The sequence below is a fragment of the Balaenoptera ricei genome, chromosome 11 (assembly GCF_028023285.1).
Source record: "Balaenoptera ricei isolate mBalRic1 chromosome 11, mBalRic1.hap2, whole genome shotgun sequence".
Taxonomy (NCBI): Eukaryota; Metazoa; Chordata; class Mammalia; order Artiodactyla; family Balaenopteridae; genus Balaenoptera; species Balaenoptera ricei.
In genome coordinates this window covers 40895726-41175304 of record NC_082649.1, presented here as the reverse complement: position 1 = coordinate 41175304, position 279579 = coordinate 40895726, and the positions used below count along the sequence as shown (strand labels likewise).

The 279579-nt window shown below is 53.1% G+C and overlaps 8 protein-coding genes, 1 long non-coding RNA gene and 2 other non-coding genes across 18 annotated transcripts; 3 read left to right on the top strand and 8 right to left on the bottom strand.

Moving 5' to 3' along the window:
• Positions 1-7596: 7596 nt before the first annotated feature.
• Positions 7597-7669, bottom strand: TRNAW-CCA (transfer RNA tryptophan (anticodon CCA)). Its single transcript has one exon. It is a non-coding gene; the product is annotated as a tRNA-Trp (tRNA).
• Positions 7670-37275: 29606 nt separating this feature from the next.
• BAK1 (BCL2 antagonist/killer 1) lies at positions 37276-43800 on the bottom strand. Of its 2 annotated transcripts, XM_059938915.1 has the most exons (6): positions 43551-43800; positions 41535-41637; positions 40545-40680; positions 40079-40222; positions 38768-38948; positions 37276-38643 (listed from the first exon to the last, which is right to left on the bottom strand). In XM_059938915.1, exons 2-6 carry the CDS (start codon positions 41602-41604, stop codon positions 38539-38541), a joined length of 636 nt encoding a protein of 211 aa, XP_059794898.1. In that variant the 5' UTR covers positions 41605-41637; positions 43551-43800; the 3' UTR covers positions 37276-38538. The 2 variants fall into 2 exon arrangements, with proteins under 2 accessions (XP_059794898.1, XP_059794899.1); XM_059938916.1 differs by lacking the exon at positions 43551-43800 and having other exon boundaries at positions 40545-40618; positions 41535-41604.
• Positions 43801-44712: 912 nt separating this feature from the next.
• Positions 44713-49864, top strand: LOC132374031 (gametogenetin-binding protein 1-like). The gene is made up of 6 exons (XM_059937512.1): positions 44713-45204; positions 45872-45990; positions 46392-46513; positions 46681-46816; positions 47823-47962; positions 49637-49864. Exons 1-6 carry the CDS (start codon positions 44750-44752, stop codon positions 49685-49687), a joined length of 1023 nt encoding a protein of 340 aa, XP_059793495.1. The 5' UTR covers positions 44713-44749; the 3' UTR covers positions 49688-49864.
• Positions 49865-69643: 19779 nt separating this feature from the next.
• On the top strand, positions 69644-136851 carry ITPR3 (inositol 1,4,5-trisphosphate receptor type 3). Of its 2 annotated transcripts, none has more exons than XM_059938911.1 (59): positions 69644-69726; positions 69934-70079; positions 84648-84718; positions 93965-94086; positions 95670-95756; positions 96276-96434; positions 96622-96720; positions 97518-97601; positions 98222-98368; positions 98622-98717; positions 99278-99328; positions 99528-99670; positions 100688-100787; positions 100880-101040; positions 101654-101795; positions 103303-103464; positions 106125-106297; positions 106840-106959; positions 107360-107542; positions 108467-108718; positions 108807-108951; positions 109462-109603; positions 110264-110463; positions 112383-112512; positions 113036-113093; positions 114334-114499; positions 115482-115646; positions 115723-115797; positions 116184-116309; positions 117089-117211; positions 117294-117494; positions 118545-118796; positions 119051-119176; positions 119287-119412; positions 121020-121140; positions 121682-121872; positions 122415-122563; positions 122716-122824; positions 122956-123046; positions 123154-123323; positions 124535-124709; positions 124875-125059; positions 125308-125508; positions 125654-125764; positions 126236-126331; positions 126454-126555; positions 126645-126731; positions 127272-127382; positions 127474-127666; positions 127910-128035; positions 128429-128601; positions 129285-129449; positions 130121-130313; positions 130779-130883; positions 130971-131098; positions 131876-132041; positions 132654-132814; positions 133940-134101; positions 134650-136851. In XM_059938911.1, exons 1-59 carry the CDS (start codon positions 69682-69684, stop codon positions 134716-134718), a joined length of 8118 nt encoding a protein of 2705 aa, XP_059794894.1. In that variant the 5' UTR covers positions 69644-69681; the 3' UTR covers positions 134719-136851. The 2 variants fall into 2 exon arrangements, with proteins under 2 accessions (XP_059794894.1, XP_059794893.1); XM_059938910.1 differs by having other exon boundaries at positions 122935-123046.
• On the bottom strand, positions 91118-92411 carry LOC132374030 (ubiquitin carboxyl-terminal hydrolase MINDY-1-like; the record flags this gene model as incomplete). Its single annotated transcript, XM_059937510.1, is given in 3 exon segments — positions 91118-92050; positions 92053-92231; positions 92234-92411. Coding segments are annotated over 3 exon segments (945 nt in total), but the record flags the coding sequence as incomplete, so codon positions are not given.
• LOC132374770 (ubiquinol-cytochrome-c reductase complex assembly factor 2) lies at positions 136481-157440 on the bottom strand. The gene is made up of 4 exons (XM_059938913.1): positions 157266-157440; positions 140379-140453; positions 139470-139539; positions 136481-136662 (listed from the first exon to the last, which is right to left on the bottom strand). The coding sequence occupies exons 1-4, from the start codon at positions 157401-157403 to the stop codon at positions 136535-136537; spliced, it is 411 nt and encodes a 136-aa protein (XP_059794896.1). The 5' UTR covers positions 157404-157440; the 3' UTR covers positions 136481-136534.
• An 8970-nt stretch (positions 157441-166410) lies between these two features.
• Positions 166411-189638, bottom strand: IP6K3 (inositol hexakisphosphate kinase 3). The gene is made up of 6 exons (XM_059938912.1): positions 189448-189638; positions 179520-179885; positions 172973-173183; positions 171683-171858; positions 170491-170666; positions 166411-167835 (listed from the first exon to the last, which is right to left on the bottom strand). The coding sequence occupies exons 2-6, from the start codon at positions 179704-179706 to the stop codon at positions 167416-167418; spliced, it is 1170 nt and encodes a 389-aa protein (XP_059794895.1). The 5' UTR covers positions 179707-179885; positions 189448-189638; the 3' UTR covers positions 166411-167415.
• Positions 188928-195881, top strand: LOC132374771 (uncharacterized). The gene is made up of 2 exons (XR_009505751.1): positions 188928-189148; positions 195496-195881. It is a non-coding gene; the product is annotated as an uncharacterized LOC132374771 (long non-coding RNA).
• A 3348-nt stretch (positions 195882-199229) lies between these two features.
• Positions 199230-199301, bottom strand: TRNAE-UUC (transfer RNA glutamic acid (anticodon UUC)). Its single transcript has one exon. It is a non-coding gene; the product is annotated as a tRNA-Glu (tRNA).
• A 10602-nt stretch (positions 199302-209903) lies between these two features.
• On the bottom strand, positions 209904-227703 carry LEMD2 (LEM domain nuclear envelope protein 2). Of its 5 annotated transcripts, none has more exons than XM_059938905.1 (9): positions 226894-227703; positions 225143-225183; positions 221842-221917; positions 218649-218725; positions 217670-217749; positions 215836-215981; positions 214752-214853; positions 214572-214674; positions 209904-210102 (listed from the first exon to the last, which is right to left on the bottom strand). In XM_059938905.1, exons 1-9 carry the CDS (start codon positions 227663-227665, stop codon positions 210057-210059), a joined length of 1443 nt encoding a protein of 480 aa, XP_059794888.1. In that variant the 5' UTR covers positions 227666-227703; the 3' UTR covers positions 209904-210056. The 5 variants fall into 5 exon arrangements, with proteins under 5 accessions (XP_059794888.1, XP_059794887.1, XP_059794891.1 ...); XM_059938904.1 differs by having other exon boundaries at positions 210088-211427; XM_059938908.1 differs by having other exon boundaries at positions 210088-211427; positions 227543-227703.
• Positions 227704-233886: 6183 nt separating this feature from the next.
• On the bottom strand, positions 233887-240445 carry MLN (motilin). 2 transcript variants are annotated; one of them, XM_059937508.1, is made up of 5 exons: positions 240406-240445; positions 240153-240276; positions 238055-238171; positions 234863-234971; positions 233887-234061 (listed from the first exon to the last, which is right to left on the bottom strand). In XM_059937508.1, the coding sequence occupies exons 2-5, from the start codon at positions 240267-240269 to the stop codon at positions 234051-234053; spliced, it is 354 nt and encodes a 117-aa protein (XP_059793491.1). In that variant the 5' UTR covers positions 240270-240276; positions 240406-240445; the 3' UTR covers positions 233887-234050. The 2 variants fall into 2 exon arrangements, with proteins under 2 accessions (XP_059793491.1, XP_059793492.1); XM_059937509.1 differs by having other exon boundaries at positions 233887-234058.
• Positions 240446-279579: the final 39134 nt, after the last annotated feature.

Genomic DNA, 279579 nt, shown 5'->3' with positions numbered 1-279579 from the left:
TCGTTGCAGTGCGGGCTTCTCATTGCGGTGACTTCTCTTGCTGCGGAGCACGGGCTCTAGGCGTGCGGGCTTCAGTAGTTGTGGCAAGTGGGCTCAGTAGTTGTGGCTCGTGGGCTCTAGAGCACAGGCTCAGTAGTTGTGGCGCATGGGCTTAGTTGCTCCGCAGCATGTGGGATCTTCCCAGACCAGGGCTCGAACCCGTGTTCCCTGCATTGGCAGGCGGATTCTTAACCACTGTGCCACCAGGGAAGTCCCTTTAATTTTTAAGAATGACTATTTGATTAGATAGAAACTATTTTTCTACAAACCTCCTTTAGCCAAAAATAGGTTATAAATTTTTTTAAACCTGTGCTTTACAAACCATGTGGACTTTGTGTGTCAAATTCAATTCCAAAAGAAATTGATGTTAAAAAAAAAAAAAAGAAATTGGTGTTATGGGAAGATCAGTTGAGCAGAGCCCTAATCCTGAAAACATTACAGTTGAGTGTCCGGCCCATCTTATCCGCAGTGAGAAGTGTATGCAAAACAAGCAGAAATGTTTGCTTCCATCATATGGTTTGAAGTACATCTGACAATGGGAGGATGGGAGGAGATATGGGGCTCCTGCTGGTGTTGGGGGTGACACTGCCAGCCCCCGCAGCATTTCTTCAGCTAGGGTTGGCTGAAAGAGACAGAAGGGAAAACGGGGTGGGGGGTGAGGTGACTCAACACTTCGAAACACTTCGATTTGGCATTCCTCAGTCTGGGAATGAGGACAGAGAAGGGGAAGAGCTGGGAGGTGGTGAGCAATTGCTGGGGTGACGATAGAGGCCAGCGAGGCAAACCTATGGAGGGAGGGTTGCATGCAGTCCAGCCTCAGTGAGTCCAGGAGAAGGCCAGGCACCCTCCCTCTGCACCCCTCCCCCACCCAGTGCTGTGCAGGGGGCAGAGCTCAGGGAACAGCTCCTGCAGGTAGCAGGCAGCAGTGGTCCTCCTAGACATCACCTAGCAACTGCTCAGAACGAAGATGCAGGAGAAAGCTGATTATTTCTCCCTCCCCTTCTCCTCCAGTTCATTTCATCAGCTGCATTAGACAGGATGCTAGCTAGTCCCTGCCATTGTGGAGCTACCTTCGTAAGCTGATGACCCTGAACGAGTGAGTTGAAAGAATAGGGCACCCAACTTCTTTAGGGTGCCTTGGAAAACCTTTTTGAAAAAGTTATGTTTCAACTAACCTGAAATACATCCTGCCCCCCAAGTCATCTTCCTCCAGGTGCTATCCCTTTCCAGTGAGTCATTTCATCCTGGCATCACCATCTTTTGTCTGCACATCAAAATCTGGCCTACTCTGGCCAAGGCCCCTTCTCTTTTGTTCAAGACTGAGATTGCCTCACCCTACCATTCCCCAGAGCACACCACTATTTGTGTCCCTGTCTAAGCAATCCTATTGGAAAGAGCTGGGGCGGACTTTTGCCATTCATTGGAGATCTGGGCACTGGCCTTAATGCCAAGCGTAATGTAGGTGTCCTGCATGTAAGACCGCTTCTTTCTCCTGGAAGCTGGGGGATTGGATTTAGTCTGTGAGGACAAGTCTCTCATGGCTTCAGGAGGACATGCAATTTATTTTATGGATGGCTGCCTCAGTACCAAAGGTAGCCCTGTCTCTGAAAGCCTTCAGCATAGCCTTCAGGGCTTCCAGAGGTGCCCACAGGAACTCGGGCCATTATAAATTTGTTCTCTTCTAGCTCCTGCCCACCTGCCTTGGCAATGCTGTCCCCCCAACCCCCAGTCAAGCTTGTGTTGCTTCCAGGCATCTAGAGACCTGACGCCCACTGCAGTGGCTGATTCCAGAAAGGCCATGGCTGTGTAACAGGAATGCTGTGATACAACTCCTTCCCCGCCTCCTCCATCTCCTCCTCCTGAGAACGTGTGTGTGGGGGCGCAGCATCCGACACGGAGAGTTGGGTATAACAGGATCCTTGCTTTCATCAGGCAAGTGTGACTCAGTCTTACCCTCTAGCTCTACACATGCTTGCCGTCTGCACTCCCTCTGCCCCCGTTCTCTCCAGAACCGGCTCACATGCTTCCTTACCGTCCCTCCACCGACTAAACCTGTAGTGAGTGGGTTGAATGGTGCCCCACAAAAGATATGTCCACATCCCAACCCCAGGAACCTATGAACGTTAACTGATTTAGAAAAAAAGGTGTTTGCAGATGTAATTAAGAATCTTGAGATCGTCCTGGATTATCGGGCGATCCCTAAATCCAATGGCAAGTGTCCTGAGAGACACATAAGGAGAGATACAGACAGAATAGAGGGCCTTGTGACGAAGGAGGCAGAGAATGGAGCGCTACAGCCACAAACCAAGGAACATCTGGAGCCTCCAGGTGCTGGAGGAGGCAAAGGGTGATCCCCTAGAGCCCTTGGAAGGAGCCCAGCCCTGCTGGTACCTTGGTTTTAGACATCTGGCCTCCAGAATTGTGAGGATAAATTCCTGTTGTTTTAAGCCACCAGCTGGTTGTCATTTGTCATGGTGGCCCCAGGGGACTAATACACCACCCTTGGACAAACCCAGTGTCCCATTCCGAGTCCCGCTCTTGAAACGGAACAGGACCCTATGGTCTATGCCCCCCATGTCCTCAGCCTGCCTTTTGTTCGTGGAAAAACTTCTGCCAAAGAATAAGTTTAATCAGAGAAGTGAGACAATGCAGAAACAAAGGAAAACAGTCAAAGGAGACCAAATAATAATAGTTTAGTCATTAAGCATAGTGACGGACTTTTAGTTCCTTCTTAAGGGCTACAGATAATATTCTGAGCCATATCCTGTGAGCTGTCTTACAGATACTGAAACCCCCACCAGGCTGAAGAAGTTTGGCTGCGTTGGGTCTTCGTTGCTGCGCACGGGCTTTCTCTAGTTGCGGCTTGCGGGGGCTACTCTTCATTGCGGTGCGCGGGCTTCTCATTGCGGTGGCTTCTCTTGTTGCGGAGCATGGGCTCTAGGGTGCATGGCCTTCAGTATTTGCAGCGCATGGGCTCAATAGTTGTGGCACATGGGCTTAGTTGCTCTGCGGCATGTGGGATCTTCCCGGACCAGGGATCGAACCCGTGTCCCCTGCATTGGCAGGAGGATTCTTAACCACTGTGCCACCAGGGAAGTCCATGGGTGGACTCCCTGATGGACCCTGAGAGTCCACTTTTGGCTGAAGGCTTTCCCACACAGTTCTTAAGCCTTCTTCACAGTATAAATACGCTGATGGACAGTGACATGGGGCCGATCCCTGAAGGCTTTTCCGCACTTGCCACACATGCAAGGCTTTCCCCAGAGTGCCTACTCAGAAGAACCAAGTGTTGGGAGCTTTTGTACCCATGGGGCTTCTCTCCGGTGTGAACTCTGCAGTGAACAGAGGTTAGTGTGATATACATGACAGCTCTTCCACACTTGTCGTGTGCACATGGCCTACTTGGGATGTGAACTCTGGTGTGTAATAAGGTGTGACCCGTCTCTGAAATCTCTCCTGTATTCTTTACGTTCTATACAGCTTCTCTCCAGTGTGGACTGTTTGACCAACAATAACAGTGGCCTCCTGGGGACTTCCCTGGCCGTCCAGTGGTTAAGACTTCGCCTTCCAATGCAGGCGGTGCAGGTTTGATCCCTGATCGGGGAGCTAAGATTCCACATGCCTCACTGCCAAAAAACACAACATAAAACAGAAGCAATATTGTAACACATTCGATAAGGACTTTAAAAATGGTCCACATCAAAAAAATCTTTGAAAAAACAAACAGACAGTAACAGTGGCCTCTTGAGAAAAGGCCTCTCTGCACTCCTTACAGATGTATTCCTTCCCATTCTGTATGCTCATCGATGGGAAGAAAGGGCCTCACATCTCAGAAAGTTCTTCCATGCTTGTGACACCCATGGAGCTTTCTCTATTATGAAGCACTAATGAGCTTGAGTGGTGATTCTGATCCTTTCTTCACACCCTTGGCACTCAGACTTCTCCCCACGTGGTGTAAGCTGGGGACTAGGGCTATGATTCTGCCACATTGCTCACACTCTTGGGCCTTCTCTCCGCAGGGGACGGTCACAGCACTAGACTCGAAGAATTCCCCATACTCGCTGCGAGTGTGGGGTTTCCCTCTGGCGTGAGCGCCCTGATGTATGAGAACATGTGTCTGTTTCTCAGCGCTTTCTCACACACCTTACATCTACGAGATTCTTTGCCAGTGGAAGTCCTCCAGGCCGCAGGAACAGGTGAGAGCAAACCTTTCTCCAGCGAGGATTCTCTGCCAGGCAGCAAGTTGTGACTTCCTGGTGGATCCCTTACTGCACGCACTATACTTGCAGGATCCTTTCTTCTAAGATCTTTTGTGGTTTCTTGGGATCCACGAGATTCTACAAAATTAGATCTCTGGAGCCTAGCCTTTGGGAGTCCTCACAATGCCTTCTCTCCATACTTCATATCCTCAGAAAGGCCCTGCCTTATAGAGTTGATTCCTGGTTCTGCTCTCACCATCTGACAAATAACACATGACTTGATCCGCATCTTGAGCAAAAATTAACCTGAGAAGAACAGAATAATCAAGTGCAACAAAGAGAGAATGACAGCATCCAGCACTTATCTCCACAACCCTGAACAGTAAGGACTGGGAAGGGGACCAAAACAGAAACCTCCAAGAGCCAGCAGACAAAGAGTGTACTGGTGCTACGTGGAGAATAAAAGGGAGGGAACAAAAGACAGGACAAAACACTGGGGAAGAAACAGGGACGTAGGGCCCCAGCCGGAAAGGGGTGAGAAAACAAAGCAGCAGGTAAAGGGGAATGGCTGAGGGCCGAAGGTCCTTGGCATCTTCACCACACGCAGACTGACCAGGCGTTGGGCCACTGTCCCCTCTGTGCAGGCGGCTCACCCAGACGAGGGGAATGCACGGCGAGGTGTTAATGTGGAGGTGTCCATCAGATTCTCACCTAGTGGCTTAGAGACCAAGCGAAGACGAGGACTCATCTGAGTCAGCGCTCCTCCTTGGGTTCTTCAACATTGTAAATGGCGCAAGGGAAGGAGCTGTAACAAGGCGGGGGGTGGGGGGCTAGCGGACTCACCCCCTCACCTGTGAGTGAGTCTTCTGTCCTCATCTGCCTGCAGGTGTAGTACCCAGGATGCTTCCCTTGTTCCAGGAGGATGATCAGATTAGGTTGGAAGAGTGAAATTCTGTTCATAGCACCGAAAACAGGAAAGGGGAGATAATAGATCAAAACCAGCCTTAGCCCTTCTGTCAGTGGGAACCAGATATGGCTGGAGACACAACTGGAGAGCTTGCTGGGAAGTGCAGACAGGCAGGACGACCATCTCAGGACAGAAGTAAAACTCCCACAGGCAGGGCCTTCAATGCAAAGGCAGATGACCCAGGTGCCAGGGAGGTGAGGGTAGACTCAGAGCACAGGAAAGCTGCCCATTTCCAGTGAGGAAAACATCAGAACTGATTATTAAGGAGAAGCAGAAATAGCCCATTTTTCATCAAAAGGGACCATACAGCTTGCAAGGAGTCAGAAACTAAAACCAACTAAATGGAAACCTTCAGACCACATCACTAACACATGGGTGGCAGCAATGACTTGGTTAGCAAGGAATGAACTGAGTCAGATCACGTTCCCCAAATTCCCCATCACATCCTAATGGAGATTCCTCTCGGAAGGGTCAACGCCTGTCCCCATGGGTGAAGGGTATGGTCACAGCGTCACTCATCCTCAAAGGTGATCCTGAAGCACGTGATTTCTACCTCATCAGGAGAATAATCCCTGAGGGGCACAGACAGATTCAGCAGGGTAAGGGGGAGGCTTTGAGTCTTGTGTTTATGTCTGATGAGCAAGAAGAGCTCTCCAACAAGAGGCCGGGGGTCAAGTCTAGGGAAACTCTTCAGCAGGGAAGGGCGTGGTCATGTCTGTGTGGTCAGCAAATGTCTGAGCAAAGGAAGTGCAAGAGGAAAATTCCACTTTCCTCCTTTACTCTCAATACTTCTGGTCACCAAGTGCGTTTAGGGGAGGGGGCGTGGTGGGGGGAGGATTGGGTGGAGTAGGGTGTTCCTACACCAAGCAATTCTCACCCCACAATTTACTTCATTTCAGACACTCTCTACCTGGAGTGTTGGACCCCACAGGTCAAGGGTTCGGTCCCAGAAGACCGCCCCCACAATCTCAAGTCCAGGTTGTCTGTCATCTGGTTGTCTGACTGACCAGCTTTAAACCAGAGGTTTCCACGACCCCCTCTCAGGTTGGGTTAATTTGCTAGAGTGGTTCTCAGAACTCAGGAAAACAGTGTACTCACTCCGGCCAGTTTATGACAAAGGATATTAAAGGATACGAGTAAACAGCCAGATGAAGAGCGCTTCTGCCCTGTGTGGACCTAGGCTGTGCCACCCTCCTGGCATGTGGACGCATTCTTTTTATTTATTTATTTATTTATTTATTTTTTGGCTGCCTTGGGTCTTCATTCCTTGGGCTTTCTCTAGTTGCGGCGAGCTCCCAAGAGCGGGGGCTACTCTTTGACGGGTTTCTCATTGCAGTGGCTTCTCTTGTTGCAGAGCATGGGCTCTAGGTGCATGGGCTTCAGTAGTTGTGGTTCGCGGGCTCTAGAGTGAAGGCTCAGTAGCTGTGGCACACAGGCTTAGCTGCTCCACGGCTGGTGGGTTCTTCCCGGACCAGGGCTTGAACCTGTGTCCCCTGCATTGGCAGGCGGATTCTTAACCACTGTGCCACCAGGGAAGCCCTGGGTGCATTCCTGTTCACCAGCCCCGAAGAGCTCATCAAATCTCATTGTCCAAGAGTTTTTTAATAGAGCCTAAAATCCAGCACCACCCCCTTCCCAGAGGTCGGAAGGTGGGACTGAAAGTTCCAGTCCTCCAATCACTTGGTCTTTCTGGTGTCCAGCCCCATCCTGAGGCCATCTAGGGCCCCACCCTAAGTCACCTCATTAGCATAAACTCCAGTGTGCTCAAAAGGGGCTCCTTACGGCTAACAAAAGACACTGCTATCATTCAGGGAATTCCAGGGGTTTTGGGAACTATGTGCCAGGAACTGGGGACAAAGACCAAATATATTTATTATACCACAGGAAGGAATGCAAACCTTGTTTGAGTGGCAAGGCAAGGTCTTGGGAAAGAAGCAAACGGAAGCAGGCTTACCAGACCCAAGTGCTAGGGCTGGAGTGGCCATGACCAGAGGGTGGATACTTTGGGGTCACAACTGGCAGAAGCTAGAGCAAAAGTTTGAATTTGGACCAAAAAAAAAAAGAGGGCAGTCCCCCAGCTTTGTGCCCTGACCAACTCCCATGACCAGGGAGGGGCCACACACACAAGGCAGGAATATTTACAAAGGGAGGAGTGTGCACAGCCCTGCAGTTCTGAACCTGCACCCAAATCCACTTCAGAAACCAGACTCTAAGGGTAATAATGCATCCCACCTCTCTCAAGTGGGAGAGTAAGCCAGGTAGGCTTCACTTTTAAGAATTTTAAAATCTACCCATACGTACCCTAACCATTTTTTTTTTTTTTTTTTTTTTTCTGGACCGGGTCTTAGTTGCGGCACACGGGATCTTTAGTTGAGGCATGTGGGAATCTAGTTCCCTGACCAGGGATTGAACCTGGACCCCCTGCATTGGGAGCGTGGCGTCTTAACCACTGGACCACCAGGGAAGTCCACCCTAACCATCTTAACTTGGGCTGCTAAACAAGTAAACAATTAAAAGTATCATAAATGATAAATATCCATTGGCCAAAAAGATACGGCATATCTATTGTACATAGTGAAATACCACGCACTGTAAAGTAGATCTATATAGAAAGACTTGGAGATGTCTTCATGATGCAGGAAGTTGCTGTAAGTGGAACAAGGTTCAGCTTGATCCTTTTTAAAACATATATTCATACATAAAATCTGGACAAATTTATTCTAAACTCTTGAAAGAAAGGATTGAGAGAGGTATTCGCTTTCCACATTTTTTTTAACATAAAGAACCTGTATTACTTTCATAATCAAAAAAAGTTTTCTTTTCTTTCAAAAATTTTTATTATGGTAAAATATAAACATAAAGTGTATTCATTTTTTAAACAATAGCAGAGATTGATTTGTCACTCATGCTACATGAGGGCTGTAATTGGCTATGGCTTTGCTCCAATGCATCCAGGCCAAAAGAACAATCCCGAACAAGACTTTCTCATGGATGAACCCAACCAGCAATCACTCTTTTTAAAAAAGTTGTGGCAAAATGTGTGTAACATAAAATATACCACTTTAATAATTTTTAAGTGTACAGTTCAGTGGCATTAGGTAAATGCACCCTGCTAGGGAACCATCACCACCATCCACCTCTTGTAGAACTTGCTTCATCTTCCCAAACTGAAACTCCATACTCATTAAACTTAACTCCTCATCCCTCTTTCCTCATAGGCCCTGGCAACCACCATTCTACTTTCTGTCTCTAAAAACTTGATTCCTCTAGGTACCTCATATAAGTGGAATCAAGCAGAATTTGTCCTTTTGTGATTGTCTTATTTCATGAGCATAATGTCCTCAAAGTTCATCCATGTTGTAGCATGTGGCAGAATTTCCTTCATTTTAAGCCCAAGTAACTTTCCATTGTGTGTGTATATATATATATGTACAGTATATATATGTATATGTATACACACACAATGTGATATCTATATATCTATATATATATCACAATATACATATATCGATATATACCACATTGTTTATCCAGTCATCCACTGAATACCTGGGTTGCTTCCACCTTTTCGCCATTGTGAATAATGCTGCTATGAATATGGGTGTGTAAATATCTACTGAAGTTTTCAGTTCTTTTGGGTATATACCAAGAAGTGGAATTGCTGGATCATATGGTAGTTCTATCTTTAATTTTTCAGAGGAACTGCCATAACATTTTCCATAGCAGCTGCACCAGCAATGCACAAGGTTCCAATTTCTCCATAGCCTCACCAACACTTGTTATTTTCTGTTTTTTTCATAATTAGGCATCCTAATGGATGTTAAGCGGTATCTCATTGTGGTTTTTTTTTTTTTTTTTTAAAGTACTCGAACTGTGATTTTTCTTTTAATTTATTTTTATTAATTTATTTTTGGCTGTGTTGGGTCTTCATTTCTGTGCGAGGGCTTTCTCTAGTTGCGGCAAGTGGGGGCCACTCTTCATCGCGGTGCGCGAGCCTCTCACTATCGCGGCCTCTCTTGTTGCGGAGCACAGGCTCCAGACGCACAGCCTCAGTAGTTGTGGCTCACGGGCCTAGTCGCTCCGCGGCATGTGGGATCTTCCCAGACCAGGGCTCGAACCCGTGTCCCCTGCATTAGCAGGCAGATTCTCAACCACTGCACCGCCAGGGAAGCCCCTCATTGTGGTTTTGATTTGCATTCCCCTAATGATTAGTGATGTTGAGCTTCTTTTCATGTGCTTATTAGTTATTTGCGTAACTTCTTTTAGAGAAATGTCTATTCAAGTCCTTTGCCCATTTTTTAATGGAGTTTTTTGCTGTTGTTGAATTGTAGGAGTACTTTATATGTTCTGGATATCTTTCAATTTTTAAAAACTTTCTTAAAAAGCTTTTTGCATGGAAAATTTTTAAGATTCACGAAAGTAGAAAGAGTAAACTGCAGCCATAAACATTCTGCCATTCTTGTTTCACTTGCTAGATCTGATGACCCAGAATATCTCAAAAATATTTCATACAGTTGGATCAGGATCTTGGGGATTTTTTAGCTCTTTATTTTGACATAGTGATAGATCTACAGGATATTAGATCTTTGTATTTGGAGTTAAAACAGCACACAGGCTGAATGCAAAAGGTGAGTACTTTATAAGCAAAGGCATGCAGGAGAGCTGGTGTCTCTGAGCTCATCTCAGCCCTTCCCAAAAACCACTTATTTCACAAATCAGAATGGGACACTATAGGAGAGAGAATTTGTAGCCAGGAAGAATGACAAGGTCCATCACTTCATAATATTACAGTTATTTTGGTTTCACAGAAAACATCCTTGGGAAAACATTTCTATACAGGGTAGGCTGTGGAAATCACACTTCTACCAAAAATGAACTGTAACTATTAATGGGACAGATTTTTTAAAAAGTTTCCAGTGTGATCAGAGTCACCTACTAACACCATTCTCTTCTTTCCTACTAACAGAGACACATTGTATTCAGGGTGACAAAGTGCTCAGCTAAAAAGACCATGTCTCCCAGCCTTTCCTGCACCAGGGCTGGTTCCAGGATACAGTTCTGGCCAATGAAAGGGAAACAGAAGTCACTGGACAGAGCTTGCAGAAAGCTCTGTAAAGTCTTTGAAGTGTGATACTTTGTTAGAAATGCAGAATCCTTGGGTAAATGCCAGCTTTTCACCTGAAAACTATCTACTTATGTGGCAGGAAGAAAAACCCATGTACTGGTCAATATAGGTGTGGATAAGGAGACCCTGACATGCATGGTCTTTGATGTAACTCGGAAGACTGCAGTGCAGACATTCTTATCCAAACAGGTTTTAACAGGCTACCACCTAGCTTGCAGACCCCACTTATTAAGATCAAAGCCCCTTTTTTGAATTCTGTGATATAGTTTGATTTTCCACATACTTTCTTAGAGGGAAAAGATGTGTGACCAACTTGCAGAAATAGTCTTGTTGGCTTGCCAGATATATTTCTTGTTGTAAATCTGCATGCTGGTTAACTATAACAGCTTGGAAGTTACATAAATGTCCAACAATAGGGAATCAGTTAAGAACAAAATTCATTATAGAACATATGTAGAAGACGATGCAGGCATTAAAAAACATGACGTAAAAGAGCAGATACTGCCATGGGAAAATGTTCACAATTGAGGACATTTTAAAAATCAGGTTATAAAACAGATGTACTAAATGATTCCAGCTATGTTTAAAAATATATATACTCAGGGGAAAAAAAAAAACCTGGCAGAACCTTACTAAACATGGGATTATGTCTCAGGGTGCAATTGGAGATGATTTATGTTATTTTGTAATTTTGTAAATTTATGTCTTTATTTTTCTGTATTTTCCACATTTTCTGTCATGAACAATAATTACTACTATAATTGGAAAATGAGAAGCAATGAGTTTTTAAAAAATTATCACTCAGATTACCTTAGGCAAGTTAATCAACCTCTCTGTACCAGTTTCTTCACCTATAAAATAGGGATAAAAGCACCTCCCCCTTAAGGTTACCAAGACAGGTAAACCCTCAGAACAGGCCCAGGCAGGTGGGAGTTGCTCAGTGAAGGTCAGCTATTAGCACGGAAATGAAAATAGCATAGTTTTGCAAACACGGGGGTGTGAGCCTAAGGGGCCAGGTTTATCTCACCTGTGGTGACCCCACTTGCCAAGCCAGCCTGAGAGGTCAGCATGCTTTTCCCTCCTGTTCCAACGTGAACAACAGGTAACAAAGACAGAAAAGGAAACTTAGAGTTGAGTTCACAAACTCACGAGTCTTGTGAGTTTTGAACTGGCAAAACTGGCACCAGGTAGGAAAGGTAAACATGAGAGAAGCAGCTGGAATCTGAGAAAGGGTGGGGGGCTATGGCTCCCTGGAGAGGGGGGACTCCCCAGAAGTACTTCAATTCAACTTATTTTATTTATTTAATTTTTAAATTCAGATATAATTGATTTACAATATTGTGTTATAATTCAACTTATTTTAAAACCCTGCACTGGCCTAACAGCCCACACCTACCCTGGAGCTGCCCTAATTTGTGCATTATTCACAAAAAAGAACAATTTAAAGTGGTCTGAACTTTACAGGTTTTTGCACAGGACACACCAGTCAATGCTCCAGTTTCTTCAGGGTGTTTACAACTGGGTTTCAAATATTTTTCAGCCTTTGAGTGAGCTGTTGTGAAAGCAGACAGCAAATGAACACTTTTCATCCTCACATAACATCAGTGGCCACAGCAACAACAGAAACCAATTGCATGACCAACCTGTGGGGAAAAAGGATTCCTGGGTTGCACAGTTTAGGGGACCAGGAGGCAAGATAGTCTGACTGGTTCCAGTCAGAAAGAATGACTGGGGAGGAAATTTAGAGTAGGAACTGATACTGGAGAAATGTGATCTGTCCTAGAATTCCAGGGACTATATGATTTATTGTTGCAATGGGAATACCTCTTACTTCAGACAGTGAAAGGGAATGCTATTAATAATCGCACCAGGCCATTGGGTCTTAACTGGAATTGCCTCAAGCAAATTGGGACATACGGCCACCTACTAAAATGGAAGTTGTCCCTAAGGTCTAGGGTAAATTCCAGCTCTTCACCTGAAAATTATCTATTTATGTGGCAGGAAGAAATCTCTTCAAACTGAGGCAGGAGGTAAATGGGCCCCAGGCTGAACAGCTGGAGTCTGACCCTATGGACAGATACTCCAAGATGAAGAGGAGGAGGGGCTGAGCCCTGCCCAGGGCTGGGCACATATTTCTCATTCTCAAGGTCAAGGAGACCTTCCTGACTACACATGCACAGAAAGGCTCCTTGAAGGTCAAAAAGGGAGGGGGCGCCACCCCATAGTAGGTGATGTCAAGCTACCCATAGGCCTCTTCGCTGGAATCCACCTTGGCTAAGAGATGTGTGCGCACACATGGGAGGACCCTTAGATAAATCAAATACGGATTCAGAACCAGGCAAAGCAAGATGAATGGCCAAAGGAAACCCGGAAGAAATGCCCCATATAAGTGATTCAAACTACTACGAGGGTGTGACTCTCTGACCCCGCCTGTGTGTCTATCCACATGTACTCTTTTTCCTCCTAATAAACACTTTACTTGTTTCACTACTTTCCGTCTTCATGGGAATTCATTTCTGCAAAGCCAAAGGGCCAGAGCCTTGTCACTGGTCACTGGTCTAGTGGCTAGGATTCAGCGCTCTCACTGCCGTGGCCTGACTTCAGTCTCTGGCTGGGAACTGAAATCCTGCTTCAAGCTGCTGCAGGCTGAGGCCACCTGAGATCAAAACGACTGTGTCCTAAGTAAATAATTCAGAAGACCTATTTCAAGTGCTTACTACACAAGAGTTTGGGGTCTTCCTCTCTGGACATCCTGGACGAAACAAAAGGCAGCAGAGATGAGCTGATCTCTGTCTCTCAGCCCCCTGGTCCCTCCTGAGATTCCTGATACCATACCAGCCTGGGAAGGCGATGGGGATCTGAGCAGAAGCTCTACATGGACTCAGCAGGGTCAGGGGCCATCCCACCAGCCAGCCTCTGCTCCCCTTTCCTCACTAGACCCCAGGGGTTACGGGTCGGCCACTGGCTCAAAAGCCACTGGTGCATCAGTGACAGAAGAGGTTATGATTACAGGCCTAAAGACCACGTGAATGGCTGGGATCAGCTGAGACTTAAATGTGATGTGTGTTCTACTTAACAAGAATCCTCCAGATGTGACAGATGGAAAATGGGATTCCATTACATCCCCATGTTCTGTTTGATAATTATCTTATTCAGCCCTTTTCCTTTTTTAAAAAAAAAAATAAATTTATTTATTTATTTATTATTTTTGGCTGCGTTGGGTCTTCGTTGCTGCACGCGGGCTTTCTCTAGCGAAGACCAGAGGCTACTCTTCCTTGTGGTGCGTGGGCTTCTCATTGCGGTGGCTTCTCTTGTTGCGGAGCATGGGCTCCAGGCGCATGGGCTTCAGTAGTTGTGGTGCACCGGCTTAGCTGCTCCACGGCATGTGGGATCTTCCCCAACCAGGGCTCGAACCCGTGTCCCCTGCATTGGCAGGCGGATTCTTAACTACTGCACCACCAGGGAAGTCCTAAGGCTATTGTTAAGGAGTCTTTCAAGACTCCTGGACTTCAGAGATTGTTACTACATCTTGGGAAAGTGACCTTTAACTTTTAAAGTCTCTAATTCTGATTGGTTACTTAATAATTTGTAGTCCTGGTAGCACTATCTAAATATATTAGCAACCTCTTCTACTCATAAGACCATGGAGGCAAAAATGAATAAAAACAATGACTTTACTGGATTTAGTTTTTAAACAGAAGTCTAATCAGTTTAAGTTTAATGTTTAGGTTAACCTTATCAGCAATAAAGCTCCAACTGTTTAAATGTCTGGTGGTTGAAGTTATCCTTTCGCCTTTAGGAAACCTGTGGAGAGGCAGGACCAAGCTGTCTCGATCGTCGGGAGCTCATCAATGCTGCACTAGGGCCAGGGCCCGATTCCTCAGCAACCAGGAGGACCTAGAACAGGTGTGGGCTCTTGGTCCTCCAAGCAGCCAGGGAAGGTCTTCATCTTCAAAGGACAAAACAGCCAATCCTGTTGAGAGAACTTTCCAGTCCTCTTCCCATTACCCTGGATGAGAATTCCCTATGGCTTCACCAAGAGGACACAGGTGAGGAGGAGGGTTGGAGGTCCCATCACCATCACCCAGACACCTTTTCTCAGTCCAATGTCAGAATAGGGGCCACTGGATTCAGAGTGGTGCTTATTTGAACACGAAGGTTCTGAGAATTTGGGGGTTCTAGATCCGAGTCCTGTTCTCTACTCTGCTTCCATTTCCAAAGGAAGATGAAGATGCAAATTCTAAGTAGAGCACATGGGACTTCCCTGGTGGTGCAGTGGTTAAGAATCCGCCTGCCAATGCAGGGGACACGGGTTCAAGCCCTGGTCCGGGAAGATACCATATGCCGCGGAGCAGCTAAGCCCGTGGGCCACAACTACTGAGCCTGCGCTCTAGAGCCCACGAGCCACAACTACTGAGCCCGCATGCCACAACTACTGCAGCCCACGCGCCTGGAGCCTGTGCTCCGCAACAAAGAGAAGCCACCGCAATGAGAAGCCTGCACACCACAACAAAGAGTAGCCCCCAATCGTTGCAACTAGAGAAAGCTCGTGCACAGCAACGAAGACCCAACGCAGCCAAAAAATAAATAAATTTATTTAAAAAAAAAATAGAGCACATAAAAACTGTAAATGCTACACTCTGCTCATTTAGAAATCCTAAGTCCATTGGGCCCTGATGAAGGTGGAAAGATAACCATCTTGAGCCTTCCTTCACAGGAACTGTGAACCAGAAGAGACCAGAGAGAAAAAGGCTGGATAATCACTGGCAATAGTAAAATCAACCAGGAGGAGCCTATATTCTTAACAATGGAACTCACAAGCCTTTGGAATTACTTACGAGTAATTATCAGTACAAGTTGAAGGCAGGGCAGGTCGGTGGTCCCAAGGCTTTCCTGCACTCACCCATCTGGCTCTGGTTCTTTGTCCAGCCCAGATACACAGGTCTCCCCTTTTTCCAAATGGCTTAGCACCTCAGGTTTATAAACTGCAAATCCTATTTATGGGCAAGGAAAAGGGTCAGCATTTCAAGAAATCAGGGTATCAGGACAACTCTGCTGGGGGCCCCAGTTAAGCTGTCCTCCTCTTTGTCCCCGCCCCTTGGCTCCTTCCCTCAGGCTCTAGATACTCATTTCCTTCCTTCTTTCCTTTCTCCCCAGGACTAGCTGAAGACTTCTCAGGTTTCTGCTTTCTTGCAGTCCACTCTCACCTAAAAAAGCTTCTAAGATAAAGGTTTTCTGCTGGTCACTACGGAAATAAAGACAATGGGCAGGTAAATCCTCGTCTATACGGTTGACCCTTGAACACAGGGTTAGGGGTGCCAATCCTCTGAGTTGTCAAAAATCCACCTATAACTTTACAGTGGGGCTGCCATACCCACGGTTCCGCATCTGTGTATTCAACCAACTAAGGATAGAGTAGTACTGCAGGACATATTTAGGGAAAGAATCAGTTTGTAAGTGGACCTGTTCAAACCCATGTTGTTCAAGGGTCCACTGTATTTCCGGTTTTCCTTTTTAGATGCTTATCCTGGGAATCTCTTTTCACCCCACTTTCATATCAAGGACAGAGTTCAACTCTATCCATTCTTTACTTTTTCCAACACTTGGGGTAGGGGACCCCTTTTCGTTTTTTTTTTTCATTTTTTAAAATTATTGGCTGTGTTGGGTCTTTGTTGCTGTGCGCAGGCTTTCTCTAGTTGCGGTGAGCGGGGACTACTCTTCGTTGCGGTGCGCAGGCTTCTCATTGCAGTGGCTTCTCTTGTTGCCGAGCACGGGCTCTAGGCACGCGGGCTTCAGTAGTTGTGGCTCACGGGCTCTAGAGCGCAGGCTCAGTAGTTGTGGCACACAGGCTTAGTTGCTCCGTGGCATGTGGGATCTTCCTGGACCAGGGCTCGAACCTGTGTCCCCTGTGTAGGCAGGCAGATTCTTAACCACTGCGCCACCAGGGAAGCCCGGGGACTCCTTTTCTAACTACAAAGTATGAGGGGCTGGCAAAGGAGTCCTCCACCTTAATGTCCCCCCAGTTTAATCTAATTAAATCATTCTGTTACATGATTACAGTGACAAAAGGAACTAAGGACTCATTTCTTTTTTCTTTTTTTTTGGCTGCACCACGTGGCATGCAGGTATCTTAGCTTCTTAGTTCCCGGACCAGGGATCCCTTGCCTCCTGCAGTGGAAGCACTGAGTCCTAAACAGTGGACCGCCAGGGAATTCCCAGGACTCATTTCTTTTTTTTTTTTTTTTTTTTTTTGGACTCATTTCTTATATTTGGGGAAGTCAGAGAAATACGCTGCCTCTGGGGTCAGAATATTCTGAGGCCTGGAAAGCAGTGTGGTCCTGGTGAGCACGTCTTTTTTGTGTGTCTGGGATGACATGAAAGACAATAGCAGTGGGCAGCCACCCTAGAAACCTACCAGTTGGTCCCAGGCCTGGGATCCTGCTTATAGAGAACTCCAGGTATGAGAAAGGCAGTAACTGAGAATGCTGAAAAACTGCACACTTTTAACAGATAAGAATCGGGCGACATGAGTCTACGAGTAGAAATATCTTTCCTCAGGGCCCAGGAGCACCTCTGGGCTCTCTCTCTGTCCATGGTGGGGGGGGGGGGGGGCGGGTGGTGGGGATCAGGAACTGCACGGCTCCACCCAGCAGCACTCTCACCAGAAGAGTGCCATACCAATAAGGGACACAGGCAAATTCCAAGCCTTTTGCCTGACCTAAAAATAAGTAATGCAGGGACTTCCCTGGTGGTCCAGTGGTTAAGACTTCGCCTTCCAATGCAGGGGGTGAGGGTTCGATCCCTGGTTGGGGAGCTAAGATCCCACATGCCTCGTGGCCAGAAAGCCAAAACATAAAAAAAGAAGCAATATTGTAACAAATTCAATAAAGATGTTAAAAATGGTCCACATCAAAAATAAATAATGCAAAGAAAAAATAAATACTGACTAAAAAAACAAATACTAAAAAAACCATAAACAAAACCAAAAACAAATACAAACAAAAAAATTAGAAACTTGAGCTCAGGGGACTTCCCTGGCGATCCTGCGGTTAGGACTCTGCACTTTCAGAGGTTAGGCACAGGTTCGATCCCTGGTCGGGAAACTAAGATCCTGCAAGCTACATACACACGTGGCCAAAAAAAAAAAAAGAAAGAAACTTGAACTCACAGGTCTACTTGGACAAATTCTGGAAGCTCTCCAGTCCCTGAAACGTTTCACAACACACGAGAGGGGGAGTGCAGAGGAAGACCCAGTTAGAAACAAAGTGCAGTTAAGCCTTCCAGTCAGACCGACTCTGGGTCGCAGGAAAGTCCTTACTCGGGGCGATAGCAATTGCATAATTCTTTAGCATTCCGTCCGCGTAGAGAGCCTTCCGAGGAGGGTCCAGGCGCTTCCACTCTTCATATCTGAAGCCCACGTCCACATCCTCCAAGGTCACCGGCTCTTGGAACTGAAGGTTTGTCCACTATGGCCGGGGGTCATCCTATCACCTGCTTCGCCAAGAGAAGTGGGGGATGGACGGGCCAGAGAAAAGGCGGTCGGGGGGCAGAGCCCCGACGACCCCAAGCACGGGGCGATGCACAGCCGGCGTCGACCCCCGCCAGGGGCTTGGGACCCGCACCCACTGTCACCTCGGGCGCTGGAGGCATGGCAAGTTGAGGTCAAGGGGAGCACAGGTGGATAGAGTGCAGCCAGTCCGCCCTCCACAGCGCGATTTCGACCAATTCCCTTCTAGCGGCAAAACGACGAGCCAGCGGACCTCGAGTCTGAAGGAGCCTCAGACCCCGCCCCCAGCCGACTTCCGGTCCTCTCTAGGCTGTGCGGAGGACCCTGCGTCTCTGTGGGCGGCTCCCTGGGAAGCCTGGGTACCCCGGGTCAGGGCTTTTACCGTAAACCTGCGGCCCGGGGTTAGGATACGTGGGGACGCTGCTTCGAGGCTTAGCCTAATCACTGTTCAGATTTTATGTGAGTCATCTTTCAAGATACTTTTACCCACTGTATTTCCTATTGGACATCTAAAAATTAATAATAAATAGGAAAAAAAAAGCAATGGTACTCCTAATATACGGAAATAACGAGTTAACATTTTAGTGAATTTTACTCTGATGATTTTCTACACATAGTTTGATATTTTTGTGTTTTTGTCATCTCCAGTTTTTCCACTTAATTCTTTCACGGAAGCACTCCTCTCCCCACCCCCGTACTGTGGTGCGCATTGTAATAGTCCATTAACTGGATTATCATCCTTTATTTACTCGTTCGATGTCAAATCACCTGGATTGTGCCTGGGAATACCGGCCTTCCTTAGAATGGAAGTTGTGTCTTTGCCTATCCTCTGGGAAGTGCTGAAGCTCGTCCTTGTGTTTTCTCTCCAAACAGCTCTTGAGGATGGTGCTGGTTCATTACACAGCCCCCCTCTAATCAAAGGAGGACCTTCTTATGATCTCGCTTTCCAGAGGAGTTTAACTTTTTAGAGCAGTTTGTTAGTTTTTGGCCTATGGACCCTTCGAGTTTTGAATTTGAGTGGTGTTGGCTGCTAGAAAGCTTAAAGCAAATCTTTCCGGTCAAGGATATATGACTTTAGCACGTGTATTTTTTGTATTGCTAACCCTACTCTTGGCACCCTCCCACTTTGCTATCTTTGTTTTCCATCCCTTTGCCTTATATTTCTTGTTTGTTTTAAACGTATTTTATCTTGTTCTTTGGTTTAGGCCTCTGTAAGCCATCTTAAATTCTTTTTTGAAACAAGGTGGTGTATAAAATCATAAATAAAATTGCTCAACAACTTCCCTACTGTTGAAATAAACTTTCCTAATATTTAGCTCTTTGAAATTTTGTCACAGATGAGCATTTTTGACCATAAAGTTCTTTTTCTATTTAGATTTTTTTTTAAGCCAAAGTCCTAGAAAATACTGGATCAAGTGAAAGGATATTCAATGAGTATTCCTTGAGGCTTTTGGATGCCGTGGAATATAGAGATGACGGGGGTGGGAGGGCCAGCTAACATTTATTGAGGGTTTACTCCATGCCAGGTACTTGCTAAACCCTTCACGTGAGTCCTACTCTCAAAATTCTTTTTTTTTTTTTTTTTTTAATTTTTAAAAATTTATTGTTGGCTGCGTTGGGTCTTTGTTGATGCACACACGCTTTTTTCTTTCTAGTTGCGGCGAGCAGGGGCTACTCTTCGTTGCGGTGCGGGGGCTTCTCATTGCGGTGGCTTCTCTTGTTGCAGAGCACAAGCACTAGGCCGCGGGCTTCAGTAGTGGCACGCGGGCTCAGTAGTTGTGGCGCGCAGGCTTAGTTGCTCCGCGGCACATGGGATCTTCCTGGACCAGAGATCGAACCCATGTCCCCTGCATTAGCCGGCGGATTCCTAACCACTGCGCCACCAGGGAAGTCCCCGTGAATTCTTTTTTTTTTTTTTTTTTTTTTTTTAAACCAAGGAGGAGAGAAAGACAAGAGCTTCTTCTTCTTTTTTTTTTTTTTAAACCCCATATTTGTTTATTTATTTATTTATTTTTGGCTGTGTTGGGTCTTTGTTTCTGTGCGCAGGCTTTCTCCAGTTGTGGCAAGCGGGGGCCACTCTTCATCGCGGTGCGCGGGCCTCTCACTATCGCGGCCTCTCTTGTTGCGGAGCACAGGCTCCAGACGCACAGGCTCAGTAATTGTGGCTCACGGGCCCAGTTGCTCCGCGGCATGTGGGATCCTCCCAGACCAGAGCTCGAACCCGTGTCCCCTGCATTAGCAGGCAGATTCTCAACCACTGCGCCACCAGGAAAGCCCCCCGTGCATTCTTATAAAAGTTAAATAACCATAAAAAACAGGGCCCAGTGAAAGAGTTCCCAGTAACGAGGGCTATCACAGATCGGGGAAGGACAACACTGTGAGATGAAGGTAGTCGGCTGCCAAGGAGGCATATAACCTAGGGACACATCTGAGAGGAGAAAAGACTATTTGCAGTTGTTTATATTTAATTTTCAATTAATTAAAGTTGTAAATTTACAAACAAATTTTCTTAAGTTTAACTTACTTTAATGTTCTGTTTAGAAATCTTGTATTTTTTATATAAAAATAAGAGCAATAACTTGTTCCTTGATTAATGTTCAGTTAGCCCATGGGTTTGCCATATTAGATGTGCTTGAACATTACTCATGCCATTTACAAAGTTAGTTAATTAAATTCTCTTAAATATTTAAACTACATTTACAAATTTAATATACTTGCTTTTTTTCAAGCACTTCAGATGCCTCATAGACAGATTTACAAGTCAAACAAGAAAAAAATCTTCTTAAGCATGTAAATAACTCTCATAAACCTAATAATTCAAGCTTCTAAATGTGGCAAATCAAGTTGTCTTCAAGATATCCATACCATTTACAAGTGTAATCAAATTATCTTATACTTTTCAAGCTTCAAATCACAAGTCTATAATAAATTACACAATTCAATTTGAAATCACAAGATTAGGGTGGGGGGGAGGGATAGACTGGGAGTTTGGAATTGACATGTACACACTGCTATATTTAAAATAGATAACTAATAAGGACCTACTGTATAGCACAGGGAACTCTGCTCAATATTCTGTAATAACTTAAATGGAAAAAGAATTTGAAAAAGAATAGATACATGTATATGTATAATTGAATCACTTTGTTGTACACCTGAAACTAACATAATATTGTTAATCAACTATATTCCAATATAAAATAAAATTAAAAAAAGAAAAGATGGGGCTTCTCTGGTGGCGCAGTGGTTAAGCATCTGGCTGTCAATGCAGGGGACACGGGTTCGAGCCCTGGTCTGGGAAGATCCCACATGCCGCGGAGCAGCTAAGCCCGTGAGTCACAACTACTGAGCCCGCACACCACAGCTACTGAGCCCGTGCACCACAACTACTGAAGACCGTGCACCTAGAACTGGTGCTCCACAACAAGAGAAGCCACTGCAGTGAGAAGCCCGTGCACCGCGGCAAAGAGTAGCCCCTGCTCGCTGCAAATAGAGAAAGCCCATGCGCAACAACGAATACCCAACGCAGCCAAAAAAAAAAAAAAAAAAAGATAGCCAGGACATGGAAGCAACCTAAGTGTCCATCAACAGATGAATGGATAAAGAAGATGTGGCATGTATATACAATGGAATATTACTCAGCCATAAAAAGAAACGAAATTGAACTATTTATAGTGAGGTAGATGGACCTAGAGTCTGTCATACAGAGTGAAATAAGTCAGAGGAAAATACTGTATGCTGACACATATATATGGAATCTAAAAAAAAAAAAAATGGTTCTGATGAACCTAGGGGCAGGACAGGAATAAAGCCGCAGATGTAACGAATGGACTTGAGGACACGGGGAGGGGGAAGGGTAAGCTGTGACGAAGTGAGAGAGTGGCATGGACATATATACACTACCAAATGTAAAATAGATAGCTAGTGGGAAGCAGCCACATAACACAGGGAGATCAGCTCGGTGCTTTGTGACCACCTACAGGGGTAGGATAGAGAGGGTGGGAGGGAGACGCAAGAGGGAGGGGATATGGGGATATATGTATACATATAGCTGATTCACTTTGTTATACAGCAGAAACTAACACACCATTGTAAAGCAATTATACTCCAATAAAGATGTTAAAAAAAAAAAGTCAGCGACTTCCCTGGTGGTCCAGTGGTTAAGACTCTGCACTCCCAATGCAGGGGGTGCAGGTTTGATCCCTGGTCAGGGAACTAGATTCCACATGCCTCAACTAAAAGATCCTGCATGCTGCAACTAAGACCCGGCACAGCCAAATAAATAAATAAATATTAAAAAAAAAAAAAAAGTCAGGAGTTTGACAAGCAAAAAACAACAAAAAAAGAAATCACAAGATTAATTTGTCAGATTCTCTAATATGTCAAATTCTCTTAAAACTTATAGACACATTAGAAAACAAACACACAGGGCTTCCCTGGTGGCGCAGTGGTTGAGAATCTGCCTGCCAATGCAGGGGACATGGGTTCGAGCCCTGGTCTGGGAGGATCCCACATGCCGCAGAGCAGCTAGGCCCGTGAGCCACAATTACTGAGCCTGCGTGTCTGGAGCCTGTGCTCCGCAACAGAAGAGGCCGCGATAGTGAGAGGCCCGCGCACCACGATGAAGAGTGGCCCCCACTTGCCGCAACTAGAGAAAGCCCTCGCACAGAAACGAAGACCCAACACAGCCATAAATAAATAAATTAAAAAAAAAAAAATGTCCTCACTTCAGTGGACAGTATAATTAGGAATTTTAAAAAAACAAACAAACACACAGAGACTATCTCAACCTTCCAAAATCTTTTCCCTAACCATTGCATAAATGAAGTAACATTATGGGTTGTTTTTATTTAGTCATTTCTATTTTTCTTCCCAAGGTGATAGAATAAAATACTTTCTGTTCATATTTTTCTTGCCATAATTCTACAACCATCTTCTTGATTTACCCCTACAACTAGAGAAAGGTCAGATAATTACCTTCTAACTGTAAACTTAGATTTAAAGAAAACTAACACAGTATATTTACTACTTTATATTATTTATCTATGCAAGGAAAAAATGAATACTTAAGATAGAGTGAATGATGCAACTATTACTTGATACTATCATGTTCTCCTTCTTTAGTATACTTTTTTCTTTTACCTATACTTTTTTGCTTCGTCCATAAAATGGGCATAATAATTTCTATCTTAGAGAGCTGTACAGCCAAATTGAGATGTCTGTCATAAGCATAATACCTCAACACATATTCATTTCTTCCTTTCTCCTTTCCTTGTGTCACAACCTTTCCCCAAAACTCAGATAAATGTTGAGAAATTCCAGGGTCTCTTCTTTCTCCAAATGGAAGGCAGGGGTGCGTGTGCATATTTGGGAAGCAGTTTTGTAAAAGGGAAGAAAAATGTCTTTCACCAGGGAGGCACACCTCTCCTTACTGTGATCTCTCCACTGTCCACAGTTGGGTTTTTTTTTTTTTTATTAATTAATTAATTAATTTTTTGGCTGTGTTGGGTCTTCATCGCTGTGCGCGGGCTTTCTCTAGTTGCGGTGAGCAGGGGCTACTCTTCATTGCGGTGCGCGGGCTTCTCATTGTTGTGGCTTCTCTTGTTGCAGAACACGGGCTCTAGGCGTGCAGGCTTCAGTAGTTGTGGCACGTGGGCTCAGTAGTTGTGGCGTGCAGGCTCTAGAGCTCAGGCTCAGTAGTTATGGCGCACGGGTTTAGTTGCTCTGCAGCATGTGGGATCGTCCCGTGTCCCTTGCATTGGCAGGCAGATTCCTAACCACTGCACCACCAGGGAAGCCCCACAGTTGGGTTTTGAGATGATTGACTGCTTTTTTTTTTTTTAATTTTTAAAACAGATTTATTTATTTATTTATTTATTTTGGCTCTGCACGTCTTCACTGTGGCACGTGTAGCACATGGATCTTCATTGCGGCATGCCTATGGGATCTACTTCCCTGACTAGGGATCGAACCCAGGCCCTCTGCATTGGGAGCGCCGAGTCTTACGCAGTTGACCACCAGTGAAGTCCCTTGGCTGCTTTTTCTTTTTTTAGCCAAATTTTTTTTAATATATATATATTTTAATTTTTCATTTATTTTTTGGCTGCATTGGGTCTTCATTGCTGCGTGCAGGCTTTCTCTAGTTGCTGCAAGCGGGGTGTTCTCTTCCTTGTAGTGTGTGGCTTCTCGTTGCAGTGGCTTCTCTTGTTGTGGCATATGGTTTCAGTAGGTGCGGCATGTGGGCTCAGTAGTTGCGGTACTTGGGCTCTAGGGCATGTGGGCTTCAGTAGTTGTGGCGCATGGGCTTAGTTGCTCCTCGACATGTGGGATCTTCCTGGACCAGGGATCAAACACGTGTCCCCTGCATTGGCAGGCAGATTCTTAACCACTGTGCCACCAGGGAAGTCTGACTGCTTTTAAAAATAGAAATAGTGTGTATACTTGTGTTTTTGGATTAAAAGATTGTTAAGATCCTAAGAAAAACGTTTTAAGAAGAAAATATACTTATTTGATTGATATTTAAATCAAATTGGTTTAGAGCAATCTAGTTTCTCAAAGAAAAGAAAAATTAGCCAATAAATCAGTCAATAATTTGTGATAAGATTGATTGCATTCGTGATCCCAATTTTTGACCTCTATCTGTATCCACATTCTTTGCCCTGTGACTTTATAATACCTCTCAAAAAAGACGTAGAGGGGACTTCCCTGGCGGTCCAGTGGTTAAGACTCCGTGCTGCCACTGCAGGAGGCACGGATTCCATCCCTGATTGGGTAACTAAGATCCCGCATGCCACGCAGCGCAGTCCAAAAAAAAAAAAAAGGATGTAGAGCCCATTTCCCTACCCCTTACATCTGACTTGGCCAGGTACTTGGTGTCAGCAAATAGGATGTTAGCAGGCTGGAGGCCTGCAGAAGATTAAACAAGTGCTTTCGTGTTTGCATTTCCTCTCTTACTTTTCCGCAGTTGCTTCAAGAACATGCTCAGTCTTGCTTGAGGACACGTCTTGGTTGCTGGGGGGATTTGAGAAAGACACATGGAAGAGAGTCCAGTTGTCTAGAAGTCATACTACCAGCCAGCCACCAGCTAGACCCGTTGACTAACTGAAGATTCATTAGTGAGCTCAATCTAAATCAACAAAACTGCTCAGTTGACCATTTGTTGTGAGAAATTATCTACATTTATCGTTTTATTTATTTATTTTTTTAGACTTTTTTTTTTTGGTTGCATCGGGTCTTTAGTTGCGGCACGTGGGCTCCTCAGTTGTGGCATGTGAACTCTTAGTTGCAGCATGCAGGTGGGATCTAGTTCCTTGACAAGGGATCAAACCCGGGCCCCCTGCATTGGGAGCGCAGGGTCTTAACCACTGCGCCACCAGGGAAGCCCCTACAATTATTGTTTTAAATCACTAAGGTCTGGAGTTGTTACGCAGTAATGAAACCACACAACTCATCTCAGGACTTAACAGAGCTCAGGTTCTTTATGTCTTGGCACTGAAAGAATTCGGTGAGGGACAAAGTGATAGGTAAGAAGTGGATTTATTAGTATAGGACACTTGAGAAGGATATAAGCAGGTGGGCAAGAGGGGTCTGCCCTGAAAACTAAGTGGACTACATTTTTGCAATCAAAGGAAAAGTGGGGAGAGAGAGAAGGCCACCTTACTTCTCTTTCTTTGTAAAGATGTTGCAGGAAAATGGGGAGCGAGAGGATGGTAACGTCCCAGGTCTCAGGCGAGTCCCTGGGACGGGCCGCCAAGTGAGGATCCTTGACTTCACGCAGAAAAGGATTCAAGAGCGAGCCGTAGTAAAGTGAAAGCAGGTTTATTGAGAGAGATACACACTCAGCAGAGTGTGGGCCATCTCAGAAGGTGAGAGGACCCAAAACATGGGGTGGTTAATTTTTATGGGCTGGGTAATTTCATAGGCTAATGAGTGGGAGGATTATTCCAACTATTTTGGAGAAGGGGCAGGGATTTCCAGGAATTGGACTATCGCCCACTTCTTGGCCTTTTATGGTCGGCATCAGAACTGTCATGGCACCTGAGGTGTGTCATTTAGCTAATGTATTACAATGAGTGTTTAATGAGGCTCGAGGTCCACTGGAAGTTGACTCACCTGCCAACTTGGGCCTAATCGGTTCTAACCAGCTTTTGTAGTATCGTTTTTCTCAACAGCTGTGTCATTCTTTAAGGGTTGTGCCTTGCCCTCTTCCCTCCTCTCCTGTCTCAGTAATAGCTAACAGATACAGAAATTGGTACCAGAAGTACCAATTTTTTGTTAAGCTTTTAACAAAAGCTTAAAATATGTGACTTCTGCTCTGGGACAGGGTGGCAGGGGGGCTGAAAAATAGTTAAGAAAGTGTTAAAGAAGGAGAAATGGTGACCTGTATATGTAGTGGCAAACAATTAGTAAAACTGTCACCTGTGATAGAAAATATACCTAGTGAACTTGTAGACTTAAGCCAAGAAATTTCCAGGCAGAATGCAGAAAATGTCAGTTGGATCTTACTATTGATAACTGAAAACTGGGTCGCCTCTTGGTGGGTCGCAACCAAAAGACACTACCAAGCCAAAGATCTAGAGAAGGCAAGATTCATTACTTGCAGCACGTAAGGAGAACACTGGGGATCCTTTCCAAAGCAGTGTCTCACCAAATAGCAAAATCAGGTAAGTTTTAAGCTAAGGGTGCATGCATAGTCATGAAGGGGTTTGGGCAGAGAATTCAGCATAGAAATGGGGCGAAGGTTGACAGAGTCCAGGCTCTAGTTGATTGAAGTTACCAAGGTCAGAAAAGGTCTACATCATCATTCCTTAGGTTTTAGTTGATCTGGTGGTTGAGTGCTCCAGGGGGTTTGAATTCTGCAAAACAGCTCAAGAATGTGCTTGAGGCTAATCTTTACTGTTGAAACAGAACTGGGAGTCTTTACAAATGATTTATTATCTTTGCTATTGTTAAGTTATCTCCCTGGCCTGGTAGTAGCTGTTTGTTTTTACCTTCTTTTGTTACCTTAAAATCATTAACTACCAGACCTATTCAGCAAGGGCAAGCATTGTGGCCAGGCTTGGATTACAAAATGGAATGGCTTAAGTTTCTCTTATGTTAAGAAGGTTATGTCTGGTTCTCTTCCTCTGGGGGACCCCCTACCCTACCTTCTTACACTGTGTTTGATAAAATTTTATAAGAAAGAGATGAGCTAAAGGAAGAACTGGTCAACTTATAAGCAGAATTTGGAGGAAATGTGAAGGAGGGCAGAATTTTCTGGGTTGGAAAATAAAATTATTTCTCATTCCCAGCCTCTTAGGTCAGTTAAAAATGATCAAAGTTAAGAAATGGCCTCAAAGGTGTGGCTGAATACTGTTAAGTCCTCTGAAAAAATCAAGGCAATGCCTAGTCCACCCTCTCAACTGGACAAAAGGGCTTCTAGGAATTTTAAGGCATTACTCCCACAGCACCCTGATACAGCCCAGAGACTTTAGTCAATGGAGACTTAGTCAACAGAGAAGCATGTCCCAAGAGAATTTTGGGTGTGGCTCTTGGTGCATGAAGTAAAGTCAATCAGATACATAGAAAAACTCCAAAGTTTTTAAGGGTCTTATACCCCCCAAATCACTGCTAGCCTAGGCTCAGTGCAAAGGACTGACTATTCAACTTGTACCAAGGCCTCTAGGCTGCCTACTTTCCGTTGGGAGAAAGCAAGCTGAGAAAATTTCTCAGCTACCATCAGTGGTTGTTTCTTCCGTTGAAGCCAAGGTGAAACCGTGCACCTCAGATTGGTCTCAGTTCGGGACTCGAACCCGGCCAAAACCCTGCTTAGGATTTGAACCCACGGTCTTTTAATTAGAATCACTCACCTGGTGTCTGGACTTACTGAGGGTCAGGTTCTTTGTGTCTCAGCACAGAAGGAATTCAGCAAGAGGCAAAGTGGTAGGCAAGAAGTAGATTTATTAATATAGGACGCTTGTAAGAGATGCAAGCGGGCAGGTGAGGGAGCTCTGCCCTGAGGATTAAGTGGGCTACAATTTTATAGTCAAAGGAAAGGTGGAGGGGAAAAGACCACCTCCTTCGAGTAGACGTGAGGCTTATATCACTAGTTCCTCCTTAGTATCAGGCAGGAGAGTGGCGAGGTCAAACTAGGATTATCATAGTGTTTATTCAAATCAGTGGAAGGGTGACGACATTTTTCTTCCACCTAATGTCCTGGGGCATATCTCGTGCTTTTATTTATGGCTTTATAGTTAAGCCAGCCTGCTTTGTTCCACAACGTTCCAATAGCTTTCTTGAGCAATCATTAACGTACAGTGGTCTCCCAAAGTTTCCTACGTTTCCCTCTCTATCTGTAGCCCCCTACTGGGACTTCTACAACTACCTGTATAACTATCCTATTCTATCTCTATCAAAGGAACATGATGGGAAAGGAAAGATTCCCTCAGAGTTGGGTGAGCCAAAAGCCATGGAGAGTAGTGGATTGGGGAGCCATTCTGAAGGAAGAGAACGAGGTCTCATCAAAGAATATTCCCCATCCCCAGAGTAGGGGGGACCTGGCTGGATTTGCCCAGCTGATTTCAGAAGTGTTCTGGACCAGTGACTTCCATTTGCCAACTATTCTTCCTTATTCTTTTTCAGGGGAGTGTCTATTGTTATTCTGTCCCTGACTCACCATTGTATTTTGGGTGTGTGGGGGATAAATAACTTGTCTTTTTAGATCATAGGTATTGCATTCAAGAGCCACATTCAGACCTGATGTAGATCACAAGATCCTGGACTTTGAGCCTAATGTCATGAATGGATGCGTCTTTTGGGGGTCCTGAAGTGGTGATGAGCACATTTTGCATGGAGGGAGAACAGAAATAATTGTGGCCAGAGGACAGATTGGTAGGTTGATTGAATTGATGGCTCCAATTCTTCACCCTTCCCTATATTCACACCCTTTGTCCTGTGAATTTTCAATTTCCTCCATAACAGAAGCAGAGTCTAATTTCTCACCCTCTTAAAGAATCTGAATTTAGCCATCTGACTTGCTTTGGCCATTGTAGTAATGTTAGCTGATTTGACATAAGTAGAGGTTAGAAAAACTATGTTTCTGCTACTTCTCTCTTTTTATTTATTTATGTATTTATTTATTTATTTATTTATGGCTGCATCAGGTCTTAGTTGTGGCACGAGGGATCTTCCATTGCGGCGTGCAGGCTCTTCTTTGTGGCGCATGGGCTTCTTTCTAGCTGCGGCACACGGGCTCGCCTCTAGTTGTGGCGCATGGGTTTTCTCTCTCTAGTTGTGGTGCGTGGGCTCCAGGGCGCGTGGACTCTGTAGTTTGTGGCATGCAGGCTCTCTAGTTGAGGCGTGCGAGCTCAGTAGTTGTGGCACGTGGGCTCAGTAGTTGTGGCATGCGGGCTTGGTTGCCCTGAAGCATGTAGGATCTTAGTTCCCTGACCAGGGATCGAACCTTCATCCCCTGCATTGTAAGGTGGATTCTTTACTGCTGGACCACCAGGGAAGTCCCCTCTGCTACTTCTCTTGCTCCTCTGTGATCACCATGAAAACATGTCCAAAACATTCCCAGCTTAAGCTGCCAGAGGGACATGAATGACACATGGAGGAAACTGAGTTGCCCAGCTGAGGTTATCCTAGACAAGCCAGCCCTCAGCTGACCTGCCAATTGATGACAAACACATGAATGTGCCCAACTAAGAGCAGCCAAGCCTGGCCCAGATCAGCAGAATTGTCCACTTGAACCACTGACTGTGGGGAATAATCGATGGTTATTGTTTTAAGTTGCTAAGCTTTGGGATAGTTTTGTTACACAGCAATAACTAACTGATACATGGTTATTGACTATGTATGTACATTTTAAAAAGATTGGAAAAGGACTACACAAACGTTAAGAAAAATGAATTATGGGGCTTCCCTGGTGGCGCAGTGGTTAAGAATCCACCTGCCAATGCAGGGGACACGGGTTCGAGCCCTGGTCCGAGAAGATCCCACATGCCGCAGAGCAACTAAGCCCATGCACCACAACTACTGAGCCTGTGCTCTAGAGCCTGCGAGCCACAACTGCTGGGCCCACATGCCACAACTACTGAAGCCCATGCGCCTAGAGCCTGTGCTCCACAACAAGAGAAGCCACTGCAATGAGAAGCCCGTGCATCGCAACGAAGAGTAGCCCCGCTTGCTGCAACTAGAGAAAGCCCACGCACAGCAACGAAGACCCAAGGCAGCCTAAATAAATAAATAAATTAAAAAAAAAAAAAGAATTATGGTGATTTTTAGTTTTTTCTTCTATTATCCCTATAACTATGTTTCCCAGTTATAATAAAAAGAAAACAGAGTCACATAATGGTAAAGATCATAGACTTCAGAAAAATCTTAGGTTCCTAGTATAAAACAGATTTGGATTTTACTTACACTTTCACTTTTCACTTAGACTCTGGGAGAGTTACTTAGCCTCTCTAAACCTCAATTTCTTTATCTGCTAAATGGGCATACTTCATTAAGTTGTGAAAATTAATCAAGATAAAATATATAAAAGGTATAGTATGTATCCGACAGAATAAAAACTCAGATTTTATTATTATTTTTTAATTTTTATTGGAGTATAGTTGATTTACAATGTTGTGTTAGTTTCAGGTGTACAGTGTACATTGTGGTTTTATTTTTACAAATTTATTTATTTATTTTTGGCTGAGTTGGGTCTTTGTTGCTGCGCGCAGGCTTTCTCTATTTGCGGCGAGTGGGGTCTACTCTTCATTGCAGTGCACAGGCTTCTCATTGTGGTGGCTTCTCTTGTTGTGGAGCACAGGCTCTAGACACACGGGCTTCAGTAGTTGTGGCACACAGGCTCAGTAACTGTGGCTCGTGGGCTCTAGAGTGCAGGCTCAGTAGTTGTGACGTACGGGCTTAGTTGCTCCGCGGCGGCATGTGGGATCTTCCCGGACGAGGGCTCAAACCCATGTCCCCTGCATTGGCAGGCAGATTCTTAACCACTGCGCCACCAGGGAAGCCCCAGATTTTATTATTAATAATAAAATATTTTTAAGATTACAGTGAGGTCCTATTATTTGATTAGCAGTAATTGACAAACAAATTCAATAGATACAACTCAGTTCCTACCTGTAAATCATATACATGACAAGACAAATACAAATACTATAGCAAAGTTCTAAGACATTCCATTCCATTTGGGTTTATAGAGCCTTCATGGTATCCAATAAATGTTTGTTGAGTGAATGAAAGAAAGCATGCATTCTTATTTATTTTCATATTTAGAGGGACTGGCCCAAAAGCTATGTAAGAGGCAGACCTAAGACTTATACCCAGGTCCCAAAACTTAAAGTGAAATGGTCTTCCTAACTGGACAAGACCATTAAGCATCAGATCCCAAGAAGCACTGGAGATGAGAGAAGGGCGAAACTGACCCAGAGTTGGAGGGTGGTCACAGAAGGCTTCCTGACAGAGATGGAATTAACATTGGATATGTAGGGGAGGGAAGGTAATTTTTCCTCTACCCCTCTGAATTCTTAGCTGAGACCCCTGCAATAAAAGACAGATTAACAAGAGGAAAACAAATAGAAGTGCATTGACTTGTATACCTCATGTATACCTGGGAGATACCCAGGGAAAAATGAGTAACTTCCTGATGTAGCTTAGAATTCAGGATTAAATACCATCTTAATAGGGAAGGGGGAGAGGTTATGTAGGCCTCTTAGGGGAGAGTAAATGATTTTTAAGGAAGCAAACGGGCCCTTAGGAGAATAGATGGGAGATATGACAGTTTGTGACAAAGTTTGGTGCCATGTGGACTTCTAGTCTCCTCTTTGAGGATAAACAGTCTTCTCTGGTTGATGAAACTCCTGGGGAGGGGAATCTATGACAATCCATCCTGAGGAGGATCTGTCTTTAGGCAGGTAAGGGGGATTCCGAGAAAGCCTCTCCCTGCATTTGCTGATTTTCAAGTGCCTACAGCTTAAAATATACCAAAGTGTCATATTTTGAGGTGGCATATTCTGCTGCCCTTCGGATGTTAAAGGATGAAGAAGCAAGTTGAAACAAAGAAAGGAGGTGGGTGGGGAGCAGATCCTGTTAAATGTGGATTGGGGGACAGGGAAGAAGTGGGAGGAGCTCTGAAGACAACAGCGTGATACTTGGACCATCTGGTAGGAGTCAGAGAAAAGCTGGAAAGGTCTCAAATGCCTGTTTGTTCCCTCCTCTGAGAAGCCTCCCTGGATCACCCCCAGACCTGGCTTGGTGCATCTCCTCTGGGACCCCATGGCCCCTGCGCGGCCCTGACACTTCTCACCTGAGTCATCATCACTGCTTGGCGCTTCCTCCTTTGAAGTGGAAGCTCCCTAAGGATAGAGAGACATTGGCTTCCCAGTGCCTCCACCAGGGACCCGCAAAGAGGAGGTGAATGTAATGAATAGAACGGATCTAGTGGATCTGAAGTGGGGATGTGACATGATAAAGACAATGTTTCGTGAAGTGGGTTTGGTGGTGGTGGGGTTCTGGGAGGATTTGAGCTGGGCAGGACCCAAGGAAGGGCCATTACCAAAACCTAGAACATTGAGGATACACCCCAGGGCCTTGGCAGTGGGAATGGGAAGGCAGAGATGGGGAGATGAGGAGCGGAGAGGCTTCAGAAGCGGTGCTGACTCAGGGCAGCCGTGGGCAGAGGGAGGCACTGTGGCACGAAGCGTGCACCGGGGAGGGGGGGCCCTGGGTGCAAGGAAGGGGTGTTTCCCATTAGACAAAACCCGTCTGGGTCTCTCCCTGTCAGGCACACATTCGAGACAAATCCCACAGGATCGTGTAGCATGGAAATAGACTTTGTAATATTGTGATTTATAATAAGAAACACATATTTGGTTTTTGTCCCTGTTCCCCACACAGAGCTCCTAAAATCCTTGGAATTTCCTAAGAGATAAGAGCAATATATAAAGGTGCATTTTTTTTAAAGGTGCTTTTGTTATTCATAACAAGGCCCTTTCAGCCACACCTGAGTTTATGTTAATGAGGTGACTTTTGGAAAGCCCCTAAGGATGGGAGCTGGTTGCCAGGGGAACCAACCTTGATTAGAGAGTTGGAACTTTTGGCCCCATTCTCCCACCTCTGGAGAAGGGGAGAGGGGCTGGAGGTTGAATCAGTCACCAGTGGTCAATGATTTAATCAACCATGCCTGTGTAATGAAGCTTCCATAAGAATCTCTGAACCATGGGGTTTGGGAGAGCGTCCTGGTTGGTGAACACCTGCCAGGTATGCCTCCACCTGCCAGGAGAGTGGCACACCCAAAACTCCATGGGGATAGAAGCTCTTGTGTTCTGGACTCTTCCAGACTTGGCCCTATCTCTTCATCTGGTTGTTCATTTGTATCTTTTTCTTTTTAAATATTTATTTATTTATTTGGCTGCGCCGGGTCTTAGCTGCAGCATGCAGGATCTTTGTTGCTACCTTAGTGGTGGCATGCGGGCTCCTACTTGTGGCATGCATGATCTAGTTTCCTGACCAGGGATCGAACCTGGGCCCCCTGCATTGGGAGCGCTGAGTCTTAACCACTGGACCACCAGGGAAGTCCCCATTTGTATCTTTTAATATCCTTTGTAATAAACTGGCAATCTAGTAAGTAAACTGTTTTCTGAGCCGCTCTAGCAAATTGATCGAACAAGAGGAAGGGGTTGTTGGAACTTCTGATCTATAGCCGGTTTGTCAGAAGCATCTGGACTTGCGATTGGCGTTTGAGGTGGGGGCGGGGGTAGTCTTCAGGGACTGAGCCCTTAACTCGGGGGATCTGATGCTATCTCCAGGTAGACAAGTGCCAGATTTGAGTTAAATTGTAGGACACTCAGCTTTGCTGGGGAAAGAGAAAACAAGGAGGTCAATAAGAGAAGCAGCCGCAGCCCTGTGACCTTTATCTCGTTCTGTGGAGGTGAGCCAGGCCAGGGGTAGCTGGGCCTGCTTTACAGTGTGCATTCCAGCGAAGGGCCTTCTTGCCATCACTCTGCCTTTGTATGGAGCTGGCATGGGAAAGCAGCCTTGTCAATGAAGGAACACCAGGCTGCTTGGCACCATTCAGTCTGGATTCGGGGGGCCAGCCCATTACAGGAGTTGTCTGAGGATGCCAGTAACTGGACAGCTCTGGCCTATGGATGTTACTGTGTCCCCAACTGGCCAAGGAGGGGGGACAGAATATTTGGAAGAGCCCCCAGTCCAGCGGTCAGCTGAGCTTGGGTGTGGCTCCTCTCACTGGGAGAAGGAAGGAGGGCTACTCCTATCCAGCCCATTGTTCAGGCCAGCCAAAGTCATGTAAAAACAATCTCATCCATTACACTACACATCACAACTGAGTGCAGGGACTCCCCCACCTCCTCACCAGGATAGCATTTGGCTTTTAGCCTGCACTCAGCCCTTCTCACACTCAGCCTGCTAGTAGGCTGGCAATCAGGTTCCTGGAAATCTCATTCTTTTTTTAGCAGACATGGGAACCCACATCCCTAAGCCCAGCCCAGTGCCTCCTATGCACTCTGATTCACAGCATCCACAGTTCAGATGCTGGACATGCCAAATTCACCCTGGTGTGGTCCTCCTGAGAATTAAGCAAGAAACTGTTCTCACTCTCAAGGAAGCCTAACCATCTGCTGGAAATGAATTGGAGAAATTGCTCTTAGTAGGGTCAAAGGTCAGCTAAGAGAGGGTTCAAGTCAAAACATGAGAAGGCTGGTGAGCCCAGCTTCCATGCAGCCAATCATCACAAAAGTCTGTGCCGTGAACTTTGCAAAGCAGGTTCACTGCAAGATGTGATGGAACAGAAAACTCTGAAGAACTGTGTTCTTAGCTAAACCTTGAAAAACTTGAGGCATTGGGCACCAGGAATGATTCCCAGATTGCAAAGGAAGAGTTGGTTAAGTGGAGCTGAGAGGTATACTCATATCCATGTTTAATTCAACAATGGATGCATGCTCACAGGTATCCATTTGGTGCCTGCCTGCATCCATTGCCAAATCCCATACTCCAGGTGGAGGGAGATTCTGTGGCTTTCATCTCTTAAGCTATTATTGACTTTTCTCAGAAAGTCCAGTTTCTGCCCATGTTATTCCATCACTTGATTTTGGTCTTGTGAGGTTGCCCCTCTTTTGATTCATTCATACAATTTGCCAGGGATCTGCTTCCAGTCATGTGCTCGATAGGGCAGACCACTGCTTTTTGTTCTTGTTAACTGGTGGGCTGAATCCCTCCTCTCCCCCCATCTTTTATATCCCAGTAGTCTGGTGTTCACCTTTTTACGGTATTTGGCAATTGGCAACCATGTCCCATAAACTGGGTTTTGCTGATTTTCTGGTCCTTGACATTTAGATACCTCTGGCAATCTCGTGTAACTCCCTTCTCTGTCTCTGTCTCGCTCACACACACACACACACACACACACACACACACACACACACCTGTTCTGCTTAGATTGAACTAAATCGGATTTTACAAGTGTCTTTGATCTGGGCCTTTACATCCTTGGTGTGTACAACTGGAGCAGGAAATGGTTGTTTTATTTTAATTAACTAACAAATTAATTTTAATGCTATTCAGATGGTTAGGTCCTAAAAACTTGTTCAGACAATCTACTGAGTGGTTTGGGCAAAGGAAGGATTTTCTCATTTGGATGGATACCCAGTGGCCTAAAATAAACTTTCTTCAGAGGCTGTAAAACAGCAAATATATGAAGGTACGCTGCGGGGTGGGGGCGGGGAGGCACCGGGATCGAGGCAGGGCAGGTGCCAGTTTATACTGATGCTGCACAACTGAGTTTGACACCTGAACACGCTCCTTCCCCTGGCTGCATTGCCCCAGTTCCGTGGCACTACGGACTGAGGAACCTAGACCTCTTTGCAGGAGACGAAAGTACAATTTCAGAAGAACTACAAATCTTGAGAAGAATTTGATTTAACTTCCTTAATACCTGCAGAGCCCATCTGCTCCCTGCCTTTTCTGTCCCTCCTAACTTCTCACGCCTCACAGCTCCGGGATGTATTTAGATTTCTGTTTTGGCAACTTCATCCTGGCAGAATAGAGGGTGGAGTGGAAGGCTAGACACAGGCCAAAACCTTTTGGGGCTCCCCACGCCTTTCAGGATAGCGTTCTAACGCCTTTCTTACAGGGGCAGAGGACACACAGCTGTCACCAGGGCCCACCTTTCTTCCAGCCTCCCGCGGGGAGGGGTGGGAGGTGCGCACCGAGGCCCTGCCCACGAGAGGGCACGCTTGCGTGCTCGATGAAGCAGCGGCCATCTTTGACCCGGGCAGCCGGCTCACCTCCCGGCGTTCTCAGAGGGGTCGCGCGGTTCCCGCCTGTAGGGCGCGTAGGCTACCCCAACCACCTCACCCCTTGGCAGACCTGTGCTCAAGACCAACGGCCCCAGCCCCCACCCTTCCGGCCTCCATGTAAAACCTCGAGCCAGTATCCTGGTGGCAAGTGCCAGCTCCCTGCCCTTTCTACCTGGTAACTCTGGACAGGTACCTCAGTTTCCTTATCTGTAAAGTGGGAGTTTAGGGCCCCCTTATTCCCGGTCACCAGCTATAATACCTACTGATTGGGCATGTATGATAAATTCTCAGCATAAAGCCCGGCACAGAGCGTGTTCCATAAATGTCGTCTCCGAGCTTTTCCTGCAGGAAATTGCAGGGGGCCTTGTATCCACCACCCTTTCAGCCACCACTGCTGCAGGGGCCCCCTCCCTATGACTGCAGTCAGTACGTGGGCTCTTTGAAGACCAAGTCGGAGGGCCCAGGGGATTGGCAAGATGCCCTCGGGGGAGTGAAAGAGAAGCCTGAATCCTTTAGGACTTGCATGTGACCACTTTGGAAGGGTGTCAGAAAACAGACCAGGGTGCCCAGGACTGGAAAGACTTTGTAGATTTTGGAACATTTAAACGCCCCCGTGCTTGTTATTTTTATCACCCCTGGCTGCGTCCCCATAGGGACTCCCATGCAGCACAAACACTCCTAGAATGAAAAGCCCTGTGTGTGTGCTAGCTGTGGGGGACATCGGGAAGAGGGAGCCGGGACACTGTGTCCCAGGTGGAGCCAAGCGTGGGTGGTGGACCCCGGAACGGAGAGGGATTCAGGCCAGGCCTGTGGGGGTCCCCAGGCAGGTGCAGCTGCCCCACCAGCTCTGCAGCCAGAGCCTAGCACTTTGGAGACCCCTGACTCTCTGTGGGGATGGGAAACTTGCCTGGAACCCAAAGAAATGAGGGTAGTTCCTGAAGAAGGGGCTGGAGAAGAGTGGGGAGGGGCCAAGGCCTTCTAGGAGGCTGGAGAAACACACCCAGCCCTCCACAGGATTCAGGAGGCCCCGAGATGAGACCTGTCAGTAAAAACCAGGTGAAAGCCAGGCGTGCCCAGGTTCCCCGTCCAGCCTGATGGAGAGAGGGGTAGCGGAGGAGACAAAAATGATCAAGTGGGAGTGGAGGGATTGCAGTTTATTTTCAGACACACTCAGAGGGTGGGAGGTGGCCAGCTGGCTCCATCTGCACCCCCTCCCTGCATTTGGCTTCATCAAGAACTCCTCTCCCCTGACCTCCAAACCCCTAAGCTGTACAAGATAGACGAGGCACTCCTACCCCACCCATCAGGAGAGGCTTGGGCAGGTGTGGGGTGAGGAGCGTAGAGACTGGGGGTAGAGTTCAAGTATTCACAGTTCCCCTATCTGTAACCCCAGACTACACTGTGCCCAGGCCACGAGGGCGGCACCCAACCCTGGGATTCCTAGTGGTGTTAATAGCCCTTCTCTCACTCGGAAACTTCAAGTTGAGCTCCCTACCCCCTTTCCCTGACCATAACAAAACTGCAGTCCTAAACCCTGTAGTCTGGGTGAGGAGGGGGCCTCAGCACTGCACTCACCCAAGCCCCTGCCTGCCTTCTCTGGAGTGATGGGGGTGGGGCGAGCTTCACTTGTAGTGAGCAGGGGTGGGGGGTGGGCGTGGGAGCAAGTGGTAATAGGTGAGGGGAAGGGAGAGAATGAGGGCCTCAGGAGGCAGGCTTGGAAGGTGCTGATGGTCTGCACCCCTACTCCACCCCCACTGCACCCCCCAGAATCCCTGAGAGTCCAACTGCAAAGGCAATATGGGGCAATGGGAGCGGGGCGGGGAAGAGAGCTGAGCCGTACCTCGTCCCCACCCCCCACCAGTCCTGTTCCTGGGGGACATGATGTTTAGGAAGGACCAGGACTGAGCTCCAGGCCCAGCATTTAAGCTCTGACCTTCCAGAACAGCTGAATCCTGGGAAAGGGTAGGGCTATTAACCCCCACACCCCAGACGTCCTGGCTTTGGGTAGAGTGGTGGGAATCGGAGGGGGGAGTGTCCCCCCAAGGATATTATAAAAAGCTAAAACCGTTAACAACTCCTTGGGGAGAAGCGGCTCCTAGCCCCTTGCTTCCCCAACTTATCATCTCCCCAACACCAAGCAGACAGGGCCAAGGGGGTCCCAGAGAGCTAAGGGAGGGGGCCACAGCCCCTCTCTGAGAGGGGGCCCTTTAGCACCATGCAATGTTGGGGCACCCGTGCAGTCTGATGGACCCCTGGGCAGGGGCCCTCCAAACCTGGAGTGCCCACTTGCTAAAGCTTCTGTGCTCTTAAGGAGGGGACCCCTGCAGGGGAGGAGGTGAAGGGAGAAGACTGGGCCAAAGTCCACGCAGGGGTCTCAGGACCCCAAAGGACCCCTCCAGGAGTCATGACTTGAAAAATCTTCGTACCACAAACTGGCCCAACAAAACCACAGCCAGAACTATCAGCACATTCCAGATGGGGCCGTTTCCCAAGTCCAGGGCTGCCACCTGCCAGGAGAGAGAGTGGTCATAGGGGGGCTAGCGGCATATTCAGCTCCTGGGGACTGGGGTGGGGCTGGGAGAGGGGCGGCCCTAGCAGCAGGGAGGAGGTGGTCAATGCTTGGGGACTCACCCAGCCACCCCTCTGTGCGATCCACCGGGCAATGCAGTGATGCAACATGAAGTCGGCCACGAAGCGGGTCACCTGGCCCAGGAAGCCAGTCAGGCCGCGCTGGTAGACGTGGAGGGCCAGGCGGTAGCCAAAGCCCAGCAGAGCCACCACTCGGCCCCAGTTGATGCCGCTCTCAAACAGGCTGCGGGCCGAGAAGATACAGTCAGTGGAGACCTCTAGAGGGCCCTTCGTCTGTTTTCCTCTCCCACCCCCTTGGAGACCGCTACCCCTCTCCCACCCCCTTGGAGACCCCTACCCCTCTCCCAGCTGGAAAGCAAAATGGCTTAGCTGTGAATGGAGGTGGTAGAGGCTGCCCCAGCCTGGCCTCGATTTGGTAAGAGCCCGTGTCTCTGTGAAAGGAGAAAGCTCAGAGGGCAGATGAATGGGATGCTGCTGCTGGGGCTGTAGCCCCAGGGCTGGGGGAGCAAAGGGGCACAGAGAGCGTGGAGGGCAGAGCGAGCAGACGGAGGCAGCAGGGAGATTACCTGTGGGCATTGCTGCTGGCCTGGCAGCCCGAGGGACAGCAGAGAGAAAAGGACAGAAGAGGAGGTTAGGACAGTCCAGTCCTGGAATCACAGCTGAGTGGGCGGTGGCCTCTCAGGACACAGGCAGGATGTTTCAGCTCCGAGCACTAACTCTGAATCTATCGGCTACTCCTGCCTTCACCCTCAGCCTCGAACCTACCCTGAGACTGACCTCTTTAACCGAGATGGTGACAGCAGCTAACACCTTTAAGTGCAGACACTGTTCTAAGCATATTTCCCCTATTTTACGGACCAGGAAACTGAAGGCTAGGAAGTTTCACAAAGCCGGTAAATGGCAAAGCTGAGATTTGCCCAGGCTGCTGGTTTCTTTAACCACTGCCTGTCTAACGCCAGATTATAGCATCTGGAAGCCATTTCCAGGACCTGGTGGGCTGAAGCCAGGGCCAGCAACCATCTTTGGTGTGAAATGTGGTTCCAAATCAGGACAGCCGTGTCCCAGCTGGGCTGGGGAGCTCTGGGGACACCCCCACCGCGAGCCCCTCTATAGCCCTGATCTAACGGGTCAAGTCCTCGGGGCCAGAGTTCACAAGGGCTCTGCACTTATGCAATGATGAAGAGTCTGGGCCCAGAAAGAGAAAGACGGGCCCAAGGCCCCGCCTGAGTTAACAGCAGACACGGGGACGGCAAACACGTCTTCTGACGCCGACAGAGAAGTGTGTCTCCCATCCCATGGGCAGGGCCCGACATGGTGGTGACAGCACAGCGGAGAGGCAGTGGCCGGAGCTACCTTGAGGCAATCTTGGTGAAATACTCGTAGGCGTTCTCTGCTGTTGGCTGCAGGTGCTGCAACATGGCCTGGAACTCGGAGTCGTAGCGCCGGTTGATGTCATCCCCGATGATGGCCAGCTGGCGACCCACCTGCCCCATGGTGCTCGAGGAACGGTAGGCAGCAGGTGAGCTGGGGCCTGGGCTCACGGCGAAGGACTCCTGCCCGAGATGCCCCGGCCTTGGGCCCCCCTCCTTGGCGGTCCCGACTGTGTTCTCAGACACGAGGGCTGGGCCCAGGGACAAGGGGCAGGCATGTGCTGAAAAGGGTGCCAGGTCCCGGATGGGGGTGGGAGCCCGCATGAAAAAGGAGCAGCAGTGGGAAAACCCCCCCAGGCCTGTCCAGCTCCCAGGACCTGCATGGTGACCCCATGTGAGCCTCCATCTCCCTGAACATGTCCCCGTGGGCCCATGGGGCTGCTGCTCACCTGCTAGGTTCTAGGGACAAGGTGACCATTTCTGGGTCTGTGGGCGCGGCCGCCCCCTCGGCCTCCTGCTCCTGCTGATGGCGGTAAAAGACGTAGCTGCGGAAAACCTCCTCCGTGTCCCGGGCTACCTGCTCCTCTGAGGATCAGAGCCAGGAGTCAGGGAGGAAGTGCTCTGGGGATGGTTCACTCTGCCTGTGGACAGAGGTGTCCCTCCTCTAGCCCTTAGTTACCACCTAGGGCTGACTCTGAGCAGAGGATTCTTGTCACAGCTGCCTTGTGGAGTAGGTGACCCCCAGTTTACGGATGGGGAAACTGAGGTGCGGTGTTTACGTAACTTGCACAAGGGCGTACAGCTGGAGAGAGCGGTGCAGCCAGGATAGAATCCCAGGCATTTGGGTCCCTGACTTTATTTTCGTTTGTCCAAGGCACCGAGCCCTCATGGCTTAGGGAACGTGGGTGACAGAATTTGAAATTGTAGCCCAGAAAATCACATCGGGAAATAGTGACAGGCCTGGGACTGAACCCAAAGTCCAGGGAACAGCCTGTGCTGGGCCGCGAGCTGCAGGCGTCCCTGACGTTCCCCTTGGAAGAGGGAAGAGGGACAGCCATTTTACTTCCTCCCCAAAGTCGTAACAATCCCTCTCCCTGTTGAGCGGACCTGACTCGGTGATAGGTGGATTTACTTCCTTATTTCTCCCACGGCAGGGATAGGACAGCCACGCCCCACTCTTCTTTCCTCCTCCTCGCAGATGGCAGGGTGCCCACCTCATGCTCACTGCCCCGCCTCTCCCAGCCTTTGCACCCCCCACTGCTGCCCCCCTGCCTGCATTGGGTAGGGAGATGCTTTTCTTCTTTACCCAAGGTGAGGAAACTGAGGCAGGAGAGCCTGCCTTCAAATCTCGCCCGGCTTGTCCACATCTGCTCTCTCCATCCTCACAGATGATGGCCCTGGTGGTTATGGGAGGGGTGAGGGGGCAGAAAGACAGTTACCCGAAGTGGAGGAGGGGTCAGGTTCTTCGCACCCCTGCCTGGGAGGACCTGGGCCTTGTCCGGATGCCATTTCTCAGGTCCTGGCAGGAAGGGCAGTGTTAGCCTGTGGGGGTGGGTAGGAAAGCAGAGATGGGGACCAGAGGTTCCAACAGCACACGGAGGGAGGGGACCCCCACTCCTGAAAGACCGCACCGTCCTAAGAACTTACTGAGTATTTCACTTGCAGTTCTTCAAGGAGACTGGGGGTGAGAAAGGTCGCGCAGCCAAGATTCCCACCCAGGGATCAGCCAGGGCCCGGGGAGGGGTGGCCGCAGCAGTGCCCGAGTGGATCTCTAGTCGCACCGGGAAGCGAGTTTCAGAAGCTGGGGTTTCTTCCGCTGCTCTCGGGGCCTCCTGCACCCTACCCAGCACACGCTTACTGCAGACTCGCCACCTTCCAGCCAATGACCCACAAAGCCCGTCCCCGAAGGTCCCACTTCCCCTTGGCTAGTCAGAACACACCTGTTTTCCAACTCAGGCCTGTTAGCCGCAAGCATTTCCTGAGTGCCTATGGTATACTTCTACCATGTATCTGTAAGTACTCCCCAGGGAGTGTGGGACACGGAAAGAACACATTAACCTAGCAGGGTAAGCACTGTCATACCCATTTTTACAGGTGGGAAAAGTGAGGCACAAAGAAGTTAGTGCCCAAGGTCACAGAGCTAGTCAAGGAGTCAGGTTGGTTATTTGAATTTCCACGAGTCAGTCCTCCACTCAGCACTCATTTCAGATTTATTTTTCAGTTTGTGGACCTTAGAGGGTGTCTTTCCGGGGAAACTTCCCTTGTTTGCATCCCGCCTGTGATCTTCACATTTCTGCCTAGCAGGTGGTTGAGGAAATCACATGTACCCCTTGCTCTCCTGTCTCCAGCCCCTATTTTCCTCCTTTGCCCAGTCCTGGCCACAACCCCAGTGTGCTCTGTAAACCCTCCACAGAGGGAGTATTTCCTGGACATAAGCTATTTCACTTTCAATTTGCACCCCCTTCACTTCCCCCCACCCCAAAGCTGCCTCCATCACCCAGGCGGGAAGCTCCCCTCCTCCTCTCCCTAGGGAGGGCCCAGCCCTGCTCTGGGCCAAACACTGCTGCCCCCTCTTCCCTGGGAGGGCCTGTGTACCCTCCCCCCACCTTCCCTCTCAGGCCTGGGGCCATTTTCGAAAGTGCCTGAGGAGAAGGGTGGGGTAAGTCCGGACCACCTGTGCTCTCCACCCCTTCACTGTCTCAGGGCAGGGACAGGGAGAAGACCAACTCTCCCCTCCTCCACCCCTGGGTGCCCAGACTCCTTAAGACAGACCTTTGCCTGGCACACCCCCATCCCAGAAGCTTCTTCCTGAACAAGGTACCTTCCTCTCTCCCTTGGTCTCCGAAACCCAGTGCCCCCAGGACAGCAGGGCTGGAGGATGCCGATTGCATCTCGACTGCCTCTACTGCTACCCCTGGGGCTCAATGCTGGGGAAAAAGTGGAGCCTCAGAATCGGCCCCAGGGCCAGAGGCCTATGCCGGCCTCGGTCTACCTCTGCCCCCATCCAAGTGGCCTGACTTCCTGGTAGGGAGAGTCCACTGTGCCCCACCTGCGGGGTTTGCTGGGCCCAGAATGTTTCCCGGGGGGGAGATGCAGACCTAGCCCTGCTGCAGACCTAGACTTAGGGCTCCTGGGACAGCAGGAAGTGCTGTGAAAGTTCTCCCCCTGCCCTTGACCTTGGCTCTGACCTCCACTCCCATCCCCCAGACTGCTAAAGAACCTGGTTCTTTAGCACCCGATTCTCTGGCACCAGGGCCGGGCCAAGAGGGAAAGCTGTCTGAGGAGCAGCCAGAGGGAGCCCCGGCCGGATCAGGCCCCGAGCAGGAGTTGGTGGAGCGGCCCAGACAAGCCTCGAGGCCTCCCCCTCCCCACCGGGCTCCCTGCGGGCTTCCTGCCTCACCCTGGGCCTGGGGCTGCCGAGAGTGGGGAGCATGGGCAGGACCCTCCCGGCTTACCTGCCCGGACCCTGGCCCAGGCCCGGGACGGCTCAGTAGGGCAGAGGCTGGAGATCCTGAGGGGCCAGTGGCTGCTCCCAGGGTCAGGTACCCAGGCCTGGCTCCCAGGAAGGGGCGTCAGTGAATTCCTGGTGTCTGGATGCAGCCTCTGCTGCTCCCAGCACGGCCCTAGGGACCCGCGAGGCTGCGGCGATCATAGAGGTGCCGGCGGTTCCCGGCTCCAATCAGCTCCCTCTAGAGGAAGTTGCTCTGTGGCCGCCGGATGCAGATGCCCCAGCCTACAGGGCTGCCAGGCGGAGAGAGCGGCTCCCACCCAGGCAGAGTGGCTCCCTCTCCCCCGCTGCTTTCCCCACCCTTGATTCCCAGTCCTCATCCTTGATCTTTCTCCTGCTTCCATCAATGTCAATAAAAAAGCCAGGATGGCGAGGTTTCTTAAGCGCCACTGTGTACCAGGCACTTTAAAACCTCTTTGGAACAACCCTTGGAAGTAAGTGCAGTGGACCACACCCATCTTAGAGCTGAACAAACTGAGGCTCAGCTGGTTTAAGGAACCTTGCCCAAGGTCACTGAGCTGGGTTTATAATCAGGTCTGTAGGTGCCGTGAGGAATAATAATACTAAATTGAGATTCAACGTGCAATTAAGACCTGTGCACCAAGCCTCGGTGGTCTCCAGAGAGAAAAATCCCGAATGTGATAGGCAGGTAAACAGATGAAAACACAGTGGATCTGTGCTACCACCTGGGCATGTGCCAGCTGGATACTGAGAGGAGAGAGAAGAGGGAGGACAGAGACTCTCTGGTCTTAGGGAATGAATGGTTCTCAAGCACAGAAGCGGCCGCAGCCAGGGAAGGACAGGCCTGGAGAGAGCTGTGTGCCTCCACCCCGTTCTCAGAGTTGGGGTTCCTCCAGCCACCTCTGCCTGCCCCCCACCCTGGTGTCTCCTGGAGCCTCGCCAACCCCCTCCCCCTTCAGGCTGGCTCCCCGGGCCTCCTTCCCCTGCCTCATGAACCCCTTGTACTCTCTGCCCCCAACTAATCCCCCCTACTTTCTCCCCCTCACCCCTCCCCCACCTTTGCCTTCTAGAACTCCTGGAAGTTTCCAACTGGAGGTTTTAATTTGAAAACTCCTTCTGTTCTTAAGCAGTTGGTCCTGAGGTGGCTGCTGTGGCCCCTCCCTCTGAGTCAGGGTCCTTGTCAGGATGGAGGCCCCAGCTTCAAGCCCTCGATCCCGAGTTTTGGGCCACTCCTCCATGTTCCGCTTCTTCCGTAGCCTGGTGGGGAGCAAGGGCAGCCCAAAGGGCTCAGACAAGCCCCTGCTGGGGGGCCAGTCTTGTCCCTTTCGAGAGCAGGACGCCACTCCTTTGATGACTGATCGCCAGGGAGGAGCAGGGCGGAAGGAGTCCAGGCCTCCTGCCACGCTGCCCTACACCCTCTCTGTGGCCCTGCCACAGCCCGATCCCTCGGGGCTGGGGCTGGGAGACACAGGGGCCCAGACCCCCACCGCCGTGGAGATCCTGAGGGTTCTGGCTCAAGGTGTAGAGGTGAAGCCAGTCCTGCCCAGAGGAAGCCAAGAGGTGCTGGGCAACCTGTCTGAGTTGGAGGAGAGGGAAGAGGAGGAGGAGGAGGCAGCAGGGGATACAGGGACCTCAGACAGGTGAGGGGCTGGGCCGTGGATGGTGGGAAGGAGCCTGGGATGGAGGAACTGGGGGGAGGCCTGGATGTAAGAAGGGGGAAGGATGTGGGCCTGAGATGGGAGGACCCAAATTGGGGAGGGGCCAGGAACGGACTCCTTGGGTGGACAGAGGACTGGGTGGGCATGGTTGGACAGACATGTCAGGGGTGGAGAGGAGGCTGGAGATGTGGGGAGGGGGTGAGGCAGAGATGGGGGTCCTCCCGCAAGTGAGTGGTTGTGGATGGAGGCACCAAAAGGAAAGGGGGATGCTCTGGGGTGAGCCGGGCTCCCGTTACTTCCCAGCTCCTTCCTGGGCCCCACTCCCCCCACCTTCCCTCCCCACTCTCTCCCTCCTGGCCCACACCTCTCCCTCCTGGTTCCCACTCCCATTTGGACCTGGCACCCACCCCTGGTGAGGAAGGGGGCCCACTTCTCTCTCTGCTCCCCATGCCCCTCCTCACCCTACTTTTGGGGAGGGATCATCCCCTCTGTGATGAAGACCCCAGAGGGCCGAGCAGGGAGTAGTTGGGAGCAGGAGGATAGAGGAAGCTGAGCAGGGCCTCTGGGAGAGCCTTGGGGGGTTTAGGGGACCTTCACCACATCTCTGGGCCCCACCTGCCACCCCCATCTGACTATGCTTTGGGATCAGGGGCCACTTTGCCCAAGCCTTGGCGGTGGAGCAAGGATGCTTGCAGAGGGCCATGGGGCCACTGGATATCAGCCCCGAGACCTTCACCAGGGAGGAGGAGGAGGAGTATCTGCTTGATGGTGAGTGTGGTGGCCACAGGTGTGGGGGACATGCCGGGGGTGTAGGGCCGGGACGGACACAGGGCAGTTTGAGGGGACGCTAGAGGCGGGCTGCCTGGGTTTGAATCCCAGCTCCACTAGGCCAAGCTGTGTGATGGTGGCAAGTCACTCAACCTTTCTGTGTCTCAGTTTCCTCATCTGCAAAATGGGAATATAATAGTACCTATCCCAGAGGGCAGTAGCAAGGATTGAGTGAGATTTTCTCTGTGAAGTGCCTAGAACTGTGCCCAGCATGTAGCAGGTGTTTGCTAAAGAAAACAAGGAAACCTGGCCCTCAGCTCAGCCTCCTGATGGCCCTGTCCTCCTGGGCCTGGGCTGCCTCTCGTTGCTGTGAGCTGGCAGTGACCGCTACCGCTCCACAGGAGACCTCAGGCTGGCCTCCTCCCAGGTGGGGGCAACTCCCTGGAACCGCCTCCTCAGCTTGTACAAGCAGCTCCAGAAATCGGCCACGGCCAAGGTCTGTGGGGCCAGCTGGAAGTGCGAGGTGAGGCCTGGGTGGGGCCCAGGGGGGCAGCCGCCTGCCTGAACCTCTTGAGAGCCCTTGTTCCCTCCTGCTTTCTGTTCTGAGTCTCTGTGGGCGTGTGGGCTGCAGGCTCGGCCCCGCCCTCCTCACCTGCTCAGTCGTGGGCACACCCTTGGTTCCCTCTCAAGGAAGGCCTGCCCTGTGAGGAGAAAGGCGGGGAAGAGGAAACAGAGGAGGAGGACAGCTCACTCAAGCTCTGTGTCCCAGGCATTGTCACCCTCCAGTCGCCGCTGCATAAGACTTTTAGGTCGACAGATACAGTAGGTAAGTGTGGTGCCCCCACCTCCCCACCCAGCCAGCCCCCCCACAGAAGGAGCCCCACTTTGGCCAGTGGCTCATGGATGCGATACCAGTTCTGACCACCAGGTGGAACCAGAGGACCTAAGATGACTGACCGGGCTGGGGGGAGCTGTGTGCGGCTGGTCCCGAGGCTGAGCTGGGTCTGGCAAGGGTCCTCCTCCCTCAGGGCCCGGGAGGCAGCAGAGGGTGGAGGGGTGGGGGGCGGGTTGTGACTGGGACTGCGGCTCCTTGAGCACCACCCTTTCCCAGCCCGGAATTCTAACTCCTTCAGTGGCCACCTCTATCCCTGGTTTTCCCATCGTGCGTGCACTGCTGTGACAGTACCCCAGAAGGCCCCTCTCCCACTGCAGCCCCCTTGCCGCCCTGACATGGTGAGCAGATGGCTTAGTGGTAATAACATACTCCAATAAAATCACTGTTGACATTTTCATAGCCATTACTATGGGCCAAACCCTCCTCTAAGCACTTTTCATGAAATACTGCATTATAACTCTGAGGTAGGTCCTGTTATAGTCTCCACTTCACTGTGAGGAAACTGAGGCACAGAGAGGTTAAGTAACTTGTCCACGATCACACAGCTCGTAAGTGGCAGAGCTGGGACTTGATCCCAGGCAGTTTGGGTTGTTCCAGATCTGTGCTCTGGAATTGGTGGCTGGAGGGGGCAGGGTGGGGTAGGGCAGATGTCTGCCCCTCGCATGCTGTCCCCAGGAGGTAAGTAAAGAGACTCACACTCAAGCTGGTGGGAGGGAACCCATGGAAAGCGAGTGTCCTGGGGAAGGCAGGGCAGTGGGGAGGTGGTGTCTGGCTGGCTCCAGGGACTGGATGGAGAAGGGGCCCAGCGGGGGGTGACCAGGGGCTGCACAGGGCTGGGTGAGGTTTGGAGAGCCAGAGCCACCTCCTCTCCCTTCGATCCCCAGTAGGTGGTCCACCCTTCTCCTGCCTGTCCCTCGCCCATCTCTCTGGCTCTCAGGTTTCGTGGAGTCGGAGTTAAAGAAGCTTCTGGTAGTGCAACGGGAGTCCCGCCTCTGGAAGATGGGTGGCCACGAGGGCCGGAAGCTGCTGACCCAGCCAGAGATCATCCTGGAGGAGGCAGGCATTGTGGATGGCCAGGTATGCCTGCCCATCCCACCCCCACCCTCTGCCTGAGAGCACTGGGGAGAGTGGGGCTGGAGGCCTCCCCTCTCCGCCGCTGCTGGCCCAGGCTCCAGCCACCATGCTGGGCAGGAAATGCTTAACTCCTTCTTGGTGGTGGTATCTCTGGGAACAGGATCCTGACCCCTGCACACACACTCCTCCATCAGTCTCTCTCTCACTTGACCCGAGTCCATTTTTAAGACTTCACTGCCATTCACTTGCTGTATGGCCTTGGGCAAGTCCCTTCCCCTCTCTGAGCCTCAGTTTCCTCATCTCTACATTGAGGGGACTTGTCTAGGTGGCTTTAAGGCTTTCCTGCACATCTGTCATTCGCATAATGTTGCTCTTTTTCTGTTTTCTTTCCCATTCACACCCACACCAACTCCCACAAACACACATAGGTGCGGGGGAGTTACCTACCTGGTCACACCAAGGACCACCTACAGCCCACCCTACTTGACATTGGCCTTAAAGATTAGGCCTGTCCCAGCTTCTCTGAGTGCACATTGATGGATATGTTGATGAAAAATGTGTCAATGTCCTTTTTGGGTTAATTTCCACTCACTCATCAGCTCATCCTTTCATTCAGTGGACATCTGCCCCTGATGGTGTGTGTAGTTTACAAAAGGAAGGAGCAAAGTCTTTAGTCGAAGTCTCTGATCTGGCATGACTTGCTCTGTGACTTTGATTGTGGGCCTTGGTTTCTTTACCTGAAAAGGGGACCATTGGAGGATCAAATGAGCTGACCAGTGTGTAGCCGGCAACTTCAAAGGGCACTCCAGTGTCAGGGATTATGACTCGCCCCTTGGGGGTCATTAATACCAGAAATACTTGCCTGCCGGGTACTGAGGGGCAGCCTTCCCATTGTCTTGAGCCTGCAGGCTATGTGTCAGGGCGCCCCTCTGTGCTCTGGGGGACCTCACCCTAAACCACACAGGTGGTTGCTCTGGCAGGGCTCCTGCTTTTGTCTTTTCCTGCTAAAGGGAGCTCTCCTCCCCTCTCCCCTCCCCTCCAGGACCACCCCCTGAGCCGGCCTGCCCCGGCCCCAGGGGTCACAGTCCTAGGGGTAGCCTGAGCAGCACTGGGGGCCCCTAGGGAGTTTCTGGAGTAGAGGACCAGCTGAGTCCTCACTTGGGGACAGGGCTGCCTCAGGAATATCTTCCTGCTGTGGGTGTTACAAGGATTCTGTCCTCATTACCACCCCCCACTCTCTCCTTATCTGCCCTCAGAGACACCAAGCTGAGGGGGAAGGAACCTGCCCCCCAGCCTTTGGGGAATGCTGGGGACCTGGGGGAGGGGCGCTGAGGCACCGGAAGCACCACCCTAGGCTGGAGGGAAGGGTGCAGAGCCCCCTTGGTGTGGTGTCTAGGATAGAGGTGAGGGAGGGGAGGGCTTGGCTGGGGTGCCTGGCTCCGGGGGCTTCCTAGGAATCCCTCAAGCTGGAGGGAGAAGGGTGCCTCCATTCATGGGAGAGAGGTGGCTCAGGGCTAGTGGGCCTGGCCTGCTGTGGGCACCTGGGGGAGGGTCTGGAAAGGTGGCCTTGGGGTGCTTGTCTCTGAGGGCAGGTGGGACGGTTCTGGGGGTACAGAGCAGGAAGAGGAGAGCCCAAAGATGCAAAGGCATCTTCCTTCACCCACTTCCGCCCCCCAGCACCTGCTCCTTGAGGAAATGGATGAGATGGGAAACTGGCCTCCAGAGTGAAGCTGGTGCTGGCCTGAGTCTGCCCTGCCCCGGGTCCCTGCAGCCCGTGTAGAGATGTATCCGCCTCCTCTTAGGGCACCTCAAGGAGCCCCTGGGGCCAAGGGGTCTTTAATAAATGGTGTCCATGCGTCTGCAGGGTGGGCCTGCCTGGCACACTGTCCCCACTCTTCAGACTCAGGCCTGTGATGTTATTAATAAAACTCAATTTGACTTTGGCCTCCTTGCCTGTCTGTCTGCCGACCTGGCCCCTCATCCTCCCCACGAACAAGCTCAGGTTCTCAGTCTAGTTCTAGTCCAAGCCCACAGGCTGCCAGGCCACCCCAGCTGCAGAGCCCTGGGTTCCACCTGAGCTGGAGGATGGGAGGTTTAGTGCACCTGACCCGGGGTGGGGAAGGACCTGGGGCACAGAGTGAGTGCTGGGGGAGCCCCTGCTGCCACAGACCCGCCCCTCATAGTCAGAGCAGCCCTGGTTTCCCTCCCTCCTAAGTTCCCAGGCCTGGCTTGCAGCCTCCTAGAAGGATCCGGGAATTCTCCAGCAGGAAGTTCCTGCCCAGCCGTCACGGGGACAAAGCCAGGAAAGCAGCCTTGGGACCATGGGGACCTGCCTCAGGGGCTGGGCTAGGGGGCAGGTGAGGGGGCCCTGGGGTTGATAGAGAGGTGGTGCTACAGGGGTGGGGGGCAGGGCTCCATCCTGCTGCCCCTGGTTGGGGCCCACTAGGCCATGCTCAGTGCCAAGCGCCTTTGGGGATCCTGGGCGGAGGGAGGTCCAGACATCTAGAAGACCCAACCCTATCTAATCCCAGAAGCAAGGATGGGCTTGAGTTACTGGCCGTGGCAGGGCACACCCTGCCCCCTTGATGTGGTGGGCATCCAATGGGAGGGAGGGCCAGGCCCAGTTTGGACACCAGGAGGTGCTGTTTGCCAGGAGGTCCAGCTGGCTCCCGGTAGGACGCTGGTTCCTTCCCTCCCGTGCTGGTCCTGGCTGAGCCCCCAGCACACGTGTGAGAGAGAGCTCACACTGCCCAACTCTTATCAACACAACTGCTATTTACAGATGCGTGTCTGGCCTTCTCCATGGGGTCCCCACTGTGTCCAGCCCGAGGCCTGTGCAGAGCTGAAGTTCAGTGTCAGAACATGGCGGCCACTCTGAATAATTATCATGATTGATAACAATAGCTGTTTGTTGGATGGATGGGCGTGCTTGAGATGGGGGTAGGGAAACTGCAGCAACCTGGCCTCCTGCCCCAGCCCCGCCCAGCCCAGTGAAGGGGGGAGCCCCACCTCCTCCCATCCCCCAGCCTGGGCTCAGGGGAAAGCTTGGAGACAAGACTGGCTAGTGATTCACAAGTGAGCTGGGGCTTTATTTTCTCCTGGGCTTCTTGGTCAGGCCCCCCACCTCCTGGAATCCTTGACTCAGGCCCTGAGCCGAGGCCCGTGGAAGGGCCCATCTGGACTGTCCCCCTGAGTCAGCTGGGAGGCAGCCTTGTGATCATATGACTCACCTGGGCCCTAATTACTTCCTCTCAGAGTGTTGGCTGTTGGGAAGGGTGGGGGCCCTGGAGGGCAGCCTGTGGGCTCCCTGGGTGCACGTGGACCCCTGGTGTTCCCTGTGTGGACATAGCACTCCTCATGGACCCCACGGAGGGGGTACCTCTCTGCCTTCCCCCTTCCTGGTAGGCCCCCAAACCTGGTGCCAGCCATGCCCAGGCTGGAGGAGGATCCCTGGGCCCAGAGCACTCCAGGACACAGCTCTGCCCTCTCCCCCGTTGTCTTCTGGGTGGGGCCGGCCAGCAGCCCCTGGACACAGGCAGGCCCCACAGTGGGTCGGGGTAGACTGGGCCCAGCTGGCACTCAGGCTCCTTGCCTGCTCATGTGAGCCAAGTGGGCACTCATAGGCCATGCAACCTCAGCTGCCAGGGACGGGAGCATCTCATCCTTGGACCCCACGAGAGTGGGCTGCTGGGGAGTGGGGGGGGGGCGGGCACCTGTCTGCTCCTCTCTCTCCCTTTCTGTCAAGCGAGGGTCATGGCACCTCATCGTCCACCCCCCTCCCCCAGGGTTCCTATGAACCACAGGGAGGAAGGTCTGTGAGGCTGGGAGGCGCGGCTGCCGGTGCGGGAACAGGAGTGGGGTCTGTGTGTGGACACAGGTGTGAGGGCCTCTCCCCGGCCCCGAAGGGTCCTGGGCCAGTTTCTATGGATGGGCCTGGCCTGACACTCATGAGTGGTGAAGGCCGGGGTGACGTGGCCCAGGCACCTGCCGGGGCGGGGAAGGCGCGGCGGGCAGGTGCAGAGGGCCGGGCGCAGGCTCAGTGCACATGTGGACAGAGGCCAGGCGTTTCTGAAAGGCTTCGAGGGAACACTGCCAATGCATCTGTGGGTCTGACCTGAGGGCTGGGTGGCATTTAAAGTTTTCTCCCCTCCAGCATGTGCAGACAGCCGGTGGGTGGCGGGGGTGGGGGAGCGCCATGCACCGCTGTGCAGGTTGGGCCCTGCACCAGGGCACTAGGCTCAAGGGTGAGGAGGCTCTGAAACCCTGAGAGGTGCCTCTCTCTCATTTGCTCAAAAGGGCCTGTTGGGCTGGCAGTGGCCCTCGTCAGTCCCGCAGGTTTAAGTCAAGCTGTTAGGTCAGAACTTGCCAAGCCTCTGCCCCTCTCCAGGTTTCTCTCCACCCCGCCCATCCCCCCACCCCCCGCATCTTCCTCCATCTCTCTCTGTTGGTAGCTACATATGGGTCTCTGTTTCTTTTCTCTCTTTCTTACTGTATCTCTGGAGGGATAGAGGTGAGAAAAGCAGCCCCCAGATCCATTCTGAGGGTATTTGGGGGACAGTGGTGGCTGAAAGGAAGGCAGTAGGTGGTGGGGGGAGGGGAGCAGGGTGGGTGGTCCCAGGGAAATGTGGGCAGGGTCAAAGGCGGGCCTGCCTGCCTGGGGAGACACTGGGGTCTCCCTCCCTGTGGGCTCCTGGGCATAGCCTTTGGGGACGATGCCACCTCGGGCCCTGTTCAGAGGCACTGGTTGTCAGCCTTGCCTATCCCTGGGGTGAGGGAAGGGCAGAACCACCTGTCTTGTTTTCCAAGCGGGAAAGGAGCTGGAGCGCAGAGGAGCAGAGGGGAAAGACTCAGCTGGGTGGCAGCCGAGGCTCCAGCTTGACAAGCTCACATGACTGCTGGCAGGTCCCTGACCTCTCTGAATCTCAGTTTCCACATCCTTGAAATAGGCGAATCACAGGCTTCTCTTGTGGGCTGAATGAAGTGCTGTTTGGCAGGGATCGAATAATTATTAAGCACGTACTACATTCTGTTCTAGACACTGGGGAAATAGAGCAGTGAACAAGACACACAAAACCTTCACTTTTTTGAGCCCTTATGATTGCTAGTAGGATAGACAGCGAACAGATAATGTATCAGGAAGTGACAGGTACTATGAAGAAGCTGGCTAATGGGATGCTCTTTCAGAGCGATGGGATGGGAAGGGCCTTTCTGAGGAGGTCATGTGGAAGCATGGACCACCAGGAAGTGAGGGCAGGAACCATGGGGATGTCGGGGAAGAACATGAGAGCCGAAGTGCAAATGCCCTGAGGCAGGAGAAGGTCTGGGGTGTTTGAGAAACAGGAAGGAGACCTGTGTAGCTAGAGGATAGAGTGGGAGGAGGAGTAACGGGGTGAGATCAGGAAGGAAGGAGGAGGGACTTGCCTGGTGGCGCAGTGGTTAAGAATCTGCCTGCCGGGCTTCCCTGGTGGCGCAGTGGTTGGGAGTCTGCCTGCCGATGCAGGGGACACGGGTTCGAGCCCTGACCTGGGAGGATCCCACATGCCGCGGAGCGACAAAGCCCGTGTGCCACAATTACTGAGCCTGCGTGTCTGAAGCCTGTGCTCCGCAACAAGAGAGGCCGCGATAATGAGAGGCCCGAGCACCGCGATGAGAAGTGGCCCCCACTTGCCGCGGCTGGGGGGGGGGCCCTCGCACGGAGACGAAGACCCAACACAGCCATAAATAATAAATAAATAAATTAAAAAAAAAAAAAAAAAAGAATCTGCCTGCCAATGCAGGGGACACGGGTTTGAGCCCTGGTCGGGGAAGATCCCACATGCCACGGAGCAACTAAGCCCGTGTGCCACAACTACTGAGCCTGCGCTCTAGAGCCCGTGAGCCACAACTACTGAAGCCTGCACGCCTAGAGCCCGTGCTCCGCGAAAGGAGAAGCCACTGCAATGAGAAGCCTGCACACTGCAACGAAGAGTAGCCCCCGCTCGCCGCAACTAGAGAAAGCCCGCAGCAACAAAGACCCAACACAGCCAAAAATAAATAAATAATAAATAAATTTATAAATAATCCGCCTGCCAGTGCAACACGAGTTCGATCCAAGGTCAGGGAACTAGATCCTGTATGCCACAACGAAGATCCCGCGTGTCGCAACTAAGACCTGGCGCAAAAATAAATTAAAAAAAAAAAAGGGGCTTCCCTGGTGGCGCAGTGGTTGAGAGTCTGCCTGCCTGTGCGGGGGATGCGAGTTCGAGCCCTGGTCTGGGAGGGTCCCACATGCCGCGGAGCAACAGGGCCCATGAGCCACAACTGCTGAGCCTGCGTGTCTGGAGCCTGTGCTCCGCAACAAGAGAGGCCGCGATAGTGAGAGGCCCGCGCACCGCGATGAAGAGTGGCCCCCGCTCGCTGCAACTAGAGAAAGCCCTCACACAGAAACAAAGACCCAACTCAGCCAAAAATAAATAAATAAATAAATAAAAATTAAAAAAAAAAAAAAAGACCTTCGCTCCCTGCCATCCATCCCTCTGTAAACTTGCACTCTAGTGCCTTTGCTGGGGCCCCAAATCACAGCCACAGCTTCCCAAGCCTTCAAAGCTGCTGTCCCCCCAGGTCTTCCCTGCTACCCCCGTACCCCTGCCTATCCTGTACAGCTCAGCTCTGGCACCTCCTCTTCTCCTGGAGTCCTCACAGCTCCCTGGCTATGGGACTAATGGGATCCATGTGTTTTCCTGCTCTCTAGCCTGGACAGACACGTTATGAAGGCAGGCCCTGGGGGGCCTTGTCCCCATGTCTGCAGTGTCCAAGGTGCCAGACTGAACGAGCAAGGGAAGGGAGGTGGGAGGAGGGGGCTCAGGGACAGAGCTGGAGTGGTAGGGGCTAGATTACATAGGGCCATGTCTGGCAACCTCAATGGCTTGGCATTTATCCTCAGGGCAGTGGGAGCCATAGAAGGCTATAGAGCTGGGGGGAGTAGCATGATAAGATGTACAGTGGAGGGGGGAGTGGACGGGGCAGGGGGCCAATTAGGAGGCTGTCACAATTGTTGTAGTGAGAGAGATGAGTAAGCCTGAGCTGGGACAGTGGCAGATGGGGTGAACAGGAGGACACTTGGGCAGTGCTTCTCAACCGGGGCAATTATGTCTGCCAGGAGACATTTGGCAATGTCTGGAGACATTTTTGGTTTGTCACAACTTGGGGTGGGGTCCTACTAGCATCTCGTGGGTAGAGACCTCCCTAGTATGTTTCCTCATCTTTAGTAAAGATTATTAGGAGGATTAAATGGGTTAATACATGTTCAGTGTTTAGAGAAGTGACCGATACGTATTAAGCACTAGGTAACATGAGACTACTGTTATATTAAAACATAAATCCTTAAAAAAAAAAAACCAAATAGTTTAAAAAAAACAACTAGACAGTTAAAAAATAATAATAATAAAAATAAAACAAAAATCCTCCGTTTAAAGCCCTGCACTGAATCCCCATCGCCCAAGTAAGAGCCAAGTCCTTCCAAGGGCTGACAAGGTCCCTCACCACCCGGTCCTTTTGCATCTCCAACCCCATCTCCTGCTGCCCTGCTTCTTTCTCTGTGTGCTCTGGCCACGCTGGCCTCTTTGCTGTTCCTTGCACACACTCAGTCTACTCCTGCCTCAGGGCCTTGGCACTTGCTGTTCCCTCTGTGTTGTTTCTCTGCCCCTAGGAATTTACATGACTCCCTTCCTCACGTGCTTGAGGTCTTTCCTTAGCTGTCAGCTGTCATCTTCTTGGGGGATATTTCTTAACCACCCTATGTAAAACAAAAAACAAAAAACCTCTCTCTTCCAACTGGCTCTCTCCTTCCCCCCCCGCTTTATTTTTCTTAAGAGCACTTTCATCATCTAACACATCATGTATTTTGTTTGTTTATGTGCTTATGGTCTCTCAACTGGAACGTGAGCCTCACGAGGGCAGGCACTGTTGCCTGTTTTGTTTGCTGCTGTGTCCCCAGGGCCTAGGACCTTACTAGTACCTTCCAAATACCCTTAAACATTACTTAAGTGAATGAACAGAGTGAATAAAAAGCCCCACCAGGACTCGGAGAGGTAGGAAGGGAATGGAGAGAATGTAGAATTGTGGAGGGAAAGGGAGGGCCCAAGTGGACCTCTGGAAGGGCCGAGGTCCTGGCACAGTCTGGGGCACGGAGCCATGTTCATCTGCCCTCCCCAGGCCTTCCACCCCCATCTACTCGCTGGGATCCTCCTGCAGGAAGTGCCGTGCTCTACCTGCCACGCCCTGAACACACCACCCCCAGTCCGGGCAGATGACCAGGCCTGAACGAAGTGCCCTTTCCCCTCTGATAAGCTGCCTCCTTCCAGGGGCACTCAGGGCAGGCCATGTCCTGCTGCTTAGCAAGTGCCTGAGGGCCTGGGTGGGCCTCTGGAGTGGGCACGGGGCCGCTGCAGCAGCCGCCCTGCCCAGAGGCCCAGCAGAGGAGCAAGGGCAGCGGCCGGGCAGACCCCTGCCCACCACCAACCCCAAGCTCGCACCCGCTCCTCATTCTCATTCATTCAACAAATCTCTCTTGCGAGCCTGTTGGGAGCACAGCTGTGAACAAGGGTTCTTGGTGGGGATGGCTGAGGAATGGCAGAGACCGGGTAACAGGCTGCCACACGTGGGGCGCTGGCCTGCCTTGGGCACCTTGCCCTGGGGACAGTGGGGACAGGTGGGGTGCTGAAGGGATATTTTACTTCTTGACTTGGGGAGGAGCTGGAGATGATGGGTTTATCCTACTTCCCTGATCCCCTCAAGCCCCCCTCCCCCCATCTCTGCAGGTGTTTCTATGGTTGATGGTGCCAAAAGGAAGCTGTCAATGGTTTCTGATGATTGACTGTCACCAGCTTCTTGAGAGCCCTGAACCTGAGACCCCAGAACCAGACTCCCAGCCCCTCGCAGCCCAGGGCCTCCTTCTTGCTCAGCCCCTCCCTCCCCCTTTCCTCCCCGTGGTCCTGCCTCAACTTTCCCATCCCTGCACAAACTGGGTCCTCAGGGAGGGGAGTTTGGTGACGGAGCACAGTATCTTCTAAGGGGTAGGGTAACCCTCCCACATCCAGCCGCATGCGTGAGTCCTTGCACACACACGCACACACTCAAATACCCCTCGGGCACATGTACCCATGCCCCCCACACACCTCTCTAGGTTGCTGACCCACCCTGGGCCTCAGGGCCTGAGGGCTCCCTGGACTTCACTGTCACAGGCGGCCAAGATGGGACCGAGGCAGGTGCTGAGGGCCAGGCTCTACATTCTTGGGGTCCAAGTCTTTGAATCTGTAAGATGGGTGCTGGCTTGAGGTCTCTTGGTGTCCCCCAGGGCCTGTAACCTGTGAGATCCCAGGTAGTACAGGGAGAGAGACCCGTTCTGAGATGTCACCTGTGCTAGTTTTTTTTTTTCTTAGCAACCTTTTAAATTAATTAATTAATTTATTTTAATATATTTATTTATTTATTTTTGGCTGCGTTGGGTCTTCATTGCTGCGCACGGGCTTTCCCTAGTTGTGGCGAGCGGGGGCTACTCTTCATTGCGGTGTGTGGGCTTCTCATTGCGGTGGCTTCTCTTGTTGCAGAGCACGGGCTCTAGGGCGCGTGGGCTTCAGTAGTTGTGGTACGCGGGCTCAGTAGTTGCGGCTCACAGTCTCCAGAGCGCAGGCTCAGTAGTTGTGGCACACGGGCTTTGTTGCTTCCCGGCATGTGGGATCTTCCCGGACCAGGGCTCGAACCGGTGTCCCCTGCATTGGCAGGCGGATTTTTAACCACTGCGCCACCAGGTAAGTCCACCTGTGCTAGTTTTAAAACATGGGCCCAACATCCCCAGGGAAAAGGGATCTGTGTCATTCTCCCCTTGGATCTTGGAGGGCTATGACTGCCTCCGTCGTAAAGTACTGTGGGAGTGATGCTATATGACTGCAGAGGCTACGTTAGAAAAGGCCACACAGGACACTTGCTCTGGGATAAACCAGCCCCCATGTAAGAAGTCGGAGGCCACATGGAGTCGGTCTCATCCACAGCCCCAGCTGAGCTCCACCCCCCCCCCCGCCATGACAGCACCACCTGCCGGCCGCGCAGGGAGCAGCCATCGTGCACGTACAGCTCAGTTGCGTCTTCAGATGACTCCAGCCCCAGCCAGCGTCTGACCCCCACAGCAATCACACGACAGACCCCCAGCAGCAACCACCTAGCCAGGCCCTTCCGAATTCCTGACCCACGAAACTGTGAGTAAAATGAAATGGCTGTTGTTTCACACAACTAGGCTTTGGAAAATTTGTTAGGTAGCAATAGTAATCAGAACATTGTCCCCAAACCTTTCCCAATTCTTCTCTTAGTTCTCTTCCCACCTTGTCTCTCAGGCTGAACCCCTCCTGATCTGGACTCAAAGCCCTCAGAGATGGCGGCCTGGGCTCTGAGAATGCAAAGTGGGAGCTGAGGCAGGCTCCCCACCCTCTCCCGAGGAAGCGCTTGACTTACCCTGCAGTGACCAGCCAAGCGTCTGACAGATGAGCCTCTGGGCGGCACCTCCACCCTGGTCGGTCCCTCTTGTTTAGCCAGGACCAGGGTGTCCCTGGTGCCCATCTTTGTGCCCATGCTGGCCCTCAACCAGGCTCTGCTCTCAGCCCCTGGAACCCCTGTCTCCAAGGCCTGGACTCCTGCCCCAATCTGTTAGCTGAACAAGGCCGGAGCTGGATGAGCACACGATAGCCCGTCACCAGGGCTCAGAGCTGCAGAAAGCTGGGGCCTGGGACATGGCTGGGGTTTGAGGTTGACGGGGTGAGAAGGGTACATCAGAGACGGACCCGGCTCCCCGAGCTCCCCCGAGGGCCGGGCTCCACAGTGGGAACTGGTAGACAACACCTCCGTGACTGGCATCTGTCCCTTCCCGGCCTCGCTTCTCCAACCCTCTAACTGGAGTTCACTTTGGTCACCTCCATTCAGGTATGTGTCCCTGAACTCAGGGTCTGCATCCTGGGGAACCCAAAGCAAGACAGAGATGTTGAGATGAGTCCTCAGTGAACTTACAATCGGGCCTGAGAGGTGAAATCAACAGAGTTAGGATGGCGAGGCGCCAATAAGAAAGTGTACATAATAAAACCAGCAGTGAAAACCTGCCTCTGTTAAGCAACCCCTCTGTGCCAGGGTCTGGTTATAGGGCACAATGTGTGTTATCTCGTTGAACGCTCACCACCATCCTCTGTGGCTGGTGCTTTATTATCCCCATTTGACATATAAGGAAACAGGTTTAGGGAAGTCGTTTGTTCACGGTCAAGAACTAGGAAGTGGCAGGTCGGCCTGGAGAGCCTGGGCTCCGATTAGCCTTGGTTCTTGTGCGTGGACAGCCCCGCAGAGGGCAGAGGTCCTTGGCACAAAGGGGGGCATTTAACCTGAGCCTTGAAGGACGAACAGACATTGGGAAGATGGAGAGTCCTGGAAAAGGCCTTGGGCCTCGGTTTCCTTTTCTGTCAAGTGGACATAATGACCATAATGACCGTAGCCCTCTTCGGGCTATTAGAAGATTACATGAGCTGATAGAGACATAAAGGGACCATAGTAAGTGTTCAGTTAGTGCTAATTCCTACTGCCTCTGAATGGGACCAGTGTGCATTGTGGGTGTGGTCCTGGTTGCAGGTCTGAACAGGTTCTGGAGGCAACCTTCCAGCTCCCACTCCCAGCGCTTGGGCCTCGAGGGGAGGAAGCTGGAGGAGCCAAAGGAAGTTAATTTGTCTGGAACCCTTGAATTTGGATTCTCACTCAGGCAGCCTAGCATATTCCTCTTTTAAAGAGCCCCACCTCCTCTGGCACCCAATCCCCGAATCTCCCATCCCTGACAACCTGGAGGTCCTCCCTGCTGTCGAACCAATTTCCCTCCTGCTGTGCATTTTGTCTGTTGGGACAGAGGGGGAGCTGATGAATCGTGGTAGTTGGCGCTGGAATCTGCCGGAATCAGGGCAGGTGCAGCCTGCGCGTGGACCACAGACTGTGGTGCCCAGAGGCAACCTGTCCTGGGCAAGGAGGCCCACCTGGCTCAGGATGGAGGGAGCCAGGCCAGGCCCCACTGGAAGGTGGAGTCAGGAAAGAACTAGGTGGCAGCCAGAGGTGGAGGCTGGAGGCACAGGCCTTGGTGGGGTCCCTGTGCCAGCTGAGAGGGTCCCCCCGGCCACCACCAAGGAGGAATTCGGGGCAGGGTCTGCGAGGGCAAAGGAACAGTCCTCTGCCGGGCATAACTCCTGAGTGAACAAATTCCCCTCCCAGGTTCCCTGTCTGTGACCCTTCTGCAGGGTGAAGAGGAAGACACAGGCTCTGGGGTCAGGCAGGCCTGAGTTTGAGTCCCACCTCATGTCACTTATTGGCTGTGTGACATTGTGCAAGTCCCTTCACCTCCCTGAGCTTTCTTTACCTGCAAAATGGAGACACCTTTGTAGCCATACAACCTTCACCGACCTGTTAGGTAACAGAATTTCCCTTCCTCATCCGTTAGCTGTTTGATTGTCTAGACCCTCAGCCCTGTGAGCCTCCGTTTCCCCCTCAGTAATAAAATGGGGACAGGGCTGAGGGCAGGCTGGGTGCACTAATGCAGCCAGAGCGCCACCTAGGGGTGGGAACCAGGTGTCGGCAGTGAGTGGTTGCTACCGTTTCCCTTTGGGGTTCCTGTTCCAGGCGCCTAGCCTTGGGGGGCCTTCCTCTCTGCTCCCCCAGCCAACCCTGGGAAAGTACTGAGGGCCGGCTGATGAGCTGGGGGCAACTCCTGGGAGTGGCTACGCTTAGAAAGAGGGCCTAGAACAACAGCAGTGCCAGCCAGAGGAGGGAGCTGCTGAGGTTGGTTCAGCTGGGCCCAACCCCTGTTGGTCAAGGGTCTGCTGGGGCAGGGGAGCCCTTGCCCTCCTGCCCTGTAAAGGGCCCCGCACACAGCACAGATTCCATCAATGTTTGTCAGGTGGCCGGATGCAGCCCTCTTCACCAGAATGCTGCCCTGAAGGTCTGAGGCCGGGTTTGTTCACGGTCAACCAGGAGAGCCCCTTCCAGAGAGAAGCCTGCCCAGCTTCGAGGGCCCAGGCTCAGTGGGTTTCTGCAGCATCCGGGCCTCAGGAAGGCAGTACCTTGCTCAGCACCAGGGCTGCCTTCGGAGGTTCTGTGTCTGGGTGGTAATGGGAGCTGGGCTTTACCAGGTCTCAGTAAGTCTCCTGTCTTCTTGCCCGGCAGGCCAGGGAGCTGGGTGGGGGTGTGGGAGGAAGAGGTTGATAGCTGGGCCCTGGAATCCCTCCCCCCCTCCCCCACTGCTCTGCATCTGGCCAGCAGCCTCCCCCACTGCCCCAGGACAAGGGCCCCAGTGTCTGTTCAGCTCCCGGGCAAACAGCAGGCCTTTCTCTCCCTCTCCCCCTAGAGTGGAGTGCCTTGACCATGACCCCTCCCTACCCCCTCCGAAGGGCATGGCACACCCCTCTCTGCACGAATCCCTTCCTTCTGAATGATCCAGAAACAAAGGCTGGCAAACCTGGTGTAGGAGCAGGTCCTGTCTGCTGGGTGAAACCCTCAGCCATTCCAAGCTGTGGCCGGGCAGCCCAGGCTTGCAGGCCTCAGTCCTGCCAAGGTGGGCGTGGGGCGCAGCTGGAGGCCAGGGCCCAGCCCAGGTGGACTTGACATCATCCTGTTCGTCTCCTGCCAGACAAAGGCTGCTCCTGCCTGGCCCTGGCCCCGGGGAGGTTTTCGTTCTGGTCCCCTTTCTCAACAGGATCACCATGCTGATGTTCCCCCTCCTCCAAACCTGCCTCCCTTGTTGGCAGGTGAGGTGTAGAGGCCTGTGCAGCTTCCCCTCACGGGGCAGGGTCCCCCTCCTGAGTGTGGAAAGAGACAGAATTGCCAGAGGCCTCCCTCTTCTCCAGGGCTCCTGCCAAGGTCCTGACCTGGGCATCAGGATGGGGGTAACCTCAGAGGGCGACTGGGAACTGTAATCAGACAGCCTCCACTGGAACCTCCACCACTGTTCAACTCTGACTTAGAATGGGGGGTGTGGGGGGTGTGGGGAAGGCACATGCAGGCCAGCCCAGCCCCCTGTACTTCCTCCTTCTGGCCAGTGGGTACTCAATAGCTGATTACTCTATTGGGGAGGGGACTCAGAGGTCAGCTTTGTGGAAATCTCGATAAAATCTTCTGTCTCATAAATGTCCCCTCCTTGGTCATCCTATAGAACAAAATTCCATTATTAGATTGTCACTGCTTTAGATCTACAAGCACTTCTCTTTATTGAGAACCCTGAGGACTATGCCAACGAAGACAGTTATAGAGAATATTTGCTGCTCGAGCTAAATGTTTTACAAAGTAGTTACTTATGTTAGATATTCTCCATTCACCCTGCCGGATCCACTGTCCGCTCTTCTGTGCTTGCTCTGTGTCCTGGGAGGCTGACCTCTATGGCCTGAATTACCCAGGCTCCCTTGTCCTCTGAGCCAATGGGAGGCACTGGAAAGAGACTGGAGGGCAGGAGGGGAGAGAGGTTTGGTGTTTGCTCCATTGGTTCCTTTTTGGGACTGGACTGGTAACAGCTCTCCGCAGTTCCTAGCTCCAGGCACTGCATCACCCCTGGCTGGGGCCCTTAGCCCCGCCCACACCTCTGCAATTCCATCCATTCATTAACCTCCCTTTAATCACCCACTGGGAATGCGTTGCCAGTTTCCTGCCAGGATCTCACCAACACAGCTCTCTATTCTTATTTTACACACAAGGACACTGAGGCCCAGAGAGGCGGGGCAGCTTCTCTATAGAGCGCTTGGAGCCTGCACTCCGTGGTCTGGCTCCAGGACTTCTGCTTTTCACTGTTTGTGAAGGTGCCCAGGATGGGGTCACCTTACCTGCCAGCCGACACCTCTGCGCAGAGGAAGAGGAAAGACCTGGGGTCGGGCCCCTTGGATTCAGGACTCCAGAACCAGGGGGTTTCCCTCTTAAGAGGCCAAAATTAGCAGTGGGAGGGGATCACTCTTTCTTCTGCGACCAGTGCGAAGGGCAGCAGCAGATTCTTTGATCTCTTTCTTCACCAGGCCGGGACCACGTGTTCAGGTTAGCTGGCTACATTCCTCTGGTCCGTTTCCTCTCCAGGCCCCTTGCATGTGGTCAGTGGTCAGCGAGTGTCTGAAATAAATAGATATGGCATTGATGACTGGGAGGTGGGGTGGGGGGAAGGCCAACAGAACAAGTTCTGTCTCCTTTCAGACTCCCTGGGAGGGTGAGAGTGTGTGTGTGTGTGTGTGTGTGTGTGTGTGTGTGTGTGTGTGTATGGGAGTGGGAGTGCAGGCTGGCGGGGCCGGCAGCCCTGGCTGTGGCTGAGTGCTTGCTGGGGGCTGAGGTGCCCGCCCAGGGCAGCTTATGGCATGGGGAAGGAATTCTCTGGGAACCCCGGCAGCGGGCAGGGTGGCTGCAGCACTGAATCGCCCTTCTGGCCTGAATCCACCCCTCCCCTCCTGGCCCTGCTGCCACATCAGGAGCAAGGGGCCGAGGAAGCCCTGCGAACTCCCTGTTATCTGCCCCAAACCATGAGATGACACAGCTAGCATGGAGGTGGCGTTCCTGCCCCTCTCAATCCCAGACAGGGAGGGCCAGAAAGAGCTCAAAGAACAGTCAGTGCCAAGGGTGAAATCTGGGAAGGTGATGTGAACTCTGGTTACAAGAAGGAACCGGAGACCCAGAGAGGTCTGTACCCTCTGCAAAGTCACACAGCAGAGCTGGGGAGAAGTCTCCAGAAGGCAGGTGTGGTGGTGGGGAGGCAGGGGAGCATGCTGGTGAAGGGGGCCTAGGATTCAGAGCTGGCAGCCCCCCCCCCCAGTTGTTTTATCGCCCCTGCCCCCAACACACACAAAGTTCCCTCTGATTCCAGGGGGAGGGTCTGAGCACCATCCCCCTTGACCCCTCAGGTCTGGGTTGGATGGAGAATAGGGGTGGGTTTCCTGTAGGTCTTCCTGCAGGCACTTGGAGCTTGGGGAGTGAGACTTTGAACCTCTTTAGTTTTGGTTATAGGTTAAACATCCACATAGTCCAAAATTCAAAAGTTGAAAAAAGAGATACAGTGAAAAGGAATTTTCCCACAATCCAGCCCCTGCCCCTCAGTTCCCCCTCCTGGGGGCCCCTGCAGTCACTGGCTCCCTGGGAATCCTGAGTTTGGAATTTCTGACCAGAGTGTCCCATCCCCTCTGTTTTCCCTCTAGAAGAGGCCCCCCTTGGGAGGGGGTGCTGGGGGTACCCAGTCATGGAGGTTGGGGCCTGAACCAGTTGCCATGAGGATGGTGGTGGCCTCTTTCCTGGGCCTGAACTCAGCCCCAGCTTAAGAGCATCCTACTCAAGCCACTCAGGAGGGGTGCGGCCCATCGGTTCTCCTTTCCAACTGCTTAGAGCACCCCTGGAAGCTCCCACCTCCCACCTGGGGACCCAGGTGTCCGATACCCCAAGCTGGGGCTCCCCCAGTCTCCCTTTATCCCCTGGTATAATTTATATACTTTCCCCATCTTCCTGCTCCTTGACAGTTCAATTACACTCAGATTTAGTGAGCACTTATGATATGTCCGGCCTGGTCTGGAGACACAAAGTGAAATGGACACAGCCTCCTCCATCCAGGAATTCATGGTCTAGAAGGGGAGGCCAAAAAGGAGAGAGATCATTACAATTCAAGATGGCTCATGATATGTTCTCTGATACTGGGGATACAGAGAAATTCCAGGCTAAAAAGCCTGACACTAGCAAGTGTTGGTGAGGGCATGGCTCAGTGGGCATACTTAAAGTGGCCGGTGAGAGGGTGACTTAGAAGGGCCACTTAGGAGCATAATTTGGCGATTCCTAGGAAGTTGACCATGCACCTTCCCTGTGATCCAGCAAGTCCACTTTCTAAGTTCTCACTCTGGAGTAGAGTTTTTCAAACTTTTGGACAGGTATCCTCAATAAGCATGAACTGTGATCCAGAATGTGCCACACACATCTTTCACCCTAATGGTGACTCCAGTGACATGTGATGCACATTATTTTCTAATCAATTTTTTTATTTTGCACACAGGGAAAAACCACTGGACTGCCAGGGAAGTCCCTCTAATCAATTTTGAGTTTTAAAAATTGCTGATCTTGGGGCTTCCCTGGTGGCGCAGTGGTTAAGCATCCGCCTGCCAGTGCAGGGGACACGGGTTCAAGACCTGGCTTGGGAAGATCCCACATGCCGCGGAGCAACTAATCTGGTGCGCCACAACTACTGAGCCTGAGCTCTGGAGCCCATGAGCCACAACTACTGAGGCCCGCGTGCCTAGAGCCCGTGCTCTGCAACAAGAGAAGCCACCACAATGAGAAGCCCACACACCGCAACGAAGAGTAGCCCCCGCTCGCCGCAACTAGAGAAAGCCTGGGCGCAGCAACAAAGACCCAACGCAGCCAAAAAAAACAAAAGACCCAATGCAGCCAAAAATTAATTAATTAATTAATTTTTAAAAATGCTGATCTTTACCTACTCACTTGATTTCATGACCCACGAATACATCTGAGTCCATAGTTTGAAACACTCTGCCCTAGAGACACTCATGTGTTTGCACAAGGAGACAAGAATGTTCACTGCAAGGTAGTTGTAATAGCCAAAACCTAGATAGGGCTTTCATGGTCACCGACCAAATAGGTAACAAATTGTGATGTGGTCAGGAAGTGGACTGTCACACCTCTCCTCCAAGTACCAAAGGATACACACGGGGTGATACTATTTATATAAAAGGTAAAAAACCTGAAGAGTGATAGGGTACATTGTTTATGGATACATCTGTACCTGGTACAAGCATAAATCAGGACAGTGGTTCTTCCTGGAGGAAAGTGTAGTTGGGAGGCATCCATAAGGAACTTCAAATGAATTTTTTTTCACTTTTTAACTGAATTTTTAAGGTTTAGTTTAAAAATATATATACTGGAACCAAATTTTGCCAAATATTAAGATTTGACAAAGTTGGAGGAAAGGTACAGGGCGCTCACTATATTTTTGATATATTATTTTAAATTTAATAGTATTTCTAAAAGTATTTCATAATAAGACTTAAAAGATTGCTGCTCCAGGACATCAGGGAAGGAGACTTTATTCTGACCATGGGAATAGAAAGAGGGGGGTGATGGAGGGAACCCCAGCAGCCCGGCTACAGAGGTGAGACTGGACGTGGTCCTAGGGAAATGAGGTTGAACATACTCAGTTCTTCTTAACTGGGGGATGCTGTGCTGATGGCTTTATCCCACTTCCCCCACATGTTGGTATAATATTCTCCCCATTTAACAGACAAGCAAACAGGGCTTTAACAGATGGAAATGGAGGCTGAGAGAATTGCCTCTGGAAAAATGGCAGAGCTGGGCCTCTAACCCAGGCCTATGAGAGTCAAAGCCTGCACAGTTCACAGCACGTTTTTTTTTTTTTAATACTTTTTTTTTAACAGTTCTTAATTTTTTTAAAAAATTAATTAATTAATTTATTTATTTATGGCTGTGTTGGGTCTTTGTTTCTGTGCGAGGGCTTTCTCTAGTTGCGGCGAGCGGGGGCCACTCTTCATCGTGGTGCGCGGGCCCCTCACTGTCGCGGCCTCTCTTGTCTCAGAGCACAAGCTCTAGACGCGCAGGCTCAGTAGTTGTGGCTCATGGGCCTAGTTGCTCTGTGGCATGTGGGATCTTCCCAGACCAGGGCTCGAACCCGTGTCCCCTGCATTAGCAGGCAGATTCTCAACCACTGCGCCACCAGGGAAGCCCCACAGCATGGTTCTTGAGGAGTGACCTTTGTGTCTGCCGAGGGTGCCGGAGTGGGGAGGGGTGGGGACAGACAGGGTCTGGTGTGTTGAGCTAAGTCCTGTAGGCTTGATTCTGTGGGTGATGAGGAAATGCAGGAAGGTTTCAAGCAGGGGAGCAGGACAGTGAACTCACTGGAGCTGTATCATCAGTTTCTTAAATTTTATCATATTTTTTTGACCAACTGAACCTTTCTTTAAACAAACTCTAACTCAGAACCCAGATACATAAAAGCACTTACAGTGGAATTGATTTTGCAGAGGCAGGTGACCAGGGGTCTAGAGCCCAGGAGTGGCTCCTCTGGGAACACAGCATGGATGTCGTGGTTCAGAGGAATACACAGAAGCAGTGTGTGTGGTAGGGGGCTGCCAGGGGCATCCCTACCAGGGTTTCTCAGTTGGATGACAGTTCTGTTCCCCTCCTCTGAGTCCTTCTGGTTGGTGGCGGGGCAGAGGCTCAGAGCACTCCCGATCTGGGGGTGGAGGGAGAACCAGCAGCATGTGCTTTTGGCAACATAGGCCTGACCTCCACTTCCTGGCTGTAAGACCTTGGCTGAGTTATGGAACCATCCATTTAAATCTTTTTTTTTTTTAATTATTATTTTTGGCTGCGTTGGGTCTTTGTTGCTGCGCCTGGGCTTTCTCTACTTGCGGTGAGCTGGGGCTACTCTTTGTTGCGGTGCACGGGCTTCTCATTGCGGTGGCTTCTCTTGTTGCGGAGCACGGACTCTAGGTGCGTGGGCTTCAGTAGTTGTGGCATGGGGACTCAGTAGTTGTGGCTCACGGGCTCCAGAGCTCAGGCTCAGTAGTTGTGGCGCACGGGCCTAGTTGCTCCGCGGCATGTGGGATCTTCCCGGACCAGGGCTCGAACCTGTGTCCCCTGCATTGGCGGGCGGATTCTTAACCACTGTGCCACCAGGGAAGTCCCCATCCATTTGAATCTTAGGAGAGGAAGGATATGGACCCCTGGATATGGCTGGGGCAAGGAAGGCACGTGTGCAGAGTGAAGCCACTGGAGGGGTGTTTCCAGCACATTTCTCTTCGTCATCACTGTCTGGGGAAGGGGAAAGTCAATTGGGCTGAGGCCAGTGACTTGATCAGAGCCTGGCGCCCAGCAGAAGCCGGCACATAGTAGGCCCTTGATAAATGCTTATGGAACAAATGCATATATTCCCCTTCTGTCCGCAGGAAATGCCGTGGAGGCCTGACTTCTGGGAGCAAGTGAAGCTGTTCCAGTGGCTGGCCCTTCCCAGCTGGGATCCAGGGATGGACAGCTGAGGCTCCAGTGCAGTGTAAGGCAGTGGAGAGAGTACTGGGCTGAAGTCAGGAGCTGGGGGTCAAAGGGCTGGGCTTCTGGCTCCAGTTGCCATGAACCGGCTGCATGACCTAGAGGTCTGGTTCATCCTTCTCTGGGCTTTGCTCATCTCTTTTTGGCAGAGTGGCCTGGGTGAGGTTTTTCCAACTGCAATTTGCAGCCCATTTGGAGCAATTTAGTGGTTCACAATCAGTATTAAAAAACAAACCAAAACACAAATAGAACAGAAAATATCAGAGTGCAATCACAGGTCATAAGGGTAAGTATTGTTTTGTGAAACTATTGTTTTGCTTATATATAGATGAAGGTGCCGACTGGTCTGATGTAAAACTTATTTGCTACTGTGGATCCTGGTGAAAAGACTGTAAGACACTGAACTCAGCAATCCCGGAGGTGTCCTCCTCTCCCACATTCTAGGGGTCTTTGTGAAAAAGCCACAGACCCAGGGGCTCTTCTCTTCCTCCCCCTGCGTGTCAGCAGCTGTCTCTCTGCTCTTCGCTGCCTCACCCCTCCCCGGGTCTTTCTCCTTCCTGCTTCAGTCCTCAGTCCCCTCCTCCCTTTCTCCCAGGGACAAGCCTCCCCCTTCCCAGGAAGTCAGGGTGGGGTGGGGTGGGGTGGGGGGTCGGAAGGGAGTAAACGTGATGAATGGGGGTGGCAGTGAGCACTTTATCCCAGAAGCAAAAATAAAGGACTAGGAAGCAAACACCCAAGCACCCGGGAACAGAACAGAAAGTAGGCGAGCTGGGGACGTGCGTTTGAGGGCAGGACTTCGTGAGCAAGAGCTCAGCGGCGACACCGCAGCGGGTCACTCACAGGGGGCCGGCACTGGCCTTGTCCTTGTTGGCGCTCGGGTGCGCAATTAACTAGCGAAGGTAGTTTTCACTCCTGCCCCCCTCCCCCCCTTAAAAGAAAAGAAAGAAGAAGCCGGGAGTTTTGGAGCCAACTCCTGGAGAGGGAGCGGCTGAACTGATTCGGAAGTTGGATCTCTTTGTACACAGGAATGCGGAGAGAAAAAAACAAAACCCACCCCATTGCTTCATTTCCCCTCCAAGCCCGAGCACTTTCTGTTGTGCAATGAAAAGGCTTTTCACGTTGAGAAAAATGAATCCCGATTTGCGCTGCGAAGGAATGAGCGCGCCTCTCGGCGCGAGACGGCTCTCAGCTGGGCGCGGAGACGGCGCGGTGGCCGCAGGGCGACCGCGGCCTGGGCGCTCGGAGGCACGTCCTCCGCGCGCGGCTCAAGGTAGCGCCCGCGGGGTCGTTGGACTCCCCCTTCCGCGGGCTGCTGCACGGCTCTCGGCGACCCGAGGGCCGAGGAGTAGATAGTTCGGGGAACCTCGAGGGCGGAGAGCCCCAACTACGGCTGGGCCTCCTGGGGATGGCGGTTCCGCGAGTCTGGCTGGGGACTCGCCGGAACTGAAAACCTGTCCCGCGAGCCCGCTGGGGCCCCGAGACCCCTCGGAATCGCGCGGGGCAGGAGGCCGGCTCGGCGTCCGGGAGACCGGGCCGGGACGCGCTAGGGGCGCGGGAGGAGGGCCGGCGCACGTGGGTGCCGGCGGGCGGGCCGCAGCCGGGTGAGGGGTGGGGGCGGGGTGTGGCTTCTCCGCCTCCCGGGCGAGATTTACATGTGTGTGTGGCGGCCCCAGACTTCCTGCTCTGCTACGCTGCAGGTACGCGCGGGCCGGGCCGGGCGGGCGGCGGGTGAGCCGAGACGCGGGCACCTCCTCACCCGGACGCCACCACCGGCTCCCGGGCCGCGTCGCGCAGCCTTCCGCCCCGGGGGGTGCTAGCCCGCCCCGGCCGCGCCGAGCGCCCGGCTCCGAGGTGGGGGCGCGCCCCTCTCGGCCTCCCCGGTCATCTCCGCCCTCTGCACCTAGCCTGGCCGCGCGCCCCTGGGCGCCCCCACCGCCCAGGCTCCCCGGAGGGCCGCAGCCATGAGCGAGATGTCCAGCTTCCTCCACATCGGGGACATCGTCTCCCTGTACGCCGAGGGCTCCGTCAATGGCTTCATCAGCACTCTGGGGTGAGTGAGCCGAGTTCGCGGAGGCGGGGGCGCGGTGGGCCCTGGTGCTAGTTGCGTGCGTCCTGCTGCCTCCCGCCGACAGAGGACCTGGACGTCCCCAGCTTTAAGGAGCGGGGGAACGGCTCGCCTCCTTCTTTCAGAGAAAGGAAGTGAAATGTTTGCCCAGGTAAAGTCGGGCGCCCAGCCGGAGTTGTCAGGAGGCGCCCCCCTTCGCGAAGCCTCCACCCTGGCGCTCTCGCCCTTCTTCAGAAGGGGCGGGGAGGCCGAGACTTCCTCTGCAGGTGGTCCCTGTGCGGGGGCAGGTGGGTGGCTGGGGCGTTAGTTGGGGAAAGGCATCCGGGCCTGGAAGTGACCGACTCTGGGGTGGGGCGGAGCCGTGGGGGGGTGGGCAGGCTCAGCCCGGAGTCCTCTAGTAACAGACCTGTCGCACCTTTGAAGGGTCGCACCTTTTCCTCCTAGCTCTCTCCTGTCCTGCGCCCCCCCCCCCGCCCCCATCACTAAGAGTGTCTTCTCAGCCCTCCCCTTCCAGGCGTCCCAGGTTCCTGCCGGCTGCCCCCTTCTCCCCGCCTCTCCCTGTCAATTTCCTGAGTAGCTCATCTGGCGCCTCTGGGTCCCTGGTCCCAGGATCTCTGGAGCGCTTTACCAACATTAATTAATTCTGGCCGCCACCCCCCAGGGTCTGGATAAGCAAGGAATCAATTCAAGTCCCTGGAGAGAGCCAGGCCTGAAGCTGGCATAGGGCAGGGCAAGAATTAGAGCGAATGGGTTTTATCTTCAGAGAGCAGTTGAGTGAGTCGGTGGCGATGGGGGGTAAGAGTGATTTCTCCACCTCTCCAGCCTCAGGGCAGGGCCTGTTACCTTTGTCACATTTTCGGTCTGGGGACTTGTGTTAAATCGTTTCATCTTCCCCACCCCACGCAGCCGTTTTATTTTAGGGTAAACCCACCCTCTTCTGCTGACCCTACCCTCATCTGGATGCCAACCAGCTGCAAGGTGCCCCCTCCCTGGGGGCTTTGGAGGACAGCCTTGGCACTCTGAGCCCAGGGCTGGCTCACCCTGAGCTGGGGAGGTGGGCGTCACCTGGCTCCCTTGGTGTCTTGTTGGGAGTTTAGCTTTAGTCCTGTGGGAAAGATCGGGAGCGTTGGAGGGCTGGCTTAGCCACCGGGGAATGGATGCTGACTTGGAATTCCAGAATACCTGCGCTCCTTATCTCAGCACCCTCCAGGCCTTCTCATTCCCCTCCCCATTCAGATGTGGACTCCCCAGCCCTGCGTCCCCTCCCCGCTACATCTGACTTGTTTTGCTCAGTTTACCAGAGGATGGGGGTGAGCTGCATTCCCAGCACATAGTAAACACGTCTGATAGCGCTGAGGGAAGGAGAAGAGACTGTGGGGACGGGGGGATGCAGGGGCAGACGGTGGCCCCCTTCCTGGTATCTGAACAATGCTGGGGGCTTTTGGGAAATGACCATCTTCTCTGTTGCTCTGAGTGCCAGGCTCAGGGCTGAGCACACTGTGGGGGCTTTTTTAGCACCTGGGAGGATCTAACAGAACCAAGGCCGACCACACAGGCCTCATGCCCTCACTAGGGATTCCCTCTATTGCTTTCTAGCACAGCTCCCTCCCGCCCTGGCCCTTCCTGCCCCAGGAAGCTGCTTCCTACAGTCCAGTTTGATTCTGAGGCAGGGCCTGGTGACCGCCCAGAGCCCTTCTACTCCAGGGGCCGCTTCCCAGTGCGAACATCTCCAGGAGCTCCCAATTTCCCGCCGATACGCGCCCACCCTCCTGGCACTCCCACCCTCCCAGCCTGGCCTTCTAGCACTGACATGTGCTGGCCCCAACTTCACTTTCTATTTTTTTTTTTTTCACCACCCCCTTCACGACCCTGCCACTCCAGGTGCACCACCTGGATTGGGATTCCTGGAACCTTCCCCACGCTCTTGCGGTCTGGTGCGCTCTTGCGGTCTTGTCTCGGTCTCTTTACCTTTGCTCCTGTTGCCCCTGCCCTTCAGCCAGTCTCCACCTGAGTAAATCTGACCCACCCTCTCAGACCTGGTACAGAGTGGCCTCCTTTGTGAGCTCCAACCCCCCTCCCCCACCCCGGCAGAATTAACCCCTTTTCCCCTGTGCCTCGCACTGCTTTATACACATTCCTCTCGGGTGTTAATTGTGTTGTTTTACAATTAGTTGAAGGTTTCTCTGTAGGGCCCTCTAACACTGGGAGCTTTGCCAGGATTGACTGATTAATTACCCCATTCATCCACTCAGGCACTGTGCTGGGCACCTTCTCAGAACTAGACTCAGTGAAGGAATGGTTTCTAAACACCATAAGGCATCGCTACTCAAAGTGTAGTCCTTGGTCCAGCAGCATCAGCATCACCAAGAAGCTTGTTAGAAAATACAGAATCTCACACCCCTGCCTGTCCTACTGAATCAGAATCTGCATTTTGAGCCCCAGGGGATTTGGAGCCTTAAAGAGAAGCATTGCTCTATGTGAGTCTCTCTCTGCTCCAGCCTCACCAGAATCTTTCTGCCTCCATCCTCAGCTCTGGTCCCCTTTGCCTTCATCCTGGCTGTTGGTGCCCATGTCTGCGAACCCTGGAGGCTGATTTGACTGAGTTCCCAGGCAATCGCAATGCTCGGTGCCCAAGAGGTGCCCAGTAAGGGCTGGAGAAAATGAATTTGATGAGGACAGGGGCAACGTTGGTGGACAGTGGGACTGGCTCAGCTGGGGGGTGGAAAGGATGGGGGACATTGGTGGAGGAGGGAGTCTGGGGCAGCTTCAGATTCCAGCCAGGCTCTGCAGAGCCAAGTGGAGGAGGCCAATTAGAGCTGCCTGCGTAATTAGAGCTCCCGGTGAAGATTGTACATTAACTCTGGGTTGGGAGGATGGGAGGGGTCTGGGGAGTGGATCCTGGAGCAGGTTGAGACCTCAGCCGGGAAGGGAAAGCAGGCCCACACCTGTTCTTGGGAGGAGAGCATGGCCAGGGACACTGCCTTGTCCCTCGCTCTGGGTGGGAGGCAGCAGAGGCCAGGGCTGCAGCGGCAGGTCAGGGCCACTTCAGGTGAAGGATTTACTATGGCTCCCGGCCAGTGGCTGTGGGGAACTGGCCCTGTGTGCAGGGTAGGCCCCTCAGGTTCTCATGTCCAGTTCCTAGAAGGTCTCTTTTGAGTGCCCAGAGGGGCGGCCCCGAGACCACTGGGGTAAGCTGGGGAGTGCAGGTGAACTGGGTCTTGCAGTTGAGCTCCCAAGATTTGTCAGATTGCCTCTGCCTGCACATGGCTGGGCCTTGGAGCACCATTTGGGGGCTCTCAGGGCCTCTGGACCTGTGTCACCCAGGGCTGGGTGATCACAGGGAGTAGGGTCAGAAGTGACGTTGGGATTCCGTGTCTATCTTCCAGCCGGATCTTCTTCCCCAGGAGGGTGGGCATTGGAGGTCAGGACCCAGAAAACGTGGAGGAAGTCCCAGGTCCCCAGGGTCAGGACCTGCTTTGTCACTAACTGGATGGGTGATTTTGGCAAGGCCCTCCCTCTCAGAGTCTGTTTCTATCAGCCTGGTTGTCCTCTAAGGTGCTCTGTTTGCACCCGAGAATCTCCCTGTGGGTCTTTAAAAAAAATTCCAGCTCCCATGTCCCATGTCAGACCAACTGTATTAACATTTCTAGGGGTGGGCGTCTGAGGTTTGGATTTTTAGAGCTCCCCAGTGCTTCTAATGTGTACGTGGGGTGCGGGGGGTCCCTTCTCAGGGCCCTCTCAGGCTGACAGGCTGTGAGGAAGCCTAGCTGTTGGGTCTGCCTGCCCCTTGGTCCAGAGAGCCCATCTCTTAGCCTTCATCAGACTTCATTAAGTCGTTCAACAAACATCTAATGAGCACCTACTATGTGCCAGGCACTGTTCTAGTCACTGGGGAATCAGTGGTAACCAAGACAGAGTCCAGCCTGTTCCAGTCTGTACAGCGGAGAGCTGGGAGAGATGGTCTTTAAGGGCCCTTTGTGCCTTAAGGCCCTGAGGCTCATGTGATTCCAGGAGGGGGCGCTGCCCCTCCCGTGCAGACGACATTCCATGGGCAGATTTCAGACCTGCCGTTGGCTTTCACTTAATGGTGATTTCACTGGAATGAGATGTTGGACTTACCCCTGTCCTGTGCCCCAAGGCAGGGTCTCAGCCTCCACTAGGCCAATCCATACAACTCATGTTTTTTTGGAAAATGTATATTTTTTTCTTTCTTTTTTTTTTTTTATTTTTTAAACATTTATTTATTTATTTATTTATGGCTGTGTTGGGTCTTCATTTCTGTGCGAGGGCTTTCTCTAGTTGCGGCAAGTGGGGGCCACTCTTCATCGCGGTGCGCGGGCCTCTCACTATCGCGGCCTCTTTTGTTGCAGAGCACAGGCTCCAGACGCGCAGGCTCAGTAGTTGTGGCTCACGGGCCTAGTTGCTCCGCGGCATGTGGGATCTTCCCAGACCAGGGCTCGAACCCGTGTCCCCTGCATTGGCAGGCAGATTCTCAACCACTGCGCCACCAGGGAAGCCCCTTTTTTCTTTTTTAAATGAAAAAATTTTTTTGGCCATGCCCTGTGGCTTTTGGGATCTTAGTTCCCTGACCAGGGACTGAACCCAGGCCCCGGCAATGAAAGCTCCGAGTCCTAACCACTGGACTGCCAGGAAATTCCCATACATATTTTTTTCCTGATTAAAAAATAATATATGCTCCATGGAGAAAACTTGAAAAACTAAAATAAAAATTATCTGTAATACCACTGTGATTATATTGACAGCCTCTATATGGACTTTCTAGCCTTTTATGCACGCAAATAAAGATTTACAAAACAATATCACATTGCACATCTGGCTTTGTATTCTGTCTTTTCGGGGGGAATACATTAAGCTGTATTTTCCCATGCGTGCCAGCCTACGACTGTTGTGGTCACAGAGCATCCCCCGGTATGATGTACCTTCATTTACTTAAGCAACTCTAGTATTGGGCATTCAGCTGGTCTCTAAATTTTTTGCTGTTCCAAACAATCTGCCCTGAACATCCTAGTCCATACATGCCCGAACACTTGTCCAGTTATCCTCTCAGGATAGATTCCCAGAAGTGGAATTCTGAGATCAAAGGGAAGGCACATCTTTATTTATTTATTTATTTTTCCTGCCGCGGCACGTGGCTGCGTGGCTTTTGGGATCGTTCCCTGACCATGGATTGAATCTGGGCCCTCAGCAGTGAGAGCTCAGAGTCCTTACCTCTGGACCACAAGGGAACTCCCAAGGCACAGCTTTTACCTTGCTGGCTCTAACTCTGCACATTACTCTGGTGGCGGAGGAGGTGGAAACGGGGACTCTGCGCCCTGGGGGGTCTGGCCCACTTCACATCACGAGTTTGAGAGTGTTGTGCTAGGGGTGTGGGGAGTAATACCAGCCCCTGCCCTCTAGGTTGGGCCAGGTTGGGCGTGGCGGCTGCAGTGGGGAGGGGGTGAAGTAGAGAGAGGGGTGGTGTGTGGGTTGCCTGAGGACAGGATCAGCCCCAAGGTCCCACTGAGGGACTCCAGGGACCCAGGCTGCATGCAGCTCCTAGGCCTTAAAGAATCCTGCTGTAGCCACTTGCTCACACTCTGTCCTGCCCTGCGTTCCTGACCCCATGTCCCTTCCCCTCCTCTCCCTTCCCCTCCCCTCCGCTCCCTGACTTGGCCCAGTGGGGCTGTGGGGTGGAGGCTTGGGTTGGAGGTGGGGTGCTGTGCTGGATTTTAGGGTGGGGTCACAGGAGCTTTCTGCTGTCAGTTTACGGGCAGGTGTCTGGGTTTCAGTTACCCCTGAGCACACGTCTCCTGCAGTCTACCCCGAGGCCTGCTCGCCACACTTCACCCCATGTGGAGCTGGGGGGCTCCTGCCTGGAAGTGGGGGCTGTGAGGGAGGTGGGAAGGAGGCCTGGGAAGGGGGGAGGAGAGCAGAGCCCAAATCTCCAGTAAGTTCATCACAGGCCTCTGAATGTCAGCTCTGAGCTCCCCGAAGTGCGTCACGCGGGTCACGCCCAGTAGTGGTAATGGTTCCCAGCAGTTGTGCCTGTAGCCAGCCTGCTGCAGGGAGGACCCCTGGCTTAGTGGGGCTAAGCGATTTGCTGGGGGTGGAGGTGGGGGCCGTAAGCCAGCAGGAGTCCCGCGCGCCACCGGAGAGGAGGCTGCAGGACTCTTCACACCAGGGCAGAGACGAGACTGGGCGCTGACAGCACAGTGCGCCTGGGGTGTGGGCTGGGGGGTGGGGAGGACACACTGCAGAGGGCTTCCCACCTGAGGAGACAGACAGTAGGGACTCCTTGCAGGGGATTGAGTGGGGGAGTAAAATGATCACAGTGGTGTGTAAAGGTACATATTTGTTTGGCTGGCAGGTGGGCAGAGCCAGGAGAGACAGTGAACATAAATCTTAGCCCAGGGGCAGCTGTGCATATTTGGTTCACAAATCCCTCTCCCATCACTCAGCCAGCCAGCCATCACCCGCTTCTTCCAGCCTGCAGGAGAGCCGGCTCTCCGGGGTCCGAGTCTAGAAATGGGTGACAGGGGTGATAGAGGTCATGCGAGGCAGAATTAAGTCTGTGTCTCAGAGATGCTGCTGCTGACGATAAACGGACTTCACCGAGTGTTTACAGCTCTGGCCTGTGCTGTCCCTTTGACCCCTTACCACCAACCAGAGGCATATATATAATTTATAAAAGTAGAGAGAGGGACTTCCCTGGTGGTCCAGTGGTTAAGACTCCACATTCCCAATGCAGGGGGCACGGGTTCGATCCTTGGTCAGGGAACTAAGATCCCGCGTTCCACGTGGTATGCCCAAAAAAAAAAAAAAAAATAGAACCATTTAGAACACCCACATACCCACCACCTAGACTTAATCATTGTTTACATTTTGCCATATTTGCTATGTTTCTTTTTTGCTGAAGTATTTTATGGTAGATTACATGCGTTTTTTTCACCTCTACATCCTTCATTTTACAGGAAATAGGCTATGTTCCTGTGTAACCACAGTGCTGTTATCATACCAATTAGTAATTTCCTAATAGCATCTGATGCCCAATCCATAGTCCAATACACTCTATTGTTCTCAGTCTAGCCTTGACCGCTGGTTTCTTTAAATTAGGATCTACTCAAGGTCCACGTGTTAATTTGATTCTTATGCCTCTTAAGTCGCCTTTAATCTAAAGCAACGCCCAGCCCCCACCTCTTTCTTCCCCACCCCATAAGGGGGAGGCTGTAGACTTGTCTCACTTTCTGGAGTCATCAGGGCTGCTTTGCTTCTCTGTTTCCCAGAGAGCCCTGCAGGGGTGTGGAGGAGGGTGGCCTGGGCTTCAGGGCTGCCCTGCTAAGGCTCCTCCAGCCTCAGTTACTCTGTCAGGTTTGCAGGGCTGAGAGCCCAGTCCCCGGATGGAGAGCAGGAGAGAGGCCTGGGCAGGGCAAGGCCGACCTGTGAGGGAAGGGTGGGCTGGGTGGCCCAGGGTTGCCCCTCTTCTGGGCCTTTTCTCAGTTCTCTCTTGTGTCTCCTGCTCCCCATCCCTCTTCTCCTTGGCCTAACAGAGACCCCAGGACTCGCCAGAGCCCACCCAGTCCTGAGAGCCAGAAACCCAGGCCTGCGGGCAGAGGCAGTGCCCCGAAGGCTTGCGCCCTGGCCAGGGGCCCTTATTTCTGTCAGGCCAAGTTTAGTCACTTTTGCTGCCTCTCTTCCTCACTGGAGAGGCTCTTGGGGGTTCCCAGAGTGTGTGGCTTACTGTCCTTCCTAGACTTAAGCTCTCTGAAGGGATGAGCCATGCTTGTTTTAAATTCCATATACTGGTCCCTTCGGTGACTCAAAGTGGATCCTTGGCAAAGAAAGACCTGTAGAGGTCAAGTATATGGATGTTTTTGCAGGGATGCAGAAGTGAAGTTCTTTTCTCCGACGGGCCAGTGATCCCAGCCAGTGAACCTGGGTTCCTCTCCCAACATTTCTCCCCACCCTCACCTAGTGGTTGTGACTTTTTATTTGGGGAGGGGGAATCCAAGGCCCCCATCCTCCACCAGCCAGTCCCAGTGTTCTGACAGTGCCTGCTTTGGGCGTGGCCTTCTGTGGGTCTAGCCTAGATCTGTGGGGTGGTGGCCAGTGCCCTGGGCTGGGAGTCAGGAGATCTGGGGTCTGGAACTGGCTGTTCTTTAACTTGTTGTGTGACCTGAGCTCGTCAGTTTCCCCCTCCACCCTCTTTTCCAGGCTAGATCAGGGAGGGGCTGTCTGGGGACCCTTTGGGATTTCCCCAGTCTGGTGTCCTCCTCCCTTGGCTGCTCCTCTGATAGTCACTTGCCCCACTTCTAGCTCCCTTCTTCCTCCTATTTATCTAATCTTTCCGGACAGCACTGACCCACCCCACTGCCTTTTCCATGGCTCCCACCTGGATCTCAAAGTCCACCCTGGTCAGAATGGGGCCAGCCAGGCCCCTGGATGCATGTGCCTTTCCCTCTTCCTTCAGACCAAGGTCTTGGGGTGCAGACCCCAGGGGCATTTCAGGGACAGCGCCCTTCTCCACATCCTTCTAGAGCAGAGATATCCACCAGCTCCTGCTCAGAGGGTCCAGGGCAGGCCTGCCCACAGGCTTCCTGCCCGACCCTCCCTACCCGTACTACCCCCTCCCCTTGCCCACTCTACTGATGCCTTATTGGGCCCTGCACAGTGCAGGCTCAAACTCATCTTGTGTCACCCAATGGATGGAAGGCTTACAGCAGACTGTCCTCAGGGTTCCTGAGTGTCCACTGGGTTGGGGGGGTGGGGGTTGGGGGGTGGTTTGCACAGGTGAAGGACGTGGCTCCTGTCCTCACAGCACACAGCATGGTGGACGTGAGCTTCCAGAGGGTGGGGACCATACCCAGCACATAATCCCTTTGCAGTAAGATTTTGTTGAACGGATGGAGACCTAGATTGTATAGGTGCCGTCAACTGACCAGCTGTGTGGCCCAGGTGGTCCCTTTAACTCAGTGAACATCACAGTGGACTGTGGTAAGAATGGAATGAGGTATCGGGTGTAATTTATAAATTAAGTGTTCTGCACAGCGGAGCGTCGGTTTTTCTAAGATGATCTTGGCTGGGGTGCCTTTAGTTAAGGGGCGATGCCTCATGTGGTGGAAACAGGCTGGGAGCTCTGCAGGAGCCTAAGCGCGGCCTTGAAGATGGCAGGACTCGGAGGGGGTTTCTGCGTGTGCAGAGGCGTGGAGGGGGGGGGGCAGCGAGATCAGGGGGCTGGCGGGGCGCGGGAGTAGGCCCTTCCCTGGACCTTGGGCGGAGATGGACGCGCTCAGGAGGGGAGGGGGACAGTGAAGCGACGCGGCAACTTCTCCCAGGAGAACCCGGCTCTGGTTACAGCGCCAGGTGCGCATCGCAAGCCGGACACCAATCCACACAGATACCCTCACCAAGAGGGAGAATGGGGGAGCTACTGCCCGGGATGTAGGTGCCACCAGGTGGGGAGGGGTCCTCCGCAGCCGCCTTCCGCGGGCTCCCGGGCGGCGGGGGAGGAAAGCGCGGGCGCTGGTGGCTCGTCCCGCGCCCCGCCCCTCGCGCCCGCCTCCCACCGCCCCCGGGCGCTCCTGGCCCAGGCCCAGAGTCTTGGCGGCGGCTTGCAGGCAGGCCGGGGCGAGGCCGCGTTCGCATCCCCTCCGCGACGCGGCTGGGGCGACGGCCACACACTGGGAGGCGAGTTTCGCTTCTCGGCGGGGGCGGGGCCCGGGCGGGCAGAAAGCGCGCTGCGGCCTCCGCGCGTCAGCTGGGTCTCGGCGGGCCGGGGCGGGGTTTCGGAGGGGCGGGGGCGGGGCGCTCGGCGACCACCTCACTGCCGCTCCGTCTACCCAGAGGGACAGAAGGCCCGGCCGCGCCCTCTGAGGCTCCTCCTCCATCAAAACTTACCTGTCTGCTGTCCCAGCCCTTGCAGCCCGTCTGATAAGGGCTTTCCTGCTCATCTGTTAATGGCTTCACGGGACACTCCTCCCATCCCCTCCCGCCTAATAGCACCTTCTTGGGATGCCTCAGTCCTAAGGAGTAGGTTCAGAGGAATGGAGGGGAGGCTTGTGAGGGGGCGCTTGGGGACATTTTGGGACTCTTTAAAACATCCTGCTGCTGGCTGCCTTCTTTGCCTGTGGACTTGGTGGAGGCCTGCCCTAAGCTACAGCTAGGAAATGAAATGATGGGGAGGGCGAGGTGCCATCCCTTAGAGGTTGCAGGGGAGGGGTACAGAACGTTCCCAGGGATGTTGATTTTGCTCATCCAGAACCCACACTTGGAGGAGGGAGGGGGTGGAATGTTGGATCCAGGAGGAAGTTCTGAAAGTCCCATCTTCCTGACCTTGTTTTCCTGATACCTTGCGGGAGCCCCCTGCCTTTTTTTTTTTTTTTTTTTAACCGTCCACGTGGCTTGCTTCTCTGTTCTTACCATTCCTGTCCCCTCTTGGCTGCAGGTCTGGGATGTTTCCTTCCCAACCTTGCTTGAAATTCCCCCCCTGGAGGGCATGCTCCCCTCCTGACCAGTCCCTCCCCTTTTCTAAGTGGCTTCAGCTTGAGCTCCCAAAGCAGTGCCCTGCTTTGTAAACCACTGGGCACTGGGGAGGGGCTGAGTTGGAGACAGCAGGGTTTCAGAAGCTGTGCCAGAGTGGGCGGGGACAGAAGGACATCCACGTAATGACCAGGCAGATTTGTGCCAGGGGGATTAGGAAAAGCACGCCAGGCATCCACTTTTGCATGTCTTTTTCCTGCACTTGTGACCCAGGGGAGGGATGGAGGGTTCTGGGGTGAGGATGGGTTTTCCTCAGACAGGGAGTCTCTGGGGAGGTGGCCTACACAGGGCCTTGTGCACTGGTCAAGATGGCGGCTGTGGGGACTACGCCATCCTCTCCTCAGTTGCACCAACTTCCATGATGCCCTATGGCTGTCCAGCACCCCTAGCAGTGCCAGGTGCCAGGCCGTGGCCGAGGCTTCCTCCCCTCCCCTACCAAAACTTACCCATCCTGTGTTTCCTCCCCTCAGGGCTTTGCCAAGAGACAACCAGCTAATCTGATTCACTAATCTCTTACAGGAAATTCTATGAATTATTCAAGGTTTTGCACAGCTTCTGCCTCTTCTTTCACACCTTGTCTGATTGGCCAAGCTCTGACCTCTTCCTTCCCTGGGTGAAATCCACAGATTGGCACCAATGCATATTCCTTATATCATGAACTCATTCTGAGTATGTGACTTGTCTTCCCGATGAGATTTTAAACTCTCTTAGGGACCTTATCGTTTGCTTCTTGTGGACTTCCCACAGCAGCTAGTAAAATGATTAATTGACTCAATATGTATGTCGTGTGTGCCCGCTCTGCGCCAGGCAGGGGGTCCAGATGCTGAGGATACAGGAGGAAGCGGAACAGACACATCCCTGTCCTCATGAATCTTCCATCTCAGGTTGGGGGGGATAGGAACCAAAATAAATAAAATATGTAGCAGGCTGGGTGGTGATATGGAGAACAGGGAGGAAGATGAGAAGTGTGGGAGAGAACAGTTTACAGTTTTTAAAAGGATAGGGAGGGAGGGTGTCCATGGGAATGGGTCATTTGAAGTGAGATCTGAAGGAGGTGAGAGAGAGAGTCAGGAGGGTGTCTGGGGCAGAGAGTTCCAGGCAGAGGGAGAAGCCAGGGTCAAATCTCCTGGAATGTTTGAGGAGCCTGGAGGAGGGCTGTGGGCTGGAGCAGAGTGGGCCAGGGGCTGGGGGAGGAGATGAGGTCTGAGAGGTAAGGTGGTAAGATCATGTGGGGTCTTTCAGGCCATTGTGAGTTCTTGGGTGGGTGGTTCTCTGAGATGGGTGGTTCTGGAGGGTTCTGAGCAGAGAACTGCCCTGATTTGACTGACCTTTTAAAGGGATCCCTTTTCTGCTAAGTGGGGAACAGGCTGTAGGGAGATGAGAGGGGGGGCCAGGAGACTAATGGGGAGGCAGTTACATCCAGGTGAGAGCTGGTGGGGGCCTGGACAGGGTGGTGGTGGCAGCATGATGAAAAGAGGTCAGATTCCATACATATATATTTTTTTTAATTTTTAAACTTATTTAATTAATTAATTAATTAATTAATTAATTAATTTTTGGCTGCATCGGGTCCTAGCTGCAGCACACGGGCTCCTCGTTGTGGCGTGCGGGCTCCTATCTAGTTGTGGCGTGGAGGCTCCAGGGCTCGTGGGCTCTGTAGTTTGTCGCACACAGGCTCTCTAGTTGAGGCGCGTGAGCTCAGTAGTTGTGGCATGCAGGCTTAGTTGCCCCGCGGCATGTGGGATCTGAGTTCCCTGACCAGGGATCGAGTCCGCGTCCCCTGCATTGTAAGGCGGACTCTTTACCACTGGGCCACTAGGAAAGTCCCACCATATGTATATATTTTAAAAAATTTTATTGAAGTATAGTTGATTTACAATGTTGTGTTAATTTCTGCTGTACAATAAAGTGACTCAGTTATATATATATATTCTTTTTCCTATTTTTTTCCATTATGGTTTATTACAGGATATTGAATATAGTTCCCTGTGCTATACAGTAGGACCTTGTTGTTTATCCATCCTATATATACTAGTTTGCATCTGCTAATCCCAAACTCCCAGTCCATCCCTCCTCCATCCCCTCCACTGGCAACCATGTCTGTTATCTATATCTGTGAGTCTGTTTTTGTTTCTTAGATAGGTTCATTTGTGTCATATTTTAAAGTCAGATTCCATACATATTTTGAAGATAAAGCCCACAGGGTTTCCTCACAGATTAGGTTTGAAGGGCGTGTGGAAGAGAGGACCAAGGATAGATCCAAGGTTTTTGGCCCAAGCAATTGGGAGGATGGATCAGCTGAGATGGGGAGGACTTCAAGAAGAGCAGGAGCTCAGCTTGTAACGTGCTGAGTTTGCGATGCCTGTGGACATCCAAGTGGAGACGTGGAATGGGCAATTAGATCTACGAATCTGGAGTTTGGGGGAAGACGGATGGCAGAGGTGGAGGTGGGAGTCATCAGTGAATGTATAAGTGGTGCTTTGAACCCATGCTTGTGGCCGAGATGACCAAGGGTCAGTGCTGATGGAGAAGGGGAGAGGGCTAAGGACTGAGCTAGAGTCTGGGGACGGGGAAGGGGACCAAGTGAGTCCTCACAGCAAGCTGCCCTCTCCCCTCCCCTCCCTGTCACAGAGAGGTCCCCCACAGCAAACCACCCCCCCCCCCCCATGCTGCTGGGACCACCTCTGTAGAGATGAGAGCTCCAGGGACCTTGGGATCAACCGGAGGTTTAGCACAGCTGGGGCAAGGAGGCTGTGAGGCTAGCTAGGGAGTGGGTGGAGGTCAGATCACAAAAGGCCTTGTTGGCCAATCCAAGGAGGAGAGGTGCAGAAGGAGGCTTTGGAATTAGCTCTGTGGCTTCAGACAAATTATTTAATGTTCAAACCCAGTTTCCTCCTCTGTAAAATGGTGCTCATGACTAGCCCCTTGGGGGAAGTTGGTGAGAATTCAGAGGAAGTGGTTGTGAAGTGCTGAGATAGAGTTGGCCCCTGAAATGGTGGGTCATCATCATCACTTTGTCCTAGAGGCTGGGGTGGCATTGAAGAATGTTAAATGCAGGAATGGGTGGATGGATGGATGAGTGGGTGTCCTCCAGAGACTCAGGATTAACCTCAGCCATGGCTGGAAGGGAGGAATTTCAAGCCCAAGGGTGACCAAAGCAGAGAGTATGAAATGGACCTGACTGAGGTCGGGAAGGTGCAAGGTTCACTGTCCTGTCTTTGAGACCTGGAGGCCTGTCCCCGTAGTTTGGTGTCTCATAAGCTTCTCTCATCTGTTCGTCTGTCTCTAGTCTCTCTCTGCTTCTGTTTCTTATCCTGTTTATCTTTCTGACTGTCTTTTCTGTCTCTCCCTTCCTCTCTGTGTCTCTGTCTCTCGGTCCCCTTCTCTCGTCTTCCTCCATCACCTGCTGCCTTTTCAGATCTGGGCAGGGTCTCAGGGCTATGACAGGAGTTATATCCGCAGTGTGTGACAGCCCAGACTGGCAGCAGATCCCCATGGGACAGCTCCAGCTGGGGGGTCGGGGGTGGGCTGGGTGTGTCTCTGAGCTTTTTGTGGGGTCTCCCCCATCCCCACCCAGGAGACCTCGCCTTTTAACAGTGGTGCCAGGAAAGGGGATGACCTGATGGCAGGGGGTTGTCAGTGATGGAGAAGTTTCTTTGTTTTTTGTTCTGTTTTTTTAATTGAAGTATAGTTGATTTACAATGTTATGTTAATTTGTGCTGTACAGAAAAATGATTCAGTTATACATATATATACATTCTTTCTTTTTTCATATTCTTTTCCATTATGGTTTATCACAGGATACTAAATATAGTTCTCTGTGCTATACAGTAGGACCTTGTTGTTTATCCATTCTATATATAAAAGCTTATATCTTCGAACCCCAGCCTCCCACTCCATCCCTTGAGAGGTTTCTTTGGAGGCCTCCCTGGTGCCCTGGAACCCCCTGCCCTGAGGGAGGGATGCCTGGGGAGGTGGGTGTCTTCCTTCTGCTGACCCAGCCGCCTTGTCCTCCAGGTTGGTGGATGACCGCTGTGTCGTGGAGCCCGCGGCTGGGGACCTGGACAACCCTCCTAAGAAGTTCCGAGGTGAGACCTCTGCTCCCCCCACTAACTCCCCTCCCTCTCCTGGCTGCTGAGTCCTGGACCTCGGACAGAACCTATTCAACCCAGGGGCCCAGTGGGCGGGTTAGGCAATGTGCCGCCCACAGCCCCCTCGCACTGCTGTCTGTGGAACCCCCATCAGCTTGAACGATGCCATCTTGGCAGGATGGCCTCTGCCTTCATTTTCCGGGGGCCACACCCCACTTCTCAGGGGCACACCCACTTCTGGCTGGGGGCCCGTTCTCCCCAGACCTCCCCACCACCCACAAGGCTTTCTTTGTCTGTGTGACTGGGCGTTTTCTGAGGGAACAGGGGAGGAAAAGAGAATCTCCTCAGGTGTTAGGAGGCCCAGGGTGAGAGCCCTTCTCTGTGCCGCATGGTGAGGGGGTTGGACCCCATGGTCCCCAGGCAAGTGCCTTCCCTCTCTGTGTCCTCCGAGGTCAGTGGGCTCCTCAGCCCCGCCCCACAGGCCCAGGGGCCCTCGTGAGGATGAAATGATATCCTGCTGTCACTGCGCCCCACAGGGGAAGGTGTCATTGTGGTGATTACTTGTGAGGCTGAGACAGACAGGCAGACGGAGCCTGGGCGTGGTGGGCAGGTTGGGAGCAGGCAGGAACTCGCCAGGCCGTGCCACCTCGGCTGCCCACGTGGCTGCTCCTCTGGGGAGAGATCAGCTGGGATTGTCCTCGAGAGGGATGCGGTTGAGGGAAGGGAGTGGGATTCAAGACAGTCCTGTGGCATCCTTGGCGCTCTCTGTCTGCTGGGGGCCTTGCCTATCTGTCGGAGTGTGGAGGAGATAGAAGGGCTCCTCCCAGGCTGCAGGGGGGCCCCACATCTACTGTTCTGCTTCCATCGTGTGCCTCTGAGTGGGGTCTTAGGTCAGGACGTGCCTGGCTCTGTGGGGCCCGCCTCTGGCACTGGACCTTCCTCACCACTGCAGACCCCTCTGTCCTGCCCCATCTGGCCGCACTGCCTCTCACCTCATCCCTTACCCCTGGCCCCTCCCTTGTTCCCTCTAGCCACACCAGGCCCGCTGCTTTTCCTCATATTTATTAGCCATGCTCTGGGTAAAGATGGGGGTTTGGGGTGGTCGTGTGGGCTGCCTGCTTGGAGGTACAGCTCTGGCACCTTCCCGGAGCCAGAAATAGGAGAGCTTTGATATCTGCTCTAGCTGAGGGTTTTGGGTGAATTCTTGGGAAGAACTTAGAACGGAAGAGAGTGGTTGAGGTCCCGAGGCTGGGCTGTGCCAGGGCAGGGAGGGGACCGGGGGTGAAAGGAGGAGGTGGGTGGTGTGTCTCGGTGTGTGCAGTCAGCTGTGTGGCGTGATCGGTGGTGACAGGGAGGTGGGTGTGGCAGAGGAATATTTGCCCTCGAGTTCTGGTAGACAGAGTTTGGGGCCAATTTTTGACAACAAAACAGCTACTTAGCAGAACAAGTGCTCCTTTGACTTCTTGTCCTCCTCCCACTCCCTCCTTTCTCTTCCTCTTTATTTTCCCAAAGCCCGTGAGCAAGGCCCACCCCAGCGTCGGGGGCTGTTCCGTGGTCCCCGAGGCTGTGCTGGGCCCCACCAGCTCCGGGAGATGCCAGAGGGGCTCAGCCTCCAGCCTCCTCCCCACCCACCCTGCTCCTGGCCTGGCCTGGGTGTCTTGGTGAGGCGGGCAGAGGCCCCTCTGGACCCCCTGTGGCCCAATGTGGACCTGAGAAGAGCCCACCTTCTGGGACAGAGCCAGGTCTCTGTGCAGCCCCTTGGCTGGCGAGTAAGTTGGAGCGTGAGAACCTGGGACAAGAGACACAGACTCCAGCCTCTTCAGCTTTGAGGTTGAAGCCCAGAGAAGAGAAAGGTTGAGCTTGGCCTCCAACCCTGGAGTCCCGGTTCTCATTGTTCCATGTTTCTCCTGCAAACAGCCCCGCCCTGGAGGGAGGTCCCAGCAAGGGCGTGGGGACCATGGCAGGCATTTTAGAACTTGGTGGGAGCTCATCAGAGATGGCCAGGGTGTCCTGAGACCACCCTGGGGTGGGCCCGGCCTTGGCTGGGAACTGTGGTGTCTCCCTCTCTCCCCGCACGGCTCGCGCCTCCTTCACCTGCTGAACCCGGAGGCCCCCAGGCTGGGTCGGCCAAGCCCATGAAGCCCCGGCCCTGCCTCCATCAGCCTCTGATTAGCTCCCTGTTTGTGGTTTCAGCTCCTGCACCTTCCAAGGCCATCCCAAGCCCCGACATGTTCAGGGAATTTTTTCCAGAGTTTGCAGGGCCCTGGGAGGCCCAGGCTGCCAGTGCCCCAATGTGTAGGGCACCCCACGCCAGTGCAGCCTCCCTGACCTCCGCTTTGTTGTAGGGGTCTTGGGTTATGGCTGCTCAGAGTCCTGCTCTCCTGGCCGGGCCGGGTCTGGGCAGGTCCCCTCCCACAGCATGGGTGCGGGAGACCCATTGCAGAAGGACGCACCTCCCCGTCCACCTGGGAAGCTCAGTGCTCACACCCCCGGCTAAGGCGACCCCACGAAATGTGTAGCAGTCACTTACTCACATAGTGGGCAGCAGGTGCCGGGGAGGGGGCTGATGAGGGGACCTCCCTGTGCTTGCACCCTGGGTGCCCTCCGCCCCCAGCCTCATGCCTCTGCTCTACCTGCCCATCTTCTAAGCCCGGTTTATTGTTACTTTTATTAAGATCCACTTCAACTACTAAAATGAAAAATTAAGGAGAAAGATAACACACACCCATGCACCCACTACTGAGCTCTCTCAAATCCTTTTTCCTGTGTTTATTTCAGGTCTTTTTCATTTTTTAAAGAGATAGCATCTTATGCATGTAGCCAAAGCCCCCTGTGTCTTCCCCTGACCTCTTTCTCTTCCCCGTCCGCAGAGGCAGACACTCTCAGAAATCGGTATGCCTCATTCAGGGGCCTATTTTTATGCTTTTGCTTTAATACGTAGAGATATTTCTATGATGAATTATATAGGGTATTCTTTTCCATTTTTCCAATGCTGTATGTTGAAGGTAGCCTTCTGTACAAATCTTTCTGCACTTTTTTCGTCGGTGGCTTCTCTTGTTGTGGAGCACGGTCTCTGGGCACGTGGGCTTCAGTAGTTGTGGCACATGGTCTCAGCATTTTGTGGCTCACGGGCTCTAGAGCACAGGCTCAGTAGTTGTGGCGCGTGGGCTTAGTTGCTCCGCGGCATGTGGGATCTTCCCGGGCCAGGGCTCGAACCCGTGTCCCCTGCACTGGCAGGCAGATTCTTAACCACTGTGCCACCAGGGAAGTCCTCTGCACTGTTTCTGAGACTTATCTGTATTGACCCACGTGGCTCTAGTTCATCTGTTTAATTGCTATGTAATATTCCACTGAGTGAGTAAACTGCAGTCCTTTTATTGGTTCCCCTGTCGATGGACGTTTATCTCATTTGCAGTTTTTGGCGATTGCCAGCAATGCTGCAGTGAGCACCCTGTACACGTATGTCTCCCTGGGCTTGCGGGCAAGAGTTTCTTGCGTGTGTTCCAAGGGAGGGTGACCTGGGTGAGAGGCATCTCTCCCGTCTTGCTAGGAACGGCCCTGCCGCCTTCCATGGGGGCTGTGAGTGTTCACCCCCACCCCTCGCCCCCGTTCACCCCTGCCAGACTGTGGGTGCATGGGGTGGGGGTGCCCTTGCTGCACCCCTATCCTGGCTACACTTGGTTTTGTCCCACTTAAATGTCTTCCAGCCCGCTGGGTGTGAAATGCCATCTCACTGTGGTTTTACTTTGCATTCCTCTGACTACTAGTGAGACATCTTTTCATATGTTTATGGGCCACTTAAAATCTTGTTCTTCATCTTTTCTTTTTCCTTTTTATAAAAGTAATACACATACAGGCTCTAGGATCCAGATGGGAGCATCCCATCCCACCCTCACTCACCTCCTGTCCCTGTCTCCAGGGACAACCCTATGAGAGAATCCGACTAGGTAGTTTATTCATCCGGTTACACCTCAAAACGTTGTGCAAACATCCGTCGAGAATCTGCTCCCACGGCCCTCTCCCATCTCCACTGTTGTCCCTCCAGGTAACCACTTTCTTTAGTTTCTTACGCATCCTTGTGGTCCTTAATGCAACTGCAAACATATGTTCAGACTTCCCCGATTTTCTTACACTGGGATAGCATTCTATATGCACTGTTCTATTCTTTGCTGTTTTTACTTTATGAGTCTTACTGTGGATAGATCCTACTGGAGATCTTTCCATATTAGTATATAGATATCTTGAACTCTCTTTCTCTCTCTTTTTTTCATTTAAAAACTCATTTTTGTCCATATCCTGGACAACTGTGAAAACAGTGTTCCTATGGTTTACATAGTTTTAAGCATTTCAAAAATATTTTTTTTCAACTGTGGTGAATAGCCACGTGAAGTTTACCATCTTAACCACTTTTAAGTGTACAGGTCAGTGGCATCAGCCACAGTCTCATCAGCCATCACCGCCGTCCATCCACAGAGCTGCTTTTCCTCATGTAAAACCGAAGCTCTATATCCATTAAATAATAACTCCCCACTCCCAACCCATCCCTCACCCCAACCACTGTCCGACTTTCCGTCTATATGAATCCGACTAGTCTGAAGTACCTCACATGAGCAGAATCGTACCTTATTTGTCCTTTTTGGCTTATGTCACTTAGCATAATGGCTTCAAGGTTTACCCGGATTGCAGCCTGTGTCAGGGTTTCTGACCCCGCCCCCCCACAGCTCCATAGCTGTCCTTCATGTGGCTCCATCGTAATTTATTTAACCAGTCCCCTCTGATGGGCACGTGGGCTGTTTCTAATCTTTATCATTCCCGACAGTGCGGTGAAGACCCTTGTCCCTTGTCATTTTGTACAAATGCAGCTGTGCTCTTGGAATGAAGGACCTGTGGGGAGATTGCTGTGTCCAAGGGAGGGGGCATCTGTGGCTCTGATCTTTTGTCTTGTGCCTTGTCCAACAGTGTAATAAGAGAAAGCAAAGCCATTCACTCTTTTCATCGTTTCTTCTGCTTGCTACCCCAGGTTTTGCTTATTCCAGGAGACTTTCTCTCTCGGCCCATCCCTCCACTTTCTCCCCTCCCCCTGCCCCCAGCAGCATGCTGTCGCTGTTGTAGATTCTCCATCATCACCTTTATTAACCCAGGTATCATAGTCACACCTTAATTTCTCATCCTGTCAACTCCTGCAGTGCTCTGCCTCACGTCTGCCTTCCACCAACCATGCGCCCTTTTAGTTTTACATCAAGACTGAATAAGCTTTGCATTCTTTTCTGTAACCACAATGGAGTCTTTGGTGTTCCATAAGTTGAGTCTAAATGTTAAAGATTAGAAACAGATGTTTACATGATTTATACAGAGTTTATGTGTAATTGTGGCTGGATAACTTTATTCCCTGTGCTCTGTTCTTGTCTGGAATCCCCTGCTAGTGCTTTGCAACCTTGGTTGGGCAGCAGAACCATTTGGGATCGGGGGTGGGGGTGGGGTGTGCCTTTCACGATGCATATCTGCAGGCCTTGCCCCCTACCAAGATCTATGGGGGAGCTGAGAGTTTGTATTTTTTAAATCTCCCCCCGCCCCGGATGATTCTATGCAGTGGTAGTGAGTTTTGGAGTATTGCATACCTTAGTTTCGGGGAATGTCAACTGACTTTAATAAAGGAATATCCTCTTGTCTAAAGCCTCACCAGCCCTGTGCCCCCACACCCACAGGTGCATTCCCCCCAGCACACACAGTCCTTATGGTAGGACACCCCCCTGGACCCAGACTTTTCTCTTGGCCTTTGCTGCTGCTGGTCCTGCGTGGGCCCGGTCTCCTGGCTACCCTTTCACCCTCTCTCCTCTCTGCCCTTCTGCCCCACAGTTTGTTGAGAAGGAAGGTTCTGGCCCCTCTTGGGTTTTGGACAGGGCCACCTTTGGGCAAAGAGCACAGCAGAGTAAAAGCATGGAGATGTGCATTGCTCATAGGGGTGGGCCACAAACACTTTAGAGGGCTCAGATCATTTATTCATTCAACAAGCATTTTTTTTTTGACTCGTGTTTCTCTTCTTTTTTTTAAACTATTTTTAAAAATTGAAGTATAGTTAATTTACAATGTTGTGTTAGTTCCAGGTATACAGCACAGTGATTCAGTTATACATAATGTGCGTGCATGCGTGTGTGTGTGTGTGTGTGTGTGTGTGTGTATATTCTTTTTCAGATTCTTTTCCATTATAGGTTATTACAAGATATTGAATATAGTTCCCTGTGCTATACAGTAGGTCCTTGTTATTTATCTATTTTATTTTTTATTTTTTATTTTTTTCTCAGGAAAGAAGTTTTATTTCCAAACCCCTAGGAAGGCATTACAAATAATGGAGATAGAAACCCAAATTAAACCCTGAAACAAACAGATGGCTGGATACGGGTGGGCCTGCAGGAGCAGAAAGTAGGGGAGATGTGTTCTAGACAGGTACCTCACCCTGGAGCCTGAGTCTGTATATTAATGTGACTATTCTGGGGAAAGGGAGTTGGGAATCAGAAATCCTCACCCCACCAACCCCAGTGTTGCCTGGGATGGTTGGGAGGAAGAGGAGGCAGCACGTGAGGGCAAAGACGTCACCAAGTCTGACCTTGGCATTTACTGCCTGCTCTGATCCCCAACATTCCATAAATAAGTTACCCTGCATATCTCAAGTTGAGCTGGGGAGCAAGCAAAATAGCCCCAGCCTCTGAAAGCGGAGGCAAGGCAGCTCGGCACTGAGCGGGGCTACAGGAGGACACGGTCGGACTCTTGCTTTGGCCTTTGCCGACGCTCGGCAGCTGGGCGTCCAAATGCAGCTCCTCTCCCCTGCGGTGACAGGGCCCGTGCTGACGCGGGCTGGGCTGCTTGGTGCTGTTGGTACGCCTCTTGCTGAAGTTGCTGGGCCAGCTCCAGGTCGCTAAGACCCAGTGTGCCTCGCGACGGCTGCTGCTGCTGCAGGGACAAGGCAATCAGGTGGTCCTGGTCCACCTGCTGCTGCTTTTCTGGGGAGCCACTCCCACCTTCTCCAGGTCCCTTGCCCAGGGAGTGACTTAGGTGAAAGTCAGAGTCACAGAAACAGTTGTCTCCGTCCACGTTGTGCAGGCTCTCCCACACCACTTGCTCCTCTTGAAGAAAGCCCTGGTCGGTGACCAGTAGGTACAAATGACCCTTGTGCTTAGTCATAGTGCTAAAGTGGTTGCTCCGGAAAAAGACGCTAAGTTTGCCCTCCTTGGCAGCTGTTGTTAGCTCACACAGACCATGGTAGGTCAGCTGTGCGGCGGTGGTCTCCAGGAACTGCTCTGTAGTCAGGCTTTCTGTCACGAGGTTGGTGTCACACTGGAGTGCTTGCAGGTGATGATCTTCTCTACCAGTTGGTTGTAACTCAGTTTCCCAACTGCACTCACAGCCTCAGGACTCCGTGGATCAACAAGCCAGCCATGGTACAGAGGTACGCCTAGTAGGTCAAAGACACTGCGCTCAGGTGTATACTCAAAACCAGAGACACCTGTGAATAGAAATTGACATCCAGACCTGTGGCCAGTTTAGGCAGCATTGCCGTTGCATTGTCCACATTCTGCTGAAAATTAAGCTGAAGTCCTTCTGACTTCTCCTGGGGCTTGATGGACAGAAGGCTGTCTCCAAGATGGGCCGTGAGCTCATCTGATGTGATCACTTCCTTCTGAGGTGGCAGCTTCTATTTATCTATTTTATATATAGTAGTGTGTATATGTTAATCCCAAACTCCTAATTTATCTCTCCCCCCAACCCCCCCCCATCCCCTTTGGTAACCATAAGTTTGTTTTCTGTGTCTGTGAGTCTCCTTCTGTTTTGTAAGTTCATTTATGTCATTTTTTAAGATTCCATATGTAAGTGATATCATATGGTATTTGTCTTCCTCTCTCTGACTTACTTCACTTAATATGATAATCTCTAGGTCCATTGATGTTGCTTCAAACGGCATTATTTCATTCTTTTTTATGGCTGAGTAATATTCCATTGTGTATATATACCACATCTTCTTTATCCATTCATCTGTTGATGGACATTTAGATTGCTTCCATGTCCTGGCTATTGCAAATAGTGCTGCTGTGAACACTGGGGTGCATATATCTTTTCAAATTAGAGTTTTCTCCTGATATAAACCCAGGAGTGGGATCAACAAGCATTATGTGACATATATATAAAGGAAGCATGAGGCAGGGCCCTGTCTCTGTGATCGGCTCCCCCAGGGGTCCCTGTCCAGGTTCCCAGCACAACCGTCTTCCTGTGTTTCTGCTGCGGGAGCACTGCTGATTGTGGAGGCACTGTGGCCTGGGAGGGGTCTTAGAGGCTGTGAGCCCTAAGCCCTGTGCCCTCCTGGGATTCTCTCCTGTGACGGGGAGCTCACTGCCTCCCAGCACAGCTCATGCTATCGTCAGGCCCAGTCCCCGTGCCAGCATTTCACCAGGACCCAGAATCCTCTATCCCTTCACATCACACTTTAGAATAGGATTTTCGAACTCATGCCTCCTTTCCAGAAGTAGAAAAATCTGACATCCTTTCTGGAGTTTGGGCTTATGAAAATCATTGATGCTTTATCTGTGTCCAGAATAAAAATCAAGTAATAAAGAACCTGTTTCTGGAATTTTGAATGGCGCTCTCTTAGGTTGAGTTCCCTAGAAGCAGAGTCTACAACGGGAGAATTATTGAGGAGGGGTCCCAGGAGGAGTGTGAGGGAGCCGAGCAAGGAGGAGGTTTCAGGGGAAGAGAGGCCTCAGGCTGATCCCACAGGGACCACTGCAGACGGTCCCCTCCTCCTGCCAGTGGATGGAGGACACCCCTTGGGGGGTGGGGGGAATGTAACTTCCCAGGCATCTGTGGGCAAGATGGGGGTGGGCCAGAGAAGGATGCTGATGTGAACGGTCAGCTGCCAATGTCCACAAAACCTGGACACAGACAGGGCATGGGGTGGTGGCCCAAGGGCCTCTGATAAATCAATCTCCCGTGGGCAAGAGGGCACGCGTCTGCCTCCCAGGTGAGATCCCACTCTCAGACCTGCTTCTGGGCCCCTCCATTCTGCTCAGCACAATCCAGGATGCTCCGAGTTCCACGGGCGTCTTCTGACCACTGCCTCTCTACCCAAGAAGGGCGGCGGGGTGGAGAGGGGTGAGGAGAGCAGAGGTGGGCTTTGGGGGCAGGGCTGCAGGCCGGGGTTTTCCCCTGAGCCCCGCATGAACCGAGCTCCCTCCTTTTGCCCTCCCTCCTCAGACTGCCTCTTCAAGGTGTGTCCCATGAACCGCTACTCGGCCCAGAAGCAGTACTGGAAGGCCAAACAGACCAAGCAGGACAAGGAGAAGATTGCCGACGTGGTGCTGCTGCAGAAGTTACAGGTGTGTGCGCGCAGGTGTGTGCGTGCGCAGGTGTGTGCCCTGTCCCAGGGCACGTGGCTCAGTGAACTGTGGACTGCACTTCAGCTGCCAGCCAGGCCTTCAGCTGGACACCACAGTGCAGTGAACGACCTGTGCAGCTGTACATGGAGTTACCAGGGGCTCCTAGAGACAGTGGCTCCAGCGAACCTGATTTAAGGACTAGTCTTAACCTCTCCCCTCATTTTATAGAGTTGGAGCCTGGGGCCCTTCAAGGGGACTGGGCCATTGTGGTCATCCTACGAGTTGGCAGTGGGGCTTAGACGGTCCCTGGGTCTCTGGCCGACCTTGGTGTGTGGTGTGAGGGCCTGGGGTTGCTCTCAGGCCTCTCAGTTTACATCCTGGGCGGTTCTCTCTGGACAGAGCTCAGGGCGTCCGGCCCAATCCCCATGGAAAAGAGAGTGGGAGGCTTGGCTGTGGTCAGCAACGTTGCAGCCTGCTTCTGAGACCCTCCCCCGGGCCTGGGGCCCTGCCCCGCATCAGGCAGACCTTGCTTCCCGATATCCCCTTCTCTGGGGAGGTGGTGGGAAATGGGGAAAGGGTGGGCCCTACCCCACAGCTGTGAACTGGGCTGGAAAGAGGGGGCTGGGTGTGGGCTGCTGAGCTCTGTTATAAATAAGGCCGTCTCTCATCCTGGGCTGGGGGCTGTCACAGCTTCTTCCTGCTGCTGCCACAGGCCCAGGCTGAGCTGTGGATCTGGCTGGGCGTAGGGCATTCACGCGTGCGCAGACACTCAGAACCACACGTGGTCACGCAGCCGTAGACTGTAGGTTTGTGGAACGTCACGTGGTACCTGGCATGGCTCCCCAGCAGCCAGCCTCCAGCATGAGGCCCGGATAATGGGACTGAGGAGATGAAAGGGGCAGAGGGGCCACTGCTCCTGATGGAGGAGACAGAGCCCCCACCTCCAGGACCCCCCAATCTGATGGAGGAGGCACAGTGTATCCTCGGGCGGCTTCCAGTCTAATGGGACAGAAGAACCTAAAAAGGTGTCCTCAATGGGATGCAACCCAAATCCTGGAGGCATCAGGGTTGGATCTGTCAGAGTTGGATGTGGCTCATCAGGGAAGGCTCCCTGGAGGCAGTGGGCTAGGAGCACACACAATTTGGGGAGGGAGGGTCACAGAGGAGTGAGGGTGGAGGGGGAGGAGGAAATGGCGCCAAGCACACCTGCTGGCGTCTGGGCTGGGCCAGGGGTCCCCTGTTGGGGCACCAGGAGTCTGGTGAGGCAGGGGAGTGAGGCACAACCTTAGGTTATCTGCTGGGGATGTTGAGGCGTAGGGGGCTCACAGGCCTGCTGGCTGCCCCCTCTAGAGGGAGGTGGCGAGGAGGGGCCCGAGGGGAGGGATCTGGTGCCGCGGGCTGCGTGCTGTACACACTCTGAGCCTCATTCTCTCGTTGGTAGCAGGAGGAGCAGGCCAGATGGCCTCAGGAGGGTCACTCTGGGTGCAGTGCCAGGACCTGCGTGTGTGGGGGTGGTGGGAAGATGTGTCCCTCCAGGAGCAGGCTTCTGGGCCCGCCCTCCACCTCTGTGTGTGTCTGTGCAGCATGCGGCCCAGATGGAGCAGAAACAGAATGACACAGAGAACAAGAAGGTGCACGGGGACGTCGTGAAGTACGGCAGTGTGATCCAGGTGTGACGCCGGGGCAGGTGTGGGGGTGAGGGGTGCCAGTGCCATGGCACCACCCAGCCCGGGACTGTCTCTGTGACTGCGCGTCTGCCTCTACGTGTGCCCGTTGCTGTGTGGCCTGAATGGCTGTGTGCACGGATGTGTGTTCAGCACTGTGGCCACCAGCACAGATTCTGGAGCCCCGAGGTCCGGGTTCACATCTTGGCTCTGTGACCTGGGCAAGTTACTTCACTTCCCTGGGCCTCTGTTTCCCCAACTAGACAATCAGGCCAGTGATAGTACTTCCCTCTGGTTGCTGTAAGGTTCCTCGAGCTAATACTCGTAGGGTGTTTAGAACAGCGCTAGCTCTTTGTGTGACTACCCGGGTGCTGGACTGGGTGTGTGATTGTGCGTGTGGCCATGTTAGTCTCGGTCTGTGTGTCCCAGGGTCCAGTGTGCCCCCCAGTGCCCCCCTTTCTGATGGGCTGGCCTCCTGGGGTGACCTCACCCCCCCCCACTACTTGGCCCCCCGCTGCCTCGCAGCTCCTGCACATGAAAAGTAACAAGTACCTGACCGTGAACAAGCGGCTGCCGGCCCTGCTGGAGAAGAACGCCATGCGGGTGACACTGGATGCCACGGGCAACGAGGGCTCCTGGCTCTTCATCCAGCCCTTCTGGAAGCTGCGGAGCAACGGGGACAATGTGAGGACGGGGCTGGGGGGAGGGGCCTGCTGGAAGGCGCAGGCCACAGCGCCAGGGGGGCTTCTCCAGGGTCTTTGGTGTGGGGGCTGCATGAGCTCATGCCCATTTCTTAGGGGGCAGACTGGCCAGAGGGAAGCCTGGGGGCCCGGCCTTCCCCACCCTCACTCTGCTCCGTCTGTCCCCATAGGTGGTTGTAGGGGACAAGGTGATCCTGAACCCTGTCAACGCTGGGCAGCCTCTGCATGCCAGCAACTATGAGCTCAGCGACAATGCTGGCTGCAAGGAGGTGAGCGGGGTGCTGGGCTGAGATAGGCTGGGGTCTGGGGCCATTCATGGGAGTGCTTGCACCTGGACAAATGTCTCCCAAGCAACAAAATACAAAGAAACTGTAAGGGATTAAACCTACCTGCACCCATATGCACAGTCAGGGCAACGATGAACAATAAGATACAAAAACGCCAAAAACCAACTGCCACTTCTGAGGTGCTGGGAGCAAAAGCAGGGTACTGTGCATGATCCCTGCACAGGGCACCACCAAGGGGGTGGGCAGGCCACCTAAGTCACCCCTCCGGCCCCACCCATGAATCCACGCCCCCCCGCCCCCACCCTATATAAGAAGAGTGAGCAGGGCCACCTGTGACTTGTTTTCCCTCCCTAGTGCTGAAGTAGGAGTCCTGCTAAAGCCTTGCCTGAATTTTTCATCTGGACTCTTAATAATTTCCGTTGATTAGAGTCCAAGGACCCTGGTTGGTAACAAGGCCAGCCTGGCAGCAGATGGGTGTCCACGTACCCCCTCCCCCCAGGGTTGCTTCCTCCAGTCCTGTCTACAGCTGGAGGGGCTGGGTGGGCCTCCCTGCTCCCTGCCTGTCTCCCAGTGTCTGCCCACATTCTCCACCCCACTGGGTGGCGGCCCCAGGGCAGCTGGGCTGGGGTCTGGGGGCCCTGGTTGGGAGAAGACACCCCCCTGTGCTCTAATGGGGGCTGGGCCGGCCTCCCCTCACTCCCTTCGGGTCTTAACCACCAGCCCACTCCCCAGCGGCTGGGGGTCTGCCTGGCCTCACGGGTCTCGGTGCGCTTCCCCAGGTCAACTCTGTGAACTGCAACACCAGCTGGAAGATCAACCTGTTTATGCAGTTCCGAGACCACCTGGAGGAGGTGTTGAAAGGGGTAAGGACTGGGAGCTCCCCGGAAACAGCCCCGCCCCCCCAACAGGTCCCGCTGCCTGCCTGCCCCCACCTTCTGAGCACCCAGCTCTGCTCCCTGTCTGGCCCTCCCCTCCATGCTGCCCCTTCTCTGGCTCTGCACCCCCATCCGGCCTCCCTCCACCCCCACAGGGCCCTACCCAGCGGCCCCAGCCGCTCCTCCCCTTCTCTTGTCTCTGGCCTCACAACTCCCCCGTCCATCCTCTCCCAGTCCTGGCTGCTCTCACTTTGCTGTCTTGCTAAGGGGGTGGCAGTGGACTGGGGGTCCCCATCCCCCCACCGTGGGGTGGGCCCAGATTCTTTGAGCACCCTGTTCCCTCCCCGACACCTCTCCACGGTTCCAGGCCAGGCCCCCTGCCCTTTGCCCTGTGTCCTCTTGGGCAAGGATGCGAGGCTGTCGGGTCAGGGCCTGTAGGACATAAGGGGTTGGCAGAGGGGGCCCCGGCCATCCTCTCAGAGGGCTAGGTATGCACCCCACCCTCGGCTTGCTGGCTCTAGAAGGAGCTGCGCCAGCATCTGAGACAGGTGGGCTCCTCCCCCGGGAGGGTCCTTGTCCGCCCTGAGCCCACGCCCCACCGCCTGCAGGGAGACGTGGTGCGGCTGTTCCACGCGGAGCAGGAGAAGTTCCTGACGTGCGATGAGTACAAGGGCAAGCTGCAGGTGTTCCTGCGCACCACGCTGCGCCAGTCCGCCACCTCGGCCACCAGCTCCAATGCCCTCTGGGAGGTGGAGGTCAGTTCCCTGCTTCCGGCACCTGGGCCCCAGCCCTCCTCTCCAGCCCTGGGCTTCCCCCGCTCCTCCTTCCCCTCTAGGGTGGGAGGTCCACCCCCATCTGTCTCTCCTCTGAGCCCCTCTGCAGCCAAGGGGCCAGAGGGTCCCAGAGCCATCCACCCAGAGCTCTCCAGGCCTGCGGTGCCCCTCCCCGCCATGCCTCCCCCTCCCCAGCCAGGCCCTCCTTCCTGCCTGACACCCCTGCACCCGCCAGGTGGTCCACCATGACCCCTGCCGTGGAGGAGCTGGCCACTGGAACGGCCTGTACCGCTTCAAGCACCTGGCCACGGGCAACTACCTGGCTGCTGAGGTGAGTGGGGAGGCAGAGGGCATCCTGGGAGCTCTGGCCGTGCGTGCACGAGCATGTGTGCCTGGCGCACATCTGCACAGAGATACATGTGTCTGTGGACCCTGGCTTCTCTGCACTCATGCATCTACTTAACAAATATTATCAAAGACGTGCATGACTATGAATAAGTCTCACAAATATGACTGTGTCTCCTACTATGTGCCAGGAGCTATTCTAGGCGCTGAGGATACAGCAGTGAGCATGACTCGCAGCCCTTGTGGAACTTACATTCCACATCCATGTCTGTCCGTAACGCACAGGCTTGTGTATATTGGGGCATTCATGTGTGTGTGTCCCTGTCCATCTGTGGGTCTTTGGAGAGGGGCCATGGAGGGCAGGGCCTGGGGCTCTTGTTGGTGCCTCCTCCATGTCAACAAGGAGTGGCATGAGTTTTGGGGCTGGGATGGGCACCCTTGGGAGGTTGGGGTGGTTCCTGCCTGCCCCAACCCAGGGCCATATGTAGACTGTATTTTGGAGTGGGGGTCATGTGGATAGCCCCCCTATCTTGTATCTCTGAGCAGGAGAACCCCAGCTACAAGGGTGACGCCTCTGATCCCAAGGCAGCGGGAACGGTGAGGACCAAAGGAGGGTTCCAGGGCCGGGAAGAGTGACTGTGCACAGCTCTGGGGTGGGCGGGGGTGGGGCCGGGGAGGCCACGAAACCCTGGGAGGTGGGCTGGAGGGAGACGGCCTCTCAGGTGGGATCCTGGGTGGTTTCAGGGGGCCTGAGAGGAGGGAGGGGCTCCTGCCTGAGTTGGGGTCCTCACCACAGGGTGCCCAGGGCCGCGCAGGTCGCCGGAACGCTGGGGAGAAGATCAAATACCGCCTGGTTGCTGTGCCCCATGGCAACGACATTGCTTCCCTTTTCGAGCTGGATCCCACCACGCTGCAGAAAACCGACTCCTTTGTGCCCCGGTAGGTAGGCGCCGTGTGCCTGGGCGCCGGCGGGGGTGCCCAGGCTGGCACCTGGACTCCCTGCGCCCCCCACTCCTCTGTCCTCCTGAGGTCCTTTGGCCTCAGGACCTGCCATGAATTGCCCCTCTGGGGATGCAGCTCTGAGGCCTGTAGGCAGCTCACCACCACTGAATTCTTGCCATGTTCCTGGCCCTGGGCCCTGCACCCTGGGTGCCGCCTTGTGCTAGTTCTTTATCAAAATGCCTTTGCTCCAGTGTTCTTTAAAGCCAGTCGGCCTGGGGCTCAGGCACAGGCTGCATGATAGCTTGTCCAGGGTGCATTGGGTGTGACGGCTGGACTTCCTGACTTTTAAACACCCCCCCAACCCCAAGATTCTAAAATGTAACATCAAGAAACTTCCTGGGTGTCAAGCAGGCTTTAGCATTGACTGGCTGGCTGATCTCAGGCAGCTGACTCTGTCACTTTGCCCCAACTTCCTCACCTGTGAAGTGAGACTATCAAGTTGCCCGTCAGCAGGGCTGATGGGAGAATTAATTGAGTCACTGTAGGCCCACGATCCCTTATCGGAAACTCAGGGCCGGATATATTTGGAGATTCAGATGAGTTTTCATTTCTGAATGTTAATTGTATTTCATAATCACAGACGAGTATTTCCGCCATGAAACGCATGCATGTTGACAGTAAATGGGATAGTTTAAATAGCCTCATTTGTCCCAATGAATTTGGGTCCTGAGCTTGTAATTAAGCCTGGGCTTTCAGAGCTTGGTTCTGGGGAGAGCGGGCAAGGCATGTGGGCCTGGGAAAGCGCAGCAGTTAGTACAGGGCCTGGAGGCCGTGTTGCTGGTCTCTCTTCTCTGGCTCAGGCTCCTCACCTGGAGGGGACCCGTGCCCCTGTCCCACGGCTGCTGGGTGTGGAGGCAGGTGGAAGATGGGAAGCCACCAGGGGTTAGAGCGGCAGACTGCCGGGTCGCGCTCCGTGGCGCACTCCCCCTGCTCTGTCCGCCCCCCTGCCTGCAGGAACTCGTATGTCCGGCTGCGGCACCTCTGCACCAACACGTGGATCCAGAGCACCAACGTGCCCATTGATGTCGAAGAGGAGCGGCCCATCCGGCTCATGGTGTGGGCCCATCGGGGCTAGGGGGCTGGGCTGGGGGCTGGGCTGGGGCCCAGGCTGGTCCCTGAGTGCCCTGCTGACCTCTGTCCCTGCAGCTGGGCACGTGCCCCACCAAGGAGGACAAGGAGGCCTTCGCCATCGTGTCGGTTCCTGTGTCCGAGATCCGAGACCTGGACTTTGCCAACGACGCCAGCTCCATGCTGGCCAGCGCTGTGGAGAAACTCAACGAGGGCTTCATCAGCCAGAATGACCGCAGGTGGGCCTCAGGGGCAGGGTTGCAGAGGTTTCCTGAGAGCCCTTGTCCTCCTGGGGCCTGTGTTTCACAAACAAAGGAGTCACAAGCAGAATCTGGATAGGCTGGGTGGGGCAGGGTGACAGAGGTGGGGACTGGTCCTTGCGGGGCCCTGGCTGACCTTGGGCCCCAGCCTCACTGCTCACATACTCCAAGAACTAGCCTTGTGATGGAGCCATCATTACCCCTGTTTTACTGATGGTGGAATTGAGGCTCAGAGAGGTTAAGAGACTTGCCCAAGGTCACACAGCTAGGAAGTGGTGGATGGAAATGAAGAGCCCTTCACATCAAACACCCTGCCTGTGCCCTATTGGTTCTTTCCAGATTGGAGTATCCTGAGATTCTTTGTCTAGAGGGCACTTTGGATCCAGGGTGGGTGGGGTGAGGGGTGTGTTTGGAAAGCAGTTCGGGGTGACGCTGGGAGAGAAATGGAAGGCAGATGATGGGCTCTGTGCTGTGACAGCAGGGCCGGCATGTGCGGAAGGGCTGGTTGCCCCAGGGGGCATGTGATGGGGGTCCTGGGAGGTGCCCAGGGTCGGCACCTCACACTTGTCACCCCTGGCGTCCCTTCGTGAAGATTTGTTATCCAGCTGCTGGAGGACCTGGTGTTCTTCGTCAGTGACGTCCCCAACAATGGGCAGAACGTGCTGGACGTCATGGTTACCAAGCCCAACCGGGAGCGGCAGAAGCTGATGAGAGAGCAGAACATCCTCAAACAGGTGGCCATGCACATGCATGGGGGGTGGGCGGGCCTCGGGGAAAGGCCAGTGACCAGGACACCTTTTTTTTTTTTTTTGGCCGCGCGGCATGTGGGATCTTAGTTCCCTGACCAGGGATTGAACCTGTGCCTCCCGCATTGGAAGCACAGAGTCCCAACCGCTGGACTGCCAGGGAAGTCCACTCCTGCTTTTTTTTTTTTAATTTTGGGAACAGGACGTCTTGTGAACGTGAGCTTGCCTTTTCCCATCTCCAGCTGAGCTGCAGTCTCCCTGATGTTTCTCATCAATTCTTTTTAAAAATTAAAAAAAAAAAAAATTATTATTTTTTAAAAATGGAGGTATGGTTGATCTTATCACCTCTTTAAAAAAAAAAAAAAACACCCGCAATATTTATCGCGCTCTTAACCATGTACCAGGCACTGCCCTAAGTGCGTTACATGAATCGACTCATTTGATCCTCCCAACCTGGGGAGAGCTTATTTATTAATCATTATCCCCATTTTACCCATGAGGAAACTGAGGCACGCAGAGGTTCGAGTAACTTGACTGAGAATCCACAGCTAGGAAAAAACAGGGCCAGGATTTGCACTCAGATATCAGGCTGAGAACTTGAGCTTTTTTTTTTTTTAATAAATTTATTTATTTTATTTATTTATCTTTGGCTGTGTTGGGTCTTTGTTGCTGCGCATGGGCTTTGTCTAGTTGCGGCGAGCGGGGGCTCATTGCAGTGGCTTCCCATTGCAGTGGCTTCCCTTGCTGCGGATCATGGGCTCTAGGCACGTGGGCTTCAGTAGTTGTGGCACGCAGGCTCAGTAGTTGTGGCTCGCAGGCTCTAGAACGCAGGCTTGGCGTTTGTGGTGCACGGGCTTAGCTGCTCCGCGGCACGTGGGATCTTTCCAGACCAGGGCTCGAACCCATGTCCCCTGCATTGGCGGGCGGATTCTTAACCACTGCACCACCAGGGAAGCCCAAACTTGTGCTTTTTAAAAAAATTTTTTTTCTAAATTTTTATTATGAAAATTTTCAAACGTTGAGAAAGTATTGAAAGAATAGTACAACGAACACTGCCTGAATTCACTTGTTACCACTTTGCCAGCCTGGCTTTATGTAACCCTACATCCCCACATCCATCCTTTTGGACAAGTCAGGCCTGTGTCCGGTCTCTTAAGCTCTGGCCACACGGGCCTGGCCTGCCTTTTCTCTTAGCCTCAGACCCCTGAGCTGCAGTGACCCTCAGCTCTTCCCCCAGAGGCTGAGCCAGGCCCAAGATCTGAGTTGGGATTAGAATTCACATTGGGGAGGGACGGGCTGAGGCCAGCGTTGGGATTCCAACCAGGAGAGGGGAGTGAGTAAGGGGTGGGCGGGGGTCATGGTCTAGCTTAGAATCAGCTCAGGGTTAATGTCAGGGTGGCTTCCAGGCAGGGTCAGTTTGGGGCTTAGGATTCCTGGGACAATTAGGGGTGCGGGCAGATGTGGGGATCCCTCCTGACTCTCCCTGCTTCCCTAGATCTTTGGCATTCTGAAGACCCCGTTCCGTGACAAGGGGGGTGAGGGCCCCCTGGTGCGGCTGGAGGAGCTGTCGGACCAGAAGAACGCCCCCTACCAGCACATGTTTCGCCTGTGCTACCGCGTGCTGCGCCATTCCCAGGAGGACTACCGCAAGAACCAGGTGGGCTGCCCGCCGCCCTGGACTGCTGCCCCTTCACCTGCTGGCCGGCTCGCTCCCTCCCTCACTCCTGCTCTCATTCACTCAGCACGTGTTCACCAAGGCGCACCTGTGGTGTGCCAAGCGCCATCTCAGGCCCCAAGGATGAGGATGCTGCAGGGAACCAAACCAGATAGTAGGGCTGTCCTCACAGCGCACAACCTGGCTCCATCCTTAGAGGGGCCTCGTGCTGGGTTTAACGCTCCACTGTGGCTGTCTTGAAATTCTTAATTTTTGAACAAGGGTCCTGCTATTTCTTTTTTTTTTTTAAATATTACCTCTAGTTTATTTATATATTTATTTAAATACAGTTGATTTACAATGTTGTATGAATTTCTACTGTACAGCAAAGTGATTCAGTTATACATATATATACATTCTTTCTTTAATAGTCTTTTCCATTATGGTTTATCATAGGACTTTTTTTTTTTAAATAAATTTATTTATTTATTTATTTTTGGCTGCATTAGGTCTTCGTTGCTGCGCGCAGGCTTTCTCTAGTTGCGGCGAGCGGGGTCTACTCTTCGTTGCAGTGCGCAGGCTTCTCATCGAGGTGGCTTCTCTTGTTGTAGAGCACGGGTTCTAGGCACGCAGGCTTCAGTAGTTATGGCGTGTGAGCTTAGTTGCTCCACGGCATGTGGGATCTTCCCGGACCAGGGCTCGAACCCATGTCCCCTGCATTGGCAGGCAGGTTCTTAACCACTCTTCCACCAGGGCAGTCCTATCATAGGATATTGAATATAGTTCTCTGTGCTGTACAGTAGGACCTTGTTGTTTATGCATTCTATATATAAAAGCTTACATCTGCTAACCCCAACCTCCCACTCCGTCCCTCCCCCAACCCCCTCCCCCTTGGCAACCACCAGTCTGTTCTCTATGTCCATGAGTCTGTTTCTGTTTCATGGATAAGTTCATTTGTGTCATATTTTAGATTCCACATATAAGTGATATCATATGGTATTTGTCTTTCTCTTTCTGACTTAGTATGATAATCTCTAGTTGCACCCATGTTGCTGCAAATGACATTATTTCGTTCTTTTTTATGGCTGAGTAGTATTCCATTGCATATATATACCACATCTTCTTTATCCATTCATCTGTTGATGGACTTTTAGGTTGTTTCCATGTCTTGGCTATTGTAAATAGTGCTGCTGTGAACATATCTTTTTTTTTAAAATTAATTAACTAATTAATTAATTAATTAATTTATGGCTGTGTTGGGTCTTCGTTTCTGTGCGAGGGCTTTCTCTAGTTGTGGCAAGTGGGGGCCACTCTTCATCGCGGTGCACGGGCCTCTCACTATCGCGGCCTCTCTTGTTGCGGAGCAGGGGCTCCAGACGCGCAGGCTCAGTGGCTGTGGCTCACGGGCCTAGTTGCTCCGTGGCATGTGGGATCTTCCCGGACCAGGGCTTGAACCCGTGTCCCCTGCATTGGCAGGCAGATTCTCAACCACTGTGCCACCAGGGAAGCCCAGCATATCTTTTTGAATTATAGTTTTGTCTGGATATATGCCTAGGAGTGGGATTGCTGGATCATATGGTAATTCTATTTTTAGTTTTCTGAGGAACCTCCATACTGTTCTCCATAGTGGCTGCACCAACTTACATTCCCACCAACAGTGTAGGAGGGTTCCCTTTTCTCCACACCCTCTCCAGCATTTGTTATTTGTAGACTTTTTAATGATGGCCATTATGACTGGTGTGAGGTGGTACCTCATTGTAGTTTTGATTTGCATTTCTCTAATAATTAGTGATGTTGAGCATCTTTTCATGTGCCTATTGGCCATCTGTATTTCTTCTTTGGAGAAATGTCTATTTAGGTGTTCTGCCCATTTTTTGATTGGGTTGTTGGTTTTTTTGTTGTTGAGTTGTATGAGCTGTTTGTGTATTTTGGAAATTAAGCCCTTGTCGGTCGCATCATTTGCAAATATTTTCTCCCATTCTGTAGGTTGTCTTTTCATTTTGTTTATGGTTTCCTTTGCTGTGCAAAAGCTTTAAGTTTGATTAGGTCCCATTTGTTTATTTTTGTTTTTATTTCTTTTGCCTTGGGAGACTGACCTAAGAAAACATTGGTACGATTTATGTCAGAGAATGTTTTGCCTATGATCTCTTCCAGGAGTTTTATGGTGTCATGTCTTATATTTAAGTATTTAAGCCATTTTGAGTTTATTTTTGTGTATGGTGAGAGGGTGTGTTCTGACTTCATTGATTTATGTGCACTGTCCAACTTTCCCAACACCACTTGCTGAAGAGACTTCTTTTTCCCATTGTACATTCTTGCCTCCTTTGTCGAAGAGTAATTGACTGTAGGTGTGTGGGCTTATTTCTGGGAAGAGTCCTGCTATTTCATTTTCACCGGGCCCCACCAATCATGTAGCTGGCCCTGCCAAACAGACAGGGTCCCTCCCTCGTGGGGGTTTCACTCTGGTAGGGAGATGGATGGTGAGCTAAATAACTATATTACATAAAACTACCCTCTACTCGGAGCTGGCATCCTCTCCTGGACCCCTTAGCTTCCTAGGGTTGGGGTCCCTTGCCGGTGTCGGGTCCTTGTCTGGGGCCCTGGGAGCAGTGTTCTGGAGCAGAGCTGGGCTCCCTGTGACCCCCAGCCTGGCCACCCCCCAGGAGCACATCGCCAAGCAGTTCGGGATGATGCAGTCCCAGATTGGCTACGACATCCTGGCTGAAGACACCATCACAGCCCTGCTGCACAACAACCGCAAGCTCCTGGAGAAGCACATCACCAAGACGGAGGTGGAGACCTTCGTCAGCCTGGTGCGGAAGAACCGGGAGCCCAGGTGGGCCCCCCTCCCCTGCCATACCACACCCCTCCCCCCTCTCACTGCTGCCTGGGGAAGAAAGCTGCTGGTGCTGGCTGTTAAATATTGAAATCCTTCTGCACTTGTTGATAAACTGCCACCTCTCTGAGGCCCTGGCCCCTCCAGCCCCTCCCTAGGTCCCCTCCCATATTTGGCCCAACCTAGCAACAAGGGGGTTGACTCCTGGTAGAGTAGGAGGCCCCCAGACCCTTCTCCAGAGGCCAAGTCAGTGCCTGCACTGGACCAGTTAAATATTTTGAATATCACTCCTTCCTGTGTCTCCTTTCCTCTGACCCCCTGGACTCCCATCTAGCCCCAGGGTGATGACTGTGGGTCATCCCTCCCCAGGGAGCCGGGAGTCCATATCCCTGTCTACAGGCTTTGAGAAGGAAGCAGGAGCAGCAAACTCCAAGTGCCGGGGAGCTGGTGCTGCCAGCTGGGGAAGGAGGAGGGTGGGCTTTGTCCCCACTGGGGGGCCACCCCTGAGTCCCTCACCCCCACCCCTGCTGTCACCACTCCAGGTTCCTGGACTACCTCTCTGACCTGTGTGTGTCCAACCACATCGCCATCCCCGTCACCCAGGAGCTCATCTGCAAGTGTGTGCTGGACCCCAAGAACAGTGACATTCTCATCCAGACCGAGTGAGCCGGCTGCACTGTTTCCTACCCGCAGCTCACGTCCCCCCCGGGGCTCCACCCTGCCCGGCCCCCCCGCTGCCTTAGAGCTGGGGCCCTGTCTGGGTTCACGCTAGAACCTGCAGGCTCTCTGCAGATACCCAGTACCTGCTGTGTGGCCAGCTCGGTGCCCGGCACTGTGTGGGGGAGGGGATGGGGGCACAGAGGAGAGTGAGCCGAGGCCCCTGCCTTCCAGAAGCTCATGGTCCGTCTGGGGTCGCAGGCTGGAGGTGGGTCCCACAGGGGAGGCAGCCTGGGAGCCTGACTGGCCCTCAGCCCAGCTCTGGGAGGGGAGGTCTGTGTGGCCGGGGGTGCTCGGGGAGGGCTCCGGGCCCCGCTCCCTGTGATGGGTTCCGTCGGTCTGCAGGCTTCGGCCCGTGAAGGAGATGGCGCAGTCCCTCGAGTACCTGAGCATCGAGTACTCAGAGGAGGAAGTGTGGCTCATGTGGACCGACAAGAACAACGAGCACCACGAGAAGAGCATCAGGCAGCTGGCCCAGGAGGCCCGGGCCGGCAACGCCCACGATGAGAACGTGCTCAGCTACTACAGGTGCCTCGTGGTCCTCCCAGGGGCCCTCGCCAGGCCCTGCCCCGGGACGAGCCCCAGCAGCTTCGAGGGGACTCCTGCCTCCGCCTTCACCTGGGAGGCTAAGTGACGGGTGACTGGGCGGCCCGAGGAGCACTGGGTGGCCTGAGGCCAGGCTCAGCACAGTGACGAGGCCTGAAAGAAACCCACACCTGTCTCCATACATACATATTTAAAAAAGAAGAACACTAGATAACACTCATCAAAGGCTCACTGTCTCCTGGGCACTGGTCAAAACACTTTCACCCAATCACTCATTTCAGCCTCACAACAACCCTGTGAAGTAGAGACTATCATTACTCGCATTATAAAGTTGGGGAGACAGGCACAGAGAGGTAAAGGAACTTGCCTAAGGTGACACAGCTGTAAGCAGGGAGCCATGATCCAAACCCAGGCTGCCTGGCCATGGAGCCTGGGGTAGGTAATGCAGGGCTCCGAGGAGGAGGCAGAGGGCATGACTCGGTGCAGAACAAAGCTTCCTACAGCCTTCATTTCTGTAGCTCTTCCACCCTGGTCTTGCACCCTCCCCTCCTCTGTCTCCCAGTCTTGCCCTCAACCCCCTGCCCGAGCAGGGTTCCTCTTACCGAACTCTCCTCCCTTCCCCCTCCCAGCCTTTCTCTATGCCATCCCCCTTCCCATGAAGACCTGTCCTGACTGAGCCAGAAGCACCTTCCTCCTTAGCAAGGAGGGGAGATTTGCTATTACTCAATCCCAGACTGTGTTTCCATCCACTTGTCTTGCTCAGAATTGTGTCCTGTTATGGTGGCTGGTGTGTGGTTTAACCTAAGTCCCTTTGCCACTTTCTCAAGTCCTCAGCAGGCCCAGGCCTGTGCCAGCAGCCCTTGCGAGCCCACCTGCCATGTCCTCACCGTCCTCCCTGCCCCGCAGGTACCAGCTGAAGCTCTTTGCCCGCATGTGCCTGGACCGGCAGTACCTGGCCATTGATGAGATCTCTCAGCAGCTGGGCGTCGACCTGATCTTCCTGTGCATGGCGGACGAGATGCTGCCCTTTGACCTGCGTGCCTCCTTCTGCCACCTGATGCTGCATGTGCACGTGGACCGTGACCCCCAGGAACTGGTCACGCCCGTCAAGTTCGCCCGCCTCTGGACTGAGATCCCCACGGCTATCACCATCAAGGAGTGAGCTGGGTGGAGGAGGGTGGGCAGGGTTCAGCTGGAAGGGGGAGGATCTCGGGGGACCCTCATGCCTCGCCGCCTCCACCGCCAGCTATGATTCCAACCTCAACGCCTCCCGAGATGACAAGAAGAACAAGTTTGCTAGCACCATGGAGTTCGTGGAGGACTACCTCAACAACGTGGTCAGCGAGGCTGTGCCCTTTGCCAATGAGGAGAAGAACAAGCTCACCTTTGAGGTGGGCTGGGGCTCAGCAGTGTGCTGGCTTGCTCCCTCCTGGGTCTTGGTCACTCCCCAGGATAGGGTGTGGGATATACGACCTCACTTCCCTCAGTGCCCCCGCCACTGCAGGGAGACCTCATAGACTGCTGGGAGGGAGGCTTCTCTCCTGCCGCCCCGGAGAGGGCTGCCTCCCCCTCATCCACTCACCACATCAGCCCAGGGCTGGGTCACGGGCCCCTGGCAGGAGCCACCCGCCACTTCTTGCATTTCTGCCCTGTCCTCCCCACAGTAGCCTCCTCTGCAGGCCTGTCTTCCTTGGTAACCCTCTGGGGTCAGGCTGCTCTTGTCTGGGACCCTTGGTTCCGTGTCCATGCAGCCCTGACATCCTAGAGCCTTTCCAGAGGAATCTGTCCCTCATTATACTCCCTGGGCTGGCCCCACCCACAAGATCACGCCCTTCATGAGCCCCACCCACCATGCTTTGGCCCCGCCCACACTCACCTCTGCCCCCACCCCCTCTCCGCAGGTGGTCAGCCTGGCGCACAACCTCATCTACTTTGGCTTCTACAGCTTCAGCGAGCTGCTGCGGCTCACACGCACTCTGCTGGGCATCATCGACTGCGTGCAGGCCCCCCCGGCCATGCTGCAAGTCTATGAGGACCCAGGCGGTGAGGCTTTGCTCCGCCGGGCCATCCGCTACCCACCCTAGCGTCTGTCTCCTCTTACCTCTCCCATCGACCCTCCTGTGCATCCTTCTTCCTGGCTCTTCTGCCAGTGAGTGTCTTAGGCCCCAGTCTCCTCCAGCCTCAGCTGGACCAGAGAAGCCCCCTGCCCAGGCACTGTGGAGACGCTGGGGTCTGGGCGAGTTGCCTTCCTACATAGCCTGATCTTGAGGGAGATAATGAGGCCCTGCGGGGGAGCTCCCAGTCAGATGTGGGGGACACACACTGCTATCAAGAGGAAGCAGCCCAGCCGTCAGGGACACCCCCTGCTGGCATAAACTCATCCAAACAAAAAGTGCACGAAGGCTGACCCCTGGCCTTTAGTGCTCTCCACACAGTGTCCCCTGAGTCCCCCGTGCTCTGTAGCAGCTCTCGTGATTTCCCACATGAGAATTCTCACTGATCTCCCCACACAGTTCACCTTTGTCCTGGCCCTCCCTTCTATTCCCAGCTTTGGCTGAAAGCTCACCTCCCCCAGGAAGTCTTCCTGGGTTAGCCCTGCCCCTTCCTTAGGGTGGCTTTGCCCTGCAGCTGAGAGAGACAGAGTCAGACCAGGTGCCCCTGCTGTGTGTCCTCTGTGACCCCCTCCTGCTCCCGGCTCTGCAGGCAAGAACGTGCGGCGGTCCATCCAGGGAGTGGGGCACATGATGTCCACCATGGTGCTGAACCGCAAGCAGTCTGTCTTTGGCGCCCCCAGCCTGCCTGCCGGCGCCGGTGCCCCTGAGCCGCTGGACAGAAGCAAGTTTGAGGAGAATGAGGACATTGTGGTGATGGAAACCAAACTGAAGATCCTGGAAATCTTGCAGGTGGCTGGGCCAGGAGCGTGGCGGGAGGTGTTAGGAACAGGGCAGGAGAACGGGGCGCAGGTATGGGGAGGTTGGTGAGGTGAACCCCCCTCAGATCATAGTATCTAGTGCTGGGAGGCTCCACAATGAGCTGTCTAGCCCAGTGGGTCTCAAAGTGTGGTCCTCCGACCAGCAGCGTCAGCCTCACCTGGGAACTTAGACATGCAGGTTCTTGGGCCCCGCCTGGGACTTATGGATCAGAGACACTGGAGGTGGGGCCTGTTGTCTGTGCAGTAACAAGCCCTCCTAGTGGTTCTGGTGTGTGCTGTCTCCTCATTGTACAGACGAGGGGAGGGAAAGGGGGAAGGGGACTTTTCTGCAGTCACACAGATTTTGAAGCAGAGCTAGAGATTTGAGAGCTTGTTTCCTGGTGGGGTGGACACAGTCATCCTTCTTCTGGGTGTCTTCTGGGTCTGAGACTCCTCAGCAGCACTTGGGGAAGGGGCTTTATAGGGTCCTGAGAAGGGATAAGGACCCTTGCTTTTGCTGTGCTTCCACCAGAGGATGGGAAGGGTAATGCAGTGATGTCCCTGGGGACCCAGTCTGGGCAGGGTCTGTTTAGGGGAGTCAGAAGAGGGGACTTCTAACTCATTCTGGGGGCTGGGGGCTTCCAGATCTGAGTCCTGGGTGTGGCCAGAGGCTCTGTGCCCCATGAGGACAGAGGATAGAGGCCAGTCAAGGGTGTCTGCAAACCCTGTGTCCTCACCCCCCACCCCGCTGTGACCTCTCCTGCTCCCCCATAGTCCTTGGTTCCCTCCTACTCCCAGGAACCCCAGAGTCTGTTTGGCAGAGCGGGATAGAAGGACGAGAGTCGGCCTTTGGACCTGGGGAGCTGCCTTCCCATCCCTGTCAGCGTCCAGCCTGGGAAAGAGGGACTGAGTGGGCTGCGAGGGGGGTCTCTGCCTCATTCTGAGAGGAGGTACCATCCACCATCACTGAGGCAGGAGCTGGGGAGAGGGCGCCCTGGACCTCCCTGGGAAGAGGAGTCTTTATTTATTTTTATTGAAGTATAGTTGATTTACAACATTGTGTTAGATTCCTGCTGTACAGCAGGTGATTCAGTTATACATATATACACATTCTTTTTAAATATTCTTTTCTATTACGGTTTTTCACAGGGTATTGAATATAGTTCCCTGTGCTAAACAGTAGGACCTTGTTGTTTATCCATCCTGTGTATAATAGTTTATGTCTGCTCATCCCAAACTCCCAATCCTTCCCTCCCGCACACCCCCCCTTTCCCTTGGCAACCACAAGTCTGTTCTCTATGTCTGTGAGTGTGCTTCTGTTTCATAGGTAGGTTCATTTGTGTTGTATTTTAGATTCCACATATAAGTAATATTGTATGGTATTTGTCTTTCTCTGTTTGACTTACTTCACTTAGTATGATAATCTCCAGGTCCATCCATGTTGCTGCAAATGGCATTATTTCGTTCTTTTTAATGGCTGACTTATATTCCATTGTGTATATGTACCACATCTTCATTATCCATTCCTCTGTCAATGGCCATTTAGGTTGTTTCCGTGTCTTGGCTGTTGTGAATAGTACTGCTATGAACATAGGGGTACATGTGTCTTTTTGAATTATATTTTTGTCCAGATAATATGCCAGGAGTGGGATTGCTGGATCATATGGCAGCTCTATTTCTAGTTTTCTGAGGAACCTCCGTACTGTTTTCCACGGTGGCTGCACCAGCGTGCCCTCCCTGGGGAGAGGAGTCTTGAGGTTGTTGGTTGTGTTGTCCCATAGGGTTCTGAGCGTCCACGCTGAGCCTCCTGAGTGCTGGAACTCATTCGGGGTGGCCCCTCACTCTTCCTAGAGCGAGACTGGCCTCCTGACCTCAGACCGGTCCTCACCCCATCCTCTCCTCCTTCTCCAGTTCATCCTCAACGTCCGCCTGGATTACCGCATCTCATACCTGCTGTCCGTCTTCAAGAAGGAGTTTGTGGAGGTGTTTCCCATGCAGGACAACGGGGCTGATGGCACAGCCCCGGCCTTCGACTCCGCCAGTGAGCCCCCACCCCTCCCTTCACCCTGACTTCATGCCGAGGCTGTGTGACTCGCCCAGGGGTACAGAGCAGTGGGCTGCAGCCTGGGGTCACTTCGGGCCAGCTCCCCAGCCCTGCCCCCGTTTCCCAGTCTGCAAGGGCCTTTCCTCTCCATTGTCTCATTTAATTGCCCCAATGAGGGCACGGGGCAGGGGTCATCCCCTCCATTTCCTAAATGGGGAAACTGAGGCCCATAGGGGGGCAGGGACTTGCCCAAGGCCACAGTTGGTCAGAGGCTGAGCCAGACCAGCACCCCCAGCCCAGAACTCTGCTCACCCCGGCAGGGCAGGGTGGCTGCTCTGGTCCCTGCCCTGGTTGGTTCCACCTCTGCCGCCAGAAGAGGCAGGCAGAGGGGCTGCCAACCAGCCAGTGTGGGGAAGGGGGTGGTTTGAGTGTCTCCCTGCTCCCTCTCCCCAGTGCTCCCCATCTCTCCTGTACATGGACCAGCCACTTGCCTTCATCTGCCCCCTCTTGCTCCCCACAGCCGCCAACATGAACCTGGACCGCATCGGGGAGCAAGCGGAGGCCATGTTTGGAGTGGGGTGAGGCCAGGGTTGAGGCTGGGGGTTGTGGATGGGGTTGGGTGGGTGATGCCAACACAGGCTTGAGACCCTCCCCCCCTCGGTTAATCCTCCTGCAGACCCTTACCAGGCTCTGGGGCGGGGGTGCCCTGGCTTTGCGCTCTGACCCTCCCTTGCCTGCCCAGGCCCAGTGATATTGGGACCACTTGGGCCCCACTGTCATCCTAGTCATCGCCCTGCCTCCCCTCAGGGCAGTTGTGCCTTTGTGTGTCAGAACTTGGGCAGGCAGCTGGAGGGATGTCCCTGTGTCCCACAGCGGGGAGGGCAGCCTGCTCTTCAAAGGGCTGGAGCAGGGTGGGGAGGGTCACCCCAGGAGCTGGGGGATCTTAACTATTTCTGTGCCATTCCTTTGGCATCTGGTGAAGGCTTTGGCTCCCTTCTCAGAATGGCGTTTTTATTTTTTATTTTTTTTTTATTTTTGGCTGCGCCATGCGGGATCCTAATTTTCCGACCAGGGATTGAATCCGGGCCCACGGCAGTGAAAGCGCCGATTCCTAACCACTGGACTGCCAGGGAATTCCCAGAATGGCGTTTTTAAATTCATAAAATAGTGCACACAAAATTACAAAGGAAACCAATGGCATTGAGATGCAGTTATCAAAATACTGGAGAAAACAAATTTGAAGTGACAGTTATATATGTGTGCCTCTCTATTAGCACATTAAATAACAATCTGTGCCTGGGGTGTAATCAGTACCATTACTTTGAAGTCGTGATGACTGTAAACGATATTTTGCAATTTCTATAGCAACTCTTAGGTGATGGGAAAACATCTGTGATTTTTTATTGGTGACAAAGTCACAGATACCGCTAATTTTTTCTCACTGAAGGAAACGCTACGTTTTGGTGAGAGGTTGGTGAAAAGAAAGATGGAGGTTTCCCCCCACCTCTGTTTACAGCCCCAGCCTCTAGCCACGAATCCCTTGGGGGTGTCTGTGGGTCCCCTGTGAAGAGTCCCTGCCTCAGCTGCTTAATCGAGGGGTGTTGTGTGGGACCTCAGGGGACACAGGGATCCCTGGGGTGCTCAGGGTGGCAGCTGTTTGCAAAGTGAGGAGGAAACATCAATATTTTTAGCCAGCGTGACATGGGGCACCACGGCTACCTAATGGGTGGCGGGGAGCCTGCTTGTCCCCTGGGCCCCAGGAAGGTGCCGACCATGCCCCCCATCACCCTCCTCCCCGCCCCCCCCCCCCCCCGACAGGAGGACGAGCAGCATGCTGGAGGTGGACGACGAGGGTGGCCGCATGCTCCTGCGCGTGCTCATCCACCTCACCATGCACGACTACGCGCCCCTGGTCTCCGGGGCCCTGCAGCTGCTCTTCAAGCACTTCAGCCAGCGCCAGGAGGCCATGCACACCTTCGAGCAGGTGCTGGCTCCCCTGCCAGAGCGCCCGGCCCTTGGGGAGCAGGAGGAAGGCCCGAGGCGGCTTCTCGGGAGCCAGCGGGCACCGAGCAGGCGGGCCACAGACTGGACGCTAGGGGGGGATGCAAGGACGGAGCAGCTCATAGCCCGGGGGCAGCTTGAGATGCCTCCCTCGGGTGTTTGGCCTTGCGGAGCTCCTTAAAGGGGGAGCTACGTCTTGGCCACCTCAATCTCCTCTCAGCCTGGCTCCAGGCCTGTCATGTCTTAGGAGGTGGACAGCACTTTACAGATTGCACACTCTATCACGTGCACCTTTGCTAATAAGTGCTTTGAATCATGCCTAGCGCGCATTCAGCCTTCACCAAGGGGACTGGCTTTGTTACTGTGATGTCGTGTGGTCTCGACCGCTCCCTGTGAGAGGGGAGTGGTATTTAATGAGTGAGCACCGTGTATCAGGCACTGAGCACTGGGCTTGCATTCATGGAATTCTCCAAGCAGCCCCGACAGCGTGGTTTCTACTCTCATTCCTGTTTTACAGGTGGGAGAAATTGAGGCTCAGGGGGCTTTAGCTTTCTTCCCTTACCCACTGACCCAGAGCGGGTAAGGTGGGATCGGAGTCAGGGTTCAGTTCCCAGCATTCAGTGATGTCAGTATGCCTTGCCCTGCCCTGTTCAGGTTTTGCGTGAACAACTAACAGGCCACAGCAGCGCGTGACACGAGTCAGTGAATAACTGAAGCCAGATGATGACGCAGCTCATGACCGGGGATGCAGGGAAGTCTGTGGCCATCAGGGAAGGCTTCCTGGAAGCAGTGGACTTAGAACAGAGCCATAAACTCTGAGTAGGATCTGGCTCAGTGGAGAGGAGCAGTTGTAGAGTGGAGATGCCAGGAGCAGAGAGGCCTGGATAGTGCAGCGCCGGGAGTCTCTATGAGGCAGTGGACCTGGGGGTGCTCTCTCACCAGGCACGCCTGTCCTTGACCTTCAGGTGCAGCTGCTGATCTCAGCCCAGGACGTGGAGAACTACAAGGTGATCAAGTCGGAGCTGGACCGGCTGCGGACCATGGTGGAGAAGTCGGAGCTGTGGGTGGACAAGAAGGGCAGCAGCAAGGGCGAGGAGGTGGAGGCAGGCGCCGCCAAAGACAAGAAGGAGGTGCGCGGGGTGCGGGAGTGGGGGCAGGGCCCCCGCGAGGGCTGGGCCTGGCTGACCCCGCTCCCTGTGCCCCCAGCGGCCCACGGACGAGGAGAGCTTTCTGCACCCGCCTGGGGAGAAGAGCAGTGAGAACTACCAGATCGTCAAGGGCGTGAGTGGCCGGGTCCTCGGGTGTGGGTCTGCGGGCCGGCCTCTGCCGCCTCCACTCCCCGCCGCCTTGGAAGATATCCTCCAGCTTTCCTTGAGTGTTGAAAACGACTCTGCCAAGGTCCAGATGGAATTATTTTAAAGCTGAAGGAACTTAATGAAATTCCATTTCACAGTCATGTTGTTCTGTTGGCTTTGATGGGTGGAATCGGGCTTTTAGTTCTTTCCTGCCTTGCTGCAGGGATCTGATTCAGCGGCCGTGGCCTCCTTCCCTCTTCCTGTCCCTGGTGTGAGCTGGGGCTTGGCTGTGGTTGGCTGAGGGGTGGGTCGGGCAGAAGGGAAGCTTGAGGAAGTGGGAAGGGGTCCTGGGCTCACCCTCCCCTCCCCCAGATCCTGGAGCGGCTGAACAAGATGTGTGGCGTCGGGGAGCAGATGAGGAAGAAACAGCAGCGGCTGCTCAAGAACATGGATGCCCACAAGGTCATGCTGGACCTGCTGCAGATCCCCTATGACAAGGTGACACCCGACTTCTGACCTCTGACTCCCCAGGGCAGCTTCACCCTGAACCCTGACCCAACCCAAGCCACACACTAACCCCTGATGCTGACCTAACCCGGCCTCTCCCTGACCTTTTACCTTGGCCTGCCCCACATACCTTGACCCCTGAATCCAATCTTAGTGTCATCTTGACCTTTGACCTTCCACCCCTCATCCTAATCCACTTTGACCTTGAATTGACTCCAGTCTCACCCTGATTCTTGACTCTGACCCCAGCTTCTGTTTCCCTCTCTGGTCTAATCCTTATACTCTCAACATCATTTTAACCTTTGACCCTCAACTTCCTTACCCTGTCCTATGTTAACCCTAATTTGACTCCAGTCTCTCCTTGGCCCATGACTTTGATTCTATACCCTAGCCTCACCCTGACTGTCCCCAAGCCCACCCTGGCCCCTACCTCCAGACATAGCCTCATCTCAACCATGGACCCCTCCCCTTGACTGATCTTGATCTTGATATTTCTCCAGCTTCAACCCACTCTTGACCCTGACACCCCCTCAGTGTTCACCTGACCCTGACCCGTTAGCCTTGCTCCCCGACTCCGGCCTCATCTCAGCCTCTGACCCTCAGTCCCTCACACATTTCCATATCCTGACCCACCTTGAACCTGGCCACCTTGGGGTCCCAATCCTGAGCCCTGACCCACCCCCACACCCGTCTGCGCTCTGGCCCCAGACCCGGCCTGGCCTTCACCCTGTGGTGGCCCCGGCACCCTCTCCCCTCCTGTCTGCGTCCAGGGCGATGCCAAGATGATGGAGATCCTGCGCTACACACACCAGTTCCTGCAGAAGTTCTGTGCTGGGAACACCGGCAACCAGGCCCTGCTGCACAAGCACCTGCACCTCTTCCTCACGCCAGGGGTGAGGGCACGGGGCGCGGGGCTCCGGGGCAGGGCGGGGCTGCGCGATCCCCCTCTCTGATGGACGCCCTGCCCGCCTGCAGCTGCTGGAGGCGGAGACCATGCAGCACATCTTCCTGAACAACTATCAGCTGTGCTCTGAGATCGGCGAGCCCGTGTTGCAGCACTTCGTGCACCTGCTGGCCACCCACGGGCGCCATGTGCAGTACCTGGACTTCCTGCACACCGTCATCAAGGCCGAGGGCAAGTACGTCAAGAAGTGCCAGGACATGATCATGACCGAGGTGAGGGCGGCCGAGGGGTGCTTGGGGAACTCGGGCAGCGGGCAGGCGGGACCCAGACTTGGAGGAGTCAGACAGTGGGTCATAGAGGGGCCCTGGGGTGCTGGGCTGTGGAGGGGACTTGGGGGAGAACTGAGGATACAGAGGCTGGTCTAGCAGAACTTGGACTGCGGCCTAACAGGACTCAAGCAAGGCCCAGGAGAAATTAGGCGCCTTGTAGAACTCAGATAACGGGCCTGAGAGAACTCAAACACTCATTTCTTCATTTATCATTTATTGTCGTCTATCTACAAATCATGAGGCACCTGCTATGTACCAAGGACCATGTAGCCCTGGAGGAAATCAGTCAAATGAAAGCTCCGAGGGCAGTGTGCCCGGGGGGACAGGGATCACAGCTTTTGTGCTCATTGCTAGGGCCCCAGGGTCTGGCACATAGTAGGTACTCAGTGAACAAGTGAAGGGGTGAAGGGCTGAACCTGAATCTGGAACAGACATGTTCTCTGCTCTGGAGCATCTCACAGGGTGGGGAGGAGCAGGGAGAGAAAGGAGCAAACACTCAAGTGAAATGAGGGACTTATCAATGAGACGTCGTGTCTGGAAGTGCTGTGCAGTGTTAATTATTAATTGCTATTATTATATTACCGTGACTAACCTAATCGCCGACACCAGAGGGATGCAGTGTATGCTCCTCAAGGGTTTAAATTACAGCTATGGGAGCACAGTGGAGAGAGAGGGTGGGATTACAAAGGACTTCCTGGAGGAGGCGCCTCTGAGACAAGCCCAAGTGGGATTTTTTTCCTTAGAGGAGGGGGGACTTCCTGAGTCTGGGGTTCGGTGTCCTAGCTAACAGCAGAGGGCCTGAGACATCAGCCTGGGGCCCCAAGGGCCAGGGAACCCCAAAAACTCAAGCAGGGGAGGGTTTTCCTGAGTGTTGGGTGAGGGCTGGAGTCAGAGTCCCAGAGTCCCAGTCTCCCCCTGGGAAGCACAGGAGAGGGCTGGGGCCCCGAGCCTGCTGGACTGAGGGGGTCTGATGTGCCCCCTTCCCACCCACAGCTGACCAACGCAGGTGACGACGTGGTCGTGTTCTACAATGACAAGGCCTCGCTGGCCCACCTGCTGGACATGATGAAGACTGCCCGGGACGGCGTGGAGGACCACAGCCCCCTCATGTACCACATTTCCCTGGTGGACCTGCTGGCCGCCTGCGCCGAGGGCAAGAACGTGTACACCGAGATCAAGTGCACGTCCCTGCTGCCCCTGGAGGATGTGGTGTCTGTGGTGACGCACGAGGACTGCATCACCGAGGTGGGGCCTTTGTGCACATGGGGATCCCGGGGGCTGGGGGAGGGTGCGGGGGTGGGGAGCCAGCCCCTCAGCCCTGCTGGGTGGGGCAGGGGGAGGGAGGGAGGGAGGGAAAGTGGGGGAGGTGGACAGGGCTTGGGAGGTGGGGAGGTGATGGGGACTCGGGCAGAGAAGCAAGGGGAGGGTCGGGAGGAATCAGGGAAGCGCAGAGAGGGAGACCCGGCTCGTGCCCTGACCTCCCGGCCCCGCCTGCCCAGGTGAAAATGGCCTACGTGAACTTTGTGAACCACTGCTACGTGGACACGGAGGTGGAGATGAAGGAGATCTATACCAGCAACCACATCTGGACACTCTTTGAGAACTTCACCCTGGACATGGCTCGGGTCCGTGCCTGTCGGGGTGTGGGCGGGCAGGCAGACCATGGCGGGGGGGCAGCGGCCTTCCAGGGGGTGGGAGTGGAGGGGCCCCCAGGCATCAGTCTCTCCTACCCCAGGTCTGCAGTAAGCGTGAGAAGCGCCTGTCTGACCCCACCCTGGAGAAGTATGTGCTGACCGTCGTGCTAGACACCATCAACGCCTTCTTCAGCTCCCCGTTCTCTGAGAACAGCACCTCCCTGCAGGTGAGCTCCAGCTGCTGGCGGCTTCTGTGCGGGCGGGGGTGGGCGGGAGTCAGAATATATATATTCATATTTGCTTGTAGCTTATAAAGATACAACAGAAGAATATAAACGTGTATTAGTTATCAATGCTGTGTAGCAAATTATCCCCAAATATAGCAGTTTAAAACCGCAAACGTTTATTATGTCACAGTTTCAGTGGGTCGGGAATTACAGTGGAAATTACCATAGAACAGGAATTCCTAAATTCACTTGGTACGATGGGTCCCAGGGTGGCCGGGGACACCTGGCAGCCCTTATGCGCTGAAGACAAAGTGTGACGATTACTGCAGAGGATGGCAGAGCCGAAGCAGGAGAATCTGATGCACAGAGTCATCAGTGTTGGCTAGTTGGTCGTGGTGTCCCTAGAACTGAAAGAGGTAGACAGTCTTCTTAAAGCCTTTCTTATCCGTAGAGGCAGAAGAGCTCTAGGCTGTGAACAGGTGTTGGACTTGAATCCCTGAGAGTCACAGCCCCTCAATCCCCAAATTCCCAGACTCGAGCCAGGTCATAGCCCAGAGCCCTTGAAAGGAAGAGACCCATGTTCCCTTGAGGAAGGACCCTGCTACACCACCTAATTCATAAAGAAACACTGGAAGGACACACAAGAAACCAATCAAAGGGCTGCCTATAGGTAGAGGGACTGAGGGTGGAGCTGGGATAGTGCTTCTGAGCGAAAAAATACTGGGTCCCACCCTCCCAGCCAGGATGGGCTTGTTTTGACATATATGTGTTTGGGCTCTGGGACCCCTTTGGGACTCTGGTGATGTGTATCAGCTTTCCCCACCTCTCATTAGCCACAGGGTAGAGCATGGGAGAATGGGGCTGACGGGGTCAAGACTTCTTTTTTTTTAAAAGATTTTATTTATTTATGTATTTATTTTTTGGCTGTGTCGGGTCTTAGTTGCGGCACTCGGGATCTTCTTTGAGGCATGTGGGATTTTTCGTGGTGGCGCGCGGGCTTCTCTCTAGTTGTGGCGTGCAGGTTTTCCCTTCTCTAGTTGTGGCGCGCAGGTTCCAGAGCACGTGGGCTCTGTAGTTTGTGGCACGCAGTCTCTCTGGTTGAGGCACATGAGCTCAGTAGTTGTGGCGCGCGGGCTTAGTTGCCCTGAAGCACGTGGGATCTTAGTTCCCTGACCAGGGATCAAACCCGTGTCCCCTGCATTGTAAGGCAGATTCTTTACCACTGGACCACCAGGGAAGTCCCAAGACTTCTTGAAGTATTCTTTCTTATAACCTTTTGGTTTTTGTACCATGTAAATATATCCCCTTTCCACAATATTAATTTATTTGAAATTTTTTTAAAGGAAGAAAAGGGTCAGCAATAGGGTTATAAGCCCCAGGCCTGGGCCTCGGGGAGTTCTCACAGGGCTGCCATGTATAGTTGCGCAGGTTGTGCACTGCTGAGAGGAAACGGGGTGCCTTTTTCAAACTGGCACAAAAGCCCGTGGTAGCTATTGGAGGCCTTATCCCTCCGCCCACACCCAGACTCAGTAGGCTCTGGTCACCGGCCTGGGGCCGCCCAGGGTGGAATGTGGGCCGGGTTGTAGCAGTCGCGTTGCCTCTTGCAGACACACCAGACGATCGTGGTGCAGCTGCTGCAGTCCACCACACGGCTGCTTGAGTGTCCGTGGCTGCAGCAGCAGCACAAGGGTTCCGTGGAGGCCTGCATCCGGACCCTCGCCATGGTGGGTGAGTGTGCCGGGGCGCTGGCCAGCCCCTCCCCTCCCCTTCTCTCTCCTCCCCGGGGATGCCCGCCCTCACAGTAAACACCTTATCCCGAAGCTCGCCCATTAGCTGCTCCTAGGTGATGCTCAGTAAGTCCTTCTTGGTGTCTAAGTGGCGTCTTGGCAATTGAGAAGGGCTGTTTTCTCCTCTGAGTCAGTTCCCCGGAGGAGAGTGCTGAGTGGCATGCCCCGAGCAGAGTTTCTTGGGCTTACAAATGGTCTCAGGCAGGAGGGAGGCTGTAGATTGTTAGGGAGAGTTAGGGAAGGGGAGAGGGGAGGCGGGAGAGTGGAGGGGGGAGGGGTCAGAGTGGAGCCAGGGTGGAAACGAAGAGGCAAAAATTCCCTCTTTTTACCCTAAAAAGGGAAGAGGGCACCTCAGTTCAAGTGGGGGCCAGGGTGGGGGCCCCTGCACCCCAGGCCCTGTCCCCCAGTGTGACAGCCCCTGAGCCTGGCCCCTCTGGCTGAGCCCGCACCCCCCACCAGCGCCCCATCCCCTCTCCCCTCAGCCAAGGGCCGGGCCATCTCGCTGCCCATGGACCTGGATGCCCACATCAGCTCGCTGCTCAGCAGTGGTGCCAGCTGTGCAGTTGCCGCCCAGTGGAACGTCTCCAACTACAAGACGGCCCCGCGGGCCTTCCCCCGCGTCACGCCCACCCCCAACCAGTGGGACTACAAGAACATCATTGAGAAGCTGCAGGTGGGCGTGGGGCTGGGGAGTGTCCCTCCCTGTGCTGCCCACGCTCCCCGGGAAGGGGCTGGTCAGCTCGTCCACTCCTGGGGGCTGCTAGGGGCAGGGGACTGAGGGGCACCATTCCAGGGTTGGTGCTCGTGAAGGGAGCCGGTACACCCCTCGCTCCCAACAGCACCTTCGTGTTTAGAGAACACACTCTGTCCACTGTCTCATTGGCCTCTAGAGAGGGTGTTGTGAGTTACTATCCCCATGTGGCAGAAAATCGAGGCCGAGAGGGGGCAAAGGGTTTGCCCAAGGTCACACAGAGCTAGAGAAGGGGCTGGGAGGAAAGCCAGGGTATGCCCAGGGGCTCTGAGCAGACAGACATCACGTTCTGTCCGGGGTGGCTCCGTGGGCCCAGGGCCCCTCAGGCAGGCACAGGCCAATCCGTGGGGTGCTTTGGCGTTGGGGTGGGGGGAACGGCAGTCACACCCTGGTCATCCCGTGGGCCTGGGTGGCCTGCACCTCGCCCAGTGGTGACCCTGCCCTCCCCACGCCACCCACCCCAGGACATCATCACGGCCCTGGAGGAGCGGTTGAAGCCCCTAGTGCAGGCCGAGCTGTCCGTACTGGTGGACGTCCTGCACTGGCCCGAGTTGCTCTTCCTGGAGGGCAGTGAGGCCCACCAGCGCTGTGAGAGTGGAGGCTTCCTGTCCAAGTGAGTGGGATGCGGGACCGGGGCATGGGGGCGGCAGGGGCACAGCGGCCCAGGACGGGGAAAGCCCATGGGGTCAGAGGGCCGTGGTCAGGGACAGCAGCTGGAGGGGGGAGGGGGCCGCCCCAAGTGTGCCCTCCTTCCCCGCCGGCCAGGCTGATCCAGCACACCAAGGACCTCATGGAGTCGGAGGAGAAGCTGTGCGTCAAGGTGCTGAGGACGCTGCAGCAAATGCTTCTTAAGAAGACCAAGTACGGGGACCGGGTGAGTGCCCAGGTGGGCTGGATGCCGGGCGGGCTTGGCCACGAGGTCCAGGGGCTCAGGACCAGGACCGCTGGGCTGGGGGGGGTAGAGGGTGAAATGGGCCACTGTAGGCCTTGCTCCCTTCCCTGCAGGGCAACCAGCTGCGCAAAATGCTGCTGCAAAACTACCTCCAGAACCGGAAGTCCAGCTCGCGGGGGGACCTTCCAGACCCCATGGGCACCGGTCAGTACCGCGTCTCCCCTGCTTTGCCTCCGGGAGGCCCATTCGCTCTGGGCCCTTCCTTCCCCTCCCTCCACCTGCTCCCCCTTAAGCGAGTTTGCCCACTCCAGGCCTGGATCAAGACTGGTCAGCGATTGCAGCCACCCAGTGCCGGCTGGACAAGGAGGGGGCCACCAAGCTGGTGTGTGACCTCATCACCAGCACCAAGAACGAGAAGATCTTCCAGGAGAGCATTGGCCTGGCCATCCGCCTGCTGGATGGTGGCAATACCGAGATCCAGGTGTGGAGGGGGGCGGGGCTGCGGGGGGCTCACCTCCTTGGGTGGTGCCCCCTGCTCAGGAGGGGGACAGTGTGCCAGTCCCCAGGCCACGGGGGTGGGGCTGCGGGGCTGGGTGCCGGCGGCCAGTGTGAGTCCGGCTACTCGTGGGAGGCTCTGCCTCCCGTATCTGCCCCCGTGTCACGTGGCCCTTTTCTATCCTGCACCCCCGCCCTGCTCCAGCCGGGCCTGGGCCTGTTGCCCATCATCCCGCCCCCTATTAGTCCACCATTCTTGCCTCTCAGCCTCTGCTCAGGTCTCCTTCCCTCCTCTTCCACATCCTCAGCTTTTGGTGTCCAAGTAAAGGCCTACTGTCTCCAAAAGCCCTCTCTGATTATTTTATCTCCATTCATTTATTTATTCATTCATTCATTCTTCCCGTAAGTCTGCATTTAGTGAGTGCCTTCTATGTGCCTGGCAGTGTTCTAGGCGCTAAGGATTCAGCAGTGAAGGAAAGAGACAAAACCGATGTTCTCTTGGTACTCGTATCCTAGTGGGGACAACCGTCCCTAACTGCAATCCCTACGTAATACGGAGAGCATGCTGGATGGTGATAATTCAGGCAGGGGGCTTCAGGAGTTCTGGGCCAGGGGTATCTTAGAAGGAGTGATGGGGAAGGCCCCTGAGAGGGGACCGTTTGAATGAGGACCCGGAAGTGAGCACGTGGAAAGGTGGGACAGGGCGCACGGGGCAGAGCCGGCAGCAGAAGGCCGTGAAGGGGAAGTGGCTGATGTGGCTGGAGGGGGTGGAGGAGGGGTGAGTGGTAGAAGCTGGGGTCAGGGAGGTGGCAGGTCATCACGTGGCCTCGTGGGCACTGTGGGCCCAGGCCTGCCCCTGGGGAAGATTCAGGGTTTTGAGCAGAGGAGGGACGTGACTTAGACTTCAGAGAGACCCCTCTAGCTGCTGTGTGGGGAACTGACGGAAGGTCAAGGGCAGATGTAGGTGGGTAGGAAGCTACTGCAGGCCTCCAGCATCACCGTCACTGGCCCTTCCTCCTCCACCTCTGCTGGTCCTGACTGCCCCCCACCCCAGCCTTAGGCGCAGGGCACAGGGGCGTCTCTGTCTCCGTCACCTTGTCCCTGCAGCACAGGATGGAGCCCCCCGGGTCTCGCTGAGGGCTGCTTAGAGCCAGACCTGGTGCTGAGGCTGCCCCCTGTCTCACTGTCCACCTGCAGAAATCCTTCTACAACCTGATGACGAGCGACAAGAAGTCAGAGCGCTTCTTCAAGGTCCTGCACGACCGCATGAAGCGGGCCCAGCAGGAGACCAAGTCCACGGTGGCCGTCAACATGAGCGACCTGGGCAGCCAGCCACGTGAGGGCCGGGAGCCAGCAGACCCCACTGCCAAAGGTCAGGCTCAGAGGGTGCAGGATGAGTGGGGTCACGGGCCCCAGGGATGAGGACGTGGGCACAAGGCAAGGTGGGCAGGCTGGGGACTTAGGGTGGGAACGGAGGGTGAGGGTGAGGGTCTGGCTGCTCTCAGCAGCCCCAGCCTAACCAGGCCTCACCCTGCAGGCCGCATGGCCTCCTTCTGGATGCCCAGCTCCTCATCCCGCTATTCGCTGGGCCCCAGCCTGCGCCAGGGGCACGAGGTGGGCGAGCGCGTGCAGAGCAACGAGATGGGCACGTCCGTGCTCATCATGCAGCCCATCCTGCGCTTTCTGCAGCTGCTGTGCGAGAACCACAACCGGGACCTGCAGGTGAGGCCCTGCCCCACCTGACCCCACCTCCCCGTTCCAGGCCTTGCCTCCCGACACCTGCCCCGCCTCCCCAGCCCTGCCCCACCTCCCGACCCCGCCCATACTCCGTGCCCTGCATCCGGCCTGGGCACCACTGCTCTGAGGCCAGCAAGGCCCCCACCCCTGCAGCCTGCAGCATCCCAGTCCCCAGGCGGGCCCCTCCCTCCCTGCTGCAGCGGTGCCATGCCCCCCCCTCCTGTGCTCTTCAGAACTTCCTGCGCTGCCAGAACAACAAGACCAACTACAACCTGGTGTGCGAGACTCTGCAGTTCCTGGACATCATGTGCGGCAGCACCACGGGCGGTCTGGGGCTGCTGGGGCTCTACATCAACGAGGACAACGTGGGCCTCGTCATCCAGACCCTTGAGACCCTCACCGAGTATTGCCAGGGCCCCTGCCACGAGAACCAGGTGAGCTGTCGGAGCGGCGCATGGCAGCGTGGACATGGGGGAGGATGGAGCAGGCCGGGCAGGAGACAGACCGAGGCCCCTGGAGCTGCCACGATTCTGAGGGGGCCCAGGCCCCGTGTCACCCCCCACCCCTGCCTCCCGCCAGACCTGCATCGTGACGCACGAGTCCAATGGCATAGACATCATCACCGCGCTGATTCTCAATGACATCAGTCCCCTGTGCAAGTACCGTATGGACCTGGTGCTGCAACTCAAGGTGGGGCCCTTGGCAGCCCACGTGAGCATGCGTGGGTGTGCATGTGATGCGTGTGTTGAGTGTACATGCTGGTGTGTGTGATGTTAGCATTGTGTGTGTGTGTGCGGTGTGGGCATCACGTGTGCAATCATGGGTGACGTGCAGGTGTGTGATGTGTGCATGTTTGTACACACAAGTGCTTGTGTGAGCAAACGTGTTGGATGTACACTTGCTCTAGAAGCAGACATGTTCTGGGTTTATCCGAGGGCCTGCTGTGTCCGTGCGTGCTGTCTGGGGGGTGCACAGGGTGGGGGAAGGTGGCCTGTGGGTGGACTGGATACGCAGCACCCTGCTCACAGCAAGCCCTGGGGGTAAGTGGGGAACAAGAAGACCACGGGACTTACGGGCCAAGAGAGGCTGTTACGGAGTAGTCAGTGGAGGGGGTGGCGGGGGGCCTCAGACTGTGGCCTGTCCCTGCCTCCTCTCCCCCAGGACAACGCCTCCAAGCTGCTCCTGGCTCTGATGGAGAGCCGGCACGACAGTGAAAACGCCGAGCGCATCCTCATCAGCCTGCGGCCCCAGGAGCTGGTGAGGCTGGGCTGGCGGTCAGGTGGGGAGACGGACCAGGTGGGATGTGCGGGGCTGGGGATCAGAGCCCAGCCTGCCCTACGCCCCAGGAAGAGGGCATTCAGCAGCCCCTGCCCCGGCAGGTGGACGTCATCAAGAAGGCCTACCTGCAGGAGGAGGAGCGTGAGAACTCGGACGTGAGCCCACGTGAAGTGGGCCACAATATCTACATCCTGGCGCTGCAGGTACCGGCCCCACCCCACGGCCCCGCCCTAGCGGCCACGCCCCCACCGGCGACCCCGACCCAGTGACTCTGCGCTGCCATCTCACTCAGCTCTCCAGGCACAACAAGCAGCTGCAGCACCTGCTGAAGCCCGTGAAGCGCATCCAAGAGGAGGAGGCCGAGGGCATCTCTTCCATGGTGGGGGCCCAGAGGATGGGGCTGGGCGTGGGGCGGGGCTGGGCGGGAGATTGGATGGGATGGTATTGGGGGTGCGGCTAGGAGTTGGAGGACATGGCTATGACTCGGGGGCGGGGCTGAGGGCAGAGCTGAGACCTCAGATCCTGGCTGGAATCTGGGATGAGGCTGGGGGCGGGGCCAGGAACTTAGGGCAGACCTGTGGCCCAAGGCCTCGGCTTGAACCTGAGCAAAGAGCGAGCTCAGAATTGGGGGGCGGGGCTGAGGACCGGTGGGAGCCGGCTTGGTGGCCAGGGATGTAACCGGGACAGAGGAGTGGGAGCAAGGCTGCGGTGTGGGTCTGGGGCGTCTGGAAGCCTGGAGCAGGACCTAGGGGTGCACCTGGGCAGGACTGTGGAGGGTGCTGACTGTCCTATAGGATTGTCTCCCACTTTGGGGCTGGGTCTGGTCTAGCTGGGGGTCACTCAGTGGGGTGTAGTTCAGAGCTGGGCCCCAGCATGGAGGTGGGGGCGGGCCTGACCTCGGCATCCCCCCCGCCCCCAGCTCAGCCTCAACAACAAGCAGCTGTCGCAGATGCTCAAGTCCTCAGCACCGGCACAGGAGGAGGAGGAGGACCCCCTGGCCTACTATGAGAACCACACGTCTCAGATAGAGGTGGGACCCAAGAACAGCTGGGGGCCGCGAGTGAGGGCTGGGGCCTCGGGGGCCACGGCTCAGATGTGACCAGGTGCCCGTGTGCGTCCAGATCGTGCGGCAGGACCGCAGCATGGAGCAGATCGTGTTCCCGGTGCCCGGCATCTGCCAGTTCCTGACGGAGGAGACCAAGCACCGGCTCTTCACCACCACCGAGCAGGACGAGCAGGGCAGCAAAGTGAGCGACTTCTTCGACCAGTCCTCCTTCCTGCACAACGAGATGGAGTGGCAGCGCAAGCTCCGCAGTGAGGACCCCGCGGGCCGGCAGGAGGGCGGGGGTGGGGGCTGGAGCTGCTCACTGATGCCCCTGATGCCTCCCTCGCCTACTGGTGGGGGTCCCACCCCTGCCCCAAGGAGGGCTCTGATCACGTTTTCCTCCTGAAGTGGGGCCTGGAGCTTGTGCAGGCTCTGCGGCCTGGTATGGGGTGGGCAGGTGGTGTTAATCAGGGGCCCCCCCCTTACCCTGGCCCCGCCACCTCCTCCCCCAGGCATGCCACTCATCTACTGGTTCTCCCGCCGCATGACCCTGTGGGGCAGCATCTCCTTCAACCTGGCGGTTTTCATCAACATCATCATCGCCTTCTTCTACCCCTACGTGGAGGGCGCATCCACAGGTGAGGACGCAGGGCTGGCAGGTGGCGGCCCTGAGCCTTCCATGCTCCCTCCTCTGATGTGAGCTGGCCAGGCTCTGAGGGGACTGGATGCAGAGTGGGGAGAAGCACCCCCTTCACTGGCCTCTGGGTTCTGCACCTCATCACGGGGATGGATAGGGTCCTTGACCTCTGGAGACAGCACACACACATACAAGGCAGAGAGACCAGTTACGGTAGCAGCAGATGGAGAGGACCTCCTACCTTAGGTCTCCAGATGCAGGTGTGATGGGCAGGGCCCTACAGCCAGGTGAGCAGGAACTTACAGGGAAGGCTCCCAGAAAGGGGTAGCTTCTTGGGGTCTGTTGGGTGGGTGGGCTTGAGCAAGCCGCCCTATCCCTGCTCCCTGGCCCCCAGGTGTGCTGGGCTCCCCCCTCATCTCGCTGCTGTTCTGGATCCTCATCTGCTTCTCCATCGCGGCCCTGTTCACCAAGCGCTATAGCATCCGCCCCCTCATCGTGGCGCTCATCCTGCGCTCCATCTACTACCTGGGCATTGGGCCCACGCTCAACATCCTGGGTGCCCTCAACGTGAGTGCCAGAGGACCCCCACCGCCCACCCCCAACCCCTCCTGGGCTTGTCACGCAGCTGGACCTGAAGCTGGCCTGCTGCTCTGCCCCTTACCCCTGGTCCCTGTGTTGGGACCCCAAGCTCATTATAGACCCGAGGTTGGGACCACTCTGTGTCTCCTCTTTCCCCTGGACAACTCGGGGCAGCAGGCACTCAGAGCCAGCCAGCCAGGAGCCGCTTTGGAGCACCAGCGTCAGGGCTGCTGGGTTCCCAGTGTGAGTTGTGCGCTGCCCGAAGGCACATTGAGGACATCAAAGATTTATGTGTTATGACAGTTTCCTGACAGGTAGAAATAAAGTGTCTTGAGCACGTGGGGGGTGCCTTTTCCTAACTTACCTAGTCACCGTAAAGGCTAAGGACGGTCTTCTCTGACCCGTTCTCCTTTATCTGCATCTCACTTTCTTCCTGGAGCTGGGGACCCAAGGGGCTTCTCCTCTATTCTAGTCCCAGAAGCCCAGATGCATTTCAAGAAGCATTTTCATTAAGGCTGTGTTTGCCAGGCTGAGCAGGACCAGCTCAGATCCACTCCCCTGAAGACCCAGCCTTCGCCTCGGCTCTAGGCACCGGCTGGGCCTGGCAACAGGGGTGGAGATTCAGGGTGGGTAGTAGGGCACTGACCCCCATGCCCTGCACTTGCCCACAGCTGACCAACAAGATCGTGTTCGTGGTGAGCTTCGTGGGCAACCGTGGCACCTTCATCCGGGGCTATAAGGCCATGGTCATGGACATGGAGTTCCTGTACCACGTCGGCTACATCCTGACGAGTGTCCTGGGCCTCTTTGCCCATGAGCTCTTCTACAGCATCCTGGTGAGGCCTGGGTGGGGCTGGGCAGGGGCAGGGGCAGGCAGCTGGGGCTTCCTGCCAGTTGCTAACAGTTCCCCAGCCCCAGGCCTCTTGCTGCTGGGCTGGGAGGAGTGGATTTCCAGTGTCCTCCTCCGCTGGACCCCAGCCTGGCCTTCAAGGCCCTGATATCTACTCATGGCCCCATCTCCCCTGTACAGTGGGGGTCCAAGCCTGGACTCTTGAGCCAGACCATCTGGGTTTGCATTCCCAGTGTGGCCCCTCCTAGCTGTGTAACTTTGGGCAGGTTTCTTAACTGCCCGTGCTTCAGTTTCCTCATCTGTAAAATGAGGATAATTAAAGGCACCTGCCCTCTAGAATAATTGTGAGGATGAAGTGAGCTAACACACAACAGTTGTGTAGAGTGTGTCCTGGCACGTAGCAAGCACACTGTAAGTGTTGGCCATTCTTCTCCTGCTGCGTGTGGTATGCGCTGCCCATTCCACCCTCTAGCCTTCCCCTGCACCTCTCCGTTTCCTGGGCCTTGGAACTCCAGGTTCCTTGGAGACGACGGCCCCAACAGGCCTGCCAGCCTGGTTCCTCCTGCCCAAGAGCAGACGCCGCTGGGGGAGGCGGGGGGAACCACTGGTAGGCAGGTAGCCCGTGGGTCCAGCGGCGGCCCCATCTCTGCCCTGCAGCTCTTTGACCTCATCTACCGCGAAGAGACACTGTTCAATGTCATCAAGAGTGTGACCCGCAACGGCCGCTCCATCCTGCTCACCGCCCTACTGGCCCTCATCCTGGTCTACCTCTTCTCCATTGTTGGCTTCCTCTTCCTCAAGGATGACTTCATTCTCGAGGTCGACCGGCTGCCCGGCAACCACTCCAGAGGTCTGGGGGTGCCTCTCCTGGGCGGGCGTGTGGGGATGAGGGGCCTGCACAAGTGGCTGGAGTCGGGACCAGGGCCTGGAAGTGCTTATCCCATCAGGCCCCCTGCCTCAGTTTCTCCTCTTGGGTTCTGGGTGGGGGTCTAGCTCACTGCCTCCCTCTTCCCTGGACAGACTGAGGGAGTGGGAGCGCCTTGGGTCGCTCTTGTTTGAAGACCCTGTGGTTCATGTTAAACTCGGTACTTGTGGGAGCTGCCGGTGCGCCAGGGCTAGGGGTGCAGACCCCCCTCCCGGCCCTTGGAGCACAGCCCGGCGGGGGCAGGTACATGGAGACCCTTCACTGTAGCCAGGCAGTGGGGAACTGGTAGGATCAGGGCAGGCTTCCTGGAGGATGTGATGTTGGGGCCAGAGCTGGGGAGATGATGAGGACAGTCCTTGGACCTCCTGATTTTGATCCTGTCCCCTCCAGCCAGCCCCCTGGGGATGCCACATGGAGCTGCCACATTTGTGGACACATGCAGTGGGGACAACATGGACTGTGTCTCAGGGGTCGTGGTGCCCGAGGTCCTGGCAGGTGAGGGCAGTGCGTCCTGGGAGTCAGGTGCGGTGGGGGCAGAGGCAGGTGGCCTGGCCCGGGGCTGAGCACGTGCTCTGCTTGCAGAGGATGAGGAGCTGGACAGCACGGAGCGGGCCTGTGACACCCTGCTCATGTGCATCGTCACCGTCATGAACCACGGGCTGCGCAATGGTGGTGGTGTGGGTGACATTCTCCGCAAGCCCTCCAAGGACGTGAGTGCCCCCTGCCCCCTCCCCAGTCCACGGGGGCCCAGCCCAGCCCTCAGGTCATGGCCGGCAGAGCAGCTTGGCCTCCCTCCATCTTCAGGGTTGCGAGTCCCTGCACCTTTGCGTCCCCTTCTCCCCCCTGTCCCGCCCAGTCCCGTGCGGTTATGGTGTAGCTGAGCTATCCAGGCCCCTGTCTACCCAGGCATCCCCACCAGCTCACTGCAGATGCTCTGAGGAAAGACCTTGGCACCCGGCTTTCCCAGGCTAGGGAAGCCGTGAGTCAGACAGCGGGCGGGTCCCCGGCCACAGCGGCTTCATCTGAGAGGCAGAGCCCTGGCCCGCAGCCAGGGTAGGCAGGGTGGGGAAGCCGGCTGGCTCCATAAGGAGGCCTCAGGGTTTGGCTCGGGCAGCCCCACGTTCTCAGAATGTCAGTCTGTCCCTAGTGGCACAAGGGCGAGAAGCTGCTCCTTGGCCAGAGGGTTTCTAGAACGAGTGAGACCAGGTGTCCTGAGGGCAGGCAGAGGAGTTCAGAGCTGCTCTTCCCCTAACCAGCAGTCAGGGGCGGGCCATGCCCGCAGGCCTGGCTCCCCACGCCAGACTCCTCGAGGGCCTCTTCCCGGCCGCTGAGTCCTCATCCACACTCAGGGCCTCTGATTGTGATTCTCGTTCTGTGCGGTGAGGCTGGGTCCTCTCTGCCATCTTCAGTGCCCTGGGAGCCAGAGGCCCTTATTCCCTTCAGATGGGGGCTGCTGACCCCAGCCTCCCTGCCTTGCCCCCCCGTAGGAGTCTCTCTTCCCGGCCCGCGTGGTCTATGACCTCCTGTTCTTCTTCATTGTCATCATCATCGTGCTGAACCTCATCTTTGGGGTGATTATCGACACCTTTGCCGACCTGCGCAGTGAGAAGCAGAAGAAGGAAGAAATTCTCAAGACCACGTGCTTCATCTGTGGTGAGGCTGGGCTCCTGCCTGAGGAGGCCGTGGCCGTCGTCGGCCTCAGTCTGGCCCTTCCCGGATTCCTGTGGCCGCTGGGGAGCCCTGCCCTGGGGCCGACGGCTTGGTGGCTGTTCGCTCATCCCAGAACTGGGGAGAGCAGGACCCTGCCCGAACTTGGAGTCGTAGAAGGGAGTGGGAAAGGGCGTCAGAAATCCTCCCTTTAAACTCTCTGGGTCTCAGGTGAGGAACGAGCCTGGTCAGTGGCCTCAAACCTCTGGTCTCAGTCCAGGGCCTTTCTCCCCACCCCCTAGGTATGAAGTGCAGGTCCCCTCACAGCCACTGCAGGCAAAGAAGCAGGTGGGCCCCTGTAGGACAGGACCCTCATCCAAGCTTTTCCGGCTCCCCAGCCCCCGGGATCCTGGCGTCTGCTCCCATGGTCCCCTCTGTGCTGCGGCTTTAAATAGAAGTGACCTAAAGAGCCCAGAGTGCTGGGCTGTCGCCTGCATTCATCAGAACTTTCAGCCCAAGAACAATGTCCCCACTGCATCGGGAGGCTGTGCCTGCCCACCGGGTCTCTTGGAGGCGGGGGAGGGGGTGTACCCTCACCCCCACCTCCTGCCTCCGCAGGTCTGGAGAGGGACAAGTTTGACAACAAGACGGTGTCATTTGAGGAGCACATCAAGTTCGAGCACAACATGTGGAACTACCTGTACTTCATTGTGCTGGTCCGTGTGAAGAACAAGACGGACTACACAGGGCCCGAGAGCTACGTGGCCCAGATGATCAAGGTGTGGGCCCTGGAGGGGGGGGGGGTCAGGACAGCTGTGGACACTTGTTAAGAGGCAGCAGCGGACAAGGAACAGCTGGAGCCGACCTCGGCTACTCGGGAGCCCCGCCAGCTGCTGTGCTGCAGGGGGGCCTCCGGAAAAGAGCCCCCAGAGGACGCGCGTGGTGTCCGGGGCCCGTGGGTGCCTGATGCGAGGCGGCCCTGCTTGTGGCGGCTGCTCAGTGGCCCTTTCTGAGGGGCCTTTTCTGGCTGGGCGAGAGGGAGGGCAGCTTTCTGAAGCCTGGGTGGTCGCAGGCCAAGAGGGCGCCTGGATGAACTTTAAACTGTCAAACTTAGGATAAATCAACCATCACTCCAATGCAGGAGCGAAGGGAGTGCAGGCAGTGAGTAATAAAGGTCTGGGAGCATTTAGGGTAGAGGATGCCCATCAGTTCCATCAGACGTAGTGCATCTTTAGATTATTGCACATTAGAGGAGAAAATGCAGCCTAAAAGGAAAGACAGGTGGGGAGGGGGATCTATACGTCTTTTGAGTCTGTATTTGGATTGGTCTTTGAGTGCAGGTATTATCTGTTGATCTGAGAATTCAGAGCTTGCCACAAGGAACCAGAAAGCTGCTCGGTGTCCCCTCCCGCTCTGCCTCTGTCCCGGGAAACGTGGCTTTGCCTCATGTGTCAGATGCCAGCCACCCTCAGCAGAGGCCTGCTCCCTCAACGCACCATGTGTCTGACTCGCATCTTCCTGGGGTGTGGGGCGTGCTGTCTGGGCGGGAGGAAGGAAGGAAGGAAGGGAGGGAGGAGAGGCAGGGTCTGGGTGCAGAGGCCCGCCTTCCACCGCTCGCAGGGTGTTTGTTAGGAGAGTAAACAGGTGGTGTTGGTACCAGTGGGAGACTCGGGCTAACGGAAATTGGCCTCAGTGCTGTGGCCTCCTCGCCCGCTCAGGGTCACTGCCAGCTCACTCTGGCCCTGGGGAGGACCCAGGTCAATTCAGATTTTCCCGTGACACATCCCTGGGGAGTAATCTGGCCAAGGGTGTGGTAGCAGGCTCCCCCCACACAACTGCTTTTCTAAACAAGGCCTTCCTAGGCTGGCCCCAAGCTCGCTCACCCCAATGGTGATGTTTTTCAGAACAAGAACCTGGACTGGTTCCCCCGGATGCGGGCCATGTCACTGGTGAGCAACGAGGGGGAGGGGGAGCAGAACGAGATCCGGATTCTTCAGGACAAGCTCAACTCCACCATGAAGCTGGTGTCCCACCTCACTGCCCAGCTCAACGAGCTCAAGGAGCAGGTGTGCCCCTAGCCCTGTCCTGGCAGCACACCGGCAGCCTCAGGGCCTGCCTGGTGGCGTGGGGGAGGGTGTTGGGGCCTTCACGCTCCCCCTGTCCCCTTTCCTGCTGGCTCCTGTTCTTTTCCCCTCTGTGGAAAGCTAGACGGGGTCGTGGCCCCTATCCTCGTACCCCAGAAAGGCAGGGCTGAGCGGAACCTCGTGCTGGTGTGGGGCCTCCCTTGCTCTAGCGAGTCCCCCTCCGGCGTTGACTGGTGACGGGGAGGGTAAGGCCTCTTTCCGCTTCTCAAGACAGAGCCCCTCTTGCCCAGAGCATCCTCCGCTCCATCTGGCAGTGACTAAATGAAATCGGCAGCCCCTCTTTTAGGTGGGGTGCTTTCCCAGCTGCACCAAATCAGTGGTTTGTGACGCGCTGAGGACAAGGGTTTGGGGCTGACATCCCTGCTACACCCTGGGGGCGCCTCGGCCTGCCGCCAGGGCTGAACCGCAGCTGGGGGGAGGGTGGGCTCTGGGCGGCCTGATCCAACCTGACGGCATCTGTTTAAATCTAGATGACAGAGCAGCGGAAACGCAGGCAACGCCTGGGCTTCGTGGATGTCCAGAACTGCATGAGCCGCTGAGTGGAGCCATGGAAGGCCCGTCAGGCCACATGCGACACTGGAGAGCTGAGAGTGGGAACACCGCCCCTCAAGGCCAGGTGCCCACCCAACCCCCAGCTCCACCTCTGCCAGACCCCGCCCCAGGCGAGCGTAGACTCTGACCAGCCTAGAGGGGAAACTAGAGCTGACAGTCCTGCCCAGACCAAGCTCTTAAAAAAAAACTCAGAAACTTAGTGGGACTCGGCTTACCTTAATGCCTAAGTCCTCTTAAAGGACTATTGCTTTGTCCCTTAAAGCAATGACTGATGTGCCTTTGTATTCCTCCTGGTGGGTGATTAGGAGTGGGGTCTCCTTTTTATTCCAAGCACTACATTTTGGTTACTGCCACTTCTGGAGGGGCGCAGTGATGCTGTCGCTAGTGATTTTACGGCTTTGTTTTTGTTACTTAACTTATTCACGGTGCCAGGCTCAGCCCTGACCAGGGCCGTGCGGCCCCCCTGTGCCTCAGAACTGCCGTGTACAGTGCGTAGACCTGTGTCCGAGTCCACGCCACCCCCTCCGCACGGCCCCGGCTGGACTGGTGACCATAGGCTTGGTCCTGAGACCTGCCTCCTCCTGGGCCTCCTGGGGAAGAGTCACACGCCCAGGTGACAGGGCTGGGGCGTGTTAACAGGGGCTGGTTTTGACTGCTTGTGTTTTCTCCTTTCGGTGTAATGTTTTACAAATCCTTTGGCCCGAGAACTAATATGTTAATTACCTTAAATAAATTAATAAATCTAGTCCGTTAGAAAGGGAGGCTGGCTCCCGTGCTCCCCAGGGGCTGGGGTGGGTGGCAATGTGGCGCTGGCAGAGGACAGAATACGAGCCCTGCCTGCTGGCCTAACCTTGGGCTCTTGGGAGATGCTGAATGCCATCCTGTCTTGCAGCGATTCCGGGACAGAACTGTACTACGGGATAACTGGTTTCTATCATAATCCTATGAATTTTATTTTATGCATTTCAAAACACAGTGAGGAGTCCAGGTACAATGAGGTTAAGAACCCACTTCCACTTCTTCCCAACAAGGAGTGCTGTCGGCCCTGCCCTACCCCTTCTCTCAGCTCTCTTCTTGACAAGAAACCTGAAGTAGGGAATGTAAACATCTACTGGTAAGAGCTAAGGTTCCGTGGAGTAATAAGGTGACCCTGTGTGTGTCCCCGGCCAGGGTAGGGGGCCTGCCATGTGGCCTCCCACAGAACCTGCCCCGAGTGCTGAAGCCGACTCAAGCCGAGGCCCTGCCTGGCCTGTTGGTAGCTCTACTCTGCCCCTTAAGCCAACTTGGAACATGGCTTTTCTGCAAGGTCAGGGGTAGAGGACTGAGCTCTGGCCTTCTGAGTCATTGGGGAGGAGGGCCAAGCAGGCTTTTCTCATCCCTCTGTCATACACCTCCTGCTGCTTTCTGTTTGCAACAGGACATCTTCTTCAGTACTGACCGCTATTTTTGGCTCTCTCCCAGGAGCTCCTACAACAAAAGGGAGCCTGTGAATCTTGCCAGGAGCCAGCCAGACCTCTGTTGGCAGGTGGGGCTCCTGTGGCCGTGCAGGAAGCACCTTGCCCAGAGGCCCCGTCACCTTCCCTTCTCAGGCCCAGACGGAGACCCGCACTTCCTCTCCTGGAGGACATCCTAGCCTGACTGGTGGGCGGGCGGATGCTCAACTGGCGTCCCTCCTCAGGCCAGAGCTTTCTTTAGAGCAACAAGGGCTTCCTTTCTTGTGAAGGCCAGATGAGATTCCTGAACTACAAGGACAGGGAAATCAGGGCATTTTATTGATAATGGCAACTGTACATGACTTTACGCTTAGGTATGTAGGCGTGATAAGGCCCGAGCCCAGGCCTTATGCTTCTCCTCGGGATCCCTGGGGGCAAACTTCTCCTGCAGTTTCTTCCACATGCCTTTATTCATCTCCTTAAACTCTTCCAAGGTATCTGCAAAAGGAGAAGACAACAAAAAAAGGCTGAAGTCTAAAATGATTACACAGGTTGGCCCCACAGGGCTTTCGCCACACAGGCATGTCTCGCTTTTCACAGTATGTTCCTAAGAAAGGGAAGTGTAGCCCCAACTTCTGATAAGCAAATCAGGCAGGGTAACAGACAAATAAATGCAAGTGTGGATGAGCACTTGTGTACCAGAGACCGTCCTTACAGTGGCCTCTGTTCACATCCAATCATCATTCAGCATCTAAGCAGGGCCCTCTCCGCTCTGCTCCACGTGAGCAAAGAAAAGGCACTGTAGCATCAGCTACACAACCCACAGGCCCAGAGGCTTATCTCAAAACTTGGCCTGAGCCACACAGACCTTACTGTCTCCATTTTACAGATGTGGAAACTTGAGGCAGAGTGAGGTTAAGGAACTTGAGCAGGCTACACGGCTAGGAAGTGGTGGGGCTGGGATTTGACCCCAGACACTTGGGTCCACCCCACGCTATGGAGTTGAGCAGGCACCCGGGAGGGAGCTGGACATAGGCCCCCATCCCTGCCCACCATTTCCACACTGGGTCCCCTCAAGCAATCAGTTAACCCTCTGAGCCTCGGGTTCCTCATCTGCAAAGTGGAGATCAAAACACCTGCCTCAAAAGTTGTGAATTTTAAAGGAAATAATGGAGGTGACGTACCTGGCACCTGGCCCACACTCAAGAAAACGTAGCCATCTTCACAGGCGTGAAGGCAGCAGGAGCTGGTGGGAGCCAGTGGGGCCTCTGTTTAAAAACATACATCCACCCCTCCCCCCTCCCCCCTAAAGGAACCAAGGCAGGGTTTCTCAGTCTCAGCCCCAGCGACATTTGGGGCCAGATAATTCTTTGTTGTGGGGCTGACCTGGCACTGCAGCAGCATCTTGGCCTCTACCCACTAGATGTCAGTAGCAAACTGCCCTTTCCCCCCCAAGCTGTGACAACTAAAATGGTCTCCAGACATTGCCACAGGTCCCTGGGGGACAAAATCGCTCCCGGGTTGAGAACCACTGGTCTAAAGTCTCTCCAGGGCTAAAGTTCTATGATACCTAATTTTACTTGTATTTTAAGTTTAGATTTTCACATTATTTAAATTTCATAGCCTGGATTTTCATCTCTTAATAAAACTTCTGGAGAAAAAGAATAGCTTTTCTGAACAAAAAGGTAACTTACATCATCTATTAACATTTACTGTCAGTGGGCTCTTGACTAAATTAGGACACGCACTGTACTCCGGCCAGGATTCCACCCTGGGACTTTTCCAGAAGTCCAGGTTCCTTCGTGGGGCACAAAACGGGACGCCGAGGGCTCCCTGTCCACTGACACGCCGAGGCCTCCTTCAGAGACTCCCGGGACCCCAAGCCAGGATGGACACACTCGGGACCTAGACTGCAGCCACATTTCAGACTTGCCAGGCCCTCAAATCCTCATGACAAACACTGCAAGGTGTCCTGCCCTGTCAGAGGAAACACTCAGTAAGCTTATTCCACAGAGTCACAACAAAAATAAGAGGCTTGCTGTGAAAGCAAATTATCAGCTAATTTCCTAAGGCTGAACTCCCAGCCAGGACAAGCTGCAGCACAGGCCAGTGGTGGGGAGTCGTACATCTCCCCCTCCTTGGCTATGGCCCGTTCTCTCCGAACTCAGGCATCCCGAGAGTTAACAAAGAGGCAGAGGCTGAGCCTCTGGAACTTCTTTCCATTCTAATTTCAAGTTCAAACTTTGCTCAAACTCTTCCGGGTCCTCACAATGACATTGTGCATCGATGCTGGTAATTACACGGGCCCAGGGACATGGGGGTACCATTTGTTTATATATATGTGTATGTGGGTGTGTACACACACACACACACACACTTTTTAAAAAATTGCCAATAAAGTGATTCTGCCTGGCCAAAATATCTCTACCCCAGTTTTCCAGAGAGTAAATATAAAAATAGTATCAGAGTCAACACACAATAGCAGATGACACCACCAGGTTTTAATCTGTTCAGAAGGTTAAGAGTTTTCTGGAAGCCTAAATCCTCAAACCTTAGTTGCTGAAGGCTGCCAGAGGAATAGGAAAGAGAAATTTCTAGAGTACCAGGAGGCAATGTTTCAGGGCCATGCCCTCCCAGAAAAGGTTAGCCTATTTTTATATGTGGTATCCTTGGCAATAAAAATAGTTAATTTTCCAGAACCTGCCTGTTTCAACCCAGGCTCCCCCTGCCACCACCCCCCCTGTCCCCCTTCAGTGACAATGGAGATGGGGAAGTAAGGAGGGGCTGGGCTAGGCAGGGTTTTTCCTTTCTTGTTAATCAGGGTCTATCAAGGACTCCAAAACATACCTAGTTAAACCCATATCTAACCCACAGACCACATCCCCTGGGTCAGATAACTCTTAGGCGGATATCCCCATACAAGTCTATTGAATGGCTTTTTGTTTTAATTAAAACCCTTGTGTTTATAAAGCCCCCTTAGGACCATAAAGATAAAATTATTTTCCTTCCATCCTGATTTCAACTACTTCCATTTGGCAAATACATATTCCCCTGTTCCCTGCTGCCCAGCCTTGAATTTAAAAGCTCTAAAGATGGATTTGCTTTTTTTAAATAATGCCTTTGACCTTCTCCATGTTCTGTAGCCAAAAAAGCATGAGCCCTGTAGCTTCAGAATTTCCTGTGGGCTATTCCACAAGACTTTCCATCAAGCAAAACTGTCTTATTAGACAATTCCCCTTGGCCGCTCAAACACAAAGACTCATTTGCAAACCAACCAGAAAGGGGAGCAGCTGTGCTTTCCATACCTGTGGACAGGATCAGTTTGTATTCTTCCAGGGACAGACCACTGAAGTTTGTGTCTCTGGGGCGAGGGTACTGGTCACACGGGGCAGAGGGGAAGAGAGAGGGAGGGGAGAGAAGATTAGTTCTGCAGCACAACCCGGGACTGGATGATCCTGGAGAGAAGCCACGCTCTTAACTGCAGTTCACAGGCCATGGGTGTCTGGAGGCCAGAAGGAGAAGCGCAACGCCACCTGGAGGCCAAACCAGTCCGGTCTGGAGAGGTGGCTCTGACTTGAACATGCACCTGAACCCTCTGGAAAATGCAGGCTGGGCCTCGGGAGCCTGGGTGGGGCCTATGATTCTGCATTTCTAACCAGCCCCGGGTGGTGCCCATGCTGCTGCTCATGGACCACACCTTGAGCAGCGAGGATTTAGAAGAAATCCCCTCTTCATACAGACTAGGCATTTGGCCATGTAAATCTGTGGTTACTGAGCACATTTTTCAAGCCTGGGGAAATAACACTAAACGGAATTTGACAGCAATCATGTCAGGGCCGAGGAGAGGTCCAGCTTTGTCTGACAGGACTTTCCCAGTCACCCCATCTTTATCACCAGAGTGTGGGGAAGACCAGTTCCGTCAGAGGGGGTGGGAAAATACGTGTGAGATCCAAGAGTTGTCAGACACACCCGGAAGCACCCACTGGCATATAAAACACATGGCTTTTCTTCAAAATTAAAAACGGCTTTCATTTAGGTGACCTAAAAGCCTCTACTAGGTGCCTTAGTTGGCTTGGTTGAAATTACTGGTTACATTTGAAAGTAGCAAAACCACAATTCTTTACAGAACATCGTATAATCAGATTTCACTCACTCTTATTGGTCATCTCCAGTCAGAGGGCTGGGGACGACACAAAAGACTGTGGCCCACTCACCTTGAGTTTGTAGTAGTTTGCATGGAGCCGTGCTAAGCTCTCGTACATCTGATCACAGGCCTCAGGCTCTGAAACCTGAAAAACAAAACCTCCAAGAAAGTGAGCAAATGAGCCCTGCCCCCACACAGGTCTTGTACTGTATGCCTCCAGGAAGGACAGGAAGCAGGCCTGCAGCTCAGAGCTGGCTTCTCTGACCACAGGTCCCACTGTCAGAAATCACCTTTTTGGAATAATGGCTCCACCTCAGCAGCTCCCCAACCTGCAGGAAAACTCAACTGGCAAACAAACATTTGCTGAACACCTGTGACTTGTGAACCAGCAAGCCACCGCGGTGGGAGGCGCTGCGGTAAAAACACAACACTCCAGGAGTGCTAGGGGCAGTGTGGGCCACAAGAAGTCAGAGGAGGTCAGCGGATCATGGAAGTGAGACTAAGCTGGTTTCTGAAGGATGCACAGGAGCTGGGGAGAGTGGAGAGGGCCTTCCTGGTGGGGGCGGTCGCATGAACAGGGCAGAGGAGGCAGGGATGCTATACCTATGCCTCACACCAGACCATCTGGCTGAGGGCCTGAACATGCAGGTAAAAGAGCCTGGGTGGGAGAAAAAGAAAGAGCTTTTTGAGTTAAACCTTCAATATGAAATGTATTAAATAAAGATTCTTTTATGAAAGGCAAAAAAAAAAAAAAAATCTGAGCTTTCATCTGTGTTAAGTGGGGAGCTGTTGAATTTTACAAGGAAAGAAACATGAAGAAAGTATTTTAGGATGAAACAGGTGAACTGAGGAGAACCACGAGGGAGAATCCAGTTAGGTCCTGTTAGGAAGCCTTGCAAATAGAAAGGGGGAAAGAAAGCAATACTCCGGATGGCCCTGCTGGAAATTCCAGGGAACGCGGGCAACATGCAGATGAGAGGTGGGTTTTTCCCTCTCATACCTCTTAAAAAGTTTTCCCTTCCTTCTGCCTTTGCCATTATTTAGCTACAGTTCCTTACATTATTCTGCCAAGAATTCTGAAAGCTCCCCAGAATGAAACTTTCTCTTCAATGTTTTTTCCCAGAATTCAAATGATGGATTTTTCCAACTTAAATCCTTTCTCGAAGAAGGCAGAGCATAAATAAATCAGTAGTTAAGCATTTTAATAGGCAGCTCCACTTCTGCCTCCGTGTGCATGTCAAATAAGGTCCCCACTTTACAGCAAACAAAAAAGACAATCCTGTCATTGAGTTCTACTCAATCCATCCCCAGGTTCAGGCCACCCATCATGAGAACGCCCAGGTAGCCACATCAGAAGAGAAAAGGTGATGGGCTGAGGAGGCAGCCAGTGTTTGTTGACTAATGATCAGAGGCATTATTTGAGTGCACTGGGGCTAAAGGCTGAAAAAGAAGAACGGATATTAACACGAGTCTGACTCCCCATCGGGTGGCACTTCCAGGGAAAGTCCAGCTGGAACAGAATTCTGCAGCATACACTTTGGGGGAAAGCGTTTTGAATGTTCTGTCTTCAGCAGGGCATGCAAAACTAAGAGCTAACCAGACGACAGACGAACAGAATGCACAAGATGCAAAAGGAAGAAGAGGGTAACACCAGCCAAACTTTTAAAGAATATTATGTAGATTATCAAAAGATAATAGTGCATTTCATCATTTGCTTGCCCTCTTCATACCTGTACAGATGTGTTTGCTTATAAATTTAAGAGAACCTAGAGTGTGCCCGGCCCATGTCAGAGCAGGTGTGCATAGCTGTGGGGAGCTGTGGAGTCCAACTGCCTGCATTTGGATCTCATCCCTTACCAGCTAAGGGGTATCGGGCAAATCACTCCATCTCCCTCTGCCCCCGACACTTAAAAAAAAAATTTCCCACTTTTCCTTTATCATTCTCTATATCTATATATACATAATATTTCAGTATGTTTCCTAAGAACAATGACATTCTCTCATATAACCACAGTTCCATGACCAAATTCAGGACATTTAACATTGATACAACACTTCTATCTGTTCCATCGTCCATATTCCAACTCTGTCAATTGTCTCAGTAAAACTCTTTACAGAAAAAAACAGTCCTTTAGGCCCAGGATCGCCTCCTGCACTACCTGTCACGTTTCTTTCTCCTTGCCACCGGGACACCTCCTCGGCCTTTGTCTTCCCAGCATTGACATTTTTGAAACATACTGGCCAACTTAACTTTTCTTTTAAAAGAAAAGATAATAATTGTCCCTATTTCTGAGGGCGATGTGAGGATAAGTAAGGTAACGCCTGGACTGCTCTGAATTCAGGGCCAGGAACACTTGACGAATGTGAGGGATTAGTCTTGGTTACTATTAGTAGTAAACAGTTATAGTAAACACAGGCCTTTACTGCACTAACTACAAGGCGAAAGAAGACTTCAGGACGATCCTGGTGACAGCGGAATGAGGGGTGCGTGGAGGGCCCCTGACACCATCAGCGGAGCCAAGGAAGCCCTGCCGAGGGTCACGGCGAGGGTGGGCGGAAGTTACCAGTAGGACGTGGGGGCTCTCCAGGCACAGGACCAGCTCATGCACACGCCCAGGGTACAGCAATTAGGACACATCAGCGGATCGGTGCTGCTGGTGTGACTGCAGGGTATGGCTAGAGGTGGAAGTGATGAAGGGATGGAAAATCACCGAAGCTTCACTCTGTCCCTGACTGGACCCCCGGTCCTGAGATTGATGGCTCTCAGTGGTCCCCAAGCGTTTCATGATCAGCTTGGCGGGGATCATGCACTGACCCTTGGTCTCCGCCCAGCGAGTGGCTGTCTGCAGCACCTGTCCTCCACCTGATGGCCGTGCAACCCAACCTTCCCCTCCCACCACCACCGACCACCCTCCCAACCCAGCTCTTAATTAAGAAAGGCATTCACAGCACTGACTCTGCCCAGCGCCTCTCTCCCGGGCTCCCTCACTGCTGGCAGACCACCAACACATCGCGTCCTCACCAGACCCGCGCTCCCACCAGATCCTCACCCTCAGAGATGCTGCCAAAAGGAGTCCCCTACTGCCTTTCCTCCAAATCTAACAGTGAGAGTTGGCCGGAGAGCTGTTCAGCCACCTCCGTCTGTACCCTCAGTGGGGCGAGCAGGGTGTCTCCTTCCTGCCCAGCTTTTCCCACCTCTGACAGAGAAGTAGGGCAGAGGGGAGGGACAGAGAGAGAGAGGATGGGGTCACAGAGCATTGCTCAAAAATCAAAGTGACCCTCTGTGTTCCCTGAAACTCGCAGAAGTCCTTCAGTATTAAAGAGACAGTCTCCCAGATACTTTCCATAAAGCCTGGAGCCTCAAAGAATAATCTGAGAAGCACCTATAAATAACCAATCACCAAAAAATGACCTTGTCACCCAGTTTCTCATCTGAGGTCAGAAGGTGTCTGTACGAGGCTGTAAAAGTAGCTCAGTGGAGGTGATGAGAGTTTGAGGTACGGCAACTTCAAGCCAAGTTATTACTGCCTAAGCAGAGATGGAGCCAAGGCCAATTCTGGGTTCCTAGTCACACCCAATCCAAGCTCAGCAATTACAAAATAGTCTTATTTACTACTTAAAAGTACATCAATAGAAATACTTGTCTAATTCTGGAAGCCTCACCACATACCTACATCCTACACTTTATTCACAGACTCCAGTGCAAGCATCACTGAATTTTGAAATACACAGTTTTCCCGATGAAGTGTACTGTGCACTTTTAGAAATATTCTTATATACAAGCTTTAAACTACCTGATTTTGCATTCACACCTAATGAGATTACGGACATTTTAGGACTAATAGCAAAGCTGGGTTTGAAAAAGGCAGCAGTGGGGTATTATGAAAAATTCAGCTCTGCTCCCTAAATGTGAATAAAATAGATGTTCAAGTGACAAAGTGTCCTTTATGGCTCTATTTTTGCTCCTTTTGCATTTCCCCCGCTCAGTTGTCAGTAAATTTTTCTTTACCATATTAAACTTTTATACATACAAATCTACATCACTGCCGCAGGCACTGATTTTGATTTTCAAAATTGAATATTGGGTGGTGACAGCAATTGGTACAGCGGCCCCTATTCCAGTCACACAAAGGGATGCATAAGCACTTTTGGGAAAGTGTTGCAAATTGCTTTGCTAATTAAGGTAGAGCTGGATTCAGTCCAGGAGGATCTATGAGAAAAGGTTTTCATGACTTGGTAATGAACTTCCGAAATGAGTTCATTCCATTATGGGAGTCTATTCCCTTGCATTCAACTGAAAATCTATTTCTTGAGCATCTACTATGTAGAGAGCTCTGCTAGGCGGCTGTGAGGGGACATAAAGATCCAGCCTCGGCTCCAGAGAAGTTGGCAATCAAGCTGAGACAAGATACACACACATTAAAAATAAAAAATGACCAGGACAGAGTGTAACTGAGTGCCAAGAGTTACAGGAGATCAGAAGCAGGAGCTAGCTACCAGGCCTGGCTCACATGGCAGGTGTGGTTCCCTTACAGGGAAGGTTTGCGTTTCACTGCAGTGACAGTTCACAGAGTGATGGGGAGTCAGAGTCCCTCACTTTGAGGAGTGTAGACTTCAGAGCTGGGCAGAATGGGGATCAGAGGAGGGACTGGGAGGAAGAGGCATGAAAAGGCAGGGGGACAAGGATGGTCCAGGCAGGCAGGGTCTTAAGCCGCGCCAAGGAGTGCTTCAAGGCCTGGGAAGCCACCAGATTCTTGACAAGCTCTGTGTCTGGGCTTTGGTCCACAGTGCACTAGGTTCTCAAAGGTTAAGAACCTGGGAGCAGAGATCAAGGTGGCAGAATAGAAGGATGTGGAGCTCACGTCCTCCCACAAATACATGAAAGACACATCTACATGTTGAAAAATTCTCACAGAATACCCACTGAACGCTGGCAGAAGATCTCATACAACCAAAGCTGCAAGAAAGATCACCACATAACTGGATAGGATGAAGGAAAAAAAAAAAAGCAGGAATCAGGACGGGACCTGTGCCCCGGGAGGGAGCTTTCAAAGGGGAAAGGTTCCTTTACCCTGGGAACCCCCTTCACCGACTGGGAGGTCCACTGGGACAGATAGGGAGCCTCACAGGAGAGCACAGCAGCCGGCCTGTGGCAGGCAGGACAGAGGGAGACCAGCACAGACAGTCCACGCTACCTTGCTGCACTTCCCAGCCCAAGACACATGCCTGCTGGTGTGTGGAGCGGCTGGGGGCTGGAACTCGGGCTTGAGGACTCACTCTGGCTGCGCAGAGACAGCCTGAAGGGCCTGAAGTGTGGTCCGGGGCGAGGCTGGGGGTGCTGTGTGCAGGATGGAGCCCGGGTCTACTGTCAACGTGCGTGTGAAGCGGGGGGCGTGACCCCACCACAGCGGCCTCATTTTCTGGGTGCTCACGGCGGGCACGGCTCCACCATTATGAGCTCTGGGAGCACGCAAGCGCCAGTGGGTTGCCAACACGCAGAGGTAGGGCTGAAATCTGAACCGATTCCTGGCGGGTGCGTGACTTCAGCAAATTTATGCCAGCGGCAGCTTCTACAGGACATCTGAGCTGATTACTGGCACTCCCCTAGCTGAGGCAGGTCTAGTGCCAGCAACAACAAACTTTGTGGGCATGCACACGCAGAAGCAGGGCTGATATCTGAGCTGATTACTGGTATTCCCACAGCAGAGGTGGGGCCAAGGGCAGTGTCAACAACAGTGTACTTTTTGAGCATGCACACCAGGTGACAGGAGATGTTACAGAGCGCACGTCCAGGTAGACAACTCCTGGGGAGGAATACACAGCAGCTCCTTTCCCAGTGGGAGCGCTCCAGTCCCACCTACCTCACACCACAGTTTAGGATCGGATCTGGGGGCTTCTACTTCAACAACTGGGGAGCAGACCCTGCCCCTGATAGGGCTGTGACAACCACAGAGCAAAGAGGAGGCCCTGCTCAACATCCAGTGCAGGCTCTGGTCACCACAACACCAATCACACCCCCTATCAAGGGGAGAAGGGCCAGCACACCCTGAGGAAAGACATGGCAGGCATCCATACCAAAACCAGCCTTTGCACCAAAAATATGAGACTCACACAGGCTACACAGGGGTGTTTCCACATAAAAACAGCCCTTCATGACCACAGTAGATAACTGTTTCCCCTAAATTCATAGACCCAGAGTAATATAAGTAAAATGAAAAAGCAGAGGAACCACTCCCAATTATAAGAACAAGAGAAATCCCCTACAAGAACAAACAATGAAACAGACCCCTCCAGTCTACCAGACCCTGAGTTCAAAAAGAAGGTAACAAAAATGCTGAAGGAGCTAAGAAAAGCTATCGACAGAAATGCAGATCACTGTAACTAGGAACTATAAAGAGGAGGCAATCAAAATCAGACAACTTAATTGCCGAGATGAAAACTGAGCTAAAGGCAATGTATAGAAAACTAAATAATGCAGAATGAATAAGTGATCTGGAAGACAAAATAATGGAAATCACCCAATCAGAATGGCAGACAAAAATACAAATGAAAAAAAAAAATGAAAGCAACATAAAAGACCTATGGGACACAAAGCGTGCCAATCTAGGCATAACAGGGATCCCAGAAGAAGAAAGAGAAAAGGGGATCGAAAATGTATTTAACGAAATTATGGCTGAAAATTTCCCAAACCTAAAGAAGGAAACAGATATCGAGGTACAGGAAGCACAGAGGGTCCCAAACAAGATGAACCCAAACAAACCTACACCAAGACATATCATAATTAAAATGGCAAAAGTTAAAGATACAGAGAGGATTTTAAAGGCAGCAAGAGAAAAACAAAGTGTAAGTTACAAGGGAACCCCCATAAGGCTATCAGCTGATTTCTCTATAGAAACTTTGCAGGCCAGAAGGGAGTAGCAAGATATATTCAAAGTCCTGAAAGGGAGAAAACTGCAACCTAGGATACTCTACCCAGCAAGATTATCATTTATAATAGAAGGAGAGATAATGAATTTCTCACACAAGCAAAAACTAAAAGAATACAGCAATACTAGATCTAACCTAAAAAGAATATTGAAAGGTCTTCTCTAAATAGAAAAGAAGCAAGAATCTATAGGAAAGGGAAAATCACAATAGGAAAAGCAAATATATGAAAGGATTGTAGATCACTTAAATAAACCAGAACATACATTTAAAAAAGAAAAATCAAAAAAAATTTGTGGAAGCAATTATAACTACAATGAATGGCAAAAGGATAAACATGAAAATGTAAAATAGGACATCAGAATCATATTGTTCTTACTTGGGAGAGGGGAGTAAGAAAATGTAGATTTTTTGGAATGTGTTTAAGCTTATATGACTACCAGTTTAAAGCAAGCAGATACAGTAATGGGTTAACATACTTGAAAACCAGGGTAACCACAAATCAAAAACATACAACAGATTCACAAAAAAACAAAAAGAAGAGAACTCAAGTGTAATACAAATGAAAACCATCAAACCACAAAAGGAAAAACAAAAAGAAAGGAACAAAGAAGAGATACAAAATCAACTGGAAAACCAGATTTAAAATGGCAATAAATACATACTTGTCAATAATTACCTTAAATGTCAATGGACTAAATGCTCTGACCAAAAGACACAGAATGGCAGATTGGATAATAAAACAAGAGCCTACAACACGCTGCCTACAAAAGACCCACTTTTGGGCGAAGGACACCCACAGATTGAAAATGAGGGGATGGAAAAAGATATTTCACACAAACACAAATCACAAGAAGTGGGGGGGGGGGTCACAATATCATATCAGACAAAATAGACTTTAAAACAAAGGCCATAGGGACTTCCCTGGTGGCACAGTGGTTAAGAATCTGCCTGCCAGTGCAGGGGACACGGGTTTGAACCCTGGTCCGGGAAGATCCCACATGCTACAGAGCAACTAAGCCCATGAGCCACAACTACTGAGCCTGCACTCTAGAGCCCAAGAAGCACAACTACTGAGCCCGTGTGCTACAACTACTGAAGCCAGCGTGCCCAGAACCGTGCTACGCAACAAGAAAAGCCAGCGCAATGAGAAGCCCACACACCACAATGAAGAGTAGCTCCCGCTCGCTGCAACTAGAGAAAGCCCACGTGCAGCAATGAAGACCCAACGCAGCCAAAAATAAATAAATAAATAAACTTATTTAAAAAAAAAACAAAACCCAAAACAAAGGCCATAAATAAAGAGGGATGCTACATAATGACAAAATGATTGATGCAAGAAGAGGATATTACACTCATTAACATATATGAACCCAATATATGTTATAGGAGCACCTAAATACATAAGACAAATACTAACAGACATAAAGGGAGAAATTGATGGGAATAAAATAAAAGTAGGAGATTTTAACACCCCACTGACATCAATGGGCAGATCTTCCAAACAGAAAATCAATAGCAACAGAGATCCTAAATGACACAAGAGAACAGTTAGACTTAATTTGATATTTTCGGGACACTACATCCAAAGAAACCAGGATATACATTCTTTTCAAGTGCACATAGCACATTTTCTAGGGTAGACGACATATTAGGACACAAAACAAGCCTTGATAAATTTAAGAGGATAGAAATTATTTCAAGCATATTTTCTGACCATAATGGTGTGAAACTAGAAGTAAACCACAGAAAGAGAAATGAGAAAAAAAACTGATTACACAGAGACTAAACAACACGTTATTAAAAAACCACTTGGTCAATGACAAATTCAAAGAGGAAATTAAAAAATACCTTGAGACAAATGACAATGAAAATACAACCATATAAAATCTATGGGATGCAGCAAAAAGCATTTCTTAGAGGGAAGTTCATAATAATACAGGCCTTCCTCAAAAAAACAAGAAAAATCTCAAATAAACAACCCAACCTACCACTTAAAAGAATTAGAAAAAGAAGAACAAACAAAACCTAAAGTCAGCAGAAGGAAGGAAATAGTAAAGATTAGAGAGGAAATAAATAAGATAGAGATTAAAAAAAAAATAGAAAAAAATCAATAAAACCAAGAGGTGGCTCTTTGAAAGAATAAACAAAATCAACAAACCTCTGGCTAGGCTCACCAAGAAGAAAAAAGAGGGGACCCAAATAAACAAAATAAGAAATGAAAGAGGAGAAATAACAACTGATACCACAGAAATACAAGAAGCCATAAGAGAATACTATGAACAATTATAAGCCAACAAACTGGACAATCCAGAAGAAATGGACAAGTTTCTAGAAACATACAGCCCACCAAAATTGAATCAAGAAGAAATAGATAATTTGGGGGTTTTTTGGCCACGCTGCATGGCTCACAGGATCTTAGTTCCCTGATCAGGGATTGAACCCGGGCCATGGCAGTGAAAGTGCCAAGTCCTAACCACTGGACCGCCAGGGAATTGCCAAGAAGAAATAGATAATTTGAACAGACTGATCACTAGAAGTGAAACAGAATCTGTAATAAAAAAAAAAAAACTCCCTGCAAACAAAAGTCCAGGACCAGATGGCTTCACTAGGGAATTCTACCAAACATACAAAGAACTTAAACTGATCCTTCTCAAACTCTTCTTCAAAAGACTGAAGAGGAGGGAACACTCCCAAAGTCATTCTATGAAGCCACCATCACCCTGATACCAAAACCAGACAAAGACACCACCAAAAAAGAAAATCACAGGCCAATATCTTTGATTGATATAGATGTAAAAATTCTCAACAAAATACTAGCAAACCAAATCCAACAACATATAAAAAGGATCATACACCATGATCAGGTTGGATTCATCCCAAGTTAACAAGGATGGCTCAACATATGCAAATCAATCAGTACGACACACCACATAAACAAAGGAAAAGACAAAAACCACATGATCATCTCAACAGATGCAGAAAAAGCATTTGATAAAATTCAACATCCATTCATGATAAAAACTCTCATCAAAGTGGGTACAGAGGAAACATATCTCAACATAATCAAAGCTCTTTATGACAAAACCACAGCCAATGTAATACTTAACAGTGAAAAGCTGAAAGCCTTCCCACTAAAATCTGGAATGAAACAAGGATGCCTACTCTTACCACTTCTATTCAGCATAATATTGGAAGTCCTAGTCACAGCAATCAGACAAGAAAAAGAAATAAAAGGTATCCAAATTAGAAAGGAAGAGGTAAAAATTGTCATTATATGCAGATGACATGATACTCTATACAGAAAACCCTAAACACTCAACACAAAAACTTTAAGAGCAGATAAATGAATTCAGCAAGGTAGCAGGATACAAGATTAACATAAAGAAATCAGTTGCATTTCTCTATATCAGAAAGAGAAAGTTAAAAAAATCCCTTTCAAAATCACATCAAAAAATATATATATAAAATAAAACCACCTAGGAATAAACTTGACCAAGGAGGTAAAAGACTTATATGCTGAGAACTATAAAACACTGATATAGGAAACTGAAGATGATTCAAAGAAATGGAAAGATATCCCATGCTCTTGCATTGGAAGAATTAAAATTGTTAAATTGGCCATATTATCCAAAGCAATCTACAGATTTAATGTGATCCCTATCAAATTAACCATGACACTTTTCACAGAACTAGAATAAATAATCCTAAAATTTATATGGAACCATAAAAGACCCAGAATTCCAAAGCAATCCTGGGGAAAAAGAACAAAGCTGGAGGCATAACCCTCCCTGACTTCAGACAATACTACAAAGCTACAGTAAACAAAATAGCATGGTACTGGCACAAAAACAGACATACAGATCAATGAAACAGAATAGAGAGCCCAGAAATAAACCCACACACCTACAGTCAATTACTCTTCGACAAAGGTGGAAGAATATACAATGGAGAAAAGACATTCTCTTCAGCAAGTGGTGTTGGGAAAGCTGGACAGCCTCATGTAAATCAATGAAGTTAGAACACTCCCCACATCATACACAAAAATAAACTCAAGATGGCTTAAAGACTTAAGTATAAGACATGACACTATAAACTCCTAGAAGAGAGAACACAGGCAAAACATTCTGACATAAATCATACAAATGTTTTCTTAGGTCAGTCTCCCAAGACAAAAGAAATGAAAGAAAAGATAAACAAATGGGACCTAATCAAACTTACAAGCTTTTGCACAGCAAAGGAAACCATAAACAAAACAAAAAGACAACCTAAGGACTGGGAGAAAATATTCGCAAACAATGCAACTGACAAGGGTTTAATTTCCAAAATATACAAACAGCTCATATACCTCAACAACAAAAAAAACCAACAACCCAATCGAAAAATGGGCAGAAGACCTAAACAGACATTTCTCCAAAGAAGAAATACAGATGGCCAATAGGCACATGAAAAGATGCTCAACATCGCTAATTATTAGAGAAATGCAAATCGAAACTACAATGAGGTGTCACCTCACACCAGTCAGAATGGCCATCATCAAAAAGTCTACAAATAACAAATGCTGGAGAGGGTGTGGAGAAAAGGGAACCTTCCTACACTGCTGGTGGGAATGTAAATTGGTACAGCCACTATGGAGAACAGCAGGGAGGTTCCTTAAAACACTAAAAATAGAGTTGCCATATGATCAAGGAATCCCACTCCGGGGCACATATCTGGAAAAGACTAGAACTCTAATTAGAAAAGATACATGCACCCCAATGTTCATAGCAGCACTATTTACAATAGCCAAGACATGGAAGCAACCCAAATGCCTGTCGACAGATGAATGGATAAAGAAGATGTGGTACACAGATACAATGGAATATTACTCAGCCATAAAAAAGAATGATGTAATGCCATTTGCAGCAACATGGACAGACTTGGAGATTATCATACTAAGTGAATAAGTCAGAGAAAGACAAATATCATATCACTTGTTTGTGGAATCTAAAAAATGATACAAATGAACTTATTTACAAAACAGAAACAGACTCACCTACATAGAAAACAATCTTATGGTTACCAAAGGGGAGGCAGGGGAGGGATAAATTAGGAATTTGGGATTAACAGATACACACTACTATACATAAAATAGATAAACAACAAGGACCTACTGTATAGCACAGGGAACTATATTCAGTATTTTGTAATAACTTATAATGGAAAAGAATCTGAAAAAGAACATATGTATAGTATATACATATATAGTTTATATATAGTATATAGGGGGTAACAGGTAACATCTTACGGAAAAACCTGAATGAACTTTTTGGCCAATATAACTGAATCACTTTGTTGTACACCTGAAACTAACACAACACTGTAAATCAAATATATTTAAAAAAAAAAAAAAGAACCATTTACATTATGACCAATTTGGGAGGCAATGAGAAGAAGCCCTCATTGGGGCCGGGGCACACGCTGGGGTGTGGTGAGGGGGCGGGACATAGGCTGGATTAGACAACAGTGAAGGCCTCACAAAGCTGCATTAGTCCAGGAGGCAACAGGCAGACCCAAAGATCTCTAAGTGGTGACCCACTGAAAGTGTTGGATAATCTAGCCCTCCAGGAGGAGCACCTACATCTCTAAACATGCCTAGAAAACTGCCATGCCTTGGTCTAAACACTACCTTAACTCCCTCCAGCTCCATCCGGAACTGGGGGAGAAAAAGAGATGGAGATGCCTGCATTCCCTCTCTGACATGATTCTCCTCACAACGGCTGTTTTGCAGTGGGCTCAATATTACAACTAAAAATCGCATAATCTGTTCTCAGGCCCTTCCTCAAAAACTGGACTTCAGAGGACCCACACACGGGGGTGGGTAACGCTGGATGGCATCACCACTGCCAACACACACAGGGCTACACCCCACCACACTAAGCCACAGACCAGGCCCTGACGGGATGACTGAGAAAATAGAATCACAAAAAACCTTTGAATTCCCCTCTGAGGAGTTGGATGTATCACCTACATTACTGCCAATCCAAGACAAAGTTCAACTCCTTTCAAACGGGGCCGATATTATTTCAACCTGGGTATTTAATACAAGAACTCCCTGGTGGGCGAGCCCCTTCCTGGGTGGCTCCTCAGAGCTGTGCCCCGTGCTGGATAAGTGGGTGCTGCCAGGGACCTTTTAGGAAGCTGCCTGTGCATCTAATGAACTCATTAGAAGAGTTTGCACCTTCCCCTGTACTTAAGTCAACAATTACTGTTGTTTTGCCACCTTCCCCCATTTTGTGATTCTTTTATTAAGCTCTTGGGGCTGCAGGGAACACGCGTTCTCTAAGGGAAACTGAATTGAAAGGGGGCAAAATCCATAAACATTAGCTTTAAAAAACTGCACAATAGGATAGAGGGTGTAAGAGGTGTTAAGTGTGTTTCTGCTTCCCACCTCCCTCTTGGTGGGTTTAGGGTGGAGTGGACTGTGAGACTCCCCAAAGGGCAATCTGTGGTGGAATAAATGGAGGCAGTTATTTTTGTACCCTGGTTTCAAGTCTGAATGATTAATTTGCTTTCTAGTGGTTCTGGCTTTTCTGTGCTGGTGTCCCACCTGAGGACCATCTTTCTCCCCATCCACACTGGGGAGGTAGGGGCTGGGCCAAAGAAAAGCAGGTGGGTAAACAGAGGGATGTTTAACTCTTTGCCAAAACTGTCCATGGTCCAAAGAGGTCTTGAGCAGGAAGTGAGGGGAAGGGAGGGCTTGAAGTTCACGGAACAAGAGGCCTTTCTAACAAGAAGAAATAACTTGGGAGGAATGGGAGCTGAGGATAGTTCAGGCACAAAGAAGACAATGCTCACTTGTCTTGCCATTTAACTCCTGGGGAACCCGGAATAAGTTGTTTTTCTTTTCAGATTTTGTTTCTTCACCTGTAAAATGGGAACAGTGATGGTGACCTCAACTCAGCTGCACTAAGGAATAGACTAAATGAGACCACGCATGCAAGTGTGCCATGCATGCGTTCAGCGTTATTGTTCAGATGCAGGAAGCCACAAGGCTGAGAGCAAGACTGCCTGCTCCTCTCCTCTACAGGAACAAACACGCGGCGGAGAGCTGCCTCCCCCTCTAGTCCTGTCCTTCTAGCACGTGGCATAACCGAGGGGGAGTTCCACACCAATCAGTTGACCGGGTCGAGTGCCTGCCCCTGGCTGCCAGCTTAATGAACCACCTTTCTTTCTCAAGTTCTTTATAAATGATCCGGGGGTGTGAGTGGGAGTGACTCACAGCGCTGTTCTCAATTCCAGCAAGGGACTGCTCCTTCTAAAAATTACCACCAAGATTTACTAATAAGCCCAGGTGCATTCTTGGGTGACATCAGGATGAGGTACCACAACAGTGGTCCTGAGTCATGTGCCTGCTGCCATCATGATGCACTGGTTCACTCTACCAGGGATGCATTCATCAGCTGCTCTGGAACCATCAACCGAGCCATGACTTGCATCTGCAGCCATGACTCAAATTCGTGTGCGCCTTCTACTCATCAGAACTATCTCCCTAGGTGACGACAAAGGATGACAACTCCAAAAGAGAAAGCTCTACCCTCCTTTTCTGGCTCCTCTTGCACTAACAGTCAAGTAGGTGAATGTCATACTGTCACCTCCCCAAGGATCTAGCCTCTGTCAGCTTCTCTGCTGGCTGGTTTCACCATCCGAATTTCATTAAAGCAAGTCACGTGTCTGTCCAACTGTAAGCTCCTTGGTGATAAGGACCAGGTTATGTCTCTCTTCTGTAGTTCCTGCACTTCCCCACACAGAGTAAGCTCACAAATTAATTCTCACCACTCAGGGCACAGAAATATTCCCTTCTCACTCTTCAATACTTCTCTCCATCTAGTTCTGCTACATCTGCAACTATATTCAAATGATTTTTGTCTCATGAGCCATAACCAATCATTTATTTACCCATTCATTCAGACATTTACTGAGTGTCTTTTATGTGCCAGGAACTATGCTAGACACTGTGGGGAGAAAGATAAAAATAGCACCGTCTCTATTCTCAGGAAGCTCACACTGAAAATATGAAGGGAGCATAGCCCTAGAAAGTCTATGGGCTATGGGATTTGCAGAGTTGGGACTATGACTCTTGCCTTCAAGATCTTTATACTACGGGCCAGTGAAGACCACTGTAAGAAGTGTGAGGGCCCTCAGTGTTGTGTGACACCCCAAACCCCCCAACAAAGCCCTGAGCCAGACACTCCGTCCATGCCCACCACCCAGTCAGCACTTGGTTTCGATGATGCCACTGGGCATGATGTTCTTGCTCCATTAGGTGCGCTGGCTTGGGTCTGGGTTGGGCTAAGTTGCCAAAAAGCCATGTTCCTGCTTTGACAGGTTGTGGCCAAATTTCGCAAAAGTCATTTCTTCAGGCTGTGTGTGTATGTGTCACATCTCATGTGTCTGACCTCTTGCCTGAGCCCCAGGCTCAAATATCCCACTGTCTACTTTGACATTTCCACTTGGAAGTAAATCCACTTTGCATCTCAAGTTTAACATGTCTGAACACCAAACTAAAGATGTTCTTCCCACGCCTCACCTGTTCCTCATCTCGTCTTCCCCATCTCAGTAAACGGCACCACCTTGCACCGAGTTGCTTAGGCCAAAACAATCTAGGTGTTATCCTTGGTTCCTCTTTCCCTTTACCCTATATCCAATACATCAGCAAGTCCTGTTGATGCAACCTTCACATTGCAACCCCAATCTGGCCACTTCCATCTCCTGTGCTGCCATCTTCATCCAAGCCACCACCATTTCCTGCCTGGGCTACCAGAGTGACTGTTTCTATTCTTGCCTCCCTATAATCCATTCACTGGTACAACCAGAGTGATCTTTAAAAAAAAGAGTAAACTAGGTCACATCAGCCCCCTGACTAAACCTCCCCAGAGGCTTCTCACTGGTCTTATGATAAAATCCAACCCCTAAACAGAGTCTGCCTATAAAACCCTACCGTGCCTGACTCCTGTCCTCCCCTGACTCAACTCTTAGAAAACGGCATTTCACTCACTACCCTTCAGCCACTTGCACTTTCTTTCTGCTTCCTGCCTCAGGACCAATGCACTGCCTGAAAGAACACCAAGTGTTCATTGTTGGCTCATCGTCTTCCCTTAGGTCTCATCTATGTGTCACCTCCTCAGTAAGGCTTTATCTATCATAACTAATATTACCCTTTTACCATGCTACTCTATTTCATATCCATCATAGTACTTCTCTGGACTGCCCTATGTGTGTCTACTTGCTTACTGTGTCCTGAACTAGGACGTAAACTTAAATTTCATGTGGGCAGGACCTCATCTAATTAACTACTGTCTCCCCAGCACCTGGAACAGTTCCTGGCACATGGTGGGTTTTCCTTAAGTATGTGCTGTATGAATGAACAAATCCCAGAAGTGCAGCACCAACCTGGAGGAGAGCAAGAACACAGGTCTACTACTCACACACATGGGCACGGGGTGAGGACTCAAACCTGCCGCACGGGCTTACAAGGGCCCAGGAAGCACACCAAGGCTTAGTGGGGACCCTGCATAGGTCCTTGGGCATCAGCTCAAACACTGCACAACACTTCGAGGTAATGGCATCGTGTCAGGAGAGCAATAAGCCTATGACTGTCACCACCTAGGGCTGGTGTTGTGGGACTCAACCCTGGCTGCACCCTGAATCATCGAGAGCTTTTAAAAACACTGAGGCCAAGGCCTCACCCCCCCCCCCCGAGATTCTGATTCAACAAGGTCGAATGGTCCCAGGTATCTAGATTTTTAAAAAGCTCCTCGGGAACCTCCAACGTGCAGCCAGGTGAAAGTACTGAGTAGAAGATAGGATCACCGCTCTCCGCAGTTTCCCTGGGCGTTAAGAGGGTCCCCAGGTACGCGCGGCCAGGGAGGAAAGGCGCGCGCATGCGCGGGGCCCCGCCGCCAGGCCGCTCGTGGGCCCCGCCCTGCCTCCTCCTTTCCTCCCCTCGCCCCAACCGCCTCCCCGCCGCAGGCGGACCCCACGGTCTGGTCACCTGGGTGTTCTCTCCCTCCCGAAAGGCCTGCGCTACCCGCTGCCGCAGATAAGCGCCCAAGTCCCGGCCTCTTTTGGTCTCGTCCACTGGCCATTCCTCACAGAGTTTAAGAAAACGCCTGTAGCGGCTAGCCGCCATCTTAGGCCCTGCTTGTCTCCGCCCCTGAGGGAGGAGTCGGCGGGAACAGATGGAGCTTGCGCACTAAGCATCAACGGCTTCCCGAAGAGGTGGGGTGGGAGGGAGGAGTGAGCCTGCGCCACTTGGCCGGCGCCCTGCCGCTTTCCGGGAGGGGCCGCTGCTCCCCTGTCTTTGCCGGGCCAGCTAATTCAGTCTTCGTCTTCCTGGAACCAACCCGGTTCCCAGGAGCAAGTCAGGCGTGGAGTACACTGGGGATAGCTTCCTTCTCTTTTTCAGTGACTGCACAAGCTCCAGACTAAAAAACCCTCCTCTGAGACCTCTGCTAATTGCATAAGCGAATACATTTGCATGTAAATACAAGTGGTTATTCGATGAAGATGTGTTTGAACTTAATCACGTAGCATGCACACGTGGTTCGCAGCCCCCCTCCCCTTTCTCACAGTCCTGTACCTGTCGCTACCATTTGGTGATCTGCCACAATTCTTTCTTTAGTGCTCCTCAGCTCTGTCCTTTCCTCAGCTTCTATCAGTATCCTTTTGAGCGCCCCTTCCCCAAGCCAGCTACTTTTCCCTGCTTGAGCAACGTCATCTGGGTTGATTCAGTCTGGAAAAACTTGTCTTACCAAGCCTTCTCTTCTACATCTCCAGCTGCATATCGTGTGGGATGTTCTGATTTTTCTTTTCAAAAGATACCCCCACCATCCAGATTTTCCTTAAGAAAGCCTCAGCCCCCTTTTGCATCTTTACTGCCTGAATTTAGCCAGGACCATCCTGTGCACACACTTGGCTTACCGCAAACCTCTTCCTTCTCACCTTGCCTAATTCATAAGTCCAGGAGACTCCTGCCCTGAGTCAGGAAGTGAACACATAACCAAAACACAAAGTTAAAAGTGACAAGGGCTTTAATTGAAGTGTTAGGGAATACTAGGAGTTTGGAGAAAGAACTAGTACTTCTAGCTGTTCAGGAGATTAAGAGGAGGAAGATCAGGGATTGCTTCCAAAGGAGATAGCCTTTGGGCTGGGCCTTGAGGATGGTTAGAGTTTGGATAAGCGGGAATGGAGGGACGTTCCTTCCATAGCAAGAGCCAGGCCTGGGGCAGAATGGGAGAGCTGAAGAGGGAGGAGGAAAAATCAGTGGGTGGTTTTAACAGGGAACAGCTCTGAACTGTCTGAAGTCCTTAAGGGTAAAGACCTATGAATGAGAACCTTTGGGGACCCAAGGTGTGTGATGCCCACTTGAGGTGAGTTCAGGGGGAGTGGAAAATGAGGCGCTCAAGGGCACCCCTAACGCATTGCCAGCCCAACAGTACCTACCTGCTCCACTCTCACCACAGCTGTATTTGTAATAGGGAAGAACAAATCTGAGTCCATATTGGATCTGTTTCTTTTACTTTAACCTGTGTATCTATTGCTTTTGCTACAAGAGTGTTGCCTATAGCCTGAGATATACAGGATAGCCCATTCTCAAGGCTCTGACCTTTAAAGGTATAACACTTTCCATTCATACAGAGATAAAAAGTTGCAGAACAGAGAATACCATTTGTCTTGTTGGAGGTTTACAGGAACATTACGACTGGACCTATATGGACAGCTGCAAGAACAAAGGATTCCGGCACCAAGAAGTTTGCAGCAACCAACCACACCCATTTTAGTATAAAAGAAGCCTGAATTCAAACTCTGGGAAGGTGGTTCTTTGGGACACCACTTCACGATCTTCTCAGTCTGAGGGCTTTCCAAATAAAGTCACTGTTCCATGCCCCAACAACTCGTCTCTCGATTTATTATCCTGTCGTGCAGTGAGCTTGGACTGGGTAACATATTTATAACCACATATGTTTGATGGCTGTCCCGAGGCCCAAAGAGGAGGGTTATATCTATTTACTATCAGTATCAAGCTCCAGGCACGTAGGGCTGTGCTGGGTGCCCCGAGGCCTTGTCGTTCTGCCTGAGGCCCCATCACAGCTGTGGCTTTGAAGAGCACCTGGCTGGCCAACAGGTGTCTTGGGAGGCAGGGACAGAGGTCCCTCTGTCTTCAACAAGAGAAAGAGTAACATGGCTTTCACCTAACTTGAGGCACAAGCACAAGCACAAGGAGAGGTTGAGAAGAACAAGTGGAGCAGGGGAAACCCGAAACAGTGCCTCTGTCTAAGGCTCTCATTTCCCCAGCACAGCATCTTCTGGATCAGCCTGTGGTTGCCCTGGTTCAGTACCCACCTCTCTTCACCCCACTGAAGGCTTGTATGACTTGATGGTTCAGTAGTGAGGCTGTGAAGGCTGATAGACCTGGGTTGGAATGTGGACTCGCTCATTCATTCATTCATTCATCTAGGACTATCTATACAATTTGTGGGGGCCCAATGAAAAATGAAAATGTGAAGCTCCTTATTAAAAAATTATGAAAAATTTCAAGACAGTAACAGCAGAGTATTAACCTGGGGGTGGGGTGGGAGGGTGGTGCCTTCAGATCACAAACCCACGAAGCCAGCCCTGAGTTCCTTCCATGTGGTGGACAAAACAGATGAGGGCCCTGATCCCATGGGTTTTACATTTAAGTGGGAGGAAACAGACAACAACCAAGCAAACATACCATAACAATAACAATAATATAATGCTTTATACGTATTCAGTCCTTTAGTAAATGAACAAGGTAATTTCAGATGTGATAAGTGCCAGGGAGGGGTCAAGTCAGGGTGCTACATCCACAGTGACTGGGGTGGGGGTGGGGTCTGGGTGGCCTGGAGGGGCTTGTGTTTGAGAGAGGCCTGAGTCACACGAGGGGCAAAAGCGACTTCCAGGTAGAGGGGCAGCAAAGGCAAAGGCCTTTGGAGCAGCCAAACTTGGGTGGGCTATTTAATCACTCTGAGCCTCACCTCATCATCTTAAAATGGGAATTATAATGATAAATTGACACGTACTGAGTGTTTGCTGTGTGCCTGGCACTGTTCTTTTTTTTTTTAAATTAATTAATTTATTTATTTATTTTTGGCTGTGTTGGGTCTTCGTTTCTGTGCGAGGGCTTTCTCTAGTTGTGGCAAGCGGGGGCCACTCTTCATCGCGGTGCGCGGGCCTCTCCCTATCGCGGCCTCTCTTGTTGCGGAGCATGGGCTCCAGACGCGCAGGCTCAGTAATTGTGGCTCACGGGCCCAGTTGCTCCGTGGCATGTGGGATCTTCCCAGACCAGGGCTCGAACCCGTGTCTCCTGCATTGGCAGGCAGATTCTCAACCACTGTGCCACCAGGGAAGCCCCTGGCACTGTTCTAAAGGCCTCCCTATTGACTCATTTGGTCCTCACAATGGATCTCAGAGAAAAGTACCACTTTTATCCCCATTTTACAGAGTTGGAAACTGAGGCACAGAAAGGGCAAGGACTTGCCGAGGTCACCGGGTGGGTAAGTGGCAGAGCCTGGACCTGGATCCCAGCTGACTGACTCCAGAGCCTGTGCACTTACCTCTCCATCAGATGCCTCTTCAGGCCTCTGTGCAGCATTATCGTTGTGAACTGCATGCATGGTGTGTTTCTGTATTTTCCCAGGGGGCACTGGGGGCCTCTCTGGCCTTGTTTTACCTTGTCACTCACGCCCCCCCCATGCCTGTGGGTGATTGGAGCCAGAGTCTGGGCTCACTGGCTTGTCAGTCACCGGGCGCCATTCTGTACACATTAATAGGCGTTGCCTGGAATGTGGCTTGGCAGTGCCAGCCCCTCAGGGAGTTGATGACCATGTTAACACCCACCTGCTGACTGTCGCTCATTCCACACTGAATGCAGCCTCCCCTGGCTCCTTGAAAAACCCCAGCGGGGCTGTACCTCCCGATCCATTTAGGACGGGTATTTGGGCTTTATGGAGCCCTACTAGCTCTTTATAGAAACCAGGCACCATTGGGGGAGGAGAGGGGAGAGAGGGAGCGCTGCTTCAGTTTTTCAAGTTATAATGATCCCAGTTACTGAAACACCGAATCGCACATTTAAATCGCTTGAAAGTAAAAATATCATTTTGTAATGCTGCTGTTAATAATGTAAACATTAAAAACGAATTAAATACTTAGCTGTATTGTGGGGCACGATTGCCTGATTTTTCTTCTTTCAGCTTCTTCAACTGGAGGAAATGATTGGCTTCAGTACCCAGATATGTTACCATTAAAAGTGGGTTCGGACTTGCACTGGAGGACCTAGTCATTTAATGCCCCTGGAAGGGTCACGCTGGAAGCAGATTGCTGCCTTTTTGTGGAGGTGAGCTTTTTTTCAAGATACGTACGTGTTGGAGGTGTGCTGGGAGATGCTGGGGTCTTAAATTTCAGCCTAATACATCCAGGCCTCTCAGCTCTGTTGAGATATCTTGTCATCTGCCCCAGGGACCTGCCTCCCCGCCTTCACTCTGCTCTCTACTCAATGCCACCTCAGAGAGGCTTTCCCTGGTCCCTGTTCAAAGTAGCAGCCCTATCAGTTTTGGTCCCCTTTTCCCTCCAAGCACTAGTCACTATCTGACAACAGGCCCTGGCAAACAGTCATCTCTCACCAAAGGAATCTGAAGAGAAAGGACGTTAGAATAAACGGAGGTCTCCCAGCCTACCTGTCCCCACCCCTTCTTTTTTTTTTTTTTAATCTTTATTGGAGTATAACTGCTTTACAATGGTGTGTTAGTTTCTGCTTTATAACAAAGTGAATCAGTGATACATATACATACATCCCCACATCTCCTCCCTCTTGCGTCTCCCTCCCACCCTCCCTATCCCACCCCTCTAGGTGGTCACAAAGCACTAAGCTGATCTCCCTGTGCTATGCGGCTGCTTCCCACTAGCTATCTATTTTACATTTGGTAGTGTATATAAGTCCATGCCACTCTTTCACTTCGTCCCAGCTTACCCTTCCCCCTCCCCGTGTCCTCAAGTCCATTCTCTATGTCTGCGTCTTTTTAAAGAAATTGATTAATTAATTAATTAAATTATGGCCGTGTTGGTTCTTTGTTGCTGCTCACAGGCTTTCTCTAGTTGCAGCGAGCGGGGTATACTCTTCGTTGTGGTGCGAGGGCTTCTCATTGCAGTGGCTTCTCTTGTTGCGGAGCACGGGCTCTAGGCATGCAGGCTTCAGTAGTTGTGGCTCGCGGGCTCTAGAGCACAGGCTCAGTAGTTGTGGCACACGGGCTTAGCTGCTCCGCGGCATGTGGGATCTTCCCGGACCAGGGCTCGAACCCGTGTCCCCCGCATTAGCAGGCGGATTCTTAACCACTGCGCCACCAGGGAAGTCCCTATGTCTGTGTCTTTATTCCTGTCCTGCCACTAGGTTCTTCAGAACCATTTTTTTTTAGATTCCATATATATGCGTTAGCATACGGTATTTGTTTTTCTCTTTCTGACTTACTTCACTCTGTATGACAGACTCTAGGTCCATCCACCTCACTACAAATAACTCAATTTCGTTTCTTTTTATGGCTGAGTAATATTCCATTGTATATATGTGCCACATCTTCTTTATCTATTCATCTGTCGATGGACACTTAGGTTGCTTCCATGTCTTAGCCATTGTAAATAGAGCTGCAATGAACATTCCCACCCCCTCTTTAGAGGTCTGAGGGAGAAAGGTGAAGGGCAAATCGGGGGTGGGTAGATTTCTGGATTTTGTTCTAGGATGAGCTCTCAAACTTCCTGTCCCATCTCAGGGCAGCTTAGTGACAAAAGGGAGGGGTTCTGAGCAACGCCTAATGGAAAGGAGCCAACCTGGGTGCAAGTCAGCCTGTCTGGCCGGCGCCTGACTTGGTGTCATCCCAGAGCTGCTTTCCTCCCTCCCTCCCTCCCCTCTGATTCTTGGCACTCACATTTTCATTTTTGTTCTTTCCCTCATCTTCTGTTTTATGTTTTGGCCACAGGGGATGCAGATTTAAATCAAAAGTCCAAAGTTTAGATCATTCTGAAGAGCTGCTGAGAGTGGTCTTGCCTTGCCATGTGTTTTATTAGACTGCTTCCTTCCCTTTCCAGCATGGTCTAAAAGGCTCCGTGCAGCCGGGAAGAGTGATGGGGCTGCCAGGGTGCTGCCCAGAGGCCCAGGCCTTCCTGATGACATTGCATTACGGAAGAGCTGTAATAACACGCTGCTTTTGAGCTTCCTCTTCAATCACACAGGGGACTCCAGAGGGACAGAGGTGGGGCTGGCTGACTGTCTCCCAGGCTGCCCTTGTCCCTGCACCCCAGCCGGTGGGGGGGGGGGGTCAGGAGCAGCTGCTCCTCCCCATCATCTGTCTTGAGGACCGAGTCAGAGGTCCCGTGGAACAGATGAGGAAACTGAGTTTGGGGAGAGGCTAAGCCAATCTGCCAGCACTCTGGGCACACTCATTGTGTGAGGACACGGCCTGGGGGAGGATCTGGGTCAGAACCCGCAGTTCTGGCGCTGCCAGTCTCCTGCTAACCCCACATGCCCCCCACTTGCTCTTTATGTCTCTGTTTCTCCCCCCATAAGTCAGGTATCAATTTGACGTGAGGTTCATGGAGAAAGAGGTTACAGTAGAGACAGACTAGGTTCTCATCAAACCCCTTTCCTCATCCTGTGCACACAATTAAAGTAATCTCAGCCCCCCCCACTCCATCTGGGTAGGGCCACAGGATGGGATGTGAGGGCTGCCTTCTCCATGCTGTCTAAATTTCAGGACTGTGGTTGAAGATGGTGGTGTCACAGGATGGAAGGATCCTGGATCCCTGGATGACTGTGTGGAGCAGAGGCTCTCTGCCAACCCAAGTGGACTGAAATGTGAAGCCACTGATATTTGGAGATTGTCTGCAAATAGTTATCCTCCTCTGACTACTACCTGTGTGAGAGCTAGCAGTAGAGGCAGAAGGTTCAGAAGCCCTTTCTAACTCTCACATTCTGGGGTTTCTCCATTTCCATCTTAATCTCCCTTGGTGCCCCGTACATCATCCTTCTGTGGTCAACACAGGCCACTCGCTGTGCCCTGAGCAGAATGCTTGATTCCCCGTTCCTGTGGTTGTTGATCCTTTTCCTGGAACACCCGCCCTTCTTGATCACCTTTCAGACCTGTCTCCCTTTCAAGGCTCAGCTTCACCTCTGTGATCACCCCATGTGGCAGGGAGTCCTCACTGCCTCTGCTCTCCTGCGTAGCACTCTGCACTGCTAAGCAAACGGCCGCCATCCCCTGTTGAAGCACCTGTGATATTTTCACATGAGGGTCTTTACTCTCTCATTAAGTCATAAGGTTCTTAAGGATAACATCACAATCCTCACACTTCCTGGTTTCCTATAAGGCCCTGGCACTGTGAGGCATGTACCAGGCACTCGGAAAATATCTGTTGGGTGGATGAATGGAGGGAAGGAAGGACAGATGAATGAAATCGTGAACAAATGAATGAGATACTTGGCCAGATTTCCAAGGGTCTCCACCATCTGGGCTCACTCCATCTTTCTGCTCACTTCTACTCCCAGCCACAAAACCCCCACTCTGACTGGGCTGGTCTGTCAACAGACTCACGAGCCTGCTGGATTTTTCCCTCCTTCCACTCCCCACCCCTCACCAATGCCCCAGCCCCTTCCCACTCTTGTCACCTTTCATGGCCCAGATGAAGTCTCACCTCCTCCAAGTTTCCGTGATGACTCAGCTCTCCGCAAACCTGTTCAACTTTATTACAGGATTGATCATCTGTACCATGTGGATTAATCCGCTGTATCACTGGGTATGTACTGTGTGGTTTGTGGTCAGTTCATTTGTGTTTTTCTTGCCTCCTCAAATAGAATCTAAGCTCCCAGGAGCTGGATCATCCATAGCACTTAGCAAAGAGATCAGCAGAGAACAGCTGAGCAGGACAAGGATGGGCTTGCCGATTGCTGGATACCTGGGGCTCCCTCACCCTTTTGCCATTTCTCAGTAAACTCAGATTGGAGAACAGACACATACACACCCATCACCTTCTCTTCTCTCTGAATCTTCCTGTTCTTCTCCCTCTACCCAGATTTGCAATACTTGGGTGGACCCATTCAGCCAAGTTGCTGAATCTGCAAAGCCTCGCACAAGCTTCCAGACCAGTTGCCCCTCTGAGTCCAGGAGTCTAGGAAGAACAGTCTAAAACGGTAGCCAACTTTGTCCCTTGCAACAAACTGCACTATTTTTGGTGACATCTTCAGGAGGAGGAGAGAATCATTTGGGCTGAGCCTCGGAAGATTTGCAGAGGAGGAAGAAGGCCGCCCGTGAAGGGCACCGTGGGGTAAAGGGGTAGCGGGTCATCACATCGGCAGGAAGAAGGAGCCAGCCACGGAGAGCAGTTGCAGCATGGTTAGCCACATGGGTGGCCAGTCCTAAAAGCCTTAGATTCCAGCTGACATTCCCCTCAGCCTCAGGCAGCTCCCACAGTACAAAAGGCAGAGAATGGGGACAGAAATCAGAAGCTCAGCCAGGGAGCTTTGGACTTGGTTGATGTGGTACCAGGTTCTCAAGCAAGGAAGTGGCCCAGAAAAAGCAGTATATCGGGCTCCCTTTCGTCATTAGCAAATATTTTGTTTTCGGCTGACTTCCTTTTGCCACTCAGTGTGCTTTGACTCAATTCTCCACCATGGACACAGGGCATGCAAATCAGTCACATCTTTACCTCGGCCAAACATGAGTAGGCAAGTTACCTTGCTTGGAAATCCATATAATGTAAACTAAAATTAAACCAAGTGTTTTTATTGTCAGGCACTCTTTCCTTCTATTGGTGTGGATTTTTTTTTTTTTTTTTGGTGCCGATTTTTGAAAGTTGATGGTAATTAGCTATGAGAATATAAAAATGGTTTCATTTTGCACTGTATAAGGTTCACGTGAAAGGACCACTTACTTCTCGGGTCTGGTGCTTGCCTTGTGATACACGCAGATATTTTATTAGCCACCATTTCTCACCCAGGTTCCCTGAAGGATTGCAGGAGATCAGTGAAGTGTTCTTGCTGTGTATACTTTAATCACCCATAACTTGGAATTACCATACAGTATGATGATCAGAATCAACAAACAGAAAGGGTAATAATGCACACCAAATAATCACTGGTAACCTCAGCAATTTTATTAACAAATTTATTTCCCTAATTGGGTAATGTATCTCAGTGCTTGACTCGAGGGCATTATAATAGGTTTCCACACTGCAGAAGAAGGAATTAATTAGAACCGTTTGCTCTCAGTTCCGTATTTACACTTGTCTACCCGTCTCGTAAACATTGCCTGGTTTCCTGGGTCCCCCAGGCTCCTCTCTTCTGACTCCTCCACCCCACCCTCTAAATAAATAAATAGAAAGCGGAGAGTAGAAGTTCACATCTTCCTTATGCGCAGTTCACCCCCACCGGAAGTTGCATTTCATGGTCAGAATCTGACAAAGTCATCACTTCCCATAGGACCCGCCTCTCCACGGGCCAAAATGGGGAAGCTGGGGTCTTGGTTTGCCAGTACTGTGTCTGGGATTGTCCTTGTCCATTCAGAACCTGGGGACAAAGCTGGTGAGATGGGCAGATCTGTCCCAGGTCACCCAGCCCCACCAACAGTGCCTCTGAGGAAGGTAAGAGACATTCGGTAGCTCTGTCTGCCCTGGGAGCCGCAGCCCATGTGAGCAGAAAAACGATAACCAGGGGACTCATTCTTCCAGACTTCCTCAAGTAAGGTTTTTTTGTTTTGTTTTGTTTTTTTGCCTTACAGCTTGTGAGACTGCAGCATGACAACAAGAAAGCATCTTTAAATGCAAATACTCCAGAATCTCACTGTAATGCTGGCCTCTAACTCCTCTGCACCCCACCCTTTACTCCAGAAAGGCACCATTTCATCCTGCTGTGCAGCTTACGATGACTGGCATGAGTGCAAGATGCCAGGGTACGTGAATCACCTCCAGAGCTGGTTTCCTTAGCAGCTGTTAGTATAGCCTGCCATGTATAGAGATGGCTTTTGAATGTAGATATAATTATTACAGACACATCTCAGGGGCGTGTAGACTACCCTAGCTACCAACAGGCCCCTTTGGAGAGCTATCCTCCAGAAAAATCTGGATGGGCCCAACAAGTCTCATTCTCCTTCTTGAATATCCTGCAAGATCTGGATGAGGTTTTCCAGACCAAAGATATAGCCTGAATCTGGTCCATCGTACGTGGTGTGTTCATTCCAGGAGCCTTTGTAGGTTGTGTGAGCAAAGTCGATCATCCGGATGTCAACTTTGACGACATTGCTGCCGTGGGGCGTCTGCAGAGTCTCCTGCCCATCATATATGATGAGGAGAGAGCTGGAGTAGAACCGGTATGAACTCTGGCTCCTAATGACTGAGAGGAGGGCCCGGAGCTGGCGCTGGATGGGCTCTAGCAGCTCCGTCCGGAACCGGGTCCCATCGTGCAGGAACTGATAAAGCGCTTGTCTGAAGCCCTCCACTGAGAGTTTTCTTCCATAGTACTTGTCTTTGAAGAGAAAGTGCTTCTTATCGGTTTGATAAACCTTGCATTAAAAAGAAGATAGAAAATGTGAAGAATTGCAAACAACAAAAAAAATCACATCTGCTACGGTGGCAGCATCACAAGCTACCTAATATATAAACAGATTTCTAGAGATGCAGGGCAAGAATGGCTGCAATGACTGGCAAGATGATCTTTCATCAAGCACCAGTGTAACTTTTACATTTTAAAATGCTTTCTGTGCAAGCCTTTAATAGGAATCCAAGGTCTAAAGATCCTTCATCCTATGAAGGTGACCCTCCGCCCACCAGGAAAAGGTTTGGATCTCCTTTCTTGTGAATTTCCAATGTCAACCTCCAAACCATGATTTAAACCCTGGCTTCTGGCCCTCTTTAAATATTAGCAAACCCAAGCGAGAAAGCTTTAGTGGGAATCTGAAATCACAGCCAATGGCCTTAGATTAAAATTTCCCCCAACAAAGTTTATGAAGTCCTTTCTCTGCAGATTCTAAGAAAACCGTTATGGCTCTGGGGGTAGAGTGGGGTGAATTGTTTGGAGATGAAAAGACAGGCTAGATCAGGTGTGGATGGAGTTTTCAGGCAGCCAGTGAGGTTGAGGGGAGCCTGGATGGAGCAGGGAAGGTTCACAGCAGCTCTGTGGGGCTGGCGCCTCCTCTCCTTAGCATCAGCTCTTCTCCCCTCCCCTGTCATGTCTTGGCCACCGGAAGGGAGCAGATGGAGGAGAGATGCTGATGGGGGAGACAGTGGCAGCCGCTCCCATTTCATTCAGATGGCAGAGGCAGGCAGAGGCTGAACGGAGGTCAGTGGCTGGCATGGCCAGAGGGTGAGTTGGCACACCTCTGCCTGGCACACCTGGGAAGGGCTGCCCGTACCTGACCAAGACAGTTTCTCAGGTCTTCCCTGCCTTCAGATTACATGATATGTTTACAGAAAACAGGAATTGAAAAAAAAAAAAAATCAGAAAGATACCATAGACTTGGTGTTGCCTTTGGAGGGCTGGAGATCAGCTGCTACAATTAGCCGTCCTAAGCCCACGTCAGGCATCTCTTTCTAAATAAATCAGATCAATTTCAGAAGGTTTGAGGTCCAGAGAGAGATTCCATGTACTCCACAAATTGTCACACTCCATTCTCTTGAGGACTGCATTCCAAGCCTTCCTAGGGACATCTGTGCCACACATTTATAGACTCAACTTCCAGCTTCAAGGGGTGGCAGTTTCAATTAAGGAAAGCGATAACGATTACCGTCAGATCCGTGCCTGGTTTTGCTTTGAGTAGATAGACTCTAAGAGTGAACCACTGGAGAAAGTTTATTTCCTCCTGTTCTCCTGCAGCCCTGGCTATAAACCACATCAGAACAGCAAAAATGAAGTGTGGAGTCGGGGCAATAAAAAATTAACCATTCCTTTACTGGGCTTTGCAGGTTACGACCTTCCCACTTTGTTAACAAGAAGAGGTAGCAAGCAGAAGCAGAAAAGGCAGAGAAAGAACAGGGAATGGCTAATAAGGATTCAAAGAGCAGATTGCCTGCCAGCATCTGAGAAGGAGAGGGTTCAGCTTCATGGTTCAAGAGAACGAGAAACCATCGGAGCACACAGAGAAGCTTTCTCTCAGTTTTCTCCCAGACCTGCTCACACACTGTCATCAAAGGTCTGCTCTCAACATGGGCAGGACCAACGTGGTCACGTGGAAAGTTCCAACTGCCAGAGACCCTGAGATGAGTTTAAAAATGGTGGTTTCTTAAATTTTATTGATATACAGTTGATTTACAATGTTGTGTTAATTTCTTCTGTACAGCAAAGGGATTCAGTTATATATATTCTTTTCCATTATCGTTTATCACAGGATATTGAATATAGTTCCCTGTGCTATACAGCAGGACCTTGTTGTTTATCCATCCTATGTATAATAGTTTGCATCTGCTCATCCCAAACTCCCAATATATCCCTCCCCCCACCCCCTCCCCCTTGGCAACCACAGTGTGTTCTCTATGTGAGTCTGTTTCTGTTTCATAGAAGTTCATTTGTGTCATATTTTAGATTCCACATATAAGTGATATCATATGGTATTTGTCTTTCTCTGTCTGACTTACTTCACTTAGTATGATAATCTCTAGGTCCATCTGTGTTGCTGCAAATGGCATTATTTCACTCATTATGGCTGCGTAGTATTCCACTGTATATATATATACCACATCTTCTTTATCCACTCATCTGTCGATGGACATTTAGGTTCTTTCCATGTCTTGGCTATTGTAAATAGTGCTGCTCTGCACATAGGGGTGCATGTATCTTTTTGAATTACAGTTTTGTCCGGATATATGCCCAGGAGTGGGATTGCTGGATCATATAGCAATTCTTTTTTTTTCTTTCATATGGCAATTCTATTTTCAGTTTTTTGAGGAACCTCCATACTGTTTTCCAGAGTGGCTGCACCAATTTACATTCCCCCAAAGTGGTGGGGTTTTGATATCACTATCTTGAAAGGCGCTCTTTAAAAAACCCAGTGTGTCCTAGACCAGGATATGCGTTTTCTTGGTGAAAGAGGTGCTTGGCCGCCGTCTCTGTTGCTCCCACAAAGTGAAGGGTCCTGCAGGGGGCAGCAGCATCTGGATGGGAGACGTCCTTGTCCCTAGCGGACATGCCAGGATGCCCAGCCCCGCAGATGTCCCCCACCTACCTGCATGCCACAGATGCGCGCGCCCAGGCAGGCCGAGGTGCTCCGTGCACACTTCCTCATGTGGCGGGCCTTCTTCTCCTCCGACGCATCGTCCCCGTGCTGCCGGGTCCCCATCTTCAGGTCTAAGATGCAGGGATGCTTGTACTGTGACACGACGTTTTCCAGCAGCAGGAACCCTGGTCATGCTACTTTAAGGAAGGCTTCTGAGGACATAAAGGCCACTGCCCCACAGGAGGCGGTTAGCAGGCCTCTGAAGCTGGCTGGAGATTCCCTCCTCTGAGCCCCATCCCTTCACTCCCATTTCTTTCATTACAGACCAGCCTGTCAGTTGCTATGAAGATTTCAAGGTATTAACTTTGCAGGCTGCTTTCATAAGTCCATTCATTTAGGGGGAGTTGATGAGGATGTGAGCTTCTTTTTCTTTTCCGTTTTGCTCTGAGGTTGTAATTTAAATGCAGGAGTGAAATCCCTGGCAGGCCATGCCCAATTTACATTTTATGGCAGAAAAATCATAATGCTAAAACCTCGAGTCACTGAATGGGCCAATACCTTTTGGGAGAAGTGGGTTGATGTTAGCTTCGGAGATAAGTTGCAGGAATATTAATTTCAGCGGAGTAATTATCCTGCAAAAGCTTCTTACGGATGAGGGTTGCAGATGTGGCTTAGTAAATACAGAGAAACCAGCCACCGGTTTGCGTTTGCAGGAAGGAGCCAGAGGTGACAAAAGAGGGGCATTTCAAGCCTGAATTTGCTCTCTGAATTTGTGGGAGGTGTAAAAGGGAGGTTGGGTGCAGGGACCCTCCCACCCTTTGAACCCGCACCCATACCCCCACCCAGCGTGGCAGTCATCTTTCCTATCTGCCCACAGAGACCCCAGCCCTGCCCATCCCCACTGCCCAGGTGGCAGAGACACAGCCAGTGGCCCAAACAGGGGCACTCTGTTCAGCTTTTCCCCCAGTCCTCCTTCCCCAGCCTCTGGTTTTTCTTTTGGAGAGATCTGCTTTCTCCTAGGTCCCAGGTTGGAGGGCTTGTGCCTCCCACTCTCCCTCACATCAGGCTCTCTCTCCCTACCCACACCTCCCTTGGCCCTGCCCCCAAACGTCTGTCTATCACCCCCTTCACCACCCCGAGCCCCTGACAGCACCGTGCACAGTGGCGGCTGGGCGGGCGGGCGGGTCATGGGCAAGGATACGGTGCCTCTTGTTCTCAGGGTACTCAGTGCACAGGCGGCTCAGGTGGGCCTGGTGGCAGTGCAGGCCCCACGGGTTAAAGCTTCTCCTCTCTGTCTGGTTCCCTTTCACATCCTCCACCAGGGAGGGGACGTGGGCCTTGAGGTGGAGCTCGGACCTCAGGAGCGCTGTGGCTGGGCTGCGGGCGAGGGGAGCACACGACAGTCAGGGCCCCTGTGACTGGCTGGGCTCTCCTGGCTGGACCCTGATGTGGACTCTCCCTGGCTACTCTCAGGATGCCTGCAGGACCTCAGAGTGCCCTGCCGGCCCTGCTCAGGCCCTGGGGCACCAGATCAGGCCACGCTGCAGGCCTCGCAGGGGTCTCTCTAAAGTCCGGAATAACTCACTGGAGCATGTCACCTCCTCAGGGGGCTGAGGCGGTTTAAATTCACTTGTAAATGACCTGGGTCATTACCTCCCTAAGGAGGCAACACAGTATAGAGGTGGCGACCCTGCCTGGAATCAGAAGGCTGGGGGTTAGGCTGTTACTGTGGCTTCAGATGCCATGGGGGGAAGAATCATAGGTCCTTGGTCCACCCTCTCCTGCCCTCTGCGTCTTGGCTTCCCCGTCTGTAACATGGAGATAATATGCACCGCTTCCTGACGCCAAGCCAGGAGGCTTAATAAGATCCTTGGGGAAGGGAGGTACTTTCATTGTATTAGCTCCCTTTTGTTTCCCATAAGTGTTTAAAAAATCCCCAGGGATCCTTTTCATCTGAGAAAGGTCAGCTAATCTGAGAACTCTCCAAGGACCTTGGGCGTCCTGAGCCGCCTGAGTCTCCAGGGTCCCACGGAGCCCTGCAATTGACCTCTCTCCTCGTCCCGTCTCGACCGCTAAGGAAGATGATTTAAGAGAGGCATTAGCCACACTTTTCCTTTATGTCAACTATTCTGGGGTTTCTGCTCTGCACCTTTTCCCCCTCCAGAGACACCTCATGGTCTCAGTGAAACAGGTATTTAATGAAACAAATATACACCGAATGTCTGCTCTGTATAGGACTCGGCGTGTGCATCCACTTCCGAGATGAAATGCATTGAAATCCTCCCTCTAGAAGTGGCACCAAAGAAAATGCATTCCTTCTTTTTTTTTTTTGGTCACGTGGCTTATTCTAGACAGAGCCTTCATCTGAATTTCTCCTTTTCTTGGTTCTGGCCCTAATGGGGAGCCATCGGTCTGGGCACGGGTGGGAGCGGTGCTGGTCCCTGCTAGGGACGTGCTGCCGGGTTCTGTCATCCTGCCAAGTGGCCCTCACCTCTCCTTGAGTGAGTGTGCCCGCTGGGTGTGCTGCCACTGGGGGAGGGGGAGGGCACCGCCGCCGCTGGTGGTCTGCTGGAGTGTCTGCCATATGGCCACGGCCGCCGACTGCGTGGAGACCTTGAAGGGCCCCCGGCTCTCCTTCAGTGGGTTGGCAACCAGGCTGAGATGGCCTCGGCTGTCTTTCTGGAGGTGCACGGTGATGGTGCCTGCAGAAGGGGAGGGGTGGAGAAAGCAGATGACATTTACGGAGTGGAGGCAGTGTGATGTCCATTTGAACTATAGTTTAGTGGCAGTGGTCAACCGCCCCCCTTCCCCAACTCATCTCTTAAGGAAGAGCTATGGGGACTGGCCTGAACCCGATCCTGTTCCAGAATGAGCCCAGAGCTGCGGAGCCTGCAGAAAATGGCCTCGTACGGATGTTGGCACAGCTTCTGCTTCGTCACCTCTCCCTGCCCCTTCATGCTTGAAACAAAGCAGCTGCGTACATTTCGTCCTCACATCCCCACTCCTCTGTGCGCGAGCACACCACCCAGGCACCCCGCAGCACCCCACCCGGGCCCAACCTGGGGGCATCTGAGCTGGTCCTCTGCAAAGAGGGCCCCTGCCTCTGAGTGGCAGTGAGGGAAGTCGGGGGCTCCTCTCATTACTGCCCCTTATCCTCTGCCTCCTTCGACACCCTGGCTCTCCCCTCTGTTAACCTGTATCTGAGCAGCTTCTTCCAGGAAGCCTTCCTCTAACAGCCTCCTGGTGCTCGGGTTGCCCCTTCATTCATCCTCCCCCCATCCCTGGCTTTCACACTGACGTTCGCCATTGCCTTTGGTTAGACGCACATTACGTGAAGATTATGGACAGAATGTGGTTCTTTGATAGAAAAGAGAAGGCGTGTGAGATTTCTCCAATGGTACCTCCTAACCACCGGTGTTTGTAATCCAGGCATGACATCCTACTCCAGTCGCTGGCTGTGATAGCGAAGGATGTGAGGACACCCACTGAGCCCATGTGCTAGCTGAGCTTCTCCTTTAGAACATCGACCAGGTCAGGTCATTGGCTCTGGCCTGTACGTTAATGGCTCTGTGGTGTTCTTTGGACTTCTCGCTCTGGTGGCAGGGTCCAGCCCTCCCTCTGTGGGTGCCCAGCCTCGCCAGAGTTCTGGTGAAGGTGGAAGATACTCATGGTCGTGGCCCAGGAGACGGCCACACAAATGTTTTTGAGAGAACCGGATCTCTACAGAGTCCTTTGTTCCCTGTTCTTCCTGCAGCTGATGCCGTGAGGACCCTCTCTTTGCTCCTTCTCCTACCAACCCATTCTCCATCCATCTTGTGCCTGGGGGCTGACTCTGGCATGCACCAATGGCTCCTTTGCCTGACAGTTGGGCCAGTGAGGGACGCTGGCTGGAGATGGGGGGAGGGGAGGAGAAAGGTTGGGGCTTTATCCCACTTGTTCCCTCCCTGCTGCGGCGTGGCTCTGCCGTGGCTGTGTTTCTCTGCAGCCTCCCTCTTGCTCAGCTCCGCCGTGCCCTCACCTCGGCCCTTCAGGCCTGCGGGTGGTTACAGACTTCCAGTCTTGCTGCCCCCTGGTTGCCTCACCATCCCCAGTTATTTCCTTTTTTTTTTTTTGGCAGCGCTGCATGGCATGTGGGATCTTAGTTCCCCAACCAGGGACCGAACCTGTGCCCCCTGAAGTGGAAGCATGGAATCCTAATTCCTGGACCGCCAGGGAAGTCTCCGCAGTTGTTTCCTTAATCCTGTGGCAATTCTGTGAATAGTCCCTTGAAAAATTCTCTTTATTTAACTCCCTTGGCATGTACTGCTCATTTTCCTCTGGGACCCTGACAGATGGGAGGGTTGTCTGTGGTCACATCCTCCCAGGTGTTGCTTTCCTCCCCTGGCCACTTGGTCACCTTCTCAGCGTTAAAGTGGTCATTTCTGCTGAACCAGCAGCCAAGGCAGCTGATTTCCCCTCGTGCGGCCCTGCCCGGCCCTCCTGGGCTGCTCAGAGCAGACACTCATTTTCAGGGCTGCTCTATAATTCAGCGCGTCATGCTCCAGGCCCATCTGTGCCTAGCTCAGTGGTCTCCCTGGGCCAGGCCTGTCATCTCAGGTTCCCAGTGCCCTAATTCTGCAGCCTGAGCGTGACCTTTGGTTCCCTCCAGTTCCTTAAAAAAACTCTGCTTTTCCTTAGCTCATCCCAGGCCCCAGCGTCCCGTGAAGTAATCATGATAGTAACCATAACAGCACACTTGAACCTGGCATTCTGTAGTTCACCTGGACAGTAGCCTGCATCCCTAGACCGAGCCCACCAGGGCTGTCCTGCTCATGAGAGCAGGGGGCTGATGGCAGGTCAGGGACACAAGTACAGTAGTAATAACCACTCCCTGGTCTTTCATATCTACTGTGTGCCAGCATTATGTGCATTTTGTTGATCACTAAGCCTGCAAGGCACTTGACTGTGGTCACTGAGGCTCAGAGAGATTGATAACTCACCCAAGGTCACACAGTTGGTAAGGGATGAAGGCCACGCCAGCCGTGAATATGGGAGACAGAACAGGCTGTCACACTGAGCCTGGGACTTAATCGGGAGGCTCCTGTGTCATCACACTATGTTTACCCGTGTGTGGATGAGGCACACTCCTGCTGTGTCCCCAGTCACATTTGTTCCGGTCATTCTGTTCCACAGGAACGAACGGAGAGGCTACGATGCCACCACCTCGTGAGAGGGCCGTCAGTGCCGAGGGCCGGAAGCGCCAAGAAGCCCAAGGATACAGTGTTACATTTCCAGCCTTGACTTCTTGGCGGGAGGGTCGCTGTGCTTGTTCCGGGGAGGAGGACTGACCTGGGAACCACCCCCAGGCCCCAGAGCCTACCCTCCAGGTGTGAGAAGAGGGGGAGCTGGCTGGCCTCTGTGCTTCTCCTTGGGGGGCTTGGAGCCTCCTGGCTCCTGGGGAGGCAGGAAGGGGTGCTGGCCAAAGGCAAGGCCCTTTTGGATCTCGTTAAGTTCAAGTTACCATCCGGCAACTGCCTGGCCTTTCCCACTTGTGAGGCGAAGGTGACAGGCCTGCCAGAAACCACGGTCCTGGGGAGCCCTGGGCCCAGGAGGCCTCCCTGGAGGGACAAGAATGTGACCTTCACCTGCTTCTCCAGGTTCCAGCTCTTGTCTCACCTCATCCGTGCTGAGTGTCTACATAGATGGAGGCAAGCAGAGGTGCAAATAACCCCAAACCAATAAGATCCGAAAGTCTTTTCTATTTCTCATATTGTCAGAGCTACCCAGCCAGACTCCATGTCTCTGCCTTCCCACTCTGTCTCCCTGCTTGCCTCTCCCTGGCTCTGTGTCTCCGTAGGTCTGTCTTCCTCCCTCTCTCACACATTCTTGGCTCAGCCCAGCCCTTCCCTCTGAAACCTGGGACCATAGCACGTAGCGGCCTTGCAAACAATCTCAGGTTGCCTGCCCTTGACAAGAGCAGCAAGTCAGTTGAATCCAGACTCCTTGGGGCTTGGATTGTTCTTTTAGTCAAGAGCCTTGTTGGCTCCAGCCTGGCCTCCAGCTTGCCTTGGGTGTCCATGGGGACTTGGCCGCCCACGGGCTCCCAACACTCTGCTACCCCTGCCTGGCCAGGAGAGTGGGGGACCCCGGCCCTGTCTGCCTGCTCACCAGCCCCCCAAGCACCTCCATTGTGACCATGTCAGCTGGGCAGACATGAGTGCTCACTGCCTTGGCTGACGTGCCCAGAGCATCTCAGCAATTTCGATTTGGCCGAGCAGCTTCCGTGAATATTCTGTCATGTATTTATTTTTAAGCTCATGAGAACATTTATTTGCTGCTGTCTGTAATATGAATCTGGCTCATCCACTACCAACTTGACCTAGGAGTACGTCCTCACTCACCCAAAGCCGATGGGCAGACTGGGAGGCAGAGGGACACAGCCTCAAGACGCTGTCATGCCCAAGGAACCCAGCAAAGGGTCCAGGCTGAGCTCCTGGCACAGGGAGGCTGCCTTTGGGAACGACGTGCCTGCGCAGCAGTCCGCTGCCATCACCGTGCAGGGAGTGAGAAGGAAGAGGGTGGGCTCCGGGGCAGGCGGCGACCACATCAGGAACAGCCCTTTCTTTCCCACCAGAAAGAAAAAGGAGACCCCTGTGGCAGCTTTGTGGGTGTTCAAGTTCCCCTGACCTGAGGTCACTAGCTGAGTGACCCTGGGCAAGTCACATCCCCTCCCACGTTGGGCTGGGTGACCCCTGAGCACTGGCATCTGAGGAGTTGTCTCTTCAGTGATAGTCACTGGTGGAGCCGGCCTGGGGGGCCGAGAGCCCACACTTGGGAGCTAAACTTGAATTCTGGCTCTGCCTCACTAGCTGTGTGGCCTGAGGCAAGTTGGGTAACCTCTCTGTGCCTCAGTTTGCTCACCTGTGAAATGGGGATGATAGAAGTACCTTCCTCAGAGGACTGTTGTCAGGATTAAACGAGTCAGTCATGGAAACTGCTTCCAGTGTGCCTGGCACTGAGTGAACACTAAGGGTTGGCCGATATTACTTTTCTTTTCTGGTGAAACAAGATGCCCGCACAGCCTGAGGTCCTTCGAGGGACCCTTTCCCATCCCAAACCTGACTTCAGCTCCCTGCCCCTGGCATCTGTGGGCTTGAGGATCCCAGTTCTGGGCCCTTTCTAGTGTCTCCTCAGACATACGTTTCCTTGGGTGGTGCCTGGATGCTGGCACCACGTGGATCGTGTTCGGGCAGGTGAGGGAATCAGTGTTTCTGCCTCATCGAAACCTCCTGTTTGGGTGTCACGCCAGCCCATGGGCTCTGCCTCCCCCTCCCCCTCAGCCAGGCTGTGTGGTCTCACCTGAGAGATGTCCTGTGGTTCCCTGACCCGCCCCCTCCCGAGCCCCAAGGCAAAGACTGATGCATGAAGTGATGACTCAAATTAATCTATCAAGTTAGCAGGGCCCCAAGGCAGGTGATACCAGGATGGGCCCAACCTGAGAGGGAAGCAGGGCAGAGGAGGGGTCTGGAGAGTCGACAGTGCCCAAGACTCCCCAGAGTGGTGTGGTCCTAACCCACCCGCGCCCGCCCCCCCCCCCGAAATGGGGGATGGCTCGTGCAGACAGGGAACGGGGAGGGCACCGGGATGTGGTCCTGGAAACCCACCGGCCTCTTTCACTTCCCCGCTCTGCCTGGGGCTGCCCTGGCAGCCTGTCTCAGCTCCAGGGTTGTGTCGAACCAGCGTGAAATGCTGCGGGCAGGAGGCCACCCCACCCGAGATCCTGCCGCCCCCTTGCTAGCTTGAGTTCAGTTGTGAAGGGCCAGATGTTAGTTCCAGTGGGTGCTCAGACAAGATGGGCAGTGATCCACAGCTGATGGGCAACACCGGCCTGCGGCCCCAGAGGGCCCCCGGGGAGGCCTGCAAAGGCTGTACACCAGCCATCCACCCCTGTCTCTCATTTGTCTTATCTCAGACTCTCAGAGGTGCTGGCAGCCCATGACTGAAGCAATGCCCAGGGCTCAAGGCCTTGGGCCCCTCTCAGTGGGTCTGAATCTGGAGCATGCTGAATACGGATTCCTGGGCCCTGACCCCAGGGATTCTGATTCAGAGGTCTTGAATGGGGCCTGGGAGCCTGCATTTAAACACACACACACACACACACACACACACACACACACAGACACCAGCAATTCTGGTAAAGTTGGTTGATCCTGGATCCCACTTTGAGAAACACCGATGAAGACAGGCCCCATCCTTCCCAGTTATCCACATCACTGAAATGCAGGTAAGTTTTTAACTGACTTATTAGAGGTCTAAAATCCTCTAAAGGAGGTCTTTTCTCTGAGTATGTATCCCTTTGTGGGCCCTCGGCTGGCAGAGTCCTGCCCTGAGCCCTGTGAACTGCTTTTACCGAAGGCTGGATGTGAACAAAACAGCCTGCCCTGCGGATGCTGGCAGCCCACAGAGTGCCCCTGTCCGGAGGCCAGCAAACAGCAGCCCTCCCCCACCAGCCTTCTCTCCCCAGAACCCACTCTGTGCTCAGATCCAGAACACACACTGCTCCGTGCACCGTTTCCCCAGCTACACCGTGGAAACGCCCCGGCTTTGCCCCTGGATGACGGTGGGAATTCTGGTTTCCCAAACACACTGTGAACCAGCCCTTCCATAACCTGTCTCAGACCCGAGGCTCCTGCCATGCACCTGGGTCACCTGAGGGAGGTGAAGGAGGTCTCCACCTGTCCTGTGTTTACCAACCACAGTCATAGGACCCAGGCATGGCACTCCCAAAGCACAGACCAGGATGCCCCATCAGGGCGGGGTGGGGCTGGGGAATCACTTTATCCCATTCTCAATTCCTCGAAGGCTGGTGGCTTGAGCTAATTTGTAGGACGCCAAATGGCATAACACTCCAGGCCTGGAGGCTCAAAGAGTTCAGAGAAACTGGGGCTGTGAAGGCCAGCTGGGCTGCGGAGAGGGGCAGGTCTCCATGGCAACACACCACTGTGCTTGAGGAGGTGGCAGGTGTGAGCGCCCGCCCCATGCTGGCCCCAGACACTCACCTTTGTACTGCGGAGTGAAGCGCTTCATGGCCAGTGGCAGGGACTCGTAGAACCTCTGCTCCTGGGAGATGAGGGGCTTGCACACCGTGTGCTCATCATACTTCAGTACGCTCAGGTGACCTCCGACCTGGTGCAGGAAGGGCTCCAGGGGCACGCCAGGGGCGTCCATGCTGTCCTGCACCACCATGCTTCAGCGTGGGAAGGGGGCAACCCGCAAATCCACAAGAAGAGGGAGGGCCCGAGGTCGAGGTAGCAGCTCCCAGACAGAAGGCAGGGCTGTCAGCGGTCCTCAACTTTCTCCTTCTTGGCCTTTATCGCTGTCATAGCCCAGGTGTCTTCCTGGCTGAGGGCTCTTGGCGGCGTTCCCTGGAAAGCAGAGGAGGAAGGGAAAGGATGTGAGGGAGGAGGTGTGCTGGTGGCGGCAGCACTTGAAGTCGCCAGCCACGACCCCCAGGTAGTTAAACAAGACTGTAAATAGGCATCGATTTCTTCTGGAATAATCTGTTACAAGCAACTGGTAACAGTTACTGCCTCTGGGGAGCAGGGCTGAGATGGAGACTTTTCACTAAATACCATTCTGTGCCTTTTGAATTTTAATATTAAAACGTTCAAAAAACAAAAAACAATACCTAAAACTGTAAGTTTTCAGAGTGCAGTGAGTGTGTCTGAACTTCTCGTGTCCCGTTGCCTGCCTTCCTTTGGGAACTTTGATCCCAACCCAACGAGAAGAGAGCAGAGTCCCTGCTGGTGGGGACTCACCATCCTGCAGGGGCTGGAGGGGTACAGGAATGCTTCGTTTTGATATTGCATATACACCTGCTGTGCACCATCATGGCTCCACAACATCATTGCTGTGTGACCTGGGGAAGTTACTAAACCTCTCTGGGCCTCAGTTTCCCCATCTGTAGAACACGATAATTATGATACCCATCTCGTGGACTTAGGGTTCAGAACTGAGATATAAGCCCATGAAAAGGTTAGCCCAGTGCCCGGAGCTAAGTGCTCAATAAATGTGATTTATCATGATTATTTCTAGCATTATTGCCATGGTGGTCATATTTTCCTACCGGCCCCGGGAGGGCCGGCTTTATCACTGCTGCTTGCAAATGAGGAAAGCAAGGCCTTCGATGGCTTGCTGGGGCCCACCTCAGGCCAGGAGCACAGGCAGAAGTTAAGCGGGGGCTCCTCGTCTGGTCCCCCACCACGTGTGCATCCTTCACCCTCCCTGAGAGCGGGCCTGCCGGACCTCAGGCAAATGCTGGAACTCTGGGCTGGAAACATGGCCCCTAAAGACATCCTGACTTTGCCTCAGGAGAGTGACAAGGAGACACTGCAAGGGGAGGCTCTTGTGGTCGTATTCATCCTGTTCGAGAGGACATTCCCGCAGCGGTGCCCGTCACCACGGAGTTATTAATACTCTCTCCTCTGCTGGACTCCCGGCCGGCCAAAGATGCAACTAGGCTAGGCAGCGCTGGGCGTGATTAACCCTCTGTTGACCTTCAGTCCAGACCATGGGCATGGCTGGCTGGCTCCACACACAGCAGTACCTGTCAATTGGTTCAGGACTCCAGCTCAGAGAAGCTCCCACCACCCACCTGGACCTCCAGCACCAGGAGGAGTTGAAAGCCTCAGCCCGGCCCGACACTCCCCTCCATGGCGCCGTTCCCGAATTGGCTACTATTTGGCAGGCCATAGAGCTCCCCTTTAGGAAGGGAAAGGGGATGACTTCTACCTGGTGTGCGCATTTGCTTTGCCGGATGCGTGGCTGAAGCGTGACTGGGGAGGCTGGGGGTGCTGGGGCGAGGCCTTGGGGCGAGGAGGACTGGGGCCTGATGGTGAGGGGCTCCCCCCAGCCCTGCTCTGAGACCACCCAGAGGTGAGCCCTGCTTGGGATCTGCCCCCAGGAGCTGAGGAAAGAAGTTGGGAGGCATCTAGATGCGAGGAAAATCGGGAATCGGCCCTAGGATGAGTTGATACCTTCAGTCTGGTTATCAGACAAGACATCCCAGTTCCGTGGCAAACCCAATCCTCCTTGCAAACTTGGCCAAAGCAGGAAGGAGGAAGGAAGAGAAAAACCAAGGCAGCCCAACACCTCTCCTCTGGCCGGGCTCACTTGTGTGTCAGCCTTTGCCAGCTCACCTGTCCCCGGGTCAGGGAGGAAGAGGCGCTTCTGGTAAGCAGAGGGACAGCCAGGTTGTAAAGTTCATTTATAGCCACTCCTGGAAGGAGCCAAGGCCCTGTCCACCACGCTGTCTCCCCAGCGCCTGGCGCTAACCAGGCCTGGCCTCACCTTTGCAAGCCCAGCTTTGGCGGCGTCCAGGCCCTCATGCTGCTCTGCTGGGCGGCCCACCGCCCTTCTTTCCCCACACCCCCTGTGACCCCGAGGAGCTCTAAGGACATGGATGTCACCTACCAGTGGTGGCATGGGGAGAAAATATCAATAAATGGTAACAAACACACAGCCAGGCAGCGTTCCAGGAGTTTTACATAGATGAACCCATGTAAGCCTCACAACCGCCCTATGAGGTAATTAGTTATCGGCCCCATTTTACAGATGAGGAAAATGAGGCACAAAGAGGTTAAGTAACTTGCCTGTGTGTACCCAGCTATTAGGGGGAGAACAGGGATTTGAACCCAGGCACACTAGCTCAGATCATGCTTACCTGCCATGATGCAGAGGGGTTGGGGGCTGCTGTTTCTCTACTTTGAGAGTCAGGAAATTGAGCCCCAAGGAGGCTGGGGCTTGGCCAAAGTCACCCGCAAGTCACTGGCTGTGCTGGGACAGGGACTCAGGTTTTCTTGTCCCCAGGCGTGGTTTCTCCTACCCTGATGCCCCCTGGCCTGCCCTCCCGCTACCTGATGACAGTGAGTGCATGTCCTAGTGGTGGCTGGGATCCGTACTGCTGCAGAAACCATCGTGAGGGATCAGGTGAGGCCCCCCTGGAGCTGGGCCTTGGTATTGACCTGCTTGGGGCTTTCTGCCTGGGGGGGTGTCAGCCAGACCCAAGAGGCACTGTCATTCCTAGCGCCTCCGCCTCCCATCCCTGCCATCCCCAGGGTCAGACGTTCTCAGGAGCCCTGGCCAAACCTTCTCAGGGAGCCAGGATCAGCCAGAAGACCCCAGGCCTCCGAGACGGCTCACACACAGCAACGTAAACTCTCCTGCCCCAGACTTGGTGTGGGTTGGCAGTGGTGGGGTGTCTGCTGGGTAACCAGTTTGTACTTTTAAAAAAGCTGGACTTGAATCTGGGGAAACTGAGGCCCTTCCGCTCAAGGGTCATCTTAGGGTGTAGCTTAGGGGATATCTGAAGGTCCTCCAGCTCCTGAGCTGTGCGGCCTGAGGTTCTGAGGCAGGTTGTGGGAAGGGGCGGAAGGAGGACAGATGGGCAGTGGCTTCAGCCCCCGGGGTACCTGCCTGAGGCAGGCAGGTGGGTTTTGCTGCTGCTCGGAGAAGCACTCTGCAGCTTCCCCTTGGCACTGATGCTGACCTTGGATTCCCAAGGAAGCTGAGGTTTCCTGTCTGTTGCTGTGGGATTGAGCTAGAGAAGGCCTCCAGTCGTCCCATCCTTCCTGCCAAGTCCCAGATGAATAATTCAGGTTGATAGACCTTTCTTAGCCCAGACCTTCCTTTTGCCACACGCAGGCACTTCTTTCATTGACCCAAGCCTTGGCCTTTGAGCAATGCCTCTGGGCCCCGTTCTGTTTCCCAAAAGCACTGGGCAAGGAGTCAGGTGCCCGGGTCCGTTCCAGGCATCCCCACCAGCTTGCTGAGGCCCATGGGATGAAGTGGGTAACTGTCTGAGTCTTGATTTACCACCCATTGCCACAGCCTTGTCAGGACGCTCAGATGACAGAATGCACAGCCCTCCTTTGTGGAGTCCTCTTCCCAAGTGTCTCTACCACTTGAGCTTTGTCACTGTGTGGGCTGTTCTCAGGACTGACCCCTGTGACTCAGCTTGGGTGCTGGGAAGGCAGGTGAGGCGGTCACCAGAGACAGGATCTCACACCCCCTCTGATACACTGAAGGGCTCCCTTTAGTGCTTTGAAGGGAGACAAATGTCCCTCTCTCCAGCCCATGCCTCCTCCCGCAGACCCACAGCCCAGACCCCTTGGCCAGCATCCTTCCCTAGTGCTCCTTGGGGAGGGAGAAGTGGGAGGAAGGATGAAGGAGGGAGGGAGGAGGATGAGTTGCTCCCAGCCAGAGGAGCTCAGCCTAGTGCCCCCTCCCCCGGGAACAGTGGTCAAATGCCCCCAGATCCCTGTGTCCTCCTGCCCTGTCACTGGGTCATGTCCTGAATGAAATGACTCTGGGCCTCACCACAGGAGACTCAAGGGCTAATTTCTCTGATGGGGCCCGGCAATCGAGCTGGTTGTTAAATAAGGCCCTGGACCGTCTGTGTCAGTGCAGCCCTGCGGGGCCTGAGTGACAGCCAGCCTGCGCTGGGTTGCAAGACACTCCCTGGTTTGAAAGGAGGGTTACGGACAGCAGGGCCTGCAGTTGTATTTGGCTCCCAGAGTGGGGACGGATGACAGTAACAGTGACGTCAGGCACAGTGACAGATGTCACCCATCAAGCTGAGGTGGATGAAGGCACTGTGGCTCGTCACCACCAGTCGGCACATTTTAGTTCCTCTTCCTGAGATCCTTTCTGTATATACGACCTCTCCCCACAGGCTAAACCAGAGTTCATTAAAAATTACGGAAGATACACCTCTTTTAGAACTCGCCTCTCCCATTTTAGGGAAGGTGGCAGGTGAAACCACAAATCAAACTTGTAAGGGTTCAGCTTGGACTAAATGAGTCATGATCTCTATCTTATCAGAGGCTGTCAGCTCCTTATATCTGGAAACTAGTTGGGTGACTGTGGTTATTGTCAAGACTGTTCACAAATATTCTGTTTTTTCCTACGGGAACGTGGTATGACTTCACTTCCCTTTGAAGGTACGTTGGCCAAAGTGTGATTTGCTTTGGCCGACACTGCATGGAAGGGAGTGACATATGCCACTTCTGGTGGGAGCTTTTAGAGAAAGCAGTGCCCTAAATTCTCTTTCCCTGGCCAAGGTGATTTTGGAAGCACAGTCACTTCCTGAGTGACTATGCATGACAGAGAAAGAAATCTGGGCTATATTAGGCACTGAGGTTTGGGGGTATTTTGTTATGCAGCTCAACCTAGTCCTTCCTGACTATTTCACCAACTCACAGCCAGATACCCTGTACGGAGCAACCTCAGGCACTCAAATATTTCATTGCACAAATATATCCTCTACGATCATAGTTACTCCTATGAAGCATCTACTATGGACCACTGGCCTTACAATGCCCATCTCTGTTTCTCAGGAGAATAATTTTCAGATGGAGGCAAGTAGAAGAGATTTCCCGGGGTCCAGAGCCAGTGAGCACTGGTGATGGGATTCAGCCACAGTGAGTCTATCTCATTCTAAAGCTGATGCCTGTTCTGCCCCCAACATGCGGTCTCCCTTGTAAGGGAGGGGCAGCCGCTCTGGCTCCCTCTGGGAGTCCTGAGCCCTAAGTGGGGGCCAGGGTCCTGTCTGAGGCCCTCTCTATGCTGTGTGTCTCAGCTGTGCACATCAGGAACGGGAGACTCGTCCTTGTCTGGGCGGTGGGAGCGCCACCCTGGGGGGGTAGTGTGGATTCACATGCCGTGGGTGGAGGGCTCCCATCCATGGGTCTCTTGAGCCCTGACCGAAAGCCACGTCACCACCACCAGCATTATCTGCAGACTAGAAAACTAATACCCACGGAGCTCGATCATTTCTCAAATGTATCTAAATGCTTTGGTGTTTACCAAAATACAAATTCATTTAAAGGCGTTATTGAGTTCCTAGTAGTTTTTTTAATCATCATCTGTTTTCTCAATCAACAGATACTAAAAGTCTAATGAGTATTGCAGGGGGACTCATAGGGAACAAATTATGTTGAAAAATGAGTCCTAGTTGAATAGATTAGAAGAGATACTGCTGTCGGCCAAGACAGGGGTGGAGTGAGGGGTCCAGGAAGGGGTCTGATATGGGAGAGATGGAGGCTCAGCCTGGGGGAACTTGAGGAAGGCCTGTTTGGGGGTGTGTGTATGCAGGGAGCAACAGGGAAAGGCAAGGACAGGCAGGGAGACGGGACTAGAGGGAGGGTTGAGTTGGGAGGCGGAGGTGAATGCTGCTGGGGGTCTGGGCATGGAGTGGGTGCAGAGGAGGTCGGGCCACGTGGACCGGAGGTGCCTGTCTGGCCCCCTCATCAGTCTAGGCAGGAGGGGGATTGCCTGAGATCGCCAAGGTGTGGAAGCCTTCGGGACCGCATCCCAGTACATCCAAGGAGGAGGGGTGCGTTCTGGGGAGGAGATAATTGAGAAACCGCTTGCAGCAAAAGAAGACTGCAAAATAAAATGTGTTGGGCTGCAGACTCAGAAGCAGCATGGTTTATGGCCTGCCCTCTCGCCTCTGAAGCTCTAAGGTACGTTTTGCAGGTAGCTCAGAGCCAGAGGTTTGGTACAAGTACCGTTCGGTGTATCTGTGATGCCCAAGGGAGCATTTTTTAATCTATTAGAGACGAGAGGATCAGAAAACCATTTAAAACTGTTGAGGTCGTAATGGGCAGGAGAATTTTGGAGTTTCTCACACGGCAGAGGGTTGTGTATCATCTGGGGCCATCAGGACCTGGAAGGCACAAGATTATTTTCTGGGGGGAAGAAAATCAAGTTTTAAAATCCATCCTATGAATGACTCAAGGGCTATGGGGTGTGAGCCCCTCCATCTGCTCAGTCCCGGCCCGGTAGGATCAATACTGAACGCTGGGGGAATTCACACATCACCTTCTCAGCCATGGCTGAAAGATGAGGCTTTGGAGAACATCTATTTCCTGGGGAAGGCTTGATTTCCAGAATCACAGAGCAATACTTCATATTCCTGACTTATTTCCAAGCCGATGTTATCCTTTGAGGGAAGGTTTTTTTTCCCCCTCTCCTTTTCTCTTAACATTTAAAATCTTCCAATGTTCCTCCAGCTTGAGGACCAAATGCGATTTTAATACAGCGATTATTAGTTTAGAAGCCCTTCAGCTCCTGACAAATGTCCTTAGCCGCAGCAGTGATGTTCTGAGCTTGCTGTCAGGGCGGGAGACGCATGGTGTAAAAATGACTCAAAAGCCGAGCGCCCCGGAAGGGCTGCTCCGGGGGAGGGCTTCTCCCTTCCCAACTCCGACAGAGCCAGACCTCATGACAGCACCTTGGGACCTTGGGCCCCCCTGGGCGTGGCTGGGAACCACTCCAACAGCCCCTCCCAGGCAGGCTTGGCTCCTGGGGACCTCTCCGCCTGGAAGCTGTGCCCAGGGTCTTGGATACTCCTAAATATCCAGACCTGCACATTTCCCAGCCTCTGATATCCTTCCCCACACCTTTCTCTAAGTCACATGACCAGCCACCTGCCTTATGAGCCAGAGAGAGACGGTCTTGCCAGTGGTTAGTATGGCATCTTTAGGACTCTAAGAAGAAACAGTTTTTAAGGTCAAAACACAATAGTGGGGTGGAGAAATGTGTGTGTGTGTGTGTCTGTCTGTCTCTCTGGGAGTGTGTGGTCACCGCAGGCCACAGGGCTGAGCTGGTCAAGTCTGAAGGGTGAACCTTTGCCCAGCAGAGGGCAGCAGCAGACGGGCCAGAACCTCCCAGAGAGGATGCCCTCGGGCCAGCAAGCACCTTGGCCCAGCGATCAGGGGCCGCTTTCCCCAGCTGCCCTGGGTTTGCCAGGCCTGTCTTCAGAGAGCCTGGACGGTGGCTGAAGTGCCCCTGCCTTTCCCAGATGGCTGTTTTTAAAGAGCTTAGAAGTTACCATCAAGGTGGACGTTCCCCCACGTTCCCTTCTCTTCCTGTCACCTACCTGCTTTTTCTAAAGGTTGTCTGGCAGGGGCCGGGGAGCTTCCTGACATGGGTGAGGCACACTTTGAGGAGTGGGGTGCCTGGTTCGATTCACAGGGGAGGGACCCCAAAACCAGAGACGGGGGCTTGCCGAGGAGGTGGGGCGAGGGTGATGGAGGGTCCATCTGAGAAGAGCGGAAGTGGTCTTCAGCATCTACAACCCACCAGCTCCTCCCCTGGGGGTGGGTGGACCCCACACTCCCTTCGTTGGCCATCTAGGCCAGCCTCCCCCCACCCCCAGGTCCCTGAACAAGCCGATGCTTGATGCTCACAAAGTTGATTGCTCTTCCCTTGCGGCCGCTGATGAACAAGATAGCAACCGCATGGGAAGGATATCTTTAGGGACTCTGCTCAGAGCAGGAGAAAGCAGGGGCAGGCTGCCGGCCATGGGTGGGCTCAGCCCGGCCTGCCGCCCCCAGGATGCCCTGGGACAGAGCACTGGGACGGCCCCAGGGACCACAGCCCCTTTGCAGAAGAGGAGTTTCTCAGATCCCTGATAAGGAGCCGGCTTTGTGGGAGCACTATGGAGCAAGGGTGCAGGAAAACTGCACAGTGGGGCCAGGAGACGCGGTTCTGCCTAGACGCCCCGTCCCTTCCTCTCCAGGACTCAGTTTCCCTCTCTGTACTGAGAGCTGCTGACCCAGCCCTGTTCTTACCCTCCTATGGGGCAGCTGGCCTTTCAATTCAGCAAGTCATTGTGGTGGGGGGAGAATGGGGGAGCGGAGAGTGGAGGTTGGCAGAGACGCTACCAGATTGAAAGAGGCTCAGAAGACACACTGACCTCATCCCCCCTGATTGGATCCTGGTCCAAAGCATTAAAAACTATTTAGGGGGCAATTGGGGAGATTGGAATGTGGCCTGGATGTGGCCGTTTTTGGAGAGCCAATGATCTTGTCAGTGGGGTAAGGCACTGGGGTTATGTAAGGACCTGTACTGAGGTCTTTGAGGGGAGTGCGGTGATGTCCATAGATTACTTCAAAATACCTTAGCCTTAGAGAATACAGTGAAGCAAATATGGCAAAACTCAAACAACTGTGAAAATCCACACTCAGGTTATGCAAATTTCATTGTGTCATTCCCTCTATTTTTTCCTGTAGGCTTAAAGTCTTTCATAGTAAAAAGGCTAAAAAATAAACCAGTAGCTTTTAAAAACTGTAGAAGCCCAGGCCTTGCCCTGTGGGATCTGAATCCCTGGGGAGGGGCACACCATGGATGTTTTCAAGGCCCCCAGAGAGTCTGAGGACCGTGGCAGGCTCAAGTTCAAATCTGTTTTACTGGAGGGGCGCGGGGGCAGAAGAGCCCATGGGGAGGGTGACCCTAAAGACTCTGCCACTGCCCAGGGCACTGGGGGCCCCTGGTGGTGACACATCTCTGATGGCCTTCGTCCACACCCTCCCACCACTGGGGGCGCCCACACCCAGGCCCCAGCCACTGCCTGTAGGTGCTGACATCATCTAGCCCTGTGGCCCCTCTCAGGCGGAAGGGTAGGGCTGCTGGGACAAGACCTGCTGTTCCCAGGGCCCATGCTGCCCAGTTCTCCTGGGACAGCTGCCTCTGTGAAGGGTTAAGCCCAGAGTGGCGTGGAAAGGATGGCTGCAACCTCTGACCTGACCCCACAGCTTCCCCTACAGTCCCGGCTCACCTCGGCCCTCCCACCTTCGTGCAGGAGCCAAGGTTCCAGACTCCAGAACATCCTAGGAAGCAGAGGGTAGGAATGACTCTAGGGAGAGGGGGGGAGAGACGGGGGAAGAGCGTATGACAGAATTTCTATGTTGCTGAACTGTGCCAACATCCCTCTCCCCCCTCCCCAAAGCACAGACACACACAGACACACCGGCATCTCCGCAGAGCGGACCTCTAGTCATGGGGTCCTGGACAGAGATGAGGCCCTTCCCCTCGGTCCCCCATGGTCTGAACAGGTCCTGTGGCCGTGAGACCCTCTCTCCCCTCGCTCAGGCGCCATCAAGGACCTCCCTGCCCATCCATATCCCCCAAGACAGCACTCACCAGAGCCTCAGTAGTGGCGGGACTGTGGGAACGTGTGAAAGAGGGGGTCCAGTGGAAAGTAATCTTCTCTTTCAGTGCCCGCCGTCTGTGGTGTTGGGCAAAGACCCTTCCCAGGGTCCCAGCATGGAGAAGTCACCGTCCACTATAGTACTGGTGGAGAGGTCTGCCCAGACTCAGGTCTGACCAGAGGGCTGGGCTGCAGAGGCCTGGGGAGGAGAGGTCACCTGACCCTCGGGAAGGGCCTGCAGGGGCTGGCTGGCATGGCCAACTGTCAGCTGGTGTTGGGTTGCTCTGGGGCAGGGCCAGAGGGTGGGAGGGTGTGGGGAGGAAGAGGAGGGGGGTTCTGCCCGCTGTCTGGATGGATGTCAGGCCCTGTGCACCAAGAGCCAATTGCCCCAGGCCCCTGGTTAGTTTTTGATTTCCCGTTCAGGGGGTAAGGCTGGGGTAGGGGTCACGTTCTCCCTTCCCCTGTCTCCCTGCCCCCACCCCACTCCCTACAACCTCACTGCCAGTTTGTCCCAAGAAGTGGCTGCCAGAGACAAGGAAAGTCTCGCAGCAAGACATTCAATCAACAATCAGCTTGAGGACAATCGAGTATTTTTTGAGGCCCTTGTGGGTGCTAGATACTCTGCTAGGCTGACCCAGGAACCTGCCAGAACAGTGCCTGTTGTTGGGAGATTACAGTCAGGGGCTTCAGCAAGTCAAAGGGCAGTTCCAGGGTAAGTGTTTGGTGGGAGGACAGGGGGCTTAGGGGGGGCCCCTCACCAGCCTGGGGGAAGCAGGGAAGGCATCCTGGAAGAAGTGACCTATGCAGACCTGAAGGAGAAGGAGGGTCGTCCAGGTTTGGTTCAGGGGAGGGTGGTGAGAAGAGCGCATGCAAAGGCCCAGAGGCAGCCGGGGTGGAGGTAGGGGGCGGGGAGGTGGGCCTCACAGTTCTCTGTCCTCAACTTCTCGGGAGGCCCTCAAGGGCTTTATGCTGGGAGTGGGGGTGGGGAGCCGGGCCCCGGTGTGTGTTTAGAGGGCTCGCTCTGCTTTGAGGAGAGCGGACTGGGGAGGAGTGGATCACAGGTGGGCAGGCAGGTGATGAGGCCCCCGGTGCTGTCCTCCAGGTGAGTCCCAGCCTGGTGCAGAGAGCAGGCAGCGGGGTGGAAGGGAGCAGGCAGATCCCTGAGGTGTTGAGAAGGCAGGCTTGACAAGGTCTGGTGACGAGTGAGAGATGGGGTGGGGTGGGGACAAAGGGCAGAGACTCAGCAAGGGACAGGCTTCAGGTCTAAGTGACCCTGGGCCAAGTATTAGGAAGGTCTGACGTCCGCCCTTCAGGTGACTCCAGCTACCCCGCACTTCTGGCCGCCGTTCCTCCGGGCGCTGCGCAGCCCACTTGCCCTGACCCCAGCCTGTCCCTTCGGGGCTTCTCCATGCGTGGGCGCTCGGCCTTCAGAGGCTCCGCAGCAGCCTTGGGGCTAGAGGCTCTGCCCGGCCCCCTCTGCCAGCTTCCCCCTGGGGGCGTCCGGCCTCTCTCTGACTCTGGGCCGCATCCCCCAGGGTCCCCTCCCCCACCCCCTGGTCTAACAAGGACCCCCGCCCGGCTTGCCCCGTCCCCTCCCTGAGTTTCCACGCGTCCGTGGAGCACGAGCACGCACTCGGGGCAGCCTCTCCCTCGCTGCTCGCTCACGGAGCAGGTGAGCACAGAGAGGAGGCAGGACTAGAACGTGGTCTCCTGGTTCCTGTCGCAGAGGTGCCCTAGGTCACTGTCCACTCAGTGTGCCCACCGCACCCACTCTGGGGCCTGGCACAGCACGTGCTGCTCAATAGATGTATTATCGGCAAAAGAAGGGGCCTGGGGCTGGCCACCCACAGCCCAGCTGCCCTTCCTGTGGCCAGCCTCCTTTCCCGTTCCCACCACAGGTCCTCTCCCTGACAGGGCAGGACAGGACAGGGATTCCCAGGGTGCTCTGAGGCCTGGTTTAAAGTGGAGCGAGGATCCCATGCACCCCCACTTGCTGCCCGGCCCAGGCCGGCGGATCCCATTTCACTAGGGAAAGCAGACGGTCAGGCTGCCTCTTGAGCCTCCAGCGTGCTTGGCCCCCCACTGCCCAGCTATGCTCCGGGCTCTGGTTACCTGGCCGTGACCTCCCTTCCTCCCAGCCCTCCCCCACTTCCCCTCTCCCTGCTGGCTGGACTCAGATCCCTGTTCTGGGAAACTTAGAGCTACCACAGGCTGAGTGGGAGGCCCTTAGCGGGGCAGAGGGGAAGGGACCTCCCCGCAAGACGGCTGGTGAGGGGCAGATGCTGGGTGGACCCAGGGCCTCAGGAGGGTCGGTTCACCTTCCAGTACCTGGTTTCTGTTTTTGTTTTGCTGTTGTAAAGAGCAAGATTCCACGCTGACTTCTCATTCACCCATTTATTTCACATTTTTGAGCCCCCAGTATGTGATCCGAAACACACAGCAGTAAACAAAAGCACCCATGATCTTGTCCTTTCTGTTACGCAATTGGATACGCTGCTCTATTTCTGTTTTCTGACTGCAGCCAAGTTCTCTCCATGGTCATTTTCCTGAAGCTTGGCTTCCCCTGCAAGATACCTGCTGTTCTGCCTTTTTCCAATGCCACCCTGTCTGGGACCCTGTGACACTGGGTCTGGCTCTTATCTCTCCTCCAGGAAATCAGCCCTGACCAGCAGCCAGGCTCTTCCGTGTACTGAACGTTCCAGACTAGCTCTTAGATGTCACCATTTGAAGGCAGAAAATGCCTGGGGCTCATAAGCATACTCCAACTATTTGGGGCCCATCCTCAAGGCAAAGGGGTGGGCTGGTCCCTCCCTGACCTGTCCCCCCCACAGACTCGACTGACCTTTTAGGACACCCCTACCCCAATCCCTGCACTGCTGCCTTCCCCACCAGTTCATCCAGCTCCACATCTTGTGGATTTCACATCCCAAACTGGTCCCCTTTGCTCCATCTCTGTGGCCACCACCCTGCTGTCTCCGGCACGATGGCTTCAGTAGCTCCTCGTGCCGTCCTCCCTTCTCCTCAACTCCCACAAGTCATTCTCTCCAGACTGACGTTTTGGAACAATTTGGGTCATGTCATTTACCTGCTTAATACTCTTCAGTGGCTCCTGGTCCTAAGAATAAAGTCCAAATGCCTCCCAGGGCCCAGCTCCCCAGCCCCATCTCGCCTCTGTGGTCCAACCACACCTTGCACAGGGCCTTTGCACCTGCTGTCCCGTCTGCCCGGGATGCCCTTCCTTCACCTCTCTGCCTGGTTAACTCCTCTTCACCCTTCAGATGCCAGCTCAAGCATCACCTCCACCAGGAAGCCCTCCCTGACCTCTCCAACACCGTCACCCACCCAGTACCTTTCTTTAGAAGCACTTATCCCAGATGTGGTCTCACTCTTGTGTGATTATTTGCTCCTGTGCGTTTCCCTTCCTTGAGGACAGGGACTTGGCTCATTTTGTTTCACACTATGTCCCCAGCATGTAGCACAGTGCCAGCCTCCCAGTATGTATTTGATGAATGAATGAATGAATGAATGCATGAACTCATTCTGGGTCTCTGGCTTTCACAGCTGGGGGTGCGTGGAGTCATGAGCCTTCGGGGATTTCCTCTTCTCTTCCTGGCCCCGGGCATGGAGTCCTCAGCCTGGTCACTGTGACATCCTTCCTTAGCAGCTCCCCTCATGACCCAGTTTTCTTGTTCTAGAGACAACAACAACCCTCTGTGTTCCAGGACATGTCACCACCCCCTTCCCACAGGGTAAACATCATGGCTGCCACAGATGCTGCTGAGCTGCCCAGGTTCCGGCAAAAGTCCCTCCTCCCTCTTGCTGCACCCAGGCTTGGCATGCCGCCCTCCCCTTCTTCCCCTTTCCTCTCCCTGGTCGTGTGGGAGCCTCCAAGACAAGTGTGCAGACCGCCTCCTCCACCAACCGCCCCCGCTCTGTGTGAGGAGCCCCATTTTACAGGCCAGGATGCCGAGGCTCAGAGCAGAGGCACCCTCAGTTGCGTGATCCCCTCCACAGTCTCTCTCTGTCTCCCTCCTTTTCCTGCCTGTCGGTTAGTACCTGGGCTGTCTTGGCTTTTTCTGTCTCTGGTTTTTCTTTTTTTCTCTTGCATTCTCTTGTTACCTTTTCTGTTTCTGCTGACACTTCTTGTTCTCATTCTGCTGTGTTCAGGCTGTATGTGAGCGTAGTGTGAGTGTGCATGTGTGTGAGTGTACATGTGTGTGCATGTGTGTACTTGTGTGTATGTACGAGTGTGTGAGTGTGCATGTGTGTATTTGTGTGTGCATGTGTGTGAGTGTGCATGCCGGCGGGTGCAGGTGAGCATCCAGATGTGGGTGTGTGAGCACGTCGATGGGGGGGAGCACGCTGGGCTGAACAGGTATGTCCGAATTAGTGGGCCTTTGGGATAGGCTTCTCTGGGGAGGGCAGGGGTATGGGATTCTGCCCAGAGACTTGGGCCCTGAGGGACATCACATAGGCCCTGGGTGCCCCAAAGGGAACCGTAGAGCAAGGTCCCAGGCATGAAGCCCCTCGGCTTCCTTTGTGGTTGACGTGTGGATCTCTCTCACCTGCCTCCCCAGTTCTCCCTGAGTCGTCCAAAGCCCCCCCGCTGGGCCCTCTGGGATTTGGCCGCCTCCTCCGTCAGCTGTCAGCTGCCACTCCCTGCCTAGAAAGCCCAGGATAGACCACACGCTGAGAAAGGTCACCGGTCGCTGGCAGCTTCTCGCTGTCAGAGGAGGCTGGGCAGCTGGTGACTCCCACTGGATTGAGTCTGTGCTGGCCTGACTGAGCCCCTCGACCCCACCTGGGACCTTGTAGCCTGGATCCCTTCCCGGGCTCTGCATCAGAGGCTGCCCGGGCTTCTGTTGGGCTCCCAGATGGTTGATGAGCTATGACCCCTGGGGGCGGAGGGCCCCAGGGCATGGCAGCCACTCCACTTCCTCAGCCTCCACTTGACCCAGGGAACCCTGGAATCTGAGGAGACTGCACACAGGAGGGCAGGTGTTAAACCCTCTGTCAGTCGGCTGGGCTCCCTTGACCAGCACACAGCAGGGGTGTCACCTACCAGTCCTGGGAGTAATGTCCGGGGGAGGGGAGAGCGTTGAGGGAGCCACCAGCACGGCCACCACTCAGCAGGGGCAGGGAGCAGTCGGTGGGCACCCGCTCTTCACACGCACACGTTACCTCATTTGACCCTCACATCCAATGTGAGGTTGGGGCCGTTATTAACCGCAGTTTACAGCTGAGAAACAGAGGCCCAGAGAGGCCTCATGGCACACAGCTGGTAAGTGGCAGAGCTGGGGTCCCCCGCTCTCAACCGCTATCTTATTCACCAGGCAGCCCCACAATCACACACCGGTGGTGCAGGAACTCATCCCCCGTCGGTGGGGGGATGCCCAGGGTGATCCCCCCACTTCCCCAGCCAAGCCCAGAGCCAGGTCTGGGCTGGGGAAGTGGAAGCAGGGAGGTGTCAACCAGTCCCCCCATGGGGACACAGGGAGGGGACCTGGCACAGGGCTGGTTACGTCCCCAGCTCACATCTGGCTGGGGCTCGGTGAGGACGCCTTCCCCAGACAGTGCTCAAGGGGGTGGATTCTTGTGGGCTGTTAATCCGAGCAAGAGCCAATGGGTGGCACTGAGAACCCAGTTACACGTCAGGACCGCAGCATCTGCCTCCTTTGCCCCTTAACTTTTATGAGGCCTCCCCGGTGGCTGACATCAAAGGCCGTCAGAGGAAGGACCCTGCCCTGCCCTGCCCTGCCCTGAAGCCCGGAGACTTCGCCACCGTTTCTAGGGTGGAGGACTGCCCTCCTGGAGGGCACAGGCTGCCACCTGCTTTCTGGGCATGAGGGGAGGGGCACCGGGGGGCGGTCTGCCCCAGAGCAGCTCCCCAGGAGGTGAACCCACCATTCGTGCCTTTAGTTTTCACAACTTTGTTGGTTCCGCTGGTCAGAGCAATGCTTTACAGAAAGAAATGAACTCTCAGAACATCTGAGCTGGTGGGACCCTCAGAGGCCACCGGCAACAATCTTTTCACTTTACAGGAGAGGAGAGACAAAGCGAGGCTGCAGAGAGATGAAAGGACTTGCCCAGAGTCACACAGCAGCCAATGGAGGAGCCAGACTTGAACCCTCGGCCCGCGCTGCACGCGATGGGGGACTGGTGAAGAGTGTGGACTGAGATGTGGACACACCTCGGTTCGGAGTTCCAGCTCTGCCATTTCCTGGTGATGTGATCTTGGACAAGCATCTTAACCTCACTGAGCCTCAGTTTTCTCATCTGTGAAGTGGGGATAATTTTCTTAGGGTTATTGTGACATTGCAATGACATAGTACAAGTAAAAAAATGTTTAGCACAGTGTTTGACAAAAGGCCCCCCCAAAATGTTGACTATTATTATTATTATAAATGCCAGCAAGTCCTCGTGTGAACTGGGCCTCAGTTGGGGAGGGGAACCACAGTGGTCACACTTTCCAACCCTGAATTCAGACTCATGCCCTGACATGGTTATATGGGGACAGTGGCCCAGAATAGTTGAATCTTAGGCTGTCCCCCCAATGCAGGACCCCTGGGTACCACAGAGGCACATATGAGGTGCTGTGGGAGTGTAAGGAGGGGGAGATTAGTCGTCTTGCCATGGTGGGGTGCACTTCAAGGCATCCAAGCTGGACCTTGAAGGGTGCATAGGAGTCCCGAGGCAGAGAAGTGAATGAAGGAAACAAGGGGAAGAGCGTCCACGGAGGCTCGGAGGCCTAGAAGAGCGTGGCGTTCCCAGAAGCCTTCAGAGTGGCTGGAGTGGGAGTGGGGGCAGTGAAGAGAGGACCCTTCGTCTCTCCCCACTTTGAGGGGTGTTGCATTTTGACTGTGAAGCCAGGACCATAGTTCCTGGCAAGGGCAACCCTTCATAGCTCACACGAACTTCTGTCATTTCTCAGATAAGGAGCCAGAGGCCCGCCGAGGGGTTGGCCTCCTGGGGACCCGCAGCTGGGTGGGTAGAGCCAGGTGGGGGCCCAGATCCACCCGCTCTCAAGCCAGGGATTGACTTGCAGATGTGGGTGGTGGGAGTTGGGGAGGATTTACTTGGAGAAATGGGATGCACAGGGCGATGGTGCGGGGCTTGCAGGAAGGGCCAGGCTGGGCCTGTAAGAGTGATGGGCAGGGGTGACAGCCGGGGGGCGACTGACACACATTATTTATGGCTGTTTCTCCGCGAGTCCTTCAGGGCCGCAAAGGTAATTGAATAAGTGAGCATGAGCAAACGTGGGCGATCATTTAATTGTGGCAGAAAATGAAGTTGGTTGCAGCTGGGGGCCGCCAGCCCATTGCCGCTGGCCCTGGTTTCTGCTGAGCTGGGCAAGCGGGGCTGGAGCAGCCATCCATCCTTGGCCTGCCCCCATCTGTCCCTGGGAAGCCGACCCCATGCCAGCAGGGCCCAGGGAGGCTGGTGGTCAGGGAGTTTGTTCTTTGGGCAGCCGCTCCCTAGGCCCGCTTCTCTGCCCCGGGAAGGCCCTGGAGGCTGCTACAGACAATGAGGGGCCTGGGAGGACCCAGGAGGGCAGGTTGAATGCCTGGGGCCTGGTGGCAAGAACAGGGGTTCAAATCATGATATTTTCACAGCAATGTCAGCAGACACGTGTAAGGCCCTTGCTAAGTGCCAGGCACTGTTCAAACCACTAATTTTTATCAACTCCGGTTAATCCTCCCATCACCCTACGAGGGAAGTGCTATTGTTATGCCCAAATTGCACAGGTAAGGAAACTGAAGCTCTGGCTCCTGACTCCTGGCCCTGGATTGAGAAGCTCTGAGATTCTGGGGGGCCCGATGGGGGGCTACAGCAGTGATCAGGTGAGATGTAGCAGGGGCCTGGCCACGAGGATCCCACAGGGCCCCGTAAGTTTCTCTCCCTCACCTCTTGCCCTATTTCAGCCTGGCTAGCCACCCCCTGCCTGCCCCTCTGGGCAAGACGAGGGCGGAAGACTGGACCCCAGGTTCTGAGGCAGGAGGAGGCCCTTGTAGGCCTGGGCCAGCTCATCCCCAAAGCTCTGGCCCTCTGGGCTTTGTTCCTCTGGTGTCCTTTCCAGCCCTTCTGAGGAAGCAGAGAAAATTAGGCCTGAAACGTGAGAAGCCAGTTCACCTTCCCCAGTGGCGGTGGCAGCAGGGCAGCCACAGTGGCCCCTGGGCGATGCCACGAAGGGCAGCCCAGCTGACTGGGGGGCCAGAGCAGGGCTGGGGGCTGGGCTAGACCAGGCGGGTCCCTGGGCTTCCTGCGTTTTATCTGACGACCCTACCTGCTTCTGGCCCCAGTCTTCCCCTCCATTCCCCTCCACTCCCACGCTGGCACTGGCCCTCATGTCTCACGTGGAGGGCATCCCCATCCTCTCTGTGCACCCGGCCTTCTTGGGGCACAGCCGTCCTCACGCCTCCGCCTAGGCTGCGGCAGGGCCGAGCAGTGGGGCAGGGCCGATTGTCCGCCTTGCACTGGATCTCCCCGCCGCCCTGCCTGTGCCTGGAGCTTGGCTGCCCAGATAGCCTTGACCGGCCACCCCGTCCACCCTCCTCTCATGCCTTCTCCGTCCTCCCTGCTGGTGCAGGTGGCGTGCTCGACGTGGCAGCCGAATTCCCATAGCTTGTTGGCTGCATGGCTGCCTGCAGAATCCGTCCCATTCTGAGTTCTGGTGCAGGGATTTGTCTATCTGCTTTCCCCTCACTCCAACCTGCATCCTCCACCCCATGGGGCTGTGAGGTTTTTGAGAGTAGAGGGTCGTGTCTCTTTGCCTTTCATTCATTCGTTTATCCAGGTGGCACCTGCTACATACCAGGCATTGTGCTGGGTCTCAGGGGGTTTACAAAAACGAATCAAAGATGCCCTTGCAGTTGGTCCACATGGTGGAGTGAACACTACGTCCACAATTCCTACTAAGTGATAGCAAAGGAGTCAAAAGAGGGAGCCACAAGGACAGAGAGGATGAACCAGGAGAGGGCTGTAGGGGAGAGAATCAGTTTTGGGAGATGGAAAGAGACAAACGAGTGGTAACCAACTAATGTCCAGCTTTCTCCACTTTGGGGAAGGCCCGCAGTCAAGGGATTCAACAAGGAACAGGGTGGGGGGCCTCTGAAACGAGGCAGCTTATACACCTGATGCAGGAGGATGGGCTGAAAGCTGAGGAGTGGCAAGACCACATCCCCTCCCCAGCTGGGCTCCAGGGGCTGGCGATGTCCTACTTCTAGATCCGGGGTCTGGACCAGGCCTTGCCTGCAGGGTCAAGGCTCCCACAGACAGAACAAGGGAGAGGGAATACAAGGAGGCCCAATGACTCAAAGCCAAATCCAGAAGAAGCAATCATCATTTTCACATGCATTCCAGTGACAAGCTCTTGTTCCATGCCACTCAACTGTGAAGGAAGGCAAGAAACACAGCCCAGCCAGGTAGCCCCTCTAGCACGTGGAAGGAGGGAAAGCAGATCTTGGTGGTTGCCAGCAGTCTGCCACAAAGGGGTCAAAAAATCTAATTCCCAAGCAGCCTGAGTCAGAAAGCTCTTAAAAGATGACCTCCACCAAAATGAGGAAAGAAACCAAGAAAGAGAGCAACCCAGCACCTGGCAAGCAGGGAATCTAATGTTGGAAGGTGGTGGAGGGGAGGCCCAGGACCTCAAGGTTCTGCAGGCCTGGAGAGCCTTGCAGGTCAGATTACCAAAGGAAGGTGACCACCTTGAGAGGAGATGTTTCTTTTGTTTGTTTGTTTTGTTTTTTTCTGTGCTGCATGGCTTTCAGGATCTTACTTCCCTGACCAGGAATTGAACCCAGGCCCCGGCAGTGAAAGTGCAGAGTCCTAACCACTGGACCATCAGGGAATTCCCCTGAGAGGAGGTTTAAAGTCTGGTCAGAGAGTCTGGCATAGATTGATGACAGTTACACAGAAATCTCAAGGAGCAAACAAACAAAAAGCCTCAAAAGGCAACTTATTAACTTTAGGAAACAAAAAGTTTCCTAGGAGAGAAAATGTAATCCTGAGGCACTATAGGACTCAGATTCAATCATATTTACATGTTGTGACAGGAATGTAAACAGGAGATGCTGATTTAATAAAAATGGTAATAGAAGTATGAGGCAGGAGGGGGAGGGGAAATGGCAATAGATTAGTTAAATCTTAATGGGAAGTAAAATTCTAATCTACAATAAGAAATCAATAGAGGGACTTCCCTGGTGGTGCAGTGGTTAAGAATCCGCCTGCCAATGCAGGGTACACGGGTTCGAGCCCTGGTCTGGGAAGATTCCCACATGCCGCGGAGCAACTAAGCCCGTGTGCCACAACTAATGAGCCTGCGCTCTAGAGCCTGTGAGCCACAACTACTGAGCCTGTGTGTCACAAATACTGAAGCCTGTGTGCCTAGAGCCCGTGCTCCACAACAAGAGAAGCCACCGCAATGAGAAGCCCGCACACCACAATGAAGAGTAGCCCCCGCTCACCGCAACCAGACAAAGCCCGCGTGCAGCAACGAGGACCCAGCGCAGCCAAAAATTAAATAAATAAATAAATAAAAAAGAAAAATCACAAATTTGTAGTATCTGCATATTGTGTAGAAATGAGACAGAAGCAGAAGAAAATGGCCAACAAAGGTGAAAGTAGGCCTGGGGGCGGGGCAGGGGTAGCTTTCTTCATCAGCCATGAAATACTATTTGATTTTTACAATTATGTCCATGTGTTACTTTGATAAAAGTTAAACTTACTTAAAAAAGAGGGGAGGGTGTTTTGCCACAATAAAAAAAAAAAGAAAAGGAAAGGAAAGGAAGGGGCCCCCCGGCATAACGACCTAATGCACCAAGGTGGACCCCCTTGCTCAGCTGAGGCCTGCAGGTGGATCCGGGCAGCTGGGAGGGGCTGTGGATGCAGAGGGCAAGGACACGTGAGGCCCCAGGCTGATGTCAACGTGAGAAGCTAATCCTAGCTAATGGGTTAATCTCTCCGCCTCTCAGATGTCACAAGGGCCTTCAGCAACTTCCTGCATACGCTCCAAAAATATTCACTGGCTGCAACCAGTGACCCTAAATCAGAAAGCAACTCCTGTGGGATGCAGCTCAGGGCAGCTACCCTGGAGAGGTGTTGGGAGGGGACGGTAGAGACCATTCCATCCTTGCCTTCCCTGGAGGGTCATCTGGGCCCAGAGTCTTCTCTGTTCTGTATTCCATGTCACGCACAGGAGCTGGAGGGTGAGAGCTGGGGGTGGGAGCATGTCCGCACATGTCGTTTCTCATGCACGCACAGGTGTGCACAAGAGCCCACGGATGTGCGGACGTGCGCACATGTGAATGGTGTCTGGTTGGAGGGCTGCGAGTCTGTTCTGTCTGTTCTCACTCCCTGAACCCAGGAGCAGCACTGGGAGGCTTAGCTTCCCTCCCCTGCAGGTGTCTTTAGAGCTGGCCCTCGACCAATGCTGTGTAGGCAGGGAAGTAAATCCTGAGAAACCCACTCCCCTGCTCTCTCCCTTGGCCTCCTCACGTTTTTTCTTCTCCAGGATGCTATGCGTTCTCTCTCTTCTTTCCTTTGACAAACATACTCTTAGGTGAGGCTCTGATGGGTTTGCATTTTTAAAAAGGACACAGTGTTAAGCTAAAGGAATGAATTTTTAATGGTGGAATTTTAGGCCTTTTCCTCTTAGGAGAGGTTTTATTTGTCTTGGCTTTGGTTTGGTTTTGCCAGGGAAGCTTCCCTGTGTCCCTGGAGCCACCCTGAAGCCCCAGGCTCCCTCTTGGATGCTGCTGGACAGGTCATTCTCCCCACGAGTTACCAGAGCATTCCCTGGAGTGGGGGTCATTAGCTTCCTCTGGCTCCAAATGGGCCCCCAGCCAGGGAGGGTCTGCTCTCTGATCCTCTGCTCCACCTTCAGCCCGCCCCTTTCCCTCCTGCTCTGCCCTGGTACACCCTCCCCAGAGGGAGGTGAGGGGCGCTCTGGGGGCCAAGAGTGACCTGCACGCCCTCCCGAGGGGCGGGGGCTGGGCAGAGGGCACCGCAGCCACCTCTGAGTCTGGTTGACAGCTGTGACACCTGGGCCTGGCTCCCTTACCTCAGTCTGGGGCGGCAGCTGCCTTCTCTAAGGGGGAGGCCTCAGCGGAGCCAGTGAAGGAATGAATCCCTCACACACCCTCAGCCCCCAACAGCCCACCCGGGGGCTCTGTGCACCAGAGCGGGCTGCAGGGGATGTTTTGGGTTCCCCCTCCCTGCCCACTCTCAGAGCCGCCCAATCGCGGGCTGGAGGTCAGGAAGGGAGACGTGCCATCTTTGGGTACGTGGCTGAGTCCCTGCTCCTCCCTGGACCTGGTCTCCTCATCCTCGGTCTCCTCATCCTCATTCTCCTGGCCCCGGGAGGCCCCCAGGGGAGCTGAGGGAGGGCTCGACGCTGGGGGCGGGCATGATGGATCCTGGCAGCCCCCACTGTGGAGATCAGAACAGATGGCCGGGTCAGCTACCCGAGTGACCCTTCTGGTGGCTGTACCCAGAGCTTCGTCTCCTGGGGTGCCAGCATCACTGTTCTGGTCTCCCCAGTCTGCCCAGAGCCCCCTAAGGTCCACTGTGTGTTCAGCCACAGGGCTCCTTATGGGAAACCTTAGAGCCCTCCTTTTCCCATCACCCCTGCCCAGACCACTGGGTGTCAGGACCCTGGCCTGACCTGCCGGACAAGCCTCAGCCTGGGCCAGAAGCAAGGCCGCCTGACTCGGGTATCACTGCTGTCCCCACAGCTAGTGGAGACGTTAGTGGTGACCTCCCTTACTCCTGCTGTGCTGCTGACCCCTGCTGGCCATCCTCACACACCTGGGAGGCCTCCCCTCCCTGCACAGGCATCAAGTGCAGGGTTTGAATACTTCCCGGGACGGGGGGCTCATCACCCCAGGCAGCAGCCTGCTCCAGGCAGAGATGCTTCTGCTTCTTGGACAAGTTCTTTGTAATGAGCTGAAGTCTGAATACTGGTTAATTCCATCTGTTTATACATTTTCATCATCCTCATCATTATCGATACTGTCTATGCACCAGGCACATTGCAAAATGTCAGTTAATCCTGTGAAGTTGGTGTCTATATCATCCCCATTATATAGGTGGGAAACCTGAGGTCCAGAGGAAGTGTGTCACCTAAGTATGTCACACAGCCAGGAAGTCACAGAACCTGGGCTTCCAATCCAGAGCCCAGGCCCTTGCCAGCTAGGGATGTGCCCATCCCGCCCCCACTGTCCACTTGGCCCCTCTCTCCAGCTTGTTCTTACTTCTCTGCCAGGCGCTGCTACCCCACATAAACTCACACCTTCTCCCCCAGACCCTGCAGCTGGATTAACTCCTCTTCCAGGAAGCCCTCCCGAGACAGACAAGGGGTATGGAGGGAGCCCTCTTCCCCAGGTATCTTCTAACAGTGAGAGGAGGAGAGGTGTCACATTCAGGAGGATTCCCATGGATCAAAAACCTTGGTTAAGCTTTAACCAAGAGCTTCCCTAGTGTCATGCCATCTCATGTAGGGCAAGACCTTCAAACTCATCTAGTTCCATCCATCTATTCCATGCTAGCATCTCTGTTGAATGCCCGTGCAGCCTCTGCTTACATACCTCCAGTGATGGGGGGCTCATTACCTATCAAGGCAGCCCAAGGCTCAAAATAGCAAGGGGCTTCCTTCTCCTACAGAGCCGAGGTTTGTCTCCTTGAGGCTTCTGCTCACAAGGCCCAGCCCTGCCCCTCAGGGGTCATCAGAACTAGCCTAACCTTTCCCTTATGATGTCTGGAGCAAGGGACCATCTTCCTGCTGAATCTTCTCCCAGTCACAGCCAAGAGAGGGGGCCAGTAAGAGACCCCTCAGAGAAACTGGGAGGTGCTGGCCAGACAGGAGAAAGACATCTCACTCCCAATCCTCAGCTGAGCTGCCAAAACCCTGAGCCTGGCCCTGTCAGCTTTGGGGTGCAGGGTGGAGAGATTTCTTGGAAGAAGTGACCTGAGTCTGCCCCCACCCTTGCTTTGACCACTTTGGGAAGTCCCAGGCCTATCTCTTGCTGGGACGTATTTAAAGGGAGAGGCTGCCTTGGGGGGCCCTGGCCATAGGAAAGGAGAGACGGGCATGGGGGCCTGATTACCAGGTGGATAGCATGGAGGGCAGTCGGGCTTGAGCTGCCTGAAAGGTACCCGCCCAACGGGACGTCCTGACCACATGGAGCTTCAGACTCAGGTGCTCTGACTCACGGTCCCCGCTAACTTCCTCAAACCTGGGTGCTATACCTTTATTGATGCAGCCACAGACCGACCTCCCCATTGCTTCCCATAGGACTGACCATGATCCCTAAGCCCCCAGTCCCCTGCTGGAGCTCAGCCCCGGCCCCCTCCCCACCCCCAGGTCTGCACAGTCAGGTCTGTGGCCCTGAGTGCAGGCATCTCATTGCCTTCCTCCTGTGACCCACTATTCCTCCCCCATTCCTTCGCTCATGGAGGCAGGGCACAAATAAATAAATAAAACAAAATAAACATATTTGTCCCTGTTAAGTTCCATCTCGTTAGATCCACCCCATCGCTCTGGACTGTCAGCTTCCCTTTAGATCCCAGCTCTGTCATCTGGCCTATTTGCCATCGTCCCCCCCAGCTGTGTGGCATCTGCAAGTTTGATAAAGTACATGGAGCGTGTTTATCCCAGATGAAGCCCCCTCCCCCCACTGGGTGGCTGGAGCACAGCCGTGCGTACACGCCTGTCCACACACACACACACACACACACACACACACACACACGCTTCCCTCTGTCTGGGCCCTGTCAGCCCTGTCCAGCCACCTTCAAGATCCTGGTGGGGACATTGGGTACCTGTGCCCCACAGAGGGCAGCCACTCACTGTGCACGTGTCCCTGTGGGGGATAGGACACTCTGGGGACATCCACATCTTCTCACTCCACTGGCCACTGTTTAAACAGCCTCTGACCTGGCCACGCCCTATCAGCCTCTTCCACCAAGCTCAGGGCAAGGCTGGCTGGCCAGCCTGGGTCTCGGCTCTCCGGGACGGCTGTGTGGTCCTCCCTCCCCTGCTAATCAGGCAGCACGTCCTCCTCTAGGTTGTGGCTCTCAGTGTAGAGCCAGCCCGACTGCCTGGGGTGAGGACTCCTTCTCCCATGCACCTGCTGTGCACGTCTCTCTGATCCTTCTCTTCAGGGGACCCCAGACCTTGTCTCTGCAGTAATTGCATAGCAAGGGTAGCCAGCTCGGAAAGATCCAGATCCTCACTACAGAGCCTGCCAGACACTGCTTTAGCAGAACGAAAATAATCCCAGGGCCTAAACTGATCTTCCAGAATCTTCTAGTCCATTCCCAGCCTCCAGGGTGTAGAGGACTCAGGCAGGTTCCTCCTCCTCCCCTACTGCAATACCAGCCGTTTGTTCTTCCCTCTGGGCAGGTGGCAAAAGTTAGTCGCCTGTATCTGTCAGCTGATGTTAGTAACAAACACCCCCAGATTCTGGGTGGCTTATGCCAACATACGGTGATTTCTCACACTACTGCACTGTGGGTCCGCTGGGGATTCCGGTCCAAGCTGTCGTTGCTCCAGGACCCAGGCTGCAGAGGCAGCCCCAGCGGCGGCACCACCGCAGAGGAAATGAGGCAGATCGGTACCAGCTCTCGAAGCATCTGCCTCCTAGGGCCATTGCCACTTCCATTTCATTGGCTAAAGCAAGTCACATGGCCAGGCCCAATTTTCAAGAGAGTAGGGAAGTGTGATCTTTTCTTGTGGCAGGAATTTTGGCAAATGGCCTCAGTGACACTTTTGCATACTAGCCGTTCCTGTCCCTCAGAGTCACTGGAGTTCCCACCGTACCACTTGGATGCTGGTTCTCTGAGTCCAGCGTGGAGTGCTCTTACACCTCCCTCCCTATGGTCTGTGTGCCCAGGATTTGGCCCTTGTCTCTCACATTTCTGCTCTACAGTGCGTGTATTTTCTCTCCTCTTCCGGTCTCAATGCTCCACCCCTTCCTTTGAGAGGCCCTCCTCCCACCTCCTACCTTCAGTACAGGATGCGACCTGGCCCAGGGGAGGCCCAGGTTCAGTTCTGAGCAGCCTCTGGTTCCATCCCCAGTGATTGGCTGGGAGGCGGGCCCCCACTCATGTCCATCTGAGCCCTTCCGGTCTCTCCTTCCCTTCGATGTCCTCAGAGCGGTAGTAGCCAGGTGGAGGAGACCTCTGAGAACATGTGGCCGCACCCAGGCCCTGATGCTCCCCCCGCACCTGGATGGAGCTGCTGTGAGACCCGCCCACCCCTGCCTCTCAGGGGACTGGCTTACCTGAGCCAGTGCTTGCACCTTGTGCTGAAGTTTGTCTGTGTTTCTGTCACTTCTAACTGTAACACACACTCCTGGAGATCTTGTCCATACCTGTATCTGTTCTATCACAAGCAACAAACCACCCGAAACTTAGTGATTTTGTGTGATAAAATTTCATAGAAACACACACGAAGCGCATGTCAAACTGGTGAGACCTAAATAAGGTCTGTGCCTGAGTTAATAGTATTGTATCAAGGTCAGTTTCCTGGTTTTGACAATGTACCACGCTTCTGTGGTGTCATTAGAGGAATTGGGTGAAGGGTACAGGAGAAATCTCTGTACTATTAAAGCATCTTTTCTTGAGTCAAAATATTTCAAATGAAGAAGTTACAATAATCATACAGACTTAGTAGCTTAAGACAACACCAGGCATTTACTCCTGATCCACTGATGTGCCAGAAGCTTCTGGATTTGCCCCTGGGGTCTGGTCCAACCTCCTTACTTGGGATGCGGGGATGGAGGCTGGAGAGGGGAAGGGGGTCAGCCACACGGAGAGGGTCATGGGTTTAGGGGCAGAGCTGGACTCCCAACCCAGGGCTCACCCCACGTTACCCCAGGGAAGCCCCAACCCCATGCAGGGCCGCTTCACCAGTCTGGCATCGCTGCTTGGGATTCTGCTTTGCACATGCTGGTGTTTGCAATCAGAAAGTTCAGCGGCCCTTCCAGTGTGCTTAAATTAGTCCCTATGAAAACCAAATCATTTCATTTGCAGAGAAGGGCTTAATTGCAAGGGGAATGAGGCAAAGGGAATTCTGTTGCCTGTTTTCATTGAAGAAAATTACTGTACTTTCCCCTGTCTCCTTACTAAACAGAAGCAGCTTAGAAATCGGGCTGTAATCACCAGTGATACCTCTCCTACCCTGTCTTCTCAGAGCCTGCTCAGTAATTCCCCACTCCTGAGACCCTGCTCTGAGCTGTTCTTGTCCGTCTGCCTGGCCTGAGCAGCCGGTTCCGGCCCTGGTGCTGGGTAGCACCTCCTCAGTTTGGCTGGAGTCTCACCTCACCCCTGCGATGTTGACAGGATCGCCCGAGATGTCACAGGGGCCTCAGCCAGGGACCGGCCCACACTCTTGGCAGGAAGAAACATCTCATCACTTTCTTTCGAAAACACATGAAATCTGCTCCAAGCCCCCACTCACCAGGGCTGCAGAGAAGTCACATTTCGGACGAAGGGCATCCCCAATCAATATCTTACACAAATCCTGGGGCTTGTCTGCTTTGGTGCCTGACAAAAGGTAGGGGACCTGGACCATCTTCACCACAGCTCCTTCTGTCCTAGGTTGCTGTGGACTGGCAGGTCCTCGGGGCTCTGTTGGGTGTCCCCCAGGAGGCACTCCAGCAAACAGACCCCCTCCTGTCTGGGGAGGCTGGTTCCCTCTCTGCTTCTCTGCCCAAGAACCCCACCCTGGCTCTGATAGTCCAGCCCGATTCCCACTGTGGCCAGTGTTTCCCTGGGGAGGGGCTATGGACCCTTCAGGGAGCCAGGTAACAGGCTGGTAACCTGCAGGGGGCAGGTCCATGAAGTAAAATATGTAGCACGTCTAGTGTTAAGAGAGAAATACAGGAGGACTGGGCCCTAGAGGGTGTGCAGGGTGGGGGGCAGCTACAACTCCCCACGGGGATGGTGGTCTGGAGGAGGGAGTGAGCCACGTGTAGATTGGGGGTGGGGTGGATCACCAGGGGGGGTGGATCACCAGGGTGGGTGGAACAGCTAGCACAGAGGCTCAGAGGCAGGAGTGGGCCTGGTCAGGGCGAGGGCGGCAAGGTTGGGGGAGAGCGAGAGGGCAGGTCAGAGGAGCCTCCCAGAGCCTCTGTGAGGCCCTGGCTGTTTGTCTGGAATGAGGTGGTTTTATTCTGTTCTGGCAAACCCACAGCAGCACAACAGATCTGAGAACGGCCTCCTCTTCCTTTCCTTGGAGAAGGGAAGAGAGTTGGGCTGTCTGGGTTCAAACCCCGGCTCCATTACCTTCCTGACCTCGCCACGCCTCAGTTCCGCCCCCCACCCCCACCAGGAGGGGGTAACAACAGTACCTACGGCATGGGGGCATCCTGAGGCTTCAGTGGGCTACCGTGAGCACGCTATAATGCTATCCTGTGTTGACTAATTTTATCATGTCTTTTTTTTTTAATTAAAAAAAAAAATTTTTTTGGCTGCGCCACGCAGCATATGAAATCCTAATTCCCTGACCAGGGATTGAACCTGCGCCCCCTGCATTGGAAGCGCAGAGTTCCAACCACTGGACTACCAGGGAAGTCCCTATCATGCCCTTCTTAGTAACTTCCCCTGCTACAGGGATAAGTTGATTGGCCTGAGGTCCCTGCCAATAAAGGGCAGAGCTGGTCCTGAGGATGCCGTGTCCCCACCCCCACCCCCTGGAAACACAGCAGCACCAGGCAGCATCGTGCCCCCCACTCACCCCTCTGCCTCTCTTTTCCCGGGCGCGTCACGGGACCCTCTGTCCAGGTTCTCTTCTTCTCTCTTGAGCTTTCTCTGGGGATGGGGGTGCAGAAGCTGGCCTGGCTGCCCAAGGAGGGCTGTTTTGGAGCAGTTGGGTTGACTTCCTGCATAACTGCTCCCCTGGTCCCTCCCTTTGGGGGCGGCTGACAGGATAATGGATTTGAGTCCACACACCTGCCTCAACGAAAGGATTTCTTTTTTTTTTTGAGGCTCAAAGTCAACGGTGTATTAATTAAGGGGGAACAGCTGCTACCGCAGTTCTTATGATAAGTCAGTGACAAATGGTCGTGTTTACCTTTTTCCCAAGCAGAGACTCTGGAAGTGGCCTGGAGCTCCTGGGTGGACGTCCACGGGCGAGATTTGTGGGGTATACATCTCCCTCCCTCAGCCCTCAAGCTTCTTTACTGGTGCCCCCCGAGTCCGAGAGGGCCGTTTGTCACCGAGGAAGACAGGGCTGCAGCTTGGGGAGACTTGGAAAGGACTGGGCCGAGCAGCAGAAACTTCTCAACAGTGGCCCCCCCCCCAATGATGCCCTCAGACCCCTTCCTCGGGCTAATCCCACCACCCCACGCTGTTCCTTCTGAAATCAGAGTCGCTGAAAAGGGGGCTTGGCCCTTCAAAGCTGAGAAAGGGTGCAGTGCAGAGCCGAGCTGAGACGCCTCGCTCGGGGCTTTTGTGCCGGGCGCTCTCTACCATAAAGGAAGAGGCTGGACATTGGGGGCCTTTTGTTATTTCTTTATTTTGATCTCCCTCCTGCTGTCCAAACAGGGTCACAGAAATAGAGCCTTGCGTTAACTCCCTTCTCAGCTTAAAATGAAACACGGCAGCGCGAAAATCTTGCACTGAAAACCAGAAAAATGAAAAGATGGGCTCATTTTTTTTCTGAGTTGTGTTTCTGGGTCCTTGACTATCAAGTTACCCACCGAGTTTCCAGCTAATGGGAGGATAGCAGGATGGCGCTCACGTGCCAGTCGGACCTGTGTGGATGGGCCGGCAGGGTGGTGGAGCAGCCTTCCTCCCAGGCTGAGAAACGACGGCCCCGTCGCATGGGGCGCGGACCCCCAATGGCAGCAGCTCGCCCGCTGCGCCCCCAGGGTAGAGGCAGTGCTGGTGGAGAGCGGCAGGACCCCCAAAGCACTCCCAGCAAACCCCTGCCTCCACTGCAGGTGGGGGACCCCCACGTGTCCCCCTGGCTGTGCTGTTCTCCCCAGTGACCGGCCCAGAGGAGACAAGTCTGCCATCGATGTCAACCTCCTGCCTCCTGGGAGACACCATCAGCTGCCAAGAGGCCCCGTCCAACCTCACCCGCCTCTTCCTTCCTCCCCCTCCCAGGGCTGGTGCTGAGCACCTCAGGGAGCCTCTGGGGCCTCGAGGGAGGCAGAAGTGGGGCCGGAGGAAAGAGGCTCTATTGGCCCCCACTCCTTGCCACCCACAGGAACCAGGCGTGCATCTTGTGAGTTCACCCTGCAGGGTAGGTCATCACACCGTGTTATAAACGTGGAAACCAAGGCTCCGAGGTATGTGGTTTGCCCGAGAACCCGTCACAGGGAGGCCGCTCCCACCTTCTCTTCCAGCTGACCTCTCCCGGGCCAGCGCTTAATAACTCCGCACGTTGCCTCTCCTTACACATTGCTTTGAGGGGAGAGGAAAAGAACCACGGACGAGAAACACATCCATTTTTAATAAATAGTTTATTTATCCAACAGTTTCAGCCCTGACAGTGAAGCCTGTTGCAGTTTCTTCTTCTGGCTGGAGCCTGATTATGAGACTGTTGCGTTGCCACGGCGCCGGCGCTCGGATTCCAGCCCCGCCGATCACCCAGACATCAGAGGAAATGAGAGAGAGTATTGCTCAAATGAGAGAGACTGGCGCTTTATTAAAGAAACAAAAAATACCAATAAGACCAGAGAGGGGTGCTTAACGCCCTTTGGAGGCAGCTGTTCAGTCTCCTCGGCTCGTCCCCTCTCCCGCCCGCCGCGGACAAAAACTTGTGGGGATGCTGCTCTGATGGAGAGGCTCCCGGCCCTTAACTAATAAGGCCCCCGCGGAGGTTTCCGGAGGTCGCTCCGCCTGCCGGGGAGGCGCTGGCGGGCTGGCGGGCGAAGGTCCGCGCAGCGGGGTCGGTCCCGGCGGCCAGCAGGGGGAGGAGGTGCGGCCACAACCCGCGCACTGAAACCACTGGCTGAAGTCCCCGGCAAAGGGCAAAGTACTCGGGGTGGGGAGGCGTGGTCGCCGTAAACTAGGCGATCTTTGCCCATAGGAAGTGCGAGGATCCCCAGGTCCTGGAGCGCGATCGGGTGACGCTCCGCGACTGCAGGCCTGGACTGCGGAGGCCGCCTCCGGCGGGGCCTCCCAGATGGGGGCTGGTGGCGGCTCGACCCTCCTCTCCGCTCTTGGGGGAGCGTCCTTGCCGACTCCAGGTTCCTCCCCGGAGGCCACCCTAGCTGCTCATTCCTCCCGACCTGAGGCCCCGCGTGCCCAGGCCGCGTGTTTAGACAGTTCTCCTACAATACTTGTTCTAATTTCTAGCACCTTACCCCTCCGGGATAAGAGGCCCAATCCAGCTAGAGGACAGGCTTTCTCCCCTCACCCTCGAGCTCCCACGTAACACCCCCCGAAGGCACATGACCAAGCTGCTCCCCAACCCCTGCCGTCCCAGCCGCCACCCCGACCCACCTCCCACGGGCGCGGGGCACGCCGAGCCGCACACACTTGCTCTGCAGGGGCTCACGGCTGCTGCGCTTTTATCTTTTCATAAAAAACCCTTCTCCCCTTTCTGCCAGCAAAATGGGGCAGAGAGGATAGGACCAACGCAGAGGGCAGCTGCCCACCTGGCCTTCTCCCCTGGCCCTTTGAGGAAGCCCACGCTTTCCTTCTGAAAGCTCGTCTCTGAAGAGTCTCACAGAGACACCTTTGGAACCAGTCAGGAGGAGGGTGAAGTCAAGGCAAGTGTGAACTCAGCACCAGCAGGATGGTGGCCCTCTCATGCCCCTGGAGGGGACTGGCCGGGGACAGGCTGATTGGGAACAGGGCCCCGCCCAGGGTTTATCGCTCTGAGTCAGAGAAGGAAGAGGGCTTAGTCCATCTCCACACCAGCATGTCTTCTCCGGCCACGCGGTGGGACTCTGTCTGGATCCGGGATTCGTTGGAGGCCAGGAACTCCACGGCCCGGTCCCAGACCCGCTTCATGCGTCTCCTGCAATGAGGGGTGGGGGTGCAGGCTCAGCAGGCAAGCGGCACCCTTGGCCGCTGTGCCCAGCGCTGCCAAGAGAGGCGAGCTGGTCTCTGGATGCCCTCTGTACAAAAGGGGGCACAAAGCTCCAAGATCCCACACAGAATTTATCTGCGGGAAGAAGAGTGGTCAGGTACTAACTGGACTCCTGCAGAGGAGAGAAATTTCTTGGGCCCCAGAGAAATGATTCCTCAACATTCTCTGCTCCAAAAGCGTTCAATTAAAGGGAGCTGAAAGGGGCTGGAGGCCCGCCCCCCCAGGTGTCCAAGTGGGAAGACTTGCTGGGACCCATTACTGCTACAGCCCGGCCGGGCGGCACCCCCCCTCCAGTGCAGGCTGCATTTTAATGCCTCGTGTGGGCTAATTAGAGTGGCCAGTGGGCTGTTGAGCCCAGACTCCACAGCACTTCAGGGGATGGGGATGAACTAGGCATCCAACCGGGGAGGGCAAGATGCTGGAGCTGCTTTTGGAACCTGAGCCACCAGGTAGGGCCCCTTCGCAGACACCAGAGTTCCTGCTCTGCCGGATCCCCGGGGCCTTGCACCCCCTCGGACAGCCCCCTTTTTCCTCGTTCCCCCTCCAAACTAGACAGGAAGATTCCAGGGCAGTGGGGGAGGACTTTGGTGAGCCCCAGCCTCCTGTCTGACTGCAGACCACTCCCCAGCACCCCACATGTGCAGAGTGAATGTGGGTGTGTGTGGAAGCAGGTGGTTCAGCTGGGGGAGTGCAAATGGAGGGAAACTCCCAGGGTGGCCCATGTGTCAGGAGGCAGAGTGGGGTGGCGGGGCTTTCTTCCCAGGGGGTGAGGTCCTACTGCCAACCAAACCCCACGGCTGTTCAGCAGCCCCCACTTGGCTGGTCTGGCCCTGGCCACACAGGCCCTGGGGGCTGAGCTCCTCACGCCGGGTCCCTGAGCAGGGGGCATCGGCACTGTGTGGGGGCCGCGGCCTCACCCCCAGCCCCCTTCCCAGGCCGCCCGTTACCAGGTGATGTACAAGCCGGCCCCCTGTGTGCCTCCCTGGACAAGCTCTTCAGACCTCCCCCAACCTCCCACAAGCGGGCCCTCATCCACAGGACAGTGTGCCCACGCAGGGCCCACAGGAGCTGATGGGTCCTTACGAGTCAAGAGCTCGGATACACTGACCAGGTGGCTGAGCCTCCTGGGTTCACGGACAGGGGTCCAGACCCTGAGGGGCAGCTGCCTGCCTGCAGTCTCTGCTGATGCACAGGAGCTGAGGCGTGGTGGCTCAAGCCCCCGATAAGCTGCAGTGCCACTTCCTGCTCTTATTAAAATGACCATGCGTGCTGCCCTTTGATGAGGGCTCAAGTGCTCCGTGCTGCCTCGGTGAGGTAGGAGGCCACCTCTTTGACACCCTGTTCCCCTTTCCTTAAGACCTGCCACTACCTAATGGCACACATTTTCCTTACGCATCTTGTCTTCTTTCTCCCCAGAACCAATGCTCCAGCAGGGCAGGGACTTTTGCTTCTTCCTCTCCCCATCTCCCCATGACCCAGTAGAGTGTGACATGCAGCAGGTGCTCAATAAACATTTGTTGAGAAAATGAATGAACGATGACCTCTCTTCAACACAGCCCTCTGCAAGGCAGTGGGATTATCTCTGTGTTACAGCTCAGACAGGGCGTTACCCATGGTCACATGATGATGAATTCTGGCAGATCCAAGAATTAGGAGGGAGTCTGGATCCACCAGTGGCCTCCTCGGAGAGCTGGAGGGCCGTGTGGCAGACTCATGCTGGGGACCAACAGCTAGCACAAGCCCCACACCGTGGTTGGTCTGCTCTAAGCTTCCTGCCTGCCACTGTCCCGGGGGTGGGGTGGGCATGAGAGTTATTAAGCATTTTCACGTTTAAAAGGGGCCCTTAAATGCTCTACTCTTCCAGTTCCTCTTGGGTTGACAGAACGGGGTGACCTCGACCACAGAGCCTGGCACTGGGAACACAGAAGTGGCACCAGCCCTGGGTCTCTGAGCAGGTTCTTAACCTCCCTGTGCCTCAGTGTCCTCATCTGTAAAGTGGTATCCTCAATGTACTCCCTCCGAGGGCCATGCTGAGGGTGGAGTGAGTGAGCTGCACCTGTGCAGGGCTCGGAGCAGTGCCCAGCTCACAGCGAGCACCCAGCGAGGGTGAGTGCTTAGCACCATCCGAGAGAGGACGGCATCTGGCCAGAGACTGCGGCAAAGTCTGAGGTGACACCGCAGCGGGCCCCGCTGGCTGCCTCCTGGGACTCTGTCCCCCAACTCAACCCTACTCCTGGTTTTGTCAGGGATCTACCCAGCATCCGCAGCCCATTTGGAAGGTGGTGCTGGAGTCGTGCCTGACAACGGCCTGCCACCCCCTCCCATGAGCCGTGCACCCTGGAAGCTGACCCCATTCACTGCTGTGAAACCATGTTTCCAACTACGTGAGTGTGCCTTTGTGTATGGGAACTAGACCATGATATCTTAGGTAAGATGTGTTTCTGACTGTACACCATGATTAAAAATGTTTGAAAAACAATCTCTTCCTCCTTGCCAGTGACTGATTCAAGAATAGACAAGTAACCAATTCTGGCCAGTGGAACCTCAAAGAGGTGTGTCCCCGGTGGCTTCTGGGAATGTTTTCCCTTGCTCATGAGAGCAACAAGAAGCCCATCTCTCCCCTGCTGGTTGTTGCAAGGCAGGTGTTGCTCCGGCTAGCTGCTGGCCGTCATCTTGTGACCACCAGGAACTCCAGCCAGCCAACAACATCCACAGAGGGCAGGACCATGAGAATCACAGAGCAATGGAATCAGAGCCCTGACTGTTCTGTGCCTGGACTTCCATTCATGGAAGCCCATCAGGTCCTTCCCTGCAAAGCCCCGCGGGGAGGGGAGGGGTCGGGTCCTAGGGCTTGCTCCCCAAAGCACCCCAAAGCGCCATCTCTACAGAGGAGCGGGGCCATGCTTCTGTACCTCTTGTCTGCACTCTGCCTTAATAAGCTGATGGCAAGAGGTGTGGATGGCGCCCCACCTCCCACGATCCTGGGGCTGACCTGCCCCCCTCCCCGCATGACTGACTCGAGACTCTGGGCCTCCCTCTGTGGCACTCAGTGGGGCCCGCCCCGGGTCTCACCGGCTCTGCGGCGGGATCAGGGAGTCGCGCACGTGCAGGATGCCCACGTATGGGTAGCGCTCCATGTCCTGCTCCCAGTCCACGTAGTGGTCTTGGACCACATCTGCACGACAGAGGGCACTGTTTAGGGTGAGGGCCCTCTGGCGGGAGCCAGCAGCCCTTTCACTGGGGGCCACGCACCTATAATCTTCTTCACCATCTCATACATGGCCTGCTCTTCCTCTTCCAACTTCCGCCACCGGTATTTCAGGAGGATCAGGAGCCCCCACAGAAAGGCCAAGCCTGGGAGGGAACAAAGCACTGTTAATCGTGCACATCACCTTCCCCGGCCAGGCGCCCACTGGCTGTCTCACTAGGGCAGGTCACTGCGCTGGAGGCTGAGGGGGTTCCGAGTACCTACTGTGTGTCAGACCCAGGGCTAGCAAGCAAGAAACGAAGGACTGGGAAATGCAGAGGGAGGACAGGCTATTAAGTGATCATCTTCCTCCCGACGGCTGTCACCACAGAGGCTTCCCCAGCCGTCCGGATCTTGGCTCCTCCCAACCTTATTCTGGGCTTTCATCTCCTCCCTTGTGAACCAGAACACGGCGTTTCATACATATATACATGCCGGGTCCTTTGTATTCCAGATGCTGCTGCCGATAATGATGTCTGTGCCTGCCGGTGTGGGGGAGGGAGCCGTGTGCACGCCCAGATGGCCTGTGATTTGTAACCCAGCTCTCTGCAGAGCTGGTGGTTTCTGTGTTGCGGCCTTTGGCCTTCAGAGACACCCCAAGGCCTCTGCTCAAAGACAGCCCCTCATGTCGGGAGACTCTGCTTTGCCGCTCAGCACCCTGGGCCCTGCCTATTTTCACTGGGCGTCTGTAGTTCCTGAGGAGGTGCTTACATTGTTCAGGGAGTAAAATTAGGCTAAGCTCCTGCTGGGTCTCCCCCTCGGAGCGGCCTGCGGTCTGGGGTGCCGGAAAGGACAATGCCCACCTCCAGCCCAAGCCAGCACCCTCTCGGGGATGCTGATGGCCCCCTGCCCCAAATCCAGGATGTTTTCTAGTTATCTTCCTGCTCCAGCCACCCAGTCTCCAAAGGGAAAGACGACCCAGGGCAGAGGCTGACTGGTTCATCTCCTCAGTTTCGTTAGACAGACCTCAGGTTCACTAGGCAGAAACGAACTCCGAGAGACCGCATCACCCATGCCCAGAAGTGTTGCTGAGCTGGGCTCCCGGGAGGCGCAGTGGGAGGGGCAGGGTGACACGGTGGCAGGACTTACACCAGAAGAAGATAAGCACATTGGTGACAGCCGTGAGCAGGGCGCGGCTCAGGCGGCAGCCAACACCCATGCGGGGGCGGGCGGACTCCAGGCAGACCACCTTGTCCACCGTGGTCACCAGCTCGGACGGGTCTTCCCCTTTCAACCTGAAACAGGACACAGGGCTGTAGACACGTTCAACAGCTCTGAGGAGCCACTGTATAAGCCTATCAGTGGAAGGAGGAGGAAGGCGGGGCTTTGAGGTCTCCACTTGCTCATAAAATAGACTCGCTATCCTGGTTGCACTCTTTCCAGAAATTTCCCACGTTGGCTACTTAGAAAGAATAAAACTTTAAAGACGACAGCAGGCTTGAACCCCTGCTGCTGAAGTGACGCCTCCCTCTGTTGGGTCTTTGACAGCCCCTCTCAGCATGTGGAAGATTAAACTGTAAATTGGATTCCCCCCTCCCAGCACAGAGAAATGGAAATGTTTACGGAATCACTGGCTTTGTGCAGCACCGCAAGAATGGAAACAGAGTCTGGGAGGGGGTGCCTTTCCTCGGTGATGAGGAGCCACATAAGCTGTTTACGTGCAGAGACCATGGGGTGCCGCGAGACTCAGGAGCACAACATCGCCAGGTTCCTGGAGGCCAGACCCCAGCCCCAGCGAGGAGGCGTCAGGACACACGGGGACACTGCCGACACTCCACCTTCTTCCAGCGAGGCAACAAGCTCCTGCTCTGGATTGCACAGCCGAATGGCTGGTGCCCAAACTGTCCGGATTTCTCATGACCCACTTTTTCTTTTTCTTTTTTTTTTAATTGAAGTATAGTTGATTTACAACCTTGTGTTAATTTCTGCTGTACAGCAAAGTCTCACGACCCACTTCTAACACTGGTCGTGGGAGCCAGGCTCAGCTCCCCACAGGCCACCCTCCTCAATGTGAAAAGGCAGTGTCATCATTCCTCTGCGTTAGCAGCTTCAGTGCACGCTGCCGAGGATAAAATCCGTGTTTTTTGCCTTTCCAACACACAGGAAAATCGCTCAGCCACTCAGGGAAGTTTCTTTTTTTTTTTTAAGCCAACAAATTTTAATCGTGCCGTGGATCCAGTTATCAAGCTTTAGGCTGAGCTGCCCGAGGGGCTTCTGCTGGATGCACTGCTGATGGAATTAGTAATTTGGGTAGATCAGAGAGGAAGAGAACAAAACCCTAGAGTGTGCTTTAATATCAGCAGCTGTAACCTGAACAGAGACCCCGACAAACCCTGAAGGGTGGGAGGGGGCGATGAAGCGAGTGTCTCTCCAGCAGGGGACTCCGCTATCTGACAATGGCTGGTGCCCGCCCACCCCTGGGCCGAGCAGCCAGATAGGGCCTTTCAGGAGGGTGAAGGGCACTCTGTCTCTGCTAACCGTGCTCGCCAGAGACAGAAACAGGCGAAACTGCCCAGTCGGAATAAAACCTAGTCTTTCCTTTTGCAATTTCCATACTGAGTGAAACCAACATACAGAATCATTTCATCTACAAATGAAAACTAGCACCAAGGAAAGGAAGTGCAAAAAAATGCCATCTCCAGCAAACTGTGCGGGGCCAGTGAAGGAAAGGGGTACAGACTGAGTTACTTGAAACAGGTTGAGCTGGACTGCCAGGAGATCACCCTGACACCTGGATTTTTGTGCCTCATTTTGAAACTGCTCCTTACACTGCATTCCTAATGCTTCTCCTTCCGCTGCCCAGCCTTCAGGCCTGGCCCAAGACGACTTGGCTGGGAGACCTGCCCTCTACCTCCCGGCCTGAGACACCTTGATGGGCGATGACAGGGCCTCAGGTGCTTCCGGACGCCCCGCCCACACTCACCAGATGCCCACGTCCTTGTTACTGCTCAGTATCCAGGTCAGTGCGGCTTCAAACTTGGCGGAGGAGCTGCTGGTCACATTCTGTGGGAGGGGGCGGGAGGAGATTAGTCCTCCATCTGGGCGGAGCAGTTGGAGCGATATTATTCTGCTGCTAGATTAAGGAAGCCCTCTCCATGTCCTCCGCCTGCCCCAAAGCCCTGTTCTGCTAAATGCCCAGCAAACTGGCAGGAAAGAAGTCTGTAGCTGATGATACCAGAGAAGAGGCTATAACCAGAGGAGGTGATGCGGAAGAACACACAGGAAAACAATGCAGATCTGAGACAGCAGAAGCATGTAATTTTCTCAAGGAATGAAGCACCAGGCCAGAGAGCTGGCAGCTCATCTGCAGTGAGATGAAAGAAAGTGTCGGGGTGGGGGCCCTGCAGCCAGTCCCGGCTGTGTGGCCTTGGGCAAGTCCCTCCCCTCTCTAGGCCCCAGGTTCCTCGTCTGTGAAATGAAAATTGGACGAGGTGACCCCTTAGGTTTCTGCCAGTTCTAAAAATCTGTAATTCTGTCATCCTGAGGCCACACCAAAAATCAAATGGACTCAGAGCAACCCGGACGGTAATCCTGAGGGGAGAGAATGGCAGGTTAAATGTCTTAAGGCTGCTGAGAAGGGGGGAAAAATGAGCCAAAGGAAGAGCAAGTCACAGGGCCACTTAAAGAAGGGGCAGCGGCCCACTCCGGCTGGTCAGGAAGCAGCAGGTCAGGAATGAGCTGCGGCAGGCCTGGCTCTGGCTCACAGCTCACCTTGGGCCCAGTCACCCCATCACCGCCTTAACTTAAGGTAGCCTAACACTCAACTGAGTTAAAAAATTTTTTTTTTTAAAAAAGGGCAAGCAAACACAAAACAAAAAGGGAAAAAAACACGCAGGGCTTGAAAGATCAATACAAAAGCACCAGGACCTCCCGGGAACGGACGCACACTGCAGCCTACTTACTGCTATATATTCCTGGGCTTCCATTACAGGAATGCATTTGCTTTTTAGCTTCTCTGGATTTCCACATTCAAAATTACCTAGGAGGGAAAAAACACACATTCAAATACAAAGAAGAGGTGAAAAATATTTACCCTGAAACCGACTAAAAACTGCAGCAAAAATCAAGCCATCAGCTCTGATGGGGAACATGTGGCCCGGCGGCTCCAGCTTCTGTGGGGCATCTTCACTCTGCAGCAAGATCAAAAGCCACTTAGCTTGGATCGATTCCAGATCATTAAAACCTGACCGGCAAAGCAGTGCAGCGATTTGCATTAAATGACTAAAAAGCTGCCCAATACCAAGGTCTGTTTGCAACTGATCCCTAAAAGGATCAGACAGACAGCTTCGGAAGGCACTGGGATGGCACTATAAATAACCGCAGCCTGGGAAAAAAGAAAGGCAGGGAGGCTGTTGCATTGCAGGGATTTTGACCCATGACACAGGCAGGTGACCTAGAATGCCAGGTTTTGAGGGGCCCTAGGGAGGGATGTCCAAAATGCTCCATGGAAGAAGGGGTGTCTATGTGCTGGGACCCCGATATGGTGCTCCAAAGCTCTCTTCTGAGCACCCTGGGTGGCTGGCTCCCATCTAGGATGGAGCTGGGAGCCTCCCCTTTAGTCCTGCCTAGGCTCCCAGGCCCGGCCCAAGGCCCAGCCCCTCTGAAAAGCCCCCAGCCCTAGGGGCCTCTTGTTTAGCCAAATCGGCTGGACCTGGGGCTCTGCCACAGCCCTTGGCTCTTGATCACCCACAGTGGCTCACCCACCAGGTGCTGCTTCACCACTAGACCCCTTGGAAGCAGGGACAGTGCAGGGCTGGGCCCGTACAAGATCCTTAACCCCCATACACGGCCTGACTGCCCTTGACCTGGCACAGCCTGGGGGCTGCGATGGCCAGTCTGTGTGTGTCTGTGTGCTGGGGAGGGAGTGGCTGAAGATAATATTTAAAAAATCTTGAGAATGAACTGAAGCCTGCCCCTCACCCCCTAACACAGCCAAATCCTCCTATTTCAAAGTTGATCTCCTCCTTCTGGGTCCCCTGAGAATCAGTTGGCTTCTCCTGTGCTCCTGCCCCAACCCAGATCACCCTGCCCTGCTTAGGCCTGCCAGGACCACTGCCAAGGTCTCCTGGGTTCCTCCTCTCCCCTTTCTCATCCATGTTTGGTCAACAAAGCTTTAAAATGATTCTGTTTAAATAACACTGCTCCACTCAAACTGCTGCCACATTTGCCTCCCTGGCACCTGGCTCTCCGTCCATCACTCCCCTGCTCAAAAGCCTTCCCGGCCCTCACTGCCTTCAGAAGGGACCCGCGGTGGCCTGGCAACCATGACCAGCCAGGGTGGGACTCACTTGGCCTTTCCAAAGTCCATTCCCTCTGTTTCTCCTTCCTCGTGAAGCTGCTTCCATCTCTGACCCTATAATTTCCTGCCTCTCTGGCCCCACCTTTCCCCCACAAATACGTAACTAATCCCACCTGGGCTTCAAGGCCTGGCACAGATGCCACCTCCCCTGTGACGCTTTCCTGACCACTCTAGCTAAAAGGCATTGTGCCTCCCAGAAGTTCTGGCCTCTTGGTTCTCATCCAATGGCATTTTATACCACCCAGTGGTCAGGGGGGTAGGTAGCCTATCTCTTCTACTAGACCGCAGGCAGCTGTGGGCAGGATTCTGGGCTGAGTCACCTTGTATCCTGCAAAGGCCAGCCAGTGCCCTGTCCATAGCTGACCTCCAGCAGGAGGTGGGGGGAGGGAGTATAGCTGAGTACAGAGCCTGCACGCCCCTGCGGCCTGTCTCATTGAGATGCATACCCTCAGGGCTGCCCCTGCCTGGCTTGTGGGAAGACGGTGGGTACCAGGTCCCTTGATGGCATGAGTCAGGACCACACAAGGAGGGTGGGACGGAGGAGAACTGTCTACTAGGATCCAGTTTAAGAGCAGAGTTTCTCGACTTTATATCCTGGGGGTCTTAGTAAAATTCAGACTTTGATTCAATAGGTTTGAGATGGGACTAAGATTCTGCATTTCCAGTAAGCACCCAGGTGGCACTGACGTTGCTGGACCTTGGACCACAATTGAGTCACAAAGGTTTCAAACACACCCTCAGGCCAGAATTTATACGCCAAGCACCTGGGCGTATAACTAGATGACTGTAATACTGTGAGCCCCAACTCCTACCTCTCCTCCGAGGAGCTCACAGAGGCCTCCCTGACCACCCCAGTCTCCCAGCAGTCAGGAGGGAGGAGGTGGCAGAGCTGAGGACCACAAGACTGGCGCTGAGGACTGAGGGCCCAGTACAAGTCCACCCAACCTTAACTTCCCGGCGACAGCCTTAGACAGGGTTGGCCCTACAGGTGAGAGGCGCCCCTTGAACCTCCCACAGACTGACGTCTGGTTCTCGCGTCAAGTACACTTAACACAGGCACAAGCCCTGAGCCGTCACCCACGTCATCAGTGATTTGGAGAGCCTCCTGGATGCCAGGTGTCAGGCAGGACACAGTATGATGCAGGTGCCATCTCCGGCCTCAAGGAACATGTTTACCAAAGAAAACAGTGGGGGAGCCTTCTGGATGGAGGAGATTTCAGGGGGGCATCTAGAGAACAGCACTTGGCTTTCATTTGGTTAAGAAAAGACAGACCCAAGATCATTCAGTCAGATGGGGAGACTGAGGCTCTGAGATGTCAGGGACTTGTCTGGTGTCCCACAGCCAGATGGGGACATGGGACACTAGGGCCCTGGAGGGCAGGACGGGCCTGAAGGTGCTTGGCCCACCGCTCAGACCGCTCCACCTGCAGAGGCCTCTGCACCGGGCCGGGCCGACCACCTGGTACAGGGAGGCCCTCCAGGTTGGGGGACCCAGACTCTGAGAACACCTGAGGCCCGGGCCCTTCCAGTGCAACATGGACCCCCAGGACATTAGGTGGGGGGCATCCCAGAGAAGGGGGCACATCTGCTGAAAGGCCTGTGCACGTGCCAGGACCCCTGGGATCCTTCAGGAACCTATGCGTTTTGCCCAGATGCAAGGCTTAAACAAGATGCGTCTGTGTGGGGAGGCGGGGAAGGCGAGACTTGGCTTCTGAGCGTGTCTTCTGGGAGATGACACGGCATCTCAGCCCACAGCCCGCTCATGAGGAGTCTTGGGCCTCGGGAGACCTACTCACCCGCTTGGATGGCCAGGAAGTTGTACAGCTCGTGCAGCAGCTCCAGCAAGGCCGCCTTCTGCTTGGCCTGACAGAACTGGAAGGGCACAGGACAAGCGGTCAGCAAGGAGGGGTGGGTGAGGGGGGCCTGTCTGTCTGGTTTTAACTGTTCAGCTGCACCGTCAAGGACTCAACAGCAAGGTACACCTCATACTTTAAAACAACAACGACAACAAATTCTGCAAAGGGGTGGGCCCAGGGATAGGGCCGATAAGTACTGGGTTAACTGACTGAAAAGAACACCGTAAAAGCAGAGGCAGATGGACAGCAGATACAGTAACTAAGGGTCCACCATCCTGGAGGCTCCTGGGCCTCTGCCCCGTGGTCGCCGTTGGAATAAAGGCCATCGGTGGGGCCGTGGAGCAGGGGCGGTGTGGTTGTGGGGAAATGCAGGAGCCCAGCCTCCTCGGAGGGAGGAGCAAACACTGCACGATGCAGTCTGGTCTCCCCCATGGGCCATTCCTGTCCGTTTTTGGAGAGACAAGTGTCTACAATCTGCCTGTGGATTGTCTACTTTGTGGATTATCTGATGCAAATGTTTAATCTTAGACTGGGTTTCCTTGGAAATGGAAAATTTCGAGGAATCTTGCAACTCTAGGGAGAAAATAAATGTCACCTGTCTGAGAAAATCAGAATATCTGCACATTTACTCCTTCGGCACCTGTAACAGTGGGGACACCATTTTGCTAGACTTACTGGATTTGGAACATTTAAAAAAGACCGCTCTTCCTTGAGAGTGGACGACAGGCCGGTGCCATGCTGAGTGGTCTATACGTGAAGGAGCACTGCATCCTCGCTGCACTCCTCACTGTACCCCAATTTCTCAGGCTAGGGGCCCAAGGTTTAGAGACCTTAAGTGGGCCACCAAGAACCCACAGTTCATAGTAGATGGTGGGGCCACTTGGAGTGTGGCCAGTCGACTCCGAGCCCCCACCCCTCGAACTCCAGGCCTCTTCTGGGTTGTCACTGGGCAGAGCCCTGCACTGGTAGTCGAAGGTCTGGGTTCTGGACCTGGCTCTGCAGCTACAGAAGGAACCAAGGTCGTTTTCCTTCTCGGGGCTCATTTGTTGCCCTGATCTAATTTGGTTTCTAACAGTCTCAGAGGCCAAGATTTGTCCCTTCACATGGCCTAAAGACCCTAATGCCTTTACAAGGTATGAAATGATGCGACCAAGATTTACACACACGACTATAAATGTCCAGAAACAACTGACATGCCTCCTAGTAGAGTTAGAAACCCCAACTACTTTTTAAATGCTATTTAATGATATGGGAAAAGTTGATAATTAAGTGTCAAATGTAACTAAATATACAGAGATCCCAATTCTACAGACACACATACACAGAGACATAAGGTGAGAAGGAAATGCTCCCAAAACGTTAATGGTGATCATCTCTAGGTCTCAGAATCACAAGCGATTTTTGTCACATTTGTCTAATTTTCTAAACATCTATTATTGTCGCAACCAGGAAAAAAAAAAAAAAAGCAGTAGCAATTAATACTGTTCCAAACTCACAGACATTTAGGCAAAGTAGAGCTGATATCACCTAAAGGACAGAAGGTACCAGACCACGAGACAGCCTGATTAAGACAACACACCCACTCCCAGCCCATCCCCAGGGTTTCAGCAGGACAAAGGCAGAAAGAAAAACAGTCACAGTCAGCTGAGAAAGGAAAGAATATGTGTATCTGAAACCCAAATGCCCCTCTGGGTTCTGGGTGAGCTTGAGCCACACAAGGAATGAGACTCAGCAAGAAACTCACCCAAGCTGAGAAGCACCTCCCAACCCACCTGTTCCCGTGTCCACCCACCCTGAAGGCCAAGGGTACCCCATAAAATCTCAGCTCAACCGAGCCCAACACTGCAACTGAAGGGAGCCTGTGATGTCGTGGCGCAGGCCCTGCCTGTCTGTGCTCGCTGAGCAAGTCTTTAGCGAGGACCTGGATGGTGCCCGACTGGCTCACTCAGGTGGGGCCGGGCGCGTCCAGCGCAGAGGAGCACCCCGGAGTATATCTGTCATTCCGTCTTGGGCCTGATACACTCAGAGGTGTGAAGGACCAAGAGACAGAAACCAGGGAACCCGTTTCTAAATAAAAGACGAATGAAACTAACATCACCAGAGAAGTCTTACAGAAAAAGTATTTTTGGTCCCTGTTTTTGTTTTCAGTCTTCAAAATTCTAGTTTCCCCTTCTGGCCATGGTTCTGGGCTACTTCCTTCAATCATCAACTGCAGTTTTTATGATAGAAGGCAGATTATACTTATTATGAGTCTGTTTTCACAAAACAATAGGGAAGCAAAGACATCTGGTGGATGAAAGCAATAAATACGTGTAATAAAAACACCCCGAAATATGACACAGCAGAAGTCAAAGGGAAATAAAACCGGTTGTCTGCATCAGGATGTCCCTTTGTTAACGCAGATAAGAGAGTCAACGCAGGGGCCTGGAAATATCCGTGGGTGGTTACTTTCCCAGCCCCCAGGCTGCCAGAGATGTGCACTCAGGGCTCAGGGAGGCCAGGCGTTGCACACTTAATAATTAGACTACTAAGTCATGCCCTCTGGCAGCACAAGGCTCCTCCTGGCAGGATTTATGACCTGAAAACGTACTGCCTTGTATCTTCCCCAGACTACCACCTGTACCGGAGCACCCCAGCTCCTCGGTAATGCTGTTTTCATGACTCATAAATGGATGGGGCTGCTCACCTTCCCCAAATATTATTTGTAGGGATCATTAAAGCTTCATAAAACAAATCTATAGACTAAGAGGGCTAACTCCACTTCAGATGTGTTTAAAACAACTTCCCGATGACATTTCAAATCAGAACAGCATTTTCAGAGCCACAGACGTACAACCGGAGAATGTGGAATTGAGAACCTGGCCTCCTGATGCTTAAAAAGCTGCCAGCTCTTCCTCCTGAAGCCAGGGGAGCTTGAGAGGTCCCTCGACCACAACCTACTGCATCCCCCCAGATCGACTTAGGCAGAAGATCAAAGTCCTTAATGCCGCGATTGATGGGAGAGTTCCCATAAGGAGCCGGAGGTTGGATCTTGGAAGCTCAATTCTCTCTGTTTCAAGTACTCCTTCACTGCCACAATTGAGTCTGACACATACATCACAGAACACAATATGATTCTGGTACATTACAGGAAGCACTCCTGAAAGTGATCCTATTAGATCTTTTTCTGGGCAAGTTTACCTCCTGATGGAGGCCAACATCCTTGGGAGGAAGAGCAAAAGCTAGAGAAACCCAAACTCACCTCATCTGTTTTTGTCTCACAATCCACTGGCAATAATTTCACTGAGACCAAGAAAAGAAACAGAGGAAATTAAAAGTGTGGGTTGTGGGAAAGGGTACAAAAAGGGATCACTCTCAAAATTCAGGGTAAGTAAAACATTACCAACATAAAGGGGGGGGGGATTAGAAAGGTGTCATCTAAATGAGGCATTTAAAAAATGGACAGTAAAAAACGTAAGAGGTTCTTGGTCTTGGATTAGGGATTAGTACACCTGTGTTCTAACCCCAGGGGAAAATGATTAGCCACAGGATACTAGGCAACTATTCACTTAACCACTCTGAACCTCTGTTTCTTCATCATAACATGGGATCACTAAAGCCTTCCTTGCTTAAATCAGACTTAGTCTCAAACAAGACAACACATATGATGGTTTTATAAATTGTACACGTTATGTTAAACAGGGATTAATACTATCATGGGAGGGGAATTCCAGGTAAATCCCAGTATCTATCCAGGAGCTACTGTCTTAAAACATCTCAGCAGTGAGTACGACAGTATACCATTTTTTAATGTCACCAATGTAAACAGTTATAGTTAGTACCAGTACAGTACCATGACACTCCTGGGTCTGCTTAATTTCTCTAGCAGGTGGATAAACTGCTCTCATAGTCAAGAAATTATTTGGGTGTGTGCACGAGCCTGGGATCCCCGTGCCCACAGACTTGTTCATACACCCAAATATCCATCTGCTGCAACAGCTAACACATAATTTAGCCTTTCCCTGCATTTTGGCTGTTCCTGCTAGGCGTGGAAAGATGTGGCCTGGGCTAAAGGCTGGGAATAGTATTAATCACAATCATTTTTTGCAAAGAATATTAAAAGTCAGTGAACTAGAGTCATTTTATACTTAAATTTATAAAGAAATGGTCTCTGTGCTGTTTGCTATTAGCCTAGAGCCCAGAATTATGGAAGAAGCAAATTTTCCTTTTAGGAAACACAAACCCTTAACTATTCGTTAACATACTGTATCCTGCAGACTTCTTGTTGGCATGTCTTATCACGGAACTACCTGTGGACAGAAGCATGGCTGGGAACATCCTTGAGTCACGGGACCCTCTCTTTTAACACACCCCAAGAAGGTGCTGCAGTGATAAATGCCATCATTTACATCAGTTTAAACTCTTTAAAAGGCTCTTCAACACCTGTGTCAGAGGCAGGGCTAGTATAATCTTCTGACAAATGAGGGTCCTGTGGTCCAGAGAAGTGGAGTATGTGGCCTTTTTGGTGCTGCAAAGTTGGGACCCCAACCAGAGCCTATCTGTGAGCCGTGACACCTGGGGTGCCTTCAAACGGGCACTAATGTGTGAAAGAACAAAAAATCAAAAGGGAAGAAAGAACTCAAAAGCAATGGGGGTGGACCTTTAGAGGGGTGTGTTAGAGGGCTTTCTCTGGAGAGGGAAAATAAAAGTGACCACAGAAAGATTGCTTCCAGCACGTAGTTGAACGGGAGATTAGTAGGGACGGCTAGGGCAGAAAATGAGAATAGGAGAAAGTGAAGACAGAAATTATTGCAGATGCAGGAATCCCAGGCCTCTCCTCCCATAACTGGAGGAAGGAAAGTCAAAGTCTGGAAGGAAGAAGACGGCCAGAGACATCTGACAAGGCCCGGGAGTGTTCAGCCTGGCGCTGAGAGGACTGGGGGGAGTGGGGGAGATCGTCCTGGTGGACACACGCGCGCTCAAGGCCCTCCCCTGCGCCGGCCCGGGACGTACTGTTGTCCTCCGCCTCCTGCGGCGCCGAGGGCTTGCCCATCTTCACCCAGAGGATGCCCAGGAAGACGAGCAGCAGCCCCAGGCTGGCCCAGAGCAGGAGCCGGGAGAGGCAGCGCTCCAGCCGCCGCCCCACCTCGGGCCGGGCCCGCGCCGCGCCCGCCTGGCCCGCTCTCGTCGCCCGCAGGCCCGGGCGCGGGTCGGGGCCGAGGAGGGCGGAGGACAGCCGCGCCGGGGCCGGGGACGAGGCCCACCACCGACGGACTCCGTGGCCGGGGCCCGGCGCGGCCCTGTCGAGTGGCCGGCAGTCCTCGTCCTCCTCGGAGCTGCCCCGGACCGAGGCGCGGCGTCTGAGCGGCGCGGGGCGGGCGGGGTAGGCGAGGCCGCGGCTCTTGGACCAGGAAGTGGCGGAAGCCCCGATGTCGCCGTAGGCCCCAAAGGTCGCGTAGGCCGGGCCCGAGGCCGGCGGGGAGAGCCAGGGCTCCGACCGCAGGGAGGACGCGGCTGGCCGGGCGCGAAGCGGAGCCTCCTCGCGCAGCCGGGCCTCCTCCCGTAGCCGCTCCTCGCCCCTTGCCCGGGCCTCCTCCCGCAGCCGCTCCTCGCCCCTTGCCCGAGCCTCCTCCCGCAGCCGCTCCTCGCCGCGCAGCCGGACCTCGCCCCGCAGGCGGCGCAGCTTCTTGCGGTAGACGTCCCGGGTAGTGTCGGTGATGGGTCCTGGCTGGAAGCCCAGGGCCTGCAGCTCCCGCCGCAGCTCCAGGTCCGAGAGGCCGGCCATGGCCAGGACGCCACCCCCAACCTGCCCCTGGCGCACACTGCACCCGGAACTGTTCCCGCCGGCGACCGCGGCGGAGTAGGCGGGGCCCGCGCCATGTTGAGAAGGTCCATATTAATCGCCATGTTGAGAAGGTCTGAACAGCACGATGGGCGGGCCATGATGAGGAGGTCAGATTCAGCCTCCAAGGCTGCCATGTTGGGGAGGTCTGAGGGTTTTTGGCGTTTTGTTTTTGTTTTCCTTTTTTCTTTCCCACCTTGCTCAGTCCTTCTCGTCTGTAAGAGCAAGTGCTGTTTATTTCTGAATCCTCCTCCCCTTGCACAGTCCCTGGCACGTGGTAGGCACTCGATAAAGTCATGTTGATTTAATGGATGAATTACTTAATGGTAAGAAATAAAATATTGCCTGCCATATCAGTAAACTAGGGATCTAGCCACCACGTTACAGTCACCCCCAATGATGAGCCCTGAGGGAACTCAAGAAGGAAACAAGGGATGCCTGCCATCTAGCAGCCACTCCCCACAGTGAAGCTTGAGGAAACTCTGGAAAACACAGGATACTGGCCCCAGATAGCTGAGGTGCAGGTGAAAGAATGGTTTCAGTGAGCCCAGACTCTTGCATCTTCCCATACATAGAAAAGTGCTAAATTCCTTAACTTGAGTCATCTGGTTTTCTTTTATTGACAGTTATCTTTTGTTCCAACTACCTGGTGTTGTTGCAAAAACTCCTATATATCCTGACTGCCCCTCTTCCCCTTTGGAACCGTTTTCTCAGTGTTATATGAGAGGCTCTCTCCCGGGCTTGAAGTCCTAAGAATGTCTGCTGAATAAAACATAACTCTCAACTTTTAAGTTGTGCATTTTAGTCGACAATGGTGAAAGACAAGCACTGCCGAGAGTGGGGAGATGGAATCCTTTGCTTCTCTCTGCGCTTGGGGACCAATGCGTTCAGGGAAGGGCTTTGTTTGGGTTGTGGCGTAGACCCCAGGCATGTTCTGGGACCTGGTCTGAACTAAGGTCATGGTTGGCAGGCCTCTGTGTTTTCCTGGCTGTTCACTCACTGACATTGAGCCCTAAGGGGCTGCAGGCCCTGCCCTTGGCCAGATGCTGGCAGGAAAGGAGCTCCCGCCAGAGGAGGACACTGCATCCCATCGTGGGGGCAGAACAAGCAAATGCCCTTGGCCTCTTAGGGGCAGTTTGAGCCTGTGCGAGGAGGCCGTGTGGCCGGATGGTGGGATTTTCATAAGGAGAGATAGATAGGAGAAGACCCCAAGATGTAGTCTTGTGTCACCTGTGGATTTAGGTAGGGGGTTCTTGAATCCAAACTCCACCACTATTAGATGTGCGATCATATCTAATTAACATTTCTAGCCTGTTGGCCAGTAAACCTCATAGGACTGCTGTGAGGATTAGAAGAGGTAATTTGTATAAGGTGCTCAGGACACATGCTCCATAGTGTTTGCACTTAACCCATTTGTGTGCAGCGTCAGTGCTGTGTAGAACCTCCCACCGGACAGAGAAACCCCTAAGGGAAGCATGGGGAGTGGTGACAAATGGAAGTAACACTGTGGTCTTCCTTCTGCCTCCCACTCCCTCTTTGTATTCCTTCCACATCGATCATCAACTGCCTTTCCCAAACACTTATTGCTGGTCTCATAAGTTCCATTCTCTTTCTAACCCTCCAATTCAGTTCTCACCTTCCCCCAATCTCGCCTCCTCCTCTATGGTCCCGTTGCCCACCCCCACCTTGTCTCCCCACCCTGGGTCCCTGGACAAGTCACCTCTGCCAGCGTTTGCATTCCTGCCACTTGCTCTATCACGGAGCATTTATCACTGGCCACATTGCGGGGGAAATGACAGCCTCCGCTTGGTCAGGCTTCCAAGTTAGCCTCGCCATCTCCCCCGACTTAGCTGCTCCCATGTGGTGCGATTTCTCTCACCAAGTGTTGTTTTCCTTTTCTCTGCCTGTGTTTGCATGGAATACCATGAATTTGATATAGTGATTGCCTAACACATATACCACATAATAGTATTTTCTTTCTTTCTGAAGCACTGTTTGCATGACAAATGAGTTGGTAACATTTGTGCTTCTCCTTGCAGCTGTGCAGTTCAATATATAAAGAATGAGCCTTTCAGCATCAATACTGGCCCCATGTATTCTAAGAGGGCTTGAAACTGATGCTTAAACAAAGTTAATGTTACAGCATTTCGCAGAGTTACAGTCTATTTCCACACAGTGGATCTCGGGGCGATTTTAAAAAATACCAAAACGGGGCCACCCCCGGGGTGGTCCCCAGTGTGGGCTTTGTCGGCTTTCCTTGTGTTTGGGGTCCCGGCTGCTGCTACATACACCCAGGGCCAAATGACCCCCAGCCCTCCCCTAGTCCCACCCGAACCCTGTTGTTTTCCCTTCAGCCTCAAACCCATCATGTTTGCAGCAGTGCCCTCCCTCCCCCCATCCCCCAGCGCTCCACCTCTGCCTCGCTGGGTCTAGCAGGCCTTTGGGGTAATGTGCCACCACTTAGAGCATATTTGCCAATCATGCTTCCCTTCCCCATCCCTCCAAGAAGAAGCCTCACAATCTGTTTGGAAAATTCAGTCAGAAAAAAACTCATGAGGGACTTCCCTGGCAGTCCAGTGGTTAAGATTCCACGCTTCCACTGCAGGGGGCACGGGTTTGATCCCTGATCAGGCAACTAAGATTCCACATGCCGTGCGCCACAGCCAAAAAATTTTAAAAATTAAAAATAAAAAAATTTAAAAAAAGGAAAATTAAAAATAAAATAAAAGAAAAAAACCTCATTAAAAAAAAAAAAGAAAAAAGAATAAAACCTCATGAGTCAATCGTTCCTCCCAGGTCTCGGGCCTCTACATTTTCCTCCTGAACTCCCCGATCCAGTCCACCCCTTCCCTGGATTGATAACCCTTCAGGGTCCTCCATCAACATTCTCTGCCCTCAAAGCACTTTTACCAGCTTCAGTGAAGTCAGTTTGTTGCCCATCAGTTTGTTTTATCCACGTGACCGTCCCCACACTTCTGACACTGACCCTCAGGTCTTCCCCTCCGAAGGGCTCCATCTTAGTGCTTCTTTGCCACCACCGCCCGTGTCGTGTTGGGAGCTGCCCACAAGGCCCCTTTGGACCTTATCAGATCTGCCTTTCTGTGTCTCTTCTAGTTCTGCCGCTGGGCCTGTCGAGTATGGGAACACACATTTCCAAGAACAGGGCAATATTGCAAAGTCAACGGCTGTCCTGTGTGCCCTCCTTTCTCATCACTTTGTTGTGGCTTTTTTTTTTAAGGTGAGCAGCTCAGGCTGTGGTTGGTCTTCCTGATTTCTTTAAGTCAAAAGAGGGAAAACAAGCTCCAATGTCTAAATCTACTTCGTAACCACATCCACACATTTAGTAGAGATGAGGGGCCGCTTGGAGGATGCTCTGGATTCCCAAGGGGCTGCCATGCTGCCTGCTGTCCTGCCGACCTCTCTCTGTCTCGGCAGAGCCTTATAATAATAACAGCCATAAATCTTTTAGTGGGTTCCTTTCTCATTCTCTTCCTGCGAAAAGCCCTGCACACATTTATCAGGTCCTTAAAGATGCTCCGGACCATGGACTTGCCCTTGATCCACCTTGTCCCCGGCCTCGTCGTGCATCCCTCTTGTCTATTCTGGGCTTCCTTCGAACCATAGCATGGGTGGTGTTACACCGTGGTGGGGGCACTGGGAGAGTATGGTTGGAAAGGGGGACGATGTGGGTGCAATTTTTGGCTTAGATTTGGACTGGAACGGCCCCAGCTCTGCCCAGCATCTTGCTGCCTCATCTAAGTACCCTGACCTATCTCTCTAGGTCAATGAAGGGGCAAATAGAGTCACAAAAAAGTGTCAGAATGGGTTTAATGAGCAGTTATGTTACCTGCTTTTCATCAGCAGCCGAAAATTAAACAAGACTCTCACTCTTTTGGCCACTTTCACACCTTGGTACCTGTGGGTAAGAGTTCCTTTAGAGGCATGGAATACATTCCCCAATGTCAATAATGAATTGTGTATGAAGAAAAATGTAATGCTTTCAGAACATTTTCTTTTGGGCTTTGTCCATGATTAGATTACACTAAATTATAGAGTACAGATATCAGGTAATTACTCTTTGCTTTTAAGTATTCAATTTCATGGCAAATCCATGTAGCTCAGTAATTATAAAATCACACCGACGTGGTTACCAAGAAAATACCTCATCATCTCCATCTTGTGAAACTAGGCTCAGGTCACCCTATAATTACCCGTGGTCCTAAGTGTAAAAGTACATTCCAGATGAAAACGGGTAATCTGTAACTCTCTGTAATTGCCAGGTATCTGGAACGATTCTTGTAGATTTTGCTGGATAAATCTCAGCCAGACGTTGAGAAGCTGCATCCTCGCCCTACTGGTTCCTCTGGGCACTTTCCCTGTCTCTGATGCTGGCTGGGTCCTGGTCTAGACATCCTCTAGCTTTAATCAAGAGTGTGTCTCTCTTTACTTCTGTTTTGTGAAAGCATGGTCATTTTCTCCTTGGCTCAGCTCAGAACCTCCCCAACCAACCCCCCACCGCTGACCCAGTTTTAATTTCTTCCAGTGGCAGGTGGAGGAGGAAAACGAGAGAAGAAAGGGGCCGACATATCTAAACAGGCAGCCGGGGCGCTGTGCGTAAAGAAGCAGGTGGTGGCTGGGTCCCCGTTGTGGCTCATTACTGGGAAGCACTTCAGAGGCCACCGGGTGAGGGTGGGGGACCTGAACTCTGAACTCTGAGCTCTGAGCTGAGCTGAGCTCTGAACCGGCCTGTTCTGCGGAACCGACAGCATCCTCACACTTCCTAGGTGCTGTGCTTGCTGAAGCAATTCCCATTTAAAAAGACGCAGACCATCGGGGTGAAATCTCCTAGGTGTCTCATTTCCCTCCATAGCACCCATTTCAACCCTCAGGAGCTTCGGGAAAATTCCCCAGAGGGTGCTGGGACCACCCCCACCCCCCCCGCCCCAGAAATGGGCGCCCCCTACTAGGGGTGGGGGAAGGTGGTCTCACTGTAGGGGCAGATCTCAGCAGAGGGCGAGGAAAAGACGTGAAATCTGTGTTTTCCACAAGGAAAGAGACAGTGAACATTTTGTTTTTTTGCTTCTTGGAGAGCGTTACTGATAACGGAGGAACTTGGTGGAACTCGGAAGGGCGAGGAGGAGTTCTGGATCCAGTTCCTCCAATCGCACGCTTTATAGCTAGATTCCTGTGGCTTTTCCTCCCTTCACATGCCCTGCTGCAGCCCTCTCTCCCCATTTATCAGCGGGTGTCTGGGCAGCATCTCCTGGGGTCCGGCAGCTGTGCTTGGGTTGATCAGTACGTGCACTGGAAACTGTGTGAACGTGCTGTGTGCAGGCTCTGGGTCCCGTGTAAGCTTCCTCGAGGGGCATTCAGAGCACCCCAAGCGAGGGTCCTTTTTAAGGGCTGGAGTCGTCTTGTTCTGACTGTTATCCACGGCTAAGCCCTTGAAGTGGCTGGGGCGGGTGGAGATACGGAATGGGCACTGTTGTCTAATTGCTAGTAACTTATGGCTGGAGCTTGGGTTCCTATATGGCCCCCGTTTATAAATAAATGAACATTCATTAGCGTAAAATTAAATTAGAATGAAATTTCCCATCCAGTTTTGTTTAGAAGGCAGAAATAAAATGGGTTGGCTGTGTAATTTTGCCATAGATGCTGGAGCATGTAGTCACAAGGTGATAATGATAATAGTAATTTGCTTTTTGCTGGTGCCTGCGTCCCCAGATCTCAAGGCAGATATTACCACCTTGCTTTTGCAAAGACTCATTGAGGTTAAAGGGCTAGCTGGAAGTTACCCAGCAAGGGGTTGAGCGCAGAGGCCTTAAAACGCTCTGGTCCATTAGACCTCGAGTCAGTAAACAGAAAATGGACCAGGATTCAGGAGGCCTGAGTTCCTGTGCTTGCTCGGCCACTGACTCAGCACATGGGCAAAAGATGCCGTCTCTCCGGGCCTCAGTTTCCTTACCTAGAACAGAAGGGCCGGCGCAAATCTTCCGATTCCGTGGGTCTCAATTAATATTTGCACACAGAACTTACAAAAGGCACATTCTTTGCTAATATACGCACCAGTTATGGCCAAACTCTCTCTGAGCTTTATTATTTCCCCCTTTATGGCATGACCTGACTCTGACCTTTGGAAATTAAAATATTAAATAAAAGAGTCATTTCTGTATATTTCATGATTTATTTGCTGGAGGGGGATTTGCTTGGGAGAGGGTGTTTTCCTTCCAAGCCCAGCAGATGGGCTGCGCAGATGGGCTCCCGGGGCCTCTCTGGATGGGGCGTGGGGGGATCCGAGTTCCGTCCAGCTTCTCCCCCAGGTGACCTGTCACTTGGCTGCTGGAGAAAAGCAAAGGAAATTTGCAGCTCAGAAGTGTCATCAGGTCCATCTGTGAAACCACCTTCTAAACCTGCCTGCAGGTCTGAGGAAGGAGGGGAGGTCTGGCCAGACTCTCCCTCTAGCTTTCTCCGTAGCCTGGGGCTAGTAATTTAACCTCTCAGTTCCTCCGCCCCAAACATTTTCTCCTGGCCTTTCTCCTCTCCTCCTGGGGACTAGGAGAAGAAATTGGTGGCTGTTTGTCACATAGGACCTAGCTTTGCACAAGTAACTCAGGCCGACCTTGACCCAGGGAAGGCCAAATGGGGCTCAGAACTTCGATTTGCAGAATGGATGGGGGAAAAAAAATACAGGCTTTTGTGGCCAGACTGCGCCAGGGTTTCCATTAGAGTCACCAAGCAGCCTCACTGGCGTTTGGGGAGGGAAGGAACAGATCTGTGCAGGGGGAGGGTGCGGGGTTGCTGTCACTTGTGGTCCTCTGCCAGAAAGGCGTTAGGGAAAGGGGTCTGAGCCCTGGAGGCAGGGCCTGAAGACGCCCCTGGCTGGGGAATTGGGCCTCCCCAACCACCAGCAGCCATCCGAGGCCCGCCCCCTCGCCCCCTCCCCGTACCCCCACCAAATCTGTGATTAGGCTCCCCTCGGAGGCGGGGTGGGGTGCGGGAGCTTGCGGCAGAAGGCAGCTTCAGGTTCTCAAGAGCAAAGCAGAAAAACAAATCACAGCCCCCAAACCCTACTTGGCTACGCTGCAGGAATATGAACCCGCTGCAGGAATATGAACCCGGAGGCGCCCTGCCTCCGCTTACCGTTCTGGCTGGACAGCAGCACCTCACGCAGCAGCCCTTCCAGGGTGGCCCGGTACTTTTCCAGCTGCCTGGAGTTCATCCTCATTCCAATTTCCACGTGAGCAGTCAGCTGTGAAATAAGGCAGAGTTAACAGGAAGGGAGAGCGCGCCGTTGACCCCTGGGTGCCCTACAGGTGGTTGGAGGATCGCATGGGTGAGCCATGACACTCTTCCGGATCCCCTGGGGTCCTCTGGGAGTTCTGGCCCCTCCCCCCAATTCTCACCTGGGGGCTGGATTCTGTAAGTTTGCTGAGACCAGCAGGGAGGGAGGAGGATCAACCAGCCTCACCCCATTGGGGAAGCTGGGATCAGAGGAGGAAAGTCCCCTCCCCTTCTCCTGAATGATAATAGCTAACACGTGGGAGTGTACCAGGTGCCAGGTGTCATTCTAAATGCTTTCCGTAGGTTAAGCCTCTCAATGACCCTATGATGTAGAGACACTAATGGGGATTAGTGTCCCCATTTTGCAGATGAGGAAACTGAGGACAAAGTGGTCAAGTAACTTGCTCAAGGCCACACAGGTACTAAATAGCGAGGGAGAAGTACACGCAGAGGGCCATGCTCCAGGGTCCAGGCCCGGGACCCCCAGGCTACGCTTTCTCTAGCACCTTGGGGACACATGTGAGACCGTGGAGGAGCTGTCTGGAGGCTCTCCACCAAGAGGGGTTGTTGGGGCAGAGCAAGGGGCACCAACTGATCTCCCCCCAGAGCTTCCCAGTTCAATGGTCTTGCTGCACAAGCCAAGACCCCCTGACTCTCCAGAGAGCCGTGATGGAGGAGTCCCAGGCCCGCTCCCCCACTTCCCACCTGACACACCGGGGGTGGGAAATGGACTCAGGAGGCCTGAAGGACAACCTTAGGGGTGGCTCTGCGGGCTGGCGGTTCCAGCCCTGCCTGTGCTGTTCCCTTGCTGTGGGAATGGTTTCCTTACTTTAAAATGAAGAGGCTGGACTGAATGACCCAGAAAGGACCTCCTGGCCTGCATGTCATGGTTCTAAGGATAGGGAGAGGGGACAAGAGGTACCCACCCCAAGCCTCCTGAGATGTTACATCGGATATAACCTGTACCGTGGGAACCTCAGGGTCCGTGCCATAAACTCTGTCTCAGGTGCATTTCGAGGGCAGTTCTGAGCAAGCTCCCCCTTTGCCAGGCAGAGGACTCACTCCCGGCTCCCTCCTCTAGAGCCCAGGGAGCATGCGGGAAGGAAAGGAGTGCCCCTCCTTCTGCCGCTGCAGTGACAGCACCGAGGTCACTCTGTGCCACTTGTATGACCTCACTGTTTGTGAACAGCATGCTGTGGGGACCCAAGGGGGTGCAAAGATCACTGGCCAGTGTTCACTGGGAGGCAGGAGGTGTGGAGTCCAGCTCTGTTCTGCCTTGACCACTGCGTGACCTTGGCAAGGCCCCCACTCTCTCTAGATATCAGTCTGCCAGTCTGCCCCACCCCCTTCCAGACCCCTTTACAGGAAAGTGTTCCACACTCAGTCCTGGGACTTCTTCTTTCTCCACCCACAGACTCCCCGCCCCGAAAGGATCTTGCCTTGTCCTGGCTTGAAATTCTATATAATCGCTGGTGACTCCCACATTTATGTCTCCAGCCCCAAACTTTCCTAAAGTCCAGACTTGCATATTGACCAGCCCGTGCAACATCTCCACCTGGGTGCCCGACAGGCATCTCACAGTTCACAGGCCCAGTCTGACCTCCTGATCTTCTTCCTGCCAACCTGAGCCAACCACAGGCTTCACCAGCTCAGTGAGTGGCAAATCCATCCTTCTAGGTGTTCCAGCCAAAAACCTTGAAGTCAGTTTTTACTTTTCACTTTCTTCACATCCTATATCCATTCTTTCAGCAAATCCTGTGGGCTTGTACCTCCAAAATATTTCCAGAATCTGACCACTTTGCTCTGCCTCCCCCATGACCACCCTGGGCTGAAACGCTCTCTCTCTTTCTCTCTCTCTCTCTCTCTCCCCTGCCCCCTCTCCTCTCCCTCCCTCCCTCTCCCCCTCTCCTCTGGGCCCACTCCTGCCTCAGGGCCTTTGCACTGGCTGTTTCTTCTGCCTGGAAAGCTCTTCCCCCAGATATCCTTATGGTTCACTCCCTCCCTCTCTTCAGGTCTTTGCAGGAACAACAATCTACTCATGACACCTGCTCTGATCACCCTATTTAAAATTATCACCCACCCCATCTCCTTTCCCTGTTTTATTTTCCTCCACAAAACCTATCACCACGTGACCTACTGTAAAGTTTGCTTATTTACCCTGTTTGCAGTCTGTTGCTGATGCTTCCAGTACCTTGTTTCTGTTCTCCCTGGGAGTATGAGCTCCCTGAGGGCAGAGGATTTGTCTGTTTTGTTTGTCATCCTATCCCCAGTGCCCAGAAGCGTGCCTTGCACATAGCAGAGGCCTAGTAAGTGTTCTCCGTCTGAATAAATGAGTCTGTGAAATTAAAGAGCCCTACTAGACAAACTCAAGGCTCTCTCCAGCCCTGACAATCTGTGCATCCTCACTGCGCGCTCATGGCCCTGGACCCTGGGTCCTGACGCAGTAGCTGTCTCCCAGCTCCAGTCTAGGGCAGGAAACGGCACCTCTGTCGTCTCTCCCTGAGGACCACAGCTGCCTTCTGACTGGTCTCCTGCCTCCACTCCTGCCGCCCCGGTTCTTTCTGAGTCAGAGCAGATGACCTCCCTGCTTTGAACCCCCAACAGCCTCCCAGGCGTCTTGCCTGGCCCACCAGGCCCTGCTGGCCTCTTGCCCTCTCTCAGCACCCCCTGGGCCTCGAGGGCCTCCGACCCACCAGGGGCTTCCTGAGCCGGGCCTTTGCACTCCCTGTTCCTTCTTCTGGGATGTTCTTGCTCTAGCTCTTTGCATGGGTGGCTCCTCCTGATCCTTCAGGTTTCAAATCAAACGTCACCTCCTCTGAGAGGCCTTCCCTCCGCTCCCCCGGCCAAAGCAGTGCCCCCAGCCCCACCGTCACTCTCTATTCTACCTCCTTATTTGGTGCCTAAAATGGTTTATTGTCTCATCTTTGGTATCTGTTTCTCCCTCCTAGGACGGAGCTCGTTGCCTCAGTGTCTGGTTCACAGAACATTCTGTGGTGGCCGGGGACCATCCCCCTACTGGGTTTCTCTGCATTGGCCCCCCTGTCTGCTCACCTTGATAACTTCCTTTTCTTCTTCCTCCAAAGGCTCTGCGGGGTCCAGAGGGCCCACCTTCTCGGACCTCTGCTGTACACTCAGGGATTTCTTCTGCCCTTCGTACCGCTCCTTTTCCTAGGGGTCGGGCACAAAACTGTACAAAACTCACCCTCCCTCAACCACCCGTATGGCCCCTTGGAGTCGCTACCCAGAGTGCTAAGTGGCCTGAGCTCCCGCTCAGGCCGAAAGGACCCCCTTTCCCAGGCACCTCTCACAGGGTGTCTCAGACACCCAGCAGCTTGACAACGGCCCTCGATTTGCCCACCAACAAGTCAACTCGAAGAGGAATCCGTTCCTTTGTAGTTCAAACATTACACCCAGGTTGTTACTGTTAATTAAGTTAAAATGCTGAAAATAATGGCCGCCCTTCCTGCATATTAAGTGCGAAAATGTGTTTTTCTTAGCAAAGAGCCTATAAAAGAAGATGGTGAGGGCGCCGTGGGGTGGCCCCTGAAACTGGAGCCCCTGGGAGGTGATTTATGAGGCAAGACAGGGAGATGAATTATGGAGGAAGGAGTTTGCAGCTTCTTCATAAAAATGCCAGTGCCTGGCAATTATGAGGAGGAAAACCACAGAGCAGATTAATGCCAAGCGTCCTTTGGTTGCCATTTTGCCAGTTCGTGTAACACTGAGTTTGACTCTTTCTGTCCAGCCCCACATCTTGCCGGGCATCCTGCTTGCTAGGTCCCTGAGCACTGAGATCAGATACACCCCCATTCCTTTGGTTTCTCTGAGGACACTCTGGGGGTTCAGCTCTGGGCCTGCCCTGGGACATGGTGATTCTGGAACAGTTGGTCATCTTTCCTGCAGAGGGAGCCGAGTGGTGGACGAAGGTAGGTTTAGGGGATCCGCCGTATCTCCTCCATCACTTTGCATGTCCACCCCTGAAGAAGGGGAGCCGGGTCCAGCCTGGCCTCTGTAAAGGATGCTGTTCACTGGGTGCATGGAAACCTACCCCGGGACAGAGCGCGTTGCTACAGAGGCTGAGCCTCAGGGCCACGTGACCTCCCAGAGAACTGACTCACTCATGGATCCCTATTGGAGCCTTGGTCTCAAGACACATGGGACATGAATGTCCATTACTTCATCCCATTTAAAGAGAAACAGGGAATTCCCTGGTGGTCCAGTGGTTAGGACTCTGTGCTCTCACTGCCGAGGGCCCGGGTTCAATCCCTGGTTGGGGACCTAAAATCCCACAAGCCGTGTAGTGCGGCCAAAAAAAAAAAAAAGAGAGAGAAACAAAGGTGGCAAGACACTCAGAACCCCTTGATGTCTAAAGTAAAAGGCCCAGGGAGGCAGGTCCAGCAGCCCAGTTTTCCTTAGGCTCCGCTGCCTGAGTTCCATTAAACCTGCCCTGTTTTCTTCTGGGCTCTAAAGAGAAGGAGGCTTTGGCCACCACTCCCTGGAAAGGCACCTTCTTTCCCGGTCGGACACTTGCGCCCACCTGTCCCCCATCCTTCTCTCTCGAGGCCCTCAGCTCAGGTTCCCCTCTTCCGCACCAGCCCACCATGTTTTCTCCTGCCCTGAACTCAGCGCATACCAGCAGCATTACTTACTGGACAATTAATCACGTCCTGCCTTGTGACATCTCCCTTTTGTTTTTTGTTATTAGTGAATCTCTCATATGTTTGTGTCTTGGCTCCCGAGCCAGCTCCCTGAAGACAGGAGGTTCTGAGATTTCCTTGCATGTCTGGCCTCTCACCTGGGGTGGCCCTTTGTGCTGCAGAGATGCTCCACAAATATTTATTGGCTTGTTAATTGAAAACTTCCCCTGAAGGATGGGCAGGGGTGGGAAAAGATGTCGCCCGTGGGAGCCGCTGACACCTTTGTGGCGCTAGTGAAAGAGTGGAGGTGGCCGGGGGGACGGCTGGGGTCTGGGGTTATCTGGGGTCCTGGTTCTGCATATTTGCCTCAGTGTCCCTGGCATAGCTGATTAAACATGGGTTTACTGAAGGGACACTTATGCCTCAGAGAAACTAATGTCACTTCAGTGCTGAGCAGGGCTGTGGGTCAACTCGGCCACAATGGGGAGGTGGGCAGCCTGGGAATATCTTACCTGCATCCTCTGGACTTCACCGTAGGTGAAGATGGGAATGTAGGCTTCCGTCTGGGAAGCCAGCATGATGGCTGCATGCACCACCAGCAGAAAGGCCACGGCCTTGCGGGACAGCATTATGGAGCTGGACGAAAACAGGAAGCTCCTGTCACCAATGTAGGGTACAGGGACAGGCTGCTGCATTGGAGGCAGGAGCCCTCAGCTCTGGTCCATGGCCCACCTGGAGCTGTGTGATCTTGAGCAAGCCACTTACCCTGTCTGGACTTGGGTCTGGTGTGGGGCTGTGCCAGAGGAACTCAGAGCCCCCTCTCTGCCCTAAGCACCCGGGAGAGGCTGCCCTGTCCCCTGCACACACCGGGGAAGAATCATTCCACTTGGCTCTTCCCTTTGTTACTGACGAGATCTCCTGGGGTCAGCTGGGCTAATGAAGCAGGAGGGACCCCATGTTGCAGATTAAAAAAACTCTTAGATTGTCAGCAGAACCAAGCCCCAAGATCCAGAGAGCCCTGCCTGCTCCCTGAGCCGATTAGGATGATAAAAGGGATGGACCCAGGCCCAGCTGATTCCAGCTCTGCCTGGGAGCACTGGGCCAAGACCCCATGTCTAGAGAGGAAGGGCGGAGACCCTCCGCCCATGCGGAGGCAGAGCCAGATGGAATACTTCAGCTTGGAGCAGCATCTAAGAGCAGAACAGGGTTCCCACCCCTCTGGGCCAGCACCGGCTCTGGAACAAACCCCTTCCCAGCTCCAGTGAGTCCAGCTGCCTGCTGGCTGCCATCCAGAAACAACTTCCTCCCGGTAACAACCCGCACCAATGCCACCAGTGCTGGCGAGGTGCCAGCGTGAGCATGTGTGAGGCCCTCCCACATCCTGGAAGTGGGTGTGTCAGGAATGGCTGGCGGGAAGGAGGGCTGCCAAGACACCAGCGAGCAGGTGGGCGTGAGGACCTCAGGAGTGCAGGGACTTGAGAAAGGGGCTGGGGCAGGATGGTCCTGTGGAGGGGGGGCGTGGCCTGCTGGGCGCTGGCCTTGGTTGATTCCTTACCATTCCAAGCCCTCTCCCACACACTCCTCATGCCCACCTGGGAGCAGGTGTGATCTAGGGAGTGGAGGAGGCCTGGGGAGGTGAAGGGACCCATTTGAAGGCAGTGGGGTCTGGAGGCCTGGCCTTCTGAGGCCCGGCGCTCGTCCTAATACCCTCTCCATGTGGCCTCTGCCCACAGAAAGGGGAGAAGGGCACCACAGGGGGCAGGCCCCTGGAGCAGGGAAGGGAGACTGGAAGAGCCTCTGCTGCAGCGGGGGTGGGGGGATTACAGGGTTCAGATAAAAAGCTTCTGGGGGTCACCTCAGGGCTCCCACAGCCCTTGGGTGGGCTGGATTCCATTGGGAGGAGAGGGTTCTGCCCCAGACTGGCCTCTAAGCTTCCCTGCAGGTCCAACTTCGACTCTCCCTTTGGAGAGAATCTTCCAAGGCTGTGGGCTTGCGTCCTACCTCTCTGCTAGGACCCATCTCCTTGGTTGTCTGAAGGCCCCTCTGTCTTCTTGCTCTCCCGCTGCCCTGTCCTACTTGGTCTCTCCATGTCGCTAAAACTCCATGAGAAAGAACACGAGAGTTCAGACAGTCAAAGCCTCCCATGCCGGCTGCATACAAATTCCCAGGAGGGTGGGAAGGACCACCCACCCACTGAAGACCACGTCTCAGAAACTGAGGCCCTGTGCTCTGTTGAGGTAACAGAGCACGGGTGAGGGTGGGGTGCTCTGAATCACTGTTCCTCCTTTCCTTTCCCTGTGGAAGTCTCTGGGGCCCCAGCTCCCTTACGGAGGAGACAGCTGTGTCACATTAATGGTGTCCCATTTCCTTCACGGAGACGCTATGGATCCCTTTTCATTCTGGTGTTCACATTTAATTCACTCCATAAGAATCAATAAAAACTTTAAATTAAAAAAAGGCAAAAATCCAATTGCTGCTCATTTTCGTGCTCCAACTGGCAGCCGGCATGTCACCTACATTCATTTGCGTTCTGGGGAGCTTTTCTGAGGGCTTTTCACTGTATGATGAGCCGCTGATTTTCCTTTTCGGTTCCCAGGAGTGGGGCTCCAGGTTTCAGGTGCTCGGCTCTGGCTGAGGGGGCACCTGTCTCTTCTCCCTCTCTCCTTTAGGAACCCTGGGCCCCACTAGTCTTGCCCAGCCATGTCATCTCCCTAGGGACCCAGCCTTTCCCCTTAACTTCCCAGAGCCAAGACTCCATTCCAAGTGGGATGGCCTCTGGGCTCTGGCTTGGGTTCCCGGCCTGCAGTCGATGGCACCACCGACCCCAGAAAGCTTCACTTTTGCCAGGATTTGCACCCCCTGCTCCTCCCTCCAGCCTGCATGCCTCCGGGCAGCCCTGCGCTTGCCCACTGTGTGCAGCTTTAACCCGTACGCTGGAAACCAGCTCGGGGCACTCAGTCTGAAGCCCAGGTAGGTATTTGAAGGTGGCAGAGGGCCACAGGAGCGGGTCAGCTCACCCCAGAGATCTCTGGACGGGGCTGGCTCGGCTCACATCCCATCCTCAGGCTCCTGCTGACACCTCCCCCGCCCACCTTCTCTGGCTACTCACAGTGTGAGTGTGGTCTGAGTGGGCCAGGCGGAGCCTCTCTCTGCTTGTCCGCTGGTGTCTGACTGGTCTGACGGGCCCTTATATACCTCCTGCCCTCCCTTTGGAGCCCATTAACCTTTGGCCATACCTTTGGGGGCTCTGGGTGGGGAGCCTGGATTCTTGAAGCTCGTGGAAACAATGGGCAGGGCCTGCCACGCTGTGGACGTCAGGGCCTTTCCTGGAAGGCCCTTTTCTCGAGTGACACTCAGGGTTTGGTGGAGGCCAGCCCCCGCCCAGATGGCACTCTTCTGTCCACTTAGAGCTCGACTGCCGCTCAGAGGGTCATTTTAACAAAAGCGCTTTGTTTTTGTTACTTACATATATAATGTTGACCGTCTCCAGGCCACTCTATTGATCAGATTCTCTGTTGGCCTGTCAAAGCGCTGTACTAGGAAGATAACTTGTCTTCAGCCTTTCCCCTGAAGCTCCTCACGAAAGACAGGACACCAGAGTGTGTGGCAGCATTTCAATAGATTAGGGAAAAGCAAATGACAGTCCAGACCCAGGGCCGTGGAGGCCCAGAGTCTCCGTGGAGGGCCAGGGAAGGCGTAATGCTTTCAGTACAAAAGGTTTGTAGTCTAAATGGGGAGAAGGGACACCTACCCTGGAAATCTTTTGTGGTAATTGTGTCATTCAAATGGTAACTTTAAAAATATTCAAAGAGGGAAGAGGTGAACGTATTCTGCGGTCAGACAGGGCTGGCTGCTGCTGGCTGGTGCCGTTTCCAAATACAGTGGCGACTCTGGCACCACTCAGGGAACGCTCGACACACGTGTTCTAATTAAATCTCAGCAACCCCATGAGGTTGGTGCTCTTATTTTCCCCATTTTACAGATAAGGAAACTGAAGCACGATTAAATCCCTCTTCTGTGACCCTACTGCAAGATCTCTTCATATAAAGGTCAAGGTTGGATGTGACCAGGTGTGGCAGAGGGTGGGAGCGGGGGCTTCTGGGATGCAGGACACACACAGGTGCAGAGGATGGTGGTGCCCCGGGAGGTCCACTGTGTGGTTGGAAAAGGGTCAGTCTGGGACCCTTAGAAACCAAGCAGAAGGATTTAGATTTGATGGGGGAGGAAGCCGGGGGTCCTCACGGTGTCTTGAAGGGGATACAACAAACGTGTCATGGTGGAAGATCACTCAGTGTCTGGGTGTAGGCGTTGGAGCAGGGAGAGGCGGGGCTGGGAGACCAGTGGGGAGGTGGCTGGGCAGACTGGTGTGAAGTCCCGAGAGTCTGATGGGCAGAGGCCTTTCCCCAGGTGAACCTTGTTGGCCATTAGTGCCTTCCAGAGAGGCTGCCCCAAACATTCAGCACCCCTGCTCCTCATCCAGGAACGCCTATCCTGTCATCCTTCCATCAGCTCTGGCTTTTGCCCTCTGAAAGAAACAAATGTTTGCAGTGCTTCAAACCCAACCCAGATAACCTCTAAATTCCCTGCTCAGCAGGGCTTCCCACCAGCTGGGGCTCTGTGTTCTATTCCAGATGCAAGGTTAGACCTCTTCCAGTGCGCTGGATTGGTGACACACTTGTGCATTGGGTCTCTGGAGTCTGAAATTTATCTTAGAGGAATTAGAGCTCAAAATGCCAGGGCTTGGAACTGAATTGCCATTTCTTAACCTTGGCCTGATCAGAGTCTCGCTGTCCCCGTTTCGAGAGAGACTTTTAAGACAAGGTCAGAGAGCTTGGTGGGGGCATAGTAGCCTGAGGGCTGTGAAGGAGCCCTTCCCAGCCTCAGGGAAGCTCGTGGGCTCCTACGGCAGGACATGTCAGCATCTGCATCTCCAGCGCCTCGACCAGGGGTCGGCCAATATGGGTCAAATCCAGCTCGCCCACTATTTTTATATAGACTTTGAGCTAAGAGTAATTTTTACATTTTTAATTATTAAAAAAATTAAAAGAAGAATAATATTTAGTGACAGGTGAATTGATATGAAATTCACATTTCCGCATCTATAAATAAAGTTTTATTGGAACACAGCTATGCTCATTCTTTGCTTATTGTCTATGGCTGCTTTGGGGCTATAGCAGCAGGGTTGAATAGTTGAGACATTAATGCCCACAAGGCCAAAAATATTTATTATCTGGACCTTATAGGAAAAGTTTGCTGACCCCTGACCTCGACAGTGTCTGGAGTGTGAAAGCTGTTTGATACGTAATAAATATCAGCCAGACATCACATGTAACAGTTTTTTAAAAAATCTCACAACAACCCTATGAGGCTGGTGTGGCTACTATCCCATTTTATAGGTGGGAAAACTGAGCTGAAACAGCTGGCCTAACGTCACACAGCTATTAAAATGGCAGGACCAGGGTTCAAACTCAGGAGTCCGGCTTTAGAATGCACTGTGCTTTTTTGCCTCTCAGTATCTGATGAGTGAGCACATGAATGTTTACAGCTGGGGAAGGCCCATAACAGAGGCCAGGTACAAATTCTCCAAACCTGCGGCTCTCTCCCTAAGCCATCTGCCTGGCAAGGCATCTGACCATGACGCAGTCCCAGCTGACCAACTGGGACACGCATAGATGGTTCTCGTATGTTCTTAGGTTTGGAGAGACCAGATCTGGACCCAAGAAGGACTGCAGCTGGGGGTGGGGGTGGGGGGGCGCGGCAAGCCTGTCCGCCAAGCACGGGGGAGATGCAAAGCTATTCCCGCCCCCCGCCCCTTCACACTCTGCTGGGCCAGTCTGGGCTCTGGTCCAGAGACACCTTCAAGACACTCTGTCTGAGAAATGATTAGGAGCCTGGAAACCGGAGACAGGCCTGCAATGAGGGATGGGGAGAAGGGAAGTGCTGGAAACAGTAAATAACCTGGGATCAATTTTCTGGGCGTAAATAGCGTTATCCTGAATTGCTTCTGTGATTCAGTACTTCTGATCCAAGCAATTTGCAGTGTTACGCTATGATATCTGCAGTTTGGTGTGGAAGGAAGGCAAATCGGGGTTCATAAAGGGCTACTCCTTGTAATGCAGAAAGGGATGTAGACTATGGGGGAGGGGGCGGGTGGGGGGGCTCAAGGTCTGCTGTGGGGTCACAAACAGGGTTAGCGGCACCAGCCATAAGGACATGTCCCTCTTGGCGGCAGATCTTGGGGGTCGGCCCTTTAGGAACCGACTCAGCGAGAACAGGCCTGTTTTCCCCTAGCTGTCAGGTAGGTGCCTTGGCCTCAATGTGTATTTTCCACTGTCACGGTTAGTGCTTCAGGAATGGAGAGGTGGCCGGATAACAAGCCTGATAACGACAACTTTGTCTTTATCATGTACACCGTCTCTCCCTCCAAATGCTCGATTAGTGGCTGTTTCTCCTGCTAGAAACTGGACAAAAATAAGACGAAGGCATAATCTGATGTTCTTCATTCTCCAAATGGGAATTGCCCCGGATGTGCAGCAGCTGAAGCTGAGAGGAGGCATAAAAACCTAACCCAAGTCAGAGAAAGGAAGTTCCCAAAACCCAGAGGAAATGACTCAAACCACATGTGGGCACTTGATTGCCTCTTTCCCCCCGTGTTGGGCAGAGGTGTTAGCAGCTTAGCTCTCCTCTCCTCATGACCTTGAAAATATCGTTTGCGGGGTACCGTGGTAACATCTTCATTAATGACCTGGAACAGGGAGGCAACGGCATGTTAATTACATTTGCAGCTGAGACTAAATTGGGAGATGTAGCCAACATCAGGATCGACAGAGACCTAATGCAAGAAGACGTCAGGAGGTTAGAACTATGAGCTGGAAACAGGCAGGTGAGCTGCTGGACATATGTCATCGAGGCCCCGAGGACACAGCACGGAGGATGTGGGTGACAGGAAGGGGCCGGCAGAGAAGGAAAGCTGCAACTGGAGGCTCCTGGGGGGAGGACTGGCGGCTCGAACACTGTCTTGTTTCCCCTCAAAGAGGCAGAGGGCGTCTAGAGGATGACGGATTTCAGATGAGCAAAAATAGCCAGGGATTGCTGGGAGTGCCAAAGCTTACGGCATCAAAATGAAAAATGAAAGGTTTCCAAAGGTCAGCTTGCCCAGAACTCTGGGAAGAATTAAATGGGCACTGCTCACCTTATGCCAAGGCCAAGGAGAGGCAAAGAACCGGCTTCTCAAGTGTGGGAGCTGTGGGGGAGGGGGAGGGATAGCTGTTGCTTCCCCTTCGGTTCCAAGCCCTTGATGCCCCCCACAGAGCTGGGGGTGTGCGACTGGGCTCACGGGCAAAACTCCTAGCCGATGGGGACGGCATTTAAAACTAGGACAGGCAAAGCACCGAGAGATGTATTTTAGGCAATGACTGTGCCCTGGCCCAGGGGACACAGGCTTTGGTGACCTGTGGGGTATTTTTACTCTTTTCCTTCTATGGCTCAGGGTCCTTTTTCAGAACACACAAATGATTCATTGAGAAATGATACACAGCAGACACCACTGTAGCCCAAGAACCCCTGGTAGAGAAGCAGTGCCAGTGGAGAGGAGAACACAAACATGCAGACGGTCCACCCAGAATTAACTTCCGATTTGTTGAGCTTCTTGTTTGTGTGTTACATCTGCTACTTCAATGAACATTCCTGCGTCTCCGGTTTCCTGTAGAGTCCATCCCACACTCGACCACAACCTGGACCCGAAACAATCCGATAAGATCTATTCGGTTCAGCCGCCTGGACTGTTGACAGTGTGCACAGAACTTGGGGACTCGGCTGAGTTTCACAATAGCATTCCTGCCGACTTCCCGGTCAATACATCCCTGGGTGGCTAATACACTCCTAGAAATGTCCCAGTCACCAACTTGCTTCTGGGTTCCCTTTCTATTTATGGGGGTTTATCACGAAAGCTGCTGCTATAAAACTTTAAGAAGAAGAGGTCACATAACTTTTCTTCCAGGGACAGGACGCGGGTGCTAAGAGCTGGGTCTGTGGCCCGGACTTCGGTGAGATCTGTTCCTTCTGTGAATTGAACTGATGACACCGGGTCTCCTTTCCATTGAATTTTAGCTGTATGTATTTATTTTTATGCAGATGATAGATGTGTGTGAAGAGAAAGCAGATGGCTTTGCAAGTGACGAATTAATTTTAAGGAAAGTTTGGCCTCTCATAAGCTGAAGCATCTCCTTTCTCTTCAACCCCTTCGGGGCAGGCAGCTCCCAGCTCCCTGATCCCAGGGCACGAGGTGCTAGAACAAGGAGGCAGAGACAGCTGACACATTTTCATAAATGATCAGGGAAGTTGGTGCTTGAGAAAAGTTCATGCTTTCATGTTTAAGAAGGAGAGAAGTCTTGGTAGAGGTTTTATGCTGTGTGGATGGGAGCCAAAGTCATTTCAAATGTCAGCCTAATCCAGGGTAGATTCAGGTAAAAGGCGTTAGCTGTCCCAACTTCTTCTCTTCCATTGCATCACTGAACCTCAGTCACTGACCTCCCCACATTTGCTGGGCTGACGCTTTTTGGATCTGGGGCGCTGCCAACAGCTGCTAACTGGAGCAGCGGGCCACATGCGTCCTCTGCCGTTGACAGCTGTGGCAGTCACGCAGGCTCCTTCACACCAGCCAACTCTGGAGGCGAGTGGCAGGGAAAGGGGGAGGGTTCTGTTTCCTCTGTGGTCCAGCGCTAGGGTTGGGTGGCCAGGTGGGGTCTGGGCAAGCGTGGTGGGCAATGGAGGAGGGTGAATTTACCCAGGAATTCAGGGGGCATTGTTTGCTGCTAAAGGGGCCATTCACAGCTCCGGCCTCTTCATGAATGTCTGGCTGAGAAGAGACTTGGTCTCCCACCACAGTAAGCGTGGTCCTCAGATCCTGAACCATTGTGGTCTATCGTGCACCACATCTAAGTGAAGGAGGTGCCAAATGGGCAGGTCCTAAAATCTCAGCTGGGATAGCAAGGCAAGACAGAGGCATGATCTTGTGCTCACACCATAGGATCCAGGACATCAGCAAGATGAATTTGGAGAGAGCAGTTTAGATAGTGGCAAGCCTTGACTATTCTCCCCTAGACCTAAAACAAGAAAGAGCTGCCCAGAGCAGCCCTGAAGATGGGGGCATTAGAGCTCACCCTCACCGCCCCTGGGAGCACTCATCTGTCTGTTTCCTTTTCCACTTCTTAGAATATGATTTTTCTTGAAATAGCAACCAAGTTATTGGGAAACTGCAGCCCAAACACTGCAGGACTTTGAGGGAACACCCCCCCCCCGAGTCTCAGGCAAGACCCAATCACAGAGATAATTCGTTTAATCATTATTCACCCAGGGCCTATAGCATGAATATATGACTGTCAGAACTGAATTCCACCCCAAAGAAAAGCTATCCTCAGAGAAGATTTGCAGTTGTTCTTTGTAAAAAGGAGAGAAAAAAGAGGGAATTTATTTAAAATAGACACGAGTAAGCTCCCAAGGGACAGGAGGCATAAATTTCAAGAACAGCTCCTATCAAACTTGAATCCTCCCGGTTTAGGGTTCTACTGAGGAGGAGGGAAAATGAAAGGGAACCGAGTATCCCCACTCACTTCCAAGTCACATCAAGGCAGTCAGCTTGTGACAGGAAGATTACCTGCAGGAGGGCTTTATTTGATGTGAAAAGGGTTAACGTCATTTTAGTAGATTAGAAATTCTCTGGGTCCCTTAGGGGTGAAAAGCAAATTCAGAGCTTTTACATGAAGGGATGTGCACGAGCCCTTTTTAGATACTGGCAACAAAAGAGGGGGAAATGGCCAGACTTGCTTTGTGTTTTAACACACAGGCTCGTGAGGATCATGGTTTTTATTATTCTCAATTTAAGGTTGTGGGGAGGTGATAGGGTGCAAGGGTGGGACTATTTTAAAAGCTTCAGCCAAAGACACTGGGTGTGGACTGATAAAGTAATCACAGTTCATATCCACAGAAGCACATGCTCTGGTTGAGAAGGAAGACGAATAGCCAGGAATCAATGCTGAATACCAGGAGAGGGGAGTAAGCTCTAGAGGACTCCAGAGGAGAGGACTTCCTTAAGGCCAGTCATCAGGGAGGGCTTCCAAGGCAGGGTGGGATGGGAGTGGGGTGAGCAGACTTTGGCTATGTGGTGGGAAGGCGTGTGAGACTCAGAAACCTCCATTACCATGCCACCATTTTCTCCCTTTCCGACGCTTTCTCTTTCCTCGTCGCCGCATTCCTCTGTCCTCAGCACCTCCCCACACGCCACCTCCACCCTCCCCAGAGACTGAGGACACATTTCAGGCCAGCCGTGTTATTGGATTTTAAATGATGCTATGGCTTTTTAATTCTTGCTTTAATTGCCTTTCCATGCAGGGCACCGAGAATGGTTGATTACAAGGCATCTGGGCCTGGCGGTGACATTCCTTATCCGATGTCCCTTCAAGCTGCAGTGAAAAGGACGAACTCTCAGGGCCTTGAGAATGGGGTTTTCTTAGGCCTAGCACCGCCACCCCCCCTCCCCCATCCTCCAACCTGCAGGCACCGGGTGGTGGCCCGGGACTGAGGCGCTGTCCGTGGTGCTGACGGCCCAGGCCGCCCCCAGTTAACCAGGCTCTCTGCCCAGCCCAGGCACACCTTCAAGCAGCTTTGGAACTTGGAGGGCCGAATAATTTAAACGAATGGACTTGGACATACTTCCCTTTTCCCCTAAGGGCAGAAAAACATTTCCTGCTGCGTCTCTGAAATGATTACCCCTCATTCAAGGGTACTCAGCGGCAAAGTGGGGTTGAGTGGCCCTACCGGGAGCTGGGAGAACAAGAGATTTGGAAGGATGGGGAGAGGAGTGTGGGCAGGCTCTGCTACAACCTTCCTGCTGTGCGTGGGGGTCCAAGGGAGAGGAGCCCTGAAAATAAGAGCCAGCCTGGCAGCCATGCCCAGCTCCTTCCCTCAGCCTCTGGCCTGGTCAGGCCCATATGAGGGGTCCAATTTGTCCCCTCATCATTCTCCCTCAATGCTCATCACAACAGGCTCGGCACTGTGCCAAAGAGAAGGCTCCCACTTTGTCCTAAACGACTCACAGCTGCTTGGTGAGGCCAGGCTCCCACGGATCCACACGGGCAGATGCTGCGTGGGGATGAGACAGCTCATTAGAGGATTAAACATTCTGGGTGTGGTGGTAACTGCGTGGGGTGGGCAGCAGGCCTTTCCTCAAACTCACAAGCTGCTGCCCAGAGGTCCTGCATGACAGCTTCCGACCTGGGCCCAGCTTGGGTTCAAGGGAGGGGCACCCTGGAGGTACCCAGGGAGGGGACTGCTCCACCTCACTGGCTGCTGCTCTGGGTTTCTGCTCTCTTCTCCAAGCATTCTGTTTCCTCCCTCACACCCCGTCTCACAGCCTAGCGGTGAGTAGCTACATCTGATGGGTCCCTCTCCATAGATGTCACACATCTCTGTCTCTACTTTTCTTTCCTCTGAGAACTTAATCCACTTGGAATCCTCCTGTGTCCTGTAGATCCATGGTCATAGTCAATGACCAGTGGGCTATGTATCCAGTGCTCTGGAAACAGGAATGCAGTCCACTTCCTGAGGGCTGAACACTCTCTGGGACAGAGGAGGGCAGGAGGACCACTTCCCATCCAGGGGGTCCTGAAAGGGGTGATTTCTAGAAAGCCAAGGAGGCCACAGTTTCTTGCTGAGTCCACCTTGGCACCACCTGTATTTTTTCCAACACCAGCAAACAATTCCATGTCTAAGGATACAGATGAACAGCCAGATGAAGAGATACACAGGGCGAGGTCTGGGAGGGTCCTGAGTGCAGGAGCTTCTGTCCCAGGGAACTGGGGTGCACCACTCTCTCAGTGTGTGAATGCATTCACCAACCCAGTAGCTCTCCGAACCCTGTCCTTTTGATTTTTTTATGGAGGCTTCATTACATTGGTATGATCGGTTATATCATTGGCCAGTGGCAATTGATCTCCATCTCCAGCCCTTCTCTCCTCCCTGGAATGGGGGCAGGGAGGGGCTGAAATTTCCAACCTTCTAATCACGTGGTTGGTTCCCCTGGCAACCAGCCCCCCCCCCACCCCGGCTTAGGGGTTTTCCAAAAGTCACTTCATTAACATAAACTCAGGTTGGTCGAAAGTGGCTTGTTAGGAATAACATGGTACAGATGAACCTATTTGCAGGGCAGGAATAGAGACGTAGACGTAGAGAATGGACATGTGGACATGGGGGGAAGGGGAGGCTGGGACGAACTGGGACATCAAGATTGACATATATACACTACCATGTGTAAAATACATAGCTAGTGGGAACATGCTATAAAGCACAGGAAGCTCAGCTTGGTGCTCTGTGACGATCTAGATGAGTGGGATGGGGGGGAGGGAGGTCCAAGAGGGAGGGGATATAAGTATACATATAGCTGATTCACTTCATTGTACAGCAGAAACTAACACAACATTGTAAAGCAATTGTACTCCAGGAAAAAAAAAAAAAAAAAAAAGACTCTCCCTTCACCTTTCTGGCTCGGGCGGGGGCTGTTTAGGAATAGAGGACAAAAGGCCAAATATTATAACAAACGATGCTCTCCTTTCTCTTATCACTTAAGACATTTCAAGGGTTCTTGGAGATCTGCGCCAGAAATGGTGGGTGGGTGGGGAACCAAGTACGTGTTATCATAAATCAATATCACACCACCATTAGGGAGCACGCTCCTAAATGACGAGGGGTGTAGGGGGCTTAAACACGGTGTGGTGGTGGTGGGGGCTGACAAGAGAGCTCCTCCAACCCATCCTGTATGAGCTGGAGGGCGCGACGAGGAGGGGGAGCCACAGGGGAGGGAGCTCAGGAGACTGCAGAATGGGGGCGCTGACGTCAAGCCTCACAGCCTGGCACTGCCTGCGTCCCCCACCATCACCACGCTGTCACTGTCAGCGCGGGTGTGACAGGCTCCACCCAGCAGTCCCACTTTCATCTCCGGCATTTCAATTCGCTGATTTAACATTTCCCCGGAACGCAGGGCTGGGTTTTTTCCCCCCACTTGATTTCCGAGGGTTTGTCTCTTCATTGTTTTTCTTCTTAAAAGCATAAAGCCAAAGACAAGCACCTGTCTTTTATGCTCTCGGCTGAAATTTTGCAGCTGTTGGTGGTGAAGAGGTGGGGGGAGGCGGAAGGAGGCACGTTTGGGGAGAAGGGACTCAGAGGGACCGGATTTCTGTGCCCACTGAGGACGGGCCCTGCCTCTGGGAGAAAATGCTGGGCCTGGAGGAGGGTGCGGCTGGCACCTGAGGGTGCTCCCTTCCAGGGGGGAGGCCCTAAGCGGCCCTGACAACATCCCTGGCTCAGAAAATGTGCTGCCCCAGAGGCTGGATTAGGGTCACTCACCACAGCTGACTGCAGCAGGGCCTGGGCACCTACCGGACACAGGATTAGCTCCCTCACCCCTCACACCCCTCCAGCAGGGAAAGTGGGGTGTGCAGGAGAGCTGCAGGGCAGCCCCAGGGGTCATGAGGCACCGCTCCTCTGTGAGGGGCAGCCCTGTTAGAGAATATAGAGACAAGGAAGAGCTTGACTATGTTTTAGAAACTGACAGGTCAGCACGGTGTGGAGTGAACCCCAGAGGGGAGCTGGTGAGGGGTGGATGAGCTGGGGATGAGGAGGAAGCAGGAGCTGGATCATGCAGTGCCTGAAGTCCACCTGTGGATATTTATCATGCTTTGCTTTGGCTGCCCAGCATTCATCCTCCCTCTCTTTTGGGGCTGAGAGAGGGAAGCCAGAGAGCTAGATTCTTTCTCTCTTGGCTAGGATATGGCACGTGAGTGGGTTTGTCTGACACCTCCCTCCTGCCCTGGACTTTGAGTCTCAAGTAGCCAAAGATGGGAAAAAGTCAGGCTCCTTCTGGGCAGTGATGGGGGATGTGGGACCTAGCAGCCTTGGGCAAGTTCTGTCCTGGCTGTTCCTGCCAAAAGATGCTTCTTGCCTGTTTTCCAAACCTAGAGTCTCCTGCCATCAATTCTGAGGGCCCAGATATCTTTCAGCAGAGCCTTTTTTTCTTAAGCTATCCAGAAACAGGTGATATTACATATGAATGGACACATCCTGATTGAGCCTGGACAGGAGTCTGGATTCAAATGGGATCCATTGAGAAGTTTTAGGCAGGGGGCAGTTGTGGGGGGGGGGGGACAGGATCTGAGTTTTGTTTTTAAAAGGCCATTCAGGGTGCTAGGTGGAGAAAAGATTGTGAGGAGGCAAGAAAAGAAGCCTGGACACCAGTTGGGAGGCTCCAGGCCAGGTGAGAGATTATGACGGTGATGGAAACCAAGGATTCAGGATACATACTTGCAAAAGGATTTGGTGATAGACTGGATATATGGAAAAAAGAATCAAGCATGGTGTTTAGTTTTCTGACTTGGGTGCTGTGTGGACAGTGGTGGTATTTACAGAGCTGGAGAAGACTGAGGAAGGAAGAGATAAGTGTTGGGGGAGGTGGAATTAATAGTTCCATGTTGAACATTTTAAGTGTGAGTTGCTGTGTCAGTCAGGGTCCAGGCAGGAAAAGAGAACTTTCGCCAGGTAGTTTCAATAGAGGGAATATAATATACAGAACAAGTTACAGAGGCGTTGGAAGAGCTAAAACAGGAGATGGGGAAACAACCCAGAGACTGCCGATGGCAGGAATGTGCCCCAGCCTAGGATGGAGGTACAAGGGAAAGAGGTGACTGTACCAGCCCAGGATCTGGGGCTGCTTGGTGGGAGCTGGGATGTGGGGAAGGGGTTGCGCAAGGGGCCTCCCAGGCTGGAACTGGAACTGTGGAGGGGACAAACTGGGGAAGCTGAGGCCACAGCAGAGATGGGGCCAGTGCCAGATAAACAGCCACAGGCAGAGACCACAATCAGAGAGAGGGAAGAAATACCCTGGCTTCTCCTCATCTCCCTCCCACCAGTCTCCAGCCAGAGGCTTCCACTGGCCGAACCTGAAAGGAAGCCAGCAGGTGAGGAGCCTGGGAAATGTAGTTTTCTGGGGGCAGCTGCTGTGATACAGAGCAGAGCAGGAGAGGGCAGGCAAAGCAGGCAGGTATCAACACACGTGCCTACTGGAAATCACAGGGGCAGTTTAGTCTCCCTCCAGGAATATTTGTATTTTTAACATGCCCTTTTCAAAGGGCTAAATCTCTAAGGAGGGGATTCAGGCATCAGGGACAGGTGAGTTGTGGGCCGTGGGGTCATGAAGTTCTCTCCTAGCTTCCCTGCCGAGAGACTGGATGTGACCTTCTATTCCATCTTGGACAGCTCTACCTTGGAAGTCACAACTGGCCTTGTCACATTCTAAGAAAGCCACCCCACACCCCTGCAACCCCCAGTCTCCCTCTCCAACGTCCTTCTGCCTTTTTGTGCAGGGAAATGGAAAGAGCAGACCTGTCAGAAACCTGCCTCCAGGATAAAGAGAAGGAGAAATGTGATTAGGAGGACCGTGAAGTGGTGATGACAGCAGCTGCTTAATATGGAAAAAGGGATCCTAATTATTGCTTGGACAAGCGGGGAAGTAAAAAATCAATCACAGCTGAGGAAGGCAGACATGTGTCAGGGCAGGCTGCACCCTGCTAAGAACCAGGGATCCCCTCACCAGGTGGAGGAGCTTCTGACTGAGAGGCAAGGAGGGAGGGACCCAAGGGGAACTTGGCCAACCACTCACTTGGCCCAGCGGGGGAACTGATTCCAATGAGAAACAGGGAGGGCTGAGGCAGGAGAGCTGCCTTCTTATTTCAGCCAGGAGAGCAGGGGCTTTGCGGAGCCTTGTAGTAACCAGATGCCTCCTGCTCCTGTGGAGAATCTACGGGAACTGGGCTTCCTTCAACACCCACACGATACTCTGAGCCCCTTCCCCTGTGCACAGGAAGCCCAATCTTCCCCAGGTTCCTCTCCAAAGTGTCCTGCACGTCCCCCAAATCCACGGCGGCAGGTCCCCCAGCAACTTACTGGATGGTGCTCTGCCCGCCACCTCCCCACTGTGGGCATTTTCAGGCCAATTCCTTCCTTCCCAAATCCCGCCCCTCCAGGCTGGGATGGGGTCCTAATTCCTTATGATTCGCAAAGCCTGGCTAAGATTAAGCTCCGGAGTTTAAGCGAGCTTTCCTTGGGGCTTAGTCAGCGGTAGAGTAAAATGGGTTAGCAGGTGCCCCGATTCTGGGGTCTGAAGGCCCCATGCCTCCATGGGCACCTCTCCAAGCCCTCTCCCTCTGAGCGGCTCTCACCTTAGCTTGGACTTGATGCCCTGGGGTCTGCTCATACCCTTAGTGAGAGTGTCTTTGGCCATAGCCCTGTGATCCAGAGCCCAGGCCCCGACTTCTGCTAGGCTGGTGGAGAGAGAGAGGGAGGGGGAGAGAGAGAGAGGGAGGGAGAAAGGCCATATTGCTTCCAAAATCATGTGCTTCTCATCAGCTCTATCCTCTCTAGTCAAGAAGAGGAGTTTGGCCGCACTTTTACACCAAAAACCTGCTAAATTATTTCCCACAGAACAAAAGAGCCCTCTTTCCACAACATGGATGAGAGAATTGGTGACAACTTTGACATAGAAGTTTGTTCGCACTTCTGGCCATTGAGATTGCAGAAATACTGGGGCTCAGCTTGGTTAAAGTGCCTTTTCATGTGAACGATGGGGATCATAAGGTCTGCCTTGCTGGGGCGTTGTATTAATTAGATGATGGATGTAAAGAGCCTGATGTGTATGGAAGGTGCTCAATAAAGGCTGAGGCATTTCCCTATCTTGGCTCAGTTACTTCAACTGTAATATAAGGAGTTGGGGGAAGAGAAGGCCATACAGCAGGGTTTTGGATGCCCCTCCCAACTCTCTGATACCAGAGACAGGAAGGAGGAAGGCTTTTCCAGGTGATGACAGGGGGGCGTGGGAGGGGCCGGACCAAGCATGGTGGATGTGGAGCCAGGTCTCTGCTCAGTGTGGTCCCTGGAGGCCAACTGTGCGGGCCGCTGAAAAAGCGTGGACAGCTGGGTTTACGTCCAGGCTTTCTCCTTCCCTGCCTTGTTGTGTGCCCCTTGGTCAAGGCACAACCTCTCTGTGTTTCCCTTTCATCAATCGACAGCTGGACCTGTTAACCCCATCAAACCCCACTTTACTCCCGGGTTGGCCTGAGATTTAATGAGATGTGGAAGTGAAAATGATTTTCCAATTTAAGGGTCATCTCTTCCAGGATGGGCCTGAGTATCTGACTTTGAGTTTTCAACGCCTAGATGTGTGGCAGATCCAGGTCTTGTGGGGATCGTGGACCTCCAAACGCGTGGAGAAGCTGCCAGCAGTCGTGCCTACAGATGCGTGACATTATCCTGGTCCCTGCACCCCACCGACCTTGCCTCCTCCTCTCTCTGAGCCCCGAGGGCTTGGCCCTGCACCAGGCACACAGTGGTGCTTAATTAGAATCTGTGAAATAAACAGATTTGTGGGTGAGAAGTCTGGTTTAAAAAGCGAGAAAATAGCCAAAGGGGTGGAGAGAATCAGTAAGGGTGGGAGGGAGAAGAAATATCTGAGTGGAAAGAGGGTCTGCTATTTGTTCAGCTGTAAGTAGTTACCAAGAGCTTACGGTGGGGGAGAGGGAGATGGACAAGGCACGGCCCCTGCCCTTCAGGAGCTCACAGCGAATGATCCACAGTAAAGGGTGGGCCAGGCAGAGTCCAGAGGACGAGAGGACAAAGATTGGTGGGCTTTTAGTGGTAGGTGGGCTCCTGGAGGGCTCCCTGGAGGAGGTGGCATTTAGATGCAGAGTGGAGAGTAGGGTGCTTGAGAATAGCTTCTCACAAGGCCTGAGGGAGTTGAGGAGAGGTTAAATGGGTGAGGGCCCCCAGGAGAGTGGCTGGGGATGCGACCCTATTCTGGACAGCAAGGGGGGAAGCTGACTCTGTCCCCCAACCCCGCATCTGGACCTGGATCCTCTCCTGGTGGGTGTGCTCCTGGTAAGAGGCGGGGTGCCCACTGCTTGTCACTGCCCCCCCAAGCTGTGTTCCAGCGTAAAAGTGCAGCTCAATGCAATTGAACACGTGTTTATGGAGCATCCACCGTGGAGCCCTCAGTGGTGGTCCTGACCCGCCTCTCCCCTGCGGGTTTGGGGGGAGAAGAAGATTTTGACCTGGTTTCTGGCCTGAGGTTGTTGGGGGGTGGAGTGGGGTGGAGACTAAGGGGCATGCCCAGTTACAATCAAGTGACAGGAAGACATGAAGGCTGTGGCAACCTGACTTGACAAGTATAAGGATCCACGTTTGACATAAAAAACTTCCAACAGCTTTGAACGTGGACTAGGATACGAAAGAATTACCACTAAGTTTGATGACGGTATTTTGACTTTGTTTAAAAATGAAGGGTCCTCATCTTCTAGGGATATACAGTGAAATATTGACAGATGATATGATACGATGGCTGGGATTCTCTTGAAAATAACTGGGGGGGCGTGGCTGGGGGGTGTAGATGCAAAGACTGAGTCGATGCTGGAGGATGGGTACATGGGCCTTCATTAGACTATTCTCTGCACTTTTGTGTATTTTTAAAATTCTCCATAATACAAAAGTTATAAAAAAGAAAAGAAAAACCAACAGCACCACTTAGTTTTAAAACAAAAACTTTCAACTGTACTTTCCAGTCACTGTGTAGGAAGTTCAAGATGATGAAATCCACCACAGCTTCATGAGAGCTTTGGATGCATTTGGGTTTTATTCATCACGATAGCATCAAAATGGTAGTGCAAGCATGGGGGACATTAGGGTCACTGTAGGCTGTGCTTGCCTGGCGTGCGATGCAGGAAATCTTTGACATAATTTGACAGCTTCCTGGGGGCTGGGATGTGCAGGCTGAGGATGGGCCTTGGGGGACGGATAGTGGTGAGGGTGACATGACCCAAGGCTCCCTAGGAGGAGGACGGAAACCCAGGGGCTCGGGCGCTCCCAGAGATGTGGTGGGAGGGGCACTGGGCCAGACCCTGCTGAGGACCTGCCGCATGTGGCTACTGTGTGTGGTGGGGGTGGGCAGTGGGGGCCACCTTTGCACCGCGTGACCTAACTCCACCTGCTGCATCGCATTAGGCAGGCGACAAGATTCCCCCAGGCCCAGGGACAGGGAGGAAGATGGCTCTCCCAGGTGCCTGCCCCCACCAGGACAGGGCTCTGGGCGCGCTTGCTCGTGGGGTTGAGAGTTGGAGTCAGCCCAGTTCTCTCCCTGCCCGCCCTGACTCTTCCCTGCGGGCTGGTGCTGACACTTTCTCAGTGTCCCAGCCTCCCCTTTCTCTGTCCGCTTCTCCTCTTGCCGTTGCAATTCACAAAGCAGGGTCCAAGGGGATCAGTGGGAGTCCCCGCTGAGAATGGGGGTGTTCTTCACCTGTCCACCCCTTTTGTGTTTTCACTTTTCTCCTTCCAGGGCCTGCCTTGCCAAGGTCTCTTTCTGTCATCAACGGCAGTGGCTGATATTCCCTGAGAACATCCCCAGGGGTATTTAAAAGGAGGACAGAGGAGGAGGGCGAGGCTTAACCCACAGGAATAACCTCCGGGGAGGAGGAGGGAGGAGGAAGGCAAGGAGGGGAGAGACAGGCAGGTGGGGGGAGGGAGAAAGAAGGCAAAGACCCATGGGGGTGGGGAGTGGGGGTGGGAGCAGGGCTGGTGAGAGAAGGGTGGAGCTGGAGCAGGATGGAGAGTGTGGTTCGGGGAGAGAAGAGAGTTTGGTGCAGAGGGAAGCAGAGAACAGAGGAGCTGGCAGTGCTTCCTGCTGCCACCCAGGCCTGGACCAGTCACCAGAGCGGGGTTAATCCCGATTTGGGGGAGACTCATCCGCATCCTACTTCTGCTCCCGCAGCACGCCTGTATCCACCTGATGTCGATGGATCGATCTGCAGGTCTGGGCACCTGGTGCCTGTCATGCTGTTACTTCCACTCAGATCCCCGCCCGCCGAGGAGAGGTCTCCAGCACTCGGCCAGCGGAGAATCTGGCAGCTTGTGGCTGACGCTCTGGAGGGAGGGTTCAGAGAACCCCCAGGCCAGATGGGTGGTCACTAGAATGGGGTGTACGGAGGCAGGGCTGAGGTTCCTGAGGTCTCCTGACCTCCCAACCCCAGGCCCAGCCTCCTCTTCCAGCCTCCAGGGGCCTGCGGCTGGAGCTGAAGGGGTTTCTGGGTGGCCTTGTCTCAGGTCTGCAGAGCCTCCCTGGGCTCTGGGCTCTGGGCTCTGAGTCAGCATTTCTGGGCCAGTCCTTGGTGTCCCATACAGGCTGGAGATTTCACCACATGGTGGTGGTGCTGCTGGGCCAGATCTGACCACCTCCCCAGGGGAAAGAGGCCTGGATCTGAGGTCCTGCAGGGCCACTAACTGAAAGTTTGACTTGAGGCCAACTGCTGCTCCCCGTGGGCTCATTTCTTTAGCTGCGGGGAGGCCACACTCCTTGCCAGACCTGCTCTCAGAGAGCCCAGGCCCCACCGGCAAAGGGGGCGGGGAAGTCAGAGCTCCTTCCCAGGTGTAGGACTGCACTGGGGCTCCTCTCCTGAGAGGGCTGGAGAGGGAGAGATGGCCTTTAAGGACCTGCCTGGCCCTGTGCTCCTGCCATGGCTTCTGCCCTTCCCTCTGCCCATCTAAAGCCAACTCTCTCCTCCAGGAAGCCCTCCCTGATAGTGCCAGCCCTTTCTGCCCTCCTTTTCAGTGAATACCATACTGAGGGCCCAGTCCTGTGCTGGGACCAGGAGGGTGGCAGGGGTATCAGGGCTGAGCCCTTAATTATATATATTTTGCAAAGGAATATTCTGGAGTAGGTCTCCATCCCCCCAGGTGTTTCCCCCACCAATTGGATCATATGCCTGGATGTGGACCGAGTGGCTGTGGGGAAATAGGGCCGGGTCACAGGACACAGACCGTGGCGCCACCGCAGCCCTGTGTCCAAGCTGGAGCCTCAGAGCACGTCTGCTCCTCCTTTTCTCTCTCCCTTCATGAGGCCAGGCATGCGCACCCACACTGTCCCCCAGCCCAGGGCCCCATTACCCCTCTCTGGTCTCCAGCCTCTCTTTTCTGCCTCCTCCCATCCAATCTATCCGCACAGCCTCTGAGATGTCCTTCTGAAAGAGCTAAGGCTTCCCTGGTGGCGCAGTGGTTGAGAATCTGCCTGCTAATGCAGGGGACACGGGTTCGAGCCCTGGTCTGGGAGGATCCCACATGCCGCGGAGCGGCTGGGCCCGTGAGCCACAACTGCTGAGCCTGCGCGTCTGGAGCCTGTGCCCCGCAACGGGAGGGGCCGCGATAGTGAAAGGCCCGCGCACCGCGATGAAGAGCGGTCTCCGCACCGCGATGAAGAGTGGCCCCCGCTTGCCGCAGCTAGAGAAAGCCCTTGCACGAACCGAAGACCCAACACAGCCAAAAATAAATAATAAATAAATAAATAAAGTAGCTATAAAATTAAAAAAAAAAAGAGATGTTGAATGTACCTTTAAAAAAAAAAAAAGAAAGAGCTGAGGGGCTCACCTTTCTACTTCAGCACTTGGAGGGCTCTCTGTGAAGTCACAGCCACTTAGCTCCATAGACAGGGACTTCTGCCACCTGCCCCGCCCCACTTTTTCTGGCTTGCCTCCAGTGCCTTCTATCCCCCAATCCTGGAGGCCTCCCGGCACCCCAGCCTTTTGGTCCAGCTCCCTAAACACTCAGGTACTGGTTTCTTCAGGCTCTGCTCATGCTGGTCCCCTTGGCTGGGGTCCTTCAAGGCTGAGCGAAAATGCTACCTTCTCTCTGGCAGCGTCCCTGCTGCCTCAGGTGGGATTAATTGCCACCTGCGTGCCCACTGTGCCTGTCAACGCCTCGAGCGAGGTCCCTCCTTCTTTCCTTAGCGCTGTTCTGTCTCACTCCCCATTGTGACTCTTCGTTTTCAGACAATGGGATTCTGGGTCTTATTCTTTAAGATTTTGCCAGGCACACAGTAAGCGCATAATAAACGCTTGTTAGGTTGAACAGATAAATGCCATTTGCACCATGCGTGAATCACTTCTTTTCCTTAAAAACTTTAAAAAGTTATTACAAAAATCATCCCTACGGGCTTTTTTTTTTTCTTTTTTCTTTTTTTGGCCGTGCCACGTGGCATGTGGGATCTTCCCCAGCCAGGGATTGAACCCATGCCCCCTGCATTGGGAGTGCGGAGTCATAACCACTGGACCACCAGGGAAGTCCCCTACAGGCTTTTAAACGTCCATGACCGTACCGAAGTGGATAAATAAAAAGCAGAAATCCCTCATCCTTCTCTCCTTCCAGATCTAAACCCCTAGCTCGAGCCTGTGAACGGAGGGGAGAGTTTTTGCCTGGCTGGTAGTTCTCAGAGCTGGTGCCCCTTCCAGCTGCGTGGGCCTCTGTTGGTAGTGCAGATTTGGGGCCCTGCACTCTATCTGTAGGAGAGAAGCACTGGAGTCCCAGCCTGAGAACAAGCTCCATGAGTCCTGGTCCAGGCAGGAGTGGAGGTGAGGCAGGTACAGCCCCCACCACAGGAGTTTGGAGCAAAACCCCAAGTCAGCTAATTTCCTGTCTTTTGCCTCCTTCAGCCTCAGTGGGTGGCAGAAGAGAGTCAGTGGGCTGGTGGCCAGCGCCCTCCCCTGGGGGTCCAGGCTGGGGTCGGGGATGGGGCTCTGGCTGGGCCACTAACTTGATTCGGCAAATCGCTGTACTCCCCTCATCTCAAAAAGGCAATGACTCTCTAGATATTCTCCAGTGTGCCCAAGCAAATACATGAACGATAACAAAAATCTGTGCTTTGAGCTCTCTGAGTGCTTGCGGTCCGATACAGGGAATTTTATGGGGAGATGCCACCAGTTTCTAGATTTTCAAGGGGAGGGGCAAGACCCAGAAGTGACACGAAAGGGCTTACTTCTCCCCTGCGCTGTCCCAGTGTGGACACACCCTGCCCATCATAGCCCGTGTGCCCGTGTTCGTGGATCACGGCAAAGAAAAACTCCGCCGCATAAATTCACTCTTTGGAAAGAATAGGATGTAACAAACATTTCTTCAGCACCTACTATGTGCCAGGCACTATTGCAGATGCTATGGATACAGCAGTGAAAAAAATGGGCAAAAATAGCTGTCCTGATGGAGTTTACATTCTAGTCTGGAGAAACAGATAATAAACAAATAAAGAACTATGTAGAGAGAGTGTGGGGGAGAAGGGCTGAGGAGAGGAAGAGAGTGGGCGGGGTGGGCTGGGTGGGAGGGGCTCTCGGAGCACAGAGCCAGCAGGCCAGGCCCCTCCTGTGCAACTGGAGGAGGAAATCTCCAAACGTTCCTCACCTGAGCCATAGTGAGTGTCAGGCTCTGCCCTTAAGGGGCTTCTGGTGTATTTAGAGAAATACACTAGACTGGCCTCAGGGCCCTGTGGGATTCTCCCCTGGACAGGATTCCCTTCATGAGCTGGCTTCAGACAGGTCGGGAAGGAGGGAGTCAGCAGGTTGGAGGCTTCAGAGTGGGCTTCCTAGAGGAGGTGGCATCTGGGCTGGGCCTTGAAGGATGAGTAAACTCACAATTGCACAGGAGGGAGAGGGCACCCCAGGCCAAGGTACAGTGTGAGCCAAGGTGCGGCAGGGGCTGCTCCACCCACCACGGCCCCGGTGCAGGAGGGGATGGGCTGCCCCAGCCCCTGATCTGAGCTTGGCAGGTGCTGCCGGCACAGAGCCCTCCCTGCCCTGGCACCTTTTAGAGGCCTGTGATGCCAGCCTCTACCCTTGGCAGGACATTGATGACCTTCCTTTGTTTCCTCCCAGGCCTCACCTTCCCCTCCCCACTGCTAGCCTTACCCAACAAAGAGCTGTTTCCAGCAAAATCCAAAGAGAAAGTTTCCATCTGGGGGGTGGACTACAGGAAGGTACAGATATCATTTCTCTTTTCTTCAAGGAGACCCCAAAACTGTCATTCCATGATCTCAAGGACAACTCTGGTCCCCTGCAGGTCCCTGAGTGGGCTGGGAAAGCCAGAACAATGAGCAGGTCTGGTGGTCCAGAAAGGACTCGGGAATGTTCCTGTGCTGTTTCCCTTCTTGGAGTTGTGTTATGGAACTGGGGTGAGAAAGTCAAGGCCTTTCGAGCTCTGGATCTTGCATCAGAAGGGCCTGGCTTGCCAGTGAGACGGGGTGGGGGTTTTACATCCATCCTGCAGCTCATTACGGGCTTATAGGCAAGTCTGGGCCACAGGGCCCCGGGGTGAAATATAGCCCAGGGAACGGGAGGCTTGTGGGCAGCTACGCCTGATGAAGGCGGCCAGGCTATTACTTAACCAGCCTGATGGGCTTTACACTCCCAGCGGTGACATTTTTGTTGCGTTGCTTAAAAAAACAGTAGCAGCACTTCCCCCGGTCATTTTTCTACTTTTTCCTCATAAATGAAAAGGCAGATGTTTCCCAGAAGGGTTGCAGCTAGAATCTCATTTCTCCCTAGTGCCTGAGAGCTTGGGATGAGACGAGAGATACTGCGGCCCCTCCGGCCCACCCTCCCCTGCCCACCTCCTCTTATACCCTGGTCCCCCGGGGCCCCCAGTACCCCCCACCCCCACCCCACCCCCGCTTCATTCCCCTCCTCACTCTCGTTTTCTCAGCTAAATCCTTTTGTCTTCAAGGTCTCTTAACTGCCACTCACTTTCACTCTGCCCTCCCCTCTTCCTTTTCAATCCTACCCCTCCTTTCCTCCCCATTCTCTCCTCTCCCCTCCTCCCTCAACCCTTCCTTCTCTCTCCCGCTTTCTAGGCCTCTCCCGGTTTTGCAGATGAGCAAACAGAGACAGAAGGAACTTGCCCAAGGTCACATAGCTCATCCCCTTGGGTGGTTTGTGACATAATAGGTGCTCAGGGCCCGTGGCTCCCGTTTCTGTGTCTGCAGCACAGGGGGCTGGAAGATGGGCCCTCGGACTGGGTTGTCTGGGTTGCAGTGTCCACCTAGGAAGCCACAGGTCAGCTAGATCAGACCCTTGCTCTGTGGACCAGCAGCATCAGGGTCACCTGGGAGCTGGTTAGAAATGCAGGCCCCCTCACGACCCCACGCCCCCGCCAGCCTGAGACCTTTTGAATTAGTTTCAGCATTTTAACAATATCGCCCAGGAGAGTCATGGGTGCACGAGCGTTTGCGCTAGAGTGCTTTCAGGGGAGGGTCTACATCCCGCTAGTCTTGTATGTCTGTATACCCCTCAGCCGTCCCAGGAGTGTGCTCACAGCCGCTGCGGCACCCCACTCCCCGCCCCTCTTCTGCACCTGGGAAAGCATGTCAGAGTCCCCACCAGGCTGCTGGCCCAGAGCGGGGTGGCAGTGGGCAGAGGCTTGGCTGGTTGCCTCAGGGTCTCTTGATGCTTGATTATGCCCTGATGAATAAGGGCTCGGAGATGTCTGGAGACCACAACCTGGCTGGGCCCTTCTACCTTTTTCCTGACTGTGGCCTGGGCCAAGCCCCCTGCGCCAGGGGAGGAGTGCACCTGAGCCCAGCCCAGAAGCGGCGTCAGGATAGCAGGGAGATGGCCTGAGAGCTTGGATCCTGCTCTGTGGTGCCTCCCAAGAGCTGCCCAGGCCTAGTCTCAGGCCTCCCGACCAACATTCTGGGAGCAACCCTGGGAGGAGAGGTGATCTGTCTCCTGGGAGCCCTCAGGGAAGGCAGCTCCCAGCCTCTGTAGCTGGTGTCCCTGGGCTGGAAGGGACAGCTGTCTTCTAATCCAAACCCTTCACTTGACAGGTCCAGCAAGGGGAAGGGACTTGGCTAAGGTCACACAGCTTTGTCTCTTGAGTGTAAGATAATTGGGATGTAAACAGCATCCCCTATCAGGAGGTAAGTGGCCCAGCCCCCAAATCCTGGAGTCTCTCTGACTTTCTCTGCTATGGAGGTCAATGATGGCTGAAAATTCTCTGTTCCTCCTGCCACTGAAAGATGAAGGTGGCATCAAATCTCCCTCCCCTGAGTCAGGGCTGGGCTTGGCGAGTCGTTTAACCAAAGGAGAAGGTGGAATTATGTTCTGGGACTTGACCCTTAGTCACAAGGCACATTGGTCTCCTGGAACACCTGCTCTTGCTACCCAGCTGCTGTGTTATGAGAAGCCCCGAAAGAGGAACTGAGACCTCAGGCCAATAGCCCAGGCTAAGCTCCCAGCCCCATCAGCACACACTTGCTGACACTGACTCACCTTGGCAGTGGCTCCAGCACCTCATGCCAGGCTGCCCCAGCCAATGTCACATGCAGCAGACGAGCCTTCCTTGTTGAGCCCTGCCAACTTGCATTCTCATGAGCAAAATAAATGACTGTGGCGGTTTGAAGTCACCAAGAATTGGGGGTGGTTTGTTATGTAGCAATATAAAACTGGAACACCCCTGAATCCAGTCTGTCAGCAAATCTTGTCAGCTCTGCCTTCTAAATATACCCAAATCCAACCTCCATCATCTTTTGCTTGGAAGATTGCAAGAAACCAACCCTGCCTCCGGCCCCTTGCCCCCTACAGTCCGTTGTCCTGCTAAAATCGAAGTCAGATCCCACCCTTCTGCTCAAACCTCTACAGGCTCCCCGTTTCACTCACAGTGAAAGCCAGGGTCCTTTCCACGGCCCATAAAGCCTTGTGCGCTCTGATGCTGCTTTCCTCCCTGCCCTCGCTTCCTCCTCCTCTCTCCTCAACTCTCTCCACTCTGGCCAATGGTCTTCCTGTTAGTTCTTGACCATCCCAACTTCACTCCTACCCCAGGGCCTTTGCACCTACCGCTTGCTGAGCCTAAAGCACACTGCTTGCAGATACCCTCCTGGCTACTCCCTCATTTCATTTAGGCTGTAGTCAAATCTTTTCAGAGGAGCTTCCATGACCACGCTACAGAAGGCAGCATTCCTGTCCCTCCCCAACCCCCTTATCCTGCTGCATCTTTCTCCATGACACTTAGCACTGACATTCTATATGTTTACTTTATTATCTCTCTCCCAATTAGAGATAACATCTCTAACACAGACTTCTTGAGAGCAGGGATTTTTGCCTGTTTTCTCGAATCCCCAGCACTCAACTCAGTGCCTGGCCTGCAGTGGGTGCTCAGTACAAGTTGGTGGAGTGGAGGAACGAGTGCGGGCTGGCCTGGGCTGGGGAGCCTTGCAGGGCAGGGATGCTGCCAGAGCTCCTTCAGAGCCCTCCTGCCTTTCTCCTGGGAACTACACTTCCCAGGGCTCCTTGCCAGGGGCTTCTGGCTCCGGTTAGAGGGCGAGGACGGAGCATCACTGCTCAGGGGCCCTCCAGCCTCCTCAGCACCTGGTGTCTCCCTCTGGGCCTTGCTCAACTCTGCCCCTGGAATGGCTTCCTCCAGTCTCTGCTGCTCATTGAAATTTCACCTGGCTGTCAAGGCTTGGATCTCAGTGTCATCCATCTGCCACCTCCTTCCCCAGAAGTCTACTCAGATGGCCATTTGGGAGTTCACCAAGGCTCTGGAGGGCAGAGAGAGCCAGTGCCTGGGTGCCCGGTAGGCAGGCCATCCCCAGGGAGTCTGCCTCTGGGGTCTCCTGGCTGCAGGTGGCCAGATGAGGTCCAGAATGTGCTTCCCTGCCCTCAGCTCCCCCTGCCTCGCCTCTCCTCCACATGGCGCTCTCTTTCTTGATTCCCAGGCTTTTAACATCTGGCCCCCCAGAGGGCTGATACTCTTACCTGGAGACAGTGCCAAGCCCATCACCACTTTAAAAGGCCTCATTTTTAAAAGAGAGCCCCAAGCCCTCCTCCCCAGAAGTTCCGCACCCACGTTTACATCTCTGACATCCTCCCAGCTGCAAAGCAGCGGAAACTGCTTCCAGCTACTTTTATTTAGGCTTCAGAAGGATTGTGGCTGCCGGCAGATGAGGTCTGCAGGGCCCTGGAAGCGAACCTCAGCCCCGAGTCTCTAAAAATAATTTTCTATTTGGCTCCAGAACCTGGTTCTGCTCTTCATCTGCCTGCAGGAGGCCTTGGGAGGGCCTAGATCCTGAAGTTGTACCATGAAAAGCTGACGTAGGAGGTGCTGAAAGGTTGTCCAGCTCCAGTCCTCTCCCCTCCCCCACCTCTGGTGGAGAGCGGGTGTCACCTCTCAGCTGCGTCAAACCTAAGATACCATTCCTTGAAAAAGTAACCATTACGTTAGGTACCAGGAAGGGGAAAAAATGCTACTGATTAAACCAGGATAAGGCATCGATTGTTAGACATATTCCAGTTTCAGGGGTATTAAAATGTGAAAATACATGTGTATCTTAGATGAAATACAGTCCTAGTCTGGGTGGAGTCTGGGTAGAGCCCTTTCCTCTCCAAACCGACACTCTCTGGCTCACATCTTCCCTGGAAAGGAAGGGATAAAAGGTTTGTCTTGGATCCAAAGGCTTTTGGCTCCCACTCTTGCTGGGGTTGTGTGTGTGAGAGGAGACGGTGAAGGGGGTGATAGAACAGAGGACCCAGGGAAGTGGAGAAGGGGGTCCTGTCAGCTGAAAGTGGGAAGCCATCTGCCCCCCACAGAGCCTGCTGAATAATAAAGTCACAAGCCCACGCTGCTGCCTTGTGAGCTCAGAGCAAAACGGGTGGCCTCAGCCCCTGTCCCACTGATCTGAGTCACGGAGGACTAGCGAGTGGGAGAGGACTGTCCTCAGCCCTCCCCGGATTACGCAGCCCCCTGTGTTCTGTGTTCGGAGAGGCTCTCGGCCCCCAGCAGAGGAGGGCGCTGGAGGGAGCCTCGTCCGCTGCTTTCTGAGAGGGAAACAGAAGCCTGCAACCTGGAGCTGTCAACACCAGTCCAGGGAGATGGGGTGACATGGGAAGGACAGACAAGGGAGTGGGGCCCAGAAAAACTCAAGAGAGGAGCATCTGCCTGCAGCAGGAAGGACTGGAGTGAGACCTGCAGTAGGAAGGAAGTGATGTCTCATCCTTTGCAGACTATGGCGGGTACCACCATGTTGCCCACACCCCCCTTCAAGGCCCGAGTGCCTGTTCTCCCAGCAGTGGGGAGTGTGGGCAGCGGACTGCTCCAAGGTGAGCCCCTCTTCCTTGTGAGTGTTCTTGGCTGAAGGGAGCCTCCTCCCTCAAGGTTACCCCATTTTCTGGAGGCAGCCCACATCCAGTGACTGGTAAATGGACAGCATAAAGGATGGTCCCCCTCGCACCGTGTGGGACCACCTGCAGGGCCAGGGGTGGCTGAGGCCTTGGCTGTGACCACATCACAGCCCAGCTTCTCGCTCTGCCCAGTCCTGCCTCCTTCACTCCCCACAGGTGCTGCTCCCAGGAAATCTACACACGAATCTCCATTTCAGAGTCTGTTTCACAGGAGCCTGACCTGTCACAGAGACCCTGAGTAAACAAGAGGGAAGCAGACAGTTCCGCTCTGAGGCCCTGGAGACTCCTCCCTAGCCTGTGGGTCCTCTAGGCTCGGGGGGGAGCTCTAGGGGACTCCCCAGGAGTTTCCTCCAGGTCTACCTCAGCTCCCTGACCATCCACCGACCCAGAGGAGAGGCAGCAGATACACGGACCATGGCAGGGGCAGGGGATGCAGACAGAGCCCAGGCAGGGGGACTCAGGGACATCTGGCAGGTGATATAACTGCTGGGGGACCCCAAGTGTGGCTACCCCAGGTGATATAACTGCAGGCTCCCCACCTATGTGCACAACAGAGCATACGTGAGCTATGCACAAAGCCGGGGGTTGGCCAGTGTGTAGGTCTGTAGATGATCACGTGTATGGGTACATGTACATAAATGCATGTGTGCACGTATGTGTGTGCACATGGAGGTAGGAGAAAGCTCCTATGTACCTACACCTGGCACGCAAGCATGTGGTTATGAGTGTACATGGCGGAGTCTGTAAGTAGGCGCGAGTGTGTGCAAACAGGCCTGCGTGTTTATCAGTGTGCCTGTGTGTGGGTACAGACAACTCACAGAGGCAACTCACTCTGTGTGTCATCTCCCTCACCAGCTCCAGCCTCTCTCTTGCCTCAGATTCTCTGCCTAAGCTGTCTTGAGAACAGCTTCTTTTCCTTGTGTCTCAGCCTCCTCCCAGAAGCCTTCCTTGGGGAAGCCACCAGAAATTCTAGGCTACCCTGTCTTTTCATGGGGTGTTCTCACCAAAACGATTTACTTATAGGCTTGGCTGTCTCTATTTGCCTGTGTCGCCATCAGACTAAGCGCTTTCTGAGGGCAGGGTTGTGTCTCCCTCATCAGACTGAAGTTCCCAACCTTGAGAACTGCCTCTCTCATCAGGCCAGGATCTTCCCAAAGATGGAGCCTAACTCTGTCTCCCAGACTGAGCTCAACAGGCCCCACTGATAATGCCCCGAGAGAAGACAGAGAGCTGAGGACCACACTCCCCTTCCTGGTGACCTGTGTGGGTGCCCAACAGAATGAGCTGTGGGTTGGGCGTAAGGACATCTGAGTTCCAGTCTTGATTCAGTGTGACTTAGAAAAACGTTTGCTTTTGGGGTCCAGGTAGCTCATCTGTAATGTGAGGGGTTAGCTGGCCCCAGGGCACCTCACGGCCCTGCCCTTTGCCATCACAGCTCTGGTGACATCCAGCCTCCAGGGTCCCGTGCGGCCCCCTGTCATTTCCCCTGACTCCGGCCCACCTGCCCATCCCCACTTTAAGCTTGTTAGTTGACCGGCTGCCAGCAGCATCCTCTCCCTCAGCCACGTGGAGGGAATGAGGAGGGTCACCGGGCCACATGTCCTGGGTTATTACATTGAATAAACTGACAAAAGCCATCAGAAGATATATTGTTTAACAGGAGATTAAAAACCAACGAGAGCGGCTGGGGTTCTGATCCTGACCTCTGTGTTTTTAATTTCTTTTGCTACTCAAATCACCACATTCTAAAATGATAAAAGTAGCTGTGTTTGCTCAAGGGTTTTTATCGTTAATTGATTTGGCTGAAGTTTTCTCATAAGCCCCATCTTTTGGAACACGCTTCTCATTTTAAGCCTCTAGACTCAGTGAGAAGGAGAGGGTCAAGACCCGTGGGGGCAGGGGTGGGCGTCGAGGGTCACCTTGGCAAGCATCTCCCCACAGGTCAGCAGGCCTAGGTCCTGCCCAGAAGCCCCGGCCCCTGGAGCAGGCTTCTCCCCATCTTTCTAGCTAAAGGGCCAGAGTCTGCGCAGTCTCCCCCAACACTAGGCGGGTCAGAGCCTGGCGGGTGCCCTGCAGAAGGCTGGCAACCCTAGGCTGCAGGGAGAGGTGTCTGGTCAGGCCTCATCTCCCAAATCTGTGCCATTCAGTGGAGATCAGAGGCCCACTTGGGCCCCCACTTCCCTAAAAGACCTTCCCCTCCTCTGTCCCTCCCCTCCCCATCTCCATCGGGACCCCTTCCTGGGGAGGAGCCACTACTGACCTTGTTTCCCATGCTCCAGGCCAGGCCTCAGCTCTGATGACAGCTGGTCCGGGCTTCTGGTTGGGTGATTAGAAAACCTTCATGGAAGACAGATGTTTGTATCTAACAGTGAAAGATGAGGAAGATTAAACAATGACAGTAAGCGTTAAATTTCTGATGGTACATAGTAACATATGTGCCTACAGTAGAAAACATGAAAAACGCAGACAAGTCTTCCATGTTAACGCGAGACCTCGTGGGTGCACGTGAGGGGGCGCCGACTGGAGCCCGTCCCCGGGGCAGGAGGTGGGGGTCACCGTAGTGACCGGAGGGCTGAGGTGTGTTAGACATGTCTGGCGGGCCCGCTTCACCTTCACTGCTTCTTTTCTCTTCAGCATGTGGCTCTCTTGGTCTCAGGCTCCTTGTCTCGGTGAGGCTAGAACGACAGCCTCACACCCTCACAACCTCAGGGTTGAGGGAAGAGAGGAGCGCTCTCCCCCAGCTCCAGTTCTGGAAACCGCAGGGAAGTGCTCTGATTGGTCTGGCTTGGGTCACATGCCTAAGCCCAGGCCAATCACGGGGCAGAATCAGGTAAGAGGCTAGCAGTTCCCATTGGTCCACATGGCGATAGCAGGTGGGAGGGTGAAGATTGGGGGCTGGGGGGGGGTGGTGTTGCCTAAATTGGGGGTGGGGAAATGCAGAAAGGGACACCTCCGCAAATTGTGTCCTAATACTATAAAGAATATACAAATTACTTGTTAAACCACTATTAACACTGGGGTGTAGTTCATGCTAATATATTTTCTGTTCAAAACGCCTCAGTAGGTGAAGGAATTTAACAGAAGAGCAAAGTGAATTGGACACACGTGGAACGATGATGGATAGCACCGTAAACAGGGAAGCGCACTTGAAAACCACAATGAGATACAATTTCCTACCCGTTGGATTGACAAAAACGAAAATGTCTCTCCGTCAAGGATGTGGGAAACGGGAACTCTTCACTTGGACTTGGTATCACTACTCAGCAGCGCACTCAGAAGTCCTTGTAAAGATGATGAGCCCCCTGCTACCCAGCTACTGCACGTAAATCCCCAGAGACAGTCTCATGTGTGTGTGTGTGTGTGTGTGTGTGTGTGTGTGTGTGTGTGTGTGTGCGCGCGCGTGCGCGCGCGCACAAGGAGACCTAAGAGCTGCAGCATTTTATGGGAAAAAATATTGTCGATAATCTCAGCGTTTATTAACCAGAGAAAGGATAAATAAAGTGTGGGATACTCAGAAATGGAATTCTCGACAGCAGTTAAAATTAATGTTATGCGTTATCAAGATGGATTAAGTGCACAAACATACTGTTCTTTGAAAAAAAGCAGGTTGCAGAAAGTCTCGTGCTATTTATTGACATGTAAAAACATGTACAAATATTATGCATTACTTATGGATACATTCCCAGGAAGTAAATGTTTAAAATCATGCATGGGAATGATACTAGCTGAGAGGGACAGAGGGAAGGGGGTATATAAGGAACTGGGGAGAGGTACACAGATGATTTCAGCTGCATGTGTAATCTTTACCTCTTTTAAAATGATCTAAAGCAAAATAAAAATAAAATGAGGATCATTCTGTTTATATATATAAATACATAAATGTAGGTATATGGGTGTTTTGTGTCTCTATTTTCTTAATGTCCTGCTGTTCACTTAACGTATTATAATGAGCATGAAAACATGATTTTTAATGGCTGCATAATATCCCCCCAAAGGGATGTGTCATAATTTATGAAGCCATGTCCTGTGATTACCTATATAGGTTTTTTACTATTTTTTTCACACGGTAATGAGTGTCCTTATACGAATTATTTCCTTAGGGCAGAAAGCTGGGTCAAAGATTTGAGCTATTTTTAAGGCTCTTGATAATTATTGGGTGGAGCGTTAGCCAGAACTCTTTGGGTTACTAGTGACAGACCAGTTCAAACTGGCTTAAGAAGGGACATGTGTTGGCTAATGTTGCTGAAAAGGCCGGGGAAGGAAGGCTGCCTTCAGGGGTGACCCAGAGTCCTCGGGGACTAGTCCCCCTCTCTCCATCCCTCATTTCTGCTTTCCTCTGACTCATCGCAGGCAGGCAGCCCCTCTTCTCATGGCACAGGATGGCCGCCAGCATCTATAGGCTCACAGTCTAGTTTCCTAGGGCTGCTGTAATAAATGACAACAAACGTGGTGGCTTCAGGCAGCAGAAATGCAATCTTTCATGGTTCTGGAGGCCAGAATTCTGAAATCAAGGTGTCGTCAGGGCTGTGCTCCCTCCGGAGGCTCTAGGGAAGAATCCATTCCTTGTCTGCTCAGCTTCTGTGGACTGATGGCATTTCTTGGCTTGTGGCCGCATCTCTGCTAGGTTTTCACATCACCTTCTCCTTTCTGTGTTTAATCTCTCCTCTGTGTGTGTCTGATTTCTCTTATAAGGATACTTGTGATGGCACTTAGGGCCCACCTGGATAATCTAAGATAAGCTTTTCCTCTCAAGATCCTTAACTTAATCATACCTTTTGGCATCTTAAGTTAATATTCACCCTTTGGGCATATAATGTAATGCTTACAGGCTCTGTAAACATTCCTAAACATTAGGAAGTAAATATATCTTTGGAAGGGAGGCATTTTCAGGCTACCATACCATCCCTACTGCCCAGGATACCAGAGGATCCCAGGGGAGGGCTCTGATTGGCCAGCTGGAGTCACATGCCCATTCCTAAGCTGATCACTGTGGCTAGAGCACAAAGGACTTCCAGTTGGCCGGGCCTGGGTTACACACCTAACCTTGCAGCTGGAGAGTGGGGCCAGCCAGCTCCACCTAATCACATGGACAGAGTGGTATCACTGTGGGATGGAGGAAGGGCAGCTCCCCAAAGAATGGGATGCTGGGCAGGCAAAATGCATGTCCTCCAGGGATGGGAGGGGATCTGATGGGCATTCTAGATGGAGATACAATGTGAGCAAAGGCTCAGAACTGAGAGAATCAAGAGTGATAATAACAACTGCCCACATTTACTGAGCCCTTAAATGTGCCAGACACTATTCTCAGCATTTTGCATGTACTAACTCATTGATGACTTACGATTCCTTATGACACAGATGTACTGTTGTTATTGCCATTTTTACAGATGAGGAAACTGAGGCACAAAGAGATGAAGCAACTTCCCAATTTCTCACAGCTAAGAAGCATGGAGGCAGGATTTGAACCCAGGAGGTAGGTGCCCAAGTCTTAACCACCATTCTAGAGGTAGTAAGTGATCCTGTTTGGCAAGAATGTAGGGGCTGTGTGGGAGATAGCCTGAGAACAGGTTTGTTGAGGGTGGGCTGTAGAGAGCCTGAGGTCAGACTGAGGCTCTGGGGCTCTATTTAGAAACCACAGGGCCCCAGGGGTGATAGAGCAGGGGAGTCATGGGACCCAGACAGGGCTTTAAGGGGGATGGGAGAGAGGGGGCTGAGGGAGGATGGGCGATGCGGCTTGAGTGAGGATGGGGGCGGTGCAGAGGAGAGGAGGGTCTGCAAGAGGGCCCAAGGGTGGGAGTGAGGAGGGGCCACACCTGGAAGGTAGAGCCGCAGGCCTCAGAGACTGGAGACCTGGGAGCCCCCGTGGCACAGACAGGGCAGTTGGGAGGAGGAAGTAGGAGGAAGCAGTTTGGGGGCAGAGGGAGGAGGGGCTTTCCCATTCGGGACACACTGAGTGGCTCCTCTGGGGGCCCTGGGCCAGGGGCTCGTCACAGATGAGCTGGAGCCCTCTCCGAGGGGAGGAGGGTGGAGAGAGCGCGTCGTCTCTGCCTCACAGCGGGTGGCATTCCTGGGTGGCCCGTCCCTATCCTCCAGCAGCCTGGAGTGTGCCCTCCCTCCTCTGGAGCTGCGGCCCCTTCATCTTCCCAGGGAGCAGTGAGTGGCAGCAGCTGAACTATTTAATAAGTGCCGGAGAGAGAGCAATTCCACCAAGGGCTTCGGCAGAGGATGCCCCTGCCACAAGGCCTCTCCACTCCTGGGTCTGGCATCTCTCGCCCTCTCTGTCCTGCCCAGGGCCAGTGACCTGCAGAGAGCCGGCCACTATCACTGTTGGGGGTAGAGGGTGACGTGAGCCCCAATGCTGGTGTGCCCCATTCCCACAAAGTTTCCCCCTGTGGCAACCTGAGGCCAGAGTGTTTGTATTGCAATTATATTTTGAAGAGAGGGATGCTCTGGGTGGCCTGGTTTTTGAATTGGAGACGCTGAGACCCCCAACAAATACAGGTCAGGGAGAGACAAAGACTTCGGCTTATCAGAAATGACTATAATGACACAGGAGAGCTGGAGGGAGACCCTGGAATTTGTGAGGTTCTCCCCCCACCCCCCGCCTCCACCTCTGACTTTGCCACTCGATTTTAACTGCCTTCGCTGCTCCAGTTATCAGAGGCCTGATGAGAGTGTGGGTAGAGCCGGGCTCCATCTCCCAGCCCCTAAGATGCCCTCGCGCCTCTTTCCCAGATAGGCATGGGTATGTGCGCGTACACGTACACACACACACACACACACACACACACACACACACACACACACACACAATCATAGACATGTACCTAGCTCTCCAGTCCCCTGCCCTCCATGGACAGATAAACCCTCTTGTGTTTACACAGCTTCCCCTGGAGCCAGGCCTCAACCAAGGGCAGTCAGCCCCCACTGGCTGTAAAAGACGGACCAAGTCAGCCTGTGGGGTCTCTGGGGAATCTGGAATTAGGCTCCGAGATCCGTGCTTGGACGCCATGGTATTCTATCCCTTCTGGTGCTGCAGAGGCTGCAAAGCTAAAGACTGTGTTTCCTAGACTCCTGTGCACTGAGGGGTTCATGAGTAAGGTTCTGCTAAATAGATGCACCTGCATGAGACTTGGAAGGCAGAAGTGAAACGCAGCCAGCTTCCTGGTCCTTTGGCTATTTGCTGATGGCACATGGATTTTCCTTCAGCAGCGTTCCTATGTCCAGTCGCCAGCTCTGTGGGAGCCCAGATGCAGGTAGGTTGCTGACGGCAGCTTCCAGATCCTGGGATGGCAGCTGCAGCCCTGTGTCCCAGTGGTGGCTCTGGACTCCCCACCTTCCTGATGGGCCAGTTCAGCAGTGTTGTCCTATCATTCCTGGACGCCCAGCCGGGAGCCAACTCCTACAGTACTTCCCATGGCTTTGTAAGCATCTGATTCCCTGTATTAATTCCCTCTCTGCTTAACATCCCAAGGCTGCTTCTGTTTCCTGCACTGGACCCTGATTGGAACAGACACAAATGCACTTTGTGCTAACAGTTGGGACTTTTAGCATGGAGTTAGCAGGTCAAGAGGGGCCCCAGGACCATGGTAACTATGAAAGGCCAAAAAAAAGTGAATTCGGGAGTAGAATCTGCAGAAATGGCCCCCCCTCCACCCTACCCAGTGGGAGGAGGCACAGGGGCGCTTTCTCCCTTCCTGATGCTTCAGTGTTTGGGGCACCTGGCCACATGTGGCCTCGTGTGGCAGGATGACACGTCAAAACGTTCATTTGTATTCTGTGGTAACCCCCATCCTGACCTTGACTGTCTCCCCTTCGGTAGCTGGCAGGACAGCTGCTGTCTCAGGGAAGAGATGACTCAGCATAAAGAAACAAGCAGTCCTGGCCTGACTTCTGAGTTCAAAATCACAGCCCTCAAAGGGAGATGGAAACGGCTCACGTGGTTAACAGTTCAGGAGATCAGGGCAGGTGGATGACACAGAACATGCTTCCTACCCCTGCTTTCTCCCCCAGCACAGTTTTCTGTACTAGGACTTGAGGGAAAGGCAGAGGGAAACCAAGCAGGACTTGGGTCCCTGAGAAAGATGAGTCCTGAGGTCACATGTGGCCTTTCAGCTTGGCTCACTCTGCTACCTGATAGGGTTGCTCAGAGTCCTAATTCCAAATTCCTCCAATCTGATTGGCTTAGCTGATATTTTCCAGCCAGGCCCCAAGTCAAGGTCAGTGACCAGCCTCTGAGGAAACAGTCTTTGGCTCCGGTGGCCACCTCTGGTCTGAGCAGCCTTGGCCGGGAGCTGAGTCACATGGATGGAGCCATGGGTACCACACCTCAGAGGGTTAGCAGGGGCTGCAGGTGGGGGCCCAGCAGATGCATCTAGTCCCCAGAGCACCCTGCTTCCTTCACAGGTGGCAAATCTCTTAAGGCAGGGTCTGTGCTTTACGGGGCTTTTGTGGTTCCTTCACCTCATTGGTCCGTAGTGGAGTCACTGCCATGTCACCTCCAGGATCTAGGAGTTTGGCCAGATGGAATGTTTATTTGCTTTTGAATTTTTCCATGTTGCAGGAAACAACTGCTTTGTTTAAGAATTCCAGGTATCCCAGCAGCAAATTTCCAGCCCCAGTTTCTGCTAATGGCGAGCAAGTTTGGGGCGTCACCCAAGTGCACTGTGCCTCAGTTTCCCAAAGTGTAAATGCATTTACCAGCATAAAAATGCTATGAAGAAGCCCAAAGCAGACCCGGTAAATGTAAACCCTGTGGGGAATGGTGATCTCAGTCCTCCTCTTCCCTGTCTCTCCCCCAACCCGGCCCCCAGCCCAGGCCTCCCCCAGTCTACCCTTAGACCGGAGGTAGAGAGAGGAGGCACCCCCTGCACCCCCGGGCAGGCACGGTGAGGGGCTGGGTCTGGCCAGGCTGGGGCAGCAAGGTGCTGACAGAGCCTTTCCCCCGTGATGGATGGCCTGCCGGCTAGAGCCGCAGTTCCAATTTGCTCCCCATTTGGACGGACGCTTTACCCACAATTCACCTTGTCAGGGCCACAAATCACTCTGCGCAATCAGACCAAGGAGGCGGTGGGCGAGACGGGAGGCGGGACACAGTGGCTCCTGGAGCAGTCTGGGGAGGGGCGCCACGGGGTTGGGGTGCTGATGGTGTGAGGTTTGGCTCCATCATGGGCCCTCTTTTCCCTCCAAGCCTGCCTCCTGCAAGCTCAGCCACCCAACAGCTCCAGATGACCTGTTCTGTATTCAGTCCTAACCTCGCACCCCCTTCGCAGTTCCCTGCTAGGTGTTCCCTCGTCCTCCTGAAATAAGTACAATGAACACTGTGTTTATTGTCCTACTGTCCTTTGCCCAGCTCAACCATACTGGCTCCATTATGCTTAGAAATCTCCAGGGCCTTCTGCTGCCTTCTGCCCCCTCCACGGGACAGACCCACTACACCTTCAGGCCACCATGAGACTTAGAGCTATTCATTCATTCATTCACTCATTCATTCATTCTGAAAACACCGATTAAGCATTCACTATGGCACAATGGTGAGCAAAACTGAGCCCACAGTCCATGGATGGCAGACATTAATTGAACAATTAGAGAAGTGTACACAATCTCAAACTGAGACAACAGCAGAGAAGGACATGGAAATGGTGGGTCGGCCAGGTCTCAGTCTCTCTCCACTCTCTTCCTTTAAAGCTCTGCTTAGGCTCACCTCCTCCAGGAAGCCTTCCCTGACTGCCCATCCATATACCCCATTAATGGGCACTACATGATGGGTCTCTGGATTCAAGACTTCTCCTGGTGGTGTTTGTCTTTCTGTTTAGCCTCCAAGGGTGAAGACTCCCCCAGTTAGAGGCCTGCCTACTCAAGCAGGGTCTGGATATCAGCAGTGCCTTCTCAGGACTCAGTTCAGATGCTTCCTCCTCCAAGAAGCCTTCCTTGGCACATGTCTTGGGCCTGGAACCCGTCCTTTGGCCCCCGCCACACCCTGGGCTCAGAAGACATTGGAGCTGCCCCGCTCACCTCCACTGGGTACCTCTGGGCCATCCAGCTTTACCCCAGGGCTCCAAAGATCTCTCCTCCAGCTCTGCTTCTGCCCTCCCCCCACCCTGGCCTCCCCCCATCTCTGCCCTCTGCTAATGATGATGTAGAGGCACAGAGAGCAGGCTTTGATCTACAGCAGCTGCCTCCCTCCATGATGGATTTCCCAGCCTCACATATCACTTTCCCTGGACTGGTCACAGTGTTCCTGGATTCATCTTGCTGAAGGAGCTGGTGCTGCTGTGCTTGGAATAAACAGGGAAGGTGACTCTCCCCGTGTCCCCGGCCAGCCAGGTCCTGGAGGCAGCAGACGGTGAGGGAGTCAGGCCCCACTGATGGCAGGGCTGCTGACTGGCAGGCCTGAGTGTTGTCTCAGTGCTGATCCATCTGTTTACCTCTCTGCAGAATGGGGAGAGGCACACGGTACTTCTCCCTCTTGGAGGGACTAACACTTGCAGGGGTGAAGCAGAGAGAGAGGTGAGAGTGCTGGCAAGCTTCACCCAAACCCGGGGGTCTGGGAGGCAGAGGGGGCTGTCACCCATCTTGGTGGGGCCAGAATGTCCCCATGATGAAATCGTATAGACAAAGCGGGCCCACTTTCAATAGCTCCAATGTATGAGCATCTGCTTTTAGACAAAAACCGAATGGGGGACAACTGTTCTCCTCGCAGCGGAACTCACTCTAGGATCCTCAGCGATGCGTTTTCCTGTTGAATTTAAACGAGGAGTTTTCTGCCTGGCATTGATTTATGCTCCCAACCTTTCAGGCACTCATGGCTTGTATAAACGGAGGACCGTGCACATCAGAGGCGGGTCTGTGGAGCTGATCTCAG

Bases quoted from the DNA above. Each gene is read 5' to 3' on its own strand.
- BAK1 (XM_059938915.1), bottom strand. From the start codon at position 41,604: ATGGCATCCGGACAAGGCCCAGGTCCTCCCAGGCAGGGGTGCGAAGAA. The intron at 40,223-40,544 runs GTGAGCAGCAGC...CCGTTCCTCGAG, and splicing joins TTGTCCCTAGAACCTAGCAG to CACCATGGGGCAGGTGGGTC. The intron at 38,644-38,767 runs GTGAGTCCCCAA...CTCTCCTGGCAG, and splicing joins TCGCACAGAGGGGTGGCTGG to GTGGCAGCCCTGGACTTGGG.
- LOC132374031 (XM_059937512.1), top strand. From the start codon at position 44,750: ATGGAGGCCCCAGCTTCAAGCCCTCGATCCCGAGTTTTGGGCCACTCC. The intron at 45,205-45,871 runs GTGAGGGGCTGG...CTTTGGGATCAG, and splicing joins GATACAGGGACCTCAGACAG to GGGCCACTTTGCCCAAGCCT. The intron at 45,991-46,391 runs GTGAGTGTGGTG...ACCGCTCCACAG, and splicing joins GGAGGAGTATCTGCTTGATG to GAGACCTCAGGCTGGCCTCC.
- ITPR3 (XM_059938910.1), top strand. From the start codon at position 69,682: ATGTGTGTGTGGCGGCCCCAGACTTCCTGCTCTGCTACGCTGCAG. The intron at 99,329-99,527 runs GTGAGGACCAAA...TCCTCACCACAG, and splicing joins ATCCCAAGGCAGCGGGAACG to GGTGCCCAGGGCCGCGCAGG. The intron at 127,383-127,473 runs GTGGGACCCAAG...GTGTGCGTCCAG, and splicing joins ACCACACGTCTCAGATAGAG to ATCGTGCGGCAGGACCGCAG.
- LOC132374770 (XM_059938913.1), bottom strand. From the start codon at position 157,403: ATGGCGGCTAGCCGCTACAGGCGTTTTCTTAAACTCTGTGAGGAATGG. The intron at 139,540-140,378 runs GTGAGTGGGCCA...CCGTGTGACCAG, and splicing joins CAAACTACTACAAACTCAAG to TACCCTCGCCCCAGAGACAC. The intron at 136,663-139,469 runs GTATGGAAAGCA...CTCCTTTTGCAG, and splicing joins CAAACTGATCCTGTCCACAG to ATACCTTGGAAGAGTTTAAG.
- IP6K3 (XM_059938912.1), bottom strand. From the start codon at position 179,706: ATGGTGGTGCAGGACAGCATGGACGCCCCTGGCGTGCCCCTGGAGCCC. The intron at 173,184-179,519 runs GTGAGTGTCTGG...CCCCTTCTGCAG, and splicing joins CTTCACTCCGCAGTACAAAG to GCACCATCACCGTGCACCTC. The intron at 171,859-172,972 runs GTGAGGGCCACT...CCTCGCCCGCAG, and splicing joins GCACACTCACTCAAGGAGAG to CCCAGCCACAGCGCTCCTGA.
- LEMD2 (XM_059938904.1), bottom strand. From the start codon at position 227,665: ATGGCCGGCCTCTCGGACCTGGAGCTGCGGCGGGAGCTGCAGGCCCTG. The intron at 217,750-218,648 runs GTAAGTAGGCTG...CCCCTCCCACAG, and splicing joins AAGCCCAGGAATATATAGCA to AATGTGACCAGCAGCTCCTC. The intron at 214,675-214,751 runs GTGCGTGGCCCC...TCTGTCGTGCAG, and splicing joins GATGGTGAAGAAGATTATAG to ATGTGGTCCAAGACCACTAC.
- MLN (XM_059937508.1), bottom strand. From the start codon at position 240,269: ATGCTGTCCCGCAAGGCCGTGGCCTTTCTGCTGGTGGTGCATGCAGCC. The intron at 238,172-240,152 runs GTAAGATATTCC...CCCGACCCCTAG, and splicing joins GTGAAGTCCAGAGGATGCAG to GAAAAGGAGCGGTACGAAGG. The intron at 234,972-238,054 runs GTGAGCAGACAG...CTTATTTCACAG, and splicing joins AAGAAAAGGAAGTTATCAAG to CTGACTGCTCACGTGGAAAT.